At 39.3% G+C, this 288,358-nt stretch overlaps 1 protein-coding gene, 3 non-coding genes and 2 pseudogenes across 5 annotated transcripts; 3 read left to right on the top strand and 3 right to left on the bottom strand.

Annotated features, from left to right (window-relative positions):
- Positions 1-17,906: 17,906 nt before the first annotated feature.
- On the bottom strand, positions 17,907-17,984 carry Trnai-uau (transfer RNA isoleucine (anticodon UAU)). The gene has a single exon. It is a non-coding gene; the product is annotated as a tRNA-Ile (tRNA).
- Positions 17,985-34,844: 16,860 nt separating this feature from the next.
- Trnae-cuc (transfer RNA glutamic acid (anticodon CUC)) lies at positions 34,845-34,919 on the top strand. Its single transcript has one exon. It is a non-coding gene; the product is annotated as a tRNA-Glu (tRNA).
- A 108,881-nt stretch (positions 34,920-143,800) lies between these two features.
- Positions 143,801-270,453, bottom strand: Trim33 (tripartite motif containing 33). 2 transcript variants are annotated; one of them, XM_047547309.1, is made up of 20 exons: positions 269,891-270,453; positions 222,461-222,579; positions 221,919-222,063; positions 221,636-221,768; positions 185,593-185,709; positions 182,083-182,197; positions 179,684-179,830; positions 178,924-179,041; positions 176,966-177,240; positions 176,118-176,282; positions 172,321-172,521; positions 163,605-163,737; positions 162,304-162,367; positions 159,634-159,793; positions 156,906-157,255; positions 154,081-154,204; positions 152,532-152,606; positions 150,446-150,598; positions 148,988-149,038; positions 143,801-148,908 (listed from the first exon to the last, which is right to left on the bottom strand). In XM_047547309.1, exons 1-20 carry the CDS (start codon positions 270,414-270,416, stop codon positions 148,696-148,698), a joined length of 3,384 nt encoding a protein of 1,127 aa, XP_047403265.1. In that variant the 5' UTR covers positions 270,417-270,453; the 3' UTR covers positions 143,801-148,695. The 2 variants fall into 2 exon arrangements, with proteins under 2 accessions (XP_047403265.1, XP_047403270.1); XM_047547314.1 differs by lacking the exon at positions 148,988-149,038.
- On the top strand, positions 195,449-195,985 carry LOC124981147 (calmodulin-like; annotated as a pseudogene).
- LOC124981142 (protein FAM118A-like) lies at positions 226,189-227,230 on the top strand (annotated as a pseudogene).
- LOC124968125 (U6 spliceosomal RNA) lies at positions 251,102-251,203 on the bottom strand. Its single transcript, XR_007105637.1, has one exon. It is a non-coding gene; the product is annotated as a U6 spliceosomal RNA (small nuclear RNA).
- Positions 270,454-288,358: the final 17,905 nt, after the last annotated feature.

Genomic DNA, 288,358 nt, shown 5'->3' with positions numbered 1-288,358 from the left:
TCAATTCATCCATGAGACCAGCTGAAGGAAGAAACCAGCATCCCCCAGCTTCCTCCAGGCCTTTTGTACTGGCTCACCCATTAGGGTCACTTCTCAAGGGCAGTTTCCCAGCCTGTCTCTGAGGAAAGTCTGGCATCTTTCCCAGGTCCTGTGGCCGCCTGTCCGCTTGGTAATCCTGATTACAAATTTCAGGCAAAGTTTCCTATAGAGCAAACTCCCACCCTGCTAAGAGCCATACCAAGCCCGTGCCTAATCAACCTTCATCTGAAACAAATCCTTTCTTGGATGGGAACTGGGCCATGATTAATTCTCCATACTCAGCCCCAAACCATAACCTTTTGGAATGGATTTTAGAGGTTTCTTGGAATTGTCGTTATCCCAGCACTCTGCAGTTCCATGACTGTATTTGTCAGGCACTAGACAAGTCTATTTTGCCAGTAGTCATTGACTTTAGTTCCTCATTCTGCTATTACAGCTTCAAAGCTGCCACAAGATTCAGTGCCCCTTTCCAGGAATCCCAACAGTCCCCTCCCTCAGCACTCAAAGCCATTCTTCATCCACACCTTGGAAAGCTCTGAAGGATGACATCGAGCACTGAGCCAACGATAGAAATATTTAATGGCAGTACAGTCTGTACACGGAAAGGTGCACACATTATCACAGCACCTCCGCTACTGATCACAATAGGATTACACGGGGAGCCAGCACCCAAGGCAAGGAATACAACATTGGCAGCCCCCAAGCTCTGTTCACACCCTTCCCCATCACCAGCCCCACTCTCTCTCTCCCTCAAAGCTAACTTCTAACGCCGTGGTAGTGTTCGAACCAGAGAAGTGCCAAAAGTTTTAAGTAAGAAAGAAGTGCAATCATATTTGGTTTTGGAGAACTCTTCCAGGCTTGTAAGAGGGCAAGACGCCGGGAGGCTGAGTGGGAATCTGTTACAGAGATGCTGAAGGCTGGGAACAGAAATGTGGCTGGGAGGGAGGGAGCAGGGGGTCACGAGTCCAATTTGTCCACTCTCTCAGCTGTGATTTTCTGTGGCCTGCAGATTGATTAAATGACCTTAAAAGCCTCCTACCCCCAACCCTGAAAGTCTTTTATTCAAACCAGTCATCCAGAAAGTGAGCCTCCCACTGGTGCTTAATTCACTCAAGGAAAGATTATAGAACCTGGTTACCAAGCTTTGAAAAGTTGCTCATAAAATTCAGCAGGAGCCTGCAATCCTCAGAGACTTCTATTTTTACCAAAAACACACACAGAGAAGTGGAGAATTTTCAAATGAATTAGACATGAGATTGATCTTTTTATACCAAAAAGAGAGAGAAGAAAGGAACAGGGATGCTGAGTTTGAAGTCCCCTCCGGCCCCCAGTTTCCCTAAGCTGACTCATTTTTGTGGCTTAAGTCAGGCCCGAACTCTGCTTTAACCCAGGCAAGGGCTGGTGACCAGAGAAACCCTGTGGGCTCCCCAAGATGATGGACATAGTCTTGTTCCCAACCACCCAGACTGAACCTGCTCCACTGTAGGAGGAGCTGGCCAAAATGCTTCCCCAACTACATTAGAATAAGAACAATGTACACTGTGAGTGACAACTGATAGCCTCCCACAGGTCAAGCTCAGACAGGGCTGGGGTGATCACCCCGGATCCCCAGCTGGTGCAGCAGAGCTCTGAAGTCAGCAAATGTTTCAGACCATCTTGTTGTGTATTCATCAAGCTGCAGGCCTGCTCAACGGTGCCTCGTCAGCTACCTCACACCCTGTCTCTGGCTGAGGCCGATCAAGGGTACTGTGTTTCTTCTATGAGCTTTGCATAAGCAGGTCTGTGGTTTCCAAGCAGTGCTGTGGACCCCCTGGGTCCCATGCAGGCAGCTCCGGAGCCATGCAGCAGACAGTACTCTGAGCCCCTGCACACTCCACGAGGGAAGCTCCACTTTTAAACTAGGCTCAGGATCACTTAGCACTCCTCTCAGAAAACGTGGTCAGGCAGAATGTTCTCTGCCTTCTTGGCCATAATAGTGTGACTGAAAAACTACAATTGCTCCTCAAGTTCGATGGGGTTACATCCCAATAAAACCAAATATCCAAAGTTGAAAATGTATTTAATAGAGTCAAGGATAAAAATCACACGGTCATCTCAATAGATGCAGAAAAAACCTTTGATAAAATTCAATATTCTTTCATGGTAAAAGTCCTGAATAAATTAGGTGTAGAAGACTCATACCTCAACAAAATAAAATCTATCGATGACAAAACCATAGCCAACATCAGACTGAATGTGGAAAACCTAAACGTGTTCCCTCTAAGATCAGGAACAAGACTCTCACCACTCTTATGTGATATAGTCTAGAAATTCCAACCAAAGCAATCATGCAAGAGAAAAATAAAGGCATATAGGTAGGAAAGGAAGAAGTCAAATCATCCCTGTGTGCAGATGATACACAAAAAATCCTGAAGACTCCACCAAAAGACTTAGGAGTGATAAACACACTCAGAAAAGTAGCAGAATACAAAAATCAATGTAAAAAAAATCAGTAGGTTTTCTATATACCAATAATGAACTTGCTGAGAAAGAAATCAGGAAAAGAATCCTATCCACAATAGCCATACACACACAAATAAGATATGTAGGACTAAACCAGCTAATGCTGTGAAATACCTTTACAACAAAAATTACAGAACACTAAAGAAAGAAATTGAAGAAGGCAGAGAAGATAGAACAACCCCTCATGTTCATGTGTTGAGAAAAATTAATATTGTTCAAATGATTATACTACCCAAAGCAATCTACAGATCCAATGCAATGCCCACCAAAATACCAGTGACATTCTTCATAGAACTATAATAAAACAATCCTAAAATTCACGTGGAAGTCAGGTGTGGGATGCATGCCTATAATTCCAGTGGCTCAGGAGGCTGAGACAGGAGGATTACAAGTTCAAAGACAGCCTCAGTATTTAGCAAGCTTCTGAGCAACTTAGTGAGATCCTGTCTCAAAATAAAAAATAAAAAGGGTTGGGAATGTGGCTCAGTGGTTAAGAGCCTCTGGGCTCAATCCCTGGTCTCCCCCCTCCCCCCAAAAAAGTATTTCTAATTCTGGAGGTATTGCAATACCCAAGTTCAAAACATACACAAAACCATACTAACAAAAACAGCATGGTATTGGCATAAAACAAATCCATCAGTTAATGGAACAGAATAGAGGACCCAGAAATAAATCCACACACCTTTGGTCAACTACTCTAAACAAAGGTACCAAAAACTCACAATGGAGAGAGGACTGTCTCTTGAAGAAATGATGCCGGGGAAAGTGGATATTCACATATAGAAGATTGAAACTAGACCCCTGTCTCTTACCTTGGACAAAAATCAACTCAAAATAGATCAAAGAACTTAATGTAAGAAACTACTACTAGAAGGAAACATAAGAGAAACACTTCAAAATATTGGTACAGGCAGTGATTTCCTGGATAGGACTCAAATAGCCCAGGAAACAAAAACAAAAATTGACAAATGGGATTACATCAAATCAAAATGCTTCTGCACAACACAGGATAACAATCAACGGAGTGAAGAGAAAACCTGCAGAATGGGAAAAAATCTTTGCCAGTCATTCATCTGGCAGAGTATTAATATTAATACCAAGAAAATATAAAAAACTCAAAAAACTTAACAAAAACCAAACAATCTAATTACTAAACGGGCAAGTGATGTGAACAGACATTCCGCAAAAGAAGTACAAATGGTCAATAAATATATGAAAATTTTCTCAATTCCTTTAGTCATGAAGGAAATGCAAATCAAAGCTACACTGAGTTTCCATCTCACCCCAGTCAGAATGACTATTGTAAATGATGATGACAATAATAATACTAATAACAAAAAATGTTGGCAAGGATGTGGATAAAAAGGAATCCTTATACACTGTTGATGGGGATGTAAATTAGCACAGTCACTGTGGAAAACTGCATGGAGCTGCCTCAGAAAACTAAAATCAGAAGTGACCCATAATCCAGTATCCCACTCCCAGTAATACACCCACAGGAAATGAAGCCAACATACAAAGGAGACAGCTGCATGCTCACCTTTACTGTGGCACTGTTCACAATTGCCAAGACATGGAATCAGCCTAGGTGTCCTAGGGTAAAGAAAATATGGTATATAGATACAATGGAGTATTATTCAGCCATAAAGAAGAATTAAAGTCCTGTTATTTACAGGAAAATAGATGGAACTAGAAGACATTATGTTAAGTAAAAGATAAGTATCACACGTTTTCTCTCTTATGTGGAAACTAAAAAAAAAAAATAAGATCTGAGAGTAGAAGGTAGAAGAGGGATTGGGAGGGAGCCAAGGAGAAGGAACAGTAGAAGGGAGGGTGGACATGATCAAAACTCCTTATATGCATGTATGAAAATGCCACAGTGAAATCCAAAATCCATTCATTTGTACAATTAATATAATAACAATGAAAAAGAAAATGCACTTAATACATCTAAACTACTAAAATCACAGCTTTGCAACACAGCCCAATTTGGTTGTTTCCCTGGGGAAAACAGGGACTGGAGAGTATTATGTGCATATTGCCAGCTCAGGAAGAGATCGAATTCAAATTTTGGGAGCTGGGGTTGTGGCTCAGTGGTAGAGCACTTGCCTAGCACGCATGAGGCCTTGAGTTTGATCCTCAGCACCACATAAAAATAAAATAAAGGTATTGTCTCCATCCACAACTAAAAAATACATATTAAAAAAAGAAAAATTTGACGTACAGTTTCTACCGAATGCATATGTTTCATGTCATCATAAGTTGAAAAATCCTAAGTCAAGCTATCATTAGTTGGGGACTGTCTGTAACCTGTGCATAGTTTACCAGGTAGGAGAAGATAACCCTTAAAAAGATTTTTTCTCTTTAAACAATAGAATAGGGATGACAAATTCAAACCCTAATGAGCTCAGACAGGTAAGTAATAGAGCAAAGTAGACTTCTGCAGGACAAGAGGAAGCCGTAGGTCTTTGAAAAAATGAAGTGAGCACCCTTCTCGCCCTCAGCCAATCGCCCGCATGTAAAAATGCAAGCTTAACAAGGCCAGGTCCTCTGATGTCACCAGAGAAGACAGATATAACAATTGTTGATGAGTATGTGAAATTTAAATACTGGCAGTTCATCCAAATTTTAAAAAGACATTTGTCGTCAACCTTACGCACAGTCTAAGGGCCCTGATTTCGGGTTTTGGCCTCTGGTAAAGTGAGCCCGAAGGCTGGAGGAGAGAAGAGGTTGAAGGCCTGGGACTTCAGGGGCTGGAGAACAGGAGGCCTAAGCTGGGGTGGTGGAAACAAGGAAGGAGGGGAGCTGCAGTTTCCAGAGGGACAAAGACCTGGGCCAGTCATTTCAGCTCTGAGGAACAAGGGTCTGTGAGGGACAGGGCATCTGGGGAAGGTCCTACTGCCCAGTGTGGCTCTGGGCTGGAGGAGCCGCCATCAGAGCTGCCTGCCTTGGGGCAGTCCAGGAAGCCTGGGCAAAGAGCAGGGTCCACATTTGAAAGGCCCCAGCTCTTTGTCTTAAACCCATGACCTAGGACACTCTACCAAACCCCCCCCCCTGGGAAGGTTGCACGGCCTACCTGGAGGTCGTTAAACTGATAACTAGGTTAAGAAAGAATAGGGCGGTTGGGAAAGCATAGATCATCGGGTCCCAGGGAGTGCCTGAACAATCAGGAACTGATAAGCGGGAACCAGGAACCATAAAAATACCAAGAATACCAAGTAATAATTGTGGATTTTTTGGGATATGATAACCTTACCCTTCAAGTAACCTATGTGCTGTGTACGTGCTGGATTCAAAATAACCAATAGGAAACCTGTTGCTTACCGCGCGCGCGATACCTGCCCCTTTACCCTATAAAAAACCTGTACCCCAAAGCCCGGTGTGCCAGTTCACCGAAGCTCCAGCTGAGGTTTTACTGAGCACCCGCAGGCGCCTGTGTAATCAATAAACTGCCTCTTGCTTTTGCAGCCAGGGATCACGTGAGTTCTTCCTTGGACAGGGGGTCTGAGGGTCTTTCACATTGACTGCCACCAGGGACCAAGGCCCTCGCCTACTGTCTGTGCCAAGCCTGTTGCCCAGCCCGAGGGAGAGAGAGAATCCCAGAAAATTAAGCACAGCGGACCTCCTCAAACCTGAGTTGGATTTCTTCAGAAAATAATGAAATGTGCTGATTCTTTCAACCCAAATGCTCTAGAATGGTGGCTCTTAAAGTGTAGAATATTTACCCCTGAGGGTCCCTAGGACTCTCTCAGGGGCATTTAAGGTAAGACAATTGTTCATAATGGCACGATGACGTCATTCACCCTTCGCACTGCTTCCCATCAACAGCGGAAGCAGCAGAGTGAAGGCGTCCCTGCCTGTGACTCAGGCCCCACGCTGGGTCTGGCCATTGTGTTCATCACTGCCTCCTGCTCACGGCTTTGCTGAGGAATGTTCTCTATGAAGCAGTAAGAATTGCTAATTTTATTAATCTTGACCCTTGAGTATTTAAATTCTAATATCCTCTCTAACAAATTCTGCTGCAGACTGAAGGCGGGTGTTGGCCCTGAAGGAAAGCTCTCTGGGATGGCTGGAGTTGTGAGCTGCACAAGTCTTTTTCTTTTTTCTTTCTTAATGGAACACCATTTTCACTTAGAAGAATCACTGGTAGACAAAACGTGGTTATTCAGACTTGGGTGTTTGGCAGCAGTTTTCTTTCAAATGAACAAAGTGAACCTGCCACATCAAAGAGATCCGCTGACAGTACTTGTTGCCAATGACAGAAGCTGAGCTTTCGAGCAAAAATTCAAAAATTTTGGAAAACTTTACATCCATTACTGTAACGGTGTCCCATTGAAGCCAGAATTGGGGACAGGTAGTTAGTGTAGAAATAGGAAATCGGGTCAGATCAAGAAAATGGAGGCCATAAAGTCATCTGCCCCTGGAAGAATGGAATGTCAAGGATCTCCGGAGCCCATTGATTACCAAATTTACCTGCCCTTGTCAGAGACAACAGGCAGGAAGATGCTAATTAATGCCCCCTGGGCCCTTGCCCATCTGGGTCACCTTGACCCTCCCCCTGCCACACCCACTTTTCACTTTCTACATCTTACATGCAAAACCAGGCCTAATCCGGTAGGCAGGAAGGGAGGAGACAAGGGGGAAAGAATGGGAGAATGAAACCTATAAAAAGAACGAGATTTGCTCATCCCACGGATTCCGCCTTTGGGTCCCCTTCTTCCACCCGGGAGAAGTCTGCTTTTCCTTTTCTTTAATAAAGCTGCATTTTCCACTCTACATTTGCCTCGGCGTGCTTCTCCGGCGTTATACTTCAACACCTGAGGAAGCAGGACTCGTCACCGGGTAAAAAGCGGTATCACCATTACTTTAAGACTTTTCTGATGAGGTTGGTAGTAAAATCATGAATACTTTTTAAAAATCCTATAAAGAAATGTGTCAACATTGGAAAGTCAACATAACTCACTGAACCAATATTTTCCAAATGAGCAATCGGTGACGTCACCAAATCACACATGAGTAAAAGATCTTACAAAAATGCAAACAAACCAATGGATTAAAAGTTCACTGATTAAACTATGACTTCAAGTTTCACATTACCACTTATTTTTTAAGGAATTAGTTATCTGAAAAGGCAAAATACTTTTTTATAACTACACATGTAAGAAAGTGGGTTTTCTTCACATACTTCAACAAAAGCAATAATATATCCCAGCAGATTGAATGTTGTAAGCCAGACACTGAAAGGGAGTTACAAAAATGTAAAACAATGCCACTCTTTTCACTTGATATTTTGTTTTGGAAAATAGAGTGGTTTTTTGTTTGTTTGTTTGTTTGTTATGCTGGAGATTGAACCCAAGGGTACCTTACCCCTGAGCTACATTCCCCAGCCCTTTTAATTTTTTTGTTTTGAGAAAGGGTCTCACGAAGTTGCTTAGGGCCTTGCTAAATTGCGGAGGCTGGCCTCAAACTTATGATACTCCTGCCTCAGTCTCCCAAATGACTGGGATTATAGGTATACATGTCCACATCTGGCAAATAAAATTATTTTTAATGCATTAAATGTAAATGTATCAATATTTATTGGGTTTATCAGTTTCTTACAATGAATAATTTTTTAAAACCTTAGCTTTGATTTTGGATATAGTAAATAATCATGATTCACATACATCACTCTTTGGAGTCCTCAATCATTTTTCAGGGTATAAAAGAAGTCATGTGGATAAGAATTTTGAGAACACTTTGATCTAGAGAAAGTCCTGCCTATTTTGGACTGCTTCTCTGGAGAGCCCAGAAAGAACTCAGCCCCTTAGGGAGAGAGAGGTGAGGTGGCAACAGGAGAGGTTATGATTTGCAACTTAAAATTCATGTCACATTGATGATATCATTTCACTTTGACCCTCTCTGGGAGGCTAGCAGTACCTGCCTTTCACACCTGGGGAACTGAGACTCTGAGAGGTGAAAAACCTGACCCCACACAGCTCTCAGGTAGACCAGGCAGAATTTGAATCCAGGTCCCCTGACTCTAACCTCTGACTTCCTTCTGCTGGTGTGCACACTACGTCTGCACCTAGGATGAGCCTTGACCCCTGCCCCTTTCTTTCTCATCTATCACCTAATTTAGTATCATGAACAATAAAAGGCTGTCTTAAAAGAGGAACTGGGATTCTTTTCCCACGTCAAACATCCTGAAATAACCTGCAGCCCTCTGTACCTTGTGATCCATCTGTCCCCTGCTCGTGACTGAGGGGCCAACAGTGATCACTTGATCTACAAGAGGGGGCCATTCATGGAATATTCTGGGCCAGTCAGCTTTTCTCTTCCAGGAATTTGAATTGAGAGATACAGAGGATGTTTGGCAGTTTGATAGAGAGTCTTGGAACTGAACTCACCCTGACTTAGGGGTCAAAGTGTCTATTTTTGGAGCTCACGAAAGATGACTAAACAGAGGAAACTAAAGAGAGAGGGACAGAGACGACGTAAAGAAGTGGCCTTGAGGAGACAGAAGACTCTTGACTTTGCGGCTCCCAGAAGGTCTGCCTACCTCCCTTTCTGTTTCCCAGCACCCTGAGGTGGTCCTTGATGTGCCGGCATTTATCCCTCCCACCCCTGGCTTTGAGTACGGCCAGTTCTCAGCTCCCTGCAGCTCCTGGGCTGCTGCTCTCAGCACCTCCAGATGGGCCAGTTAAGCTCTCTAGTTTCTATTTCCCTCTGTGAATTGGAGCAGTGACAGGGAGCCACACAATAGGCATTTTATTGACCCATAGTCCATTTGCTTTGGGTCTTTCAGAACCAGATCCTACCCCGAGTGTCGCTTGGGAGGCCCGGGAGTGTCTCATCTCTTTGAGTGCTGCTGTTTTCTTCCTTTCCCTTGGTCACCACATTTTCCCTTTATTCGAAGCAATATGCACGGTAATCAAACACACCCTCAACTCTGTGAAAATTGCTTGAAATGGGATTTAGGCTCAGATGGATTTCATTTCATAGGACTTATTGGTGACAAAGAGTTTTTCTCCAGCTCAGAACGCAAATCTCTGTTTTCTATATTTATCCAAAGCTTTAGAATCCATCCTCCAACCTTGTGAAGCACCAAGAGCTATGGAACTCTGGCTTTGAAACATATTGGCAGAAAGACTAACTTGTCATGGAAAGACAGAAAGAAAAGGCTGTGTGTCCTGTGTCCTATATCCTCTTACCACAAGCCAAGTCCCAGCCAGCTCAACTTACTCTGACCCCTTTCCACCCCACTTCCCAGCCTACAGCCCTCTCTGGCAAACCTGGACCAGGACTGGAGACTGGTGCATCCACGCCTGTCCACTTCTTTCTAAGAATTACAATAATAATAATATGAAGTCCTTGCCCTGAGTTGAGTTATAACAGAGATCACAGCTCAGAAAAGCTTCAGTAAAAATAACACTGTCAACAAGATGTACCCCATTTGTTTACAATAAAAATAAATTTTAAAAAAAGTTTGGGAAAAAAAATAACACTGTCAAAGAATTGGTACAAACTTTCAGGGGGGCAGTTTGGCAACATGTATTAAGAGTTTTAAAGGAGGTCAGAGGATGTAGCTCAGTGATAGAGCTTCCCTAACACACGTGAATCACTTAAGAGTTTTGTTCTTTTTAATACAGTAATTTGTTGTTGTTGTTGTTGTTGTTGTTTAAGGAATTTTTCCAAAGGTAATAATAAAGATACAGGTTGGTACATACCTGTAATCCCAGCTACTTAGGAGGCTCAGGCAGAAGAATCAAAAGTTTGAGACCAATCTCAGCAACTTGGTGAGACCATAAGCAACTCAGCAAGATCTTGCCTCAAAATAAAAAATAAAGTGAGCTAGGGATGTGGCGTAGTGATAAAGCATCCCTAGGTCCAATCCCCAGCACCACATTCAAAGTGAGAGAACCTACCTAAAAAATGTCTTACAAGGGAAATTATCATGTAATCCAATATGTGTGGTCACTAAAAATCTTACCATCAAAGACTACCTAAAGATATGAAAAATTGCTTATGATAAATGTAAAATAAAAAAAGCTAGCTACAACACCGGTGTATAAATTATCCTAATATACATATGAAAATAGTGCATAAAACATTTATAGTTAATGTACACTTTACATTTGTGGTATAAATAGTATTTTATATGTGTATTTATGTCTATCACTGGAAGTTAACACAATAAAATGGTAACAGAAATGTAGATTTATGCATGAATTTCATTTTTTTCCTATTCCTATACATTTTCCCCAAAATGTTCATGAATATATACCACTTTTATAACTAAAGATAATAATGTTAAAATAATTTCTAAGGAACAAAACCAAAATACTTGATGTGGGGTCATGTGATACTTGGGCAAGTGAGGCCACCTCTCTCTCACTTCCAACTTCTGTAAAATGGCAAATAATTCCTAGCTTCCATTTTTGAGCTGGGTGCAGGGAGTGGTTGTGAGGATCAGACCACAATCAGATAAAACTAAATGATCATACGTATTATGACTTCTGATATATTTTCCCAAAATGTCTATTTAAAATGTCAATTAGAGCAATCAAAAGCTTTCCCATGCCTCCGCATTCAAAGCAGGATGAAGTTCCAGCTCTGTGGCTCCAGCCCAGCCCCTGCCAGCACTAACTCATCTCTGGTTCTCTCTGATCAGACTGATCAGACCTTAAGTTCCAGCCACACTGGCATATCCCTGGTTTCTGTGGCTCCTAATCTTTCTTCTGCCTCATCCCAGGCATCTAGGAAGACTAGAAAGCAAGTTTTATTTAAGAAATGGACAGAGCAGACTTCTCCAGAGAGAAGCGGGGGCCCAGAGCTGGGTGCCCCTGCAAGTGGGTGTGTCTTGTTCTTTTATAGACTCCAGAACCATCCCCCCCCCCCTTTCTTCTCAGTGTACCTGCCTAAGGGCAGGAAGGAGCAGCACAGGGGACAGTCACTTATGTTGGGAAGTGCCCTCCCCATCCCTGGGGGTGTTAGCAACCTGTTGAGAAGGTTAACTATTAGCAACCCGGTGATCCCATCATTCATTATCTACACTGATTGCCAGGCCCTTGACATCTGCCTCAGCTTGTTGAGGACTGTGACATTTCCTGTCCCTTCAGGCCAGTTGGGGCTGCAGGCACATTGCTTTTTTGGCAAAGAAAGCATATGGGGAGTCAGTATAGTGACTTCATTTTATATCATTATTCTCTTAATCTTATGTTCCCACCATCCTCATTCCCCTTAAAGGGTTGGTCTTAGGCCATTTTTTGACTCGGAATATTTTGGTACCCAAGGTAGAACTCCCTGTTTTAGCACCCACTGCTGAAATTCTGGAATACAAAACACACTTCCCAGAGGCAGTTTTTCTGACTCCACTGCTTTCTCTTTAGAAACTCAGACATTTGTCCATGTCAATTTGCTCTGCTCTAAAGAAAATGAAATTTTCCCAGTGACAACAGTTATTGCTCAAACTAATGCTCTGAAACCATTTCTTACTCCTTCCCAGACTGATCAGGACCCCAGGACCAGCCTCTCGGCCACTCCCCTCTTCCCACACCCAGATGTCCCAGAGAAGCAGTCAGGTTATCCATCCTTGAATGGCACATCCCTCATTTGAGTGATTTGAGAAACTGTCTCCTGCTCTTCCAGGGCAGGTCCTGCACATGGCCACTGACTTCAGATGGAGCTGGAGAGATGGCAAGAAAGAGTGATACCAGCACTCCCTTCAAGTTCTCCCATGTTCCAAGGGCTCCCAGTCAGGGAGTATAAAATGGGGTTACATTTACGTTCATGCTCCAGGTTGCAATGGTCCTGAACAAGCTCCTCATGTGCTCAGTCAGAATCTAGTCCTTCTCAAGGGGACCCTGGTAAGTTCTGGAATCACTTCAAGAGAGCCTCACATTGGGCACAGGCCAGGTTTCCAGCTGCAGAAGCTGCTTGTGGCTGCCCTGAGTCATCTCTTCCTCGGGCTTCCACTCACTCAGTTAGCTGCTTGAAGAAGCCTTGCCAAGGTCACTAATCCTCTGCAGGGCACTGTTCTGTGCAGAGGAAGGAAACCACCTCTTCCCATCCCAGGTTATTACTTTGTCACCTGGGTCTTAAAGCATACCAGTGTGTGCCAAGAATCTCACCAAATCTTGCATGAAAATAATTCCATTGGTTTCAGATCCTTATCCCTCTAGAGATACAACCCAGGCCTGGTGGGGATGGGTGGAAGAGACCCATGACATCCCTGCTGTCTTCTTCCAGTGAGAAAATATAAACTGCATGCATCTAAATGGAGGGGATGAGAACACTGGCAAAAAGTAGGTTCTAATTCAGTCAGAATTGCCCTTTGATGCACATCAGTGAAAAATGACAGGGTTAGATAAACAGAGGCTGCCTGCTCGCTCCATGTTGTTCTGAACTGACAGCGTGTGTTCTGCCGAGAAGACAGAGTCAGCAGAGCTCCTTCTGGATGGCAGGGAGGAAGTCAGAAAGGGTTCTTTTTACACAGACGAACATTCTGCCTCTCCTGGAGAGCACCGCCTGTTTGTTCTTTTCTTTCCTTTTACTCCCCTGAAAGCACTGTTCATTGAACCCAGATTTCCACTGGGCCAGCCCACTTCAGCAGAGCTAAGCAAGAGCAGTTAGCTCCCACTTTGAGGCCCCAGGGCAACAGGGCATAATAGAATCTCTCTGCAGCTCCCTCTGCACTGGGGAAGAGTCTATTCTAGGTATCCAGTTCGCATTTTCTCTTAAACTAGTACTAAATTGAAAAAATACATCAGTAAAGTCTGCCATTACCTGGAGTCAGCGCTTGGCCATGGATTTAGCACAGCCACATTTTGTCAGATGGAAAGTTACTTCTAATCATAAAATATCTTGGGAAGCTTTGGGAGCTGATTTTTTCTGTCCTTGGATAATCTGGTCCTGCTGACCTGCGGAGCAGCCTGCCAGCCGGCTGCCATCACCAGCGCAGATCACAAGCACCCTGGCACCTCAGCTCCGGTTCCTTTCCAACAGAGCTGCCATACCCGACTTGGTGAGCGATCTCTGGCTGCCATTCAGGGGGAGACAGATGGCTGAGAAATGATTTTCTGGAGTTTCCTGACCAGATTTCTCTCCCATGTATCATGAAGCAAACCATGGCTTTAAGATTCATCCCTGGAGTGGCAAGCAGCCACGGTCTCTGACTCCAATCCTGCTTGTTTGGGAAACGTCTAAACACTATGGGATTTGGGTCAGGGCTTGCATTTTAAGCAGCCCATTCTCATTTTCTTGGGCATAGGTGGCAGCAGGTAGGAGGCCTGGATTTTCATAGCTGGTTTTCAATCAAAAGAAGGCAGCAAAAACCAGTGAGATCAGGTACATCTAAAATGGCACCAGGTGTGGGATAGAACTAGCCCATCTCACCACCCGGAGATGAAGAAATGTGCCCTACCTGGACTGCCACCCTCCCCTAACCTGGGCATTTCACATGTACTAGCTGGTTTACTCCTTGCAGCTCTGACCCTAGCCATTTCATCAATAATGACATCTTTTTCTCTCTTCACTAAGTTTCCTCCTTGTTGGTCACCTCTGCTCAGGTAACTTCCAGGGATTAATGACTCACAATCAAGCTAACTCATCCTTCCAAGTCCCCAACACATTTGCACAGTTGCCCAGATAACCTCTTCAGCCTCACATTGAGGACCAACTCCCACCATGCACCATGCTCACCCCAGGACCATCCCTGGGTCCTTTTCTCTTTACCTACCATAACCCCCAGTCAGGAAGTCCAGCCATACCCCTGTGAAAGAGCACTTGGCTCCATCCACCATGACTCACCACCCTCTGCCACTGTTCTGGTTCAGGTCACCTCCCTGCCACAACCAGGCCCTGTAGGAGCACCCCTCCAGTCCATTCTGGATCACAACCAGGGAGATCACTCTCAGCTCCCTGATCCTTTGTTGCTCAGCTTGAAATGCAATTGTTCCCTAAATTGTCCTGAATCTGCTTAGATGTCCCTTCATGATCTGGCTCTGCCCCCACTTCAATGTCACCCTTCCATTCCAGTCCTGGAACTCCTTCTCCATATATTTGACAACTGTGATTCCATAGTGGACTTTTTATTTCTTCCTCCAAACCTTTGAAAGCTATGCCCTCTGCCTGGGATCCTCTTACCCACGGCTGTTGATCCCCATTTGCTCCAGCCTCCCCGTGGTTGGCTGATTCCTATTGGCTCTGGTTTTGGCTGAGATGCCACCTCCTCTCAGAAGACCAATGGCATTTTTCTTGTCTGTTCCGTTGTCACTCTGTCCTTACCCTTTGCATAGTATCGCATGATTCTCCACTAGACTGTAAATTACTGAAGGACAGAAACAATGTCTCGCTCACCATCGAGTCCTTAATGCCAGGCACAGGGTATGGCACATGAGAGGTGTTGAGTAAGTAGGTGAAGGAAGACACTTGCCCAAAAGTGCTCAGCAAGTAGATGATAGAGTTGAGATTCAAGCCCAGTCCTGTTGGTCTCAGAGACCGTGGCCTTTCCTTTGCACTTTGATGACACAAGCACCATTGCGTGGATTTTTAAAAACTAGGCTGTATGACCTCTGGATCTAATACAGCGTCTTGGGAATAACTTCAGTGAACTCTTAAAGGTGCTTTGAATCTGACATTTTGAAATCAATTCTGAGTATTCATCATTCATCCACTTACTATTCTGGTCCGGAAGACAGATCTCTTCCTACTCTCTGCAAATTGACTGACTTAGTCTTCAAGTTACCTCCTCTTTCCTCTCAGAGCAACACCTTAGCTACAGTGCAATTTGCTTCTTAGTACCGTCCTATGTAATATGCCTGAAGAGCTAGAAAGAAACTGAACAATCCCTGTGCTTTCTTACAGAAGAAAATTGCTTGCATTTCTATCCGAAGATTGTGCCAACTGGTTGATGCGATGTGACCCATTAGTATGACAAAATTCAATCAGCCTGGGAATTTTAAGCAGAAACCAAAGAAAAGCCTCTCATTCAGCAGCGATCATGATAAACACAAATCACAATATTTTCACTTACACGAGCCATGGATAAATTGCCTGATCTACCTCTGCTTTATTTAGATGAAAGATGACGTGTAGCTGGGGAGTACAAAGACTCAGAAAAAGCCCTGAAACCTTCAAAAGTGTGTTGGACTAGTTTTTCCTGCCAGATCACTGGTTCCATGAGGCAGAATGAGCACAATACACCAGGGTTTCCCACAGGTCCCTGTTCACCTCAGTGAGATTCTCCACTGATAAGGGCCCTGGGGCATGATCACATGAGATTCCAAGCAGTTCCCACCATGGCCCACTCTGAAATGGGAGCTCTTCACTTGTCTCCTAACACTCAGCTGCTCAAATGAGAGGATACTGAAAATGCCCCCTTTAGATCTGATCTAGCCAAAGTGGGCAGTTGTAGATGAAACTGGCCTCAAGTCGATAACTTCTGAATCTGGGGAATGGCTATGTGGGGAGCTCTTGTTTTAGTCTCTATTCTCTTACATATTTTTGAAATTTTCCATAAATTAAAAAATTTTAATGCTATATTTGAGTGTAATAGGGTATAATTTTTCTGAGGAATAATTTGGTTTTATATATTCAAAAGTCTTTAAAATGTGCAAAATTTGTGACTCAAAAATTCTACTTCTAGGACTTCATTCTTAGGAAATAACCATGAGTGTGTGAAGAGATTTATCTACCAGAATGTTTTCTACAGTCTTATTTATAAGGGAGAAAAAGGAAACAACCCAAATATTCAATTTAATGAAGACTGATTAAATGATGGCATGTATTAAAATGGACTACTATACAGTCATTAAAATAGCCTTGGGATTGGTGATGCCAAAGAGCAGCCATCACTTCATGCTCTGTTGGTGGAAATGACTTGAGTAACTTCCTTCGTTGGTGAATTATTATTGTAGATCATTGTTTAAATGTATGATATGATCCACTTTCTGTTGTTTATAATGCAACACCGTAGAGTGAATAAGTTACAAAGAAAAGAGGTTTATTTTGGTTCGTGGTTTTGGCCTAGGGTGGAGGGGCTGCATCTGCTGAGGCCCTTCTTACTGGCAGAGTCCTGAGGTAGCTGAAGGCATCACACGATGAAAGACAGGGAGCTCAAGTGTGTGCTTATGTCCTCTGATCTCTCTCTTCTTATAAAGCTACCAGTATTCCATCATGAGGCCACTCTGATAACCCTACCTAATCCTAATTACCCCTCAAAGACCCCACCCATAAATACCACAGTCAAATTAAATTTCCACACTCTTCATACTTCACAACGGGGATTCAACTTTAGCTTGAGTTTCAGAGGGGTCAAACCATAGTTGTTTATATATACGTTGACCCAGCAATTACATTTTTAAGACTTTTACCCATGAACAGACAAAAATGATTATACTGAGATGCCGCAGTGTTCTTTATAGTAGGAAAAAGTGGAAATAATATAAATAAATACAATTAGAATAAATTATAGTTTGAAGGGATCATTTGTATATAAGAATAATTACAGCTAACATTTTAAAAGCTTATTCAGGTGCAGGTGCTGTTCTAAGTGCTTTACAATTGTTAGTTGATTTAATGTACTGTTATGAAAATATCTCTTTCAGTTAGTCATCACTGCATAACAAAATGCTCTAAAAATATGCATCTTAAAAAAATAAACATATTTATTGTTTCATTGACCTTAGGCAACTGCTGATTTGGGATAGGTTCCCTTACAAGTCCTGTGATCGGCTGGAGTAGGCTAATTTGGAACTGTTGTGGCTGGGACAATTGACTTCAGTGTGAACTCTCAACTCCCAACAGGCTAGCCTGGGCTTGCTCATGGGGCAGCGGTAGAATTTCAAGAGAGCACGTTAGACCTCTTGATGCGTACAGGCAGAACAGGCACACTATCACTTCCAGCATGTTCTGCTGGCCAAACTCAGATTCAAGGGATAGGGAAATAGTCTCCCCTTCTCTATGGCAAGAGCTTCAAAGACATGTTTCCAAATTAAGACAATGGGGAGGAGGAATAATTGGGACCATTTTTGTGAAGAATTTTCCACCTGGCGAAGTGAACAACCGTGTCTAGTTCTAGTTTGCTCCTGTTGGTCCAATAAAAGATAAAACACCAGACACCAGACTCTCTCTCTCTCTCTCTTTCTCTCTCTCTCTCTCTCTCTCTCTCTCTCTCTCACACACACACACACACACACACACACACAAGATTGCGTGGGAGATTGGAAGATTTCTGCCAGGTACACAGAATTTCTATTCGCTATAGTTCCCCTAGTGAAAGGAACTGGGATGTGAGATGAGAAAAAGACTTTCTTTATATTGAATACCCTTTTATGTTGTTTGAATTGTTTTGCCATGTGAATAAGCTAAACTTTTTTTTTTTTTGGGGGGCGGGTACTGGGGATCGAACCCAGGGCCTTGTGCTTATAAGGCAAGCACTCTACCGACTGAGCTATCTCCCCAGCCCCGAATAAGCTTAACTTATAAGTTAAAAACTAGATTAAAAAATTAAAAGATGTCCAAAAAGAAAATAAAAATGCATAGAATTAAATGAAAATGCAATATATCAATATGGGATGCAGCTAAAGTATGGTTGAGAGGGAATTTTTGGTTTTGTTTTATTTTGTTGTTGTTTGTTGCTATTGATGTTGTTCATAGTGCTGAGAATTGAACCCAGAATGTCACAATTGCTAGGCAAGTACTCTACCACTGAGCCACATCCCCAGCCCTGACAGTGAAATTTATCACACTAAATACTTACCTTAAAAAAGACGAAAGGTCCTAAATCAAAATTAAAAGAGAAAATATTGGAAAACCATATTATCTAAGAACATTTAAAATACAAAAATGTCCTTAAATAGTGTTAATGAAAACCCACAGGTTATAGGTTGTGTGAACTATGACATATAAATAAGAATATTGAAAAGCTAAGATGACACATGCCCAAATATTAATATTGGGGAGGAAATCACGGGTAGTTTTTCATTTTCTTCTTTGTGAAATCTACATTTTCTATTTTTCTCTATTTTTTCCTACAATTTACATGTGTTATGATTTTTTTTCAGACTGTAGAAATGAAGACCCTGTAAAAAGAAGGAGCAGAGACCCAAGGACCTGGGGGCCAGCCCCGGCCTCATGTTCTTAGCTCTCTTCCCCTGGGTGTCAGAACACCGAAGCAGGGATTACTGTTCTACAGGTTTGACCAGCCAAGGGAAATCTGTGTCCATATTCAGGTTCAACCTACAGCCATTCCCTTTCCTCCTCACAACAGTCATGTTAGAATGAAATTATTAGTCACATTTAACAGACGAGGGAATAGAGACCCAGGTCAGGGTGGAATTCAGCCTGCGGACTGAGGGAGTCAGAGGCCACCACTCCCTCCCCAAGGTGAAGTCTTGAGGCAGGGCCTGTCCTTACTGCCCTGACTTCCACTCTTTTGAAGTTTGGAGTGTCCACTAGAACTGGGGACATAGTGACAAATAAGATCAACCTAGTCCTTACTTCATGGAGTTATCTTCCAGTAAAGAAGATAAACATAAAGTGATATGAAGAGGAAATTCTTCATGACAATTGTGCTGAGGGTTTTGTGATGGGCTGACAGATCTGGCTCCATGAGAGTGTTATAGGCCAGACTCTAAGGGAAATGACTGAACAGACTCCATTTTGCTCTGAGACTCCATGTTACATAGGAAATAAGCTTCTCCCATGGGAACACCCCACCTCTGTGCCCATCATCAGTTACTTAGCGTGACATGTTTAACAATACAGAATGATAATTCCTATGTAAAGAAAAATTGCTCTCTTTTGATTCCTATTGCTCCTAAACAATGTACCATGTGAACAGTGATTGTATGGATGTTAGTAACCATTCTTTAGATTGTACTTAGGTGACCCACTTCCCCCTCGGCCGATGATCTCATGATGTTAGTTTGTAATTTCAAATCATAGCAACAGATAATTATGATTAATGTAATTTTTGGTATAAGAACCCCTACAACCCTGTGGTCGGGGCTGTTCTCCCAATAGCCATTTTTTGGGGGCATTGTGTGAGACAGTCAGCCGGCTGGCTTAATAAAGACTCTCAAATTTGGACTTCTCAGTGGTGATCGGTCTGTTCTTAAGTTGCGTCCCTTAACAGGTTTCACAGAAGAAGTGTAGGCTCCAACAGGGCAGAGGACAGTGAGAGCTGGTGGGACCTGGTTGGTCAAGGCCAACTGTTCAGGGACAGGCGTGTTAAGCTGAAATCACATGATTATCAATGTAAGGAAAAATGCAGCCCAGCTCGGGACCGGCAGTTCCAGCCCCTCCTGCGGAACTGCCGCTCCCCCGCGCCCGTCTCAATTGCAGCTCAACAATAGCTCCCAGAAAAATCCACGGGGGACACAGGGCCTCACACAAGAGACTTTATTATGCGGACGACTAGCGCATCCGCTCCAGGGTGAAAAGAAAGGAAAAGAGAGAGATGGCGTGGACGCTTGTCCCAGATATTGGAATCTCCCGGGTTGGAAGGAACCAATAGCAGAGGAGAATACTTGCAAGCTGACTGATGGACCAATAGCTAGCTAACATGTTAGGACTTAACGTGGGAAGCAGGAAAATGGCTGTAGCGTAGGCCGGAAATTCCTGTAATGTAAGAGGCAGGCAGAGCACAGATTGACAAGTGGTTGGGAGGTGGGGAGAAATGGCTGCACCTGGAAGTGCGGAGTATCGGTTTTGTATTACAATCAACATCTGTGCTAGACCCAGGAAGTCCTGCATCCTGTACATTTTCCAGTGAACATTCCTTCAGCTGTCACAGTGCAGTTGAGGAAGGAGCACCAGGACTCTTGATTTCAGTCTTAGCTTGATGGTTTGCTAGTTCTGTGACCTGGGCAAGGCATTTGCATCTCAGAATTCCTGTTTTCTTATCAGTAAAAATGAAAAAGTTCAATTACCCAGTAAAATCTAAAATCCAGAACCTAAAACACATCAAAACTGAGCTGTTAATGTGTATTTGACCTTTGCCTCCCCTGATCTTCCTCCCTGATTGCTGGGGCAGTCCTTAAAGCTCCTCCACCCACAAACCCCAACAACCTACAAACCAGAGTTTGAAAACTGCTGATATAGGTGATTTCTGAGATCCCCTCCAGGTGTAAAATTAATATGAATTTGATATAGGGATCTCACTCACATTTTCTACCATACATGGATATGGAGGGCAATAGGGCTGTGACATGACAAAGCCATCAACTCATGCATTCAATGCCCACTCCAACCCCCTTCTAAAGTGCCTTCCTTATCAATGAGCTGAAGAGCTAAAAATAAAAAATGCATTTCTCAGATTCTTTGCAGTTACTGTTTTACACATGACCCAGGTCCACCAAGCCAAGATACCCACATGAGGTATCTTGAGATAGATATCTTGAGAAGGCAAGGTAAGAAATACCTTCCAAGTCAGGGCCTATGTGCAGGCAGGAAGAATTCTCTTATTTCAGGGAGGATCAACATTTTCTAGGCCTGCAAAAGATTAGACGAGGCCTACCTCCATTCGGGAGGGCAAACCATAGTACTCTATATATTTAAATGTTAATCTCAACTAGAAACAATCTCACAGAAATACCTGGAATAAATGTGTGACCAAATGTCTGGGCACCCCACAGACCAGTCAAGTTGACACATAAAATCCCAGACAGTGATCCCCAGTTTCTTTTAGGATTGATCAAGAGAACAGAGGGGTCTCACTGGAGCTTCTGACAGGGATGTGTCTCACTGTACGGGATACCACCTTCTAGGCAATTCAGAGGTCTTCCCGCCTGTAGCAACCCTTATGACTGAGGACAGGCCCAACTCATGCAAAGTAGAACCCAGACTGATAAAGTTTGAGAATTTCAGCTTATGAGGGAAACGTTCAAATCCTTTTTCACAGTCAACTCTCAGGTCAGCTTCCCTTCCTTGGTACAATATTGACAAATGAGAAATATTTTCTGTCCTCAGCAGTCTGTCATCCTGATCTGACTTTGTAATAGCCTTATTTATTGCGTAGTGCCTGTCCCAGACCACTTATGTTATTAACACCCATTTGTCCCTATTATGATACATTTCTGCTTGGGTGTCTTGTCATCAGAGTCCCAACCTCTTTACATGAGTCTTGTCATTCTCTAGACAATTGGTGTTGATGTCACCTGAAAATACCAACATGTTAATATATTTTCTCCTCACTATAAACCTTGGAAACAGAGCACCAAAGAGGCCTTTAAAAATGATAAGGTTTCCCATTTCATCAGTCTTTCCAGGATGGATCAGTCTTATTTTTGAGCAATTTCCAGGAGCACACACTCTCTGAGTCTCCTCAAATTAACAATTATTTAAACAATGATTTGCGTCTATGAATATTGTCATATACACCTCCTTGTTGTCAGTTAACAAAAAGAAAAAATATCAACTTCCACAGGAAAATTTGCCAAATTCCACAAAACCTGTTCAATCATTTGGTCAAATTAAGTAGAAAATTTTATCCCCTGACAGGAACTGTAAAGCCAGTTTCACGGATTAAATGGTTCTCTGCAGAACTTTTCCCTCTGGAGAATGAATCAACTCTGTTGGGAATGACGGTTTTTTAAACTCTGATTGAACCTTAAAGTCAATTTTACTACAAGTATACAATTTTAATTCTCTTAAAATGAAACTTATAAATTCTGAAAATTTAAACTATAAAGCCATGGCCTCTTTTTTACATTCGATGGCAAAACTATGTTTGAAGTGTTCCATGTTTTTTAAAAACAGATTTTGACTAACTGTTTCAAAGGGCCACTCCTGGTTTAGCAAGTGGATTAACTAAATTTAGTACTTATTCACTCTTTTCTACCATGGGAGCTCACTCCTTTGGATCCTGGTCACATCTGTTTTTTTCCATTATGATGTCACTTTCTGGCAGATGTCCCCCTCACACCATGGACACAAGAAAATTGGAAATATTAAATAAGAGTAATGAAATAATCTTGTCTCTGGGCCTCAACCAAACCCTCAGCCAAACATCTCCCCATGCAGAGGCTCACCCACATTCTGCCTCTCTCAGACAATGTCCCTCTCATTGCTGACAATCCCTGTCAGCCTGGTGGAGGGAAGCTGGTCACCCCTGGCAGGTTGCAACATCCACATTGAAACTCCCTTGCCTAGCCACATCTCAGTTCAGTCACTACCCTGAGGTACCCAGGGCCACAGTTTTTTTCTTTCTTCCTTCCTTCTTTCCTTCCTTCCTTTTTTCCTTTCTTTCTTCTTTCCTTCCTTCCTTCCTTTTTTCCTTCCTTCCTTCCTTCCTTCCTTTCCTTTTCTTTCCTTTCCCTTCATTTTCTTCCTTTCTTCCTTCCTTTCTTTCTTTCCTCATCCTGGGAAATTTCATGCTCTGATTTTCCTACAGCTCCCAGTATTATTGATCTTTTATATGATTTACATTTCCAAAGTGATGTTGAAGATACTGATCATCATCATCCCCACATGAGGAGATGTGCGTTAATCAGTTTTTCATCACTGTGACCAAAAGACTGGACAAAAATAACTTAGAGGAGGAAAAATTTACTTTGGCTCACAGTGTCAGAGATTCAGTTCAGGTTGACTGACTATATAGCTCTGGGGCCCTAGGTGAGGCAGAACATAGGTGCAGGGCATGGCAGAGTAAAGACATGACAGCCAGGAAGCACAGGGAGAGAGATCCATGCACCAGGGACAAAATGTAAACCCAAAAACAAGCCCCAGGGGACCCACTTCCTCTAGCCACGCCCTACCTGCCTACAGTTACCACCCAGTTAGTCCATTCAATTAGGTTACACCTCTCATCATCTAATCATTTCACCTCTGAATATTCTTACATTGTGTCCTGCAATGAGGTTTTTAGGGACACCTCATATCCTAATCATAACACTTATACATAGCACTAAGCACTTTCCGTGGATTAGCCTGATCGAGCTTGCTACACTCTCGTTTGCTTTGGTGAAGCAAGGAACAAGAGCTTTAGAATCTGTCTGGGTTCCAATTCCAGGCCTGAGATCTTCGATAAATTACAAAGCTTCTCTAAGCCTTTTTCCTTGACTGTGAATGGTGATAGTAATAGGCCCCAACCTCAAAGTGCTGTTATAAAGATTCATGAAAGGTGTGTGTGAAGCATCTAGCAGAGTGCCCAGCACACAGTAGGTGTTCAATACATGCTAGCTTACTTTAAGGATTCCCATCTGTGCAACCTACAGATGCCCCAGGCTCAGCCATCTCCCGGTCTGGAGCCTCTGCTACCCTCAGCCTTCCCCTTCCCACCTGCTCCATATTTCCTCCACTTCCCAAAACTGAGCCAAGACACCTTGGGTCTCTCCTACTTTGGGATGAATTTCCTTCCCAGTATGAAGACAGAAGAGCCACACTTTCTCCTCTGTTCTGCTTTATTCTCAATCTACAGCTTGATAGGGCCCCTGGTGATGATCCTGAGAAGACCAAAACTGGGATCCAAGTTCATGCACTGGGACCCGCTTCTGTGGTCCCACTAACCAAAGTCCTATGCAATTCTTTCTATACTAAGGTACTTAATTTCTCTCAATATCTCCTTTGCTCTTAAAAGAAGGGAATGACTTCTTTTCATTCTTGGTTTGAAAAGAGCTGACTCATCCTGGCACAGGGTCCTCTTTCCAGCCTGGAAGCTGCCATCATTATGGTCTGTTTGAGCAGCACCAGACCACAAAGAGACTGACGCTCCCTGTGCCTCTCATAGACATACCCTGCACTTTCAAATGCATGAGTGCCATCGTGACAAATACCATGCAAGACACTTTATAAGCTTTACTGAATAAAATTGTTGTCACCAGCGTATGCTGAAACTCACAGCCAAGATCATGCGATGGTGTTCAACATGTTTGACATTAAAAGGAGGTCTTCTTATTTAAAGAAGCTGGAAACCTGTCCTTGTGGAACACTGGAAGGGAAATTGGGATGTTACCTGGGAATGCAATACTGCACAAATCATGTCTCCTCGGACTTCAGCTGGAAGAGTCGACCTCTAAACCCCAGCACTAAAATTTTATAAGTCTAAAATCACTCTCTCCTAGCTACGTGAAGATGAATATTTATAAGAATGGCTGACATTTTTGGAGGAAGGAAACGATAGAGATAGATGTGCTCTATACTCACATAAAACAAATGGCAGGTCAGGGTCTGTTAGTTCTTCTAGCTTATGTTATTTTCTGTTACTTGTATCTCTCCTCTCCTCTTCACTTTGCCCAGCCTTGTCACTGATTGTTCTTAGATCATCCCCTCCTTCGCCTCCAGCATCCTATATGTGTCTTAAAAGATTTATTAATGTTGATATTTTCTCAGCAATTATAAGGTAGCTATTATTGCCTCTCTCCACTACTTCTCCATTCCACTTGCCTAGTTTTATTTTTGTTTTCCCTGCCCTCCAAGACCTCTCCTTGAACAGATTGCTTTCCATTACCACAGTCTTAACGCTCTGTTTCAAGCCAAACTGTCCTCTGTCGCCCTTTTCCCATCTTGTGTTCCTCAGTGGGAGTTGTAATTACAAACACTCCAACTGTTGCTTAAACATTTGCCCCCTTTCTATGAAAGCTTATTTGAAAAGGATGAAATCCTTACAGTCCTCTCATCCTGCACAAAACTCAACTCAAAATGGATCAAGGACCTAGGAATTAGACCAGAGACCCTGCACCAAACACAAGAAAAAGTAGGTTAAAATCTCCATCTTGTTGTCTTAGGTCCAGACTTCCTTAAGAAGACTCTCAAAGTGCAAGAAATAAAAGCAGGAATCAATACATGGGATGGATTCAAACTAAAAAACTTTTTCTCAGCAAAGGAAACAATCAACGATGTGAAGAGAGAGCCTACAGAGTGGGAGAAAAATCTTTGCCATACACACTTCAGATAGAGCACTTATCTCCAGAATCTATAAAGAACTCAAAGAACTTTACACCAAGAATACAAATAACCCAATCAATAAATGGGCTAAGGAAATGAACAGACACTTCATAGAAGATCTACAAGCAATCAACAGATATATGAAAAAGTGTTCATCATCTGTAGTAACAAGAGAAATGCAAATCAAAACTACCCTAAGATTCCATCTCACCCCAATTAGAATGGCGATTATCAAGAATACAAGCAACAATAGGTGTTGGCGAGGATGTGGGGAAAAGGTACACTCATACATTGCTGGTGGGGTTGCAAATTGGGGCAGCCACTCTGGAAACAGTGTGGAGATTCCTCAGAAAACTTAGAATAGAACCACCATTTGACCCAGCTATCCCACTCCTTGGCCTATACCCAAAGGACTTAAAATCAGCATACTACAGTGATGCAGCCACATCAATGTTTATAGCAGCTCAATTCACAATAGCTAGATTGTGGAACCAACCTAGATGCCCTTCAGTAGATGAATGGATAAAGAAACTGTGGTGCATATACATGATGGAATATTATTCAGCCATAAAGAAGAATAAAATTATGACATTTGCAGGTAAATGGATGCAGTTGGAGAATATCATATTAAGTGAAATAAGCCAATCCCCAAAAACTAAGACTGAATGATTTCTCTGATAAGTGGTTGATGATGCATTATGGGGGCGAGGGGAGGTAAGGGAAGAAAGGAAGAAGGATGGATTGTGTGGATGGAAATGAGGGTGGGGAGTGGGTGGGGGAAGGAAAGATAATAGAATGAGACAAACACCATTACCCTATGTACATGTATGAATACACAAATGGTATGACTCTACTTCGTATACAACCAGAGAAACGATAGTTGTATTCCATTTGTGTACAGTAATTCAAAATTTAAAAAAAAAATCCTTACAGTAGAATACGGTGTTGACATGCTCACCATCAGGGGGTGCCTTTGTGGGGAGGGGGTTTTCTGGGTCTTTGCATCACCTTTCCTTCTCCCCCCACCATCCCTGATCCACTCTAGCTACCTCTGCCCCACCCATCAGAATGCCTCTCTATGTCTTCTGGAAAGTCAATCAGAAAACCCATATTAGAAGAAGGAGACTAGATTCTTATCTCTCACCCTGCGGGAAAGTCAACTCAAAATGGATCAAAGTGGGACTGGGGAGATAGCTCAGTCGGTAGAGTGCTTGCCTTGTAAGCACAAGGCCCTGGGTTTGATCCCCAGCACCCCCCCCAAAAAAAAATGGGTCAAAGATCTAGAAATTAGACCAGAAACTATGAAACTCCTAAAGAAAACATAGGATCAACACTCTAACATACAGGTGCAGGCAATGACTTTCTCAGTAAGGATCCCTAAAACTCAGGAAAGAATGCCAAGAGTTAGTAAATGGGATGGCATCAAGTTAAGAAGCTTCTGCACAGCAAAGGAAACAACTGGGAATGTCAAGAGAGAACCTACAGAAAGGGAGAAAATCTTTGCTAGCTACTCTTCTGACAGGAAATTAATATCTAGAATATATAAAGAACTCAAAAAACTTACCACCAAAACCCCCCAATAACCCAAACAATAAATGAGTAAATAAACAGATGCCTTTAAAAAGAAATACAAATGGCCAATAAATATTTGGAAAAAAATGTTTAGCATCAATAACAATAAGGGAAATGCAAAGCAAAACTGAGATTTCATCTCACTCCAGTTAGATTGACAACTATCAATAATATAAATAATAATAAATGCTGGAGAGTATGTGGAGAAAAAAATGAACATTTTTATACTATGGGTAGGATTATAAATTAGCACAAACATTATGGAAATCAGTATGGAAGTTCCTCAAAAGATGAGGCATGGAACCACCATATGACCAGCTGTACCACTCCTCAGTATTTATCCTGAAGAATTAAAGTTAGCATACCACAGTGACACATGCATATCCAGGTTTATAACAGCACAAGTCACAATAGTCAAACTATGGAACCAGCAAGGTGTCCATCAACAGATGAATGGATAAGGAAAAGATGATATATATATACACAAAGGAATTGATTTCAGACAGTGAAAAATGAAATTTTATTATTTGCAGGAAAATGAATGGAACTAGAAAGCATTACGTTAAGTGAAATAAGCCAAACTCAGAAGGTCAAGGGTCATATGTCATCTCTCATCTGTGGAAGCATGAGGAAAAAGGAAAAGAAAGGTAGTGGGGGGAGGTATCTCATGAAAATCAAAGGAAGGCCTGTAGAGGAAAGGGAGCAGGAGGAGGGAGGGAAAGGGGACATACTGGGAATGATATTAGTCAAATTACATTGTTATATTGTGTACATAGACAAACATGTAACAATGATTCTCACATTTATGTACAACATAATCCACCAATTTTGAAAAGACAGGGGAAAAAAAAGAAAATCTTCTCATTCCAAGTATGTATTAAGTATCTGTGAGGGGCCACAGCCTCTCCCATAAAATAAGTTCTACAATATGTACAATCAGAAAAAGGAGAAATTATACTCCATTTACAAAGATCTATCAAAATGTCAAAATGCGTTCTATTGTCATGTACAACTAATTAGAACAAATTTTTAAAATTAAAAAAAAAAAAAAAGGAGGAGTTTTCCAGATGGCGGACTAGGGGGCGGCTGCATTTCACTTTGCTCCAGGACGCAGGATTCAAAAGAGGAGATAGTGAGAGACTTGGGACCAACTCAAAGCCGCCAGGTGAGTCTCTCCCGTTGGAGAGGCTCCCGGATGGGGCGGTAACCCCGGAACGCAGGGAATTTGTGAAGTAGAGTTGCTCGGCGAGACGCCCCTCCCCCCTGCTGGAGCAGTAAACACGGACAACTGGGATCATCGTAGAGGAAGCGGCTCAGCACAGCGCTTGGACTCGGAGCAACCACTGGGGCTCCGGGCGGCTGCGTGAGGAGGAGCTGCGGGGCAAGCTGTTTGGACTCAGAGCTACCGCTTCTGAACACCAGGGGGTTGCCCGGAGAAAGAGGAGAAGCGCGGCAGATCGCTTGGTCTAGGAGTGACTGCATCAGAGCCACAGGTGGTTGCCAGAGGAGGAGCTGCGTGGCGAGCTGTTTAGACTCAGAGCGACCGCTTCTGAACACCGGGGAGCTGCCTGGAGGAAGAGGAGAAGCGCGGCGGGTCGCTTGGTCTGGGAGTGACTGCATCAGACCTACAGGCAGTTGCCAGAGGAGGAGGTGAGTGGTGAGTTCTTTGGACTCAAAGCGACCGCTCCTGAACACCGGTGGCCTGCCTGGAGGAGGAGCGTGGTGGGTCGCTTGGTCTCCGAGTGACCGCTCCTGAACACCCAGGGGGCTACCCCGAGGAGGAGGAGGAACAGGGCGGGTCACTTGGCGGGTCACTTAGGTCACTTGCCTAGGGCTACGGGCGGTTGGCAGAAGGAGGAGACGCGAAGTGAGTTGCTTGGACTCCTAGTGACTGGGTCGGAACACCGGACGGCTGTCCAGAGGAAGAGGTGTGTGGCGGGTCTCTGGGTCTCGGAGCTATTGTACGGGGCTCCAGGAGGCAGCTCAGAGGAGGGGCCACATAGCCAGGCAATTAGGTGCAGAGCAGGGTCCCAGGACCTAGGTGGCTTCTTGCTGGAAGAGCCGCACAGAGACACGCCTAGGGGTGGAGCGAAGGTTCCAGGACTGCGGGCATATTCTCTGAGGAGAGGCAGCCTAAGGAGACTTGTCTGCGAAAGGTGAGGCTCCCAGGCCCAAGAGGTAGGTCCAGGCCCCTGGGAACATTGCAGAGGAAGACAGCCCAGCCCAGGCGGTAGTTGTAGATTGAGGGGAACCTCTAGGAGGGAAACTGATCAGCGAGACCTCCCCACCGGGTGAGTCTTCCCTGCTGGGTGAGGTTTTCCCACAAGGACGGTAAAACCAGAGACACAGGCACAAACAGGCCTTGCCTCAGCCTGCAGCCTAGTTCCCCTTTGGATGACCATTGGTCAACAAGTGGAGGCACCTCTGCCCACTAGCAGGGAATATACCCCACCTGAGGGTCACCAACCCTAGAGAGGCAGCTTCCTTGTGGAGCACCACATTATCAACTTCCTCCAAGACTTCAGGCTACTGAAGGATAAGAGGGGATATACTAGCAATCTTCAGGGATATTATAAGTCAATAGAGGAAATCTGCAATATCTTAATGATCCACTGATTCCTGAACAATATGAGAAAACAAGGGAAGAAAATGCCCCCAAAAATCCAGATGTTACATCAATAAAATCCAACGACAGCATGGCAGAAGAAATGACAGAAAGGGAGTTCAGAATGTACATAATTAAAATGATCAGAGAAGCAAACGATGAGATGAAAGAGCAAATGCAGGCATTGAATGATGAGATGAAAGAACAAATGCAGGCATTGAATGATCGCACCAATCGACAGTTAAAAGAGCAAATACAGAAAGCAAAAGATCATTTCAATTAAGAGTTAGAGATATTGAAAAAAAACCAAACAGAAATCCTTGAAATGAAGGAAACAATAAACCAAATTAAGAACTCCATAGAAAGCATAACCAATAGGATAGAACACCTGGAAGACAGAACCTCAGATATTGAAGACAAAATATTTAACCTTGAAAACAAAGTTGAACAAACAGAGAAGATGGTAAGAAATCATGAACAGAATCTCCAAGAACTATGGGATATCATGAAAAGGCCAAATTTGAGAATTATTGGGATTGAGGAAGGTTTAGAGAAACAAACCAAAGGAATGAACAATCTATTCAATGAAATAATATCAGAAAATTTCCCAAATCTGAAGAATGAAATGGAAAATCAAGTTCAAGAGGCTTATAGGACTCCAAATACACAAAATTACAACAGACCCACACCAAGGCACATTATAATGAAAATACCTAATATAGAAAATAAAGACAGAATTTTAAAGGCTGTGAGAGAAAAGAACCAAATTACATTCAGGGGAAACCAATACGGATATCAGCAGATTTTTCAATCCAGACCCTAAAAGCTAAAAGGGCCTGGAACAACATTTTTCAAGCTCTGAAAGAAAATGGATGCCAACCAAGAATCTTATACCCAGCAAAACTTACCTTCAAATTTGATGATGAAATAAAATCATTCCATGATAAACAAAAGCTAAAAGAATTTACAAAAAGAAAGCCAGCATTACAGAACATTCTCAGCAAAATATTCCATGAGGAAGAGATAAAAAACAAAGAATCAAATCAGCAAAGGGAGGAATTATCCTAAAGGAACTGTCAAATAAAGGAGGAACGAAGTTGTGTCAAAAAAATAAATAAATAAATAAAATTTAAAAAATGAACCAAATGACCGGGAATACAAATCATATCTCAATAATAACCCTGAATGTTAATGGCCTGAATCCATCAATCAAAAGACATAGACTGGCAGATTGGATTAAAAAGAAAGATCCAACAATATGTTGCCTGCAAGAGACTCACCTCATAGAAAGAGATACCCATAGACTAAAGGTGAAAGGATGGGGAAAAACATACCATGCACATGGACTCAGCAAAAAAGCTGGAGTATCCATCCTCATTTCAGATAATGTGAACTTTAAGCCAAAGTTAGTCAGAAGGGATAAAGAAGGACATTTCATACTGCTTAAGGGAAGCATAAATCAGCAAGATATAACAATCATAAACATCTATGCCCCAAACAGTGGCTCATCCATGTATGTCAAACAAATCCTTCTCAATTTTAGAAACCAAATAGACCATAACACAATAATAGTAGGTGATTTTAACACGCCTCTCTCACCACTGGACAGATCTTCCAAACAAAAATTGAACAAAGAAACCATAGGTCTCAATAACACAATCAATAATTTAGACTTAACAGACATTTATAGAATATACCATCCAACCAAGAGCAAATACACTTTCTTCTCAGCAGCACATGGATCCTTCTCTAAAATAGACCATATATTATGCCACAAAGCTAATGTTAGCAAATACAAGAAGATAGAGACACTACCTTGTATTCTATCAGATCATAATGGATTGAAGTTAGAAATAAATGAAAGAGTAAAAAACAGAAACTACTCCAACACCTGGAGATTGAACAATATGCTATTATATGATGAATGGATAACAGAAGATATTAGGAAGGAAATTAAAAAATTCTTAGAGGTAAATGAGAACAAAGAAACATCATATCAAAATCTCTGGGACACTATGAAAGCAGTACTTAGAGGAAGATTTATTTCATGTAGCACATTTAATAAAAGAAGTAAAACTCAACAAATAAACGACCTAACACTACAGCTCAAAGCCCTAGAAAAAGAAGAACAGACCAACACCAAAAGTAGTAGAAGACAGGAAATAGTTAAACTCAGAGCTGAAATCAACGAAATTGAAACAAAAGAAACAATACAAAAAATTGACAAAATAAATAGTTGGTTCTTCGAAAAAATAAACAAAATTGATAAACCTTTAGCCACACTAACAAAGAGAAGACGAGAGAAAACCCAAATCACTAAAATTCGGAATGAACAAGGAAATATCACAACAGACATGATTGAAATACATAACATAATTAGAAGCTATTTTGAAAATCTATACTCCAACAAAATAGAAAATTTCAAAGACATCAACAGGTTTCTAGAGACATATGAATTGCCTAAACTGAATGAGGAGGACATACACAATTTAAATAGACCAATTTCAAGTAATGAAATACAAGAAGTCATCAAAAGCCTACCAACAAAGAAAAGTCCAGGACCAGATGGGTTCTCAGCCAAGTTCTACAAAACCTTTAAAGAAGAGCTCATTCCAATACTTCTCAAAGTATTCCATAAAATAGAAGAGGAGGGACCATCCCAAACTCATTCTATGAAGCCAATATTACCCTGATAGCTAAACCAGACAGAGACACATCAAGGAAAGAAAATTTCAGACCAATATCCTTAATGAACATCGACGCAAAAATTCTCAACAAAATTTTAGCAAATCGCATACAAAAACATATTAAAAAGATAGTGCACCATGATCAAGTGGGTTTCATCCCAGGGATGCAAGGTTGGTTCAACATCAGGAAATCAATAAATGTAATTCACCATATCAATAGACTTAAAGTCAAGAATCACATGATTATTTCGATAGATGCAGAAAAAGCATTTGATAAAATACAGCACCCCTTCATGCTCAAAACACTAGAAAAAATAGGGATAGCGGGAACATTCCTTAACATTGTAAAGGCCATCTATGCTAAGCCCATGGCCAATATCATTCTAAATGGTGAAAAACTGAAAGCATTCCCCCTAAAAACTGGAACAAGGCAGGGATGCCCTCTTTCACCACTTCTTTTCAATATCGTCCTTGAAACTCTAGCCAGAGCAATTAGACAGACCAAAGAAATTAAAGGGATACGAATAGGAAAAGAAGAACTCAAACTATCCCTATTTGCTGATGATATGATTATATACTTAGAGGAACCAGGAAATTCCACCAGAAAACTTTTAGATCTCATAAGTGAATTCAGTAAAGTAGCGGGATATAAGATCAATGCACATAAATCTAAGGCATTTTTATACATAAGTGATGAATCTTCAGAAAGGGAAATTAGGAAAACTACCCCATTCACAATAGCATCAAAAAAAATAAAATACTTGGGAATCAATCTCACAAAAGAGGTGAAAGACCTCTACAATGAGAACTACAGAACACTAAAGAAAGAAATTAAAGAAAACCTTAGAAGATGGAAAGATCTCCCATGTTCTTGGATAGGAAGAATTAATATTGTCAAAATGGCCATACTACCAAAAGTGCTGTACAGATTCAATGCAATTCCAATTAAAATCCCAATAATGTACCTTACAGAAATAGAGCAAGCAATTATGAAATTCATCTGGAAGAATAAAAAACCCAGAATAGCTAAAGCAATCCTTGGCAGAAAGAGTGAAGCAGGGGGTATCGCAATACCAGATCTTCAACTCTACTTCAAAGCAATAGTAACAAAAACGGCATGGTATTGGTACCAAAATAGAAAGGTGGATCAATGGTACAGAATAGAGGACACGGACACAAACCCAAATAAATACAATTTTCTCATACTAGACAAAGGGGCCAAAAATATGCAATGGAGAAAAGATAGCCTCTTCAACAAATGGTGCTGGGAGAATTGGAAATTCATATGCAACAGAATGAAACTAAACCCATATCTCTCACCATGCACGAAACTAAACTCAAAATGGATTAAGGATCTCGGAATCAGACCAGAGACCTTGCATCTTATAGAAGAAAAAGTAGGTCCAGAGCTTCAACATGTCAACTTAGGGCCAGACTTCCTCAACAGGACTCCCATAGCACAAGAAATAAAAGCAAGAATCAATAACTGGGATAGATTCAAACTAAAAAGCTTTCTCTCAGCAAAGGAAACTATCAGCAATGCGAAGAAAGAGCCTACAGAAAATCTTTGCCAATCATACTTCAGATAGAGCGCTAATCTCCAGAATCTATAAAGAACTCAAAAAATTCTACACCAAGAATGCAAATAATCCAGTCGACAAATGGGCTAAGGAAATGAATAGACACTTCACAGAAGAAGATCTACAAGCAATCAACAAATATATGGAAAAATGTTCAACATCTCTAGTAATAAGAGAAATGCAAATCAAAACCACCCTAAGATTCCATCTCACCCCAATTAGAATGGCGATTATCAAGAATACAAGCAACAACAGGTGTTGGCGAGGATGAGGGAGAAAGGTACACTCATACATTGCTGGTGGGGCTGCAAATTAGTGCAGCCACTCTGGAAAGCAGTGTGGAGACTCCTTAGAAAACTTGGAATGGAACCACCATTTGACCCAGCTATCCCACTCCTTGGCCTATACCCAAAGGACTTAAAATCAGCATACTACAGAGATACAGCCACATCAATGTTCATAAGTGCTCAGTTCACAATAGCCAGATTGTGGAACCAACCTAGATGTCCTTCAATTGATGAATGGATAAAGAAACTGTGGTATATATATACAATGGAATATTACTCAGTCATAAAGAATGATAAAATTATGGCATTTGCAGGCAAATGGACGAAATTGGAGAATATCATGCTAAGTGAGATAAGCCAATCTCAAAAAACCAAAGGACCAATGATATCGCTAATAAGTGGATGATGACACATAATGGGGGGTGGGAGGGGTTAGTGTTAGGGTTAGAGTTAGGGTTAGGGAAGGGGGCAAGAATGGAGGAAGGAAGGAATGTATAGAGGGAAAAGAGGGGTGGGAGGGGTGGGGGGAAGGGAAAAAATAACAGAATGAATCAAACAACATTACCCTATGTAAATTTATGATTACACAAATGGTATGCCTTTACGCCATGTACAAACAGAGAAACAACATGTATCCCATTTGTTTACAATAAAAAAATAAATAAATAAAATAAAATAAAATAAAATAAAAAGGAAGGAATGGGCTGGGAATATAGCTCAGTTGGTAGAGTGCTTGCCTCTCAAGCACAAGGCCCTGGGTTCAATCCCCAGCACTGCAAAAAAAAAAAAAAAAGAAAAGAAAAGAAAACCCAGAAGCTTCAAGATTTCAGCCCAAGAAAGAGAATTTGCAGGAGAGGAATGCACACTGCACATTTTGTCTTCTCTTTGGTGAAGGCATAAAAGGAAAGGTTGTTTTTGTTTGTTTGTTCTTTTTTAAGGCAACACAAACTATTAATAGACAGGAATATCCAAAGAGGAAAAAATCAGAGGGAAGTCTAAAGCCCTCTCAAGTGAACTAACCCCTGAAATTCTTCTCTGTTTGGAAGGGACTCTTGCTGTCATCTCCAGGAGGGACAGGCCACCCTTCAAAACTCAGACTCAATCATGAACCCAAACTCTCTCCTGGATGATCTTAGATGAGTCCAGGCAGACTGGGATTTTTCCATTAGACTTCATTAAATAGTAAGAAACAATAAAAGGGACAGGCACAAAGAAAATATCAGAAATATTTTTCATGCCAGAAGTCTTGCATTGTCATTGCTGTTTTATAGAGTCTGTCTGTCCCTTTCCCTGTGCTGTCTGAGGTGGTTTCTCACTAACCCCAAGAAAAGTCCACCTCTACTTATCCCTTGCCCCGACGTCTTGCTTCCTGGCCTCCAGCTCCCTTCTCTTCTTCCAGACAAGGCAGCGTATAAAACTAAGTCTAAGCCGTATGACCATCACTAATTCAGCAAATGCTTCTGGCCTCCTCATTTCTCTGTGAGCACAGTGTGACACCACTCTTACCCTCCGAGCCTGTGTTCACTAGTGGGGGAAGCAGACCAGCAAACTACCAATTCCACTGTGGGACTGTGAGTGCTTCAGTGGGGACGTGCACAGAGAGTGCTTTCTAAATCAGACCGAGAGGTCAAGAAGAACTTCTAGAATCCGTCATGCTTCAGATGAGATGTGAAAGATGAGTATGATTAGTGGGATTTTAAAGAGAGAGGAAGGAAAAGGTCACTGCAGGCAGCAGGGACTGCATATGCAAAAGCAGGCGAGTATAAATTGGCATTATTCTTTGGGGAACATCAACTGGCTGTGTCTAGTGAGGGCAGAGGGCGTGAGGAAGAATCTCAGGGGGAGAGGTCAGAGGTCAGGAGGAAGGAGGAGTGTACTAAATGAGAGAGTGTAAACTTTATCTGATGGGTCTGGAGAGCCCATGGAGAATTTTAAGCAAGGATTGACATGATCAGATTTGTGATTTGGAAACTAATTCCAGTGGCAATATTTTAAAAAAATTTAAAAAAGAAGTAGGGAGAAAAGAGCAGGACTCAGTGTGGACCCTGTGACAATAACCCAAGTGAGAAATGAAGGAGTAAGCTAAGGCAGTTGTTGTAGAATTCTGTGATTAACTAGACGTGGGAATGGGAAGAAAAAAGGAAGTCCAGAACACCTCCCAGCTTTAGGGTTGAAATAATCAGTTAACAGCAAGTTAACTGAATTGAGTGCTTACTATATACCATGTTGCTTTGCATACTGGCATTTTTTTCTTTCAATCATTTCTTCTCAAGACTCTATGGTGTGACAGGCATAGTTTTAGATATGGAGGATAAAGTAGTGGAGAGGAAAAAAGACAAAAATCTCTCTACATAAATACAGTATGGAGGAAAATGATAATCAGGAAGAAACATGAAGAACATCAAGAGGGAGGGTGCCTGAAATTTTAAGTAGGGTCCCAGGACTGGCCTCACCAAAAAAGTGACTGAGAAGGCAAGTGGCTCTCTGGGGCCTCTTGTCTCTGTGAGACAGTCTCTGTGAGACGGGCATCTCACAGAGGTCCTGAGGTGAGGTGAACCCCGAAAGCTGCCAGCAGGGCAGGTGGACTGATGAGGGGGAAAGTAGAAAGAGATGAGGTCAGAGGAGTGGGGAGGGAGAAGGGACTGGTCATCTAGGCTGGCACAGGCCATTGTAAGGATGTCAAGGGAAATGGGAAGCCGTTGTCAGGTTTTGAGCAAAGTAGGAATGTGATCTGACTCACATTTCAACAGGATCACTCTGGCTGCTGTGTTGGAAGTAAAATGAAGGAGGTAAAACCAGAGGCAACAACCCAGATGAGAGGTCCCAGGGACTTGGAGGATGGCAGTGGTGAGAGTGAGAAGCGACAAGTTCTGGATATACAGAGAAGGTACCGGCAAGAGCAGAGAATGTTTCAGATGTAAATGGAAGAGAAAGGAAAGACCCTAAGAATGCTAACCAGGGAGCTGCCATTAACTCAAACAGGCAAGGCCACAGAGGAGCAAGTCCAGAGGAGGGGAATAAAAGGCTCATTTTTAACATGGTACTTTTGAGATGCCTGTTAGGTGTCCAAGTGGAGATTTAAAGAAAGCAACTGACTGCTTGAGTCTGGAACTCAGAAAAGAGGTCCAAGCTGAAGTTCTATATTTCAGCAGAGAAATATCACTTACAACCATGAGATTGGATGAGAAGGATGTCCCACCTTCATCAGGGATTTGCACATGGGACCATGACATGGTCCATGGTGGGGCAGGTTCTCATGGAAATCGGTAGTCTTTTCCAACTGACCCACTCTGGAGAGATCATTACAGGTCCTGAGCACACGGGAGACTAACTTCCTCTGAGGGAGGGAGGTTGGTTTGTACTTACAAAGAAGGCTTGGCAGAATTTAGGGTTCAAGGGCTGGGGATGTAGCTCAGTGGTAGAGCGCTTGCCTAGTATGTGTGAGGCACTGGGTTCAATTCTCAGCACCACATATAAATGAAATAAAGCTCCACTGACAACTAAAAAAACAAAACAATACACACCAGGCACAGTGGCACAGCCTGTAGTCCCAGCTACTCAGGAGGCTGAGGCCCAAGGATCACAAGTTCAAGCCCAGTCTCAGCAACTTAGCAAGACCCTGTCTCAAAATAAAAAATTTTAAAAAGGGCTGGGGATGGAGTTCTGTGTTAAAAGTGCCCCTGGGTTCAATACCCAATACTGGAAAAGAGTACACACAGAACGTAGGATTCAAGTTCCCTCAGTTTCATCAGAAATTATCCATCAATCACTATCCCAATCTTCAGAATCCATCTTCTTTCCAATTAATGCCCTGACTTTGTTGTTGTTGTTGTTTTGTGTTTGGAGTATTTTGGGCAATACTGGGATTGACTCAGGGCATATGCTAGGCAAGCGCTCTACCACTGAGCAACATCTCCTGCCCAATGCCCTGACTTTTACATAAAGACACTTTGAATTTTCTAATTTTTTCATAATAGTTTTTTAAAGATATAAGTCACATGCCATACAATTCACAGTGCAACAATTTTTTCATATATTCACAGATGTAAATTCTCTTTGCATTATAAATCAGCCATCTTCAAGATTAGACCTCGGGTTTAGACTTCAAAAATCTTAGTCCTGCACCTACAAAAGGTAGAGGTTTCTTTTGGGACAGTCATAGGAGCTCTCTGGATCATCACTCGGATCTGGGTCTGGGAATGGAAAGCACTGAGCTCATTTTGTTTTTTCTTGAAGTGCTGGGAATCCAACCCAATGCCTCCCGCATGCTAAGCAAGTGCTTTATCACAGAGCTACATTCCCAGTCCTTGTCATTTTTCTTTAACCTAAGCCTTCCAATTCATTTAGAAGTAACTACATTCCTTATAACTTCCATCTGTCCTAAAAAATTTTTGTTGTTGTTTTTTCTTTGTACTAAAATCTTATATGGCAGTAGCCACTTGTCATTCAACACCCCACTTTCTCTAGGAGCTTGATTGCAGGTGACTATAGGTGGTCATTTAAGTAAAGATTTGACACTTCATGCCAGTGTCAAATTTATCATTGACAGTGTGGTATTTAATGCCTTCAAATCTAGTTGGATTAGTGAATCAGCTTGAGACTCCCCCCTTAAGGTTCTATTCCTCCAGCACCACTTTGGTACCAGTAACTGATATTTTGGGTATCAGTCAGGATTTAGTGAGGGGAGCAGAGTTACCACAAGTCTCATGGAATAAAGGGATTATTATAAGAATAAGACCTTTCAAAATTGTGGAAGAAGCTAGGAAAATAAAGACCTGGAAGCAGCATGGGTTGATCAGGGAAGTAGCTGATTAATCTGGGGAGCCAGACATGTCTAACCCCTATGAAGGAGGACTTGTAGATAGGTCTGTGTGATGCATGGCCTTGGTGTGGCTAGTGCTTCCATAGGACACAGTCCAGTGTCCAGTGGTGAGCCTGAGGCCACTCTTGGTCAGTAGGGCTAGCAGCTGGGGAGAAGAGCTAAACATGGACAAAAGGAGAGCCAGGATAAGCTAGAAACTGTGGGCACCTGCACACTTGTCCTGACAAATGACATCTGACAATGACAAGTTTCCAAAGCAAAGACTGCTATTTCACTTCCACCTTCCAAATCTCATATAAATTCCTCTATGGCCAACTCTAACCTGGAACTATCCAGAGAAAGGGATTTTGGGAAAACAAATTCCCAGATTAATTAAATGACACACTATGCACTACAGCAGCACCCAAGGACTGAGCCCTGGGCATTCCAAACATTTGGAGGTTGAGAAGATGAACAGCAAAAAGGGAAATGAGTGAAAAAAGTCAGGGACCAGAAAATTCAGAGAATAAGCTAAGAGCGTTTGCTGTCTCAGATGCCAGTGAAGAAAAATATCTCGCAAATGAGAACAATTCAGAGTGTCAGATGCTTTGGGATAGGTCAAGAACAATAGCTGAGAAACAATCATTGACTATAGCACCATGAAAATCATTAATGGCCTCAAAGAGAACAGTTTTAGTGGAATGAGGGCAAACCCTGATTGGAATGGATTCAAGAGAAAATGGGAGAGATCTGGAGACAGCACATATAACCAATGAGTTTTGCCAAAAAGAGAAAGAAGAGAAGAAAGATAGAGGCTGAGGGGGCAATGGGATTACATAAGAGTGTCTTTCAAACATAAAATAAAAAGCAGCACTTTTGTATGCTGACAGGAATGATCCAGTACTAGGAAAGTCTGATGGTGCTGGAGAATATGCTTGAGGGGGCCAGGAGGTGGGGTAGAACCGGGTGTCCAAAGGCAGAAGAGGCCTCAGCTAAGAGCAGTGGTCCTCTGCACCTTTAGGAGGGAAGAAAGAATAAATGGACAGAGAGGAGAGATGACTGGGGAGATGTGGCAGTAAGAGCTTGTGGAAATTCTCTTCTTCTTGATGCAATTTCCTAGTGAGATTGAAAACAAGGTCCTGATCAGAGAACAAAAATGGAATTGAACTCTTTGGAAGTTTGAGGAAAGAAAAGTTGGAAGCAATTATGGAAGGTTGCATTTTCAAAGATGTCCAACAGATATCTCATTCTACATGCTCTTCTCACAACGTGATGTTATGATCTCTCCATTAAGAGATGGGGTCTGTGTTCCCTCCTCTTGAACCTGGGAGGTGCTGTGTAACTGTTTCTAATAGGATGCAGCAGAGGGGACACCACATGTCTTCCAAGGCTCTGTCATGAAAGATGACAGAGAAAGATGACAGAGATGACAGTCTCTCTCTCTCTCTCTCTCTCTCTCTCTCTCTCTCTCTCTCTCTCTATATATATATATATATATATATATATATATATATATATACCTATAGAACTCTGAATCACCATGTAAGAAGCTTGGCCACCCTAAGGTTACCATGCTGGAGAGAACACATGGAGAGAAGTAAAGAGACATAGAAGGAGCTCCAGATGTCCCTGCACTGTCTTCCAGCTCAGATGCTGAACATGAGAATGAGTGACCGACAGATAATCCCAGCCCTCAGCCTTTGAGACACCTAGTTGATGCCAAGTGAATCAGAGACAAACTGCCTCCACAGAGCTGTGCCTAATTTGCAGATTCATGAGCAAAAGAAATATTGTTGGAGTTAAGCCACTAAGTTGGGGATCATTTGTAATGCAACCAAGATAATTGGATCAATAGTTATCTAGGAAGTTATGTAGGATGCCATCCATTGAAGCTGTGGGTTTGGATTAATTTACCCAGGGAGTACAGTTTATATCACAGTAACCAGGGGGAACGTTTTCAAAATAGACATGCTAACCACTTTTCTGTCCCAGGGTCTATTAAAATTTCAGGGTGGGGTGGAGGAGTAGAACAAGAAAAATGGGTAGGTACTCTTCAGTGCTTATATTATGAAATCATTCCATAGGTAATTGATGCAGACTCCCAAGTTGAGACTCACTGGTAATAATCAGGAGCAGGGAAGTCAGGAGACAAAGTCCCTGGGAACTGGCATTTGAACATGAGGGAGCAGAGGGGGTGTTCTTGAAGAGTGCCTCTCAAACTTTCTCAACAATAACTTTATTGAGGTATAAATTACCTATTATAAAATTCACCTATTGTGAGTCTATAACTCAATGATGTTTAGTAAATTTATAGAGCTACGGATCCATCATCAAATCTACCCCAAAACATTCCTTTGTACCTCTTTGCAGTTAATTCCTCTTCCTACCCCAAGCCATAGGCAAGCACTAATTTACTTTCTGTCTCTAAATTTGTCCTTTCTGCACAGTTCACATAGATGGAAACATACAATATTTTGCATTTGGCTACATTGATATAATGTAATGTTTTTGAGGTTCATCCATATCGTGGCATAGATGAATGGTTAGTTCTTTTTATTGCTAAGCAGTTTTCCATTGTGTGGATAAGTTACATTTTATTTATCTGTTCCCCAGTTGATAAGCAATTGAATTATTTCAGGATTTTGTCTACCATGAATAACACTGCTAGGAACAGTTACAAACATATCTTTGTGTGGATATACGTTTTGTTTCTCTTGGGTAGAATTCAAGGAGGGTAATTTCTGGATTTTATGGTAAATTTAACTTTTTAAGAAACTGACAAACTACTTTTCAAAGTAGCTATACCATTTTTCTTTCCCACCAGCACTAAAATTTGGCCTTGCAGGGAGCTTTTGTTTGGTTGGTTGGTTTTGATTTTTTGTTTTGTTTTTGTGTGTGGTGCCAGTGATAGGACCCAGGACCTTGCATATGTGATGCAAGAGCTCACTTCAGAGCTATATCCTCAGCCCCTATGTATTGTTTTGATTATAACTGTTCCAGAAGGTAGGTAGTGGTATCTCATTGTGACTTAAGTTTGAATTTCTCTAATAACAAATAATGTTGAGCATACTTTCATGCTCTTATTGGCAATGTATCTCCTTGTGCTTGCAAGGCAAGCACTCTACCAACTGAGCTAAATCCCCAGCCCTAATATATCTTTAATGAAATGTGTATTGAAATCACTTCCATTTTTAAATTGGGTTGTTTATCTTATTATCGAATTTTGTTTATATATTCTGGATACATGTACTTTACCAGAGGTTATCTGTAAATATTTTCTCTCAATCTGTGACTTTTCTTTCATTTTCTTAATTGTGCCTTGTGAAGTACAAAAGGTTTTAATATTGATGAATTTCAATTTATCAATTCTTTCTTTTATGGTTCATATTTTTTTGTTTTGTTTTGTTCTTTTTGAACTAAGAACTAAGCTAAGAACTCTGCCCAACCCAAGATCATGAAGATTTTCTCCTTTGTTTTATTCTGAGAAAATGATAGTCTTAGATTTTCACACGTCTCTGATCAATTTTTAGTTAGTTTTTGTTTGTTTCTCAGAATCTCAATGTACAAATTACCTGGGAATCTTGTTAAATCCATATCCTAAAAACAAGTGTGTATTCTGGTTCAGTAATCTATAGTAAGACCTGAGATTCTGCATTCCTAAAATGCTCCCAGGTGATACGAATACTGTAAGGTCCCTAGATCACACTGGTTTTGAGGATATTAGATTAAAATGGTCAGAAATGCAAAAGGGAAACTAGAAAAGATTGACATCACAGAACTACAGGGAGTAGAGAATTTTAAAAAGCAGAAATTGGTCAACTGAGTCAAATATCAAGGACATATTGGGGGGCAGGGTGTGTGCAGAGAATGAGTCTTAGGGAAAGCTGTTTCTAGGGAGTGTTGTTAAAATTGATATCTCAGATGGACCAAAGCCCAATAGTGATGAGTTGAGGAATAAATTAAATTAAATTAGCTTCCTCACTGTAGACTTGAAGTGTCCTCTGCTTTTCAAGGAAAAATAGATGTAGGTATTATAGTTTGGATCTGCAATGTCCCCCAAAGGCTCATATGTTGAAGACTTGATTCCCCAAAGCAGCAATGTCAGAGGTAGGACTTTGGAGGAAGTGATTGGATCATGAGGTCTCTGGCCTCATCAATGGATTAATCCATGGATGGGTTCATAGTTGAATGGAGTACTGGGAGGTGGTGGAAATTGTAGGAGGTAGGACCTAGTCAAAGGGAATGGATCCTTGGGGATGTGCCCTCGAGGACTACATCTTGTTCTTGGCCCCTTTCTTCTCTTCCCCTGCCCCATCTCTCTTTCTCCCTCTGCTTTGAAACCACTATTAAGTGAGCAGCTTTGCCCCACCACCCCTGTCCACCATGATCCTCCGCCTCACCACAAGCTCCCAGCAATGGAGCCAGCTGACCACGAAACCCCTGAAACCATGAGCCAAAAATAAGTCTTTCCTCCTCTAAGTTCTTTTCTTCAGCTATTTTGTCATCATGATGAAAAACTATTTAACACAAAGTACAACCTGTAAAAAATCCCAAACACCTGTTATTCAGTCCCGCACAAGTCTGCATTCAAAGAAATAAGAGAATGGCAATTCAAACTAATTTAAAGCAATTAAAATCTTTACTGAAGGTTTTCTGTGAAATTCTAAGAGTGCAAAGACCATATCACATTTTTTGAATATATATTTACTTATCTCTCTCATTTAAATAGCTTCTCCAAAATCAGTTACCCCCAAACCTACATTCCCCCTCCAACTACCCCTAAGTACTCACAGAAAGTCAGCCCAGAAGGTTCTCTTCCCTTCCTGCTCATTGTTGGTGCAATTCTTCTGTTTTCCTCCATTACCCAGATACTGCAAAAAAAAAAAGACAGGCAAAATGCCTCCTGGGCAAAGGGAAGGCAGAGGAATGGCCAAGATGGCAATGACCCATTCTCCCTGGAGGGTAGATCAAGGGGCGGGGCTGCGGAGAGTCACTTTTTGATATTTTTGCTCCTGTCCCACAGTGTAATAACTGAGGGTAGGGATAGGTATGTGGTGACAACGATGTTTTGAGAACAAAAATTTGAGCACATTTTTACAACAAAGGAGAGTTGGAACAGTTAGCGCAAGCCAGTTTAAATTTTAATAAAGAAATCTGGTGCCCATAGTCCCAGTTTCTTGGGGAGACGGCTGAGGCAGAAGGATCATAATGAGTTCAAGAGCAGCCCAGGCAACTGAGTGAGACCCTATCTCAAAATTTAAATAAATAAATAAATAGAAAGAAAAGAAAAAGAATTCTGGGACAATCAGAGTGGGGTCATTGGGGTGATGGCACGTTGACAGCACATGTGCTTTATATCCATGGCCAAGGTTGTTGGGGAGGGCCCATCACATAACTAAGGGGAAATTTGGAAGAAAAATCCCCTCCTCCACTGAAGGAGTTAGGTAAAGAAAAGGATAGCACAAACTGAAATCTCTGAGCTGCCAAAGAGACCAGGGAAGACCTTGAAAGGGGGCCTCAGTTTCCCCAGAGACCTAAAAGGCAAGGTCATGGGAGAGACACAGGAAGATGGAAGAGTGTATTTCAAGAAAGAGGTGAAAAGATGGACTGGTTGCTAAGGAGATGGGAGAAAGACTAGGACACAAGGAAGGATTTGCAGGCAGCATCAAGCCCTGGGGGGTTGGAAAGCATGTGTTCGTATGGCAATGTGACTTTCTTCAGTGATAGCTATTGACCTGTGTGTGCAAGTCCAGAGGCTGAAGGGCTAGAGTGCTTTAGGGTGGATGGACAGAAAGAAGAAGGTAAAGAGACAGTGAGAGTGACTAAAGCAACAGGCCATGGGAAGAAGCAGCTAAGCCAAAGAAAACACGAAATTGGGCCAATGAGCAGTTCTGGACCAGAGTTTTCACCGGGGTTCAAAGTGTGTGTTGGGAAGTAAATGAGCAGGGACGGGGCTGGGGGCAGGAGTTGTAACCACAAGGAAATGTGGATACCAAGCCTCAGGGTCAGAGCAGGGCTAGATCCTGGCCTTGGGAGTGAAGTAGAGTTGAGTAAGAGTCTTAAAGTAATGGGGGACAAAAGAGGGGTTTGTTCCTCAAAGCATCTGTCAGACCTTCGTGCTAAAGACTTAGAAGACTGTAGTCACTTTCTGGAAGGAGCAAACACAAATCCAAGCGATGGGCAAAGGGAAGGTAGATCTCAGGCTAAGAAAGCTCCTACACCCAGGAGGTTTGGCACCCAGTTGAATGGAGAGCTAGGTAAGAAGGATCATGGAACATTCACCTGGGCCCTGGGCTGGTCCTGAAGTAATGAATTATCTGCCAATTGTCATTAGCCATCATGAAAAAGATGAGATGGCAAAAAGTGGAGGGAAGGAGGGAACTAACACTTCCTGAGGGCCTGATATGTGCCCTTCTCTGTTCCGAGGGCTTTATACGCAAAGGTTAGCTCACTTCTCTTCAAACAATCTGTTTTCCAGATAAGGATCTTGAGATTTGAGAGAATAAGTACCTTGACCAAGGACCTAGGACTAAGAAGCCAGTGAGCCAGGATCCCAGGTATCCAAGTCTTTTGCATTTTTCTTTTTTGCCTGAAGAGCAAAAGCAGAGGTCTAAGTTGCTGGGAGAGGCACCAGCTCCAACTTCACACGTGTCCTGTGGAAGGGCCTTTCTCCTACATTCACTTCTTGATCCTTGTCTCAGAGGGACCTGGGGATCAAAGAAACAGTCTTGCAGTAAAAAAGTCACTTTCAGAAGTCAGACTCTTGACATGCATTTCTCAAGCACCACAAAGTGAACCTATGACTCTGGACAACATGTCTCAAAAGCCTTCTTCCCAAATTCACCTACTTCCCTCAGTCACCATTAATCCATCCTGTCCTCTCTCTCCTCCCAATTCCTGGAGAGAGAGAAAAAAAAAATCCCTTGAACTTTTCCCCCAGCACAAGACCCTGTTCATCTTCCTCCAACCTGGGAGACACGTGGGCCACACAGCCTCCCAATGGGCGGGGGAAGCAGAGTGTCATGTGCGCATTGATGGGGGTCACGAGAAGTGAGAAGTGCCCTCCTTATTTTCTAGGCTAAGAAACTGAAGCTGGGAATGGGAGACCAGCCCACAGTCATGCTGCAGATTTGAGGAAAATCATCATCAAATTCCACCTTGAACTTCTACAGCATTACCTTAAACTTGTGGAGTTGACACCATATAATTTACTGTTTCATTTTAGTTTGCCCTATGTTATTCTTATTTTGTTCTCTGGATGTTTTGCGTACAATTGGAGTAGCTTTCCTTAGCCCTGCGTTTCTGGTATAATTATTCCACCACTGTCTCCCTTAATTACGAGGCTGTTGTCTTTCAACTCAGGTTCGTGTGTTGGTATCATTTATTCTGAGCCTCCTCCAATCCTTTTTTGGAAGAAAATGGAGCACAAATGCATAAGTAAAGAGAACAGTCATTTTGTGTGAATTCTTGTCACATGCCCAACTGGATTGGGAGCAGTTCGAAGACTGGATGTGTATCTGCCCTCCAGCACCTAGAAGGGTACCTAGATGTGTTCCACAAACCCCGTTTCATAAATATTTGAATTGACCGAGGAGGGTGAGAGCTAGCATCTATTGGCTACTCACTCCTTGCCAGATCCTCTACAAAAATATTTCAGTTCATCCATACAAGAAAGATAGGGATTTAAATAAAAAGATAAATGAATCCCAAAGGAAATGCCTATGAGCACTGAGAAGAAAAACGTGGTCAGGAACCATGGGAACTCCTGCTCTTGTTAACTGAGGGAGATGCGCAAGCACAGGGAGAACCAGCATGAAATTACACAGCTCCACCTCCAGTCCAGCTACTAACTACTGCCCCTCCGTGAATATTGGAGCCCCAGCCCAAGGAGGGGCTTCTCACTCTCTGGATAACCTACATTCTCCCCTTGAGTGTGTATCTACTTCCTCAAGAAACCTGTCTATGCCTCTGTCTGGTATTGCTGAAACTCTTTTTCCATCATCTATACCAGGAACCCCACCGGTCCTGAGTCGAGTTCCCCCTCCCCTCTGGGAACTCCTTGGACTCCCTGTGGAGACATTTCTTCTCCCATATCTCTTCTCCCATGATGTTAGTATTCCTGTTTTATGATGCTCCCAGTTTGCTTGAGACTTTCCCAGTTTTAGCACTAGAAGTCCTGGGTCCCAGGTTAACCTAAACTGGTTGCTCACTCTACAGTTTAGAGATGAGGCCACTGAGTCTCAAAGAGATTTCTCCAACATGAAGACTTGGATTCAAACCCAAGTCTGTCTAGAGTGGGGACTTACTAATAGGACAGACTGGAGTAGAGGAGAATAAGTAAGTGGAATTGTCCAGGGCACCTGGTAAAATGCTCTGGCACGTCCCAAACAGTGGCCTCTTGGTATAGTTGCAGTACAAAGAGAAGTCACTGGAAAGGCCTATGGAAGAGGATGGGATGGTTCCAGGAGCTGCAGCTGGCAGGCACAGAGCAGGTTTGAGGACTAATCCAGGGGATAGTGCCCCAAGGCAAGCCCACGGACTCCAAAGGGGTCTTCTCACCCCAGACAGGCCACCTGAACCTCTTGCTGTGCCACTGATGGTTTGTCCGCCCCACTGATTTTATCCCAAACTTGCTTGAAGCTGACTTCGTCAGAAGACACTCCATTTTCCACTTACAGAGTAACAAATGAGTAATTCGGACCTGATCATTGCTCCCTGCTTACTACTCACGTCAAATATTTATAGAAACTTATACAGCATTAAATTTACAGCTGATAATAGGGAGGCCATTAGCTCCCCCTAGTCATCCTTCTTCCCTCTGGCAGAGAATCGCTCAGGCTTGAAGGAGACCAGCTGAAGACTTTACGCTGCGTGAGAAAGATCACATCCCCTTTCTGCAACAAAGAAGTGCTTTTAGAGACTCTCTAGAAATCTTTCCCATTCTTCATTTTTGCCTATTCAAGATCTCTATTTCTGGATCTCTAAGTCTCTCACACACAAAAAAAATGGGGCCTTGTGGTCCCAAAGACCTGAAAGATGTGAATTCCATAACTGTCCCCAGCACATCTTCTGACATTCCCAGACAAAAGGATGACCTATTCGATCGCTTTCCTCAGGCGCAGGGATGTCAAGGGCTGACTGTGTTGGGGCCTGGAATTCAGTTGATCTCACGTTCATGGTGCTCCTCTCTGTGCCGTGCAGGGGGCCTGGAGCTCAAATTGCTCACAGGGTGTCAAGCTTCTCACAGACTTAAAGGCACTTATGACAAAAAAAAAAAAAATTAAGGTTTATATGACTGATGCAATTAAAAACCAATTTTATGTCCTCCAAAAGACCCAGGATGATCATAAAATGGAGCAACACAAGGACATGCTAATCAGCCATCAATTCAGAAAAACATTTCAACCAAATCATAGGGAACACTAATTTATTATGGCCTTGTGTGGAAAACACCAGAGAATTCATATTCCTACAATTGTCAGTGATCCAATATTTTTCCAGAATCCTTTTTTAAAATGTTTTTTTATCCAAACACAACAAATTTTAAATGATCAAGGATGTCTTATACACTCCAAGGTTTATGAGCTAAATAGTCCCTTGATTCTCCATCTCAAGTTATATCAGGCACTGATTCTTAAGAGTCCACAGTTTCTTTGACAGATTTTCATAAATCAGATTTATCTGTAGTCATATAATTCTGATTACATTTATATTTCTTATTGTAAGTGAAATTAATATCAAGTGAAAGCTTTCAGTTTTTAAAGTGCTGATTGGGCTCACCTGATTCAGGAAAAATGAACTCTCACCTCGAATTGCTTTGATTTGCAACTCTTTCAGCAATCAGAGCTCTAAAAGCCAATTTATGGGTATGGGTTTGAGAGTTTGCTCCTTTTAATTAGGTATATAAATTCCCCTACCTCATTTTCCATTACAGCTATGTGTGGACCCAGCCTTGCTCTCCTGAAGTGCACAGTTCATCATGCATTGACTTGCAGTAAATCCATCCTGGGAGAGTTATCAGGTGGCCCTGATCTATCAAAGGTGGTCAGAGATCAATGTTTCAAATACTCTCTAATGTGGATAAAAGAAACTTAGCTAATAATTTTTTCATTTTAGGTTAGATTTACTTTAGCAGCATGATATTATGACAGACTGCCAATAAGATTTTCTAGAAATTATAAATGATCCAGAGAGAGAAAAAGATATACTAAGAAAAGAAACGAAGGGTGGTGTGGAAGGTAAGAAGAGGTACTTTGGTATTATTTCTTACCTATAACCCATTGGAGGGTTCTCTTTGCTTCTCCAGGTATATTTCTTTGCTTTATTTCTTTAAGGTCAGAAGTTTATTTTTAAAGTTTCCATTATTTAGAACAATTCCTTCAAGAAATTATGGGTTGGGCTGGGGATATAGCTCAGTTGGTAGAGTGTTTGCCTCGCAAGTACAAGGCCCTGGGATCAAGGTGCTGGGAAGAACCTAAAAAAAAAAAAAAAAAAAAAGTTATGGGTTGCTAGGACCATCTAGAACTTCCACAAAATAAGCCCCTGACCTGTGATATGAACTTTTAGAGCCTGCTGTCTGTACAACTGGATTAACAGCAGATACATGCTGAAAGATAGTGTGCGTAAGAGACAAGCTTCCCTCTGAGAAAATGGTTGGTTTCAGTGCTTACAGAAAAGGAAAAATATTTACAATAAGAATTTTACTTCCTCAAATAATCTGTATTTATCCCCAGGAGTTCTGTGGGGAAGGAGAATTGGCCTAACACATAAAGATGAAGTTCATCCTTTCATCCTATGAGCCAGTTTTACATCCTCTCCAAATGACCAAAGTTCTTTCAAGGTCATGAGAAGTTGTTCACAAAGCAAGAAATTATTTCTTATGTTTTGTTTTTTGAGATGGGGTCTCACTATGTAGCCCAGGCTGGTCTTGAACTCCTGGCTCAAGTGATGCTCTCACTCAGCCTCCAAGCAGCTGGAACCACAGGCATGTGCCTCCATGACCAGCTAGGAAGTGATTCTTGAGGACTGAGCCTCAGCGATTGAGGTTTAGTGGGAAAAGAGTCAACAGTGGTATAAAATGCAAAGGGAGCATTGAGTGGCCCCAAATTTTCCGTTAAACTTTCAAAGAGAACATTTCACATAACGCCTATCACTCAGATTCACAACTCAGTATTGAACCCCCAAGTCTGCAAATTACTGGCCTTTTGAGTCAAGTCAAATTGGTCTTAATTTAGAACCTGGTGGTAATTGATGCCTAGATTCTGGGCTCATGGAGAAGAACACTACCTAGCAGCTATTCAGTGCATGCTAGAACTCAGGGTGGGTTATGTGGCTCAGCACAGACTATGAGTGAATGAAAATTGTTTCAAGGGGATAGGAAGGTGGAGGGTAACTGGTGTTATTGAAGACCTACTGTGCCAGGTCCATTGTATGTAACACCTAGTCTCAGTATAAATGTGATTTGCTCCACGTAGACAAAAATTGGAAGAGGGGTTTACCCAGAGTTTGCACAGAGCCTCACATGTAGTAGGTGCTCAATTAATTCTTTTGAATGGATGCATGTTTTTAACCCATTCCTCCTTCAGAAAAAGAAAATGCTATGCTATTTAATTTAAAATCATTAAATATCTTTTGTGTGTGTGTGTGTGGTGCTGAGAATTGAACCCAGGGCCTGTGCTTGCAAGGCAAGCACTCTACCAACTGAGCTATATCCCCAACCCTAAAATCATTAAATATCTTGATAAAAAAAAAATTAAAATTGGCAATTCTAGTTGGGGACATAACTCAGTGGTAGAACATTTGCCTGCTATGTGCAAGGCCCTGGGTTCAATCTTCAGTGTCAAAGAAACAAAGAGGGAAATGGAAAATCTGAACCAGGATTTTCAAATGACACATATCCAAACCTTTGACCATCCCTTCTGAGGCCGAGGCTGTTCTGCATGAAAAATACTACCTTAGAAGTAGCCAAATCTTGTCAGGAATAGTAGTGCAGGCCTGTCCCAATGATTCAGGAGGCTGAGGCAGAAGGATCAAGTTCAAGGGCAGCCTGGGCAACTTAGTGAGACCCTATCTCAAAATAAAACATAAAAGGGCTCAGCATGTACTCAGTGGTACAGCGTGTCCCTGGATTCAATCCCCAATAATGCAAAAAAAAAAAAAAAAAATTGTGGCCCAATTTTCAGTTTTATTGTGAGAGAATGATCATAAGGAAATAACCATACATGTATACCTACAGGAACTATATACAGATATCTCCATTGCAGATTATTTACACAGTCAAAAGTAGAAACCATGATGAAAAATGTCCATAATAAATTATGTGATACTCATAAAGTAGAATGTCTTCTTTTACTGAACATCTAGAGTTTGAAGAATATTTAATGACATGGAGAAATACTATATAAAATTAAGTGGAAAAAGCATGATATAAAACTGTATGTGTATTGAAATTCATATATATCATGTAAGTGTGAGGAAGTGTTAGAAGGAACACACCAGAGTGTTAGTTGTTAATTTTGAGTGGTGGAACTATTAGTGATGTTTGACTCTTCTTCAATGTATCAGCATTTTCTCTTATCTAATATAGAATATTATATTATATATAATATAGAATATTATAGAATATAATATAGAATGTATATAATATGCATAATGAAAAATACTAGTCAATATGAAGAAAAATTAAACACTAATAATTCATATATATGTATATATATGTGTGTATATGATATTTAGATAATTTTTAAAGTTTGGGTTTTTTTTAAAGAACATTTAGAAAATAAAATGATGAAAATATAAAATATGGAATTGACCTTTCCCTAGTTCCACCATCTGCTCTAGGAAAACAGCAGAAGTAATTTTATACCAAAGAGGATAATTCTTTTTGGTGTAAATGGAATATTTTTCCATTTCAGCACAGGATATACTTGCTCAGAAACTTTGCATTCTAGAGGAAAGGCTTCAACAGTTAATAAAAGGTTTTGGTAAAAGTGTCATTTATTCACTCGAAAATCACTATACATACTGGGCCCAGGGAACCTTGGTAAGTCCTGGGGAAAGCTCATCATTCTGAGGTCTTCATATCACTCTGTAGATGGAAGCTTGAAAAGCTATTTACTTCTTCCCAGGTGCTGCTACATGTGGGGGTATGCCAGTAGAGCTTCAATCCAAAAGGAAGGCTCTGCACAGGTGCCAATCAATTGAGTCAAAAAACTGTGCCTGGTCCTGCAGGCAACTGGAGTCTGCCTGGGAGGAGGTCTGTCTGTGCCATCCTGCTCAGCTCAGAGGGCCTTGGAAAGAGCCCACGGGTCCTTACTAATCTTGCAAACCTCAGTGGTTTGGTTCTTTGCTGAGAGAATCCATGGAGGATGGGGGAATGAGTGTTAAATTTGAAAGAAATACCATTTTTCAACTGTACTACTATTCCAGTTTCTGGTCCAACATGTAAGGAGCTTGAAAGTTATCACTCCATCCTAACAATAAGTAAAAAGCTGAGCAAATCAAAGAATCAATAACTCCTCTAAGATTCATCAAAGAAGTGAGGTTGCAGGCAAAACTGTTGAACCCAAAATTAGACAGACAGGAAGATCTGGGGAATCACAATATACCAGAGTAGAAACTCATGAGCACGAACGCTTCAGGAACCCCTGCCAAGGCAGGAAAACCTAAACTGGGTTTGATAAATGGCTGGGGCTTAGTATGGAAAAGTTTGAGAATTTAAAATCTCAGGGGGACTTCGTCACAGAGAAGTTTAGTGAGTTTTACCTCCAGGAGTTCGCCTAGCTTCTCATAGTAAATATAAATTTTTTTTTTAAATGTCTTGCATTTCTGGCAGGGGGAAGAGAAGTGGAAGCCATCTGAGCCAAGGCAGAGTACTGTCTTAACCAGTTCTACCCTCAGAAACTAGTCAACCAGAGCCTAACCTGACGGGGGAAGGAAAATACCCAAATGCATCCTCCATTCTGTCACAATAAAGGTCAGGGGGACACGAAGCAGGTAGGGAGTTCACAGCCCAGGGTCACAGGCTCACTAAGACACAGAGACCTACTCATACGACAATAGAATACATCACCTCCCCTCGTACCTTATCACCTCATTACTGAAGGACTACTTACATTAGTACCTTTACCCAGTACGTCATGTCCAGCTATTAGGGAAAATATATATATAAGACATATCACAAGGCACAAAACAGTTTGAAGAGTGATAGTAAGGCCCAGAACCAGACATGGCAGGGATGCTGACATTATCAGAGAATTTTAAATAACTATGATTAAGATGCTAAGACTCAGCCAGGTGTGGTAGTGCACACCTGTAATCCCAGCGACTGGGAGGCTGAGGCAGGAGGATCAAGGGTTCAAAGCCAGCTTCAGCAACTCAGTGAGGCCCTAAGCAATTTAGTGAGACCCTGTCTCTAAATAAAACATAAAAAGTGCTGGGGATGTGGCTCTAATGGATAAATTAGACAAACAAAACGAAATGCCAGAGCCCAAAACACTGTAACAGAATAAAGCAAGCCTTTGATGGGCTCTTTAGAAGACTAGACACAGAAGGCGGGGTGTGTGTGTGTGAGCTTGATGATATCTCAAGAGAAACCTTAGAACTGAAATGCCAAGGGAATAAAGACTGGAGGAAAAAAAAAAACAGGACAAAATTTCAAGAACCATGACACTTGAAAAGGTATAATGTTGATAATGGGAATATCAGAAAGAGAAAGGAACAGAAGGAATGTGTGAAACAACAATGACAAAGAATTTTCCCAAATTAATGTCAGATACAAGTTCACAGATACAGGAAACTCAGTAGGACAAATGGGAAAAGCAAAACAAAAAATTACACAAAGGCATGTTATTTTCAAACTACAGAAAATCAAAGACAAAGCAAAAAGTTCTGAAAGAAGTCAGAGGGAAAAAAGAAACACCACCCTAGAGGAACTGAGATAAGAGTTACACCGAGCTTTTTCAGAAACCATGCAAACAAGAGAGTGGAGTGAAATATTTAAAGTGTTGAAAGAGAAAAAATACCAACCTAGAATTCTGTACCCTGTGAAATTATCCTTTAAAAGTGAAACAGAAATAGACTTTCTGAACAAAATTTGAGGGAATTTGTTGCCAAAAGACTTTTTTTTTTTTTTGCAATAAGTGCTCAAAGTTCTTTGGAAGAAAGGAAAGTAATATAGGTCAGAAACTCAGATCTACATACAGAAAGTAAGAAAATCAAAAGAGAAATAAATTAAGGCAAAAATAAAAGCTTTTATTTTCATTATTGTTAATTGGCCTAACATAAAATTTTGTTCAAATACTAATACAATGCATTCAATTATGATGCTTTATATAATATATAATACACTTTTACTTATATATAAATGAAATGAATGACCACAGTGATACAAGGAATGGGAGAAAGAGTTAGGAGTACTTAGTTATTATAAAGCATTCACACTACCTGTGAATCAGCATAGTGTTATTTGAAAGTAAACTCAAGATTAGTTGTGAATGTACATTGCAAACTTGATGGCAACCAATTAAAAATTTTTCTGACTTTTTGTATTTGCTCTAATTAACTAGTTACATGACAGTAGAATGCACTTATGCTTTTTGATAAATCATACATAAATGGAGTATAATTTCTCATTTTTCTGATTGTACCTATTGTAGGATCACATCAGTCGTGCAGTCATATATGTACATGAGGTAATAATGTCTGTTTCACTCTACTGTCATTTCTTCCCCCATACACCTTCCTTTCACTCCTCTCTACCTAATCTAAAGTTACTCTATTCTTCCTTAGTGCCCCTCCTTATTGTGAATTAGAATCCACATATCAGAGAAAACATTTGGCCTTTGGTTTTGGGTTTGGCCTATTTTGCTTAGCATTATATTCTCCAACTCCATCCATTTACCAGCAAATGCCATAATTTCATTCTTCTTTAAGGCTGAGTAATATTCCATAATTCATATATATATATATATATATATATATATATATGCCACATTTTCTTTATACATTTATCTGTTGAAGGGCATCTAGGTTGGTTCCAGAGTTTAGCTATTGTGAGTTGAACTGCTATAAGCATTGATGTGACTGTGTCACTATAGTATGCTGATTTTAAGTCCTTTGAGTATAAACAGGAGTGGGATAGTTGGGTCAAATGGTGATTCCATTCCAAGTTTTCTGAGGAATATCCACACTGCTTTCCATAATGGTTGCACAAATTTGCAGTCCCACCAGCAATGTATGAGTGTGCCTTTTCCCCCACATTCTTGCCAACATTTATTGTTGCTTGTATTCTTGATAATTGCCATTCTGATTGGAGTGAGATGAAATCTTAAAGTAGTTTTGATTTAAATTTCTCTAATTGCTAGAGCTATTAAACATTTTTTCATATAGATAAGGCACCAAAAACATTCACTGGAGAAAAGATAGCCTATTCATGGGCTGGGGTTGTGGCTCAGTGGTGGAGCACTTGCCTGGCATGTGTGAAGCACTGGGTTCAATTCTCAGCACCATGTGTAAATAAACGAATAAAATAAAGGTCTATCGACATCTAAAAAAATTTTTTTTAAAAGATAGCCTATTCAACAAATGGTGCTGGGAAAAATGGAAAACCACATGTAACAAAATTAACTTAAACCCTGATCTCTCAACCTGCACAAAACTCAACTCAAAGTGGATCAAAGATTTAGGTACTAGAACAGAGACCTTGCACCTATTAGAAGAAAAAGTAGGCTCAAATCTTTGCCATGTTTGCCTAGGATCTGACTTCCTTAACAAGACCCCTGAAGCACAAGAAGTTAAATCAAGAAACAATAAATGGGCAGTGGAACTGTAACTCGTAGAGTGCTTGCCTAGCATGTGTGAGGCACTGGATTCGATCCTTAGTACCACATTAAAAAAACAGATAAAATAAGCATTCTGTCCATCTACAATTGCAAAAAGAATTTTTTAAAAAAGAATCAATAAATGGGATGGATTCAAACTAAAAAGCTTCTTCTCAGCAAAAGAAACAATCAATAATATGAAGAGATACCCTACAGATTAGGAGGAAATCTTCACCACATGCACCTCAGATAAAGCATTAATCTCTAGGATATATAAAGAACTCAAAAAGTTAACACACACACACACACACACACACACACCAAAATAAATAAATAAATAAATAAAAAATAAACCCAAATAATCAATAAATGGGCTAAGGAACTGAAAAAAATTTTTAATTGAAAAGTATCACTAATATGCCAGAAAAGAGAAGATGGAATCATATGAAAAACTCAATTAAAACTTCTAAAGACAGAAAAGAGTGGAATACAAAAACAAGGATAAAGGACAAGAGCAACTAATAGAAAACAGTAACAAATATCAGATCATTAACCCAACCATATCAATGATCATTTTAAACATTAATAGCCTAAATGCACCAATCCAAAGACAAATTTTCAGAAAGGATCAAGAAACAAGTTCCAACCATATGTTTAAACAAGAAACACAAACGCTTTTTTTTTTTATTTTTTTAGTACCAGGGATTGAACCCAGAGGCACTGAACCACTGCACCACATCCCCAGTCCTTTTTACATTTTATTTTGAGACAGAGTCTTGCCAAGTTGCTGAGGCTGGCTTTAAATTTGTCATCCTCCTGCCTCAGCTTCCAGAGCCACTGGGAATATAGGTATGTGCCACCGCATCCAGCAACAAGAAACACATTTTAAACATAAAGACAATTATATGTTAAAAGTAAAGGAATGAAGAATTCACTCTGTACCAAACTAAAACAAATTGAAAGAAGCAAGAGCAGACCTCAAAGTCAAGAAAGTCATCAGGGGGATAAAGAAGAACATTCTTCTTGATTTCCCAAGAAGATGTAAAATAGTTAATGCATATCTGCCTAACCACAGAGTCTCAAATTGTATAAGACAAAAATCGGTAGAAATGCAAAGAAAAGTAGATAAATCCAATATCATGATTTGGAGATTGTAACATTCTTTCATCAAAAATGAGCAGATCTAACAGAAAATCAGAAAAAAAAATTGTCAAACTCTATAATACTATCAATCAACTGAAAATAATGGACTTCTGTAGACTACTTTCTCCAACAACAGCAGAATAGACGTTTTTCTCAAACTTACATGGAACATTCATCAAGACAGATTCCTTTCTGGCCCATAAAATACATCTTAATCAATTTAAAAGAACAGAAATCACACAATGTCTGCTCTCAAACCACAGAATTAGACTAGAAATCAATAACATAAAAAGCATAAAATCAATGATTTAAGTGTCCACCTTAAGAAACAGAAAAAGAAGAGTAAATTAAATCCAAAGTAAGCAGAAGAAAAGAAACAATAAAAATTAGAGCATAGGTTAATGAAATTGAAAACAGGAAATCAGTACAGAAAATTCATGGAAGCTGGTTATTTGAAAAGATCAATAAAATCAACAAGTCTCTTAGCCAGATTGAGAAAGAAAAGGAGAGGGCACAAATTACTAATATCAGAAATGAAAGAGGGAATACACTACAGAGTTTATGGCTATTAAAAAGATAATGAGTACTATGAACAACTCTACACACACAAATTTGTTAAACTAGATTAAATGGACCAATTCCTAGAAAGACACAATCTGTCAAAATGAACATAAAAAGAAATAGACAGAGGTTGGGGAGATAGCTCAGTCGGTAGAGTGCTTGCCTTGTAAGCACAAGGCCCTGGGTTCAAATCCCCAGCACCCAAAAAAAAAAAAAAAAAAAAAAAAGAAATAGACAAACTGAATATATATAACATATATAAAAGAAATTGAATCAGTAATTAATAAGATTCCAAAACAGAAAACATTAGACCAGATAGGTTTACTGATGAATTCTACCAGGTATTTTAAATAATAAATTATACCAATCTCTACAATTTCTTTCAGGAGAATACTCCTTTCTTTTGCAGAGTTGGGTACCAGGGATTGAACTCAGGGCACTCGAACACTGAGCCACATCCCCAACCCTATTTTGTATTTTACTTTGGAGACAGGATCTCACTGAGTTGCTTAGTGCCTCACTTTTGCTGAGGCTGCCTTTGAATTTTTGATCCTCCTGCCTCAGCCTCCCAAGCTGCTGGGATTACAGGTGTGTGCCACTGCACCTGGCTCAGAAGAATACTTCTAACTCATTATATGAGGCCAGCATCACCCTATTATCCAAGCCAGACAAAGACATTATAAGAAAACTACAAACCTATGTCTCTCATGAACATAGGTGTAAAAATCCTCAATGAAATATTAACAAATCACATCTGGTATACAAGTCTGGTTTACCCACTTCAAAAAAATCAGCTAATGTGGTCTATCACACTGACAAACCAAAAAGAGAAATCACAAGTCCTATCAATATATGCAAAAAATGATCTATTTGACAATATCCAACACCTATGGATGACAAAAAAAGAAGTCAGTAAACTAGGAATAAAGGAGAACTTCCTCAACTCAATAAATAAAATCTACAAGACCTTACTTCCTCAACTCAATAAATGAGATCTACAAGACCCTACAGCTAACATCTTACTTAATGATGGCAAACCAGAAGCTTTCCAACTAGATCAGGATCAAGACAAGGATGTCTCCTGTCACTACTTCTTTTCAACATTATGCTTGAAGTCCTAACTAATGCAATAGGACAAAAAAAAAAAAAAAAGAAAGAAAGAAAGAAAGAAAAAAAGAAAAGTTATACTAATTGGGAATGAATAAATAAAACTGTTTTTGCTCAGAGGTGACATAATTGTCCATGCAGAAAATTCAAAACAATCAACCAAAAAACTTCTGAAATTAACAAGCAGTTTTAGCAGAGTTGCAGGACAGAAGATAATATACCAGAGTAAATCACTTTCCAGTATATTAGCAATGAACAAATGGAATTTGAAATTAAAAACCAAGACTATTTACCCTGCATCCTCCAAAATGAAATTCTTAGATATACATCTAACAAAATATATACAAGATCTATATATGAGGAAAACTCCAAAATTCTTATGATAGAAATTTTAAAAAACCTAAATAAAAGGAGAGTATCCATGTTGATAGATATAAAGTATAGATAGCTATCAGTTCCTCCCAACTTGATTTATAGATTCAATGCAATCCCAATCAAAATCCCAGCAAACTGAACTGGGGATATAGCTCAGTGGTACAGCACTTGCCTAGCATGCCCCGGGCCCTGGGTTCAATCCCCAGAAGAAAACAGCAGCAACAAAAACATAGGAAGTTATCTTGTAGATATCAACTGAAAGGCAAAAGACCCACAATAGTCAGCAATGTTGAAGGACAAGAACAAAGTCGGAGAGCTGGCACTATCTGACTTGATTTATTGTTAAACTCCCATAATCAAGACAGTGTGCTATTGTAAAAAAGAAAAAGAAAAGAAATAGATCAAAGGAGTAGCACATAGAGCTGAGAAATAGAACACATAAATACAGTCAACTAACTTTTGACAAAAAAGTAAAGACAAGGCCATGGTATATAGATAGTCTTTCAACACATGGTGCCTGAACAACTGGACACCCACAGGCAAAAAAAAGAGATTCTACACACAGACTTTACACCTTTCACAAAAATCAATACGAAATGAACCACCAACCTAAATATAAAATGTGAAACTATGAAATTGCTAGAAAATAACCAAGGTTTGGTGATGACTTTTTAGTTGCAGCACGAAAGGCATAATCCATGGGGAAAGAACTGATACACTATGTTAAAATTAAATTTTTCTACAAAAGACACTGTCCCATGAATGAAAACACAAGCTACAGTTTGGGAGAAAGTATTTGCAAAAAAAACATATTCAATAAAGGACCATTTTCTGAAATATAAAAAAGAGAGTTCAAATGGAACAATAGGGAAACAAATAACTTATTTCAAAAATAGGTCAAAGACCTTAACAGACTCCTCACCAAAGAAGATAAACAGATGGCAGATAAACATATGAAAGGATGCTTCACTTCATGTGTAAAACAACAGTGAGATACCACCACTCCCCTATTAGAATGGTGGAAATCCAGAACATCAACACCACCAAATGCAGGTGAGGATGAGGAGCAACAGGAATGGCCATTCATTGCTATCAAGGATGCAAAATGGTACAACACTTTGCAAAACATTTGCTTTCAAAACTAAACACATTCTGACCATATGACCCAGGAGTCACACTCCTTGGATTTACCCAAAGAAGCTGAATACTATGTCCACACAAAACCCTGCACATAGATGTTTACAGCAGCTTTATCCATAGTTGGGGAAAACTTGGGAGCATGCAAGTCCTTAGGTGAATACATAAATAAACTGGGGCTTCTAGACAATGGAATGTCATGTAGTGCTAAAAAGAAATGATGCTTGAAATTATTAAGTGAAAGAAGCCAGTGTAAAAGGCCACATACTGCCTGGCGTGGTGATGCATGCCTGTAATCCCAGCAGCTCAGGAAGCTAAGGTAGGAGGACGGCAAGTTCAAAGCCAGCCTCAGCAATTTAGGGAGGCCCTGAGCAACTCAGTGAGATGCTGTTTCTAAATAAAATATTTAAAAGGACTGGGAATGTGGCTTGGGAGGTTAAGCACCCCTGAGTTCAGTCCCTGGTACCAAATATAAAATAAAAATAAATAAATAAAAGACTACATACTCTATGATTCCAGCTCTGTGACCTTCTGGAAAAGTCAAAACTATGGAGATAGTAAAAAGGTCCACAGTTGCCAGTGGTTGCACAAAGGGAGTTATGAGGACTTTTTAGGGCAGCTGATCTACTCTGTTGTTTTTTATTTTCCCCCACCTGAGGGGCCGGGGATTGGAACCGCGGTCCTTGGGCATGCTAGGCGAGATAGCGCCAGCTGATCTACTCTGTATGATACTACAATGGTGGGTGCTAGCACAGAGAGTGAACCCTAATATAGACTAGTAACTCTGAGTGATAAAGATGACAAAGTATGTTCATTAATTATAACAAATGTACCCCCCTGGTGGGTGGTATTGAAGATGAGGGAGGCGGTGCATCTGTGAGGGCAGAAGCGCAGGGGAAATTGCTGTAAATTCCTCTCGATTTTGCTGTGAACTTAACACTACTCTTTTAAAAAATAGTCTTAAGAGTGCGTCCAAGTTACATACACACACACACACACACACAACTTTAATGCTTCTGCCCAAATGACAATAAAACGATGGCGATGCTACTGCTGAGAGGTGAGTAGGTAAAGGCAGCAGCGTGCAAGGCAGAAGGTGCAGGGTCCTGGTTTAGCAGAGGACTCGCTTACACGCCCAACTCGCAAAAGTGATGGAACTGCTCTCGGCCTCGGAGTTCTTGTCTGCAAAGTGAAGATTATTGATTCCCTCTCGCAGGTGTGTTTTGAGAATTAGGAGGGTAACATAACAGGACACGATGCCTGACGGTATAGGCATTCAATCACGACGGCTGCAAAGCCCGTCTTACCCTGCACCATTTCATCCTCAGAGTTACCTCTGTTTGAACAGCAAAGAATTTTTTTTTTTTTAAAGGTAGATGAAACGCTGTCAGGAAACTGGGGGGAAGTTCAAATCAGGTGTTGTTGGGAGAGTGGAGGAAATCGTTGGGTCCCTCTCTTTAGGCCTGAGGCTCAAGTGCATGCGAGAGCGCCCCCTTGGGTCAGAGTGGGGCATGACAGCAAGATCCGGGGGCGTTTAAATGAGCCACACAGTGCCAGGGGAAAATTCAACGTGCTTCTCTATCCACTTTTTAAACATGGTATTATTTAATTCAGTCTGCTTTGCACAACTTTTGCTGAAATTGCTGCACTTAGTATTAACGATATGTTACTATATTGAATGATACACAGTTTAGAACAAGGTTTTTTGTTTTTTTTTTTAATGCTGATACCATGATCTAAATGGGTCATCTCTCATTAATCTTGGGTATTAATCAGTACTTTTGTCATCCAAATTTTAAGTAGAACTAAATCCCCCTGAACCTTTCTTAGCTTATCAGAATCCAGTCTGCCATCTCTCAAAACCATTGGCACCATTTCTATTTCACAGGAAAGGAGCAAGAATTTAGTGAACACGCTAACTATACACAAAAACATTATTCTAAACACTGGGGAGAACACAGAAAAGTACAAAGTTACAGATTCTGCCCTCTAGGACTTTCTCATCTAGAAGACAAAATATTCACACGTGAAATGGTTAAGTCAGCACAAGGGCTCAGGCCCCGTCAACCCCGCGCTCCCCTTCACCATAGCTGGCGCAGTCGATAGCACCCCACAGGCGTTGGTCGATGTTGGTGAAGTGGGCTGAACAAGTAGCCTGATAATGATGGCGAATAGAGAGGGAACCTTGGCCAGCTGCGGTGGTGCACGCCTGTAATCCCAGCAGCTCGGGAGGCTGAGACAGGAGGATCTCGAATTCAAAGCCAGCCTCAGTAAAAGTGAGGCACTAAGCAACTCAGTGAGAACCTGTCTCTAAATAAAATACAAAAAAAGGCTGGGGATGTGGCTCAGTGGTTAAGTGCCCCTGAGTTCAATCCCCGGTATCAAAAAAAAAGGGGGGGTGGGGACATTGAATGACTAATCCTAACTCCCTTTTTCCCCGCCTTACTTTTTCTCTTTTATATTGCCATCTCCTAACACACTCTCATTTGGTTTCTCTATCATCTGTCTCCCCCTCTAAATAAGAGCATTCTGAAGTCAGAGAGTTTATCTATTTAATTCAATGCATAACCACAAAGCACAGGCTTGTATCTGAAACATACTCACCTGATAAATGATGGACAAAATTTTTAGTGAATGAATAAATACATGTTTCAGTCACAATTTGCCAAGTGGGTGTACATAGTTAAGATCAAAGTTCCTGGACTCTTGGGGAATTTCAGGATCAGGATAAATAAATAAGTGAACACAGAATAAAGTATCAAAAATGTATCAAAATGGTCATATTACCAAAAGCATTATACAGATTCAATGCAATTCCAATTAAAATCCCAATGTCTTTCCTCATGGAAATAGAGAAAGCAATTACGAAATTCATTTGGAAAACTTAGAGACCCAGAATAGCCAAAGCAGTCCTTAGCAAGAAGAATAAAGCAGGTGGCATCACACTACCAGACCTTAAACTATACTGCAGAGCTATAGTAACAAAAACAGCATGGTATTGGCACCAAAATAGACAGGTAGACCAGTGGTACAAAATAGAAGACTTAGAGACAAACCCACATAAATACAGTTACTTCATACTAGACAAAGAAGCCAAAAACATACATTGGGAAAAAAAAAAAAAAGCCTCTCTAACAAATGGTGCTGGGAAAACTGGGGATTCATATTTCATTTTGGCAGGAAAATGAAATTAAATCCTGATCTCTTACCCTGCACAAAACTCAACTCAAAGTGCATCAAAGACTTAGGCACTAGAACACACACCCTGCGCCTAATAGAAGAAAAAGTAGGCCCAAATCTTCATCGTGTTGGCTTAGGACCTGACTAACTTAACAAGACTCCTAAAGTGCAAGAAGTAAAATTAAGAATCAAAAATGGGATGGATTCAAATTAAAAAGTTTCTTCTAAGCAAAGGAAACAATCAATAACATGAAGAGAGAGCCTACAGAATGGGTTTTCACCACACCCACCTCAGATAGAACACTACTCTCCAGCATATATAAAGAACTCAAAAACCTTAACACCAAAAAAACAAATAACCCAATCAATAAATGGGCTAAGGAACTGAACAGACACTTCACAGAAAAAATACAATTGATCAACAAACATATGAAAAAACGTTCATCATCTCTTGCAATTAAAGAAATCCAAGTCAAAACTACTCTAAGATTTCATCCCATGCCTTGCCAGTCAGAATGACAATTATCAAGAATATAAGCAATAATAAGTGTTGGCGAGGATGTGGGGGAAAAGGTACACTCACACATTACTGGTGGGGTTGCAAATTGGTGCAGCCACTCTGGAAAGCACTGTGGAGATTCCTTAGAAAACTTGGAATGGAATTACTATTTGATCCAGCTATCCCACTCCTCAGTTTATATCCAAAGGACTTAAAGTCAGCATACTAGAGTGACATAGCCACGTCAACATTTATAGCAGCTCAATTCACAATAGCTAAACTATGGAACCAACCTAGCTGCCCTTCAACAAATGAATGGATAAAGAAAATGTGGTACATATACACAATGGAATATTACTCAGCCTTAAAGAAGAATGAAATTATGGTATTTGCAGATAAATGGATGGAACTAGAGAATATCATGCTAAGTGAAATAATCCAATCCCAAAAAACCAAAGGCCAAATGTTTTCTCTGATGAATGGATGCTGATCCATGGGGGGGGGGGGGGGGGGTAGGGAAGAAGAAGGAACTTTGGATTATACAGAGGGGAGTGAGGGGAGGGATGGGGAGTGAAGGGAAGGGTGGAGGAGGTGGGGATGGGAAGGACAGTAGAATGAGACAGATATTATTACCCTAAATACATGTTTTGAAATTTTTTTAATTAAAAAAAAAATTGCAACGGAACCATTTGACCCAGCTATCCCACTCCTTGGTCCATACCCCAAAGACTTAAAATCTGCATACAACAGTGATGCAGTCACATCAATGTTTATAGTAGCTCAATTCACAATAGCTAAACTATGTGGAACCAACCTAGATGCCCTTCAACAGATGAATGGACTAAGAAACTGTGGTATATATACATGATGGAATATTACTCAGTCTTAGAGGAGAATAAAATTATGACATTTGCAGATAAATGGATATAGTTGGAGAATATTATGCCAAGCTAAATAAGCCAATCCCAAGAAAACAAAGGCCAAATGTTTTCTCTGATATGTGGATGCTGATCCATAATGGCGGAATGGGTTGGGCAGAGGGGAGTGAGAGGAGGGAGGGGAAAGGGAAAGATGGTGGAATGATATTTACCTCATTACCCTAGGTACTTATATGATCACAGGAATGGTATGACTCTACATCATGTACAACCAGAGAAATGAATAGTTGTGCTCCATTCGTGTACAATGAATTGAAATGCATTCTGCTGTCATGTATAACGAATTAGAACAAATAAAAATAAATTTTTAAAATGTATCAGGATGTTTGTTGCAACCATGTTTATAATTATGGAAAATTGGAAAAAAATTAAAATAATGGAAGGGTTATATTTAATAGTACATCTCTATAATGGAATCTATATGATCAAATAGAATGAACCCATTAAAAATAGTAGCATCAATCACTAGTCTTTTGGAGAGAAATTACAATATATTAGAAGTGATCAAATAAAATCACAACATACAGTCCTGTTTTCCAAACAAGTGTGGGAGCCTAGAGGTATATGAACAGAAAAATGTTGGTGGAATTTCTGCAGAATGTTATCAGTAGGTAAAAAGGATGAAGGGTGGGATTTTCATTGTCTTCTTCAAACCTTTTCATATCATCTGATTTTTGAAAATAATAATAATATGACTCCCTATTTTAAAATCAGAAGTGAAAGAAGTGTGTTTGTTCTTGAAGAGCAGCTGCGTGCGGATTCCCTTCTGCAGCTGTGGTAGGAGTGGGCTGCAGCCTGCCTGGTTCCCCACGCATCCTGGGTTGTCACCTCCCCACTTCTGCTTCCCTGCACCCTCTCCAGGGGCTCCTCGGCGACGTAAATCACTGTTGACCGTAACTGATCCAGCCAGTCTGGGATTATCGATTTCAGATGGTGGTCAAATTAAATAGCCAGCAGTCATCGCTCTCCTTGACAAACTGTCCCGGATTGCCAACTGAACTTCCACCCATGAAAGCCCCGAAAACTGCCGTCTCAGATTCTGACAGCAAGGCCCTTACACCCAGCACCCCGTCCCCAAAGATCAAATAGCATAGACTTTCCTGGGTTGATAAGAAGAATGCTAGCTAGAAGCTGTGGCTGGCATAAATATGCCTTGGAAGTCACACTAATTGGAACTGAGGAGAAACTAAAGCACATTCCCCTTATCAGAGGCTATGCTGGGGACACTAAGTGTCCTCCAGACATACAATAAGAGTTCCAAACAACCACTTCTTCATGCGGGCTCTATTTAATCACCAGCATTTGGAACTAGAATTTAAAATTCCTTTAAAAATTTTTTTGTCTGATACTGGGATGGAACCCAGGACCTCGCACATGCTAGGCAAGAGTTCTACCACTGAGCCACATCCACAGCCTGGTATTCTCCTTTTGGACAGAGTTTACTTGTCCTGAGACCCAGGGTGGTGGAGGCAGTAGGAAACAGGGCTAGCATGGACATTTGCAGCTAGGTTATTCACTTCGGACAAGGTCTTAAATTCTCTGAACTTCAGTTCTCTCATCCATAAAATCGTTATTAATAAATACTTCACATCATATTAGAAAATACTGGAGACTATATGAGATAATAAAATGTCCAACCAGTACATGGCACACAGCAGGTGTTCAATAAATGTTTATTCTTCTATCAAGTTCTTCTATGGTCATTAAATAAAAAGGAGAGGGACAGTATATTGAGAATCACTAAATCCAGTCATTGTCCTGGATGCCGTGCTTACATCACCTCCTCATAATTCGATATTACTGTGTAAATCCCACTGCACAGATGAAGCCCAAGAAGCTAAGTGACTTGCCCAATGTCACGGCAACATGCAGCAGAGCTGGCAACTGAATCCAAGTCTCTATGCTCCCGAAACCCGTTACTATAAACCATATTTAGGTTGCTCTAAATGGGAGATATAGTATGATATCTTATTGCTTTGCAAGTGATAAAGTCCAATTTTACTTTAGTCATGAGGTTCTCGCCAAGTATTCCGCTGGAGACTGAGTCTGAATATATCATACAGGATAGTAAGAGGAGTTCACGATTTTTTCAGAATCTTACAATTTATCAGGTTGAGCCCAGCATATAGTTTATGTGGGTTTTCATTTCATTTTCACAAGCCCACAAAGTGGGCATTATTAATAGCCCCATTTTACAGATGTGAAAATCGACACACCCTGAAATTGGACCACAGGCTCAAATAACAGAGTCTGGCTCACCACTGAACTTTCTGCCACCTCTGGAGAGCCACATTTTGAGGCAAAGAGGACAGCCAGCATGCAGGGGACTTTTTCCTTTGAAGTCCCCTGAGAACAAGGTGGCACATGTTCACAAGGTCTGGGAATGTCGTGTCCAGAGACCTGCTCTCTGTTCTCACCTTCTGAGGCCTGGGGTGGTGAAGAGAGCCCCCACCCTGAAGAGGAGGCTGGCCCCTTTGCTTGGCCTTGTGGGAGGAGTGAAGGGCCAGCGCAGTGACAGCCTCTGAGCCTGGTGTCAAGGAAGTCATCAGAGTCAGAGGTCAGGGAAGGGACCCTGGCAGGGGAGGGGGACAAAGGGAATTTGAGGCAGATAATTAATCACATGTTTTTCAACTTTCTGTGGACCATGGCTGACCAATCGACACTACATTACAGATGGAGCAGTTACACAAATGTTCTTGCACAGAAAGAAAAATCGTTGTCAGACTAAGAAATGACACAAACAAAAATACATACAGGAGACAGAAAACCCTAAAAATATAAATTAAATTTCACAATATGAAGAAATCTATTTATACAACTACATTTTAGTATTTCCCATATGGTACAGTATAAAATGGTTATTTGTTGTAAAATATGAATTATTTTTGTAAATGTTCACAGCACACAGGAAGGTCTTTCAAGGAACAGCATCCAGATCCTGTTGATGAAGAAATGCAGGTTGTAAGTGAATCAACAAGAAGTCTTTCATCTCAGCCACTGTGTCTGCCCAAATGACAGACCCAAATAACAGGCCTGGTCTTAAAGGACCAGGATTTGTTAAAACAGATCTAGTTCCCTAAAACAATGGTCTTCCCTTTTTTCAATCACACAAAATTTGGGGGCATGCACCCCAATAGAGCATATTTATTCATCTATAAATTATATGCATGTACTCCATGACTAGCTAATATCTCAAAGTCTGATGTCTGCTTAGAGTGAGGTTTATCACGAATGCGGTGGAGGCAAAGGCATTGTCCTCTTGATTATTTCTAAGTTTGCCTTTGTCAACTTCTTGTCTGATCTGATTAGATGGTCGTGGTTTCTAACCTTGTATGACTGACAGCGAGCTTATATTGAATTAGGGACGGTGCTACGTTCTTCTGTCTCCCGGGCTTTGCACTGTTGGTGTTATTGCGCCCTTCCATCTTTGTAGGGCTTTTCTTAAGCCACTCTTTCTTTAGTGAGGATCCATTTAGTTCAAACTAAATAATACAGCCTGTACTTCCTCTCAAGTAGCACAGATAAGCTACAATACTCTGAAAGCAGATGAGTTGGCATGCGTGCTTGCTGGCACGTGTGTGTCTGTGTGTGTGTGTGTGTGTGTGTGTGTGTGTGTGTGTGTGTCCTCGGTGTCTCTCAGGAAACCCCTTGAGGAGTTGATGTATAACCACAGACACATAAACCAAGGAAGCACCTAAGGGTCAATCTGTATTAAATGTAAGTAAGCCACAATTCTTTTTTTATTTTTAGAACGAAGATGAGCAGACATTCGCTATTCCCTTCCCATTTTCCCCAGTTGGGCATTTCCTGGGCTGCACGCTCCCTTCTCTGGGATAGCACAGGCTGTTTTTATAGACCCAGGAGCTCTTGGGCCCAAATCTGAGGGTAGATTTGTGGAGTTTTTATTTCCCCACTGGCTCGAGTTACCTAGAAAAAGTCCTCAAACTTCCCACCATGGAACAAGCCTTCTTTGCAAAGACTCTAGAAGACATGGGAGAAGATAAAGCTTTCCATCACCCTCCCTTCAGCCAGCCCAGGACAGCCCCTGACCTGATTTCTGGTCATTGTAGATAAGAACAGTGATTATAGACTAAATGATTTTGGTAGAAAAGTCCATCCATGAGGCAAAAGAGGAAATTAGCAGACCTACAGTTTTGAGGAGGAGAAAAATGGGATTTTTTTGTTTGTTTTTTTAAAAGCTACGAGTAGGAGCCCTGCTTCCACCATATGACCTTCCATCACGAACACCACACTGGGCTCTTTGGGCTACCACAGTTGTTTGTGTCCGTCACTAGATTATAGGTTCCATGAGGCACAACCAACACAATTTTACTGTCTCTGCTCTGAGTCTATTATTTCCCAGTGCCCAGGAAATAGTAGGTGCTCGATAAATGTCGTTGAATGAATAAACTCCTGGGGAATCCAAAGGAGCTACTGTAATAAAGCACTTAGTGCAAGATAATAGCTCAATAAACACATATTATTATTGCATGAGATAAGATAATTGTTCAGTGAGCAATTTACAAAGTATCATAAATGGCAAAACAGTATATGAATTTATGGTTTTGAATATCCCAGTTTACATCATAGAAGTGAATTTTCTGAGAAATTTCAAGAGTCCTGAATCTGCCCCAGACCCTTTCCAGTCTGCAGGTTGAGACAAGCTTTGGACCAGGGGCTTGATTCTGTACTTGGGGAGTTATTGTTAATTATGGTATGTTAACCAGGGAAAATGTAAGATGTACAGTTCCCCTCTCTTTCCCCTTGCACCCCCAGTTCTAGGAAAAACTGTACAGAATTCTGTGTAATTTACTCAATGCTAATGACCCAGGCTGTTCTCTTATAGAAATAATCTAACCAGGTTCATTACTCAGCAGCTCATACACTGGATTCCAGAGGTCTTGCACCCCTTCAACAGTATATTCCAGGGCCTTTCTCAATGTTTTACTCCTCTTTCAGAAATCCTGTTCCTTATACATCAGCGATAAAAATTCTAGAAGTCCCTCTCTGCCCATCCTTCCACTCATCCAATAAATATGTATTTTCTCTTGTGCCTGCTATGTACCTGGCATTATTGTAGGTGCTGAGGACATAGTAGTAAAGAGAACAGACAAAACTTCCTCAGGGAGTTTATATTCTAAATAAGATAAATAAGACTGACAGTGTTAGATGGTGCTAAGACCTAAAGAAACAAGTAAAGTGAACGAGGCAAACAGGGATTTGGGGGTGAAGCAGCTACTACTTGTTTTGATGGGGTGGTCAGCTGAGAAGGTGATACAGGCACAAAACCCAAAGGAAGTGGGCAGAACTTGGCAGATTCTAAAGGAAGAGTTGCCAGACAGGAGGAACAACGAAGTTATTGGGGGCATCACAGTGGACATGACATCAACATGACATCAGAGCCAGATCTGGCAAGGCCTGTAGGCTCTGTGTAGAGGTGGCGTGTGGTCTGAGTGGGATGGGAAGCCAGTGGAGACAGAGAAGTAACGTGAGCTCGCTTCTGCTCACAGAGGAATGGTGCTGGACCCTGGAGGGAATGGAGAATGATTGGAAGCAGGACACCCAGGTAGGAGATAGTACAACAACCCAGGTGAGATATGATGGGATGTACCATGTGTAATGAGGGAGGTGGAGAAAACTAGCCAGATTCTGGATTTTTTTCAAGTAGACAATGTAAGATCTGCTTTTTGTTTGTTTGTTTATTTTTTGTACTGGGGATTGAATCCAGGGGCACTCAACCACTGAGCCACATCCCCAGCCCTTTTTTGTATTTTATTTAGAGACAGGGTCTCACTGAGTTGCTTAGCACCTTGTTGTTGCTGAGGCTGACTTTGAACTCAAGATCCTACCTTAGCTTCATGTGCTACCATGCCCGGTTGTAAGATCTGCTTTTGTTGAGAGAAAGAAGCACCCAAATATGGAGGCCTCAAATCAGGCACCACTCCATTAGCCTATTGGCAGAGAGTTGTGAAATATTCTGTTCCTCTCAGCTTTTGCCCTAAACCCAAACCAATTTTCTAAATTTAGCCTATCTTTTTTATTCATTGCTCAAAGTATGCATTTCTTGAAAGTAAGTGTATTTGAAGTTTCCAAATAGTTTAACAGTACATAAAATATATGATGTGTGCTGAATCTCTGCAATGAATATCAATCTCTAAAACTCCTTGCTTCCCATAGAAATTCTATCAGCAAAATTAGAATTGCAATTTTATTCCTCCTCGGTTGTCTGATTAAGGTTTCATTTAAGCCTTGGGCTTATTTTTGAAAGCCTTATAAACATTTAACACACCTACTCATATATTACCAAAGCCATTCTGAATTCAGCCTACAGTAAAATTAATTACTATGTCATGAGTCTGTCACATTTCAAGAGAAATCATAAATATTTACTTAGACCTGATTCAATGTCACTTTGCAATGAGACAATATTGGCAGCAAATTTCTTTGTATTACAGTACATCCTTTAGTTGGAAGAATTCCATGTAAATATATCCATAAAGTTTTTAGAAGACCATTTTCAACATGTAGAGAAGATAATAAATCAACACTCATATCACTGCAAAACTCCACAGGCCCATGAAACCAATCTGCTTTTCTAGTTCCCCAGGATGGTACTGTGAGGCTGGCAGCAGCAGAGACAGAAGCCAGGCTGGAGGGAGCTGCAAGGGTGGCAGGAGATGTAGTCCTAGCAGGTGAAGCCAGCAGGGCACCACAGGTTTGGGCTGTGATGGCCAGCACTGCAGTGCAGTTTGTGCCCTGAAACCAAAGCCCCAGCTCGCCATGTGGTGGACCCAGAGGCCAGCAGCCTCGTGTCACGAGAGCACACCAGACAACATGGGATCAGATGTCAGCTCTGCCATTTAACCTTAGACAAGGAATTGCTCTCTGCCTCAGTTTCCTCATCTGTTAAAAAGTAACCAATTCATTGGGTGGTGGTGAAGACACAATGTAAGGGACTTGAAAGAGGACCTAACATATGATAGGTACTCAATGCTCACACACAAACACAGACCCATACATATGTACACACGATCACATGTTTATGTGTACATGTATACAGAGAGAGTGTAATAATGCATCTATACCATATATTTACATATATACACCATATACCATACATTTTATATGTGTGTATTTACTCTTTATATATATATTCATGTGTGCATGTGAAGCCAGAATTAAGGACAGGTAGTTAGTGTAGAAATAGGGGATGGGTCAAATAGAGGAAATGAAGCCATGAAGCCATCTGCCTCTGGAAGTTGGAGACTGACCCTGGGAGAATGGAATGTCAAGGATCTCCGGAGCCCATTGATTACCAAATTTACCTGCCTCTATCAAGGACTGCAAGCAAGGAGCTGCTAATTAATGCCCCCTGGGCCCTTGCCTGCCTGAATCACCTTGGCCCTCCCCCTGCCCATGGCTTCTCACTTAATGTAAAACCAGGACTAGTCATGTAGGCAGGAAGGAGAGATAAGGGGGAGAGAATTGGAGAACAAAAGAGACTTTAACCTATAAAAGATATAGGGTGCGCTCACTTCTGGGGACTTTAGAACATCAGCCATGGCCCCCTTCTTCCTCCCGGGAGAAGTCTGTATTATTACCTTTAAATAAAACCTGCTTAATATGTTTGAGTTGGCGTGTTTCTCTAGTGTTCAGTCTTCAACATTAGAAGGAGCAGAACTCGTCACTGGTAAACGGCGGTATCACATGTGTGCACACACACACAGAGTACATTTAGCCCTCCATATCTCCTGGTTCTGCATCCTTGGATTTAACCAAAACAGATCAAAAATATTTGAACAAAAATAATTGTGTCTACATTGAACATGTACAGACCTATCTTCTTGTCATTATTCCCTAAACAAAACAGTATAAAAACTATTTACATAGCATTTACACTATATTAGACATTATAAATAATCTGGAGATGGTTTAAATATTGGGGAGGATGTACCTAGGTTCTATGCAAATACTACACATTTTATATAAAGGTTTTGAGCATCTGGGGATTTTGGTGGCTGCAGGGGTCTTGAAGCAAATTCCCTGTGGATATCAAGGACAGACTGTATAGTATGTATCATTAATTAAAGTCAAAAGAACTGGTTTGAGTCCCCAGCTCTGTCACTGATGATCCTGCCTCTCTCCCTCAGTTTCCTGGGGGTATAAATGACAATCTTGCCTTGAGCTTCTGAGGATTAAGTAAGATAACATAAATGAGTTCTGCAAGGTATGAAGAAGTGTATGCAGGTGTGGTCTGTTATCATGAGCGAGTCTGTTGTTCTATTAGTCCTTTTTCACTCTTCACCTCTCCATCATGGTGGATCTGGTCCTTTCTGGGTTGTTTGGGTTTCATGGACCTGGGTCCTGGACCTCCCACTTGGCCATTCACAGCCCGGGCCTCAGGCTGGCCAGCCTCCTACCTGGGGCCTGGCGTTATGTTCAGAGCTGCCCCTTCATGACTACCTCCCAAGGAAGTACGAGTCTTCATGGGGCTGGAGCTGAAATGTGTAGGTTGAACTTGCTCACACTGATAATTTGGGTCTTTGTGCTCTTTGCTTGGATGACTAAAGTCACAGCTAAAAGGGGAGATGAAGAGGCTGCTGGGCTGGGTGAACTAAGAGGTTACATGTGGGGGAGGCAGCTCAGGGGAGCCAAATGTGTTCCTCTCCCTTCACTTTTCTGGCTCTACTGTCTTTAGCAGAAGGAGGATTCTGTGTCATTTCCTCCCCTCCAAGGACAAGAAGACAGAGCAGTTAAATGAGAAGGAAAAAGATTTCAAGGCTGATGCACACCTAACACCTAGATCTGCAGAGAGCTGTGGAGCCCCAGCTACTCTTTTCCACCCGTTTCCTAAGTCGAAGGGAGAATTTACCAATAATTTCTTTTGTCAGGCCCACTGCACCCTGACCCTGGCCAGATGTCAGCTTCATTGACATATAATTTACATATCGGCCAATGCTCCATTATAAGAGCCCAGTTTACCAGCTGTTAGTTTATACAGTTGTGCAACCATCTCCTGTCCAGTTGTAAACAGTCCCATTACTCCAAGTAGAATCATGGAGGCCACCTGAGTTCATTCTCAATCCACTCACAGTCCCAGGCAAACATTGATCAGCTTTCCATCTCCATAGATTCACCTTTTCTAGAAATTTCATAGAAACAAAGTCATAGGCCATGTAGTCTTTTCTAGCTGGTTCCTTTCTCTCGGCATAATGTTTTTGAGATTCATACATGTTTTTGCATGTCAGCAGCAGTTCTTCTTTATTGCTAAATAGTATTCCATGGCATGAATATACCACCTTTTGTTTATTCATTAACCAGCTGATGAATTGATAAATTATTTGTTGGCCTCTTTTCCAAGGAAAGATCCATTTCTTTGAAGACATTCTTTGTTCATCTTTATCAGAAATATTCCTTTGTGGAACTGGGGAGATAGCTCAGTTGGTAGAGTGCTTGCCTTGCAAGCAGAAGGCCCTGGGTTTAATCCCCAGCACCGCAAAAAAAAAAAAATATATATATATATATATATGTGTGTGTATGTGTGTGTGTGTGTGTGTGTGTGTGTGTATTCCTTTGTGATAAGAGCCAGGACCCTTGAAATACAGTCTGCAGAGCCACTGTGAAAACATGGTCTCTCCCAATATAAAGCAAATTGTCTAATCTTGTTCTCAGGATGCCTCTTGAGAGGCAAACCCTGATGTTAAAGAAGGGAATTTTTTTATTTGGTAGTACTTGATGCCACAAAATAAAGAGATTTTCCAAGTTTGGGCATGGTGGCACAGGCCGCTAATCCCAACTCAGGAGACTGAAGCAGGAGGACTGCAGGTTTGAGACCATCAATTTAGTGAGATCCTGACTCAAATAACAAGCAGAAAAAGTTGGGGAGGTAGCTCAGTGGTAAAGAACCCCTGGATTCAATCCCTACTACCACAAAAATAAACAAACCACAAAGGCACTTTTTCAACTCGAGTAAATACATAGGACTCACACCCTTTGGATTAGAACCTGAACAGTGTGTGTGCAAGTCACAGTCCAACACTGCTAATCACAAAAGGGACCAGAACAAGGAGCACTAGATGTCCAGGCCCAGCACCCCACACTAGCAGCAGGGAGCAAGCCATATTCTAATCAGGTCCTAAGGGGGGAGCAAGAGTGAGGGCCCAGCCTCCTACCCTTCCTGAGGAGTGCACCCAGTGCAGAGGCTAACTACTGGTGATCTACTTTGTTCTTAACTTACACCCAGGTTCCTCCTCCTGCAGTGAGCTGGGGGAGATAGTGTTGCCAATCCAAGTTACAGGGTGGAGCCAAAAGGTAGCCCGTTAGAAACCCATCACCATCCCTGTAAAAGTACACACAGGTCTGCAGATGGAGGACCAACTCTTCCCCCAGTCAATCAGCAAACATGCATCGACTGCCGCCATGTGTACATCAGGCACCCTGCCAGGCACTGGGGTAGAGGAAAAACAGAGTTGCTGGCCTCTGTGAGCTCACTCTCCAACAAGAGAGGCAACTGGTAAACAGATGAATGCAATCCTGTAAAACAGGTGCTTCCGGACCCCACAGAAAGCAGAGAACACGGTGATGACGACTAAAGAAGTGCATTTCAAGTAAACTATCAGCAATGTGAAGAGAGAGCCTACAGAGTGGGAGAATATCTTTGCCACTCATACTTCAGATAGAGCGCTAATTTCCAGAATCTATAAAGAACTTAAAAAACTCTACACCAAGAATACAAATAACCCAATCAACAAATGGGCTAAGGATATGAACAGACGATTCACAGAAGAAGATCTACAAGCAATCAACAAACATATGAAAAAATGTTCACCATCTTTAGTAATAAGAGAAATGCAAATCAAAACTACCCTAAGATTCCATCTCACCCCAATTAGAATGGCGATTATCAAGAACACAAGCAACAATAGGTGTTGGAGAGGATGTGGGGAGAAAGGTACACTCATATTGCTGGTGGGATTGCAAATTAGTGCAGCCACTCTGGAAACAGTGTGGAGATTCCTCAGAAAGCTTGGAATGGAACCACCATTTGACCCAGCTATCCCATTCCTTGGTCTATACCCAAAGGACTTAAATTCAGCATACTACAGAGATACAGCCACATCAATGTTCATAGCTGCTCAATTCACAATAGCCAGATTATGGAAATGACCTAGATGTCCTTCAATTGATGAATGGATAAAGAAACTGTGGTATATATATATATACAATGGAATATTACTCAGCCATAAAGAATGATAAAATTATGGCATATGCAGGCAAATGGATGAAACTGGAGAATATCATGCTAAGTGAGATAAGCCAATCTCAAAAAACCAAAGGACGAATGATCTCACTGATAAGTGGATGATGACACATAATGGGGAGTGGGAGGGGTTAGTGTTAGGGTTAGGGTTAGGGTTAGGGTTAGGGAGGGGGGCAAGAATGGAGGAAGGAAGGACTGTATAGAGAGAAAAGAGGGGTGGAAGGGGTGGGGGGAAAGGAAAAAATAACAATGAATCAACATTACCCTATGTAAATTTATGATTACACAAATGGTATACCTTTATTCTATGTGCAAACAGAGAAACAACATGTATCCCATTTGTTTACAATTTTTAAAATTTTAAAAATTTAAAAAAGGAAGTGCATTTCATCCAGGTCTTAAAAATAAGAAGTGCCTCAGACAGCATGTGGGCAAGGAGAGAACAGTGCCTAGATGGGCGTTTCAAGAGGACGGCACACTATCAAGGATAAAGTAGTCCCCAGCCAAGCCGAGACCTGGATTTCCCTTGCGACCAAATCAATGCAGTTGTTCCAACACCTGCCAAGAAGCTGACTGCTGGCCGTTCCTAGTGGAACAGCCTCTTTAGCAGCTTAGCCACATGTTTGGTAGGCCAAGTCTGCTGGCAACAGAATAATGGGGAAAGGGATTTGCTCTACAGTCAACTTGACCAAGGGACTCCTGTACCACTCAGAATGTTCTACCTCGTGCTTAAAACCTGATTTCTTGATACTCTCCAGGGAGAGAGTCCCAGGAGCATTGCTACAGGATTAGCTAGTGTAACGCCCCCGTGTGTTCTGTGAAACACAGCGGAGTTGGCCAGGCTGGGAGCAGAGCGCTCGAGTTCTGCAACCAGGCGGCTTCTCTCCAAGCCCTCCAGTTAGGAGTGACTGTTTGGGGGAGCATCTAGATAAACTGGTACCTGCAGCACATTCTTTCACCTGTTTTCTACCAAAAGTCTGCTGAGATGATAGTACAGTATTAAATTAAAAAAAAAAGAACTACAAAGACTAAGAGAACAGGGAGAAAATTCAGTGGAAAACAAATAGCTAGCTACCAAACTTTGGAAGCTGATAAGCTGATGGACCAGGGGTCACTGGAAACAAAGTCAGCAAGAGAGGGATGATGTCAGGAAGTAGCAAGCCTCTCTACAGCAGATCTCTAGGAAGATTTAAGAACTGGAGACACCATGGGGCTGGGGAGATAGCTCAGCTGGTAGAGTGCTTGCCTTACAAGCACAAGGCCCTGGGTTCAGTCCCCAGCACCGCAAAAAAAAAAAAAAAAAAAAAATATTGGAGACACCAGCTACCTGGAAAGGTAGGTGGTGCATACTTATTCTCAGCGGCTCAAGAGCCTGAGGCAAGAGAATCTCAAATTCAAAGCCAGACTTGGCAACTTAGCGAGGCCCTAAGAAACTCAGTTGAGACCCTGTCTCTAAATAAAATATAAGAAGGGCTGGGGATGTGGCTCAGTGGTTGAGTGCCCTGAGTTCAATCCCCAGTACAAAAATAATAATTATAATAAAAGTAGATGAACATGTTGGGCTGAGTAAAGGATAAGTGTAAAGACCGAAAGAAATGGTTAGACAACACATTCTTTCTTCTGCCTTCAACACACCCTTTCTCCTGCCTTGAAGAGGGCTGGAGAAGTGAATCAGGCTGCATAGCTCAGGGAGAGTGGGCTAACAGCCAACCACCCTACTGCAAACTACTGTGAAACCTAGTCGCCTCCCCTGCTCTGCTCCAGGATGCCAGAAACCAAGTTTACATTGCTCAGGTAAAGGTTTCTCACAGAGGAACTGACTGACTCAAGAGAACATGATTATGGATGCTGACTTCAGGGAGATCTCTAACAAAATAGCCTGGTCTCAACTGATCACCACTGCACAGTGAAGTCCACTAGGCAAAAGGCACCTGCTCTGTATACAGCCCTGTCTCTGCATTTTAGTGCCTTCAAACATGAATAATGCCTTCATGTCCTAAGAACAGATGACCGAGGATCACCAGACATGGGGAGGTATGTAGAATGTGAAGGAGATCAAAATAGACCAACAGAAAAAAAGAAACTTAGAAGAAGAGACAGTAAGGGAAAAAGAAGAAAATTTTCTAAAAATCTATAAACATTATTTTGGGAGTATGGTAAAATAATTATACCCATACATTTGAGAATAGAAGATTTAAAAAAAGAAATATTAGGACAATAACAAAGAGCACTTGGAAGTTTAAAATATGATGGTAAAAAATTTAAACTCAATAGGAAAGCAGAAAAATAAAATTGAAGAAATTTCCCAAAAAGTAGAATCAAAAGAAAAATAAGTGGAAAAAGAAAGATAGGACCATTAGAAAACCCAACAAAAAGCTCAGTATTTGAGTAATATTCATTCCAGAAAGAGAAAGCAAAGAAGATAGAAGGGAAGAAATTCCCAAAGAAACAATATAAGAAAATTCCACAGAACAGGACAAGGTCTTCAATCTGAGAGGATATAATGAAGGGGTGGGGGGGATTGAAATTGCTGTATACCAAGGATAAATAAATGATCCTAAAAGTTTCCAGAGAGGAGAAATTTTAAAAGAGACGGCATACAAATTTTCAAAGGTGATCAGGAATAAAAATGGCAGCAATTCTCTCAACAACCCAGAAAGACAGAAAACAATTAAACAAAACCTGAGAAATTCTGAAGGAAATTGTTCTTTAGCTGGGCAAGTACTTGACCACCGAGCTACATCCCCATCCCTTTTTAGTTTTTAATTTTGAGACAGGGTCTTGCTAAGATACCCACTTGAACTTGCAATCTTCCTGCCTTAGCCTCCTGAGTAGCTGGGATTACAGGTGTGCACCACCACATCCCACTCTGTGAGGGTGTTTTCTAGATAACATTAAGACTTAAATTGATGGGCTTTGATTGCCCTCCATAACGTGGAGGCCTCAGATGAAAACCTGAAAGAACAAAGACAGACCCCCCTCTCCCCAAGGAGGAAGGAATTCTGCTAGGGGTGAGCCTGGACTTGAGCTGGGACATCAGAGCTTCCCTGGGTCTCCAGCTGCCTTCCTACCCTCCTGATTGTTGACCTCCAGCTCCATAATCACCATAATCACATTAGCCAATTTCTTAAAATAAATTTCTCTCTCTCTCCCTCTGTGTACACACACACACACACACACACACACACACACACACACACACCCTACTGGTTCTCTCTTTCTGGAGAACCCTGACTAAGATAGCAGATGCCACCCAGGCAGGAACAGGTAGGGCACTGAGTAAAGATTGCTGTTTGTTAAGAACCTGGTTATAGTTTTTGATCTTTTAAACTACATATATTTGTTACTTTGTGGGGGGAAGGATTGCATTTAAAACTTAATTAATAGCATTAAGAGTATGTGCCCTTTTAATTAATAGAGGTGCACACCTGTAATTCAGCGGCTCTGGAGGCTGAGACAGAAGGTTTGTGAGTTCAAGGCCAGCCTCCCCAAAAGTGAGGCACTAAGCAATTCAGTGAGATCTTGTCTCTAAATAAAATACAAAAAAGGTCTGGGATGTGACTCAGTGGTTGAGTGCCCCTGAGTTCAATCCCTGGTATCAAAAAAAAAACAAAAACAAACAAGCAAAACAAAAACCATAATTAATGAGATGATGTGCTTTATAATCAGGTAGGTGGTCCTGGTTTAAATTCCGACCTCTGCCACTTATTGGCTGTGACCTCAGACAAATTTCTCTTGAGTCTGTCTCCCCATGTGTGTAAGATGGGTCTTGTAGGGTCTCAGAAGGGTTAAATAACCAATCTGTATGGAATCAGATGGGCTCATAGTCGATGTTGAATAAAGGGAGTTGTTTTTATGACAAAAATGCTTTTACTTTCATCAACTCTCCCTGGCAGAGGCTTGAGTGTTACATTGATTTCGTCAGGATTATTGTTCCAATAAAATACACTGGCAGGAAAACTCATTTTCTTGGGAAAGAGTATGTGCCCTTTTAATATTTTATCCCTGATGTGCTTTATAAGACAAATCCGCTTCGGCGTTGTAATTAAAACTTGCAGCGAAGCGGCCTGGGTCCTGGGAGGGAGGTCAGCTCCGCACGCTCGCGCGCGGGTAGATGGGCCGCGGGCACCGCCGCTGCCGCCTCAGCGATTTCCTGCCCATCACTTGCTGCGCACAAATGAAATCATTTCGAATGACCTAATGCACGTCTCTGCCACTCAGAAAACTGAATGAAGAGGCAAAGAAGAGCCAGTTCTCTTTCGGACTGCATTTCTTGGGTGACAGAGTCCAGAAAATATGAGGTTGGAAGAGCAATTGCATCCAAGGGAGGGCGTCGCGCTGTCCCAACTGCTGGCGCCCCCTGGGGATTTCTCAGATGCTGCCTTAAACCGCGGTTTTAATCTGGTGGTCAGGGTGAGCTTCGGAGAGGTTTACGAGCTCCCTAAAATTGTCTACAAGCTTTAATGAGAGTGTGCAGTTTTCTGGGGAGTGGTCTGTAGCTTCATTAGGTATTCAGAAGAGACTGCACCCCTTAGAATGTGGAGTTTCCTTAAAGGACTTCTCCCCTGGGTTATTCCAAGTATGTAAGTGTGCACTGAAAAGTCAGTGCCTAGAGTGGCAACGAGTCCTGCTCAATCCACAGGCCCCTAGAAGCACAGGCTTCTAGGCTCAGCCTTGCTTCCCTTTGGTTTCCCTGCACAGCATCTGTCAGTCTGTCAAACACACACACACACACACACACACACACACACACACACACAATGTGCTGGCTGCTCAGATCATTACAATGTATCTGCAGTGTGCATGAATGTGTGCATTTAGCCTTTAAGCATCTGTCTGCAAATGCTGCTTCCTCTGTCTGGAGGACCTTCTCGTCTGTTTTTCCCTAGAGAAAAATCTACCCACCCTTCACCATTCAGCCCAAGCTTCTCTTGCACTGGGAACCTTCCCTGACCTGTCCCAAACCCCAACAGTATCCCCCATGACTGATTCAACCCCCACATCCTTTTGTCCCAGTTCTCGCAGCACCGTGCACAACCTTTTATTGCAGCATTGAGCATATTGTCTGTTTTCTTTTCTGTTCTTTTCACCGAAAAATGGAATCTATGAGGAAAGATTTTTTTTGTCTTTGCTCCTCTCTGAAAACAATGAGAAATCATACGCATCCCTCACTCCAACTATTCAGAACCACTCACAATTCCCCAAATGCAATAAACTCTCTGTGCCTCTTTGGTCTTCTCTGTACTGTTGCCCTGGGCAGAATACATGTCTGGGACATAGAATGTGCTCAATTAAAGAGTCTGGGGTTTGGTTATTAAAAGGACGAATTGTTTCCTGATTGCTCAAACCCCCACCTAATATGTATCCTTGTCATGCTTTTCAAAAATGTTCTGAATGAGACGCGGTTTTTCAAAAGACAGTATGTTAACTCCTGAAGTAATCTCTGTTGTTCATGGAAGGAGACAGAAAGAGATGGAAGGATTACAGAGACAAACCTCTCCAGCCCTCTTGTGGCAGATGAGAAAGCAAGAATGAAAGCAGAATTAGCTTCTACAGGGAAATGTCCTCTTAAAAAAAAAAAAAATGGCAAACCGAATCAGACAAGATAGATTCTGCATGCTTCTATTTCTTGATGCAATTGGACAAAGCAGCAGGTTTCCATCCTTGCTGCACTCACTGCACTGGGTCTTTATTTATTGCCTTCTTCACCATCATGTTTCTCTCGCCTCAAAAAAGAGATTTGCTGGAGGCTGGCTCCTTTCCCATTAAGGTCACCAGAGAGTTACTGAACGCTGAGAAATAGTAACTTCAGCACAATGTCAGGGAAGATTTAGTAAAAATGAACTCAGCATTGTGCCCCTCGGTAAGGAACAGAGCTGGCCAAGACCACATCCATGAAGGCCAGTGCCAGATGGCGCAAGCAAGGGCCCGCTGTGCCATCCTGGGAGACCACGTCCTCTGATCAAGCAATAGTCTCCCCAGAGCTCTAGCAAGGCAGAGAGGCCTGTGAGAGTGAGTCCAACTCATGGTCATCCCTGTGAGTGGCTCCCCAGCTACAGCAGGAGCCCCAGTCTGCTGTTCACTCTCCAGAAATTACCCAAAATACCCAACCAGTGATTCTGTAAATGATGGAGAAGAAGCAGCAGCAATTTACACATGGAGTCTAGTCTAAAATAGACCCTGCTCCTGCCTGAACAAGGCCACTGAACTATTCTTTCTCTTTGCCTTTAAGGCCAAACTTTCTGCCCTGGAGTCTGCCATCTTCAAAGGGATTCTAAGGTCCTTCGCCTTGGAAATATCCTCCGGCATCACAGAGATCTAGAGCCACAATAGACCTCATCTCTGGACAGGGCATGCCTCGGGAGGCATCCAAGAAGGAACTTATATTTAAAGGCTCAAGAGATACCTTTCCAAATTTCCACTAAGGTGCCCAGAAGTCACACCGGCAACTGAATTCTTCCTCCGTTCTTGTCTCAAACACAACACATTTACGGTTCCACATGTTACATCCAAATGCATAGATTCATGCGTAGATAAATCCAAGTCAATTCACTCCTTCACATCTTGGAAAAGATTCTGAGACACAGTTAAGGAACACAACTCTGTCCTACTACACAGCTCCCTGAAAGCTTTGGAAAACAGGTAACTGACCAGGTAATTGATTATTATTCTTCCCATAGGACTGAATGAGAGGAGATGTGTGCGCCTGAACCAGTCACTCTCTGGACCTAATTTTTTCCTCCACACAATGAAGTGTCACTCAGTGATCCCCAGGGACACCTCCAATCTAATGACATGGTGAGTATGGACTTTCTGGCTAGGATAAAATTTATTTTCCAAAAACTTGCTTTCTTCTGGGTTTTAATAAAATAATAACTTTATTGGTTTCATAACAATGATACTTAAAAGAAATTAAAACAAATAGTCAGGCATGGTCATGTGTACCTGTAATCCCAGTGGCTCAGGAGGCTGAGGCAGGAGGATCATAAGCTCAAAGCCAGCCTCAGCAACTTAGCAAGGCCCTAAGCAACTTAGTAAGACCCTGTCTCAAAATAAAAACTGTGTGGGGATGTAGTTTAGTGGCATGGGTTCAATCCCTCATGCCAAAAAAGAAAAGAAAAGAAAAGAAATTTTTAAAAAGTAGAAGAGTACACAAAGCAAGTTATCTTAAATATCCTAGAGGGTTGAGATTGTGACTCAGTGGTAGAGTGCTTGTTTCATATCCATGAAGCACTGGGCTCAATTCTCAGCACTGCATATAAATAAATTAATAAAATAAATGTCCATCAACCACTAAAAAAAATTTTTTTTTTAGATAACATCCTAGATATCATGGTACTAGATATCATCAGCACTAATATTTGTTTTTATTTGTTTTTGATACAGGGTCTTTCTAAGTTGCTAAGGCTGGCCTTGGAACTTGCAATCCTCCTGCCTTCCTGAATCGCTGGGATTACAGGCATGTGCTAACACTCCCATTGCTAATATTTGTTAATTATTATTCTAGACATCTTCTTATGCACGTATTCAGAAAACAAGTTAGATGGATGCAACAAATTTTAGAAAAATTGGATTATGCTCTAGTTTTGTAAACACATCAAATTAAATATTACACTTGAATTTAAAGTGAAAAAGAAAATTGAAATGAAACTGGAAAATACTATATTACAAGAAATATACAATGACAGTTGTTGTGGCAAAATAGTTACAAATTCTTTGTCCTTCGTGCAACCGAGAAGAGAGGTCTATTGCTCTGTCCTCCTGAGTCTGGGCTGAACTTAGGGCTGCTTCGACTAATACAATACGGTGGGAATGATGCTGTTCCATATCTGGGCCTGGCTTTCAAGAGAACTGGCAGCTCCCACTGCCTTCTTTTTGGAACCCAGCCACCACACTGCAAGGAAGCCCAGGCCATGCACACAGGCCAACAAGGGTGAGAACTGAGGTCCTGGCCAACAGCCGCAGTGAGCTCCCAGCCAACAGCCAGCGTCAACTTTGCCAGCCACGGGAAAAGCCATCTTGGGAGTGGCCCCCCTGCCCATCCAACTATTGCAGTTGGTACCAGGCATGAAAGGACAGTTTGTCCTGCCCTAATTGCCAAACTGTGATCAAAGGCACTACGTTTGGGGATAGTTTGTTATGCAAGAACAGATCATTGAAATAGAATCCCTTTACAGCTAAGAAAGAAAAATGAAAAAATTCAAGAGTTAGAGTTTCTCAATTCTGTATGGAACTGGAATGACCTCAACTGTAAAAATAGATAAATAAAAATTAGCATGCTCTTCCTCTTCCTATTTTTCCTCTCCTTGACCTCTAAATTTCTTCTATATTATTACATTGGCAAGCTTCCAAGTTTTTAAAATTTTTTAAAAAATATTTTTGGCTATAAATGGACACAATATCTTTATTTATTTTGTATGTGGTGCTGAGAATCTAACCCAGTGCTTCACGCATGCTAGGCGAGTGCTCTACCACTGAACCACAACCCCAGTCCCCTTTTTTAAACCTTTATATTATGTTCTGAGATAAAATGCGGGGTTATTTAGTTTTGGTTCCACATTTAAATGGTGAAATATTTACCAGAAAGTTTTTCACATCTTCTCAATTCCTAATTTCTATTATTTAGTTTCTTCACTTGGCTAATGGATTTTAACCTTCGTTCCCCCAACCACACAGAGTGTACGGGTGTTATATTCCCCACATTAGTCGATGTTCTGGAATATCTATTGGTGACCTTTATTCCTGGTAATTAACAGGTAATTATAATATTTGTAAGTCACAATTTTCCTCAGAAATTTTCTTCAGTGATTATTGCTTTGTTGACTTTGGTATTTTATGTTGTTTAAAGAGGCAGACCAACCTGATTTTCTTCCTTTTCAATTGATTTTTTTTTCTACCTGCTGTTCATTTTCCTTTCTCCTTTGAATTCAACATTGTAATCAAGATAGATCTGAGTCAAATGTCACACATTACCTTCCCTGAGATACAGTTGCCCTTCTGGTCTACAGTTTTATTTACTCCATCATTTCAGAAAACTTTTTTCAATTATAACTTTAATACACTTTTTCGATTTTTGTTCCTTTCCTTGGGCTTTCTGCTTCAGAGACACTGATGATTCTTATGTTAGATCACTTTACTTTGTTCTCCATATGGAATATAGTTTCTCTAACTGCTTTTATATCTTTTTCCTTTTTTTCTTTTTTTCTTTTTTTGCCTTTACTGTTATCTCAAATCTCCCTTTCTGTCAGCTCTTCCCAGTTGATAACATGGAGATAAATTAAACAATATTGACTCACATTGTAAGAAAGTCATTTCCTCTTCCCTTTTCTTCATTCTGTTCAAATCAAGAAGAAAGTCTCAATTCAGTGCCAGCATATCTTCAACATTTTTCCAAAGTTATTTAATTCTCCTTTTTAACACGAGATAATAGGCTTTAAGGTTTAGGCCTTTTGCTAGACAACATCGTATAGCTATAATTTAATAATATTAATTTTGTTAGTTTTAACAAAGTTTCCTCCTTCCTCCCCCAGGTACTGGGAATGGAACCCAGGGGTGCTCTACCACTGCTGAACCACACCCCTGACTTTTTTTTTTTTTTTTTTTTTTTTGAGAGAGGGTCTTGCTAAGTTGCTGAGGCTGACCTTGAACTTGTGATCCTCCTGCCTCAGCCTCCCAAGTTGCTGGGATGACAGGCATGTGCCACCATGCCTGGCACAAAGATTCCTTTTGAAATAGATTGCTTTGGCTAAAAAGCGAGCCAATTTAAAGAAAATATTAAGTATATGCCAGATACAGTGGTGCACACCTATAATCCCAGCAATTCAGGAGGCTTAGGCAGGAGGCCTCAGCAACTTAGCAAGGCTAAGGCAACTTAATAAGACCCTGTCTCAAAATTAAAATAAAAAGGGCTAAGGATGTGGCTCAATGGAAAGGCACCCTTGGTTCAATCTCCAGGAAGGAAGGAAGGAAGGAAGGAGGGAAGGAAGGAAGGAAGGAAGGAAGGAAGGAGGGAAGGGAAGGGAAGGGAAGGGAAGGGAAGGGAAGGGAAGGGAAGGGAAGGGAAGGGAAGGGAAGGGAAGGGAAGGGAAGGGAAGGGAAGGGAAGGGAAGGGAAGGGAAGGGAAGGGAAGGGAAGGGAAGGGAAGGGAAGGGAAGGGAAGGGAAGGGAAGGGAAGGGAAGGGAAGGGAAGGGAAGGGAAGGGAAGGGAAGGAGGGAAGGAAGGAAGGGGGAAAGAGGGGCCAGGCACAATGTCACATGCCTATAATCCCAGCAACGCGGGAGGCTGAGGCAGGAGGATCATGAGTTCAAAGTCAGCCTCAGCAACAGTGAGGCACTAAGCAACTCAGTGTCTCTAAATAAAATACAAAATAGGGCTGGGGATGTGGCTCAGTGGTTGAGTGCCCCTGAGTTAAATCCCTGGTACCAAAAAAAAAGAGAGAGAAAGAAAATAAAATATTAAGTATATAATAGAAGAAGTGATATGCCAAAAATTAGGTCTGTAATGCATGAATACCTGGCCTTTAGGAAAAACTGTTCTTGATCTTGTTAAACAATCTGGACTCCGGCCTCTTGGTTGATGTTTTGTTAAAAATCTGACCAGAACTGCAATGACCCCTGGCGGGCAGGAGCATCCTATCCCTGATGGGGGTTCCTACAACCCGGGCGCCAGTGTCCGCCCCAAAGTGTCCACTTCCTCACTTCCGCCCTTCTGAGTATCGTCTCACTCCCTGCCAAGTGAGGAGCCACAGAGGACAGAGGTAAAGGTACCTGTAGGACCACAGGGAAAGGAACTTTTCCTCAGTTTCCCCAGGTATCTTCTACCCAGCTTCCTGATTCCCTGAGCATTTGTCTTACTTATTTTCTCTTTTGCCTTCAATGATGTTAAACTCCTTCTCTTTGCTGAGCAGAATTGGTGTGAGAGGTTGGATTGTCCTGGGGTCCTTCGCGTTTCCCCCCAGCGGGAAAGAGCACATGGCTGAACTTGTTGGCAGGACCCCTGCCTCGGCTGAGTTCTCCAGTTCACTCCCTCTGACCACTTTTGTCCAGACTGAAGGGGGATTGGACGGCATAAGAATTGTCAAAAAAGAAACTGAGTCAAAGGCATGTGAGAGACAAGGCCAAGTCTTTGAATGGGGCCACTCGGGCAGGAGGACTGACCAGTGCAGCTGGGGCTAGTCAGCTGTCCTAAGTTCCTATACTGTCATGTGGCCTCGGCTTCCATTTTGAATAAAAGCTTATCCCTGCTGAGGTTACAATTCTCCACCCCTCCAGTTCCTCGGTGTGGCCCATTGTGCAGCTGCCACAAGGCAACCACTTCCCTCTGAGACAGCTAGATACAACTCTCGACTCCCCCCACCGTCCTCCACACCCCACATGCACTGTGCAGATATGCCAGGGTAACTACTATGGCAGTCACAGTGTGACTTCATGGAACTTGTGTCTGCTTGTGCAAAGGCATCAGTTAGGACTCCCCAAGGGAAACCTGGTTGGGCAATGCCCTGGATACAGGTCCCTCGCTCTTTCTCTGTTTCTTCCTCCCCACCTGCTGGTTGAGCTGCGGGTCCCTCACAGCTCCCCTCTTCCTGTTGGCCCTGTGAGGTGGGCCCTCTTCTCCCCAGGACCTATAAACACCACACTATTTCTGCTTCGTCATGTGTTTGGTTGAGTTGACACCTCTGTCTCATCCAGCAGACACACCCAAACCTCACCTCTTCAGTGGCCATCTTAGTGGGAATGAAATGGACACAAGTAGGACAAAAGCCACAAGGGCATTACCAGTATAAACAAGTTTCCTGTGAGAGGGACAGTTAGTCACAGATTGCTCTCATTGGCATTAGACTGTCCACTGGAATAAAGATGTATTCTGTGAAAGGCACATTGTAAATATCCATGACCAAGTCCCTCAGAGCCTTATCAGGACAGGGCTAGGGTTTGTAAGCACTCTCCTGAGAGAGACAAGAAGACCAAATAGAAAAAAGAAAAAGAGCCAGGCATGGTGGTGCATGCCTGTAATCCCAGCAGCTCAGAGGCTGAGGCAGAAAGATTACAAATTCAAAGCCAACTTCAGTAACTTAGTGAGGCCCTAAGCAATGCGGTAAGACCCTGTCTCTAAATAAAGTATAAAAAAGGGCTGGGGGTGTGGTTCAGAGGTTAGGCACCCCTGAGTTCAATCCCTAGTACCAAAAAGAAAGAAAGAAAGAAAAGAAAACATTAGCTCTTGAAGTTCTTTAAGCACTTATTCTCTCTCACATACTCACAATCACATTACTTCATACAACATGCACATTCTTATACATATACACAAATGGACACACATATAAGCCCTCAGACACATACACACCGATACACACATGGAATTCACACCCACATTCACACACAATTAAATACACACCTTCTTACATTTCTACACAGGAATCCTAGACAGATGTGCATGCACTCATTCCTGTGCACAAGCCCCACACTATCCATGCACACACCCACACACACACACACCGTCTCCATCTCATAGACACGTTCCTGTTAAACTCTTTTCCGCATTGATAGAAGAAAAAAAATCATTCCTCTGCTTAGGCACTAAGAAATGGTGTCTCCACAGAAAGACTCTGAAATGTTACCTCATTGGCTCTCACAGTGGTCTGCCAATTAAATTAAAATGCAAGGACAAGCAACTCCAGGGGTCAAAAGAAACCAGTCTGGGTGAGAACAGGAGAGTTCCTGCTGGCTTTCATCCTTCCTCCCAAATGACCAAATTTACAGTTTACTAAAAATATTTGAATTGTTATGAAACCTACACCCAAATTTTCTGTTTGAGTGTTAGAAATCTCAAATATGATCTTTATCTCAGGTGGTAGAAGTTGAGTTCATTAAAGATACTTGTTAACCTAATTAGGTGCCTGAGCTAAGTACACAATCTGAGTTGGAGGACGGGCAAGCCAGCAGGCAGGCGGAGCTGGAAGCTTAATCTCCCTGGGATCTGCTGCTGCTGGTGATTTATTTTAGAACGCTGCATCTTTAATTAAGTATGAAGAGCATCTGATTTATCACGTGTGCCTAACATGCTGTAACCCAAGTACCACTGTGCTCCAAGAGCCCTAAAGTTCCTGCAAACTCAATCAGCAATAAGCTTGTGTCACTGGGCAAACACAAAAGACACTGCTCCTGACTTTGTAACATCTTCCACTTCATGTAGTCGCTGTTTATAGCAGCGCCTGTCCTGTTCCACAGTGCACCCTGGGAATCTCAGGAAGGATGCTGCTAAAGCTGGTATCTGTGCATCAGTCCTGGCTGAGCTCAGCCCACATTGCTGTTGCAGAATGGGTGGGCTGATAAGCTGGTGGGTGTCTATTGACATCAGCAGCTAGGCACGTGGGGAGCGGAAGTTGAAGGGGTCTGAGGTAATACTGAGCAGAAAGAGGATAGGAAAGGGCAATTTTTGTCCCCACCACAATCCTTCACCTTGCAAATAGGTTAGATTGCACCTCCTATGCAGAGAGCCGGTAGGATAGAAGGCTAAAGAACAACTCTAACCAAAGTCCAACTGGGATTTGGGGCACAACTAGGCCGAGGCAACTAACCAAAGCCAAGAGAAGAGCGGTCATTGTCCCTATCTTGGTGCCAAAACATAGCAACAGGGTCCAACTGATCGGTAAAGCCACAAAGAACAGCTGTGGCAATGGCAGTCCTGACACAGAGACAGGAACGAGGTTCACCAGTGTGACAGCGGAGGCTTCTGTGCCATAGGCTCCCACAAGGAGATCCAGCCAGAGAACTTCAGGAGACTCATCCGGAGTACCTACGAGTCCCCAGAGGTGCACAGAAATACCTGGGAGAAACTGAATAGCTGGTGGGTGAATAGCTCTAGGGGTGCTCAACATCAGTGTCAAGGTGACCCCTTTCGTTCCATCAGACCAGTGAACTCGGAGACAGTTCAATGCACACTCCATAATCAGAAAGTAAATTATCCTTACTCTCCCAAATCCCTGCATGCTGAGACTGGAGGACTGGCTCTAGGGAACTGAACTAGTCTCCAAGGTCCCAGCTTCCCTTGCGGGCAGGTGTCCATGTGACCAAGCCCTGGCAAATGGAATGTATGCAGATAAAACACATACTGCTCCCAGGCCTGGCTCTTAATAATCTCTGACTTGTTACAACCTAAGTCTTTTTCCAATCCTCAGCAGAATACAGAGGACTCCAGGGACCTAGAGGAGAGGAGAGCCACAAGATGGAAGTCACCTAGCCCCCCAGTTTTCCACATGGAGAACCCCCGGCCACAAGGACCCACACTGGTAGAACATAAGCAGAAAACTTTTATTTTACTTAACCACTAAGATTTGGGGATTGTTTATTATAAAAGCTAATGTCACTTACTTTACCTATTACACCAGAAAATGGTTACTATCCCCAATCTACAAATGCAAAAATTGAAACCCAGGGGGTTTCATTCCGTGGTTCTTCAACCATGAGTGATTTTGTCCACCAGGGGATATTTGGCAATATTTGGAGGCATTGTGAGTTGTGTGAGCTGGGTGGGGAGGGGGAATGCTACAGACACCTGGCGTGTAGAGGTCAGAGGTGCTGCTAGACATCCTGCCTGCGAGACATTCCCCTGGAACAAAGAATTGTCCAACCAGTGCTGATGGTGCTGAGGTGGAGAAAAGAGAAAGGGTTAGGGGTTGGTTTGACTAGATCTAGCAGATGGCTCATGACTGCAGTCCTGCCTTGTATCAGTTTCTGCCTTTACCTGGAACTTGTGGGTGAGCTGACACATCACGGCGCCCCATATTCCCATGTCATTTCCTCACACAGCTCTAAGAGGGAAGTGGGGTGAGTGCTGGATGGCAGTGGTGGGGAGCACATGACGAAGCGAACCGTGCGGGAAGCAGAAAGAAAAAAGGAAGAGGAAAACGCTAGGGTCCCATAATCCCCTTCAAGAGAACACCCCAGTGACCTAGGGACCACCCACAAGACCACACATCTCAAAAGCCCTCCTAATAGCACCACCCCAGGGACCAAGCCTGACATAGACCTTTGGGAGACAGTCAACATACAAACCTTTACACAGGTGTATTCGTGAGTGTGTGTGTGTGTGTGTGTGTGTGTGTGTGTGTGTGTGTCTATCAGAGACTGGTAATAAAATTCATATTCTCCTTTTCCTCTTAAGAACCACCTAGAATCCATTTCCCAGCCTGTCTTACAATTGGATGTGGTCATGTGACAACGTCTAGCCAGAACATGAGTAGAAGTGATGTGTTTTTCTTCCAGGCCTGACCATGAGATCCTCCCAGACATGCTGCTTCAAGTTCTTTTCTCTTTCTAGTTGGTTGGGTTGGAGGTGGCCACACGTTGAGGATGACAGAGCTTCTTTCAGCCCAGCTCTGCATAACCATGTGGAGGAGAATTACCCCAAGAACCAGTTCACCAGCTCTGGATTCTTATGTGAACAAGAAATACACTCCTACACTGTGCATTTGGGCCTGTTTGCTTCTATAGCTAGCAGGATTACTCTGCAACTTGCTTCTTTCACTTAAAAAATATATCTGCCCAGCAGCTCCGGAGGCTGAGGCAGAAGGATTGAGAGTTCAAAGCCAGCCTCAGCAATGGTGAGGTGCTAAGCAAGTCAGTGAGACCCTGTCTCTAAATAAAATACAAAAAAGGGCTGGGGTTGTGGTTCAGTGGTTGAGTGCCCCTGAATTCAATCATTCAATTCTCATTATATATATATATATATATTTATATTTATATTTATATTTATATTATATTAATATTATATATTTATATATATGTTTATATAGATATATATTCATTCAATACTCAGTGTATATATACATTACACATATATAGATAGACTTTTTTAACATATATAATAAACATGCACACACTGAGAACATTTTTTTATGTAGTACATACACCATACTTCTTATAAAGAAACTCCACAATTTAACTTTTTCTGATTTCCCAAACCCAATTTAACGTGTGAGGCACTGGGTTCAATCCTCAGCACCACATAAATAAATAAATAAAATAAAGGTATTGTATCCATCTCCAACTAAAAAATATTTTAAAAATATATCAAAAAGTATTTTTAGGAAGGACTGAAGTTGGCAGAGCATGAGAGAGAAGTGAAATCAACCAAATGGGTGTGCCATTTCCACAAAGTTTTAGAACCCTTGTTTTAAAGGCCATATTCCATTCATATTTGAGAGCCACCATATTCTTACTCTCCTATCTCCTGTCAAATTGACCATGTTCAGTAAACTTTTGTAAATTATGAAATTATTTAATTTTATGAGAAATGGAATGATGAACATAGATTCAAGGTCAAAAATCTTCTCTTTCTCTTTATAGTCTTTGGAGATAATATGCACTTAAGGAAGTCTTTTTTTGCAGTATGAGTTCCACAGAGCATTAAACATGAAAAAATAAGCAAGGCACACTGAGGTAAAACTCAACATATTAAAATTAATTTTCCTCATAAAATGTGTTTTCTGTTTTTTCTCCAAAGCAATGAGGGGCTCTGTGACCATCGTACAAATCTGTTTTGCCTCTTTGTCTGGATTCCTAGGTCCCTGGGCTCCCTAAATTATTCTCTCTGAAATATGCTCTCTTCAGCAAAGAAGAATTTTCTCACAGAAAGAATTGGTTGTTTAAAAATACCTTTTTCTGGGCACAGAATAAAATATTCATCAAATACTGTCTCCCAATCTCCCAACATCTATTTATGAAAACTTACCATCAAGAGTCTTACAGTGACAACAGAGGTTCCCAGGTGATAGCACAAGGAACTGATTTACATATGACTTTCATATTCCCTGTCCAGCTCTTAAACATTCCACAAATCACTGTTTATATAGAAAATGACTTCTCAAGCTTTTTTGTTTTGTTTTTTGTTTTTTTTTTTTTTTCCTTCTCAATGACAAAGTTATGCCTCAAACACACAATTTTTGAGAATGGATGGAGAGGGCAGTTTAGAAGGTAGCTTATTAGATCTAATGAAGTAAATTCCAGATTTCCATCTAATGTCATTTCTGAAAAATGAAGGAGATTCAGGTTCTTTGAAAGAAGAAGATATGATTTGTAAAGGTGACTGAGTCAACATCAACCAAGTAAGTTCCAGCCAGCAACTCGCTATTAATAGGCATATTTTATACCCTTGAATCATGTGGTTTCTCTGCTAGTGAGGAATAAAAGCCATTTGGTTTTCTGTCCAAGCAATAACAAGACTTGTTCAATGTAATTAATTTTATTTAAAACTTTGAGATTGTTGGGTTTTCCCCCCTTTGGTTGAAAAAAATACAGTCGGCACTGAAAGACTTGTTTCTTTACTATAAAAAGGAGAATTCTCATTCTCTCACAGTCCTCGGTGGAACTGGTACACCAAAGGTTTGTATCACCTCACCAATGTCTGACTTGTTGTTTAGATTTTTTTATTTCATTTATTTAGCAAATATTTTTATGCAATGTCTACATTGTCCTAAGCCTATTCTGAGAACTTGACATGAACGAACTCCACTAATCTTCAGGATAGAAGATTTTCTTGCTAATTCCTTCTTTTCTTCCAAATTGAAGGTAACAATGATTTATTGCTATGGATAGGACTAATAGTTCAATTTAAGTCTTTTTGTCCTTAAAGACCATCCCAAGCAGAGAGAAAAATAAAGTTAACCTTTAAAATATGATTTTAGAATTAGTATCAGTAGAGCTATAACAGACAGAAATGTGTCCCCCAAAAAAGTAAATATTTAACTTTGATAGAGAGTGTAGGGTTGGGGATATAACTCAGTTGGTAGAGTGCTTGCCTTGCAAGCACAAGGCCCTGGATTCAATCCCCAGTACCAAAAAAAAAAAAGGAGAGAGTGTAATTTGAGGAATTTATATAAAAACAAGCTAACTTCCAATCATATAATCTAACTACCTTGTACTTATTGTATCAAAAAATTAGAAACTTTTGTCAAATATACAATAAAATACAATGCTAGTGTTATTAGAGTGTAATTAATAGAGTTTCACAATGCTTATTTAAACATATTGAGAAAATATCACCATGTAAGATAAGGCTGTCTCACATGAAAGACCAGGGTTCTAATCCGATCTTTCAGTTCTTATTTGCATCTTGAGTTGTGTCCTTTAAATCAGAGATAGAGATAACGACATCTCCCCTCATGAAAGTTGGGGATTGGCCAAATGAATCTCTGAAGTCCCTTCAGTGCGTTCCAGCATCTTATCACTTACCTCGTGCCATCAGTTTCCCCTCACCAGCACCGTGTTCCCCAGATTCATGGAATGCCGGACTTAGGCAAAGTTACAGCCTTCCAAGCTGTAACCTGTTTTAGAAAAGCTGGGGCCCTTTTGGAGATGTGCCACACAGTAAGACTCCGAGAAGCCTGCAGTGGGTGAATCTGTGTGGTTTGCTTAGCTTCACGGAGTGGCTGGGAACACTGTGGGTACCGCTGCTTCACCTAATGAACTGTGAACAAAAGAAAAAAGAAGTGGGGACTAGCTCAGTGGTAGAGAGCCTGCCTAGCATATGAAAGGGCCAGGGCTCCAGTAGAGCCAATCTTAACCCTGCCTACCCTGCCTTGCCCTGCCTTTCTGCAAAAGCACAATAATGGCTCTCTCATTTTTTCCTTCTCTCTCTCTCTGCCTTCTATCCATCCCTGTTGCTTTCCTTTGTGGCATGTTTACCTCTTGTTTCTAGAGATCTGTGAATATAAAATGTCTTTTTTCAACCATACCTAGTTATTCAATTTACTCAAATTTATCCAGGCTGACCTTAAACTTGCTATCTTCCTGCCTTAGTCTCCAAAGTCATTGGTATTTAAACCTGAGTGACCCCAGAGTTTAGAGGCTGCCTGTTTGTGCCATCTGATCCTAGGGTGTTTGAGGTAAGGGAATAGCAGTCCAGAGTGTGAGGATCCCATGAGAGCCCAGTAAAGGGGGTGATTTGGGATCTGGGCTCTAAAGTTGCTGGTCTGCATATGAAAGGTGTGCCCCTAGAAAGTTATTTGCTGCCTCTGGAGCTAGCCAACCCTGGGAGGGGTAGTCTGTCTGGGGTCAATGAGGCCTTTAATCTCAAAATTTATCAGAATAAAGAGATATGTTTAATTCAATCCATAATTTCAGCTCTCATAACCTTCCTCCCAATCCAAATTCATTCTCCAGTATTTAATATAAATTCTAGAAATGTAAATATATATCCCTGGAATTATGAATATGCAGTGAGTTTTATGTATGTATGTATGTATGTGGTTTTAATTCACATAAATAGAAGTGTGCTATTTATGTGAATGAAAATCACATACACACATAAAAAGAACATTCTAGTTCTTCTTTTCAATGCTGTTTTGAAGATCCATCCTTGCTGTAGTTTGACCATCTAGTTGGGGCAAGTAGCATCTAGCTGCAGTGTTCTTAGGATACATTTGATTTATCCATTCCTTAATGGGAGACTCTTGTTTGTTTCCAACTCCTGACCAGGAACAATGCTTTAATATTCTTTTTCACAAGAATTTCTCTGGATTGTAACTACTGTGGCAGAGGGCAGAGGCACCCTTAATTGGACCACATACTGCAACCCTTTGCTCTTCAGAATAGTCCTGCCAATTCATACCCAAGCCAGCCATGCCTGAGGATCTTCATTTCCCCAAGTGCACTGACATGACAGTTTCTTGTTGCTCTAGAGCATCCCTGTGGTTCTGACTGAATCATAGTACCAGACGTGAGCAGTGCAAGATCAACTGCCCTGCTTTGGGTTCCCCTCCTTGATCATCTCAAATCACCCTCAGTGCCAAGAGATACATTGGGAAAGCACCAAACTCAACTTCATGTGGCGTCACAGGTGTGCGCCACCACACCCAGCTGGGACACCCACTTAATTGTATTTCTATAAATAGCAATCAACAACTGGAAATTAGAACTGAAGGATACTATTTACAATAGCTTCAAAAGTATAAGACTTCAAAATGCCTACAGGTCTATGTACTAAAAACTATAAAACATATCTGAGAGAATTTTATAAAGATCTAAATAAATGGAGAGAAATATCATGTCTATGAATCAAAACTTCAATATTCTTAAGATGTCACATCTCCCCAAATTGATCTGTAGATTCAATGCCTTTCGATTTTTTTTTAAGCAATCTTTTTTTTTTTTTTTTTTTTTTTTTTAATGGAAATTGACAAGTTGAAGGGCTGGAGTCATAGCTCAGTGGTAGAGTGTTTGATTAGCATGCACTAGGCCAACACACACACACACACACACACACACACACAATTCTAAAATTTACATAGAAATACAAAAGGCCTATGACAACAAAAGAAAATTTTTTAAATAGAGCAAAGTTAAATGACATGCACACCTGATTTGAAGATTTCCAGCAATCAGAAGAACATGCTATTAACATAAGTGTAGCCATAGAAAATGATGGAACACAGCAGAATCTAGAAATAGAATTTTGACCAAGTTGGTAAGATGTTTCAATGGGGGAAGAGACATTTTTTCCAACAAGTAGTGCTGGAAATGATGGACATTCACATGGGGAAAAAAATTACCCACACACAAAAAAATTAGTTTGAAAATTAGTTTGAAATTAGTTTCACAGACCTAAATGTGAAAACTTAAACACATAGGAGAAAAATCTTAAAAACCTTGAGGTAGGCAAAGATTTCTTAGACCAAAAAAGCACTAACCATAAAAGAAACAAATTGATAAGTGAGACCAGTTTAAAATTTCTGTTCTTTAAAAGACCCCATTAAGGGAAAAAAAAAAAAAAAGATAAGCACTGTCTTGGGGGGGAAGATATCAAAGGCTGAGATTTTTTAATTTTTTGTGGGATTGAACCCAGGGCCTTGTGCCTGCAAGGCAAATACTCTTACCAACTGAGCTACATCAGCCCCAAAAGCTGTTTTAAGGCCACAAACTCAGGATCCTTTCCCATCTAGTGGAGAAGTTCCTGGCTTGGCCTTCCCTTACTCTGGTCCGTTTGGGTTTTAGTGAAGGTTTCCACCATTTCTCTACAAAGGTACAGTGGCATTCCACAGTCTCAATCTGATTCTTTCCCACTCTCCAAACCTGGCTTTTTCACAACTGGGCAATGAAGCCAAATGAGGACAGCCCCTGAGCTCGACTTGGCTTGTCTCAGAAATCCAAGAAGCAGAGTCCTAGATCTAAGCATAGTCTATGGGTATGTGCGTGATCACTTTTGTGCTTCTTTTTTCTTATTAGACAAAAATACATTCATCACTTTATTTTATTTTATTTTTATTTTATTTTATTTTTTTTGGGTGCTGGGGATCAAACCCAGGACCTTGTGCTTACAAGGCAAGCACTCTACCGACTGAGCTATCTCCCCAGCCCCACATTCATCACTTTAAACTCAAGAAATTCAAATTAATTTTCCAGAGCTTATGGGTTGGAAGTGACAGAAACCTAATTCAAAAACCTGATAGAAAGACTGTTGGGCCTCCTAGACTGTTCATCCCCAACATGACGGCTCAATCCAAGGCTCCAGCGACATGTCCAGGTTCCATCTCTCTCCATTCTCAGCTCTCCTTCCTTCATTTTATACATGAGTTACATTTTTACCTGCTACTCACTGCTCCCCCCAGACAGCCAGAGAGGACGGTCACAGGCTTCCATTACGCTACACAGGGGTAAAAAGCAAGTGCCTTTCCTAAAGTTCACATATCAGGCCAAGAAAGATTAAAGATGGATCCTACTTCTGAGTTAACCCCTCTCATTGCCAGGAGTATGAAAAAATGCCGGTGATCAACATGATCTCCCACATATTAACTGAATAGCATCCCAAGACCCTGGTGACCCTCCCTTGGGGTACTGTACCATGTTCCCCTTGCCATTCCCTCCCAAGTGCTCAGTGGATTGCCACAACCCAATCCAGGCTTCACGTACTCATTTGATCTCTCACGTGTTCCCTTCCTAGGCTGCACATTGCCCAAGGATACAAGACTAGCAGAGGTTCCCGCTCTCGAGTCTCTGGACTAGGGGGCCCCTCTATGCCTGAGGGAACTTCTGCCTTCGAGTTCCTTCCAAGGGACCTAGGAGCAGAGAACCCCCCGGGAGCACCAATGTGGAGACCAGTTCTACAGAGGAAACTCACGCTTGCCACAGATTCCTCCAAGAACTTCAAAATACACCCACTTTCCTCTGGGTTTACACTTACAGGAGAGCCCCCCAATTCCCTGGAGCCCAATTTGGCAGGTCCCTCTACTTCACAGTTGTGTGAACTTGAACATTTAAAGTTACTTTCTCCAAGGTATTATTACTCTGACTTCCAAAGTCACGTTCAAGATTCAGAAAACTGATTACTGCAAACGTTGCTTATTAGCTAATGTAGAAATGAGGGGAGAGATGGTCATTTCAGTCAAACAGAACAGGAATTGGGGACAGTCCAACATCCTGGGTAATTTATGTCATATATTTATAAATTTGTCTTTTCTATAGTTAGATTTTGCTCAGAAATAGCAATGAAGTTCCCTAGTTCTGCAATTAGTAAGTACTTTTAACCTCCATGAGCATTAAAATATCAAAAAGCTGTTTGAAATGCAGCTCTGAGCTATAAAGCATTCATCCCAGAATGTTCTGCTATTTTGCATTTCCGTCTTTTGTTGTGTGGATAACAATGAAGATGAAATTTTCGAGCCAACTACTTTGTGCATGAAACTCAACCTTTGCTCTCTCTTTTAAATTAAGCATGGAAGTGTTAAAACAAATCTGCAGTCAACCTTTTCTACACATCTCAGAATGTTCCTTGACATACAGAAAATGTAAACACTCATAAATATGTCCGAAGTTATATACCATTTATATAAAAGACAAATTGAGGATCACTTTTTTAACTTGGGCAAAAGGAATGCTTATCAGAGAATTCCTTAATATAACATTAAAGGCTAATTTAATTCAAAATGTTACATCATACCTCAACATATGTACAATTATTAAGTGTGAATCACAAATAAGGCAAAACAATTTGAAAGAAAAAAATGTTTTGTTACTTTTGTATTAAAGTGACAAAATTCAATTTACATGCACATCCTAAAGGACACCTCTGTGTGTAAAGACAGATACACTAGTCCAGATTTGACAATTACTCCTATACATGGCATCATAATTTTTGCAGTAAGGACGGTATAATTTCTAGGAAGACCACTCAGAGACCAGCTGAGCCCCAATCGCCTTTCCAATTCTGTGATGAATCCATACGTTTGCTGATTACCCTTCAGGTCTTGGATCCAATTTAATATTTGGTTGGTAGCAGTTGTAGGGGAAAATGTGGTACAGCAGATTGGAAATTTATGAACCTCCTGGAAAAGCTATTTGCTAAGCTGGTGTCAAACACGCCTGAGTAGGTGGCAGCTGCAGAGTCGCAGCACCCGCAGTGCAGATGGTGCGCCTGTCCCATGGCCAAGGGTTGGCTGGATCCCCCACATCCCAAAGCCCTTCTGCCAAGGGGCTGGCCTTCTTATAGGGCACCTGCACCCCACTCCAGTCACTGCCACCACCACCGAGGGCTGTGGCACTGACACACGCCTGGTGGCAGAGAAAGGTCCAGAGGGCAGAGTTCACTCTGCCCGTACACTCACCGCGGCGCACCATGGCATAGGCTTAGGAGGAGCACGCTCTCCCCCCAGCACCTACGATACTTAGAAAACTCCTAGGCACTACCCGAAATAGAACTTCCCTCCAGCAGTGCAAATTCATCCCCTTCACACTCAAAAGATATCAACTGTCTAATTTGGCATCACTAGTCCCTGTTAGTCTGGATCTGCCTGCCTTCCCAAGCCTGTGTAGAACCTCATCTTCCAACAAGTCTCTCCGGCCCTTCCACAGAGTCTGGATTATTCCTTAACGTGGTTTGTCAGTGCCACCAGACTTGAACTGCTCAATCAGTCACTCACTCACATACTCATTACATATTTGTTGAGCACCTACTACATGTCAGGTGGTGGAGATGCGATTGTGAGAAAGATCTGTATCAGAAAACAAGATAAACAAGCTCCTGCATTTAAGCCTTTTCGTCTAGTCAGGAAAATCAGTAAACAGCCAGATAAGGGGAAATCAAGATGTTTCAGGGGCACAGAGAAAGATTCAAGTAGACGTGCAAGTCAGAGAGGGTTCATGGAAGAACTGATGTCTACACTACAACCTGAAATGTGAATAGGCATTGGGCAGGGCCGGAGGAGTGTAGCAAGAGGGGTGGGAGTAGACAGTGGCCCACGCAGAGAGGCTAGAGGCTCCAGGGACCATAACCCAGAGAACTGAAATGAGTGCCAGAGAGGAAGTGGGACTATATCCATTTGTGTTTCTTTTTTTAATTAATTTTTTATTTTTACAGCCTGCATTTTGATTCATTGTACACAAATGGGGTACATCTTTTTCATTTCCATGGTTGTGCACGATGTAGATTCACACCATTTGTGAAATCATACATGTACATAGGGCATTTTTGTCTGACCCTTAGCCCTAAGGCATCTTTGAGTTTTTGTTTCTACTTGGCATGGGCTGGGAGAAACAAAGGAATAGAAAAATGCACAGAAAATAAATTAAAATTTCACATAATACTTAGCTACATTTGCAATTCAGAGGCCTGACTGTGCAAGATGGTTTACCTCAGATTTCAAATTGCAATTAATCTTTAACGAGGAAGAGTCCTTTAGCCCTGACATGAAATCCAGTTGTCTTCTCCCAATGTAACTCCTTCTGCCTGGAGTATTCCCCTCACTCAACACGTGGCTATCTCCTGATTTTAATGCAAGTCCTGCTGAGCTTAAATGCCACTTTTTCAAAGAGGCTTCCCCTCATATCCAATCTAAATGAGGTCACCTGTTGCATAATACTCTGTCCCTTCCCTTCACAACATTTATCATAATTTTAACTTTATATTTGCCTGTGTTTTCTTGTTTATTATTTGGTTATCTCAGTAGACCATGGCCACCAGGAGGATAGGGACCATGTCTGTCCTGCTCTGTACTGTATACCCAAAATTAAGGGCTCAATATTAATGTGTTAAATAAATTAAGAAGGCTAAGACTACAACTATTATTCTTTATAGACCTTTGCTTTCAATGTAAGCATTTAAAGCTATACATTTCCCTCCTCTCACTGCTTTGACTGCATCGCACAAATTTTCATACTTCTTATTTTTATTATCATTTCAGTTTCAATATTTTCTAACTTTATTCTTTAGTGATAAAGAGATTATTTAGAATACATGGTTTCATTTTACTATCTTTAGTTTTCCTAGATTTTGTATTATTGTTGATTTCTCATGTTAATTACCCAGTGGCCACAGAACATACTGTATATGAATTGAAACCTTCCACATTTATTGAGATGTGTTTTATGCCCAGCATGAGGTCTGTCTTGTGGGAACATATCATTCATACCAGAAAAGAATGTGGACTCTGATGCCATAAGGCATAGTGTTCTATAATATCGGTTATGTCAAAGGTCATTGATTGTATTACTCAGGTCATTTACTGTGGGAAGTCATCCTTATTTAGCAGAATCAGACTAGGTTGAGCCATGGGACACAGAGGCCTGACTTCTAGGAACTTCCAGGAAGCATGTGGCTCTGCGTGGGAGAGGTTCCCTGTCTCCTTCTGGAATTTTCCCCCTAAGAGAATGGCTTCTCTCACTCCACCCTATGCTGTCCATCACAGAAGAAGCTCCTCCCGGTTATTGCCCCCTTTACCTGTATATTATAAATAAAGGAGAGTTGGGCGACTCCATGTTGTTGTAAGAAGCCAGAGCTGGTATGGCCAGACCCGCCACACTCCCTCTCATATAAAAAAGAGTATTGGCTCTTGTGTGTTATTGAGTAGATAAGTTTTTTGGGTAATAGATCCTCCTCCAGCAGGTAACCCTTTTCTCCTCCACAGGGAACATGGCAGAGAGGACTCCCACAATATACATCTTATTGTTTTTGTCTAGTTTTTCTATCAGTTGCTGACAGAGGGGTTTATGCTTCATATAGTTTGAAGCTCTATTATTAGGCACAAACACATTTACATTTGTTATGTCTTCTCAGTGAAACCAGCTTGTTGTCATAAAATGTCTCTTCTTTATCTCTGATTATACTTTTGTCTCACAGTCTGTTTCATCTGTATATTCCTCTCCCTTAAACTAAAATAAAAGAGCATCACTTAAACTCCAACTTTTCTACATTTCTTCTCCATAATTTTATCTCTCTCTTATTTTCCAATCTCAGTGCTAAGCAGAAGCAAATTAGAAAAATGGCACAAACCAAAAAGATTATTTCTTCAAATGCAGAAAGGACTGTTGCAACCAAGAGACAGACCCAGCTCCCATTCTCATCCCTGACACAGCAGTCAATCAGCAGAGAGGTGAGCTGCACCGTCTCCCTGCTCCCCAGCCTCCCTTTGAAAGTTTCTGCTCTGGCATCAGGAAAAGCAGCTCTACCCCTTTCTAACATTTTTATGCTTCTGACTTTATTAAACTTGGGACTTTCAATAATGCATGAAAAAGAAAATCATTTCATGGCTAATAAAGCAGGATTAGAAGACAAACTTTTTGACTAGATCATCTAACCGTGAACACAATCAATGCAACTCTAACAAGCATTTCAGTCTAGTACAGATTCAGGGGAGAATTTCATGGCACTCTGAGGAAATCAGATACATGATGAACTGTGATTTTTCTTCTGTTTGAACTTTTCAGAACATCTTCTATTCCTGTTGTGGGAAACAGCTGGCAATATAGATCTTTAGACTGCAACACAGAAGATTCACAGGGGTTCCCCTAAACATTCATGTTAAAAAAAAGTTTTGGAGCTTTTTTCCATTGAATTTCTATGGTTCGATGGAAGAATCCACTGCTAGTTTTAGACTGTTTTCAGTCTTCTTGGAAATCTCCAATACCCACACTGGATGTCTAAAGTCATTGAAAATAAATCAAAACCAGTTCCCACATGGCATGGGCTTTAAGCATCATATCCTATTATTATAGATGCCTGCATGAGCATTTATAGCAGGTAGCTACCTGGGTGATGGCATATGAGAGGACCTTAAAAGCCCTAACATGGTAGCCAGGTGTGGTGGTGCATGCCTCTAACCCCAGTGACTCCAGAGACTGAGATAGGAGGATTGCAAGTTGGAGGTCAACCTCAGCAACTTAGCAAGCTCCTGTCTCAAAATAAAAAATAAAAAGGACTGGGGATGTCACTCAGTGGTAGTGTACCCCTGGATTAAATTCCCAGCACACATACACACACACACACACACACACACACACACACAAAACAAAACCTAACACAATACAGATTGTCCCCCTTAGTTGTTACAGCTCACCTGCCACCACTACATGGGTAACATTAAAATTCATGAACACATTAGAACATGTCTGTTTATCTGATCATTCAATGACACTAGCTTTTGGTCCTCATCACATTGTAAAAGATTTTTTTTCCTGAAAATCCCTCCCTTTGTCCTTTGCTCTTCTTTCTAGGTTTCTCTAAAGGTTTTGATTTTCACTCCCAAATGAATGATGCCCAACATACATCTCCAGCTCTGACCTCTTTTTCTAAACAATGCATCTCCAATCTCTGGTTTTCAGATAGCCATTCTCACTAGTCTATGAAGAGCAATGGTTAATTTTATGTGTCAACTTGACTGGACTGAGATACCCAGATGCTGGCAAAGCATATTTTTCTGTGTGTCTGTGAGGGTATTTCCAGAAGAGATAAGCATTTAAATCAGCAGACTTAGTGAAGTAGATCCCTCTTACTAAATATGAGTAAGTATCATCCCATCTATTGAGGACTCTAATGGAATAAGAAAGCAGGGGAGGGGTGAAATTTTTTTCTCTCCCTCTCTTTCTCTCTTTTCTGGACATGGGACATCCATCTCGTCCAGTCCTTGGAGCTCCTAGTTCTCAGACCTTCTGACTTTGGAATTCACACCAATGGTCACCTATTCTCAGACCATCAGCCTTGGGCTGAATTATACCTCTAGTTTTCCTGGCTCTCCAGCTTAAAGATGACATTCTTAGGACTTTTGGGTCTCCATAATTTCATGGACCAATTACCATAACGAATTTCCATATATATCCTATTGGTTCTGTTCCTCTAGAGAATCCTGAATAATACATCAACTTTCACATCAAAATTCATAATCACATCTTCATGCCAACAAGCCCTAATTTATTCAGGGAGTTATCATTCTCCAGCTACCCTGGGACTGCTCTCTTCCTCACTGAAGAAGATACAAAGTTCTATTTCTTTCTTTCAAGGTCTACTGGCCCCACAAAATAAAAAGACAGGTAGGTAGTCTTGTGGGCAAGTGGTTAGTGAACAAGAAGTTAAAGGTGTGAAGAAGTTCAATTGGATAAATATTTACTAAACCTCTGTTCCAGGAAAATCTGATGTAAAATAACTGACAGAAATGTGTCATGGGACTAGAGAAACAAGCAGATGGATCCAAGAATGCACAGAGTACAATTTATTGAGGACATACTGACAGAAACACAGTCAAGGACAGCAGCAAGACCAGTGGATCCCTGTGACTTGGGTCGGAGAGAGGGGACTTCTGCAGTGGTCATAATGAAAGTAACTTTCATACAAGCCTGAATGCACCTGACTTACCTCATATTAATATCAGAGATGTCAGGGCTGGGCACAGTGGCACATGCCTGTAATCCCAGCAGCGAAGGAGGCTGAGGCCGGAGGATCCCGAGTTCAAAGCCAACCTCAGCAACAGCAAGGTGCTAAGCAACTCAGTGAGACCCTGTCTCTAAATAAAATACAAAATAGAGCTGGGGATGTGGCTCAGTGGTTGAGTGCCCCTGAGTTCAATCCTCGGTATTTGACACCCCCCTCCCAAAAAAAAAAAAAAAGATGTTGGAGATCTTCCTGATGGATAGATACCTCTGGTTGCAGAGTGAAGGATTGATGTGAGGCTGTGGAGGCAGGGGAGCCAGTTGCAATAGATTGAAGTCTTCACTCTCCTATAGTGGCATTATGTCTACCCAAACCTTTTTTTTTTTCTAATTTGTTCTTTTTAGATATACATGACAGTAGAGCATATTTGACATATTATACATATATGGAGTATAACTTATTCTAATTAGGATCCCATTCTTCTGGTTGTACATGATGTGGAGTTTCACCTGTCATGTATTCACATATAAACATAGGAAAGTTATATCCAATTCATTCTGTCTTTCCTATTCCCGTCCCCCTTCACTTTCCTTCATTCCCCTTTGTCTAATCTAATTAACTTCTATTCTTCCCTGCCCCTCCCTTATTTTGTGTTAGTATCCACATATCAGAGAGAACAATCGGTCTTTGGTTTGGGGGATTGGCTTATTTCACTTAGCATGATAGTCTCCAGTTCCATTCATTTACCAACAAATTCCATAATTTCATTCTTCTTTATGTCTGAGTAATATTCCATCATTCATACCTTTTCCATGGCCTCATGGTAGGTACAGGACACTTGCCAGATGTTGACTTTGGGTCACCCTGAGAAGAACCTACCTTTGGCAGCCAACAGTCTTAGTGGATGACAAACAAATGGAACCAATCTAAACTCAACCTGCAGTTTGGACTCGAAGCAAAGCCAGCCAAACCCATCCTGATGATCAGTCAGCCAAGCCCACTGACCCTCAGCTAACTTGGAGGTTCCCAAGTGAGAAGGAAATATTTGTTGCAAGACTCTGAGTTTTGGGGTGGTTTGCTACAAGAATTACTGCTTCACTAACTAATTGATATTCCAGTTAAGAATGTATTGAAACAACTGAATGAGAAGATGTCAAGGACTTGAAATAAGGATAGTGGCAGTGAAGACAAGGAGGAGGTAAATTCATGAGGTAGAATGTAAAAGGAAAGCTAATGGTTTTATATGGGAAATAAGTCAAGAAAGCCCGGTGGGATTCTAACTGGGATGACAGATTGGATAGAGAGAAATGTCCCCAACTGAGTTGGGGGATGTCAAAGAAGAACCATAGCTCCGGCAGCCTGTGGGGTGTTCAAGTGCAGAGGCCTGGGAGGCCCCGAGAGGTAAGGAACTGGGTTTTGCTGCTGAGCATCTTCTATGTTGGAGAATCTGCTATTGTCTGATTCTGATGGGAGGCAACACCCCCCTGATTCTGCAGAAGTCCAAGAGGCCAGGTATCTACTCTCCATATCTGAGGTCACAGTCACTTGACCCAAGCGCAGCCTACTAGCTAATTGCACTTAACGCTTTGTACCACCAGTGAAACAAACAGCGGAGAATAGCTGATATTTCATTCGGATGGCTCCAGCATAACCTCTGGATCCTGGGCGGGTCTGCACAGGAGTGTGGGCATCCCACAGCGATGGTGTCTGTATCCTGCATCCCCCACTCCACCCTACTCCTCTCATTTTCTAACCCTGGTTCCCCAGCCCCCTGTGGATTCTGCTATACAGGATCCCTCCTAAATCAATTCCTTTTCCAACTGAGGCAACCAAAGTTGGTTTCTATTGTTTGCACTTAAGGACCCTGACTGGTAAAGAAATCAACAAGACAGAGGCACAAGGAAATTAGAGGGTTGCCTGGAGGATTGGTTATCAGAGTACAGGGCAGTAAAATCCAGTGAATGTTCAGGAATCTAGCGGTTCCTGACTCTCAGGTAGATTGCTGAAATTAAATCATCACTTACAGTCACCTGGAATGAAGAGCTCATTAAAGCAAAACTTGGAGGGCCATATTGCTCCTTGCATAGAACAAAATGAAGAGCATGAATCACAGGGAGTGTTGTAAATGTGGCTTCTACTAAGAGGACTGGACGGTTTAAAGACAGAAATGACAAACCTAAATCTCTACATTTACAACCTTAAGACTTTCCAGTCCTTGTGCTAACACAATACCTTATTTACAGTCTTTTAAAGCTAAGATAGCTGAAAACTAAGCACAGAGTTGCATTGCCAAATTTCAGCATCTGCTGAATTGACCAATTCCCTTAGGTATGTATGTGACAGGGTACCATTCATGAAAGACCGGGACACCAAATTTGTAATAAGGACATTTGGGAATATCTGGAGGACTGAACATTGAACCTGTAGTGGATTTCCCTTTTCAGTCAAAAAACATGCCCATTCCTTGTCTGAGAGGCCAGTCCTGACTAACTTGAAAATACCATAACTCCCCACTCACACACATTTCTTCGCAGAAGGAAACCAGTTCTACTCCTGCCTCTTTCCTCTGTTCCATCCCTCATTGCTTATAGAATTTATGCATAAAATCAGATCCCAGCAAGCTGAGCATGGTGGTGCACTCCTGTAATCCCAGCAGCTCAGGAGGCTGAGGCAGGAGGATCATGAGTCCAAAGCCAACCTCAGCAATTTAGCAAGACCCTAAGCAACTCAGAGAGACAGTGTGTCTAAATAAAACAAAAGGAGGATGGGGGATGCTGGGGATGTGGCTCAGTGTCAGTGGTTAAGTTCCCCTGGGTTAAATCCCTGGTTAAAAAAAAAAAAAAAAAAAATCAAATCCCAGCATAACCCAGAAGCAGGAGTTGTAATTACTTGAAAATCTGCATCGAAAGAATTGAAGATGCAGAACCTTTATTAGGAAGTACTCTTGGGACCATGCCTATGGACCAGAAGAGAAGCAGCCTTGGGCAGAAGGAGAAGCTGAGCTGTGTGTACTGCCAGCAAAGGTTTCAGTCAGCCCCACTGGAAGCTCCTGCGTGACTGTTCAGAGTTCTTCTGAGTTGGGACCAAGGTGATGGGTTTTGATAACTCAACTTGAACCTGAGTCATTGGATGTGGCTGCTCCAGGTCAGGTATGTGACCCTGGGCAAAGCAGCTTTCGTACCCTGAGGCAATTCTCACAGTGGGCTGCTGGCTGGGACCCTACTCACAGAAGCTGGGTCCTTCATTTATAAGAGGGGATATGGTGGTACATCAGTGTCTGCCATGGTGCATCTGCCTGAATTTAATCAGGTATACACTTGTCAGAGATCAGGAGTCAGTGTGCTTTCTAGTCACTCAGAAATCCTAATTGCTATGTCAGCTGTTGGTTTGGAAACAAGAACTGTATTAGTCAGCTTTCCGTTACTATAACACACACCTGAGATAAGCAGCTTATAAAGATAAAAGACTTATTTCGGCCCCCAGTTTTTGGAGTTTTCAGCCCACGATGGACTGGTCCTGTTGCTTTTGGGACTGACAAAACCACACACCATTGTGGCAGTGCATGGCAAAACCATTCACCTTGTGGCCAGAATACAGAGAAGAGAAGAAGAGACTGGCATCCCATAGTCTCCTTTGAGCTCCCTGCCGATGACCTAAAGCCTCCCACTGGACCCCACTCTTAAAGGTTACACCACCCTCCAATACCACCAAGCTGAAGACCAAGCCCCTAACACATGGACCTTCGAGGAATGTTCCAGATCCAGATTACAGCAAAGGACTCAACTGTGGCTCATGCAAAATGAAATTTCACAGACTAATGAGGGAAAGAATTTTTAAAAACTTAGGGAGATTAGAAATGCCAAAGGGGATTTATCTCGTGTGACCTGCCCACACATCTGTTGATTCTGTCCTCAAAAAGTCCCAGAAGAGGCTGAGACTGGTGTGGAAACCACCTCCATCTCTGAGAATCAGTCCTGGGACTGATTTCCATAGACAAATAATGCAATCAGAAGTAGTTGAAATGGGATTCCTGATGTTAATGGGGAAGGAAAGATACCAGAATACAAAAAGCAGATTTCAGGCATATAACTGCCAATGACAAGATAATCATGGCAATCATGACATTGAAGTCTTCCTCCAACATTCACTCCCCTGTTCCCACCAATCATCACTCCCTCCCCAGGTTCCTTCCAGTTATGTGTGGTCATACAAATAGCTTCTGGCCAATGAGATGTAAGAAGGATGTGGACCATCCTAATCTGTTCATGCCGCTATAACAAAATACCCAAGACTGGGTAATTTATAAAGAACAGAAACTTATTTCTTAGAGTTGTTGGGGCTGCAAAGTCCAAGATTAAGGTACTAGCAGATGTGCTATCCACTAAGGTCCTAGCCTTAGACTGCCCACCTCCTTACTGTTAAGGAGAGATGGTTTACCTCTGTTTAAGTCATTGTTATTTTGGAGTCTATCTTCTGTCAAGCAAAACATATATAGTAAGTTGTCTAGAGATTTGTACCTAAAAGTTCGCATGGAGTTAGCAGGTAATTAGGGAAGAATCATTGCTGGCTGGCAAACCAGCAACACTTGTTACACTATGATAAAACATTTGGCCAAATTGTCACCTACAATACACCAGGGGGCAGGAACCAAGCCAAGGAGATGGCTAAGAAAAAGTAATCAGAATTGCCACATTTTTCAGTGCTCTTTGTCCTTTTAGAATAACACAATGAAAAGGATGGTTCTGGGGAAAGTTAGCTGATCTGCAAGGACAGGAGAGCAACTCTGAGGAGGACATTACTTTCTCTGCCTGCAGCCTGCAATCGAAGCTGCCTGAGAGGTCAAGAAAACGGAGCTTTACGTGGGTCAAAAAAGCTTAGGTGGGCTGGAGTTGTGGCTCAGTGGTAGAATGCTCACCTAGCACCAGAGAGGCCCTGGGCTCAATCTTCAGCACCACATAGAAATAAAATAAAGTATTGTGTCCACCCACAGCTAAAAATAAATATATATAAAAAAATAAATAAATAAATAATAAATAACTTAGGTAACTGTGTCTAGTCACTAAAGCCAGGGTGTTAAACTTAGGAGACAGCCTTGTAGCAGGAAAGAAGTCCATGGCTGTGGCACTAACCCTTTCTCAAGCCTCTCCAAGACAAAAGACCCACCGGTACCTGGAGCGGTGGTGCATGCCTATAATACAGCGACTTGGGAGGCTGAGGCAGGAGGATCCAAAGTTCGAGGCCAGTCTCAGCAACTTAGGCCCTAAGCAACTTATCGAGACCACCTGGTCTCAAAATAAAATATAAAAAGGATGGGGATGGGGCTTAATGGTTAAGTGCCTCTGGGTTCAATCCCTGGCACAAACACATACACACACACACACACACACACACACACACACCTGCAAGCCAGGACTGGGCAGGTTGACTCTGAGACTGTTGCAGACAGTCTCAAGATAGTGTGGAAAGGGCTGAGGAGGAGTTGAGCACATAGCTCAGTAAGCTGGAAGCCACAGCCTTCAGGCTTAAAAATCTATGTTTAGGCAAGATCACTGACCATTGTTACTTACTCCAGAAACCAAGTAGAAGCAAAAAGGAGGCAAATGATAACACAAACCAGGCCTAAAAAAATCTGTGACTGATCAACCTTCAAGTTTGACCACTCAACCTCTTTACCAAAAGAAGGAATCAGGAAGGCTTGTGTGAAAAGGGTTACTTTAGACTTGGTGGGTCCCATTCACACCTCTAACCCCACTTCCTGTGTTGGCAGAATCTGCTGCTGGGCGAATCATGGAGGGGAAGGGTACCTCCGCCACTAAGACCCAGTGCCTGCCAGAGAGTGGCCAGGTAGCCTCAGTGTGGCCCACCTCTGGGGCAAGAGACATAAACAAGCAAGGCAGCTCCCTCAGGCGGCTCTGGTGCAGCCCGTGCCCAGGGCACTGGTACCAGTATTTAGGAGATAATGAGTTCCAATCACATGGCCCCCTGTGACTATGGCAAGGGTCTGGTCACTGCTTCCATCTTTCTCCAGCCTGTTTTCCTAAGCTTGGTCTCTTCAGCTTGCCCTTTTTTGTTGCGGGGGTGGTTCACTGGGGAATTGAACCCAGAGGTACCTTACCACTGAGCCATATTCCTCAACCTATTTTATTTATTTTTTTGGGGGGGTGTGCTGGGGATCGAACCCAGGGCCTTGTGCTTGCAAGGCAAGCACTCTACCGACTGAGCCATCTCCCCAGCCCCCCTGTTTTATTTTTTGAGTCAAGTTCTCACTAAGTTGTTTAGCACTTCACTTAGTTGCTGAGATTGGCCTCAAACCTGTGATCCTCCTGCCTCAGCCTCCGGAGTCACTGGGATTATAGGCCTGCACCACTGAACCCAGTGCAGATGGGTCTTTTGTCTTGGAGAGGCTTGAGAAAGGGTTAGTGTCACAGCCATTGGCTTTTTTCCTGCCATTAAGGCTGTCTCCTAGTGGGTTTTAAAGTCACTGGGATTACAGGCGTGCACCACCGTGCCTGGCAAAGAACATACCTTCTTGTTAATTCTTGAGAAACCTAGTATCATTCCAATAAATCCTTTGTTGCTGCTGCTGCAGTCTGAAGCTAAGAAGCACAATTGCTACAGTTAAAGATAAGTATTTTCTAGTTGTCAGCACAGAAGTAACAGTTAAACCTATATGAAGGTTTAAAATTGCTCTCATATAGAGAAAATAAGCTGGAGATGGAACCTTTAAGGATGGAAGGCTTCTAGGGAGAGACAGGGGCCTATACAAGGGAAGTGATAGGGTGTAGCTCATTGGTAGAGCATGTGCTGAGCAGATGTGAAGCCCTGCGTTCCATCCCCAGCACCCCCACCCAAAAAAAAAAAAAAAAAGAGGAGGAGGAGGTAGAGCAGTCATAGAGAATGGAATTAGAAGAAAGTTAAGAAATTGATGAGATCAATTGCAAAGAGACTGAGTTCTAAGCTCATTATTTGCAACTGGAGTTGTTCTACATGTAAATAAGGCATGAAGTGGGTCAGTGATATTAACAGATGTCACCAGGGGCTATAAGTCAGTAAAGGGTTGCCAGTGCCTTGCAGGCATCATAGGAGATGGGAGCTCTGATGGATTTTCACTGAGCAAGCATTTTTCAGTGAATTCTTTTAATCCTATTTGATTTCCTAATCCATTTTGCTATGCAGTTAAACAGTTTCCAATTTTTTTTTCCATTTTCCATCTTCGTATTCTTGAAATTATTTTCATTGGCAATAATTCTTTTCCATTTCAATTCTACGTCATAAAGATGATTCATCACCAACTTCAAGTCCATATGTATTCTACCAATTATAGCATTTGCAACTGGGAATTTTCCTTCATGACCATTTCTACAGTCAAAATTTTTAAATTCGGTAAAGTAGATTTATCCCTCTGTTAAATGTTAGTCAGGGACAAATTTTATCAACTGTAGTCTCCACTGTCAGTTTCATTTAGTGGTATTTAGAATGAATTGGATAGTCCCTGAGGACTCGTATTTATTTGTGATTATTTCTTGGCCAATCCATGAGAAAATTGTGAAGCAGAGATGATGCAGAGAAGCAGAGGCAGGAGAAATATAGGAAAGAAAGCCACTGTACAGGGTCAGATTCCTGGATTCTAATGCCCCCGAAAATTGTTTCAAGAAGGGTAACCCGGGCTGGGGAGATAGCTCAGCTGGTAGAGTGCTTGCCTTGCAAGCACAAGGCCCTGAGTTCAATCCCAGTACCGCAAAAAAAAAAAAAAAAAAAAAAAAAAAAAAAAAAAAAAAGAAGGATAACCCTTCCCTCCAACAAACACAGGTGCGGAAGGACCCCAGTGAGCAAGTCAAGGGACAGTCCTCTGTGAGTGCCAGGAGGCTCACTGGGTCAGAGACAGATAAATTTGCCAATGATGGGACTTCCCCTAGAGACCCTCCCAGAGCCGACCCCACTCGGGCTGGTGGGGTCAGCCTGCAATGGGGAGCTTCACTCTTCTCCAGCGCTCACAAGTTACCTGCCCGGAGGGAGGTCACACACCTGGCCCTCTCTGTGATCTCTTCTCTTACACCCACCTCCCCTCAGTGCCCCGGGCCCACGCTGGACATCAGTGAGCCATGAAAGAGGGGAGCTTTGCTAGGAATGGAGCAAAGTCAAAGACAAATTTCAGACCCAGGAGGACACTAGGACATCCTGCGGTCTTGTCCTTCCCTCCTTCTCACCTTCTTCCGAATTCCTTCTCAAGGAACTTGAAATGTGAAAGAGCAAGAGATTTAATTTGTTTAGCAAATGTTTTCCATACTACTGGAAACGAAAAGAAACTTGTGCTTTGGCAATTAGGGATATTGCCTGTTTCAGATGATCAGATTGAACCAGTAAGAGCTTGTATTAAAAAACCTCCAGCCTCATCCCAAACACCTAACAGGCAGAAAGAAACCTCAGAGTCTATCCAAGGGACTAGCGGCCCCTCTCTGGGCGCCACCGGTTCCTGCTATCTGCAGCGCCCCTAGCGGCCTCCCAGTCAGCCAGTCCCGCAATGCTTGTCCCACTAGGCAGTGTCCACCAGAGGGCGGCCGTGCTCCTCAGAAAAGAGACGCAGACGCTAGTCTGCAAAGATGAATTTTAATGAGCTGTGGAAGGCGGAGACAACGTCCACAGCCACTGTGCTACAAGAGCATAAATTTACCAGAACGTGCAGCCCAAGGATTTTTTACATCGAAATCATTTCACATACTCTGAAGCAGTCCCTGTCTAATAATAATAATAATAACAATAACAATAATAATGATAATGTATATGTAATGACCTTTTGCCCTAAGCGTTTTCTGGCCCATAACCTTGTCTTGGGACCAGAAAACCTTTAGGGCTGTCAGTAGCCTAAGCTATTACCTCTCTCTCAGTTGCAAATTTTTTATTAATATTATTTTGTATTTGCATATAGGATTTTAAATACTTATCAGAAATATCTCCTTTAAACCTAAAAGAAAAGAAAAAAAAAGTCAGCTGCCAAGGCAAACACCTGTAATCCCAGCTACTCAGGAGGCAGAGGCAGGAGGATGGCAAGTTCAAGGCTAGCCTGGGCAATTTAGTGAGACCCTGTTTCAAAATAAAAAGGGCTGGAGAAGTGTGGAACACAGTGACAGCCCCTAGGTTCAATTGCCAGTACCCAAAACAAAACGAAACCAAAAAAAAAAAAAAAAAATCTTGTTTCCCATTTCTAGGGTAAATACAGATTTGAAGAGATCATGAGTACTGTTTTTCTTTCTTATTCTTTTCTCTCTTTTTTTGTACCAGGGATTGAACCCAGGAGAACCCAGGAGAGGCACTTAACCACTGAGCCACATCCCCAGCCCTTTTTATTTTTTTAGTATTTTAGAGACAGGGTCTTGCTGAGTTGCTTATGGCCTTGCTAAGTTGCTGAAGTTGGCTTTGAATTTTCTATCCTCCTGCCTCAGCCTCCTGAGTCATGGGGATTACAGGTGTACACCACCATGCCTGGCATGAGCACTGTTTTTGCAAAAGTGCACAAAGCTAGTAAACAGCCCTTGAATTTGGGCTCTCCAACTCCCATCCCCAGCTCTGGATCTCCCCAAATTCTTTGCTCACCTTTTTGTGCAGGTCTGTAATCCCAATGACTAGTGAGGCCTGAGGCAAGAGAATCTCAAATTCCAGACCAACTTCAGCATTTAGCAACATCCTTTCTCAAAATAAAAAATCAAATGAGAAGGACTAGAGATGTAGCTCAGTGGTAAAGAATCCCTGCTTCAGTCTCCAGTACCAGATGATTTATGATGGCTTGGTTATTCTCAGGATCCTTAGGCTGACTTGATCTCATTATGATTAGTAGACAATGTTGGAAAGTCCCCAAAATTACAGGTTTCTCAAAATATCGTATCTCTATTTCCTTAGTTAATTTGTTGGTGGGCTAATTAACAGTACACAAGATAGATTTACAGTTTTTCCAGAAATTTAAGAGTGACAAGCTGGAACTTCTGACTTAAGTGTTTATTTCCTGTCCTTCTTTTCTGTCTTCTTCCTAGCTTTTTTTTTTTTTTTTTTTTTTAACTTCTATCCTACCTCACTTTTGTGCTTCTCAGCATTACCTTTTCTGTTTGATTTTTGAGGCAAGTGGACCTACATGATATGTTGAATACTGTGGGCAGCAGGTTGTGCTCTGCTGAGTTACTATGCGATATATAGAACAGAGGATTTGGGGGGCAGGGGGTTTGGTACTGGGGATTGAACCCAGGGATGCCGAAAGGAGCAGACTTGGATGTCTAACGAATTAATGATAAGCCCCTAGTGGACGGCAGACCAAAAAAAAGACATAAGTGTCACGAGAGCGCTGCACCAAGGAGATAAGACACCATCTGGACCAGAACTGGAAACAAGCCAAGAAAAAGGGTATATGAACTCCCCTCTCAGACAGCTCCTCGGCTCAGCCCAGATCTGACGAATCCACGTCAGCCAGGTTCGCGAGCCCCATCGACCCTCCATCCGCGGAGACTGAGCTCTGGCGGCTTCACGATCAGCGGAGACCTGCCCGTCCTCGATTCCCAGACCATCGGCCGGAGAGAGTTCCGAGACCAGTCGTCCTCTGCTCTCCGACTAAGATAACGTCGCAATCGGGGTCGTCGGAACCGACAAGGCAGAGAGGACTTTGGACTATTTGATTGAGGTGTGTTTTATTGCCATTCCATTTGATTGATGTGTGATATTAGAAAGATTAAGGTTTGTGTTATCCCGAATGTATCAAATAAAGCCAATTTGTTTGGAACCAAATTCTAGTCACTCGCCTCTCTACCGCTGGTGACAGATGCTTTGCCACAGAGTCACACCACCAGCCCTTTTTATCTTTTATTTAGAGACCAGTTCTCAATAAATTGGTTAGGGCCTCACTAAGTGGTTGAGGCTGGCTTTGAATTTATGATCCTCCTGCATCAGCCTCCCAAGCCACTGGAATTACAGGTGTGTGCCACCATACACCTGGCTTCAGAACAGAGTTTTCAGATTGCGCTTAAACCTTTGCTACTCAATTTATAAAGCAGTAGTTTGCCACAAGCTACTCCATTTTGAATTAAGTGCTGAGTTGGAACGACTCCACACCTTGTTTTTACAAGTTAACCATCATCATCTGCCTAGCACTACCATAAGGCACAAACCGATAAATAAATTATCTGTGCAATACAAATGACCACCTGTGGACTTAATTAATCAGAAGCACATGAATACATGGCATATCAAACTCATACTGGAAAATGAGCAAGCTCACACCAGACCACCAAATGAAGCAATCCTTCATTTAGGCCCCTAAAAGGAGGAGCACCCTGAGACTGAACACATGGCACCCTGACCCCAGCACCTGATCATGAGTCCTGCCAAGAAAATTCACATTAGCATAGTGTGATTTCTCTTGCCCTTGATGACCACACATAGCCCACACCAGGCTGACATTTCAAGATGACACTGTGGAAATTGCCGGATCTTAGCCCAGAATAAGTTCTAGGTTTTGACAACTCTGCACCTAAACAAGTTCTTTGGCCGGTTCATAATCTTATCTGACCACCTGCAATGACTCTGCGTTCATATCTGCTCTCTGCCTGTGCTCAGTTCAGCCTCCTGAACCTTCTGTGACTTATATATACAATTGTGTGAAGTGTGATATGTGACTTGGGTGTTATAAATGTTAGAAATTAAGACTGGAACAAAAGAACTTGCGTTTGCCTGGCTTGTGACCACCAGGTGACCTACAAGTATCCAGTGAACTGCCACTAATGAAAGTGGTGTGGCTCATGAATTTATTATTATTCAATGTATTCTGACATTGTGGAAAGACAAAAACATGTTTGGTCTATGTTAATGACAGCTCACTCACAACAAATCCCTAGTCAGGTCTAGGACTCCTATAACAAAATCACAACTTGTATTGGGGTAACCGTGGAAGCACTGCTGTGTAGGAATCAACCCAGAACACGGAACTCTGGGCCCCATCCCCTCCACAGCAAGGCCTTCTCAGGAAGTTGTTTTCCCCTACCCCTCAATAGTGCTGTGGCCTGATGATTACGTAAGAGATGAAACATCTGAATGATCAGAGCTGCAGTAGGAAATTCCAAGCCAGCAGGAGCCACAGGCGTCCACACCGTCTCTGCTCAAGCCTGAGGCCCAGCGAATACATTCACCGTGCTGCCCCTGCTCCACCATTTGCATTTTATTACATTAACCTCCCCTCCCCAGGGGTCCTCCAGGAAGCTCCTGGCTTCCTTTGTTTTTCTTCTCCCCAGATGTCACACCTAAGGGCTTTGAAACATAATAAATGAATCCATTGTACTTATCAGATTAATTACAAAATGTTTTTTTTTTAACTAAAGAAATAGAAAAAGTTCTATGGCATTTCCAGGAATCTTTATCTAATAAGAGACTCACAATTAAACAGTATGTTTTCCAAGATATAACACATCTGTATTTTACTGGTACATATAGTAATGATTCAAAGACAAATCAAGTGATTTTCTTATTTTTTCTTTCTTTTCTTTTTTTCTTTGTTCTTTGCTCATTTTGGAGGGTGATGTAGGGGCGACAGTCATTCTTCAAATTTAATTTTATTTTTTCCATATTTTTATTGGTGCCTTACAATTATACATAATGGTGGGAATCTTTGCATATTTGTACATGTACACCATATAACAATGTAATTTAGTCAATATAGTTCCCCAGTAGCAAGTGGTTTTCTAAAGAAATGCTTATTTATTTATTTATTTTTCCTATCAGGTGTAATTGCTCTCGTGTGTTGCATTTCCCATAGTGAAACCAGTTTTGAGATGGGACTAGATTCCCCACTTCGCCAATTTGCTTTGAAAGACCCTAAGCCCCCCTGTCCAAGGAAGAACTCACGTAATCACTGGCTGCAAAAGCAAGAGGCAGTTTATTGGTTACACAGGCGCCTGCGGGTGCTCAGTAAAACCTCAGCCGGAGCTTCGGTGAACTGGCACACCGGGCTTTGGGGTACAGGTTTTTTTATAGGGTAAAGGGGCAGGTTTCGCGCGCGCGGTAAGCAACAGGTTTCCTATTGGTTATTTTGAATCCAGCACGTACACAGCACATAGGTTACTTGAAGGGTAAGGTTATTATATCCCAAAAAAATCCACAATTATTACTTGGTATTCTTGGTATTTTTATGGTTCCTGGTTCCCGCTTATCAGTTCCTGATTGTTCAGGCACTCCCTGGGACCCGATGATCTATGCTTTCCCAACCGCCCTATTCTTTCTTAACCTAGTTATCAGTTTAACGACCTCCAGGTAGGCCGTGCAACCTTCCCAGGGGGGGTTTGGTAGAGTGTCCTAGGTCATGGGTTTAAGACAAAGAGCTGGGGCCTTTCAGCTTCTGAATTCTTGTGTCAAAATTTATGAAAAATAAAATCCACGGATAATCATGGAAAGGAAGAGTAAACATAATAAGAATTATTTAAGCAGGAAGAGGTAGAACCTCTGCCATGCAGGAGGGGGTCTGATAGAAGAAAAACCCATTTCAGTGTGCCAACTTAGAAGTTTATATATGGTTCTGGTAGAGAGCAAAACTTATGTAAAATAGGCATTGAAAAATTATGAAAAGCCATGCCTTCCTATAACTTCCATCCGGGTGCACCCCCACCTTCTGTTTTCCACCTCTGGGACAAAGGAGTTGACTAGAGGTGTTCCCACAGGAGAGCCTCAAGGTTTTTTACATTTGAAATAGGCTTCAACGGTGCTCATTAATATGTCTACCGGTTAGTCTCCAGGTGTGTTTACTGCGTTTGAATAAGACTGACCATTGACATTCTTACTCAATAATACCTTTGACCCCATTCTATCTCAAATGTTTTCCCTCACAACTTCTTGAGTGTTTTTTGTCAAAGTTGCTTGGGTTCTCTATGACCTGTAGAGATGGTTCCTCTGCCCCCTTTCCTGAAGATAAAGGTGACTTGGAGAGGAGGCTGGCACCTGGAGGGCTGGTGGCTGGGCAGTGGCAGAGACCATGTTGGCCATGGAGGAAGCCAGTCAGCCAGTCCTCCTGCTATCAAGGTCCTAGAGACCTCCTGAGGGAAAAATTCTGGTGTCCCCAGCCATGCCTGATCTATCTGAAGGGAGGCTCATCTTATGAGCTGGGTACCGCATGTCCTCACCAGACCGAACCCAGACAGTCTTTCCACAGGAAATCTGGCCAACAGGGATGTGTATGGCAGTCATTCTTGAGGTCTGGAACTGCAGGAATAGACCTTGCTTCTGATACCTGCTTTTCTGCATCTGAAGTTTCTTCCTACTGAAAATGGAAACTGAGAAGCTGCCCATGAACCAAGGACACCAGGAAAACAGACCGTGGCGTATTTCTGACTTACACAACCTAACTAAATACATAAATATACACGCACACATGTATATATATGCTCTGTTGTCCCATTTGTATCCCCTCTTCTCTTACAAAAGCTTCTCTTACACTGGTGCATGCCTGTAGGTAGACCCAGTTACTCTGGAGGCTAAGGCAAGAGGAAAAAGGATTGCAAATTCAAGACCAGCATGGGCAACTTCACGAGATCTTGTCTTAAAAAAATAAAAAGAGCTGAGAATATAGCTGAGTGGTAGAGTATCCCCAGGATCTCTTTTGTAGCTTTTAGTCTTTATTCTAGTGGGCTAACACAAGTGTACATCTTAAGTTACATTTAGGTATTAGTTCTTTTAAATGCCCAAGAATGGCTATATTTTGGTCTTAACTGTTTTGCTAGGTGTTTAAGATCAAGTTGGTCAAAGTGACCTGTTTCTGTCTGTTAAAGAGTCAACTGAGTTTCCACAGGGGTCACTCATAGAGAACTTCAGAGCAGCTTCTTAGCTCCATTAGTGCCATTGGTTAGGCAGGGTCTCCTCGATGAGGTGGCTTCCCTTGAAAGCACCAGGGATATCTCCCTTTTTCCTTGACCCTCCTCTGCAGCAGGTGCACTGAGTGGTTTTTCCTCTAATGGCCTCATGAATCTCCTTGATCAGGAGGTTGTGTGACCCAGAGTTGCAAAGCTCCTTGGAGAAATCCTCTTGTTCCCTGGGTTCAGGCTGACTTTGAGGGCAAGACCCAAATATGGACTTTTCTTGACCTCTGTATTTAATCTCAATCTCTAAATTTGATCTTAACCATCAAGACGGAGAAGCAGGGTCTGGAGGCACTTGAGTCTGCAGGAGGAGCCAAGAAGCAAGAAAGAAGAGACTTGAAGATAAGGAATCCCTTCCATCTGCCCGCTCACTCACGGAAGCTGTGTGCCATTACACAAACGGATTTTGATGACTTTAAGTACCAGGGGTCGGGCGAAGGGTTCCCAGGGTTGAATCTGCCAGATTGGAGGACCCAGATTCCATGGTGGGGACTGATACAGCCGAGTCTGTGGCCAGGGCGTCCCGAGGCCAGAGTACTGGACTGGAGATGAGGGGCAGCACATCGATTGTGTCGTCACATAAGCACCAATGAGTGTGCCGGGCAAAAGCGGAGAAGAGTTGAGGACCTGATATCAGGGTTTTCGAGTACGAGTGCGAGCATGAGATGAGCCTCAACCCTGAGAGAATCTACACCATAAAATCAGGAATCCACCTAGCAGATAAGACCGAGTATAGGGGCCAGCCGTGACTATAAAAGTTGTGGCTGGGGGTACCCCCACCCCTCAGCCACCTCGAGGGTATAAATCGGCCTAGGGGAACCGACCTAGAGGACTCACCAATCTGAAATTCGGTGATGAATGCAGAGCAGAGCATCTGGGCAGAATGGAAGGTGAGGCTGTGTCCGGGGGCACTGGGGCTCAGATGGGGTTCCACTTGCTTAAGAGACAGTGGAAGAGTCCATCCCGAGTCACGGCACCAATGTAAGGAAATTCCACGAAACCACGCCAGACACGGGAAATCACATAAGGGAATTTATTAAGCAAACAGAGTGTCTCCCTGCAGGGTAAGAGAGAAAATGAGAGGAAAAGAAAGGGAAAGAGAAAGGGCGTGGCTAGAGAGAGTGGAAAGCCAGGAGGATAGAGAAAGTGAGGAGGACAGACAGAAGAAGAATGAGGAAAGATGGTGGGGTGGCTACAGTAAACAGTTGAATTCCGCAGGGCTAACAGGGGACCTTATCGGAGAAGGACACTTGCAAGCTGATTGATGAACCACTAGCTAGCTAGGATGTTCACAGATTGACAAGTGGTTGGGAGGCGGGGAAAATGGTTGCACTGGAAAGAGCAGCTTTGTATTACATTCAAACTCTAATGCCACCCAAAATTAAAAAACAAAAACAACAACAACCAAAAAAACTAAATTAAAGAAAGAAAGAAAGAATAAAATGAAAACTGTTGATGGCCCTGAGTACCCCAAAGATGAAGATTTGAGACTGTGAGTTTCCTCTTTTCAAGGCTGGTTTTAATAAACCTATTTTTCTTCAACAACCTTTTGTCTCCCAAACCTTAGTGAAGCAAGTGGTGGAAACTTCTATCCCTAGTATCACTCTCAGCCCCAGCCCATTCCTCCTGAAGCAGCCAGATGCTGACCTGCTGCAAAAAACCTCCAACTTTACACCACCCTGCCCGGGGAGTCTTGTTGGGTCACAGGGGCACCTCAGCCCCAGGGTTGTGCACATCCTCCAGGAAGTTGTCATGGGAAAGGCCAGAGCCCTCCAGCTCTCAGGACCAGTAGCCGGAGGGCTTGCACAGCCTAAGCACCCTCCCAGCCCTGCAGGGCCCTGTGCATCAGAGCCCCAGTGCCATCCGCTGCCCTCCCCTGGGAACCCAGCAGCCTGGGAACAGCAGGACTGAAAGGCCATGACTAAGACCACACCCGACACTGGCGCTCTTGACTTTTCTCACTCAGTTGTCAGGACATTCCTATGAGCTGTGTCAGACCTGGTGCTCTTGGACTTTTGATGTTTCCAGGTCTGAGGTTACACAGCCCGGGTCTTCAGAGGCAGTTCCTGGCTCTAGGCCTGGAGCTTATCCAGTTCAGTAAGCTGCCCCTCCCCTTGCCCAGGCCCACCCCCCAAGGGTCCCTGAGTGCGACCCTCTTCAGGTAAGCCTGAGCCTACTCCTGGGCCAGGCTGGCTGGAACAGGTGCAGGGTGGATTTCAGGATGGCCACAACCCCAGGGTAGGTTAGACCTGCACAGTGCAGCAAAGTGTCCACCACATTCAAAAATCGCAGTTTCCCCCACACACCTAGTTATTATGATATATGCTTTATTTTAAAAGAACGGGGTTTTCGGGACAGCCCTACTGAGTGTGCTTTATTTGATTATGGTACTGAACATTTTCTGAGTGATTCCCATGTGCACCACTGGTTTGACTCATCAAATCCACCCAGGACCTTACCAGGCAGGTATTGTAAGCTTGGGGGCATGGCTAGTGGCCGAATAAAATCGGACAGAAAGCGACTGGCCAAAGCGAGCTTTATTGGAATTTGGCTCTCGGGCGAAATCCCCAGCCCCCCAGAGTACAGATCAGGTAGGGAGTCTGAGAAAATCGCACATGGTCCATGGCCCCAGCTGCCCAGGGTCTTTATAAACTGGAATAGGCGGGGGTCCTGCTGAGTGGCAGGTGGAGGTAAGGGGTCAATGGGGTTTCTCTGCCCGTTTGATTGGTCACCGTGTGGCACGCTGCCCTTTGCCTCAGTTGTTCTGCTCTCCCTCATATAGTCACCCAAATTCCAACCTATCCTGTATTATTGTTTCTATTTTACAAATGAGGAGACTGAAGCAGAGAAAGGATGAGTGGCTTGCCCAAGGCCAAGTTGGGCTTCAACCCTGCCACCTCTCCCTGAGCCCACACTCTTAATCACTAGATAACACTTCCCAAATTGGGTCAACTAAGAGAAAAACAGTTGATTTTCAGAATAGGAGTCATGGCTGGTACAGCAACACATGCCTGTAATCCCAGAGACTCAGGAGGCTGAGGTAGGAGGCTAGTGAATTGGAGGCCAGCCTCAGCAATTTAGTGAGACCCTTAGCATTTGAGTGAGACTCTGTCTCAAAATACAAAGAGTTGGGGAGGTAGCTCAGTGGTAAATTGCCCCCAGGTTCAATCCCAGTCTGGGGAGGGTATGGTGGAGAGATTATGAGTAGAACTGAAAAAATTATTGTCAGGAAAACAAGGGACCCAGGAAGGGGTGAGTACAGTCCATGGAGGACAGAGCCTTGTTGGGGGCAAGCAATGGGAGCTGGAGGGATCCCACCCCCAGTCACCCAGGGAATGCCCACCATTACATTCCCAGCCAGGTCTTCTGGCTTCCTGCTGGTGTCGAACTTCCAGGGCACAGTCCTTCTCTGGCCACCCCAGAAAACACATCTAACTACTCCCCACTCTGCTTCCCTCTTGCCCTGGTTCTCCTTTTAGAGCCACAGACTCCACCTGGAAACCTGGGTTCCACTTCTTCAAATCCAAAACGCTGTTGCCCTCAAGTTGCCTGGCACCGCGGCTGAGTGGGAGAAACCTGCCCAACCTGAGCTCCACCGTTGGTGTCTTATCTTTCCTTTCCCACCATTGGGTTCTCCTTTTCTGGCTGCCTCACCTTCCAACCCTTCTCCCTTTCCACCAGATTCCTCCCTTTAATGTCTGGATCTGGTTTGCAGCACAATCATTACCGATAACAAAGGCATTGGCTGTTGAGTAATTTTTATTTTCTCCCACAGTATATTTTGCTAAGAGAACCTTTATCTGGGGCGTCACTCAACACACATATATGGAATGAATGAATGTGGCCATCTAGAAAAAGCCTCAAGACAGCTTATGTATGTGTGACCCAGACCTGCCCCTGTTCTGGGTATGGCCGACCTTACACCTGAGATTTTCAGAAGCACACAATTTCTGGTAAGCTGCTAAGGTTGCAAGGGACTGTTAAGTTTGGCCTGTAAATGGTGAAGCGCAACCTAACGTGTAAACAGACTGTAACCTACTCTTACACAAGTTCCTGAGTCTCAGCCAATCACCAGCAGCTGATTGTTCAGGGCTTGTTCAAATAAAGCAGCAGTGCCTTGGAACCAATTGGGCTGTCTCTGGACCTGACTTCCCTTTTCAATACATCACTTCCTTTTCTCTGGTGGAAATGAGCATTTCAAACAATTTGTGGTCCAGACTGCTACTCAATTCTAGAATTGCAAATAAAGCCAATTAAGAACCACAAAACTAGAGCCCAGGGGTGTAGCTCAGCGGAAGGGTGTTAGGCTTGTGCAAGGCTCTGAGTGCCATCCTCAGCACCAAAAAGATGAAAATCAGAAAACTAGATTTGTTGTAATTTTGTCTTTAGACAGAACAAAGAGTATCACAGACTAACCCAGAACCATGAGAGTCCAACGTTGGAGCCAGAGCAGGAGGGCTCTTGGGACCAGTCAAACCTCCACATTGCTCATGGACCAGGGTGAAGATCTGCTCTCTTCTCCCAACTCACACTTGCTGCTGCTGCTTTTATGCTCCTTATATTTATCTTCTTTACCCTATAGCTTTCATCTCTCTAGTTTCTATTTCTTCAAAACTTCAGCCTGTAAGACCCCTCAAAGCCCCAGCTACTGCCTAGTCTTGCCCCACAGTGCAATCCTTCAGCTAGTGTCCCTGTGCTGTTCGATTTTCTCCATGTTCCCAAAGTGCATGCCTCTCTTAGACCAAACAGCCTTCCAACACCAGGGACAACCTGAGGTGACCTTACAGGCTGACCTGATGTGAGGGAGCTACACACCAGGGAAACTATGCGGCATCTCACTAAAGGCAGGAGATTACTATAGAATGTTAGAGAAGGATGAAGTTTGGGTGACATTTAGATACCAGTGTTACACCGGGGGCGGTGGTGCATGCCTGTAATCCCAGCAGCTCAGGAGGCTTCCAAATTCAAAGCCAGCCTCAGCAACTTAGTGAGGCCCTAAGCAACTCTATGAGATCCTGTCTCTAAAAAAAATTTTAAATGGAAAGGGCTGGGGATTTAAAATGGAAAGGGCTCAGTGGTACCAAAAAAAAAAAAAAAAGAAAGAAAAAAAAAAAGAAAGAAAGAAAAGAAAAGAAAAATATGACCAGTGTTTCATGAGGCTCATAAAAAATCAAATTTGAGTATGAAGGAATTAGTGTCAGGTCTGAGCTGCAAAGTGAGCCCAAGGTCCTCCATCCTTATAATCTCCAAAGTTAGGATACATCTAGAATGTTGAGTACAGAAACGCCCATTTGAAAGTCTATCTGAGCTGCAAATGAAGGTCACTTGCTCGTGTGGAAGACACTTGCCTGTGTTCATTCTGACTGATAAAAATTTCACACGGTGAAATTTCTGATAGTCCATGATTTTAGAGAACAAAGCTCCTCAGTGAGTAGGAAAACAATACTCACTCAAAGAAGGGAGTTAGGACATTTACAACTGTAGTGTGTCCTTGGGGAAAATGGGGCTTCCTGTAAACTTCGCAGCTCACTTTATCTGAGTTGTTTTCCAGCATGATCAATGTCTAGCCAGAATGTTACTTTCTCATACCCAAGAAGCAACTTCAGATCGGCCCAGCCTATCTTTGCAGCACCAGGTGTCCTTGAATTGTGCTTCTCCCAACCCAAGTCCCATCTGTTGAGGCTAAGAAGGATCTCCTTGGGGCCCGCCTCCTGCAAGGTTGGTGGGCACAGCCACGAAGGAATTCCACGTGGAAATGGGAGCACCAGCTCCAGAGCTTCAGAAAGGCCCTCTTACATTCTGCCCTGCTCAGGTTGAGACTATTACACCTTCTCAGCCACCAGCTCCCTCCTTCACTCTACCTTTCCAAGTTGAAGTTCATATCCAAGGGTATAGGATAAGTGCTATGACAAAAAAAGATCTAAAACCACAAGGGTTAAAAGAAAACAAGTTCCTTGTCTTTCAGGTAACAGTCTGGAGGTAGACGGGTGAGCCAGGGCTGGTGTGTGGACCTCAGCACCTGGTCTTCATTTTAAAATCCAAATGACTAATGCAATCCTTGCCAGAGCCCCAGCCAGCAGGCAGGGAGCACACCCTCAGCCCTTTTAATTACAAGACTGGGAACTAGGATGCATTATTTCAGCTCATATCCTGTTGGCAGGACTGGCTCTCAGGCAAGAGAGGCTGGGAAAGGGCCTAGGCTCATTGGTGACGTGCCTACGAGAGTAGACATTGAGAGACAACTGTCTACCTCCCATCCACTTAGAGACAGGATCCTTCTTGTTGTCCTGCCCGTTCCACCAGCAGGCAACCTTTCCCTTTTTGTCCTGTCTTGGTCTCTAAAGGAACCAGGGATTTTAACACTCAAGCCTCACTGCGCCCAGACAAATGGAGAGGGTCTGCTGCTCCCAGGCATGGGTCTCGCTGTTGATGGTGAGGATGAACTATCCCATTGGCTGCTTCTTCAGCATCACCTCTGTGCACCCTTCACTGCCCGCTCCCTTGTCCACCTGTGTCATTGGTACTGGACTTCAGATGCCTTCCAACCCTGCTTCCCTCCAAAGGACCAAAGCAGGCATTGTCCCAGGGCCTCCAGGAGCACTGGAGCATCCTGAGGCCACTTGAGCCTCCAGGGCTTTCTCCAGTTTCCTCCAAACCCTTTGTTCTCTTCTCCTTCCCACAAGGCTAGGGGGGTATGGAGGACACTGAGGTTGTACAGGCCATTGTGCCCAGACCTCTTTTTGTCCTTGGCTCAGTAACAGACTGGGTTGGCAGCTCTCTTCAGTGTCCAGAGCAAAGTAGCAGAAGACAGGGTGGAGTCCCAGGCACTGCAAGCACTAGCCCAAGTGTCCTCACCACCACAGCCTCAGGCGCACACCACCCCAGGCAATCCCCAAAGCCAGCAGCCACAGGCTGACAGGCTGAGGCACAGGATCCCTGGCTCTTGCAGATGTTGGACCCTTGATCGAGAAGGTAGAAGTGTCTATCCTAACTCGTGTCATCACGTGAGATCCAGAGAAATGAGAACTGATGACCAAGATGGATCACCCCAACACACCAATAATGATCATGTGCCCACCCCCCCATGTGTGTTCTTAAATTGCTGTGGAATGAATCCATGCCCAAGTAATAGTGACGCGGCGTGCCAAGAGGCGGGGTGGTAGAGCATAATCTTGAAGCCAGGTTAACTGAATTTAAGTGGAAGGTTTGTTACTTACCAGCAACAGAAGCTTTAAGCAAATTATTTAACCCCTTAGAACCTCGGTTCCTTTCATTTGCAAAATGGTGCTAATAACCCATTTCATACTTGTCAGAGAGGACTCAAAGAATTACTCTGCTGAAAGTGCTTAAAATAGTGCCTTGCACAAAGTAAGCATTGAATAAATGTTGGCTATTGTCATCCTTCTAGAGTTGAGGATGTAGTTTTAGGGGGCTAGGAAAGCTGGTGCTGCCCATCGGGAACTTTCCCGGGGAGAAAAGTGTTCCTCTGAGACTGTGAAGTCAGGGAAACTAGGTCAAAATCAGTCGACTGTTCCTAACACATCGGGAGCAGGCAGGCTGCAGACATGAGGCATTCGGGGCCTCCTGCCCCCCACTGGTGAAAACCCAGGTCACTCCCTTAGCACTGCATGGACAATCCTGCTCCATAAGCAACAAGAGTGATTGTGTGAACCCTGCTGTTATAGGGAAAATGAGACAGATTCACTGAACAAATATGCAAGGGCATTTAAGACCTTGCCATGCATGGCAAGGAAAATTAGAATATTTCCTCTTACAGCAGTGACCCAAAATTCATTCCATATCAGCAGCTAGACTTGGGAAGAGCCCTGGAGCGGGAATGCAAATAAGACCAGGGGTTTCTTGAGATGGCAGTGGCTCTGACTCACTGTCTGGCACACAGGTGATACCCAGCACATGTTTGTTGGATATAGTCAGGAAACCCGTGTTCTAGGCCCTGCTCCAGAGGTAACCAGTAGGGCCACTCTGGTCCATGACCTCTCTCACAGGGCTTGTTTACCTCTCTACTTGATGTGTGAGATTCCAATGAGGAATCAATTCTGTTCCCAACCTGGGAACTTGCTAACTAGTCCTGTCTTGGTGGAAAACCCTCTGGTCTCTCTCTCCTTTTTTTTTTTTTTGGCGGTGGGGGATGCTGGGGATCAAACCCAGGGCCTTATGCTTACAAGGCAAGCACTCTACCAACTGAGCTATCTCCCCAGCCCCGGTCTCTCTCTCCTTGACCACAGTGGGGAGACCAACCCAGTTGGAGTGGCATGTGTGTAGAAAGGCAGGGTTCCATGTTTCTTTCCTTTTGACTGCGGAACAGTGGATCCTCAGATGCCTTGCAGAAGGAATGAGTGGGGGCAGGGGTTGGTTAAGAGAAAACTGGCAGGAGAGGAGATGCAAAGAAAGTTAGGGCGACAGCTCCCCAGGGAGAAGCTGAGAGGTGGCAGGGTTTGCAGGCAGCCAGAAATGATGGGAGAGAGGTCACAGCAGCAGCAGCAGCAGCAACAACAAAAGCAGGGTGGTCTGGGAAGAGCAGATGGGACTGGCAGATGGGAGCTGACAGGCCAGCCTGGGCTGACAGGAGGCTCAGCTTTTCCCAAGAGGCAACTCTGCTGAGTGGCCAAGGGGAGGGGGCAGGGCTGAATTACCAACTCCTGCGCCCCCCACCTTGCCCTTCTTCTTCCTCAGAGCGTGTTTCTAGGAGACCTGGTGGGTAGGGGGAGTCTAGGCCTGGGAATTTGGGGTTCCATCTCACAATTAATGATAAAATTTCAATTAGAGATCGATAACTTAATGACATTTCCTCTGAGTTGGAAAGCATTGATTAAATAGCTTCTGAGCAGAAGGCCCTCAATGGGATAGTGAGCGAGATCTACTCGGGCCTAGGAGGAGAGCAGGGCCTCAGTAAAGAAAGGGAGCCGGCATGCCATGGGCAGGGCACGAAGAGAGGCCCATCTGGAGCTGGGAGGAAGCCTTCGTGGGGGCAAGCATGGGGGTGAAGACAGCAGCATCGGCACTGAGCTTCCCACAGTCACAGGAGGAGGTGCAGTTTCCCACCACGTGTGTATGAAGACCACGGAAGCCAGCTCGAATTGTAGATTCCAGTCAGAGAGATCTAGGCATCATGTGGACATATTAAGAGGCACAAAGGCAGTCCTTGGTTCCCCTTTAATCCAGTTTTCTTATGGAGCTTTCTTCATCCAAAACAGAAACTGGAAAGAGGAGATCCCACCATTTGCTTGATTTAGATCCCATCTCCTACCCATCACCCCCTGAACCAACCAAACACTTCATTCTCAAACTTCTTTTCTCTTGGGTCCCTTGTATCATCTTTGAACTTGCTCAATGATCTCATTAAAAGATAAACCATCCCTATCCTGAAGCCCTTCTTTTGTCTCTTCCTCATTATCCTAAATGATGTTAAGACACAGACCATGGTGTCTGCCTACAGTCAGTTTTGCAGCTATCTTAGAGCTGCAGAGGATGGCAGCAGAAGGTACAGGCCTGGATGGCCAGGAAGAAGGTTAGTCACCATGTCACTGCCACAGGGAGCTTTGCCTTTTCCTGCTTTCATCACAGACCTCAACAGAGACAATCCCTGCAAGATTCAAGGCCAACTTGGGAGGGTGAAGCAGGAGGATTGAAAGTTCAAGGCCAGTCTGGGCAACTTAGTGAGATCCTGTCTCAAAATAAAAAATAAAAAGGGTTGGGGTGGGCTGGGGAGATAGCTCAGTCGGTAGAGTGCTTGCCTTGCAAGCACAAGGCCCTGGGTTCGATCCCCAGCACCACAAAAAAAAAAAAAAAGGGGTTGGGGATGTAGTTCAGTGGTACTGTGCCCCTGAGTTCAATCCCCAGCACCAAAATGAATTAATTCAATAAACAAAATAATAGGGCTGGGGAGATAGCTCAGTTGGTTCAGTGCCTACCTTGCAAGCACAAGGCCCTAGGTTCAATCCCCAGCACTGCAAATAAATAAATTAAAATATCTGGGGATATAGCACTCTGGTAAAGTGTGCTTTACCCTTTAAATTTTTTTATTTTTAAATTTTGAGACACGGTCTCACTAAGATGCTTAGGGTTTTGCTAAACTGCTAAGGCTGGTCTTGAACTTGTGATTCTCCTGCCTCGGTCTCCAGAGTCACTGGTCTTACAGGCGTGTCTGGTCCTAATGCGGTCTCCTTTATCAATTTTCTTCACTCATTTCAATTTGTTCAAAATCCTGGCGATTAAAGCAACTCAAAAATTTTCCCCATTTGTAATTGTTTTGATAGTAGAATTTGTTTTTTATTGTCTATATTAGTACTTTTCCAATTACTTGTGTGGATCCTGTTTAGTTTTTTTTTTTTTTATCAGTGGAAGATTGGTATGTTATAAAACAAAATAAAATTATGAAATTTTTTTAATGTCCCAGGTGTGATTTCTTTTTTTTTTTTTTTTTTTTTTTTTTCGGTGCTGGGGATCGAACCCAGGGTCCTGTGCTTGCAAGGCAAGCACTCTACCAACTGAGCTATCTCCCCAGTCCCCTGAGCTATCTCCCCAGTCCCCCAGGTGTGATATTGATAACCATCTTTCACAAACAGAAAGAGAGAGAGAGAGAGAGGGAGGGAGAAAAGGGGCAGGGGAGAGAAAGAGAAAAATGAACTATTCATCAAGAAGCCAAAGCCAAAACTCACAGCCCCTGGGCTAAATTCAGTGGACAGACCAGAGCTGATATTTGGCCAGTCTGCACCACATTTCATCATTAAAATACTGAAATATTCCCATGGTTATTTCAGTAAATGTTAAGCTTAGCTAATAATATAAAAATAAAAAGGATTTAATGCCAGAAAAATTCCAGATTGTCAAGCCCCTCGAAGGATCACTCACTGTATACTACAGTAAAGGCTTGCTGAACTGACCTTGAGAACATTCTTGACCCACAACCACCTATTATCACTCAAGGTGTTACCTAATTGTCAAGGACAATCTCAGATTTGGAAGATGATGGAGAGGAAGGCATCACTTTTTAAGTTCAGCAGCCACTTCAAGTGGAACAGACCCTTTGGTTATCCAAGCAGTAACAAGGGTTCTCCTACTACCAAACATCAACATATGGGCTGGCTACTGTTGCAGCCTCATGCCCAGGGAAGTGCCTGTCATCCACCAGTGTACTGGAACCCAGAAGAATGGCAGATCCCAAGGGGCAAAAATTTATCTTCAAAAGCAAGACTCTACTGTTTATGTAAATATAGTAGACAGAAAAAATAGATATCTACCAGAGATTCAGCAGTTAGGAAATCTCTTGTACAAATTAGCACACAAATAGTCACACACTGACGGACACATGTAGTCAGGAAGATTATGCATATGAAAGCAGGAAAATGTCAACAGAATTGTGATGAAGTCCTGAAGGATAAGGGTTGATACATGGAGACAGCATGAAAAGATTATGAGCTTAGGCCGTCCAGCAAAGAATGAAAAATCTCACCCCCCCATCCCCTCTGGTTGGGTTTCCTTATCTTGTGGGAAAAATTGAATAGAAAAGGAGTTAGTATTTCCCTTTTTAGTTTCTTTGAATGTGATTGCATGAAGTATTATTTCTTCTTCATATGATTAGTAGAATTAATTTATAAAACCACTTATCTGCTGAGTGTTGTGGTGTGCCTGTGGTCCCATCTACTTGGGAGGATAAGGCAGGAGGAGCTCTTAAGCTCATGAATTTGAGGCCAGCCTGGACAACATAGCAAGACCCATCTTAAAAAAAAAAAAAAAAAAAAAAAACCCTGAAGACATTTATTCTTGGAGTTTTCTCCTGTAGAGAATTTACTTCTTAGATTTAGAATGTTTTCAAGGTTCATTCACTGGGGCTGGGGAGATAGCTCAGTCGGTAGCGTGCTTGCCTTTGTAAGTACAAGGCCCTGGGTTCGATTCCTAGCATCCAAAAAAAAAAAAAGGTTCATTCATACTGTGGTATGACAGTAGTTCCTTCTTTTCATGGCTAAGATTCCATTGTATGGATAAACTATATTTTGTTTATATAGTAGTTTGATAGATTGAACAATTGCTAGACTGTTTTCCAAAGCAGGTGTACCATTTTACATTCCCACCAGCAATCTTTTGTTTTATTTCAGTCCTAGGGACTGAACCCAGGGGTACTCTATCGCTGAGCTACATCCACAGTCCTTTTTATTCTTTATTGTGAGACAGAGTCTCACTAAGTTAATGAGGCTGGCCTCCCGAGTCTCTGAGATTACAGATATGCACCACCATGCCTGGCTAGTAAAATTGCTTTATTTTCGGATTGCTCATTGCAAGTGTGTAGAAAATAATAAGTTTTATATATTGATCTTAGATCCTACAACCTTGTTGAACTTGTTAATTAGTTCTCAAAGTTTTTTAGTGAATTCCTTCTAATATTCTATACATAATTGTATGTGTACCCATAGAGATAGTTTTACTTCTTCCTTTCCAATTTGGATTTTTTTTTTCCTTGCCTGGACTTCCAGATGCTGAATAAAAGTAGTAGAAGCAGTCATCCTTTTTTCCTGACATTTGAGAGAAAGAATTCAGTCATACACCATGATATCATAGTATGATATTTCACCATATTTTCATACAAAGTATGACATTAATGTGGGTTTTTTCAGATACTCCATTGGATCAATGAAGTTTCCTTTGGTACCTCATTTGTTGAGAGTTTTTCATGAAAGGCATTGGATTTTTCTTAAGTGCTTCTTCTGAATTTATTGGAATATTATGCAATTTTTGTATTTTATTATATTAATGTATTCCATTTACTTTCAGTTAAAAAATTGACTTTGCATTCCAGGGATAAATTCTGCTTGACCACTGGGCATGATGGCGATGGCTGTAATCCCAGCAGCTCAGAAGGCTAAGGCAGGAGGATTGCAAGTTCAAAGACAGCCTCAGCAATTTAGGGAGGCCCTAAGCAACTCAGTGAGACCCTGTCTCTAAATAAAATGCAAAATAGGATGGGGATGTGTGGCTCAGTGGTTTAGTGCCACTGAGTTCAATCCCCAGTTTAAAAAAAAAAAAATCTGCTTTATCTTGGTGTATCATTCTTGTGGTGCTGGATTTAGTTTGCTAGTACTTTCTGGAGATTTGTGCATTCTTGAGACATACTAATGTGTACTCTTTCCTGATGAGGTCTTGTCTGGTTTTGGTATCTGGCCCCATAAGATGAATTTAAAGTGTTTCTTTCTTCTATCGCCATCTTAACAATGCTGGCTTCTGATCCATGAACTCAAGCTATTTTCCCAAATGTGCAGAAAGAAACAAAGCATTTGTGAAGAATTATTATTAATTCTTCGTGTTTGATGGAATTCAACAGTGAGGTCAACTGGTTCTGGGTTTATCTTTGTGGGCAGTTTCTCTCTCTTTTTTTTTTCCCCCTGTTGTTTTCTAAAGTACTACTTCAACTTTGTTACACGCCTATCAAATTGTCTACTTTCCCTTGAGTCGGTTTCAGTAGTTTCTTTCTAAAAATCCATTTCCTCATCTAGGGTATCTAATACGTTACCATACAATTGTTCTTTTTTTTTTTTTTTTTTTTTTGCGGTGCTGGGGATCGAACCCAGGGCCTCCAACTGAGCTATCTCCCCAGCCTGTACAATTGTTCATAGTATTTTTTTTTTTTTTTTTTTTTTTTTTGGTACCAGGGATTGAACCCAAGGGGCACTTAGCCACATCCCCCTAACCATTTTTTTTTTTTTTTAAGAGACAGAGTCTCACTACGTTGCTTATTACTTACAGCCTTGCTAAGTTGCTGAGGCTTTGAACTGTGATCCTCTAGCCTCAGCCTCCCAAGGGGCTGGGATTACAGATGTGCACCACCATGTCCGGCTGCTAATAGCATTTTTACACTTTTATTTCTGTAATACCCCATCATTCATTGTAGATTCTAGTAATTGGAGTCTCTTGTCAATTTTGATAAAAGTTTGTCAAATTTGTTGAACTTTTTAAATAACAAGGTTTTGCTTTTGTTGGTGTTCTCTATTTCATAACGTCAGCTCTGATCTTTATTACTCCCTTCTTTATGTTCATTTTAGTTTAATTTGCTCTTCTTTTCCCATGTCTTAAGGTGAAAGGTTAAGTTGTTTATTCAAGCTTTTTCATATCATGGGTATTTCTGCTCTAAAGTTCCCTCTGAGCAGGGCTCTAGCCGAATTTCCTAAGTTTGGTTACATTTTATCTTCATTTGCATTCATTCCAAAGTATTTTCTTATTTTATTCTTTGAACCATTAATATTTAGGAGTATTGTTTAATAATTCCACATATTTGTAAGTTTCCCAATTTCTTTCTTGTTCTCAATTTCTAATTTCATTCCATTGTAGCTGGAGAATGTGTTTTGCATTATTTCTATTCTTTTAAATTTTCTGAGGTTTGTTTTATAGACTATCACTCTTTCCTGGGAAATGTTTCATTAGTGTTTGAAAACAAAGTATATTCTGTTGTTTGTTGAGAGGAATATTCTAAAAGATGTCCATTACATGAGCTGGTTTGTAGGATAATACAAGTCAAGTCTTCTGTTCATTCTTTCTAGTGAGTTCTATCTATTATTGAAAGGGGGGTATTGAAGTCTTGCCACATCCCCAGTACTTTTTTTATACTTTAGATAGCTAGAGACAGGGTCTTGCTGAGCTGCTTAACTGAGGCTTGGCTTTGAAATTGAGATCCTCCTGCCTCAGCCTCCAGAATCACTGGATTTATAGGCATACACCTTTACACATGGCTTGTTGTCAGCTTTTGCTTCATATATTTTGGTGTTTCATTCTAAGGTTTATTATTTATATGTTTATACTGTTTTATGTCCCTGGTGAATTAATCCTTTTATCTTATGAACAGTTCTTCCATATCATTTTTGTGTTTTAATTTCTATTTTAAGTACAGTTATTCTATCTTACTTAGGATGGCTGTGTGCATATTGTAAGCCATCCTTTAAATTACTTAGATTAATTTGCTGGAGATTGGGCTGGGGTTATGGTTCAGTGGTGGAGCACTTGCCTACCATGCATGCATGAGGCACTGGGATCACTCAGTACTGCATATAAATGAATTAAAAAAGGTCCATTGACAACTAAAAAAATATTTCAAAAAAATTTGCTGGGGACCGCACCCAGGGCCTTATGCATATTGGGCAAGCTCTCTACCCCTGAGCTACACTCCCATCCCATTCTTTTGTTTTTAGTTTTAATTTTTTTTTTTTTTTTTTTTTTTTTTTTTGCAGTGCTGGGGATTGAACCCAGGGCCTTATACTTGCAAGGCAAGCACTCTACCAACTGAGCTATATCCCCAGCCCTGTTTTTAGTTTTAAATATAAAGTATGTCTCCTGTATATTATTGGATCAGGTTTTATGAATCTATAACAACAATCTGTCTTTTGATTGTTTAATCCAGTTATATTTAATGTGATTATTGGAATTGTTAGATTTACATATCTTCTTGATTTTACATCTTTTATCTTTATTTCTCTAAATTTGCTTTTTTTTCTTTTGGTACTGGGGATTGAACTCAGAGGTAGTTGACCACTGAGCCACATCCTCAGCCCTATTTTGTATTTTATTTAGAGACAGGGTCTCACTGAGTTAGTTGCTTAGTGCTTCACCATTGCTGAGGCTGGTTTTGAATTCTTTTTTTTTTTTTTTTTTTTTGGGTGCTAGGGATCGAACCCAGGGCCTTGTGCTTACAAGGCAAGCACTCTACCGACTGAGCTATCTCCCCAGCCCGTTTTTTTTTTTTTTTTTGCGGTACTGGGATCCTCCTGCCTTGGTCTCCCAAGCAGGCATCTGCCACCATGCCCGGCCCATTGATGCTTCTTTTGCATTAAGTGAATATTTCCTAATTGTAGTATTTTCATTTCTTTAATTTTTTCTCAAAGCATATTTTGAGGATATTTTTAGTTGATCTGGTCTTTGCCATATACATCTTATTAGAGTCTGCTTCAAATTTACAGAGCAAATTCCATATAGAAGCATTGCTCTTATAGTAACACTTGTTTTAATTTTCTCCTTTTTGTGATATTATAAGTTACATCCATTGTTACAAATCCAAAACCTTGCTATTTTTACCAACTACAATGTCCCTGTTCCTGTACAACTTTGCTCTGGCCCATCTCCTTTGTGCTATTAGGAAATACACACATTTATTAAGTTTTTATATTAATAGGGCAAATATTATGTATATAATTTTATCCAATTGTTTAAAATCAATCAAGAGGAAATACAGATGTTCCCCTACTTATAAGAATTTGACTTGAAATGTTCAACTTTATGAGGGGATCTGTATTCATTTGTATTGTCCAATGTGGTAATTACATAATTACCTTTACTGAGGAGAATTCAAATGATCAACTGGAATCACTTGCTTTCAGCAGAATCCTCTTTTAATATTTCGTATAGACAAGTCTGCCACAAATTCTCACATTTTATGAGTGTATATCACCTTAATTTCTGAATGAGCTTTACTGGACAGAGAATTTTTGATTGACAATTTTTTTTCTTTGAGCATTCTGAAAGTTATCCACTACCTTCTAGCTCCAGTTTGTCTAACAGCTGTTGATCTTCATAAAAATAGGATGTTGTTTCTCTTGTTGCCTTTCTTCTTGTCTTTGACTTTCAACATTTGTTGTTTCTATGACATATCTGTGAAAGTCTTTGTGTTTACCCCACTTAGGGTTCACACAGATTTCTGGATGTGCAAGTTATTTTATTTATTTATTTATTTTTTCAGTTAATTTGGGGAGTTTCTGGCTGTTAAGTATTGTTTTTCTTTCTCTCCTTCTGATGCTTCCTTATGCCTGCGTCAGTGTGCTTAAAGTTGTCATCGAGTTGTTTCTGAAGCAACATTCATTTTTTTTTTTTTTTTTTTTTTGGGTGCTGGGGATCAAACCCAGGGCCTTGTGCTTACAAGGCAAGCACTCTACTGACTGAGCTATCTCCCCAGCCCCACATTCATTTTTTTTTTTTTAAGTCCTCTGTCCTATTGGTCTACCTTTATTACTTCTCCGAGTTACAAAGTGTACCACTGAGTCTCTCTTGCAAATGCTATTGTACTTTACAACTCCAGAATTTCTATCTTCTTCTTTTAAATCTCTCTTGATATTCTCTATTTGTTATACGACATTGTTGTCACACTTCCCATTACTTTGTGTGTGTTTATGCGTGGTTTACAAGCAAACTACCAGTGCTACATCCCTAGAACCTATTTTCTATTTTGAAGCAGGGCCTAAGTTGTCCACAAACTTGGAATCCCGCTTCAGCCTCTTTGTTGAGAATCATAGGCTGGGATTATAGGCATGTATCACCATTCCCAGCTCCACTACTTATAATCAGTTTTCATTAATTCTGGGAACAATTTTTTGTTTTATTCATTTTGAGATGTGGGTCTCACTATGTTGCTCAGGCTGGCCTTAAACTCTTGGGTTCAAAAGATCTTCCTGTCTGTTTGCTGAGTAGCTGGGACTACAAGGTGCACCAGTGTGCACAGCATGTTCTGGAACATTTTTTTCTTTTGGTGGTGCTGGGGATTGAACCCAGGACTTTGTGCTTGCAAAGCAAGCACTGTACCAAATGAGTTATATCCCCAGCTCCCTGAAACATGTTTTTAATGGCAACCTTCAAGTTTTTTTTTTTTTTTTTTTTTTTAAATAACGTGACATCTAGTCACTCCTTGTTGCTGGTTTGTATTTTCAGTGTATGAGTTGCATACTTGGTATGTGTTAGGGACTGGATATTTTACATAATATGTTGTAGCAAATTCTGGGTGATCCTTTCCCTCTTGCATCCCTGGGATTTGTTATTGCTTAGTGACTATCTTAGTGAAGTGTATTCTCTCCCCTCCATCACTATTAAGCCTCTGCTGTGATCCACAGATGGTCACAGCTTTGGTCATGTTTAATTTCTTTGGAAGGGCTTAAGTTTTAGGCCAACCTTACTCTTTCCTTGACACGCCCAGATATTAAATCATCACTGATTGCTCTACAAACTAATTCCACCACCTCTGGCTTCTTTGAAGGACCTTCTGAGGTCTGTTTTGTATTCGTTCTAATCCCAGGAGAGCTCCTGTGAGCTTACTCCCTAGTCCTTCCCTACAGACTTTAGAGGACGTAGTTTAGAAAGTACTTTCAATCTCAATTGCTTTTTAGTACAACCTCCAGTGTTGTGCCTTTAAGTTTGAACTTAACTTCATTTTATAAATTTTCTTCTGGAAAAGTTGAATTCATAGTCGGATTAAGTTCCCAAGTAAAGTCTCTACACCAGGGTTTTGGAATTGGGACAGTGACAAGCTTCTGAGTGACACACCTTCACTGCCTGTAGGCAGGCAGTAGCCTGAAGCCTTCCCAGCTTCCGGTTCTGGCAGTCAAAGAAGTCAGCCTACATGTATAAACTGTACTTCTTTAGAACTTAACCCCAGCAAAAATAGATGAGGGTAGGATGAGAACCCTGCCATCCTGCTCTTCCAAGGAAAAGATCCCTCCAAATGCAAGATGGGGCAGAGGTAGCCTGGTGTTCTTGGGTAAAGCAGTACTGGAGTCTCCACACCGCTAATAAGGAGGGAGGAGCATATAGGATTAGATATCAGACACAACCTACAGAATTTTCATGGGTTTTCTTGAATAGGTTGTTTCTTTATCTGATGTTTATCCACAGGGTCATTTACAGAGGCTTTACATATCTGTTTTTAATAATTTTCATGTTTCCCTTGGAAGTCAATAAGCAGGACTTATTACATCATCATGCTGAAAGTCATTCAGCTATTTTTTTTTTTTTTTTTTTTTTTTGCGGTGCTGGGGATCCAACCCAGGAACTTGTGCATGCAAGGCAAGCACTCTACCAACTGAGCTATCTCCCCAGCCCTCATTTCTCTATTTTTTAACTCATCAAAAATAATATCATTACTTTGTTTTACCTTCTTTTTGTTGTTGTTGTTACTGGGGATTGAACCTAGGGATTAGTTTAACAGCACTGAGTCACTTCCCCAGCCCTTTTTTATATATTATTGAGAGACAGGGTCTTGCTGAATTGCTTAGGGCTTTGCTCTTGCTGAGGCTAGCTTTGAACTCTTGATCCTCCTGCCTCAGCTTCCTGAGCCACCGGGATTACGGATGTGTGCAACTTCACCCTGTGCTTTCATTTACCATTTTATTTGCTCACTACCCCTTTTTCTGTCCTAGATTTTCATTTTTTCTTTTTTCTCTCTCCCTCCCCACCCACACTGTCTCTCTTTTGTAGGTGGGATTGAACCCAGGGGGCACTTACCACTGAGCTATATCCCCAGTCATTTTTATTTCGAGACAGGGCCTTGCTAAATTGCTGAGGCTGAGACGAACTTATGATCCTCTTGCCTCAGCCTCCTGAGCTGCTGGGATTAGAGGCATAAGCCATCATACGTGGCTTCCTTCTTTTCTCTTGGAGCACTCAAAAATTCATTCAAAGAGGTTGATATTAAGTTTTCATTTTTTGTTTTCTATTTTAATGGATGCATCTCAATTACACAGAATGATGGGCTTCACAGTGGCACATTTCCACACAAACACACGTATATAAACACAAGATGATCAATTTCACTCCAAAACACCCTCCTCCCCCAATTCCCTGTATTCCTAATGGCCACCCTTTCACTAACATAGCATCCCTTTTTCCTATTTTCTCCCTCCAGCTTCCACATGAGGGAAAATAATTGAAACTTAAGATTCCAAGTCTGGCATATTTTGCTCAAAATTATGGCCTCCAGTTCTATCCATTTTCCTGAAAGTAGAATAATTTCGTTCTTCTTTGTGGCTGAATAAAACTCCACAGTGTATATATGTGTCTTTTTTTTTTTTTTTTTTTTTTTGGGTGCTGGGGTTCGAACCCAGGGCTTTGTGCTTACAAGGCAAGCACTCTACCAACTGAGCTATCTCCCCAGCCTCATATTTTCTTTATTATTCATTGAGCTGTTGATGGACATCTAAACTGGTTCCTTAACCTGGTCATTGTGAACTGTGTATCTCTAAAGTATGCTGACTTTAATTCTGTTAGACAAATACCAAATACCAAGGAGTGGTATTTAGGAGGGATTAAAAGCTTTCACTTAATGTCCTTGCCCCATTTTTTAGTTTTGTCAGGTACAGAATTCTAGATTGACAACTTTCCCTCAGTACTTAAGGGTATCACTTTGATTTCCTTCTCTATACTCCTAGACATTATCTACCTCGTAGAACTTAGTTCAGTGCGTCTAGATGCTATTTCTTAGACTCCTCGAATCTAAGAATGTGTGACTTTAATCAAATTTAGAAAATTCTTAACCAAAATACCTTCAAACACCATCCTTAACCATGCTCTCTGTAATCTCCTTCTGGTACTCTAATACCCTTTTTATTTTGAGATAGGGTCTCACTATTGCTGAGGTTGGCCTTGAACTTGAGATCCTGCTGCCTGAGCCTTCTGAGTTGCTGGAATTGCTGGGGTGTGCCACTCTGCCCAGCTCCATCAATGCTAAATATCTTGTTCCTTGTTGACTTTTTAACAATTCTTTTCTACTCCTCACGTATTTCAAATTGCATAGAATTTAAGTGATCAAGTATCAAAAGACACACTATTTTTTTGTACCATCAACAATGCCACGGGCTGGCTGGAGTCATAGCCCAATGGTAGAGTGCTTGCCTAGCATGCATATGGACTCAATACCCAGCCCCCTGTCACCCAAAAGTCAAATTAGTACTGTAATGTAATTTGATTGTAGAGACGCTTAAATTTTTTTTTTAAAAAGAATATGCCTTTGAACCCTCTCATCCAATAATTCTAATATCTGCAGTTTTTGCAACTTAGATTCTCCTGTTTCTAGTTTATTCATTTTGTCTTTTTTTGACTGACAAAGAATTCAAGGTAACTAGAATGCTATCTATGAAAATTCTTTTAGATTGGCTTTAAAGTGCTTTCCTTTCAAAAGTAAGGAAACATCGGCTTCTGTTAATTGACCAGATAGTGTTTCAAACCTCAGACAACTTTAATTTCTTAAGTTTTTTTTTTTTTTTTAACCACATGAATTTAAGTTCCAAACTGGTTTGTCAGCCTCGAATACAAATTTTCAGGGGGAATCCACTCTTCTCCACCCAATTTTCTTACTCTTCTGAGGTAGCATATTTTGGTTTATTTCTTCACTGACTGTATCATCTTTTGAAGTTCCAGGTTTGAAAGTCTCTCACTGACTCCACCCTTACATTGGCCATTAGGCTTTGTCTTCCTTCTGGAGCTTAGCCTGTTCTGAAGTCATTTAAGTAAAAGGATTGTCACAGTCTTCAGAGCAATTATCATTTTTTCTCTTTTTTTTTGCGGTACTGGGGATCGAACTCAGGGCCTTGTGCTTTCGAGGCAAGCACTCTACCAGCTGAGCTATCTCCCCAGCCCCCAGAGCAATTATCATTTTTTAATACTGCTACTTCTCTGTGATTTTTGTTCAATCCCACACTAAGCTTTTTTTTTTTTGCAGTGCTGGGGATTGAACCCAGGGCCTTGTGCTTGCAAGGCAAGCACTCTACCCACTGAGCTATATCCCCAGGCCACTTTTTATTTTTTTTAAAATTTCAAGCATACAAAGCAGTTGAGACAAAATCCATCTACTTTTCACTAAGACTGACGGTATATTATTCTGCTGCTGATGTATCTCATATGTATTTTACACACACACAATGCACTTTTACCGAACCATTGAAATGTAGCAAAGAGAATGACATTTCATCTCTAGTAATCTCAGCATGCATCTCCAAAAAAGGACATTTTTCTACACAAGCACAAAACCACTGTCATATCTAAGAAAATCAAACATTATTCCATATTATGTAAGTTCATATACCAATTTTTGAGATGTTCTTGAAGCATCTTCAGTGACTGAGTTTATGTAATTCAAAAATCAAATCCAAGTTCACTTACTATTCACTCAATTTCTTTTTTTTTTTTTTTGGGTGCTGGGGATCGAACTCAGGGCCTTGTGCTTACAAGGCAAGCACTCTACCAACTGAACTATCTCCCCAGCCCCTACACTCAATTTCTGTTATCTGGAACAGTCTCCTAACTTGTTTAAGACATTTACTTTTTTTTTTTTTTTTCTTTTTCTTTTTTTCTTTAAAGAATACAAAGCAGAGCTCTTATAAATGTCCTACATTCCACTTTTATTTATTCCATAAGACACATTCAGGGTCAATATTTTTGGCAATAATGCTACATAGATGGTGGGGTGGAGTTTTGCGTATCTTTATAATTAAAGATTTTTAAAAATAAAAATGAATCTTATCCAGTTTTCCAAGTATTTTATGTCATCATCAGGGAACAAAGTCTGTGTAATGTCAGAAACAAAGATCCCTATGTATCACCGCCTTTCCAGATCACTATTTACAAATGAAAAAACGATGGCACGTTTACTATTACCTGAGACCAAATGACATGAAAAGGAGGAAGCTTGAGACAAAGTTTCTTTTTCTATCAACTCATTTTTTAGTATTTTTATTTTTTAAAGCTCCAAAGTCTATTGTGGGTGTTTATTGGAATTCAGAAATTCGAGTCAATTAATGTAGAATCAATTGATTACATTAATTTTTAAGAGCTGAGGACAGATTTAAAGGATGTGAAGTCCAGTATGGAAGCCATTTCTCAACTCATCAGTAAAACAGAAGAAATTATTTTCCAACTGCCCCTTTTCATGGTTACAGAAGACATGAAAAAGGAAAACAAATGTTTGTGAAAAACTATGTGTCTCATATGCTATGACCTAAATTCATGAACTGGATATGATTATCCTCTTCACAAAACTGGATATGATTATCCACTTCACAAAAAGCCAACTGACATCATAAAGGCACTGGCAAAACTAGGGTTGAAATCTAAACCTGTTTGGTGGCTAAACCGCAGGGATTTTTAGCTATACAAAATTCACCTACATTAGGAATTTCTATTCAAATATTTTACTTGGTTATTCATGGAGATTTAAGTTCTGTATAACCTAAAGAAAAACTAAAGCCAGAATTCTTGGAAGAACCAGTGTATGCTCACTCAGTTGTTCCTTCCATGCCTCATTCATTTAACCAACAGACCCCTTGTTGCTACTCAATCTGAAGCAGCTCTTACCAAGGTCATCTATGGTTCTGACACAGCTGAACTCAATGGCCACTTTATCTTTTGCCAACACTTAATATCATTAATACACCACTCCTTCTTGAAACCCCTTTCTCTTATGTTCTATTATCACTTTCCTTTCTTCCCACCTAACACAGGTCTTTATGATGTTTTCGTTTTCTACTCCTTAACTACTGTCTCCTCTGCTCTTTTAATAATTCTCATTCTATAAATTTAATTCTCTTACATTGCTTAGTTACCAATTATTATGTTGTTAGCTCAACTTAAGACACTTGCCTATCATGAGCTAGGCATATTCACTAGTGAATAAAAATAGGCATGATTCCTGACAGATGGATCTTACAGGCTATCTCCAGTCTAGGGATCTCTAACGAGTGCCAGAACCATGGACACCTGCACCTTACTGCCCCTCAGTACCTCAAACTCAACATATCCTAAACTGAACTCAGCACCCACCTCCACTCATAAGTTATTCCTTTCTCCTCTTATTTCCTCTTTTAATAGATGCTAGCAACCTCTTGGCTTCAATTATTGGTCTATTTTTCTTTAAAATTCAACAGTTATCCTCCATTCCACTATCAGATTGTTGGTTTTAAGGTTCACATGGATTATTTATAGCCTACAATTTTGTCCTCAGCTCCGCACTTCTCCATAATTCATTCTTCACAGTTAAACTTGTTTCAAAAGTGCAAATCTGATTATGTCAACTGTTCATTCCTATCTGCTTAAAATTCTTCAAGGACTGCTTGTTGGTCTCAGTTTAAGGTCAAAACCCTTTCACATCTCTTGCAAACTACTTGAACAGGATCCTGCTCAGTTCTTCAGTTTATTTTACCACTCCAACTTATACAGTTACAGCTGAATTGAACTTTCCAGTTCTTGAAATACATACTCCCCCATCACCCCCTCTCACAGGCTTCTGTGTCTTTTTTTCACTCTCTCTTTGCCTGGTTCACTGACCTATATATATTACGAGTGAAAGAGATCATTTCCCTGACAACAAAGTTTGGGTTAGATCCTTCCCTGTGCATTTCAACTATATTCTGTATTGATCCCTATCACAACACTCAGTATTCTAAGAGTCTAGGTACTGTAAAGTCAGAGGTTATATTTTATCTTGTTCACGACAATTTCTCCGGAGCCTGAAATACATTTTTTAAAAGAATTAAAATTATGAAGTTCCAACTCACAGAAGAGGGAAGAAAAAGAAATTCATTTGAAAATGTTTTCAATTTTCTAATTTAATAGAAATAACCAAAACAATGTGGTTTTTCAAACAAGGCTTTAAACTAATCTAATACAACTTCTACAACACATTCCAGAGCATTGTAACAAGAATTATTTACAGGCAGCTAATGTATTAAATAACCATGAAAAGAAAAAACTTGCTCTTATTACACACCAGCAAAAAACACAGGAACGGAACAATTAGAAACTGCAACCTTGTTTAAAAAAATTAAATATGATCATTTAGAGAATACAATACCACAGAAACAGCACTTTTTCTTTAAGAATCATATTGAAGGGCAGTTAACTATGTGCAAAAATAATAGTAGTAGTAGTAATAATGAAGGGAGGAGACCAGTTGAAATACTGGAAGCAAGGAACTAGTAAGGCTGTGAATTTAACCCTTTTGTGTGTAGGTATGTCAACATAGAAAAATTACAGGCTTTCCAATTGCACAAATCTTTTTTTATAGGCTTATATACATGTTTTGCTGTTTTAAAACATAGTAAGTGCCTACATTTTTCAGACCAGGAGCAGACATGCATTTCATTCTTAAGAATGAAATTTAGGCCACAACTGAATGGGAATATTGCAATGGTGCTTGCAAAATCATTTTGGTTCCTTCCCACATGTCAATTTGGTGAATTTAATAGAGAATTTTCAATTTTTAAAGATCACTTGCTACAAAGGGCTAAACTTAATTTTATACATTCTGTAGTTTGATATGACAAATATGCCCAAATTAATTTTTAAGATAGTTTTGTTTCTAAGATACAATAAAAATATATAAAGGACCATGTAAGCAAACATAAGAAACCAAGATGGAAGAAATGCATTTTGACCAAGTAAAACATGCCTTTGGCCAAGTAAAAGAAGCCATTATATTCAAGAGTACATGTTGAAATCTGAAATGTCTATGTAAACTGTGGCATATAAATTTTTTTCCTTAAAAAAGTACCTTCAATTTTTTTTTACTCAAACACCTACTTTTAAAAAAATATGCAACTTTCCCCAATTTTTAAAATAAAATGCCACAATATATTGTTATTACCTCCAGCATACATTTAAATTTCTTAATTTTTTTTAAAAGATAGATTGGGTGATATGCATACAAACTTTCCTATAAAATCACCATCCAGGAGAGAATTATGACATGCTATTAGGCAACAGACTTAAAGCAGTGTTATTGCTTTATCAAGGAGGAGATAACTGGGAGGGGAAAAAAATTAACATCCACATCTGATACATGATCCAACTATAATACACCTTGAAAATCTTGAATCACCTTCAGCAGATAATAAATATAGGTGACATAAATTAAGAATTCATGATACAAATTAAAAATGATTGTTTTAATTAAGGGATTTGGGATGGGCAGATTTTTATATAACAACTCAATGATCCAGTGTTGAGCAGACAAATGAGCAATGCTAGTTCTGACAAGAAATGAGATCCTTCTCTTATGTGGGTAGGGGTGGGTAGTACTGGAGACTGAACCCAGGAACACTTCTATCACTGAGCTACATTCCCAGTCCAAAAAATGAGATTTTTTTTGTATTATATGTAAATGAGGGTGGGTACAGGATGTAAAGGCTAAGGGAGAAGGGAGTAACAGCATCTAGTCCCATTTTCGATAGTAAGAGACAATCCAAGGGCATAGTCGGAAGACTTGAATCTACTGGCTTATCCACACTAATCACTAATAATTAAATGGCAGGATACCTGCTGAGGTAATTGATAAATCTATAATTTGCACACTTTAAAGCATTACTTCTTTGGATTAACTAAAAATCTCAAAATCTTTTATAAGAAAACAATTGAGAATTAACTAACTTTTAAAATTATCTAAAAATCCCTTATGTAAGAAATAGAAGTCAGAAAGAACCAACTTGTTGATTCCCAGAAGAATAACTTCAATAGCAGATCTAATACCTTATCATTTCAGTAATGGTTTGATGTTTGTACATATAGCATAATCTATGATCTAATCATATTTGGAACTTTCACACACCGCCCCTTATAAAGCAGTTTCTTAGCTCAGTGAATCAGCTGAGCCAAGTGCTAAAAAACACAAATTTGGGTCAGCAGAACAGATTGAGGAACACTGTTCTCATTTCTCTGATGGGAGAAATAAACTGAACTGTGGCCAAAACTTTGAAAGCTTTTAAGGAAACATTATTATGTGAACTTTTCTTCAAATCTAAAGTACTACCTCTTAACAAATAATACAAATATGAGAGAGTATAACAATAACTGCCTTCAGGAATTCAATGTATTTTTTAAAAAACATAAATTAATAGGAAAAACATATAACTAAGTTACTTTGTAACCACAGTTATGTTAGAACTGGACAAATGAGGTTAGAAACACAATGATCGGTGTGCAAGAAAAAAGTTTTAATATCATTTAAACTGAGTATCTTCATTTAAAAGTGGCTTACTGACAGATACTAATTTAATAGTACTCCTCAGCAGTAAATATTATCTTTGCTAACAGAAATGGAACTTATTAATATAGCCTACTAAAAGTCTATGTTATTTTATATGGCTTTTTAATGGACTGATTTAACCAATCTTAAAAGAAACAAAAGGGAAATAAAAAAATCTACTTAACGTGAGAAGATTTTTATGGGAACATATTATCTTTTAGGGTTCCAAATACTGAGAAGTATTTAATTAAAATTTGTTTTCCCCTGTATCTGACAGAACCTATTTATGATTTATTAGCTAAGAATATTAAAAAGTATATGAAGAGCAATTACAAAATATTAGAACTCAAAAAGGCTTGATAAAATGAAGTTATACTTTTCAAAATTGTGCCCTTAGATATATGTCTACTTATTGAAATCATGGATGTTGTGGAAAAAGGGAAGTAGGCATAGGGAAAAGCATTTTTAAATGATTTTTCCCCTTACAAAAAAATAAAATAAAATTTAAAAAATTAAAAAATTTCTAAAAAATCCTCTTCTTAGGAATTTGAAATCTGAGTAAAATGATAAAAGTTTGGTCTATTTTTAAAAAGCTTAATTTATAATAAAAGGAAAAGAGAAGCCAAAAAGAAGTTAGAGGATAAAAGTAAATAAGCAATAGAATCGGTACTGTTTAAATACACCATCAGAAGGCCTGAAACACATTCCTGTTTACCCCCACCTCTTGTTAAAAAAGAAAAACCCAAAGAAATCTTTAAAATAATTTCTTTAGAGCACTTTATTTGATTCAATATGCACTAAAAAATATTTGCTTCTTAGACAATTATGTCAAATAATCTGAGTAGTCTATGGTCTGAATTGCTTAAGCTGAATTTTTAAAAAGGTGAATGATTTGCCACAAATCTGCTGACGTCTGAAAAATATCTAATGGCAAATTCTTCTGTTTTGGTCACTTTATATTCTAATATGTCCACACAAAAGTAGGACTAAAATTTTTAATCCAACAAAAGAGAAGCCTGTACACAAACTAGAACACACATCTTGAATCTGAGCATCAAGATGAAGAGAAGAAAAATGAACCAGAGTCAAGTTGGTTTATCTGCCTCGGGTACTATAATCAGGGTAGCAAAGGTGGGTTTACTCCAGTAACCATTCAAGTGGGGATTGGCTCATTTTCAGGATTTACTTACAGGTCTCTTCTAAGTCCTTTAAGCCCCCAGTCCATGCAAATGTCCCACTTGGTGGACGGATGAGTAATCTAACCCCACCGGGTTTATTTCAATATTTTGATATTTCAATAATAAGCTGCTTCTGAAGATTTTGAGAAGTCTGTTCTCTATTAAAATAAGATAGAACCTCAAAATATGAATGTGAACATTAGAAATAGACAGTATATATTACAAATCCATTCTTGATAGGAACATTAGTAAGAATACACATTAGCTTAAAAAACAGGCTCAGCAAATGTTGCTGATCTGCCAGAAGTTTTAGTTTACTATTTACAAATAAGACAAAGTGAAATACAGAAAATTATACACATTTGGTAGTTGACAGATTACTGTTTGCCAATAGTGGTCTATCAGAAAACTGATACGAAGGAAGACTGGATAAGAGCCAGCTGTCACCTTCTCAATCAAATTTGCATGTACAGAAAACTAGATTAATTTTGAAACAAACATTCTGCCTTTCATGGGAATAACTGCATGATCAGATGATGTGACTGGGAAGTACAACTGTGTGGAAGTGTTTTCTGGAAATGACTACTGTTTTATATGATCCACTACTGAAAAGTTACCATATTTATTTCAATAGACCATTGAAGTTGATTAAATGATGATCAATGGTCCTAAGTATGAGTAGAAAATAAAACTGCTGTTGAGTTCTTTAAATCAATTCAAAAAACTAAGACCCAACAGCATCAAAATGAGGAAAAAATATAATGGCATGATTCAATGCATAACTGCACTGACATTAAAGTGGAATCTGAGTTACACTGATTTTTCACTAGAAAACAACAAAGTATGTTAATGTGTGTGTAGGGGGAGGCTTAAAAGTTGTCTTAATAATTGCACTCTAATTCAAAGAGACAATATATCAAACAACATGAGCCTTACATGTTTACTTGTATACCCAGTAACCTGTACCAATCAATACCACATGATCATAAACATTTGCCATTTCTAATAATCAGAGAATCATCCTCGTTAGTAACAAATCCTCAAATCATTTTACTTTTACTTTTTGTTTTTACTTTAAAGTTGCAAATAGAGTTCTCTCCCCCTTTCTTGACAAGAATGTTTTCTGTCCATTATTTCAATCTAATACTGTATAAAAGCGATCAGCTTCTTCAAGGAGGTGCCCACCGTAGGCAGAATATTCCAGCAACACTTAAATAAAAGGCTTTTTTTTCCTTTCCTTTCTTTCTCTTTTTTTAAACAACTGATTTAAGTCCATGTCATTTTATTTTATATGTACTGGTCTCTCATCTGACTTTAGGCGTTTTCTGCGGGGCTGTATAAAGTCTTCATCAGAGTCCTCAGTTACCTCACCATCATCCTCTTCCTGCTCAAATTCTGGCAAAGGTGCGAAGGTCCTGTCTGAGTAGATCTCTGTGAGTTTATCTTCAAAGAACAATGCAACTGCTTTCCCTGCCTGAGCTACTTCTGAATCAGCCTGCAAGCAAAAGATAGGAATATTCACCTATTGGTAATGCATATTCCTTCACCAAGTTTGCATGGTCTGAAAAGCTTACCTTCAAATTAATCTCTTGTGTGTCTGCATAAACTTGAACAACTTTCATCATCTAAAAAGGACACCAGAGTCAAAAAAAAAAAAGGGAAATTATAATCCTTTCTAGAGTTATGAGACTGCACAGGATTGGTGACGAAAGTCAGCCATACTAGGGAGAACAAATTGCTATAACCAGATTAAGTGCCTTCTAAAATTCTATAGAACAAGGAACCACCTTCTTTACAAATTTCTGTTACTAAAGCTACTGTGAAACCTCAATAATTGCCTCCTTCTAAATTAGTGAGGTTAATCTTAGCAGGAATTGGTCAGAACATAACAATCTATTCAAGAGAAAAATATCTGTGAAACAAATAATAAAAGAAATGCTGTTTTAAAAAAACTGCCAAATTTTGAATAACCAGACTTCTATCTTTAAGGAAATAATCACAAATTATGAAAGTAGGTAAGATGGATCTTGTCAACTATAGTTCATAAAAGCACATATATTTGAAAACCATAAAACTGATTAAAAGTAAGACAAAGAACTTGGGACTGTATTTCAAAATTTAAATTTGAGAGATTGTACTAATTTACACTGTGGCATATTGTTATAAAGGTAACTAGACTTTTAAACTTATAAGAATTTTGTTATGTTTTTAATATTAAAATGCCATCTGGATGCTTCCAGAGACAACTATCAATAGACTTTGACTCAATGTGATTTATTTTAGTAAGTCATACGGCACCCAAATTTCATCAGCAATAAAAAGATTAATCTTTATAAAGATTTTATGGATTCTCATCCAATTCCATTTTCTTCTGAAATGAAAACTTCCACAACAGGCTTGGCATTTTCCAAAGATAAACACAAAATGTTAAGTAACATACTTCTTCTTGAGGTATATATAACTCACTCTTATCCTTATAAACAAACAAAAATCCCCCAAAGTTAATAAAAGTAACATCGCTAAAATCGGATAACTCATCATTATACATTACAAGCTATTATTCAAGATGAGTCAACAAAGATGTGTTCATGCTTTTAAGGTTCTACATTTATGTGGTTAATAATAAAATCCAACATGGGTATATATGCTTTTTCTAAAAGTATCCAAAATGTAGGTTATTTATAATCATATTCCACAAAATCTACTTTAAACTGCAAGACTACTTTCCATACTTAATCCAACCTTCAACTCATTTAGGAAGGAATATTTGATAATATTCTTAATATATTTAATTATATACTCCAAATTATACATAGCAAACTTTCTTCTTTGGAGCTGTAAATAAAATCGATTTTTACTTTTGACAGGACTGAAGCAGAGAAAATGTTTGAATCAAATTAGAAAACTCCTTTAGCAGGTAAAACAAAATCCAAAAAACAAATAAGCAAACAAAAACTAAAACTAAACTAAACTAAAATAAAATAAAATAAAAATAATAATAACAATAATCTATAGGTTGGAAGCTAACATACTTCATTAAACCTTTCACAGTTCTTGAAGATCAAACGGACATCAGCCACAAAGTCATCTGGGATTTGGTAATGTTGGGAATGTTTTTTCTGAAGCTTCTTTTTCACGGTGGATAAATCCATTGGTTTCTTTATAATTTTATAGTAGTTTGGTATCTAAAATAAATAAATAAGGGCAGATAAGAATTTTCTAAAATGCCAAACTGTTTAATTTAAAAATGCATAGCATATTAATCACATTTAGGAAATAGTGAATATACTTTAAATCTTCTGCCCCATTTTTATTATATATATAATAAAAACCAAATCTTACTGCAAAATATGTACCAATCTCCATGGTTACAGAATTCAACAAAGATAAATCTTTAATAAGTAGATTTAATTTCTTTTTTATTTTTATTTTTTGGGGGGAGGGTACTAGGAATTGAACTCAGGGGCACTCAACCACTGAGCCATATCCCCAGCCTTATTTTGTATTTTATTTAGAGACAGGGTCTCACTGAGTTGTTCAGTGCCTCGCTTTTGCTAAGGCTGGCTATGAACTCACAATTCTCCTGTCTCAGTCTCCCAAGCTAATAAGTAGATTTAGAAAGAAAGCAATCAGCAAGGGCGGCCTATACCAGTAGACATAAGGCCGTATTTGGCTCATTCATATTTTAAGACTCGTAAAGAAATTGTTTTTTCTAAAGGTGAAAAGTTACAAAATAATTATGATTAGAATATGATGTCTTATAGAAGACATCCTAGAAATTATCACTTTTAAGTTTCAGCTTAGCAACACAGGAAGAAAGATTGGAATAACATTTAAAAATGTATTAATCATTTAGTGTTCTGACTGTTCATGGTCAAATATTTCTACCCTTGGAAAACAAGTAAACAGAGCAACTACTTAAATACTCTAAAAAGATTAAATTTAAAAGTCATTTAACTGTGAAATCCCTAAACTGAAAAGAAATACCTTCTAGAAGCAGATGACTACTACTTGTACAAAACAGACCATCTTTATGTGCCAGACTTTGTATGTTTCAAAATTAATTTGTCTACCCAATAAACTATCACTTAATATTCTATAACAGGCCTGGTATGCAATAATCTCATTCAATAACAGGGCTAGCAATAAAATGTATGCAACACATTCTTATCCCACTTATTAGGCACTGAGAACCACTGGTCTTTCTTCTTAAAATAGTCACCTGTAGGATAAACAAAAAGCACTGACTTGCAAAATTTCTCCAGTGTGTTTTTTTTTTTTTTAAATCTTGACTGTGTAAGAGGCTCAGATGGCAGAGCCAGTGTGAAAGACTGAACTGTATACTTTTATTCAATTAATACTTACACAGTTTTCTCCCACCCAAAGTATAGAACAGAACTGGAATCTTAGATAAAATGTAGTCTAATAATTCCACTTTAGAGTTAAAAGAGGAAAGATAAAAGTATACTTTCACCTAGTTAGATTTACAGAGTTGTTTGTTGGTAAATCCATGAGAACAAGTTTTTTGAACTCCTAGTTTAATATTCTGTACATTATTTCCTTTATAGAAATAATCAATGTAAAAGAGAACAAAGAAATTAAATTCATTAAGTTGTGGTTAGAGCAACAAAATCATTTAAGACAAACTGTAATCTTAACAAACAAATCTCAGATTCATTTAGCTCTAATAAAATTTCTGATTAAATAATAAGTACCCACTATGTTATCGGGTACTATGCTAAACACTTTATATTGATTATAGTCCTCAGAATAACTCAGTGAGGTAAGTAATAGTATCAGAATCATTACACACTGTATATATGTATCAAATTGCCATGCTTATACCCAATAAATTTTACGAGAGAGAGAGAGAGAAAGAGAGACAGACACAGAGAGAGAGAGAAAGGAGAGAAGGAAGGAAAGGGAGGGACAGAAGGAAAGACATTTAAAAAAATGAGATCTGATTAAAAAAAAAAAAAAAGAAAAGAAATAGTATCAGAAAACATTGTGTCTTGGAGAGCTGAGGAGCTCATTCAAGAAGACTGAATTTTGACACAGGCCCAGACTAAGGTGAGACTTCTTCACTAGGGAGATAGTATTTACAGTATACCAACTCACCGAAGCAGGAACAGGCTCCTGGAATTCGATACTTAATTCATGGCAATAGAGGTAAAGCAGAAGACGTTCACATTTCTGGCCCCCAAAAGAAAAAGAAGACACATGAAGTATTTCTTTCACTTAATAAGATATATATACAGTTGTAGATGGACACAACAGCTTTATTTTATTTTTATGTGGTGCTGAGGATCATACCCAGGGCCTCACACATGCTAGGTGAGCACTCTACCATTGAGCCCACAAACCCAGTCCACATAATCTTTTTTATATAGTCAATACCTTGAAATGCATTTTACATTTGTAGTTTTCTATTTACTTCAACTTCTTTTTTTAAATTTTTAAATTTTTTTATTTTTTTCAACTTCTTCAATGTAAATTTATGCATCTTAAACATATACTTCCTCCTCAGTGGAGGATTTTGCAAGTATATATATCAGAGTAGAATCAAACTTAACTCTAATGAGCACAGAATGATGTGACAGATATTTTGACTTTGGAAATAAGACTACAGATCAGATCAGCAGAATTCTGAAGTAAGGAGAGGGCTTCAGATTTTATTTTTAAAATTATGGGAAACAGGATTTTAAGCAAGGAAAGGAAGTGACAGACTTGTTTACCTTTTTTTTCTTTTAAAGAATACTACAGAATAGAAAAATGGACTAAGGGGCAAGAGAAGCACAGGGAGATAATTTACAAAGTTATAATAAAAGCCTAGATAAGAAATTACAATGGGCTGGATACAGTAGTACACACTTATAATCCCAGTGTCTCAGGGGACTAAGGCAGGAGGATCATAATTTAGCAAGATTCTGTCTCAAAATAAAATAAAAACAAAAACAGCTGGGAATGTAGCTCAGTGGTAAAGTGCCCCTGGGATTGATCCCCTGTACCAAAAAGTGAGACTGAGAGAGAGATCATGGTAGATGTCTATGGTGGCAGTAGTGGGGGAAATAAGAAAAGTCAGGTTTAATTTTTTTCTTCTCATTTCTAATAGGATTCTAGCCTGATCAAGAAGTGAATGGTGGTGCCATTTAATAATGGAAGATAAAGTACAATTTTTAATGTTATTTGCTTTTGTTTTTTGAGATAGATATCAGATATCAAGATTTTGGCTTGGGGGCTGGGGACATAGCTCAGTTGGTAGAGTGCTTGCCTTGCATGCACAAGGCCCTGGGTTCGATCCCCAGCACCAAAAAAAAAAAAAAAAAAAAAAAAAAAAAAGATTTTGGCTTGGGGCTGGGGGTGTGGCTCAGTGGTGGAACACTTGCCTAGCATGCATGAGGACCTGGGTTTGATACCAAGCACCACAAAGTGGGGAGGGTTTCATTGGAATACGTTAAATTTAAAGAAACTGGATATGAGTCTGAAGCACAAGACTAGTAACGAAGATTTCAGAAGTCATTGATAAATGATACAATCAGATGATATGAGATTATAAAGTAATAAAGGTTATCAGATTATCTGTATATTACATAGGAAAGAAAAAGTAGGATGTATCAACAAGTAACTACAGAACTCCCAGTAACAAATCAACTTACTTGACACTTACCCTTTGGTCCACGGGGCTTAACCCCTGTGCTGTTTTCCCCTTCTTACTGTGTTGCAAATTATCACAATCATATTCAACTTCTGGCTTCCCAATATCTCTGCAAAATGTGCAAATCCAGTCCCCACTAAATAGGGAAACAGGCAATCAGTCCATGTAATTATAACAAAACCGGCCCTACAGAAGGTAGTTATCTGGATGCAGATTTCTAGTTTGTTTTCTTTAGTCTCCAATTCTGATATGAATCCCCTAAACTTTTGCAAGTCGTCCTTCAAGTCATTACCTTTGGAAAAACTATAAAATGACAACTCTGCATTAAACAGGGATCTATGCATTCATAGCACAAAGATGATAAGTACTTGCTGTATAAGACCAAAGACCAATTCTCTCAGGTCCCCACATTACCAGCACATGGACCTAGTTCCCGAATAAGAAAAAAAGAGTAAAGGATAGGGAGTTCCTCAGGTATCTTGTACTGTTTTGGCAAGTACTAAACATGCTAACAATAAATCAAGTCTTTTTTCATGGCCAGTCAAAAGACAGAAAATACAAACACATATCTGCAAGCATAAGCATGTAGACATATACCCTGTCATCCCTCCTGCTTTTTTTTTTGGGGGGGGGGGGGGGTTACTGGTGATTGAACACAGGGTCACTTAACCACTGAGTCACATCCAGTCTTTTTCTCTATTTTATTTAGAGACAGGGTCTCACTGTTAGGGTCCTTGCTAAGTTGCTGAGGCTGGCTTTGGGCTTGTGAACCTCCTGCCTCAGCCTCCTGAGCCCCTGGGACAACAGGTGTGTGCCACTATGCCCAGCTTATCCAGTATCTTTTAACTCTGATTAAATCTTTACTTTGTTTTTATCAGGAATTCTATCAAGCTATAAATTCCAAAATGATTTATTCATATTTCTATTTTCTCCCTATATATATATTCAGAGACAGATACATACTGAGATACATACATCTAGAATCTATCTGTTTAGTACTGGGGACTAAACCAAGGGACTTTTATCACTGAGTTACATACCTAGCCCTTTTTATTTAAGGTAGGGTCTCACTAAGTAGATGAGGCTAACCTTAAATTTATCATCCTCCTATCTCAGTCTCCCAAGTTGCTGAGATTAAAGGCAAGTACCACTGCTCCTGGATTAACTTTTATTTAAAAAGAAACTGAAGAGGGCGGGTTGGAAATACATTAAAATTCAGTGGGGTAAAGTGTTTGCCTAGCATATATGAGGTTCTGGGTTCAATCCCTGGCACAGGAAAGGGAGGGGAGAGAATGAGAGAAACAAGTGTGATTCTGCTGTTTTATGGTATTCCATATCAATCAGACAAGAGACTGCATAAATATAAAATGGTAACTGAAGGGAAAAATTAGATCTCTTTTAAAACAAATCCTACTGTCTGTAGATGCATAGGGAACTGTTCAAGTTCACTATAGAAAAACAACTAGATGGCAGGTTTTGTAACCTACCCTAGCACATTTGCTTCACTTTTTCAACTGGTATCATCACCTAGGATGCATTAATGCTTAAAATCATATTTGGCAGTTACCAGGCGAAACAGTCTGAGGATAATGCTCATATTTTCCCCTAATCTATTTATTTTTATTCCACATTCTTCTAATCTATATAAGGAATTTGATAACTGTCCATTTGAACTTAATGCATGAAAGACATTCCTACAAGCTAATTAAAATAGGTCTGAGAGGGCTGGGGAGATAGCTCAGTGGGTAGAGTGCTTGCCTTGCAAGCACAAGGCCCTGGGTTCGATCCCCAGCACCGCAAAAGAAAAAAAAAAAAAGGTCTGAGAAATCTGCATAGAGTACTTCAGGAGGCACAATTAATTAATCACTTCCAGTAATCAGGAAATTTCTCTTCAGAAAATCCAAGATATTGAAGATGTTTTGCCAAAGGACTTGTTTCTTTAAAATGGGTATTGAAAGCTGTCAAATTTTAAAAAAATTAAGTTTTGGGCATGATCCAATAGAGCTGTCTCTAAATTTTATTTATGAAATTGCATTCATAATAAAATCATTCTTACAGACCCACTACATCTCTAAGACTGGGGGTATAGTTCAGTGTTAAAAGTGCTTGCCTAGCATGTACAAGACCCTGGGTTAGACAGATCCCCAGTAATGCAAACAATAAAAAAAATTAAAAATTAAATTTAATTTGTCCCCTTTTTTGGGGGCCCCAGAGGGCTGGGGAATCAAACCCAGGACTTAAGCATAGTAGGTAAGTGCTTTACCACTGAGCTACACAGCCCCAGACCCCAAAATTAAACTTCCAAGTCACTTCAAGAGCAAACAGACTTTCTCTAGCACACTGATCCCCTTGCTCCTTTCAATCTTAAAGAGTTTTATCTAATTTGCTTACAATGAATATAAATTGAAGGTCAGGAGATGAAGTCTACTCTTTAATGCTCCACTTAAATTTTGGACATTTTTACCCTTGCGCTGACAATTTCTCTCAAAGTTAATACTAAAGGATTAATAGGTTCTCTGTTTTACAGAAATGGTATGTTTGGGTTAAGAAGGCTATTTGTAGGTGTGGTGACACAAGCCAGTAATTCCAGCTACTCAGGAGGCTGAGGAAGAATTTCAAGTTCACGGATGGCCTTGGCAATTTAGAGAGACAGTGTCAAAATAAAAAGTAAAAAGGGCTGAAGATGTAGCTCAGTGATAGTGAGCTCCTAGGTTCAATCCCTAATATGGCAAAAACAAACAAACAAACAAACAAGGGCCATTTGCCCTGAACTTTTTGCTATATTTTTAACTTATGAAAATGACAACATAAACAAAAATGATTTACTTCACCAGTACCTTGGAAAGCTAAGAAGTGTTGGAACATGACAAGTTAGATGAAAGACCTTTGGACATTTTTCACAGCACAAGAGATCCCCTCCATTTTGGCAGACAGCACACCAGTCTTCATTTGGGTCATCATCTTTGCTGTTGCCATCTCCTCCCATCCTTGCTGACCTGTGAATGAGGCTTCGAATTGGAGATTTTCCATTAACTAGACTGCTGAGCCCTGACTGTTTGCAGCTTTCATTCATATCTGTAGGTTCAGTTTTCACATGGTTTTCCAGGCTCGCTAATGCATCCAACTCACTCTCTAGATGTAGGTTGGTTGAAAGAGGTGGTGTCAAGCTGCTCTCAGGACTGCTCAACTAAAAGAAAACAAAGATAAATTCTTGAAAAATATCATTTAATCCTTATTGTTTGCAGTGTGTATGGTATTTAAAAGTTATGTCAGATATATAGATATACTGACATAACAAAATTATTTTATAAATCATATTAGTGACTTCGATTAATAGAATCAAAATAACCCTAAAATTATTTAGGCATGCCAATATGTGATTCTGGGATGTCTGTTCCTCTATTATTGGTTCACAAAGATAACAAGGAAATTAACTAAACCATCAAGTACACTGATTGGGAGGTATGCCCAGAGTTTTCTGTCAACCAGAATCTATTACATAGCACTTTTTAAGCATTCTATCCTATCCTTCTGCCATGTATTATTCTACTAATATAGCAAGATTGTGACCCTGTAAAATCTTTCACCAATTTTTTGTGCCCATTTTAATGGGGTACTTTCTAAATTGAGTTTTGGAGGAAGAGGTGACACTGCTTAAAACCCAAGGTTAAATCTGCTGCTCTCAATCTGTGTATACTATGTTGAGTATACTAATACCCTGAGATAAAAATTTCTATGTTCCATGAAGAGAGAGTCTACAGAATGGAAGAAAATCTTTGCCACCTGCCATCTCAGAGCATCAATCTCCAAGATATATAAAGAACTCAAAAAACTTGGCAACAACAAAAAAATAACCTTATCAATAAATGGAGAAAGGAGATGAACAGACATTTACAGAAGAAATATGATCAACAAATGTTCAACACCACTAGCAATTAGAGAAATGCAAATTAAAACTATACTGAGATTTCATCTCACTCCAGTCAGAATGGCAATTATCAAGAATAGAAGTAACAGTAAATGTTGGTAAAGAGTGGAGGAAAAGGTACACTCATACATTGCTGGTGGGACTACAAATTGGTGAACACTCTGGAAAGCAGTATGGAGATTCCTTGAAAACTTGGAATGGAACCTCCATTTGACCCAACTATCCCCCTCTTTGGAATATACACAAAAGACTTAAAAATCAGTATACTATATAGTGACATGGTCACATCAATGTTCACAGCAGCTCAATTCACAACAGCTAAGATATGGAACCAACCTAGGTGCCCTTCAACATATGAATGGATAAAGAAAATGTGGTACATAAACACAATGAAATATTACTCAGTCATAAAGAAGAATGAAATCATGACATTTGCCAGTAAATGGATGGAACTGGAGACTATGATTCTAAGTGAAATAATCCAATCCCGATAAACCAAAGGTCGAATGTTCTCTCTGATATGCAGGTACTGACTCACAAGAGGCCGGAGGTGGGAGCAGGGGACGTTCACTGGATTGGATAGGGGGAAATGGGAAAGACAGAAGAATGAATTGGACACACTTTCCTATGTTCATATATGAATACATTGCCAATGTAACTCCACATCATGTATAACCACAAGAATGTAAAGTTATATTCCATGTATGTATGATATGTCAAAATACATTCTACTGTCAGGTATAACTAAAAAGAACAAATTCTTTAAAAGTTTAAAAAACTTTTCTATGTTCCAATCATGTAGAAACCAAGATAGAAACCTGGGAAGAAAAACCAAAAATCAAAATTTCTCAACAAAGAAGAACTTGTGCTTTCTTCATTCTGTATTAGAAATTTTACAAAATATTCCATCCCAGGAACTCTAGAATGGTTTGTAATTCATAAGTCAAAAAGGCAATCTTCCCATCACAAGTATCTGATCAGTTAACTTTTTTCCTATCAGCAATTCCTTTTTTTTTTTTTAAACCAGGGATTGAATCCAAGTGCACTGAATCACTGAGCCACAATCCCTAGCCCTTTCATTTTTTATTTAAAGACAGGGTAGTCACTAAGTTATGTAGGCCTCACTATGTTGCTGTGATTGGCTTTGAACTCACAGTCCTTGTGCCTTAGACTCCCAGGCCACTGAGATTACAGGCATGCACCACTGCACCCAGCCCTATATCAGCAATCTTAATGCTGAGCTTAATGCTGAGGTCATGGACAACAGCTAAAGATATTTTGTTGCCTAATACTCATTGCAGAGGCTGAGATGTTTAATAAATTCAGAACAAGATAAAACTCAATTTAGCATCATGGCAAAAATATTAACCAAATACAAATATAATTTCAAATGAGTCACAATTAAGTTTTTTTCTGATTAATTGTAGCTGACTCTTAGTTGTACCCTGGTGTCACCCCCAAAACCATACAAAACAAAACAAACAAAAAACAAGTTAGAAAAAGATATTTGGTTTTGTCAGGAATAAAAATTCAAAGACAAAATGAATATCCCTAGAATCTCTATTCAGTCTAATATACTCAGACGAATCAGTGAAGAGATCTCCCTAACTCACTGTCAGACCCTGGTGGGAACTTACCATGCAAGCACTCCTCCTGCCATCCTCGGTCTTTTCTTGTTTCACAGCTCCTGAAAAGCTACATATTTCATCTTCAGTCCCAGGTTCTTGCTTGACCTTCACTGGATCAGATTTGAAACTAAGGCCTGTCTTCTCAGTTGTTCTTCCTGATGATCCACAACTAATTAAAAAAACAACAATGGTGTAAATAAACAAGTGAAAAGTAACAGTAAAGTGAAGACAATAGACAATCATTTCATAGAAAATAAGGGCATCTCATAAACGCAGTTAAGCCTAGCTTCAAATCTCTTTAAGAATGCAAACCAAACTTTCATAAGACCCTAAAAATATACTTTATTATTTTTATAGTAAATTTAAGAGGTATAGTTTAAAAAAAAAAAAAAAAAAAAGTTCACTTTTCCATGAGTTTCCCATATCTGAAATGGTTGGTTTCAGAAGTGTTTCAGATTTCAGATTTTTGGATATCTGCATATGCATAAAGAAATATTTCAGGGATGGGATCTAAGACTAAACATTAAATTCATTTATGGTCCTTATACATATTATTGTCATAGTCTGAAGGTAAATTTTATTCAATATTTTGGGTGCACATGGCACATGGCATTCTGACTACGACCCATCACATGAGGTAGAACTGGAATTTTCCATTTGTGGTATTATGTTAGCACTCAAAAGTTTCATTTTAGAGCATTTTGGATTTCAGATTTTCAGATAAGGGGTGCTCAACCTGTGGTATAAAAAGTCAATAATTGCTTCTCTTTATAAAAATAGTTTCAACTCTACCTCTCCAAACATCTAAATAAACATATAATGATTCATGGGGTTGGGGATGTGGCTCAGGGGTAGTGGTTGCCTAGTGCGCACAAGGCCCTGGGTTTAATCCCTAGTAGTAAAGTGCCCTGGCGTTCAACCCCTAGTACCAAAATAAAACAAAAATAGCAGTTCATGAAGCTCATCTAAGGAGAGATTATTTTGGCTTTTGAGAAAAGGGGATTGGAAGAAGAGAATTGGAAGCAGCAAACAATCTGGAACATCTTTATTTGAATCAATGATTCAAAATCAATGATTGGCAAAAGGACAGGTATAAAACTAATCAGTTCTACCTAAAGCATAAAGGCAAAATCACTATTAAGAGAAGTAAATAACTGGAAAGACCAAGGCTACTAAGAGTGAATAATAAACTTTCACTCAGTTTGTATGTTCTTGAAAAACACTGATTAAAGTATCATTAAAAAAGTCAATGGAAAAAAAAAAAAAAAAGTCAATGGAGATTTAATAGTTCCAGTCTTCGGAATGTATACACACACATATATAAACAAAAACATTAATGCAGTATCTTAAATAAAACTGAATACCATAAATTATTCAAAGAAGAAAAGAATAAAAAACAGTCAATGTTTATCGTATTTCATCTTTAAAAAACCCATACATTCCTATGTCTTGGCTATGCACACTGAAAAGTCCTAGGAAACAATGTACAATTTAGGAGCAACATGTGCCCACAGTACACAGTGTGGTAGAGAAGACTATCTCCAAACACTGTTTTCCCACTAACATGACTAGGATTTCTTAGAAAAAGGGCCAATTTCAGGACAGAGGCAAGAAACATACAAGATGAACCTGATACATTATTTCATAGGAAACAAGGAACTTTGCTACTAGGATTATAGCAAGAGGACTAAGAAGCAAACCCGAGAAACCTCTGACATGCCAAAGACTGAATAATTTAAGCTACCAACAAAATAACATCTACAGTGGATTAAAACAAAAATAAGGGTAAATATATGAGTCCATTAAAAGTAATAATAAAACTAGTTGCTTACTCTTGGGAGGATGCTGGTAATCAACTCATTATCATAAAGCAAGTTATTAACGAGAACTTGTCTTGCTTTCCCTATAACCCAATAAATGATGTCTACCTCTTTACAAAAATATTCTAAACTAATAAAAAAATACAAGATTAGAATAACATTTTTCAATGGTCATTAATGGTTACTACCACACAAACACACACAAAAAAAATATGTGCCCATGATGGAAGTATGCTGTACTACCATGAGTAGAAGTATTCTTGTCCTTGTTTCCCCCAAAGCAAACATGAATCTGACCAAAACTTCTCAGCTGAATGTCAACATAGACAAAAAATAAAAAAATAAAAAATAATGATAAAATGGGGAAACAGGGAAAGCTCTATAGGACAAACTGCATCTACAATGAATAAATTGATGTTGATGTAAACATTTCAGTTGATGACAACGTACAGACTTATCTGAATCTGACTCAAAGAAAACATTTCTGTTAAAAAAAAAAAGAAAAGGCATTTTTGGCAAAAATTGGAAACTGAATATTAAGTAGATCTGTATTGATATTAAAGAATTAGCTGTCATTTTTTTTAGGTGTGATAATGGTTCTACAAATAAATTTTTAAAATTCTTATTGTTAAGTGATACTAAAATGATCACAAGTAAAGTGAAATGATGTCTTGAGATCTGCTTCAAAATAACCCACACCAGGAAAGAATGGGCAGAGTAGAGAGGAAACAAGACTGGCTATAACTTAATGTCAGAACTAGATGATAAGTATATGGGGATTATATAGTCTACTTTTATTAAATACATTTGAATTTTTTAATAAAATGAAAAAAGTACTTATTTATAGCATAATACTCACCTGCCTCGACTGCCAGTACTAGAGGTACTAGGGGGTCTCACTGGTGTGTGAGAATTGGATAAACCTAAAAAAATAGTAAGTCAAACTGAGTACCAATGCATATAAGAATGTTCAGAATTCAAGGCTACTATAACCCAATTCAGGAACTCTTGGAAATTAGAGCAAAATCAGTGATGGCATGTATAACCATTGGCAGACATCAACCAGTTTCTCTCAGCTGAGCCCAGACATTGCTTTAGAATCCTCTTCAGAACACTACCCAATCAATAAAACTACATATTAAGAGAAAGTAATTTTTCACCCCTCCCCAAGTCACCTGACAAAAAATTCTACTCAGATTCCCTTTTAGAAGTACTAGAATAATTCTTATTACACTTAAAAATTTTGTGCTTCAAAAAATGTTAATGATGCACCTCATGTAAAATCTACATTTACAGGTGAACAGTTCTTCTTGCAGAAATAATGAAGTAGTCTACTTTAGTTAAAAAAAAAAAAAAGTAGGGTTAAATCAGAAAAATAGATTCCTCTTCTGGACTGTATAATAACTTTATGGAAATGTATGATTCTGGACTCTTAACTTATTTGGTAGTGTTTCAATCATGTACTCATGCGAATCTTAGTTGAATCACCTGGTAGCAGGATCAAAAAAAAAAAACCCAGATTTTTGGAAGAGAGCTACACCCCACGAATATTTTAATAGTTTCTAGTAATTTTTTAAAATTATAATTTGAAAATTCACTTGTATTTCCTCAATTCTTAAAAAGTTTTCAAATTTTCACTATTTAAAAGTATTTTAAAGTTGTGTCAAGACCAAAGAATTTTTCAACTGAACATCAGTATTGTAAATATATAAGATGGTACTTAGGTGTTTGGTCAAATATTAGTCTAACTGTTACTGTGAAGATATTTGTAACTTGCATTTAAGTGACAGACTTTGACAGAAGCAGATTACCCTTCACAATGTAGGTGGGCCTTATTTAACCTGCTGAGACCCTGAGAAGCTTTCTCTCCACTCCGGTATAGAATTTAACTCAAGACTGTAACATAACTTCCCTGAGTCTTTAGCCTATCAACCTGCCTGTACATTTTGAACTTGATAATACCCACAATCATCTCAGCATGGGAGTTAATTTCCTAAGGTCAATCATTCAATCTCTGTGTGTATGTGTGTGTGTGTGTGTATCTTCCACATCCACCTCTCTCTTGCTTCTGCTTTTCTTGAGAAAACTTTCTGATAAAGCTACTAAGAGACTTTTTTTAAGGTGTTAAAAAAAATGAGGCAATATCCCTGTTTGCTTTACCTGATGATCCTGGAGATAGGGCAGAGGGTCCTGGGGAAGGATTCATAGTGCTTGTAGGCTGTGGGGGTAGGTGACTGCCTGAGATGTATCTACTTAGTAGATTATCTAAACTACTTGAGCCAGCATCTTCCAACTGAAGAGAAAGAAAATAAAGATAAATTTGCTTTGATAAAAGCAGAAAAGTTATTAATTTCATTAGTGTCACTGCTTATATTCAGTTTACTAATAAACTAATAGATTAATATCAAGTTCAACTTGATTGTTGCTTCTTTACACTTCTGAGAATCACAGTATAAAATTTACATGAACTGAGACTATAATTATATTATGCAACAGAAATTCACCACTCAAGACAAAAACCTACTGCCCACTAAATCCTGTATGTTTTATTATGAAAATAGTTCTGATACTTTAACATTTTCTCAAAATGCTACAGGAGTCTATTTATCAGTATTCTTGTCTCTTGTCTCCCTCTCTATATTTCAATGTTCGCAGTCCTTCCAGAAACATTCAAATAAGTAGAAATGCTATCATGTCAAAACCCAACTTTAAGCAATGAAAAGTTATTATAGAGCACAGAAAGCCTGGCATATAAGGTCCCTTATTATATACATAAAAGAAGAGAATCCACAGGACATCTGAAACTGTTTTGTACTTAGAGGCAGTAGAATAAGGTCAGAAGACCCAGCACTGTGATTTTAGTCTGGTTCCCAAAATAAACAAGTTTCCTATCCTTAAAATATCCCATCTACAGTGCAGAACTGTGATGACTGAATGTGAAAATATGTAAACAAGAGTAAAAAGATATTAGTAAAGCATGAACATTACCTTAAATTTTGCACTATTTCATACAAGAGATTGTAAAATTGTCCTTGCTACTCTTCTTGCTTATTCGTATATTTGTTATTACACTCCCCCCTTTCAATCTCTTCTCCCAGGAGGTCAGATTATCCAACCCCTTCCCCCATGCAGGGCAAATGCTCTACTACTTAGCCATATCCCCAACCTCCAGAATATTTCTTATACAAATCTATTTCTTTTTAAGTTTTTATTTTTAGTTGTAGATGGACACAATACATTTATTTTGTTTATTTAGTGTTTTTACGTGGCGCTGGGGATTGAACGCAGGGCCTCATGCATGCTAGGCAAGTGCTCTACCACTGAGCCACAACCCCAGCCCCACAAATCTATTTCCGATTCAAGACAAAAGTGAACACACGCATTTACTTCTTGCCCTCCTTTCCCTAAAGTGCACTGGTTTTTCACAGCAAAAAAAGGGAAATGATAACATCCAAGTACAGACTCTGGAAGAAACTACACGTATAAACCAATGTAGAATTGGACTGAAAGGAAAATGATCAGAATGGAGCAATTTTACAACATTTCACAGGCACAGAAAATCTTCCTAAGTAAATAGGACAATTTCCCCAAAGGCCTCAAAAGGACAGAGACGTGAAGGACTAAAAGTGAGAGGAGGCTCTGGATTGGCTGGAGGGATAATTAAAGTACAATAGTAGTTGTGCCAGTTTACCCTGTGGTCATGGTTACTGGCTAAGGATTCACTTGTAAGCACATAACTATCCCTAGCTGCAGCTCAAATCAACAGGAAGATTTGTGAAGAGGGAGTATCCTAAAGGTAGGACACAGACAGATGTAGGGCTGCAAAACGCCTAAAAACAAATGAGAAGGAATGTTCAAAATGGACCCAAAAATGCCTTATTACCTGCCTTTACTCCCACGTCATTTATATTCTCTACCTACAATTTCTATCTCTGACAAAACAGACAACCCTAAGGCTACAAGAGTGAAGGTTAGGAAGAGGTGAACAAGTAGAATATAAAATGGCCTGATAACATTATAGTTCCCAATAGGGAAATGCTACCAAAAACATTAATTCACCTCTCATTTTCATTAACATGAATAAAGTTTATAACTTTATTTATAAATAAAACTATCGGCTCATTTAATAAACCAATATTTTTAGCACTCCTGAATAACTGCATGGAACATATATATAAGTATTATGTTAATAATTTCTGTGATACAAAAAGGAAAAAGAATCCAACAGAAAAATGAGCAAAGTCATTTCACAAAAGACAAAAGATAATTCACAGAATAAAAATATTCACAAACATAAAGATAACCAAACCACACTGAAGAGATGAAAACCAAATCAACACTGTCATTTTGCCTATCAGAAAAGATGAAAGAAAAGAATGTTTAATTTAACCCTGTGTTGGGAAGATAGTGCAGAAATAGGGACTTCCAAAATGCTGGCATAATGTCTTTGGAGAGCAATGTCAATATCAAAGCAAAACTTAAATATGTAATCACTTTTGACCTAGTAATTACACTTGTACCAAGTTATCTTACAGAAGTATTTATATATGAGTGTTTTCAATTACCTGCTTATTATGCCTCAATGGAACTTTCTATAAACAGCACTGAAGTATAAACAATATACAATAAACATATTCAAAATGGACAATCGTTTTCACATAGTATAAAAATGGAAAATCAAACTCAAAAACAGTGAAAAAATCATTATATCATCAATCTCCTGCCCCTCAGTGCCCTCTTTCAACCTGTCCACAATCATTGATCTGCTTTTTGTCATTTTAGTTTGCTTTTTCTCCCTAGAGTTTTAAATAAATGGAATTGTACAGTATGCACTTTTTTTTTTTCTCTTGTCTGTCTCACTAGGGATGAACACTGGGGCACTTTACAACTGAGCTATATCTCCAGTCCTCTTAAATTTATTAAATTGCTAAGGCTGGCCTCAAAATTCTGATCCTCCTGACTCCTGAGCTGCTACTCCCTTTCAATATCACCATATAATTTATTACAAGTCAGATTTTAAAACTCTGTATCACTGGGTGTAGTGACACATGCCTGTAATCCCATTAGCTCAGGAGGATGAGGCAGGAAGATCATGTATTCAAAGTCAGCCTCAGCAAAAGCAAGGTGCTAATAAGCAACTCACTGAGACCCTGTCTCTCAATAAAATACAAAATAGGGTTGGGGATGTGGCTCAGTGGTTGAGTGCCCCTGAGTTCAATCCCCAGTACCCAAGAAGGGGGGAGGAAAAAAAAAAAAGACTCTGTATCTGCATTCTCCTAGCCTGTAAACTTTCTGATAGCAGTGTCTCTCTTCCCACTATTCCAAGATAGGCGTTGTAAGTTTTCTTTTAAGCATAATCTCTTTGTCCTTCCTCCCAAAGTTTACTTTTATATTAATAATGAGGAGTGGAGGAAAAGTAAATGGAAGAATAAGCTAATCCCATTAACTATTTATTGAATATTTACATGATAGGTACCAACCTAAATATTTCACATGAATTATCTCATCTTCCCAATGAGTCCATGAGGCAGATTGTCTTATTATTTTAAGAGATTATGAGTGAGAGTCAGTACTTAAGAAATTACAAAATCCGACTTCAGACTTTACTACCTCCTACATTACAACTATATGCTTGGAATCTCACATTCCTTTCATAAATTGGTGCTTTTGCATTGTAATTCGTGCTATCTGGAATTTTTGCCTTCCTTAACCTCAGACTGCTTAACTCTTTATCCTTTAAGTCCAAATTTAAAGTTATCTCATATAAAGCCTATTCTGGCTACTACAGGCAGATTTAGAATTTTCTTCTTCTAGTCTTCCACTGTCATCTTTATACATCCATTTGTAGCAAGACTCTCAAGGTTTTGACCCTATCTGGAAAACTATTTTCCTAATATATGAAAACTCCTTAAGGTCAAGGGTCATTTCTCTTTTATCTTTATATAGCTGGTATTTAGGATCCAGAACATAGTAAGTTCTTAAGTATTTCTTGAAGAAAATATACTAACGCAACAGTACTAGAGATCCATGTTTCCAGAAACACTCTGGAGATGTACTGCACTAAAACACTGGCCCAGAACTTAATAAAAGGATTCTATATTTAGACGCTAGACTACCAAACATCAGGAAATATTTTGTCAGCACACAGAAATGTTCTAAACCTGAGTAATCAAATGCATGTACTTTTACCAGAGGTGAAAAACCAAACAAGAAAACAGTGAAACATTTCCTGTTTTCAATTAACTTTCTCTCATTACTTTCTTGCATTAACAAAATGTGTTTAAAATCCTCACTTTAGTATTTTTCTATCCATCTAATAATTATTATCACCATTTATCATCTGAGTTAGTATGATCAAAAACTACATAAATTAATAATTCTTCATCTATTCCATTTAGTCTGTTAGCTCTCTCCTGTTTTACTCTTCTGAGTTATGCCTTTTCACGCCCTCATGGCATTGTAAATGCCATTTCCCAGATCTAAACAAACTCTGCCTGTGGGCCAACCAGACTATATCATAACCATACTACTTAAGTACAATTAGGTTAAGGAAGTTCTTCTTGATTAGGCAAAAGAAGTTTGAGACTTCATCTATACTTTTTTTAATTATTATTTTTGGGGGAACCAGGGGTTGAACCCAGGGGTGCTTAGCCATTGAGCCACATCCCCAGCCCCTTTTTTTTTTTTCATTTGTTTTTTGAGATAGGGTCTCACTTAAGTTGCTGGGGCTAGCTTTGAGTTTGTGATCCTCCTGAGCTACTGGGATTATAGGTGTGCCCCACTGTGCCCAGCTTCATCTCTATATTTAATGGTGTAACCCTAATTTTAAACTTTTATCCTGGCTCTATTCAGCTGTTTACTAATGTTAATTCCAGGTTTCCTCCATGTGAATTTTTAACCTAGCCCCAGTTTCAGGTTCATTATAATCTTATGAAACCACTACTATGTAGTCTGTTATTGACCAGATCAGTATTTTGGGTCATAAGACTTTATTGTTGTTAACCATTCTTCCAAATTCTATTGCCTAGTGACATCATACCAGTCACAGTGCAATGCATTACTCATATGTTGGTGATGATGCTGGTATAAATAAGTCTGTTGCACTACTAGTTGTAGCGAAGTATAGCACATAAAATTATGTACAGCATACAATACTAGACAATGATAAAGTTATGTTACTGATTTATGTATTTACTATACCTTTTGAGGTTTAGAGTATACTCCTGTACTTTAACAAGAGGTCATGGTAGGGCTAGGGATATAGCTCAGTTGGTAGAGTGCTTGCCCCCCATGCACAAGGCCCTGGGTTCAATCCCCAGCACCGCAAAACAAAAAACAAAAACAACAACAACAACAACAAAACAGAGGTCACTGTTAAGTAGTTTACCTATACTTCTAGGTCTATATAAGTAGATTCTATGATCTTCACACAATGATGAAATCAAAGACATTTCTCAGAATATATTGTTAAGTGGCCCCGCAAGCATAGCCTTTAAAAATCTACTTAGCAAGATTTATCTTACCAATTATGCTTTACTGAGGGCAGTATTATTCTCAAAAAAATAAACTTCACAGCCTTATAGGAAGCTGATAATAATGAGGCACATATTCCAGCATCAAAAAGTTCTTGCAAATATTCTACATTTAAATTTGTATGTGATTTACCAGACAGCGTTTTGCCAAGAATTCATAATACGCAGAACACCCTGATAAATGTTACTGAGCACATCAAATAGTTTTCAAATAATTTAAAAAATAAATCATTAGAATACTAAATCTATTAATTATAATCAAATCTGAACAAAATCTAACATTCCTTTATTTAAAAAGTATTCAGGTTTATTATGTAACCCCCCTCAGGGTTGACATTACAAATATGCATTATCACTATAATGGAGAGGGATAGTACAAAATAAATAAATCAGGTTGGGGAAATTCTTTATAAAATTAAGTTCTCAGTGTTAATTAGATCTAACTGATTTCAGAGAAAAAAATACAAGGATAGTTGTAATGATTAGTACTAAGAAAAATCAGTAAGTATCCAAAGTTGTTTCTGAATTTATTTTGTTTGCTTTGCATAATTAATGCTACCTCGACTGCTCTCTATGTAGCCTCCTCCAGGTTGTTTTTTTTTTTTTTTTTTTTTTTTTTTTTTTTTTGGTGGTGCTGGGGATATGAACCCAGGGCCTTGTGCTTGCAAGGCAAGCACTCTACCAATTGAGCTATATCCCCAGCCCTCCTCCAGGTTTTTACTACACCATTATAACCTACAGAAGGTTAATGGGCAAAGTAGGTGACTTCAAGATATAGAGAGTTCTTCTCTATTTTTACTTATGTGGTTTTACTTATGGTTTGTTGGTGCTTTTGTTGCACCCTCCTCTTACTGCTTTTTTAAAAACAGGTAACAATAGCAAGTATTGGTGAGTATACAGAGAAACTAAAACCTTCACACACTGTGGATGAGAATGTAAAATGACACAGTCATTGTGGAAAACAGCTTGATAGTTCCTCAAAAAGTTAAAGATGCTCACAGAATGCCCCTGCAATTATACTCCTAAATGTTTACCTTAGAGAGCTGATAAACTATATACATGAAAATTCACAGCACCATTTTACTAATAGTCAAAAGGTAGAAACCCAAATGTCCATCCATTAATGAATGAATAAAATGTGGCATATTCATCCAATGGAATTTTATTCAATCATTAAAAGAAATTACATACTGACACCTGATACAACACAGATTTGGAAAACGCTGTGCTAAGTGAAAGAAGCCACCCACAAAAGGCTACACATTGTATAATTCCATTCACATGAAATGCCCTGAATAGACAAATATGTACAAATGGAAGGTAGATTAGTGGTTTCTAGGGGCTGGAAGAGAAGAAAACATGGTGACTGCTACTTGGTATAGTTTCTTGAGGGACCATAAAAATATTCTGGATATATGAGCGATAACTGAACAATCACACGAACCATAATTAAAATAGTAGATGATACCCTAATATATCAGTAAATAAAACAGGAGAACACAGCTGCAAGTAAAGGGAAGAGAAGGTTTATAGGAAAAGTTATGGATTCTGCTCTTCCTACCTCACTATAAAAAATTAAAGATAGGAAGGGACATATTCTGAAGTTTCTTGTCTTGATTTCAAAGCTCTTCTGAGTAGGAAAACAGGGTTAGTCTAATATGGGTTATGATGCTCAGCTTCAAAGATGCAGAGCATCTATACTTACTCCATCTGGTTTCTGTAAGCAACCTGAACCAAGTTAGAGATGCCCTAGGAAATTAGGTTAAATTTGATACTTACAACTTCCCTTCTCCCTCTCTAAGTTTCTTATCAACTGAAAGTCTTACTTGTCTTCTTGTCCTCAATGCCCAAGGACTTAAGCATACAGTAAGTGCTTAGTAAAATGTGAATTACTCATTTAACAGAATGCATACCTCTGGTTGCCCAAAGACTCTCCATACACCTTTCTAGGCCTACAATTCCAAACTATTTACTTGGTATTGCTATAGATAGTGGAGAAAGACTAAAATGACTATCAGAAGTCTGGGTCTTAAATTTCAACTTCCATTTAGTGTATGACACTGGGGAAATCATTAACTTCTCTTATTCTCATCAAAAAATAGGGATATTACATATCAAATTATGTGATTTCAAGTATTAAACTTATATCTGTGAAAGCACTTTGCCTTTAACTTAGAAGTATGACTGTTTAATTTATATTCCAAAATTTTCCATTGTTCATGGTCCAGGCCTCCCTGCATTAACACCACTATCATTCCCTTGGCCAAAAAAAGCTCTCTACTAGTATCAGGGAAGGAAATGGACTAAGAGAATTCACAAGTCAGTGATTTTCAAACAATTCTGAAATAGTAAGAAACATCATTTAAGACTCTTACATAAACCCATTAAGTACACAAAAATATTAGAGAGCCATAGGAAGACTGTTAAGGGTCTTACTGCTTCAGCAGTTTCACTACTCCTAATTCCCACAGTGACCTCTGACACCAAGTAACTAATACAGTGCAGGACATAATTTGGTATAATCTTTAAAGGTCATACTTACATTTAAAAAGAAAATGTTTTGGCTGTCTCTCCCTCTGGAGATAGCCTGCATTCTCCCTTGAATGCATATTCCTTGCTGTACACCAAAGACATATCTCTCTGGAGATTCCCCCACGCTCCCTTGCACGTGTGTTTACTTGGCTAAATAAACCCATCTATGCCTTTGAAAAATAAAAAATAAAATGTTTTTAATTCAAATTAATTGGAAACTTCAGAAGGCACTGAAGATATGTCTTTAGAGAAATGCCAGGGTTGAAAGGGACAAGACGCCTTAGAGGCCCTTCATGATCCAGCTATTCCTCCTCACCATTATTTCCCTTTTAGTGTGTATGCCTCAAAGTGCCTGATATCTACACCTTCCATTTTAAGCCCAACCAGTTAACTACCCCTCCTTATCAATCTAAAAGAATGACATTCTGATCCTGGGTGCCTCTCTGGTTCCAAACTCACACCAGGAGTATAATATCTGATGCAAAGTTTGCTTGTTGGCAGGTGGAAGAACAGGAAGAAGTAGCCTATTAACAAGGCTGATATTAATTCATTATTACACCTCTGTTTAGACAGTCTCGTAACAGAGAATATTCAAATTCCTATAACTTAAAAATATTGGGGTACCAGTTCTAGCACAAGAACTTTTCAAAATTCAAATATCTATCTTTTTTAGAAATTTCAAATTGTTGGTCCTGTATTTAAAAACGAAAATAAACAACAATAACAAAAAACACTGAACTATATCCTCACTCTTCAATCAGTATGAGACTCAATATGAGGCTTTAAATGACTCATTCAACTCAAATACAAACCTGTATGGGTGGAATATCTGGCAATGATGGAAGGTTTTCTGGGTTGGTAACTGAAGGAATAAGCTCTATTGCTGTAACAGATGGGCTGGTGGGACCTCGGTTTGCATTGGCCATAGTTGCTGTAGTAGGGCTTGTTGGGTTGATTGTGGTGTTGTGTACCGATACAACAGGAAAGGGCCCAGCATGCCCTGGGTTTGAGTGCTGTTAAGAAAGAAGACATTATTATTTGATCTTCCAGGATATCTGAACTATATTCCTTTATGATGATTCTTTGTTTAAGAAAAGATCCTTATGTATTTGATGCCTGTGGCTGAGAAACAAAGTGGGCCCTCTCAAACTTAGGAAGAAGAGTTCAAACTTAGCCTTTTCATTTTTATTCATTTCTGTGTAGTATCTAGAGATAAAGACTTGTCAATAATTTTTCAACCTGTCAGCCGCATAATATGATCCTATTTCAGGACAAGAATATAGGTAAGAGGATGATCTGGAAGCCTCCAAGTTTTCAAACACCAGGCCAAGAAAGTCACCATTCTCTCCATATACTTCTTTGATCCTTTAGTCTCTTTTCTAATAAAAATAATTATGTAATGCAGCTTGATATGCTAGAGAGAACAATTAGCATGACACTGACTGACTCCTGGCTCTAACACTGTATGACCTTAGCCAAGTCACATAATCACAGCAATTTAGAAGTAAGGATAAATGATACCTCACCTATTTCACTGTGACAGCTATTATGAGGATCATTTAAAGTCATGTACATGAAGATGTTTGGGGAAAGTTACTATACACACATAAATAAATCAGTTGAAATACTTAAGAACTACAAATGCTAACACTTAGGGATTCCTGTAGGGACAGTCCTAAAATTTAAGAAAAATGTTCTGAGAAAGTTGGCTGATTTGATTCTGTAGCTTCTGTACTCTTTGAAATGAGTGTCCCCTAGGTTCTCATAATATTTAAATGCTTTCCAAGAGCTAAAGGGTACATGGGTATCTAAAACAGTTTAAAGAAAATTAATACCTAGATCCTCAATTTTCTCATTTAAAAAAAAAAAAAAAAGAACTTTTTTCCTAAGAATGTGCCATGTTCCACATTTCCACCACTTCTTTGGCACCTGCCCTTCTTCCACTTGATGAAAGTAGTGACCCATTCATTCCTAATCTTATTCTAAGCACACTGTTCCAGGACTGGTCATAGTAATGATGGTAGGGAGAACTCACGGAGATTTATCGAAGATACAAGTGGAAATAATAGTGTTGGGTGGGTTAAAAAGTGACTAATTCTGAAACTTAGTTAAATATTTAAATGAGTACTAATATTTGATGAATAACAAAACTGAAGACCTGAATAACCAATCACTGATTACAAGAATTTTAATCTTCCTGGTAGATCATTGGTTTTGACTTATAATCCATAAAATTTGAAAAACCAAGGAACACTTCTGTAATAAAATTCTTCTAATCCCTAAATATATATTTTTGAGAACAAGTTTCCAGAGCAACTCATGAAAACAAAAATGAAAACCAGTAATAAAATCAACTTTGATTTTGTTGACTGAAAATAGAAAAATTAATGTTGATCTGGATGATGGAACACAGGGGTCATCCTTGTGCAAGGAGGATTGCAAGTTCAAGGTCAGCCTTGATAACTTAGATCGTCTTCAAAATAAAAAAAAAAAAAAAAATTAAAAGGGCTAGGGATGAAACTCAGTGGTAGAGTGCCTATGAGTTCAATTCCCAGTACCACCCCCCACAAAAAAATATCAATGTTGAACTCTTATTCCAAATGAATTGTTTTTTTCCTCTCTTTTTTCATAGTACTGGAAATTGAACACAGTATTTTCTAATATTCTTACATCAGATTAAAAAATTCACTAGGTGTGGTAACAAATATATATAATCCCAGCAGTTTAGGAGGCTGAGGCAGGAGGATCTCAAGTTCAAAGCCAGTCTCAACAACTCAGTCAGGCCTTAATCAACTCAGTGAGACCCTGTCTCTAAATAAAATACAAAAAAGGGCTGGGGATATGGTTCAGTAGTCAAGTGCCCCTGGGTTCAATCCTTGGTATCAAAAAAAAAAAAAAAAAAAAATTGTCTCAACAATTATGTAGAAGTAATGATAATTTGCATCCATAGAAAAAGTTTTGAAGTTTAATGTCAACCTCATTGTCACTTAAAATTTAATAAAGAATTTTTAAGATATTTGCTTTTCCTACAAAAAATTACAAAAGACTAACTTATATCAAAAAATACATTATAGTAAGGTACAATTCTGCAGAGAAACTAAAATTCGAGTCCAAAGACAAAAGCGTGTGTAAAATTTTAACTTTCAAAAGAGCTTGCCATGGTATTTGAGATTCCAATGTAGTCATTTAAAGAATGATGTTAAGTCAGGCGTGATGGTACACACCTATAATCCCATGATTACAGGAAAGCTGAGTTGGAAAGATTATAAATTTGGGGCCAGCCCAAACAACTTAGGAAGACCCTGTCTCAAAAAAAAAAAAAAAAAAAAAAAAAGAATGATGTCAAAGTTTCACTTTGTAATGCCAATATTTAAAATATGCTAGGAAGCATGTCTTTGGCAACTATTCATAAGCTTACAATGAAAATTTGAAACGAAAACTGCCAAATGTGAGGGAGTATATATTTCTCAAAAGTAGTTCTAGAGGTACTTGGACCAAAAAGGTGAAGGATCACTGCTCTAGAATAGTGTTTCCTCAACTTTTAGCATGTGACTGATCTGAGATCTAGTAAAAGTTTACTAAGTAATTGTTCAAAAGTTATTTTTTTTTGTACTAAGTAAGAGTTTAAAAGTTATAAATTGGTGGAAGTTTATTGGAAATTCTGATTCAGTGGCTCAGAATCTATTCTAACAAGGCCACCCCCATTCTATGTCAAGCTGACCAGTAATTCTGATGGGACTGTGAAGCACGATTTGAGAAACACCACTACGAATTAAAATATGAACTTGGGCTGGGGTTATGGCTCAGTGGTAGAGCGCTCACCTAGCATGTGTGAGGCCCTGGGTTCAATCCTCAGCACCACATAAAAATAAAATAAAGGTATTACGTCCACCTACACCTAAAACAAAGTATTTAAAAAGCAAAATATGAACTCTATCATTTTATAACTAGAAATCCTATGTAAAAGTTTCCTCATTCTATAATCATACCTCCTATGCAGACATAGGCAAACATTATACATTTGTCTCTAAATACATTTGGGAAATTACTGTGGATTGTTCCTAAGGCTCATGCATGCTAGATTCCCATCCTACACTTATTTTTAAGGTTAAACACACACTCTACACTCTAAAAGAAATAATACTTGAGGAAAAAAAAAAAAAAGAAGAAGAAAGTTACATATAGCTATCTGCATTACTTTTCAAAGTCTTTGTTACAAATATTAGGATTAAAAAGTCACATTAAAAGAGCAAAGGAACAGTATCAGAAAATTGAAGTTCTAAGCTTGATTTTATCATTGTCTCTTGTGATTGTAGGTACATTAAAAGTTCCTTAGATTCTTTTTCACTTTTGTTAGTGAATAGGATGGAATACAACATCAGGGATTCTTAATCCATAGTATGTGATGGGATTAAAGGGATCAAAGACACTCTTAAAATTAAATACACAATTTCACATGTATGTGTATTTTTCTAGGACAACAGGACATACAGAATTAATCACATTCCCGAACATATCAAAGAAATGCCCCCGCCAACTAATTAAGAAAAAAACAATGTCTTTTAGTTTTAAAATTGTATGATTCTTACAAATGTAACTCTAGGCATACTTGTCTTTGGAGATGTGGCTGCATCATGGAATATTGAGGGCCGCTGTGCCTGGGTATCCCTGGTATTCTGGCAGCATTCTGAGCCAGTCTCATTTGATGGGCTTGAAAAGCTCCACAGTTCATGTTGCCTCTTTGCATGGTTTGCACACTGATTAATCTTGGAGGCTATAAAAAGTAGAAATTGCAATTTATATAATACTTTTTTATAAATGTATCTTTCAATTATAAAATGTTATGCTAAAAAATAATTCAGTCAGGATAGAAGGGTATAAAGGGTGAAAGTCACTATTCTCGTCTCTAGCAACCAATCCTCAGAGAACTAATAATAATAAAAAGTGTATGTATCACTCCACAATTTCCCTGTCCCTTGTCTCTGTGTCTCAGGGTATGTATGTATGTATGTATGTATGTATGTATGTATATATGTGTGTATTTAAAGCACACTTAACTTATCTCACCCTAAAGTAACAGTTTTGAGTGTGAGGGGCAGAGAGCACAAGAAAGACACAGAGATGGAGACGATCTGAAAAAAGTCCTGAAGAACATAATAGATCTTAGGCAATCTGGTTCTCTGTCCCATAATCATATGTGAAAAAACAAGAAAGATCTGGTGTGGAGAGATAAGAACCTCAGCACTTTCAGAGTAATAGTAAGTTCCATGGCAAGTTATTTACCTACAGTTCTTCTTCACACTTCCCCCATAGTCCTATCACAACCAGAGGAAATACTCTGACCTTCGAACTCTATTCCTGTTAGTAACTTTGAATGTGTACCTCATTTATATAAGATAACGAATAGTCTTGATTTGTTCATTATTTGTATCAATAATGCAGTAATACAATACTTACCTGCTGTTGTAACATCTGAGGGGCTGCTTGTCTAGGATGCTGTTGTGTTGTTGTTGTTGTTGTTGGTACAGGAGCTGGTGGTTGCTGCATCCTCATTTGTTGCAACTGCTGATGTTTCTGAGCATACACTTGTTGCTGCATGTGCTGGAGTCGAAGTTGTGCTAAATTAATCTGTCCAGGGGTTTTACTAATGTGGTTTGTCCCTGGAGGAACTTGCCCAACTACAACATTAGGAGTATAACCAGGAGCTGGTTTACTCTCTATTACTAGATTACCTGAAGATTTAAAAAATAAGAAGAATTTGCATATAATTAACCAAATCGGCTACTTTGTAGATTAATCACTATGTTCTTTTCCTTTTCTGACAACTATCAGCACTGCAAAGCTTCCAGTACATGGTATAGCAGGAATGGGAGCTGGGGGAGGGGAGATAAGAGGAGGAGGATGGGAAAGATTATCAGAAACCTAACATATTCTGAAGCCCTCCTCCCAAAATGACTTTTAATTATTCAGAATATACAATCTGCCCTTATTCTTTGTTTATATAGGCTGCACAGAAAATTAAAGAGCTGAAAGAGATATTATTAGAAGATGCCCATATCTGGTTTTTTTTTTTTTTTTTTTCCGGGGGTGGGGGGCAGGTACTGGGGATTGAACCCCACGGTCTCTTAACCACCGAGTCAAATCCTCAACCTGTTTTTTATGTCGAGAGAGGAATCTCACTAAACTGCCGAGGTTGGTTTCAAACTTGCAATCCTCCTGCTCAGCCTCTGAGTCACTGGGATTACAAGAGTGCACCACTGTGCCTAATGTAAATATCTCTTCATGGTAAAATTCAAAAGATATTGATTCCGTATGCTTCTGAATTGCTGAAATGTGAAGGACAGGGTACTATATTGCTATAAAAGTGTTCTATGGAAATACTGCATGGTTTATAACCTTAGAAGTGACCATTTTCCCTGAGCCATTGCTTTCTAGGGATAGAAGGCAAATTTTAGCAAAGTGAAATTTAAGGTAGAAGTTGGAGGCCACATAAAATGTGTCACACAGACTTTGATTTTGCTTGTTTTTAACAAAAAATAGTCACATTTGAATATATTTGTTTTTCTTTTACCCAAAGATTACAATTTTTAAAAACAGAAAGCCATAAATACTCTACTTTTGCAATTCCCACTGTTAAGGAATTGTCCATTCTGGAAGTTCATTTATGCCTTTGGTAGATAGCTCTAACTGATGGGAAATTTATTGTGATGCCCAGGTTAACCTCAAACTCCTGGGCTCCAAGCAATTCTCTGGGTAGAACTGTGACCTGCCACAGCTGCAAAAACTCCTCCTCCCCCGACCGCCTTTTCTAAAAATTAGAGCTGTTTTTTCTTTTTCTCTGTAACTTTCACCTATGGTCTTCAGGTCCACAATGTGAAGAAGAAAAGCAAAGTCCATTTTTCTTGTGTGTGAAAAGAGCTGCTTTTGTCTTTCAAACATTTCTCAGGACATAACTACTGAATACAGAGGTTTGCTGAAGGTTCTTCTCTAGTGCACCATTTTGGCTTTAATTAAGTACTAAGTAACTAAAAAATTCTTCCAGAGTATGAATAATCCTTTGCTAAGATTCCTATGTGAAATAGTCAATATTAATTTAAAAAGATGTAGAATGAAACACTAGAAATGGCACACATTGAAAAACACCATTACAAGGACTGGGGTGTAGTTCAGTGGTAGAACACAAGGCCCTACATTCAGTCCCTACCATCAAAACAAAACAAAAAAAACCAACCCATGCTCACAAACTCATAAGTATTAAGATGTAATGAAATAGCAATAAAAACCATTAAGTAGAGTTTCCAATGAATAAATATATTCTAAGTTATTCACATTTTAACGTTATAAACTTCATCTAAAATTTGCTTGACACATTTTAATTTGGTGTTCCAAGTTATATTAATAAAACTATTTCTCACCTAAATTGACTACATTCTTTGCCCAGAAGGTAGGATCACAATGGAAACGTATTGCTCCATTAGCAGCAGGGACAGGATCACATCGTGCTTTCAAAATATGACGCAATTGAAAAGTAATCTTCGAGGGAAAAAATTCTTATTAGTCTTAAACATACAAGGTAGAGACATAAAAAAAAAGCTCATCATGCAGTCCAACAATGTCAAATCTCAGATGAGACAGTGTCAATATTTAAATTAGCTATGAAATAAAATGCATACACTTGAATTTGTGCCATCTTTGAGAATAAATTATATTAAGATACTAGGTATCTTTGAAAGAATAAATGCTATATCGTTCCATTTATATAAAATTCAAGAAAAAGACAGCAATCAGATTAGAGGTTGCCTAGGGTCTGGGGTAAAAGGGACAAAGAAACTTTTATAATGAAAAATTTTTGTATCTTGATGTGGGGCAGTGACATTTGCCAAAATTCAAGTTGATGCCTTTAAATAGGTGTAGTTCACCAAACACAAATAATATCTTAATGAAGTTGATAAAAGAAAAATAAAGATACTGGGGCTGGGATTGTGGCTCAGTGGTAATGCACCCACCTAGCATGCATGAGGCACTGAGTTCCATCCTCAGCACCACAAATAAATAAATAAATAAATAAATAAATAAATAAATAAATAAATAAGTAAATAAATAAATAAATAAAGCCATTGTGTCCATCTACAAAAAATATTTAAAAATAAAAAATAAAGACACTGTATGTCTTACCAGTCGCTTGCTATACAGTAGAGCTGTGCTGCTGCCACTAGCAATTGCCCAGTTAGTAAAGTTCATAACATGCTTCACCTGCCGTGAGAGGCCTGTGATGTCATTCTGCTGCTGTAGTAGCTTCATCTGTCTTTCTTTTGTAACATTCTGAAACAGAACAAGAGCTTCACTGAAGAATACTATATGAAAAAAAAAAAAATTATGTACACAATATCTATATTTCCTTTTAAAATGAGATAACTGGACAAGCTCATGATTATTTAATGAGCCTATGATCAATGAGAGGAAAGATCACTAACAAAGTGGAACTATAACTTGGGTTTTCTAAGCTAAAACAATTTACATATAGAAATTAATGTTAGTTCATATCTTTTTCTCTTTCAGCACATGAAATGTATGTTAAAAATAGTGTCTTCCTATTAGGTTAATCCAATATACAATATGGAATTAAGAGTTGACCTTTACAAATAACTATATAATCTTAACTCACTATACTTTCTAAACCAACAAAAATGTCGCCAGTGCCACCTACTGGTGTGGCATGAGGTTGAAGATAAAATTTCTTCTCTTAACCTAAAATAAAACAAAAAGATAAATTCCAGAGCTCTAAGGGCAGAATTAGGACAACTTTTTTTTTTTTTTTTTTTTTTTGGGTACTGGGGATCGAACTCAGGGCTTTGTGCTTGCAAGGCAAGCACTCTACCAGCTGAGCTATCTCCCCAGCCCAGGACAACTTTTGATACGACAAATTCAAAAAGAACAAGAGGTGAAGACTGACCAAACTCGAAAAAACAATTTTGGAAAACCCTGCAAAGGAAAAATAAACTATTTAATTGGAACTGAAACTCCCAGAAGGGACAGGTAATGTCTGATAGATATACTTTTGACATTCAGTATCTCAAACAACCTACCTACTTCTTTCTTAACCATTTTCTCCCACCAAAAATATTCAACTTAGTTTACTGGGCAATATTTTTCCAAAGAAAACAAGTTTCTCATTTTACAATAAAAATCAATGAATAAAAGTATCCAACTGACAAATCTGATATACAAGTTCACTAGAAATCATTCCTTTTACAAAGCTTAGGAAAACCTCTCTTTTTACAAAATGTAGGAACATATTACACTAGAAATTTTTAAATTATCATGTTAGGAGTATATGGCATATTCATTATTAGGTATTTACATAAATATACTTTAGCCTTAAGAGGCATCTTTTAATTCTGAAGCCATTGAAATGGTTTTAAAATGTTTTCGTTGATGTATAGCTCAAATGTATTTATTTATGTTATAATACCTTAAACTATATCAAAAATAGTTACTGCTAAATGCTCTCCATTCACATGATCCTCTGTAGGAAGGTACGGGGAATCTATTAGGGTTGAAAGCAACTAACCAGATGTACAACAGGAAAGAGACCCCCAACTTCAATGATATGGGCAAGAATACTTTTAATTTCACAATTAAGTTTAAATGGAAAGATGTATTAAAAGACAAATTCAGAGATAATATTCTGTTCACATAATTTCTTTCATTTGCATGTAACTAATGTTCCTAATGTTTTTAAGAGTTGTAAGCAGAAAGCGAATGGGAAAAAAATTTAAGGGCAATCTGAGATAAATGGAAGTTACATAGTCAAATACATAGCTTAAATTAATATTCAATGGTATAAAGAACATAACCCCATATCATCTGAGCCTATTTACTTAAGAGCACAAAATTCCAAACAGGAAATTTCAATGTAAGAAGTTTCTTTTCTGAGAAATTCAACTTCTCAGAAAATTCACATTTGAAATCTGTTGAGCACAAATCAACTGTGGGCGTTAAAGTCACTGATTAAAAATTAAATGAATTTACAAAAGTAACCAGTCACTTCTAGAAATTAATATCTACATAATAATCTCAAAATATGCAACACAAATACCTAATACCAAAAAATAGCAATACTGAATGTTTATAAATTTCAAAATAAGCAGCATGTTTGGCAAACCAAGGGACTATTTTAAAATAAGGTGAAATAACAAATGGCTCAAGTAGAAGCTCAACATGCCTTTAAATGAAAAAGTTAAACTGGGGCCCCTTGTTGGGGGGTGGGAGGGAAGAAATTTGATAGGTCTGCTTTGTCTTCATTTACATCACATTTTAATAATAGTTTTTTCATTACCAAGGAGGATATCACTATCTTCTAATATATACAGCTAAAGCTGATGTTATCAAATTGGGCTTCAAGTAATTAGCTAGAAAAAAGGTCTCTTTCCCAATAGAAAAAATTTAAAATTATTTTTATTTTACTTTACTTCCATATCCCCCAACCCATTTAAAAGAGCTTTCAATAAACATTAAAAACAGCTGAAGAGCAAAAGAAGCAGTTTTTGTTTTAGTTTGGCTTTGAACCATACCTCTAGCTGCTGTAAGAGAGATTTTCCTTTCTTATTAATTTCATTGATAAGGGTGAAAATGGCCACTTTAATTTCCTGTTCTACTCGTTTGTTAGTCTCATTTACTTCTTTTATCCTGAATAAGAGAAATGCATCATTAGGTTATCAACTTATCCTATGTCTCTGAGTCATCAACTGTTACAGAAATTCAACTGGGCACTTAATCAAGTAATTAAAGTCAAAACTTTGTCAAAGTGTACAACTTATGTTTCAGCAGACCTAACCATTTAATTTGGTCCAAACAAGCTATGTATAGAGACAAAGAATGAATTTAATATTTAGTAATTTTAAATCAAGCTCATAAAGGTCAGTTCATTAAGCTGGAGAAAAATCTCCTAAAATCTCTAGGACATGAATGTGATATACAAACACCTAAAGTAAGGAATGCACTAGTGTCAAATCTGGCATATTGGTTCTGTTTAATATTAATGCTTTCCATGAACAATGTGCAAAAGAACAATGTGGGAACCAATTATCACCTTTTGAAAGGACAGGAATCAAAATTGAAAGCATTTGTTTTCACTTAAAACCTAAGCACTTCAAATGTGGGTTCTGATACTCTCCCTTTTTTCATAACTTCCTCTCATAATAGTTTCCTACTATATGCATTAAAAAGAGCATTAGAACAGTTTCAATCTTGTTTCTTTTCTCTCTCTTTTTTTTTTTTTGGTGGGGGTGCTGGGGATTGAACCCAAGTCCTTTCACATATTAAGCATGTGTTCTACCACTGAGCAACACCCCAAATACCTCCAGTCCCTCAATCCATTTTTATTGGGGGTGCTAGGGATTGAACCCAGAGCCTTTTGCTTGACAGGCAAGCACTCTATGAACTAAGCTATATCCCCAGCTCCCCTCGATCTATTTTTAAGAATAGCTATTCATTTTAAAAATAGGTATGAGCACCCATAGTGGTTATGGAAGTTTTGGTTGCAAATATGATGTGGCTGATACCTTGGTAATTTACAAAATGGGACAAAAGGAATCCCATCAATATAAATAAAATGTCAACATAAAACCATAAGAGGAAGTCTTTACTTTTTATATATTCTACTTCAGTACGAACTTTCATTTACTAAATTCATATCTGAGTAACTTTAATACACTAAACAATAGCTCCGTAGTTTGTTTGTTTGTTTTTTCCTCCTTTGCCTGTATATCATAGCTTGTTTGGACACTTATTTGCAAATTTTATTGAATTTTGTCCTTATTAAAGTGATTGGAATACATTTTAAAAAATAAAGGAATTAATCACTTGGGATAAGAAATATAAGTCCTACAACATAAAATGACTGAGTCAAAGATGAAAATCATTAAGCCTGGTGAAAGCAGAGAATAGTCTTATTGGTCTTAGGCAAGAAGGAAGAAAAAAAGTACATTTAAAAATAACAGGCTGTCTCAAAGCAGGACTGCAAGGGACAAAGGAAGCAGTGTTAACCTGCCAGCTCCTGCTTGGCTGTCCTTACCCACCTGCTGCTGCCATGCTTCCTGTCATCTGAATAAACAGTGTTTCTACACAGTAAAAATGAATAAATAAACAAGCAAACAAATAGCAGGCTGGGTATGGTGGTGTATACCTGTAACCCCAGCTATTTGGGAGGCTGAGGCAGTCTAGGAAACTTAGAGAGATTCTGTCTCAAAATAAAAGTAAAAAGAGGGAGAGATGAAGCTCAATTGTGAGCCACTGCCTAGCCCCTGGTTCGTGTGTGTGTGTGTGTGTGTGTGTGTGTGTGTGTGTGTGTATGTGTGTGTGTGTAGGATGTAGCTTTGTCTGGAACGCTTGCTTAATATGCACAAATGTATGAAGCAAATAAACAACAAAGAAAGGAAAGCACATTTCTCTTCCCTGTGAAAAGAACTGCTTTTATCTTTCAAACAGTTCTCAGGGCATGACTACTGGACACATTAGTTTTCTGAAGCTCCTCAAAAACAAAAAAGGATAATGAAGAACGTGTCTAAAAGAGAGATTTTTATATTAGAGATTTTAAGACTTTTTAAAACTTTCTGATGAAATCATTAATCTACCTATCCAAAGCTATATAATAACAGATAAATCTTTTATTTTATTTCTGAATACAGATTCAGGAACATACGTAAAAAATATGTACAAAAGTATAGTTTACATATAAAACATACATTTAAAAATATGGGACTGCCATATCAATCAAACTATCTTCCTCTGAAAGGGTCAACTATCAATAACTTCTGAGAAGACACATTTGTCTTTTCCAACATAAACCACAACATATCAGCAATTTAACCTAACTAAAATACCCTGACATTTTTTTAAAAACAAAAAAGAAAAAACAAAAAGCAAAAACTAATCGACCATCATTCAACAACAAAAAACTCCAAAAAACAAGACAACCATCAATGAACAGTGTGTGTATTTATGTTTATTATCTACAGAAGCCTTTCATTTTCTTATTACTTACAGTGAAAAATTCTACTATGTTAAAGCACTATTTTCATTCATTCAACTATTCTGATATTTTTGAGCATCTGTTAAATGTACCCCCCACACACAAACTGAGGATTGAACCCAGGGTCACTTAACTATTGAGCCACATCCCCAGCCCCCTTCCCCTTTTAAAAAAAATTTTTGAGACAGGGTCTCACTAAGTTATTTAAGGCCTTGCTAAATTGCTGAAGCTGGCTCTGAACTTATGATCCTCCTACTTCAGACTTTAGTCACTGGGATTACAGGCATGTGCCACCACACCCAGCTTGTTATGTGCCATTTTAATCATGACAAATTAATGAATTTAAATATTCAAGAAAAAGCTCCAATATTTGTGAGCCTATACAATAATCACATTGTGACCCTAGTCAAACTTTCAAGAATTTCCATGTTTTAATTATGTCAGCTCCAAGTGTTTGTCTTTCTAGTGTAAGAGTCCTAATCTTGTTAATCTATTTGCCCATGGAACTTATTCCCATTTTCCCCTATAAACTGATTTAATTTATTTAAAAATGTACGAAAACAGAATAACTTCTTCATAATGATAAAAATAGCACAGCAGCAGCTAAAATCTGAGTGCTTACCATATGCCAAAAACTGTATCATGTACACATGTTATAATGCTACTAAGATAAATACTGTTTTTAATGCTTGTTTTAGAGATGGGAAAATAAATTTGTTCTCTACTCTTGTTCTCTCTCCCCTCTTCCACACAATCTCTACTTTAAATTCTATAATTTAATTCTCTACGTAATAAATTATTTTTCCAAGTTTAAAGCTTACACAGACTAATCTTTAATTATAAAGTAGTCAAAAACATATCCTCAGAGTATAAAAATTTTCTGGTCAATTAAATTTTGCTTAATTAACAAATATTAACCCCAAACTCACATTACATCATTCTTTAAAAAACTGAGTTTTCTATATATGTTTAATAAAATAAATTTTAAATGAACTCACTCCTCTTTAATAATTCTTGATGTGAAATTATGGTTTTACAGCAGCACACTTACCTATTCTGCACCTGAGTAGCTGCAAAATGAACATAATTCTTCTTCTCAAGAAGCTTAGCCAATAGGTTCTCAATTGCACCTTTCTGATTTTGAAAAGCTTCTTCCAAAAACTGATACCTTCAAATCAAAACAAAAACTACATTTAAAACATAAAATTGATCATTAAGATTGGGATATAAAGAACAGTTACTTGAGACAATTTTGAAACCTTACATAAATAATCAACTCCACATACTAGCCACTTGTGTATTACCTCAAAGGGAACCTTTAAATGGAAATTTCTTCTCTTCTGACCCGGACAGCGATTATTAAAGAAAAAAATTACTGAAAAAATGTTTTCCAATAAAATTTTGATTGAAGATTATACTTTTAAAAATCCAAATATTGGATTAAGTTATAAACATTTTAAATCATAAAATACAAGCATACCATACAAAGTACTATCAAAGGAGAAGAAAAAAACTGCTCAGTTCAACATCACAAAATCCACTGTTACCATTGTAATATACAGTTGCTTGTTTGTCCTGGGAATTGAACCCAGGGCCTCATCTATACCAGGAAAGCATTCTATTACTGAAGCACTCCAGTTCATGCATTTCTACATGTAACTGTGATCATACTATATATGCAATTTTGAGTCTGAGTTTTATTCTTTATCTTGTCTTTATAATCATACATGAAAAAAATTTTGAATTCCAGATGCCTTGTCAAACTTTCCAAAATGATTATATCAATTAAAAATATCATCAACACCACTTTAATTTCAATTCTGTCAACATGATTTGGTATATGTTAAAAATTTCTAATTATAATAGTAAAATTTTAGACTAACCATTAAAGTCTATAGTTCCTTCATTACTAGGAAGCTAAAATAATAGTTTTCTTTCCTTTTTGTAATTTATTAACTCAAAAAAATATTTTAAGTTTCCCCTATATGATTTCTACATGAGTAAAAAAGACCACATGGCTCATATATAGGCACAAATATGAGTTGATACTACACTGTGACAAGAGCTATAATGGTGGCAATATGTTATAATCAAAAATAAGAATCTAGCACTTAAATCAGTCTCAATACCAAGGAAAACATCACAGAGAAGTCAGAACAGAAACCTCTGTTGGCATATTTGTGTACACTCTAAAGATGTTAAGATGGTCAAAGAAATATGCAAAGGTCAGAATACAAAGCACTTAACTGATTTTTTTAAAAATTCCAGAGGTAGCTGGAAATGGTGACACACACCTGTGATCCTCATGACTTGGGAGGCTGATGTAGGAGGTTTGCAAGTTTGAGGTCAGCCTCAGCAATTTAGTGAGGCCCGAAGTAACTCAGAAAGACCCTGTCTCAAAAATAAAAAAGGCTGGGGACCTTAGATTGATGGTAAAGTGCTTTTGGGTTCAGGAAGGAAGGAAGTAGGGAAGGAGGGAGGGAGGGAGGGAGCAAAGACAAAGGGGATGGGGGTGGGAGGAGAGGAAGGGAGAAAGAGAGAATTGTGAAGGACCTAGTATATAGTATACCATGCTATTTCTGCATTTTATTCTCTTAAATAATGGGAAAACCTTGAAGATTTCTAAGCAGAATGTAAATATCAGATTTACACTCTAGGAAAATCATCAGACAGAAATAGAAAAGACCTAAAAAAGAGACTAGAAGTGAAAAACCAGTGAGAACTCGAAGACAGGCATTCGGATAATAGAGCAGGGTGTACATTACTGGTTGATATAACCAAACAAGCAAGAACAACTAACTCTGTAAGAGATCAGAAACAAAGGTGATCTGGGAGGTGGTTATGTCAAAATTCAATGCCTACTTAAAGCAAAATCAAGGAAAAATGTAACATCTAAGATACTGAGGAAATTGAAACTGTCCTTTAGGACACTGGCATCACAAAAGTAAAGGCAGGAATTGAGATGCAAATAAAAAGGCTATGAGCATCTAGATGTCTTTATCTTCGGTGCAGGTCTCAGAGTAGACAAGGGGAAATTCTATAAAATTAACATAAAGGGAAGTTTAGTAGGTAAAGACTAATGGTCAGTAAGAAAAAGTGTAGAGCAATATGTGGATCTGTGCTATAGAAAATGGCTGGTGAAGTTTTTATTTTGTGCAGTGATTTAAAGAAAAATTTTACTGTGGATATATATATATATATATATATATATATATATATATATTAAAATTTGCCAGGGGCTAAGGATGTGACTCAATGGCAGAGCACTTGTTTGATATGAATGAGGCCCTGGTTGAATTTACAGAACCACCCAGTTTAACTATTTATCTACTTATTAATTAACCATTCATCTATACATGTACCAAAGATAAAACTCAAGAGTGCTTAGTCACTGAACTACATTCCCAATCATTTTTATTTTTTAATTTTGAGACAGGGTCTCTCGGTCTCGCTAAATTGCTGAGGTTGGCCTCAAACTTGGAATCCTCCTGTCTTATCCTCCCAAATCCCTGGGATTATAGGCATGTACCACCACATCTGGGCAGTTTGACTACTTTTAAGCAAGCTAACTGTTTATAAGATTGTGCACACTGAGAACTATCTAAGATATTACTTAAACAGCCCCCATTATACATGTGGGTATTTTAATTTAGAAGACTTTTAGCAGCACACAGAGGCACATACTCTTAAGCTCAGCAGCTCTGGAGGTTGGAGGAGGAGAATCACAAGTTCTAGGGTCAGCCTGGGCAACTTAGCAAGATCCTACATCAGAATTAAAAAAAGAACTGGAATGTGGGTATATCTCAGTGGTTAAGGAGCTTGCCTAGCATGCTAAAGATCCTAGGTTCAATCCCCAGAAGTGTGCACACACAAGCGCATGCATGCACACATACACACGCACATGCCACTTTTAAAATTTGATAGACCTTTATTTATTTATATATATGTATATACACACACACACACACACACACACACACACACGTGTGGTGCTGAGAATCAAACCCGGTGTCTCACACATGCTAGGAAAGCACTCTACCACTGAGCAAGAACTCCAGCCCCACATACCCCACTTTTAAACCTGTCCAACTTTGGGATGGAATACCCATGACAGCTGGTTTTTTCACTGAAGAACAGAATATGATTTATTCCATATATGATGATTTCTTTATGGCCAATAAAAAATGTTTTACTATGTTAAATCTATACAAATAAAGTAGAAATATCAAAATCCCATACTAATCCTTTTGACTTAAAACACTATCACTGTGAAAAAGAAAGATCTTTTGAAGCTGGGTGTGGTAGCACATGCCTATAATCCAGTGATTCAGGAAACTGAGGTAAGAAGATCACAAGTTCAAAGCTAGCCTCAGTAACAAAGGCAGGCCCTAAGCCACTTAGTAAGAACCTGTTTCAAAATAAAAAAATTAAAAAGCGGCTTGGGATGTGGCTCAGTGGGTAAGTACCCTGGGTTCAATTCCTGGTACCAAAAACTAAATGAAATTAAAATTTTAAAATATGGGCTGGGGTTGTGGCTCAGTGGTAGAGCCCTTGCCTAGCACGCATGAAGCACTGGGTTCGATCCCTAGGACCATCTTTATTTAAAAAAAAAAAAAAAAAAAAAAAAAAAAAAAAAAAAAACCTTTAAAGGAAGGCTTGATTATGTAAGCAAGTAGGAAAAAGGCATTTGGTAGAAAAGTCAATTAGTATCAAAATTCACAAAATCCTAATTCATAAATTTAACTTTGAACAAATATCCTCCTTCCAAAATAAGCATTTCAGAACCCTGTTAAGGCAATAACTTCACTGAAAACAAACAAAAAGCCTAGAAGTACAAAAGTAAAGAGTTTTCAAACCACCTATTATTTTCAGAGTGAAGTAAAAGAAGGCAAAGCTAGAAGAGTGGGTTAGGTACCAAAGCTAAAGAGCCTGTACATTCTGCTGTAGAAAGATTCAGATAATAAATAAGGGTGAAATGACAAATGCTGGTGAGGATGTAGGTGGAAAGGTACACTCGTACATGCTGGTGGACTACAAATTGGTACAACCACTCTGGAAAGCAGTATGGAGATTCTTCAGAAAACTTAGAATGGACCCACCATTTGACCCAGTTATCCCACTCCTTGGAATATCACAAGAGACTTAAAATCATCATACTATATTGACACTGCCACATAAATGTTTATGGCAGCTCAATTCACAAGAACTAAGCTACAGAACAAACTTAGGTTCCCTTCAACAGATGAATGGATAAAGAAAATGTGGTATATATACACATCAGAATATTACTCAATCATAAAGAAGAATGAACTTATGGCATTTGCTGGTAAATGGATGGAAATGGAGACTATTATGCTAAGTGAAATATGTCAATCCCCAAAAATCAAAAGCCAAATAATTCTCTCTGATATGTGGATACTAACATAGAATGGGTGGGGGAAGAAGTTCACTGGATTAGACAAAGGGAAATGAAGGGAAGTGGGGAATGGGAATAGGAAAGACAGTAGAATGAAATGCACATAACTTTCCTATGTTCAGTATGAATACACAACCAGTATAAGTCCACATGAGATACAACCACAAGAATGGGAAATTATACTATGTCAAAATACTCTGTCAATGTATATCTAAAAAGAATTAATTTTTTTTAAAAATATGTAAATAATGGTGAACTATCAAGGGATTTGGTCTATCATTCGCCATTTGCCTGCCTCTCACCTGTCCATCGCCTGCCTTTCACCTATCCATCACCCAACACACGAGGTTCACCTCTCGATCGTCCGACAATAGTCAGCAAACTGATTGCCAACTGCCAGTGGAGCACCAGCTGCCTGCTGTTTCCTGGATGTTCACTGTGACAGTACCTGCAGGTTTGATTACACATGGCTGCCGCCATTTTGAGACAACAGTCAGGCCCTGTAGGACCCCTGGCCGGACTGACTGAGCCCCGTCTCCAGGATACCTCAGCCCGACCGATCACTCCCTGCCTCTGGGGCCCTCACATCGACTGACTGCTCCCTGCCGCCAGGACCCCCAGACCAACTGACTGCGCCCTCTCACCGGGACCACAGACCGACTGATTGCAACCAGCATCCAGGATCCCACAACCACACCAAACACACCGGACCTCCAGGACCCCTGCCGGACCAACCGCATCCCGCCTCCAGGACCTCCAGTTGGCCACGTCCAACCCTGAGCTGCAGCTCCCCCTTTGCCAACACATTTGGAAGCCAGAGCGGCCATCTTGGATAATCCTGGAAGCCATAGCTCCGATCTTTGGGGCAAAACCCAGAGACGCCTGCTGGAGGCTTGAAGCTCATTGTCAGGTACCTCTCATGCATCAGGCTACTGAACACTGGGAGGTTTCACTACTATATGACTGTTATACTGTAGATTTTCGTTTTTCTCCTTTTTAAAAAATTTAAGTTTTTATTTCTTTACTTTTCTTGCTCTCTTTTCCTTTTGTTTACCTGTTCCCTCAGAGTCTCTTTCTCCCTTTCTTGCATGCTAACATCCAATTTCTTTTGATTATACTCTCACCCTTTCTATTATCTAGAACTTCTGTATATTCTTTTCTTAGCCCATTAACAGTCACATTCTACATCCCTCTGCATCCTCTTTGTCCTCCATTAGAAACTGCAGACCTTATTGAAACCTGTTTTACCGAAGATAATATTTGAACTCATTCTGTTTACTATGACAATTTTGTTATTGTCCCCATAGGGGCTATTTGGTCTAGGATTGCAGAGTGTCAGATTTGGGCACTGTTAATATTGATCTCCCCTTAAAGAAAGGGTTTTGGAAACCTATAGGGCCACTATAAGCCTATAGGGGGAAATCTGCAATACCCCAGATCTGCACTGCTAGAGGGGAAGATACATGAACAAACAAGGAAGAAAATGATCCAAACAAATCTAGATTCTATATTAATAGAATCCAATGACCGTATGTTAGAAGAAATGTCAGGAAAGGACTTCAGATTATACATGATTAAGATGATTTGCAAAGCAAAGGATAAGATAAGAGCAAATGCAGGCAATGAATGATAATACCAATAAGATGAAAGAGCACCTGCAGGAAGCAAAAGATCATTTCAACAAAGAGATAGAGATTCTCAAAAAAAAACCAAACGGAAATCCTTGAAATGAAGGAAACAGTAAACCAAATAAAAAACTCAATGGAAAGCATCACCAAAAGACTAGACCACTTGGAAGGCAGAACCTCAGACAATGAAGACAAAATATTTAATCTTGAAAATAAAGTTGCCCAAACAGAGAAGGTGGTAAGAAATCATGAACAGAATCTCCAAGAACTATGGGACATCATGAAAAGACCAAATTTAAGAATTATTGGGATTGAGGAAGGCACAGAGATACAAACCAAAGGAATGAAATAATATCAGAAAATTTCCCAAACCTGAAGAATGAAATGGAAAATCAAATACAAGAGGCTTACAGAACACCAAATGCACAAAATCACAACAGATCCACACCAAGGCACATTATAATGAAAATGCCTAACATTCAAAATAAAGATAGGATTTTGAAGGCTGCAAGAGAAAAGCATCAGATTACATATAGGGGGAGACCAATACAGATAGCAGCCGACTTCTCAACCCAGACTCTAAAAGCTAGAAGGGCCTGGAACAACATATTTCAAGCTCTGAAAGAACATGGTTGCCAACCAAGAATCCTATACCCAGGAAAACTAACCTTCAGATTTGAAGATGAAATAAAATCCTTCCATGATAAACAAAAGTTAAAAGAATTTACAAATAGAAAGCCTGCACTACAGAATGTTCTCAACAAAATATTCCATGAGGAGGAAATGAAAAACAACAATGTAGGTCAGCAAAGGGAGGAACTACCTTAGAGAAAAACCACTCAAAGGAGAAACCAAGCCAACTTAAAAACCAAAAATAAGCCAAATGACTGGGAATACAAATCATATCTCAATAATAACCCTGAAAGTTAATGGCCTAAACTCATCAATCAAAAGACACAGACTGGCAGAATGGATGGAAAAGAAAGACCCAACAATATGCTGCCTGCAAGAGACTCATCTCATAGAAAAAGACATCCAGACTAAAGGTGAAAGGATGAGAAAAAACCTACCACGCACATGGACTCAGTAAAAAAGCAGGGGTTTCTGTCCTTATATCAGATAAAGTGGACTTCATTTCATACTACTTAAGGGAACCATAAATCAGGAAGACATAACGATGGTAAATATTTATGCCCCAAACAATGGTGCATCCCTCTACATCAAACAAATCCTTCTCAATTTCAGGAGTCACATAGACCACAACACAGTAATTCTGGGTGACTTTAACGCACCACTTGTCACCACTAGATAGATCTTCCAAACAAACTCCAACCAAAGAAACGATAGAACTCAATAACACAATCAATAACCTAGACTTAATAGACATATACAAAATATTCCATCCATCAACGAGCGGATTCACTTTCTTCTCAGCAGCACATGGAACCTTCTCGAAAATAGACCATATGTTATGCCACAAAGCAGCCCTTAGGAAATGCAAAAAAATAGAGATACTGCCTTGTGTTCTATCAGATCATAATGGACTGAGAGTAGAAATCAATGACAAAATAAAAAACAGAAATTACTGCAACACCTGGAGACTAAATAATACGCTATTGAATGAAACATGGATAACAAAAAACATCAGGGAGGAGATAAAAAAATTCTTGGAGGTCAATGAGAACAACGATAGAACATATCAAAATCTCTGGGACACTATGAAAGCAGTACTAAGAGGAAACTTCACTGCATGGAGCGCATTCCAGAAAAGAATGAAAAGTCAACAACTAAATGACCTAACATTACAGCTCAAAGCCCTAGAAAAAGAACAGAATAACAGCAAAAGTAGTAGAAGACAGGAAATAATTAAAATCAGAGCTAAAATCAATGAAATTGAAACAAGGGATTTAAAAGTGATGATCAACTTGTCTGTTCACTTAAATCTCAATTTTATGATTAGAACAAAAGCACTAGAGTTTTTCAAACAGAAGAAACAAAACAAAAAAGGGAAAATATAAAGATAGTTTTTAGTTTGTTTTTTTTTTTTTAAGTTATAGGTGGACATAATAACTTTTTATTTATTTTTATGTGGTGCTGGGGATCAAATCCAGTGCCTCACATGTGCTAGGTAAGTGCTCTACCGCTGAGTCATAACCCCAGTCCTAAAGGTAGTTTGGATTACAAATCACCTCTCACAGTTTATAGATTAAACTTAACACCAACTTTTTTTTAACTAATCGAAATTCTAACTGAAATACTTCAGGAACAGGAAGAATCAACGAATGGAATAAGTATAATTTTGATGAACATAGAAATGCTAGAAAGTAATTTTTTATTTTAATTTTGCATTATGAATCAGTGATTCTTAATGTGTTCTTAGACACAGTATTTTTCAGTAGTACTTCAAAATGTCTAAGTTAAAATTTATATTTCCCAGGATTTAGTTTAGGATGAAAATCAAAGAAAACTTCCTAAGCTTTAGGTTAAAACTGTAGAAACTTGGCATAATAAATATACAACTGGTAATCTAGTTTTTATAAGAATGAATCATAATGCCTATGTTATTATTACTAGAAAATATTTAATGCAGTTTGTTGTGCTATTTTTGAAAATATGGTGTTCATGAAAAAAGAATGAGAGATGAATGTTTTCTTTAAAAAGTTGAGAACCACTCAGCTAATAACTTCAAACTTTTTCAAATGCACACCTTGTGTCTTACTTAGTCCTGAACATTACTACCTGACTTGCCAAATAAGTACAAAGTTATTCTTAGTCATTAATAATGTGTATTAATGATTTGATTCTGGAGCATCTGGGAAAACATTTATCCTAGTTTGTATTCAAATCAAATTATCCAGGGAAACTTCACTGGGAATTTGAACCCCAGATCTTTTTATTTTTTGTACTAGAGATTGAACTCAGGGGCACTTTATCACTGAGCCACATCCCCAGCATTTTTTATTTTGAAACAGGATCTTACTAGGTTTCCGAGACTGGTCTCAAATTGTGATCCTCTAGCCTCAACCTTTGGAGTTGCTGGGATTGCGGGTGTGTGCCCCTATACCCAGCTACCCCAGACTTTTTGAAAAATTTTGAGACAGTCTTCACTTAATTGTCTAGGCTGACCTTGAATTTGCAATCTTCCTGCCTCAATCTCTTGCATAACTGGGATTATAGGCATACATCACCATGCTCAGCAAGAGGGCTTTTTAAAAACACTAGCTCTGTCATTTTTCTTCAGTTATTCCATTTTTTAAAATTAAATAGTAATTCAAACATACATTTGAGGCTCAGTTCCACTGACCCTATCATCCACTTTCAAAACTGATGGCAAGTTTTATCAACATAATCACCTACTCTATCTCCTGGATTACTGTGAAGAAAATTCTGAACACCATTTTTCATTTAAGCATTTCTCAAACTACAGATAGCATCAGCTAGACTTTTTTGAGAATTTACTAAATGTCCAGGCACTGTATCTTACATGGATTCTCTAACTGAATCCCCACCCTCCCATTCCAGTCCTGGGGATCTAACCCAGGTTTTGTTCATGTTAGCAAGCCCTGTACAACTAAGTTATATACCCTCACATTACCAACACCACCAAATCTCACATCTTCAGAAAAACTTAATGATTTAGGTACTATCTTAATAGTTGGATGCTTAGGGCAACTCAATATTTACCTTTATAGGACTGTTACAAGAATAAATTGGTCAAAACACATAAAGCACCCAAGGCTTTAAGGTCTTAGTATGAATTTAAAGCCTGATATCACTAATGTTCTTTGCAATGAAGGCCCCACATGGATTTCAAATGGAGTAAGCTATGCAAAAGTGTCTCCAAAAACAGCAGTACTTGCAGCATGGCTGACCAACTGATGGCACAGCGGATCACAGAATTTAAATAAGTGGGTTGGGGTTGTGGCTCAGTGGTAGAGTGCCTGCCTCACATGGGTGGGACACTGGGTTAGATCCTCAGCACACATAAATAAATAAAATAAAGACACTGTGTCCATCTACAACTAAAAAAATAAAAATAAAAATAATTTAAAGAAGTTTTTTTCACTATTTGACAAAGATGGTAATAGAACTGCAATAACTAAGAAACTGGGAACTAAAATGAAGTCTCTTGGGCAGATTTCCACAGAAGAAGAATTACAGGACATAATGAAGTAGATGCTGATAATGACATAGCTGATGTTAAACTTCTGACAATCGTGGCAAGAAAAATGAAAGAAACAGACAGTGAAGAATTATTCTGTGTGATTAATGGTGGCAATGCCTCTATCAGTATAGCAGAGCTTCACCAGGTGATGATTAATCTTGAGAAGTTAACAGATGAAGAACTTGATAAAATGATCAGGGAAGCAGACATTGAGGGCAACTGTCAAGTAAACTGAAGTGTTTGCAGAAGCAATGGCAACAAAAGAAAGACATTGTACACAATTGTTAAATGTCTTGCACAAAACCATTTGACTTTTGTTTTAACTTAAAATAAAAAGTTTTCCCCTACTGTTCAAAAGTAAAAAAAAGTGGGGGGCACACATATATTAATTAGGACTTCATTCTTTCAGGTTTCTTACCTTATTTTACTGCCCTAAAACCTTATTTTAGAAAATTACTAGTTGATAAAGTAACATGTTGTGCGTGGCATGCTCTGCATATATCTAAGCCCTTTTCCACATTTAAACTCAGATTCAAGTTAGTCAAATGAGGGAACATCTGGGTTATTCTTTCTTTAGGATCTGTGAACATGTTGTTGTGAAAGTGTGGAGTTGTAAATTCATGTGAACTATGGACAGTGCAACAATATGTACTTAAAAGTTGCACTACTGCAAAACAGTAATATTATATATAGGTACTTGTACACTATACTTTCTGTACTGCTGATCTTGTACTAGAAACGTTTTCTTTCATATTTTTTAAAGAAAATCTGTTTACAGCACAATTTTATTCAACTCAATTTCAGGTTATATATCGATCTGTTTTCTAATTTTAAAAATAACAAATTTTACTCTCCTCCTACACACATCAAATCTCTCTCTCTTTTTTTTGTACTGGGGTTGAACTCAGAGGTGCTTTACCACTGAATTACATCCATTTTTATTTTCAAACAGGGTACTGCTAAAGTTGCCCACTCTAGCCTAAAACCTGTGATCCTCCTGCCTCAGTCTCTCAAGTTGCTGGGATTACAGGTGTGTGCCACTGTAACTGGCCAAAAAGGGGAGAAATATAAAAAATTAAAAGTCTCTACAACAAGGGGAGACAATAACAACTGTAAGGATTCAAAGTTTCACTGTAAGCAGCCAACAGGAGAAACTGAAAGGGTAGAAATTTCTATAAAGCATGGAGAAGATATTAGGATTCTCACATTAACAGAAAAGGGACCAAAAGTCAACTTTAAATCTCAAAGTGCTCAGTGATATCACCTGATATTTCAGTTACCTAAGACTTCATTAGTAAAACAGGACACCACTTTCCATTGCTGTCTTTAAAATAACTAATCTTTTCTTCTATAAAATCTAATCTGCTGTTAATAGTACACAAAATGAAAATGGAAAAAATGGAGGGAATAAAAGGGGGCAAAGGTGAGTCCTACTCACAACGATATAAGGTATAATTGGCATCACAAAGTGAGAGGAAAATAAAAAAACTGTTAACTATTATAATTATAGGAAAAAACTTCCAAATTTGATGAAAACTATAAACCTACAGATATAAATTCAACATCCCCAAACACCCAAACAGGTTAAGAAAGGAACACTAAGATATATCATTTCCAAACAACTTTAAAGCAGTAATAAAATCTTAAAAATAGTTCGGTGTGGTAGTACATGAATCCCAGTGCCTTGGGAAGCTGAGGAAGGAATATAAAGAGTTCAAAGCCAGCCTCAGCAAAAGCAAGGTGCTAAGCGACTCAGTGAGACCCTGTCTCTAAATAAAATACAAAATAGGGCTGGAGATTTGGTTCAGGGGTTAAGCATCCCTGAATTCAATCCCCAGCACCCTCCCACAAAATCTCAACAAACCTCCCACAAAATAGCTCAAGAAGGAAAAAAGATATATTATGTACATATGAACAAAGACAAAACAGATTTCTTAATGTAAAAATGCAAGTCACAAGAGCAGAGCAACATATTTAAGTTACCGAAAACTGTCCACCTAGAATCACTTACCTAGCGAATATCTTCGTGATTAATATATTATTTTCATTATGATTACAGTTTTACAGGTGTAAATCTGATTAAGCAGAGATACAAAAGTGCTATAACCTCAGTATAAAGGCAACTTGCCCCATATCTAAGAGGAAAAAACGATGTTGTAGAAGAGCAGAGAGGAGAAACCTAGGATGCTGAAAATGCACACCATGTGAGTGGTTCAAAACTTCATTCTGGAAATGTAACTGTCCTAAACTGGTAGTGTTTCAAGGCAATGATAACAGGAAATTCAATCCTTTATTGAAGAAATTCTAAGACCAAGGATTTGCTTAAGTATTTTTTCTAAGAAAGTGAGAAGTTCCTAGTTTGAAATCACACACACACACACACACACACACACACACACACACCACCATATGTGGAAACATGGCACCTTGAGCAAAAATAAACCTAAGTAGCAGAGGAAGAAAATACCCACTAACAGCAGCAAAAGACCTCTGAATTTTTTCTTCTTTAATTTTTTGGGCAACTTTTTGTGAATCTATAACTTTAAGCCTCAAATTTTTTAAAAAAATTTAAAAGAGGAATGGTTGACAACTTTTAAATATGTTAAATGCAACAGATGGCCTGTAGTAGCAGTTTAGACATAGTTCAAGACAATATTTGTGCTGGGCATGGTGGTGCACACCTGTAATCCCAGCAACTTGGGAGGCTGAGGCAGGAGGATTGTAAGTTTAAAGCCAGACTCAGCAACTTAGCAAGGCACTAGGTAACCTAGTAAGACCCTGTCTCAAAAAAACAAAAAAAGGGCTGGGGATGTGAAGCACCCCTGGAATCAATCCCTGGTATGAAAGAGAGAAGGGGGGAGGGAGAGAAAAAGAAAAAAGAAAAGAGAAGAAAACATTTGTTAACTGAGATTATTCGGAGGCTGTTTTGCATTTTGAACATAAAAACTGGGAGAAATAGGGGAAAATATATTTTAAAAAATTAAAAACACTAAAGAATGTAATGGATTCAATATTTAGAGATTACTGATTGAAAAACATAATTGTAAACCAGATTTTAAAAATATTTTGTTACTCTTTACACTGTATTTATAGGTACTTCTATACCTATATATGTAGATATGTATATGTATATACGATGCATCGTGTGATTTTAAAGCTCTTTAAAAGAATGTAGTCATTATTGGTATGCAATATCTCCTTCTAGTCACTAGGAAGAATTCAAAGAGCAGAAATAACACAATAAAGGAGGTAAAACGAAGTCCTGGTCTTCCTTTCCTCACATTGTAACTAAGAAGAAAACAAAAATTTAATTAGGGTGATGTGATAAAGAGGACATAAAAGTGGCTAACAATTCTAGATTGTATGGATACACAGAAAAGGGCTCCTTAAGTCATGATATTTATACTATCTCAAAGACAGAAATCAGGCATACAGAGAAAGATCAGAGATAAACCAAAAATGTTCAGGTCAAGTTGCACTGCTAACAAAGAAAACTGGCCAATGTATGGGATTTTAATCTTTGCAATAATTTTATCAATTAATACAATTTTCATCCAAGATACTGCTCAACCCTTTGCCAAATGGGTAACATTTATTTATGGAAATATCCACTCTGAATGCTTTTTATGTTTGTTTATTCAATTTTTCTCTCCCAATATTCCTCTTTTAAGTTAACTCTTAGTCATATTCAAATATTCTCTATTAAAAACAATCATTCTGTTCTACAAACTCCTTGGACAGTTTGAACTGGACTAAGCTCTCAAAACTATGATATTAAAATTAATAAAGCAAATCCCAGTTATTCAGGAGACTGAGAAGGATCAAAAATTAAAGGTTAGGACAGGCAACTTAGACTGTTTCAAAATAAAATGAAAAGGGCTGGGGGGGACTAAGGATGTGGCTCATTGGTAGAGCTCTTGCCTAGTATGTGTGAGGTCCTAGGCTCAATTCTCAACACAAAAACAAAAAGAAGCTTAAATAAAAATAAAAAGGGCTGAGGATGCAGCTCAGTGCTGAAGTAGTTACCCAGCATGTGTAAGACTCTGGGTTCCATCTTCAGTAATACACAAATACACACACACACACACACACACACACACACAGAGCAAAGTTGTTAAGGAATATCTAAATAAAGCAATTTTATAATGGAGATACTTTAATGAACTACTATGGAACCATAGAGCCATATACTCAATCTCAGTCTCACAGATTACAAAATTCCAGATACCTACCATGGTATCTGGTAAATGGTGAACACTTCAGTATCTACAAAACAACTGAGATCAACGAATACTGAATAAAATTCAGTAAGCAAGCTGTTTTGTCCCTGACTTATTAATAAATGTGCTTCATGGAAAAAAAAATGTGCTTTAGATTTTTAGAAATATTGATTATTGCCATTATTCTAAATCTAACTTCCCGAAGAGGACTGATTTATATATTTTATATATACATATATATATAGTAACTTTTACCAAAAATGTGTACAGAACTCTATCTAGAACTCTATCTAGACTTTTTTAATTTTTAGAAGAATTCACAAAATTAAAACAATTATTTTGGCAGAGGTCCTTCTAAGGAAGTAGTTCTTCACCTTCACTAAATAATGAAAAGCATTTCAGGTGATTTACCAATATTCTTTAAATACTATAAAATGTTTTTGCTATCTAGGCCATAAGATTCTTAATCAGTCTGGAAGAAGGCAATAGTTTTGTTTTTTAATCTGCTTAGGTTGTTCTAATATACATCTAGGACTATGAATATCTGCTGCAAAGCAAAATCTTAATATAAAAGCATAATGCCAATAAAAGCCTCATTTAAAGAAACATTTGAAAGGAATTTCACTTATACAGTTCCATTCAAGTGACCATTATTGTATCTTATTCCTTAAGAAGAACATCTGATACTAGGTTTTAAGCAGTCACTTTCTCAAACCATACTGATCCTCAAAACAAAACTGCCAAAGGATATTAAAAAAAATTTTAAGGTAGAGAAAAGGTGACTTTCACTTTCACCAATGACAGAATAACTGGCACCAGACTAGTCCTGCCACTAAAAACTGTAAAACAAGACAGACAGCTATATTAAGTTACTGGACCACAGACAAAGTATGAAATCCTTTAAAGACTTTAATTTTTGCAAATTATCCTGCCTGTCTGTAGACAGCTTTATCTTTTTTTCTATTTCTTTTTCTTCTTTGTGTGTGTGTGAGTAGGAGATCTAACCTAGAGCCTTGAAAATGCTAAGCACATACTCTCACTCAGCTAGACTCCCAATCCTGTAGACAGTTTTATGGTAACTCAAAGCTAGTGAGCCTGCAGAGCACAGGCAGAAATTTTGGAACTTCTGAGTAGCTGAAATGTAAGGAGCAGGGCACAGAAATAGGCAGATACATGGAGGGTGAGGATGAGGCACAAAGAGGCTAGAAAAGGAAAGATCCAGAATAAATATGAATTCCTCACAAGTCCCTGGACCCAGGCTATCCAGGCACAGGATGAGATTATGCAAGGCTTGCTAGACAAATTTCAGTTGATTCCCCTTCCAGAGGAGAAAGGGACTTATGTTTCCTGGGCATCCTACTTGAAAAACCAGAAAGGTCACATCTTAAAGGAAAAGACCACACCCTGGCACTAAGTTCTATCCTAGCCTAAAAAAGCCTTAAACCAAAGCTTGACAAGATCATCCAAGAAACAGTTTAGAAAGTGAAGATACCAAGGCTTAAAGGAAATACCTTGAACTTTCCATAGATCTTTCCTAACAAAGTATAAAAACAAACTTATAATAAAAGATCAAGGTGATCCATCATTAATTTAATTGCCTGTCAGAATAATCAACAGTTCTCAGAAGATAAAAAAGAATTTAAACTTTCTACAATGTGTTATACAAAAGGATCAAATCACAATAAAATTGCTAGACAGGGTAGGGTTGTAGTTCAATAGCACAGCATTTGCTTAACATGCACAAAGTCCCAGGTCAACTCCCAGAACCATAAATAAATACATATATATACATTAAACAATCAAAGAAACAGTAAAGAATGAGTCATAGTAAAGAAAAGCATACTAAACAAAAATCGGCACCAAAATAGTCCGCACTTTGTATTTAGCTGAGACTTTAAATGGACTATTGTGTATTCAACACTTTAAATTAACAGATACTCAATGAGTAGATAGGAAATCTCAACAAACAACAAAAAAGCAGCAAATGAAAATTCTAGAAAAACACAATAACCAAAATTATAAAATTCACTAGATGGACTTAGCAACAAATCATAGATAACTAAAGAAAGTATGAAATATGGATACCCATCAATAAAAAATAGCCAGGATGTAGCTCAATGGTAAAGCACTTGCCTAGCACATGCAAGGTCCTAGGCTTGATCCCCAGCACCAAGAGAAAAAAATTTTTTTTTTTTTTTTTTTTTTTTGTGGTGTTGGGGATCAAACCCAGGGCCCTGTGCTTGTAAGGCAAGCACTTTACCAACTGAGCTATCTCCCCAGCCCCAAGAGAAAAAATTTCTAAGTTAGCAGTTTGAAAAAGAGAGAGAATGGACTGAAGAAAAATGAACAAAGCATCAGGGATCCATGTGACAAAAATCAAAAAATCCCCAATGTGTAATTGGGGGAAATTTGCTTTTTGAAATAAGCTGAGCAGTGGCACATGTCTGTAGTCTCAAATATTATGGAGGACTGAGGCAGGAGAATCACCTGAGCCCTGGAATTCATGGCCAGTCTGAGCAACACAGTGAGACCCCCATCTTTTCTTTGAAAAAGAAAAGGGAAGTGGGGGATGGCCAATTGCCCAAATTTGATGAAAACCATCAACTTACAGATAAAAGAAGTTCAGTGAACCCCACACAGGATTAACAGAAAAACATCTCAAAAAATCATACTCAGCAGGGAGATCAAAGAAAGTACTGTTTGCCGGGGTGGTGGGGGTTGGGGGGGTTATCCTGGGAGTTGCCCAGGGCACTTTACAATTGAGTTACGTACCAGGTCCTTCTCCCCTGCCCCCCTTTAATTCTGAGACAGGGTCTTACACACGCTAGCTTGGAAATTTGTGGCCACTCCTGGGTGGCTGAGATTACAGCTGTGCACCACTGCTCCCAAAAAAAGAAAAGAAAATAGTCAAGGTAATCAGAGAAAAGCACTTAACATTCAGGAAGGAATGATATGAAAACCAACATTGGCAAGAATAAAATAACTTAGCAAAGGCGCACTGACGCAATCCTGTAATTCCAGCCTCAGGAGGCTGAGGTAGGAGGATTGAAGAGTTCAAAGTCAGACTCAGTAAAAGTGAGGTGCTAAGCAACTCAGTGAGATTCTGTCTCTAAATGAAATACAAAATAGGGCTGGGGGTGTGGCTCAGTAGTCAAGTACCCCTTAATTCAATCCCTGGTACCCACCCACCCCCCCCCCAAAAAAGAATATAAATAACTTTATTTTAAATGTTGAAAGAAAAAAATGTCAACCCAGAATTTTAGAGCAAATTATCCTTCTAAACTAAGGATTTTTATATGAACAGAAGCTGAGTAGATGGATACCCATTCTCTGGGACCCCTTTTTTGCAGAGAAGTCTGTCTCTGTTCTATCCTTAAATAAAACGTGCTTTCTATGCTTGGGGAAAAAAAGTTTAAAAGAAGCTGAAAAGAGTTGCTAAACAAAAAATGCTGGAGGAGTACACTCTTTAGGCAACAGAACATAACAGATGGTAATTCATGTATTTAGGAAGGAATGAGGTGAAACAGTAATGGTAATAAGCAAGTAAATATAAAATACTATGTTTTTATTTTCCCTTCTTATAACTATCTTAAAAGTCAGTTATTTTTTTAAAAAGGCACTATTTATAATTTATATATGAATAAATATTATAGAAAATAAAAATAGGGATTGGATAAAATATTTTTTATAAGGTTACTAATGAAACCTTATAAAAGTGAGAAACAGTGCAATACTTTAAGTAGTCATTAAGTTAGAGCTGCAAGTCATCTACATTACTCCTAAAGCAATCACTCAAGAATGAAGAGGTAAGCTTTAAAAGCCAAGAGTAGATATAAAATAGAACACTACAAAGAAGATTTATAAACTTAAAAGGAAGACAGAAAGAAGTAACAGGAGAACAAAACACAAAATAGAAAAAAAAATGTCAGGCTGCAACACAGTGGTAGAAATGTACAAGGCCCCGGGTTCTAACTCCACCAACAAAACAGAAACCAAATAGTACATGTAAACCCAAGGTGTCAATTATCATGTTGAGTGTAACAAAATTAAATATTCTAATTAAAAGTTAGAGAAAGAGCCTCCAACTAAAAGACAGAGCCAGGGTCTCTCAACTATTTAGGCAGCTACTATGTGCTTGAATACTTGTGGAAGTCAGGTACTAAGTAGAATAAGCAGGAATGATAGGAAATGCGGCCATAAAAAGAAATGCTAGGAACTGAGTATGATTACTAAAAATGACAATATCCAATATATCATCATGCATGTGTGATTACAGCAAAGTAAAGGACAAAACACTGGAAAGGAGTTCAAAGAACGCAAAGACTAAGCATTCTGAAGAATCAAATCTGTGTACACTAAAATTACCAGGTATTAAGATCACAGTAGTATTCCAGAGTTTACCACTGAGATAGAAACTAAAATTCTTCAAGTGTAAAAGGAAGTTTTACACCCAGGAGTTCTTAGAGGACAGTTAGAAGGAGCTGTGGAGGATAGCATGCAATTAAAATCCAGATATTCTAAGGGAAGAAAGAGAAATAATGACCTAAAAAACAATATGCCTCCATGACCAGTGATACATAGGACATGAAAGAAAAAAAACAAGTCAACACAGTTAAAAGGGCTGCAGGGGAAACAGTATATTATAGCAAAAAGGATCAGAAAAAGATCAAAGAAGTTGAGGATATGAAGACCCTCCTAATGAGAAACCAGAAATTCCAGAGAACAAGGGGAAGAAAGGGTCAGAATTAGGCCTGTATTGAGTTTTACAGGAATTAAATGGTGACAGATGTGAAGATATCTGAGTATAGAACTTTCTTGGGTAAAAAATAAGGATAAAGGACTTGGTAGATTCAAGGTTGGTAATAATGGAGAAGCTTCAAGGTTGGTGGTAAAAAGGGTTGGAATCTGGATCTGTAACCTGTCAGGTGGACAAGAAATTCTAGCAAATCAACCCCATCTTTACCACAGAAGATAAAGGTTCTATCTTATCCTATTCTGACAATCTCTAATGTTTCTTATGATCTCTCACATGTCAAAAATTTGTCAATTGTTTTTCAATTAACCCAACATAACATGTATAATAGATATGGTTCCATTTTTAAGTTTCATTTCTTCAGTCTAAAAACTGCACAGCTGTTGTTTAAGGTATTCCTTTTACTTTTACTTTCTTGGTTTACTAACTTATTTTGGCAGATCACATCTTCTGATAGCTTTCCACGAAGGGATACACAGAAGGCAAAGTTTCTGAATTCTCAAATGCTAGAAAGGTATACATTTTACCCTCACATTAATTTACAGTTTAATTATAGAATTGTAGGCTGAAAATTTTTTCCCTTCATCTCACAATTTCTGAAGTCATTACACCAGCATCTTCTAGTTTCTGACATTGCCTTTTTTTTTTTTTTTTTTCTGAAGATCCCATTTATGATTCCTATCTCATTGGCTGGCAATATTCTAATGCTCTTTGGAAACTTGTAGTCTTAATTTTAGTCAACTGTATACTGTAATTTTTTGATGGTGTATAATTCAATATGGGTCTCCTTTTTTTTTTTTTTAACAGTTGTTCTGGGCACTAAATGGGCATTTTGTTTTGGTGATTCTACATACTTGAAGAATTTCTTGCCTTAATTATCTGATAATTTTCCAAAATCTTGTTTTTTTCATACTGGATGTCTATCAGAACTCATAATCTTAACATTTTTATTTTCCCTTCTTTGGTCTGTTTTCTAGGGGACTACCCAGAATTCATTGACCAATCCTATTAATTTTTCATTTTAACCATTATGCTTCTCGGCGTGCTATTTTGATTATGGGTTTTACAGAGATTCTTGTCCTTATATTGTGACCAACAGCTTCTTAAATGTTTCAGGATGTTGTAATTTCTAAAATTTTCATATTTCCTTTTCATGTGCATGTCATTTTCATGTGTGTGTGTCCATCAGAAATTGACTAACCAACTGTAATGATTAACAATGGCTTATATAAGATGATAGGAAATAAGCATTGATGTGTTAGTTCAACATCAAGACTAGAACCCTTCAGAGTATTTTCACTTGCCCTCACCATCAGATAATAGTATCACATTTCCAGGTATCACATTCAAATTCAAGGAAGAAGTCAGAAAAAAGGTCCACACTATTTGTTCCTTTTTATCAAGAACAAAACTTTTGCAAAATCTCCCACTAAACAAAATTCTGTTTGTATTTGAATGAGCCTAAATCATGTACTTATAGTTATCCTGACACCACAAACAAAGCATAGATTTATCTTTTCCGGTAGTTATGTATTTGAAGCTAGACAAAAGAGACTGAAATTTCTTAAAAAACCAAAAACAAAACAAAAAAATTCTTAGTTGTAGATGGATACAACACCCTTGTTACTTTATTTATTTACTTTTATGTGGTACTGAGGATCGAACCCAGTGCCTCACACATGCTAGGCAAGCACTCTACCACTGAGCTACAACCCCAGACCCTGAAAATTCTTAACATATCCCACAATGTAAGCCATGGTGGCTCCCCTCCAATGTCACATAATCCTTGAACTCCACTCACCCTTAAAGATGCTTGGATTCCTGCGAGAGAACATTATTTATGGACTGGTGGGCAATCTGGAAAAGACCCAGCCTTCTAACTAGAAATCAACCTCAAATGCCAAAGTTTTAGCAACCTCTTTTCATCACTGACTTTCTCCAAAGGGTGAAAGGAAGGGATTGTAAAATGGAAAAGTGTCACTATTGGAAATTAGGAAGCAAGTAAGGAGAGGGTACTCCTACAGTTTAGTGGGCAGATTTATACTTTATCTTCTGGATTTTAGCATATTACCTCATCCCCATCCTTCACATTCCCAAATCCAAAGCCTCTCTGATTTTATTTCTCTACAGAAGGGGCTCAACTTTTGTGGTATCTGTCATCTGAAGATCCTGAGCTATTGTACATTTCTGAAAAATAAATTGATTGGCTTCACCCAGAGGCATTTAACCACTGAGCCACATCCCTAGCCCTTTTTTATACTTTATTTAGAGACAGTCTCGCTGAGTTCCTAGAGCCCTGCTATGTTGCTGAGGCTGGCTTTGAACTTGAGATTCTCCTGCCTCAGCCTCCTGAACTGCTGGGATTACAGGCACTCCCGACTGTGCGCGGCACTAAGTTTTAAAGAAATATAAAATTATTTTCAAACTGTATAGTTTATAACCAACGTAAGTGGGCACTGATATGCAAAATAATGTCAGTTGATAAAAACAATGACAATCAAAGCCTATATCATATACATACATGTTGACATAACTGCACAAATCTTTAAACAAGGGGCTGGGGATATAGCTCAGTTGGTATAGCTCACTGAGCTTGCCTCAAATGCACAAGGCCCTGGGTTCAATCCCCAGTACCACAAAAAATAAATAAACAAATAAATAAATAAATAAATGTAAATAAAAATCTTTAAACACAGAATCTAATTACTAGAACCAGAAATTTAAGGTATATTGAAAGTAAATTTAATATTATGATGCCTAGGTCTCAAAAAACTACCAATTCTCAAATGGATTCTACTTTGGAACTGTTTGACTATTTCTGTTGCATCTCTTAAAGTGTGAAACAAAACCTTTGAAATTCAGGTGTGGCATCTACAAAGTTAAGAAAGTAGCCGAGCCTCCTCCTCACACAGCAAGTAACTTAAATGCCAATTTCTCATCTCCTCTTAGACAACTTCCTTTGTAATCCCACCTTTTCTCTTTGGGGGACAATCCTTTTCTTCATCATATTCATTTAACAACACTGTATCATCATCCAGCTTAGTTTCTAACCCTCCACATTTGTCAAGAATTTCTTTGTAGGGCTGGGGTTCTGGCTCAGTGATAAAGCACCTGCCTAGCATATGTGAGGCACGGGGTTTGAACCTCAGTACCACATAAAAATAAATCAATAAAATAAAGTTATGTTAATCTACAACTAAAATATTTTTTTTTAAAAGAATCTCTTTGTAATCCCTATCTCCTAAGTTTTGAATATTACAGTCAGGTTCCTTTTTTCTCATGCACTGGTTATGGCTATTTGTTTTACTTCATCCCAACTTTTTGCCCATTTAAAAACTGTACTTTTATATTGTAATTTTAGCCTTGAAAATTCCTTTTTGCCTTTATCTTGTTCATAATCACTTTCTTCAAAAATTACAAGACTCGTCTTCAAGTTGCTTCCATTTATAAAGCAATTTGCAGCTAAAGATCACACCCTGATTCTCTGGTTGAATTCAAGTTAAAGCATTATGGAGAAAGAACATGTATTTCATTCATCCATCTCACTGGTGTTTAGCAGAAGCGTGAGCTGGGGAATTGTCCAAAAGTAAAGTATTCTCTTCAAAAAGTATTTCCTTCATAGACTCTTAGAACATTGAAAAAGTCAGATTTCAGGAGCCAAGTTTTGAAAGAACCATTCTGAAAATAATTCTATAGTGAATCAAGCATCTTGCTGGGTTTATGTATCACAAGTAATGTAATGCCCACACTGTGGGCAGCTTCAATTTGCCAGTAGTAATTGTTTTGTTTTGTTTTGTTTTTAATTTTTTTTAGTTGTTGAAGGACCTTTATTTTTATTTATACGTGGTGCTGAGAAGGGAACCCAGTGCCTCACACATGCTAAGCGAGTGCTCTACCACTGAGCCACAACCCCAGCCCAATAATTGATTTTAACTTAGGAGTTCCATTGATATTTGCAATAAAAGTGCAGAGAACTATTATTTATTTTCCTCCCTGGCAGGCAGATATCTTTTCTACTTGCCTGAATGCTTTCTGGCATTGACTTCCAAAAGAGGTCAGTTTTCATCCCCCTGAGCTCTTGTTTCTGCTTTTCCTTATCATAGACAGTTTTTGTCTAAATGGCTCAACATTTTCTGAAGCTGAACTTTAGGACTTGTTCTGCACATACTTTTTCGGTTCCTAATTGTATGCCTATTTTTGATATCTAAAAAGTTAAGCAGTGCTACTTTTCAGGTCTGTTCACCCAAAACATTGTGCAAATTCTCTATGAGGCAGCCTGAAACTTCACACCTCTAACAGGTCCAGCCAAGTATTTCTGTTGGTACCACATGTAAATGACATTATCTATTATCACTGTATTTTGCTCCTATTATCCTCTTCTCTTCTTAGTCCCTACTAATGGCATGTCGTGCTTCAGTACAAAGTATAAAATAAATTTCTTAATTCTTTTTAATGTCATAAAATATTGATTTATTGATTGAAAAATTATCCATTATACTTTTAAGAGATCATTCAGCTTCAATCCTAGAAACTTTATTTTCCCTCCAAATTCAGTGTTGTATATTTCCCTTGTTCATACCGAATTTGATTTGAAACAACCAACAAGTGAAAAGAAAGGGGAAAGCCTTAGTCAATTTGGAAAAACATTTTAAAACAACAAAAAGGTAGCAGAAAGTTCCAGAAGATTTAGGTATTTGTATTGGAGAGCAATGGGCTGAAAGGCATAAGGGCTCATTGAAGTACTAGTCTCATGTAATCAGAAAACTGCCTCTGCCAAAGTCCTGTCTGGCTATTGCTACTGCAAGACATAGAAAACCAGTTTTTGGAACTCCCTGCTTTTTCTCTCCCTTGACATATAACAGCTCCAGTCAGGAATAACAGAAATACCTTCATACTTTCCCTAACTCAACAGAGGAAAAAGGACAAAATGAAAAGGGGAGGCATTGAGAAAATGTGAACCAGGTGGTTGAGTCAAAGTGATAATTCAGAAGGGAGTATGAAAGACTAAAAGGCAATGGCAAAATCATCTTGTATAGGAGAGATACAGTATGGCTTCTCCTCTTCTGAAATGACCTGATTTTACCTCACTGCCAAAAAGAAAACAATGCTTATGTTGCTCTGTATTAGTAGTACTTACTGGGAAAGAGTTCCTCTACTTGTAAAAATGCCAAACTTAAAGGACCCTGACATTAGAACATTTGGAGAGCTGGAACTTGGGAATAGTTGTGTAGAATCTTTAAGTGAAGGAAAGTTCTTACATTCTGCGGCACATGTGAATGAAATCCAACACTGATTCAATATAGCAGTCTCAAAGACCAAGCTTTAACTTGAGTGTCTGTTATACTGCCAAGATAATACATATATAATTTGTTAGCAACACTTTTTCACTCTCAATCTTCTTCCTCAGGTACACCAGATGTATTCTTTTTTTTCCCCCTCTCAATTTTTTCAGTTGTAGATGGACACAATACCTTTATTTTACTTTATTCATTTTTTTTATGTAGTGCTGAGGATCAAACCCTGTGCCTCACACGTACAAGGAAAGTGCTCTACCACTGAACCATGACCCCAGAGGAAGGAAGGAAGGAAGGAAGGAAAGAAGGAAGGGGAAGGGAGGGGAGGAGAGGAGAGGGGAGGGGAAGGAAGCAGGGGAGGAGAGGGGAGGGGAAGGGAGAAGAGGGAAAGGAAGCAGGGGAAGGAAGGGGAAGGAAGGAGGGGAGGGAAAAAGCTTTATCAGCTATGAGAAAAAAACACTATGCCCCAGAAAGTGTGTCCCTGATTCAGGACACACCAGAGGCACCAAGTCACCTCTTCTTCCTCTTCCTCGAGGAGGGTGACATGAACCCCATGACCATCGCTCCAGCACTGCAGCAGGTAGGGGAAGGCGTGAGCACAAGCATGCAGTGGGGCTAGGTTGTAGATCCTGTCTACTGGCACCATGCTTTTGAAACTAACTAAAATTTGTACTGTAGTCTCCCTGCTACAAACACACTAGGAATTGAACTCAGGGGTATTTTATCACTAAGTTAATTTTTAAGTTACTTGCTAAGTTACCGAGGTCTGGCTAATCTGCTGTGGGTGGTCTTGAATTTACACTCCTCCTGCCTTAGCCTCCCAAATCACTGGAATTAAAGGTGTGCACTATCATACGAAGCTCTACACCTTTTTTGTGTGTGTGGTGCTGAGGACCAACTGTGCTATATCCCCAGTACTCTAATCTCTTTTTTCTTTTTTTGAATATTTTTAAAATGTTGACGGACTTTATTTTTTTTCTTTAATTCATTTATTTATATGCTATGCTGAGAATCGAACCCAGTGTCTCACGCATGCTAGGCAAACGCTCTACCACTAAGCCACAACTCCAGTCCCCCTCTAACCTCGTTTAATCCTTTACTGTGAATAAAATTTTTAGATGGAGGAGGAATAAGCTCATTGTTGGCCGGAAACCTTGTAAGGCTTTCAGGTACCAAAGACCTCGAGAAAGTAATTTTTTTTTTTTTTTTTAAAGCGAGAAGAAAATGTGTAAGTCACAATGTTAGTGACACTTAATAATAACTAAACTATTATGGAGCACTTACAATGTTATACACTTCATAGGTACAATTCTCAATCTACACAACCAACTTTAAAGTTGGTAATATATTTTCTCCATTGAAAAGATACATATAACCAATTCCAAATGCAAGTGAATTAAAAGTACCTGTGTCTCATATATTGCCTCAATAGGGCACTGTGTATACGTAATGCTTTATTTTAAGTGGATATCTTATTGTAATTTTAGTTTGTACTAACCTGATTACTAATAAAGTTGAACAGTTTGCCTGATGTTAATTTAAAACAAAAACAAAAAAAAGATACATTTAGCCAAGTGTGGGGGGAGGTACATGGCTGTAATTTCAGTTGATGGCTGACACAGGAAAATCCCAAGTTCAAGGCCAGCTTGGGCAAGTAAGCAAGATTCCATCTCTCATTTAAGAGATACATGTCTTAAAAAATAAAAGGCTGGGAGTATAGCTCAGGGGTAGAATACCCAATATGGGGGGGGGGATGTGCATAAACACAAAACAAGAGTTCACCAGCTGCTTTATCACTATATTATTGAGCAATTTTTTTTTTTTTTTAAGCTGGAAAGGGGAAGGAAAAGCAAGACTTATTGAGTATAGAAGTTGAATGTGTTTGAAAGAAGTTCAATTTGTACTCAGAGGAAAAATTCACATCTTTGGGATTAAAAAAAAATATAAGCCACATAAGAATCTAAGAAAAGTAATATAAATCAGTGCTGACGATATAGCCCATCACGTAGAGCGCTTGCCTTGCATGCCCAAGGCCTGGGTTCGAGTCCCCAGCACTGTGGGATTGTGGAAAAGTAATATAAATCAAACTAAGGGAGGGCTGGAGTTGTGGCTCAGTGATAGAGCACATGCCTAGCACGTGTGAGACACTGGGTTCGATACTCAGCACCACATAGAAATAAATAAAATGAAGGTATTGTATCCATCTACAGCTAAAAAGTATTTTTTAAAAATCAAACTAAGGGAAAAATAAATAAGGATAAAAGAGAACTGTGAGAATTATGAAACTTTAAAATAAGTGAATAATGGTAAGTCATTAAAATGGCCAACAAAAGCCACAAACTTATGACTCAGCTAATAAGGAATAAGGAGAAAAAAAAAAACTCAGCTAATTTTATAAGAAGACAGGGCCATAGATCTTCAAGAAAATCTCAATGCTGTTTGATTCAAAGCTAATTATAAAAATATCTACTAAAGAGCGGACTTTCTAAGAAAATCCAAATTCTCACAATTGAATACTTGATTCAAAAAGAAATGGGAAGCATGCTTATAAACCTAGCTTACTTGAGAGGCCAATGCAGGAGGACCACTAGTTCACCGCCAGCCTCAGCAACTCAGAGAGACCCTTGTTTCAAACATAAAAATAAAAAAGGTCTGGGGGTAGCTCAGCAGTTCAGTGCCCTTGGGTTTGTTCCCCAGTACCAGAAAAAGGGTGGTGGCGGTGTTTGAGGGGACCTGACTTCACTGATAAGCGTGTAAGAAAATTAAAATCCAAGAGGCCCTATAAAGCATGAAGTCCAGATACAGGAGGGGAAAGGGAGAAGAAAAAATGAGGCAGAACGTGTTAGTGAAGATAACACAGAGAAGTTAACTAGTTTTATGGTTGTATCAGCTCTATTGACAGATAAGAAGGGTGGATCTATAAGTCTAAGAAATTACATGTGCAAAGGCAGACAAGTTCAGAACAGCAGTGTTTTACTAGAGTACAAGATGAAGATAGCAAACTATTTTGTGAAAGATTTAACCTTGCCTACCTTTTGCCTTCAGTTCCTGGAAGGTACAAGCTAAGCTGAAATATCCTGTCAAATAAAAGTAACTTTGTTACCTAGGGATCTTGAGCCAAACCAGATAAGTATATGCCAATGACATAATTTATAGTATCAGATCAACTATAAATGGGCTCAGGATGGGCTGTCCTGCAAACTGAGATTTGCCATGTGGACAATGAACCATGTCTACAGTATGAGCCCTAACAAAAATTCTAGACACCAAGACTCAGATGAGCTTCCTTGGCTGGCAATATTCTTGCATATTGTTACACATCATTGCCAGGCAGAGTTAACAATAATAACTATGACTCCAACAGGAAAAGAAAACTGGAAGCTCCACATTTGTAACTCTAAACTAGACTCTGCCCCATGCTTGCTTCCTTCTTTCTTTCTTTTTATTTTGTTTGATACCAGGGATTGAACCCAAGTGTATTTAACCACTAAGCAACATCCCCAGTCCTTTTTATTTTTAGATAGAGTCTCACTGAGTTGCTGAGGTTTTCAACTCAACTTTGAGAGACTCTGACTCACTGAAACATATAGTTTGGGAAGAGGTAGGATAAAAGGACAGGGATTAATGAACTTTTGATTCCTATATGCTGCTGGAACTGCAGCTGTAGTTACTAGAAGTAAAATTTAGCAATGAATTTAGAACACTATTCCTGAGAAATTGACTCAACAAATAAATATTTTAGCCAGTCTCAGCTACCACAACCAGTCTCAGGGTCACTCCTAAAGGAAAATTTATGCTGGGATATTATACAGAACCTATATGACCCCTGGTCACAAGGTTGTACAGACAAGAAAAAGACAAAACCAAGAAACTATTAAACCAGGGGTTATACTAAGAGATACTATCTCATTTTATAGATCAATATTATCAGCTTCCTAAAGATAAATCTGTATCAAACTGGATTATGAGAGTGGTTAACATAGAGGCAGTATCTTTGGTTTTGAATGCTGTGGAATAGAAGAGCATGTCTGAGTTCCTGTAAGTTCCACAGCTCACTACTGAACACCCATTAATTGCTATACATGATCCAGACAGGTTATTTCTTACAAGTTTGGTGAACTAAAAGCCACTGTTTCTGCCCTGAGAAGGGCAAATATCCTCCTATAAATGACAAATGGAACTCCCCATGCTGGACTGGTACTAATGTTGTTAACAACAGTCAACAAGGCCGGGAATGGTGGCGCATGCCTGTAAGCCCAGCAACTCAGGAGACTGAAGCAGGAGAATCTCAAGTTCAAAGCCAGTCTCAGCACAAGCCAGGCAATAAGCAATTCAGTGAGATCCTATCTCTTAATAAAATACAAAATAGGGTTGGAGATGTGGCTCAGTCGTTGAGTGCCCCTGAGTTCAATCCCCAGTACCCACCTCCCCACCAAAAAAGGAATAGTCAACTAGAAGCTAGGTGCATTGGTGCCCACCTGTCATCCCAGCAACTTGGGGAGGCAGAGGCAGAAGGAGTGCAAGTTTAAAGACAGCAACTGAGAGAGATCCTAAGCAACTTAGTAAGATCCTGTCTCAAAATAAAAACTAAAAAAGGGCTGGGAATGTGGCTCAGTGGTTAAGTGCCACTGGGTTCAATTCCATGTACCAAAAAAAAAAAGGAAAATAATGAACAGTAGTCTAGTGAGTATGCATCAATGTTGCTGCAAATCTAGCAACAATCTAAGAAGTCTTAAGATTTAGTGTCTCAGCTTCTCTTTATGGATCTTAGAGATGCTATGAAAGTCAGTGACTCATGAGAAAGCAGGGAAAGACAAAGGGGATGGGTCAATGGATTTATCTCAGACTTGGAAATCATTAGATGGTTCTGTAAAAAATAGGATGAATAAAGCAGACATTAATGGGGTTGAAAGGAAAGTCTTAATGCAGAATTACTGAAAGAGCAGGTGACCAAACAGGAAACCCAGGTAGTCCCTAATATTAAAGAGCCCTAAGTTAGCGTTGCTGTATTTTATCCCAGTTTGAAGACATTTTAAAAGTTTAAGAAACTTAAAAAAAAAAAAAGTTGAAGGGCCCAACCTCAAAATGCCTAGAAGAGGCAAGGTTTTCTAATGCAACCCCCATTTAGGGAACCAAGGCAATACAGCTGACCCTTGAACACAAGGTATCGAGGAAGTGACAATGGATGGAGGTAATAATAGTTGCTGGGATTAAGGTGGAAGTTCATATTGAAATTAGAATATTTCCCCAGCTACTTGGACGGCTGAGGGTAAAACTGTAAGCTCAAGACCAGACTGGTCGACTTAGCAAGACTCCATCTCAAAATAAAATTTAAAAGGAGACTGGGGGTATAACTTTGTGACGGAGAGTCCCTGGGTTTAATTTCTAATACCAGAAAAAATAAAATAAAATTAGAATATTTTAACCAATTTTCTGTGAATGTGTCACCGATATGATGTCGACTGATATGATGTCGACTGATAAAAACACTTCACCAGCTAGTACTGTAAAATAGAAGGCATGGAGTTCTAAAAGCCAGTCTTAATTAGACACACTTAAATGGGAACCACTAGAACTGCTCATGTGGGCTGGGGAGATAGTTCAGTTGGTAAAGTGCTTGCCTTACAAGCACAGTGCCCTGGGTTCAATCCCCAGCACCGCAAAAAAAAAAAAAAAAAAAAAAAAAAAAGAACTGCTCATGTACATAGAGGTTGTTAATATGAGATAGAACAGGATACATGTTAGACAAAAAGAAATTTTCATTTTAATAAAAAATTAGAAGCTGGTGCCAATGAATTCTCTATGCATATGTCCTGCACAGTCTGTGGAAAAACATGAATGGTCACTGAGACCAATGGTTGACTATTAAGGCTAGAATAAAGTAGTACCACCACTGCATCAATAGTTCCTGATATGGTCTTAGTACAAAAATAAATAACAGCCTAAGGGAGAGTGGTACTTAAATGGCTGACTTATTAAAAAAAAAAAAAAAATTTTTTTTCTTGTCTTCATCTCAAAAAAAGAGCCAACACAATCTGCCTTCACATGGGAGGGATCCAATTTATACTTATCATATTGCAAAAGGGTTATTACTTCAATTCACCAACTTACTGTTATAATCTGATTAAAAGAGATTTAGACTTGATACAGGTCTCAAATGTAATAACACACTATACTGATAAAATCATGATAATATTGGAAACCTATGAACAAGGTAGGACTAACTAAAATGCAATGGTTACATGACCAACAGGGGTTGGTTGATAAATCCAGCAAAGGTTTAAAGACTATTCAAATGGTTGTAATTTTTAGAAATAACCTGGATCATGACATTCCACAAATGAAGAAAAATTGCTGCCACCACCTACCTTAAAACTAAAGGAGCCTAGTGTTTACACGGTACTTTTGAATTTTAAAGGACATGTACTCCAAATAGTGGAATTATCACTAGCTACTGTGATTAAAAACCCAGAAGTACAGCTTGTTGCCACTGCCCAGCATCAAGGAAGAATAGCATACCACATACTGCTAGCCTGGGAAAAGATCAAAATTCCTTGTGTAATTTCTACTGAACACATATTACCTTTGTGATATTTTAAGTCAAACCATCTTTAGAACCATCTATATACAGTATTATTTAGAAAATAACAAAACACAACCTGTAGTACATTTTTAGTTCATTGTATGCCACAGCTAAAGGTTTACATTCCTGGTGTCTGGAATACTCATTATTTCCAGGGCAAGGGAAGAACAAGAGAAGTAGGTAAGGCATAGAGGGGGAAAAAATGGTTGGTTGAAGGTACGTACCGGGGAAATCGGTTTTTTCACTATCATACTTTTGTGCATGTCTGAAAGTTTCCATAATAAAAATATAAAAAATAAAAGTATAAAACCAAACAAAATTAAAAGGGGGAATAAAAAAGACCATATTTAAATGGGACCTGAATAAATGCAGGTCATATCCAAATTACAAAAAGCTGTCTCTTCTCTCAATACTTTTGGGCCACTATGATCCAGACTCAAATGTGATTTCAGAAGTGCCAGCAACACATACTAATGCTAACTGGAGCTTTTAACAAAAGCCTATAAGGGCCACACACTGGCAACCACAAGAATTTTAGACCAGAAAACTTCTGGATACTACTGGCTATTGGGCAGTCATTGAGACAGTACAACTGGGCTGGGCTCTGTGGTACACACCTATAATCCTCGCTACTTGGGAGGATGAGGCAGGATAACAAATTCAAGGCTAACTTGGGAAACTTAGACCTTGTCTCAAAATTTAAAAATTTAAAAGGCTGGGGGATGCAGCTCAGTGGCACAGCACTTACCCAGGATGTTCAAGTCCCTGGGTTTAAACTCCAGTACAGGGAGTGGGTGAAGGATGACACTTTATGACTGAAGGAAATAAAATAATCCTCAAGCCTTAAATACCCATGTCTTGGATGATATGAGAGAAACACGCTAATAAGGAAGGCAGAGTCCAGAACAGTTCCCTGTAAAATGGAAATGATTTACATAGGAACATGCAACCAGGAGAATGCAAAGAGGTACTCTTCACATTTATAAGTAGGTATCCTCTTTTCACCCCCTAAGGCTGACTTTGGAACCAACTGAGGATCTGCTGGATCCTATGATTACATGGATGCTATACTAATAAACAGCTCTCTATTAATCAACAGTTACATCATTTATGGACAATAGTTCCAAGGTAAACAGAGAGTATCCTTTAAAAATCACTACTCTTGCCTAAAGAAGGTAAAAACAAGTCAGCTCAAAATTCATGCTATTTCTCCTTAAGTGTGGGTTTTTACTGAGGGTCAGAAGTGAAGATGGTCTTATTATATATAATTATAAGGCACCAATGAAAATAAAGAAAAGAGAAGAAGTAGGAAAGAAAAGGAGGAGGAAGAGAAGTAGAAGTGGTGGTGGTAGTAGAGAAGGTGGTCTTGTGAACAGATGATGAAGACAAAGATGCTGGTAGCAGGGAGAGGTGGTGTACCTCTAAAATCTCAGTTACTTGGAAGGCAGGAGGATCACAAGTTTGAGGTCAGCGTAGGCAACATAGAAAAACTCATATAAAAAAATTTTAAAGGAGAAAGATGCTAATAAAATAAATAATGTATACTATACGAAAATGTGGAACTCTATGAGGGGAACACTGCAGTGGTTTGTTGCTGCTTTATGGTGACACTATACTTCAGCACAATAATCCTGGCAGCAATACTGACAGAATGAATTTGACATGGCAAACCTCAAATCAGAAAGACCAGTTATAATTTTATTGGTAGTAGTAAGAACCTGAGTTATTTAAGTCCAATGACATGGGTTCTCCCAATAGTATATCCAGGAAAAATATAATGGAAATACACACAATAAGAAAAGTGTGATTTTATGATATAAAACATGGTCATACATCCCTTAACAATGGAACAGGTTCTAAGAACTGTGTCATTAGGCAATTTCTTCACTGTGTGAACATCAGAGAGCATACCTGCACAAACTTATGTGGTTAGGATAATCATATGGGACCAAGATGTATCTGTTTGTGTAAACATATGTATATATACACACACGCATATATACACATATGTATACACACACACACAAACACGTAATATAAAAAATTTGTAGTACCTCCTTGACTATGTTTGGAACATAACTATATAATGTTGATTGCTGTCTTCACTCCTTGCACAAAGTTCCTAAAAACCCTGGAATCTCTGAACTAGTAAGAGTTTTTTAATATGCTAATGAGTCTTTTAATATGCCAAGGTTATCCTGCTTGGGCTCCAGGATAACCAAGGAAATCAACCAGATGATTAGAGGGTTAGATCTTCCAGTCTTCCTCTCTAAGTTTACAGAAAAGAAAGGGGGTCTAGAGGTTAAGTTGATTACAAATGGTCAATAACTTTGTCAATCATGCTTACATAGTGAAGCTTCCTAAAAATTAAAAGAACAGGACTTAGAAAACTTCCAGGTTGCTGAATGCGCAGGCAGTAACATGCCTAGGACAGAAAGAGATTGGAAGCTCTGCATACTTCTTTATGTATCTCATTATCTGGGTGTTCATCTGTATTATTTAAAATATTCTTTATAATAAATCAGCAATAATAAGTTAAGGATGTTCCTGGATTCTTTGAGCCATTCTAGCAAATTATCTAGCAAACTGAAGTACAGCATTCACAAGTTTACAAATGGCATCTGAAGTAGAGGTAGTCTATGGGACTAGGCCTTTAACCAATGGGCTCTGACTCTTAATTCCAGGTAGACTCTAATTCCAGCTGGTGTCAGAAAACTGATGAGTATGAAAGAAAAAGTTCATACAAATGGTTAAGATCTTGCATTAAGTGTAAGAGGAGGAAAAGGTTATTTTTTTCCTATATTCAGGCAGACACATTAACAGATAATTAGGACTTAGATATAAGTAATAAAAGAATATAGTAAAGGAAAGAAAAGGATCAGAGTTAGACTCTGAGGTGGGGGCAGTCTTTCTCTTTCATTCCCCTTGGGTTTAAGCCATGCCCAATTAAGTTATTTTTCATGGGGAAAAGTATATCATCTTCCTTTTCTTTTTGTCTATTACCATCAATTCAAAACACTACATAAGAAATCTGAGTGCTCAGGAAAATATCTTACTGCACCTATGAAAAACGTAATCTAATGTCTCAATGAGACCATTAGAAAATAATCAATGATAAGATTTGGTCCTAAAGGTAAAAGCATCCAAAAGATTAGTCACTTCAGTAAAATATTAGCCAAATTCCAGTAAGACAAGACTTTTTTTTTTTTTTTTTTTTTTTTTTGTGGTGCTAGGGATCGAACCTAGGGGCTTGTACATGAGAGAAAAGCACTCTACCAACTGAGCTATATCTCCAGCCCAAGATAAGACATTTCTGAACACACAAATTAAGGCTACAACTGTTCTGTTAGAAAAGTGAAAGTTGCCTTTAAAAAGAACAAAAAGCATTTCCTTTTTATGGTCAAGTTTGAGATATTCTGTCTACTGTATTCTGTATTCTATATACCATATGGGGAGAAATAAGCATGGAGATTAAGAAGAAATTTGAAGCCTGAATGTCAGTGCTTAACTCTTGGCTCTATCACTTACTATGAGACCTTGTACAGACTACTAAAGCTTTCTGTGGGCTGATGCACTCTCTCCCTTTAAGACAGTCATAAAACACCAGTACTTAAAACTCATGAATTAAAGGAGCATTCAGCATTCAGAAAAATGCCTGGTAGAAACCAGGCATGGTGTCATATACCCAAAATAATCTCAGTGACTCAGGAAGCTGAGGCAGGAGGATATCAAGTTTGAGGCCAGCCTAAACACCTTAGTCAAACCCTGTCTCAAAATTAAAAAAAAATAAAAATCACTGGGAGGTATAGCCCAGGGGTAAAGTGACCCTAGTTCAATCTCCAAACCAAAGTGAGGGGCTAGGTAGGCAGGTAGGTGTTTGTGTCTGGCACAAAGTAAAGATGTGGTCATTATTAGGAATTAGAGGAGTATGGAATCCAATTAACATGAATGAATTCATTTAAAAAAAAAATCATACAGTTAAGAAATTGCACACACCTACAATCCCAGCTACTCAAGAGGCTGAGGCAAAGGATTGCAAGTTCAAGGCCAGCCTAGACAAGCAACATGGTGAGACCTTGTCTCCAAAAAAAAGAGACAGCAGGGTTGGGGTTGTGGCTCAGTAGTACAGCACTTGCCTGGCATGTGTGAGAGGCACTGGGTTCAATCCTCAGCACTAAATAAAAATAAATACATAAAATAAAGGTATTGTGTCCACCTACATCTTAAAAAATACTGGGGGGGGGACTGACACTATTTAAATGTGGTTAAAATAACTTCTTGGCAACAGACTCGTAAAACTTTCATCCATATAGAAATATTGTTCTTTGAAAAACATGTTAGAAAATTCTAGACTGTGGGTGGATAGGCTAAATCATCTTTTTTACTTGTAATAAACAGGTGCCACAGAAGGTGGGAAAATTTACTCAAGAATTTTCTTATGTACTTAAGAATTTCAGTACAGTTTCAAAACAGTTCAGATGAAAGAGACTTCTTATAAGTAAATATTACTGATTCTCAGGATGAAATATGGTTAAAATACAAAGTTGTATATTAAAAGAATAAACTATGCTTAGAATGTTTATTAAGCTGTTTATAAATCCCTAAGTTTCCTGCAAATAATACCTCTAACTTGATATCTATATTTATGCTTTGATGTTAGATATCAGCTAGCTATTGCCTATGAGAATGTCAGTTAACCATACTATGAGAACATTGTCTTTAGAGATAACAGCCTATGCTCTAACTACATTACAGATGGAAATGGCTTATTTGAACCACAGGAACAAATAATACAATTCTGTTCTTGCAAACCCAACCCTATATGATGATACATTTTGGCAATATTCATAAGACAATTAGACATGAACATGAAAACAATTAAATAGTTCATCAAAATACACTATTTCAAGAAATAAAACAGAAAATTTAGATGTAAAATGCTAAGGGATTATGGGGTCAGTATTTGCTTTCAGAAGAATAAATAATTTTTTAAGCACTTTTTATATTTCTCAATAATTGAGTATGACTTCTGTACCTATGTTCTTTGTGTTCCAATAGTTGACAGTCTCTACATGTCAGTCTATCACATGTTTCACAGAAGAGTTTCAATTGTTCTTGTTTGTGTACAGGGCAGAAAACAGGGCGCTGACCAGATGCTCCAACAGACTCTGTAGCAAAATTTTAAAAAAAGTTTTTTAACTAAACATAATAAAATATTTGACTAATTTTCTAAATTCTTATTGATGGTGGTATTCAATACTTATTAAAAAGTAGAAAATGGTATAGAATCAAAAGAGGAAGGTTAAAACACATCTTACCTGAGACATCTTCTTTTTTCCTGATCAAGTGATCTTTAGTGAATTTTACTCTCTGATGTGCTTCAATACACGTCTTACATAGCCACTCTCCACATTCTACACAAAAGCCAACTGCACTTGCATTGTCTTCACAACTGGTACATACCTGAAAGAGTAAATATTGATCTACATTAAATTTACCAAATAGAGATCCACAAAATAAAACAGGGAAATCTTTCTAACTTGCTCTAATACCCTGGCTAATTCACTGTACAAAGAATAAAATTATTCTGTTATCCATTTACCTTCAACAAAATCCCTTTCCTTAGATATCAAACATTTAAGTAATAAAAATATAAGGCTCACAACACAAAAACTATGCAAAATTTGACTTTTAAAATAATGACTTCTGTTTTATGTTTGAGGGTAGAAGAAAGTCATCCTTTATTTTCAATTTGAAACAGAAATATGAGCACTACCTTATTTAACTATCCAAACATTTTTTCTTATAATTTATACTTTTATATCAAGACATTACTATAAAGAAAAATTGAGAAGCATACCTGTTCTGATTTCTCATCAGAACTGCTAGGGGCTTCTGATGTGTCCTTCACAAAATAGTTATCCACAAGGTCTATCTGTCTGCATTCTTGGCGGCATACTGGGCAACGTATTACACCAACTACAACACAAAATGGCAACATTAAACAATATTCTTCAAGGGAAGTAAAAGGAAATTGTGAATGATGCCCATATGGAAACCATTCATTTATCACACACAACACCAAAGAAATGAGCATCAAGAACTATGTAAAAGAACTCACTGAATTATCCCAATGGGGGAAAAATGATACCCTATAGGAAAACAAGTGTTAATATGCCCCCAAAGCAGTGCTTTTTTATTATAAGATGTGGCTGGCAGAATAATGGCCTCCAAAGAAATCCTTATATTTGAAATCTATCCATGTTATTTTACCTGGCAAAAGGAATTTTGCAGATGAGACTAGATTAAGGTTCTTCAGTGAGAACTGATTTTTGGATTCATGAGAACTGATTTCTGTATTGTTCAAAAGACTCTAAATGTAATAAAGTGATTCTATAAGAGGGAGACACATGCAGATTAGACTACAAACAAGCAGAAGGCAATTGATAATGGAAACAGATTAAAGTGTTATACTTTGAAGATGAAGGAGATGAAGACAAGCCAAGAAAGGTGACCATCAGAAGCTGGAATAGACAAGGAAATCGATTTTCTCCCCCCAGAACCTGTGGAAGAAATCAATCCTGCCAAAACTTTGGCTTTAGGCAAAGCTAAAACTGATTTCAAACTTTCAGCTTCTAGAACTACAGGAGAATAAGATGTGTGTTATTCTAAGACATCAAGTTTGTAGTAATTTTGTTACAGCAGTTATAGAAAACTAAAATACAATCCATCACCTTAAATTATTACTTAGTTTAGAGATACTTTAATTTATGCTACTGTGGAAGAAAGATCATTTGTGCTATCAAAACTGCTGAGGTAACATGGAAACTAAAGTTAAGAACTAAAAAAAAAGCACCACAGTCAATACAACTATCTACTATGTATCAATGGAATTGAAGATAGAAATGCCATAATCCTGCCTTTAAGAAAGAGCTGAGGGGCTGAAGACTAGTGTATTGTGTTTACAGTTTATTATGTACCCAACTACGGAAAGACTGGGTTATAGCCAAGAGTTGTGTAGTATACAAACTATAAAACCATAGTCATTCTGATGTAAATAAAATCTCAATCTAAAAGTAAGAATACCAGAGTACCCCAGAAAAGATACATATAGTTAAAATAAACTCAAATACTTAATAACATATTTTACAAGTATAATATCATATGTAAAATGATACAAAGCTCTTACTGAGGGCTGGGATTATTGCTCAGTTGGTGGAGTGTGCCTGCCTAGCATGCAAGAGGCACTGGGTTCGATCCTTTAGCATCACATACAAAACTAAATAAAAAAAAGTTCTTGCTCAAAGAAAACATACAATATTTAAAACCAAGAGGAACAGGGAAGATGATGATAAAGATTTTTGCATTTGAAGTGACATGAATTAAACATCTTTCAAGAAATAGAATGACTACAAAGGAGATAAACATAACTATAGGGGCAAAGATATGGGAGCAATTTTTTTTTGGGGGGGGGGGGGAGGCTGCACTGGAGATTGAACCCAGGGGCACTCTACCACTGAACTATATACCTGGCTCTTTTTATTTTGAGACAGGGCTCACTAAATTACCCAGGCTGGCCTGGAACTTGGAAATCCTATTGTCTCAGCCTCCTGAGTAGAAGGGATTACAGGCGTATACCACCACACCAGCTGTAACTAACTCTTAGAATGAAACAGGAAACTTTTTGCTGAAGAGATGATACTTACCTGGAGTCTTAAAAAATAAATATGCATTTACTAGTGTGCACGAAAGAATTTGCGTGGCAGGTCTGTGTTACTCAAATTTTGCACATTCTAGGGCCGGGGAGGTAGCTCAGTTGTAGAGTGCTGGCCTTGCAAACACAAGGCCCTGGGTTCAATCCCCAGCACAGCAAAAAAAAAAAAAAAAAAAAATTGCACATTCCTAAGGTCTGTCTGAGCACTGGCCCTTGAATGGCTCCTAGGAGATAATCTCTGAACCAAAAGAATATTCTGCTTGAATAAGAGTGGTTTTAGTATGTTGGAGGCTACAAGAAACCACATATTCCTTTAGACAGCAGGTGTATCCTAATAGTAAGACTTAAGAGAAAATGCCTGTTTTAGCATATCTGAGGCCTACTGCATTCATAAGACTTCTGGGTGGACTGGCATCCGTAATTGCTGCTGTCAACCATATGGAGACTGATTTGCCAATAAAAACCCTCAATCCCAAGGCTCCGGTGAGACTGCCTGCTAAGCAATATGCTGTGTATTATCCCACATTTTTTCCTAGGATAATTAAGCACCTAACAGTTTAACTACACTAGAAAGAAACATCTGAAAGCTTGCATCTTCTTTCTCTTGGACAGCTTTTCTCTTTGTCAATTTTAATATGTATTCTTTCACTGTGACAAAACAGAGTCAGGAGAATAAGTTTTTCTGAATCCTGAGAAATTAAATTATTCTATTAAATTATCATTGCCAAGCTAAAAGGACACCCCAACTCAACTAAGAAAGGAAAAACAGATGCAAAAAGAATAGTATACATAAAGTTCACTAATTTTAAAAACAAAGAATAGGAGACTATAAAAGCATAAAATATGTATATGTTTATACATATAATTGCATATAAAAATATTTTTAAAGTTAATGTAAAATTTGTAACACCTATAAAGAAATATTTGTTGAAGAACATAAAATATAGAGAAACACTCTACATGCTCAGAATAAGACAGACTCAAATTCGGACTGGGTATGTTGCTCAATAGTAGAATGTGTGCTCAGCATACACAAGCCCTGGGTTAAAGGAGAGGAAAGAGGAAAGGGAAAAGAGGGAACAGAGGAAAGGAGGAAAAGAAAGAAAAAAGAGGGGAGCGGAGAGGGAAGGGGAGAGGAGGGGAAAGGTTGGGCACAGTGGTGCACACCTGTAATGCTAGCAACTCAGGTGGTTTAGGCAGGAAGACCACAAATCAAGAATCCAGCCTCCGCAAGTTCAAGGCCAGCATGGACAACTTAGCAAAACCCTGCCTCAAACTAAAAATTAGGGTTGGGGATATAGCTCAATGGTAAAGTACCCCTGGGGTCAATCCCCAGTACTGGGAGAAGTGGGGGGGGGAGCAGCGGGTAGTCAATATGATCAAAGTATTCATTTTTACTGTGTAAATAGATGACTCAACTCTATTTCTTTTTAACTTCTACAAGCCAATTCTCAGGTTCTTAGAAATTTTCAATTTAATCTAGCAGGCTGACAACCCAAATTCATCTTTTTCTTATTCTAAATCCCCATTAAAATATTAAGGAATTTAGAAGATTAACACACTACCCCAAAAATACCTGAGGGTGGAGAAAGGGATAAGGCACACAAATTAGCAAGCAGCAATTTTAAGAGAACATAAATGGAAAGGGATAACTGAACAGTGAAGAAGAAACCCATCCAAATGTACTAACAAATGAAAGGGCGGCGGTGCGGCCGGCTGGTGGAGGCTTGGCCCGGCTCCCGCAGGGGTGCGCGCAGCTCCCTCCGCAGACCTTGCCCCACGCAGCCTGAGAGCCGCGCGGCAGCTGAGACCTGGGACACCATCGACCGCGCAGGAGGCAGCGGCGGGAGCGCGAGCTGCGGCCTGCGGTGGCGCGGAAGGATTCACAGATGGATTCAGTGGAAAAGACAACAAATAGAAACAAACAAAAATCAACAAAGTTTCTAAAAAGCCTCATCCGGAAATAACCCCAGGAGCTGCTCCTGGTCATAGGGACTGGTGTCAGCGCAGCGGTGGCCCCAGGGATCCCTGCCCTCTGTTTGTGGAGGAGCTGCACACGAGAGACGTTGCCGAGTTCCGGAGGAAAGTGATGAAGGACCGGGATCTGCTGGTTGTGGCCCACGATGTGATCCGAAAGATGTCACCTCGCACAGGTGACACCAAGCCCAACTTCTTCCCGGACTGCCTGATGGAGGTTTTTGATAGCCTGGAACACCATATCCAGAACTCGGTGGTGCTACAGTCCATCCTCAGCCTAATGGATAGGGGCACTATGGTGTTGACCACTAACTATGACAAGTTGCTGGAGATCTTTGGGCAGCAACAGAGCAAGCCCATGGAATCCCTGGACTTGAAGGACAAGATGAAGGTACTTCAGTGGGCGAGAGGCCACATCAAGTATGGAGTTCTTCATATTCATGGCTTATACACAGACCCCTGCGGGATGGTGTTGGATCCAGCAGGATATAAAGATGTCACTCAAGACCCAGAAGTGATGGAAGTTCTACAGAACCTGTACCGCACCAAGTCCTTTCTGTTCGTGGGCTGTGGCGAGACCCTGCGTGACCAGATATTCCAAGCTCTCTTCCTTTACTCGGTGCCGAATAAGGTGGACTTGGAGCACTATATGGTGGTGCTCAAGGAGAATGAAGACCATTTCTTTAAGCATCAGGCAGATATGCTTCTACATGGAATTAAAGTGGTATCCTAAAGGGACCGTTTTGACCATTTCCCAGGATATATGCAAGACCTTGCCACTGAGATCTGCAGACAGCGAAGTTCAGATGCTGAGGGAGTGGACAGCACCACATTACTGGGTAATGCATGTCAGGACAGTGTGAAGAGGAAGTTGGAAGAGAATGGAATCGAAGGCGCAAAAAGACTCAGTCAGATACCAATGATGCTGGAGGATCTTGAAATCTGTAAACCAGTTAAGATCTACAACTTGAAAGCCAGCCTTCTGTAACCACAGTGCCATGCCCAAGTGATGAGGAAGTACAGAGGATTCCACATGGATCTCCCTCAAGTCACATGCCCAAGAGCCACATGGCTGGGTGACAGCTCCACTGGATGTGCTCAGCTGCTTGAGAGTGACATGGACACACTTCAGGTATACTTCATAAGGACTGATGGACAGCTACCAGGGACCAAATCAGTGGGAGGGATGTCCCCGGTATTCCCAATTCCTATTTGACATGCTCTCTTGTGTCAAGGTGACATTTTTCCTAGTACAGGGGGAGAGTGAAGATTGTTCAAGCAACAGTAGTTGCCAAAGAGAAAATAAGAACTAGACAGTTTTATCATTTTATGTGGAACATCTTTACCGTAGAAAACATTTTAAAGACATATTTGTTATGTTGTTAAATAGTAGACCATGAATTGACACTCAAGGCACTGGACCCACTTAGTGAAGATGGTGTTTTTAAATAGGACCTGATCAGTCAGGCTTCTTTGGAATTGCATCATCTTGGTAACTTCTCTTCCAAAGAGATGGCAGGCCTAACTCTTGGTAGGAAGTGTGAAGTCTGAAGGGCCAGAGGATCTTTTCCAAAGTGGTGGTGAGTGCCATGGGAGTTGTCCACTGTGTGTTTGATAGTTGAGAAAGTACAAGCAGGGCAGGAGACGGGGTCTGTACTTGTACATGGTCAGTTCCGAGCTTTCGAGTCTTAATTCTCTGGTGTCAGGGCCAACCTTTCTGTTGTCTACTACAACTACCTTCCCACAGTTCACAGTAAGGGGACATGCAGCCAGTGGGGGTCAAACTTTGTGAAAAGGCCCTGCACTTAACGCTTCCAGGGCTCAGCCATGTGGCAACAGCAGTGGGCCCTGGGAGCACTCACAGCATTAGTGGCACAGGCTTGTGGGGTACAGTGAAAGCTTAAAACCAAGGCTTCTCTTTGAAAACAAGCCCTGCTGGGTTTTAGCTCAGGCTGCCCATCTTTGATGTGACCTTTTTTTTTTTTTCCCCCAGTACTGGTGATCGAACTTAGGGCCTTGTGCTTGCAAGACAAGCACTCTACCAGCTGAGCTATCTCCCCAGCCCTGATGTGACATTTCTTGCCAAGTCCGGTGATACTCCCATTGATACAGGGAAACTGAAGCACAAGCAATGTCAGGTTGGGATGTACAGGGACTGGGAGAAGCCACAGAACTGCTGGAGACTTTCCCCCTTCTGAAGCACGGACAACAAACCTATGTCACTCTGCTCATATATAAAATTTAATATTAAAAAAAAGAAAGAAAAGAAATGCAAGGACACACCTGAGACTTATTTGCTGGAAAGTTTTTCAAAGAAGCTTGGCATTTAGAAACATGAGGTTAAGGAAGTCCCAATGAGACATAAGGTAATAAATGCAAGTCTAAAGACATGCAAACCCCACTTCTGTGCTGATTAATCTATAAGAACAGATTGCCCAGCAACCAGTATGATTGATTCCCCGAGACAAAACAGTTGAAAGTTGCTTAGGGATTGTTTTGCTATTTGCTTCTTTATTTATCAATGAATTTAAAATTTTGTAAATGTTTGCATTCAAAATAAGAGCCATTTTACATTTTTCAAATAAGTTCATGAGTAATTACTGTATGGCAAATGAGTGTGCTTCTGATTAAATCACTCAGTGCTAGTTGCCATGGTGAGTTCCGATCATTATACAAAACTGACATCCAAGCTTCAAAGCCAAAACTAGTGGCCATAATGTCCCCTGAGTTGATTTCATCATTTCAAAGTTCTGAAAGACTCACCCGTGCTTACAATTATTTTTTTGTAAAATGCTTATTTGTCAAAATGTTTTATTTGGGGATGATGGGAGAGATAAGCCTCTTTTTAAAAGACCAAAACAGGGTTGGACTCAGTAGTAGCGTGCTTGCCAAACATGCCCAAGAAGTTGGGTTTAATCCTTAGCACTACAAAAAGTAAGTCAAAGGTAAAAATATACTAGTCTACAAAGTTATTTGTCTTCACAGTGTTAGGTAAGTGGAATTAGTTTCAGTAAACTGACTAGGAGACTTCTATGACTGATATATAACTGAACACTTACATAAGGACTAAATGACAGACACCCTCTCAACTCAAACATATAAAATGACTAAAATTAATAAATAAAAGTCCATTTTGAAAAATACACAATTAAGCCTGGAAGCAAGAAGAAATTTTGGAGTGCCAAAAAAGAGAACTCGAAGCCCAAGCGATGCAGCACTGATTGAAGTAGCCACACAGGGTCCTTCAGTACCACTGGTGGGAACAAGAAGGCAAAGTTTAAAAGTTGAAACAACTCCCTCTGTAAAGCTATGGGGTAGGGTTTAGATGTCCTACAGATTAAAATCCTTGCCAGACCTAAAATTATTCACAATAAGTCATGTGAGAAACAGAACAATGGTCTGTTTTCAAAATATAGTTATTTAGCTATATTTTGGGATGTAAAATCCAATTATAGCCATTTTAGATAGCCAGGTTCAATAGCTTGCCCTTCTAGCAGAAGTACTTTGCCTTGCCAAGCTACTTCTGGGTCTGTTTGATTTCTTGGTGTTTATAGCAATTTTGAAAAATTCCTGGTATTTCTAACAATTTTGAATTTCTAACTATTGTTTATTTAAAATTTTAGAAATTGTTTTATTTAGAAATTGTTATTACTATTGTTTACTTACAAAGTTAATTTCTAACAGTCTTTAAAAATTCCTGGTATTTCTAACAATTTTGGCACCAACATGGGGCTCTATAAGTCACCTGGGTGTTATGGGGACTCCCTCCTTACAGGAGACACAACCTCCTGCCTTGTTGCAGTGGCTTCAGAGTGGAGAAAGAAACTGTGGTCCCTGAGGTCAACAACAGACCCCAAAAAGCACTGCAGTTACCAGGTAACTGTGCACAGACCAAGGCAGGAAAATCTATCTCAAGAAAGAAAGAAGGACATCCCAGAGGTTGAGTGTTACTAAGACATGAGTGCAAGAAACCCCTAGGAAGGAGGGAATTGAGTCTCTATACAGAAACATGAAACCACGCCCAGGAAAGAGGGATGGGGGTTGTACAAGAAATCCCCAGTAAGAAGGACTAAGCACACAGGGTGCCTGGAGTGTACAAGAAACCTCCAATAACAGGTGAGGGGTTGAGTACATGGGGGTAACTTAATTACAGGAACAGGAACCTATAAAAATATGGGAAATAAAAATTCTAGGTCTAGGGGCTTGGACAGTGACTCAGTGGTAAAGCACTTGCCTAGCATATGTGAGGCACTGGGTTCTATCTTCAGCGAAGGGAGGAAGGGAAGAAAGGAGGAAAGAAGGGAAGGAAAGAGGGAGAGAGGGAAGAAAGGTATTGTGTCCACCTACAACTAAAAAAAAAAAAACTTTACTCTTTTAAAAAAAATTCTAGGTCTAGGGACAGGGAAGGACAATGGAAAGATATGACATGTAAAAGTCTTCTTTTCCTTTGAAGAGTCTTAAGCATGGAAAATAAACAGTAGTGATGGCGAACATAAATCGGACCCCACTGAGGATCAGTGGTCACCTGAACCTCTGATTTCAGTGTCCACCATGGCTGCTGACAGATTCTATTCCTAATGTTCCCAACCACAGAGGCCCTTTTGATGTCTGGGTCATAAATTAAAAATCTGTGACAGGCTCTATTTTAATTTCTAAAGTGTTCTGATCATTTTTTTGCCTACCTGTAGGGATTTAATACCTGGTAAAGAGTTACCAAATCTTTGTTTCCTATCTGTTTTATGTATAATTGTGCATACTTGTGTATTATGTCAGGTTTATATACATGCCTGAGTTTATATCATCTACATGGTATCAAAATTTGCATACAGATCAATGAGTACTAATAAATTTATGAATGGATCCAAATGCCTTTCAGTTCATGGGACTTATTATCTCCAAATTTTAAAATTTTTAAAGCTAAATGCTCCAAAATTCAAAACTTTGTGGTAATCAAAATGAGGCCATAAGAGGAAAATTCCATTCATAACCTCATGTGACAGACTGCAGTCAAAACAGAGGCACACTAAAAATACAGTACAAAATTACCTCCAGGCTTACTGCTTATTATACAACTGTAGGAACAAGGTAGGGGCACCTGGGAGGCTAAAGCAGGAAAATCTGAAGTTCAAGGCTAGTATGGGTAACTTCACCAGACCTGTCTCAAAATAAAGGGATGGGGACATAGCTCTGTGGTAGTGTTCGTGCCCAGTATACAAGGGGCCCTGGGTTCAACCCATAGTATGCGTGGGTGAAAGGCAGTAGGGCTAGAGATGGAGATGTAATTCAGTGGTACAGCATTTGCCTAACAAAGTTCTGGGTTCAATCCCCAGCACCATCAAAAGAAAAAGAAGGGGCTGGGGAGATAGCTCAGTTGGTAGAGTGCTTGCCTTGCAAGCACAAGACCCTGGGTTCGATCCCCAGTACCGCAAACAAAAAAAAAAAAAGAAAAAGAAAAAGAAGAAAAATACATTAACATAATACCAGGGGTCCTGGAAGTTAAGTCACATAAAATACTCAAGTTGTTGGAAAGTGAATGCAATCTGTGCAAACCTTCTCAACCAATCAATAACAAATTTCAAAGACTACGACAACGGGGTGCCATGCTGCAGCTCTAAAAACCAGACTTTGAGAATAATATTCTAAAGCATAGGCAAAGAATTCCAAGAATCGCTGGGTGCAGTGGTGCATACCTATAATCCCAGCAATTTTGAAGGCTGACACAGGAGAATCACAAGCTCGAGGACACTTCAGTAACTTATCAAGACACGCCTCAAAACAAAAAATAAAAAGGACTGGAGATGTACGTAGTTCAGTGGTAAAAGTGCCCCTGGGTTCAATCCCCAGTACAAAAAAAAAAAAAAAAGAATTCCAATAATATTCCAATAATCTCCGCTGGTGGTACCATTTTTTCAGCCTAACTTACAAAATTTCACTTACAAAAACTACTACACCAGCGGCTCAGGAGGCTGAGGCAGGAGGACTTCTAGTTCAAAGTCAGCCTCAAGCAAAAGTGAGAGGCTAAGCAACTGAGTGAAACCATGCCTCTAAATAAAATGCAAAATAGGGCTGGGGATGAGTCCCCTGAGTTCGATCCCCAGTACCCCTACCCCCAAAAAATAATTACTGCAGACACTGGAACTTTACCTTCTGCTACCTATGTCCCTTGTCTAACATTTCCCAGCCCAACCCTGCTATACCCTGCACTTCTGCTCTCACTCAAGAATTTTAATTTCTATGAGAACGAAGGCTGTGATGAAGATAGGAGCCAATCATGGTCAAATTACATTTACATTAATATAAGATTTTACTATAAAATTGATATGTATTAGTTCATTTAGTCCTCCTAAGAGCCCTATTAAAGTAGGTTCAGTAACTATCCACACTGATGAGGACAGTTTCAGAGAGACCAAGAAACTTTCTCAAGGATATATGGTGATGTAAATGGGGAGCAAGCAACATCTGAAACCAAGATGTGTGTCCACAGCATGAGCTCTTTTTTAAAATTGTTTTTGTTTTTGTTTTTAGTTATATATAACATTAGGATTCATATAATTTCTGACAAAATTATAAAAGCATGGAATATAATTTGCTCTAATTCAATTGCTAGTCTTTCCCTTCCCTTCTTCTCTATTGATTTTTCTATTTATTTATAGGTTTTTTTTTTTTTTTTTAATAAATTAGTGTCTTGTGGACACACAAGATGAGATTCACTGTGTCCTATTCATGTATGTGCACAGGAAGGTTAGGTCAGATTCATTCCACTCTTACCTTATCCCATCCCTCCACCTTCAACCTCGATCCCTGCCTCTACTCCACTGATTTTTCTTCTATTTTAATGGAATTCTCTCACCTCCCTTTATTCTGGACTAGTTTCCACAAATCAGAGAAAACATTCAATCTTTGACTTTATGGGTCTGGCTTGTTTCACTTAGCATGATAGTCTTCAGTGTCATCCATTTACCAGTAAATGCCTTAATTTAATTATTCTTTATGGCTGAATAATACTCTATTGTGTATATATACCACATTTTCTTTATTACAGCATGAGCTCTTAAAAACTATGCTAACCTATCTTTCTAATTAAAAAGTTCATCTATTGTCTATTAATAACAAAATAAGGTAGAGTGCTTGTCTTGCAAGCCCAAGGCCCTGAGTTCAATCCCCAGTACCAAAAAAAAAAAAAAAAAAAAAACCCAAAAAAAAAAAAAAAAATAAGATTAAACTAAGACTCAACAGGAATGTAGATGATTAATTAAAGATGAGGAAAAATCAACTGTGCAAAATAATTGACTACATATGTTGAAGTAGTATTAGTTACAACAAGGAGGAAATTCAAAATTGTAGATGATTCTCAAGTTTCTGGTGTAGGTAATTCATGAAAAATTGCACAATTACTCAATAAGAAAAGGGTGTTTTCACCAAAATTTAATGAGTAGGCTTTAAGTACATCCTATTTAGCACAATTGTGAATCTGAGGAGTTTGTACAAAACCCACCAGTACATAAATAATTCAAATCTGATAAGAAGTTATGATTACTAAGGAAGAACCATGTCAAGGATAATACCTTGGACTGTGATGTAGCTAGCTGTAGAGCCTAACATGCACAAGGCTCTGGGTTCAATCCTGAACACTGCCAAAAGAAAAAAAGACAGTATCCTTGGGTATACCAATATTTTATAAGTCTATCAGAAGAAAAGGAGGTTTTGGATTTAGAAGATAGCTTTCAAACATTTTCAACTGCAATGGCAAGTATAAGATGCTAACATCAAAATAAAGCATACAAATACATATATATAACTGAAACAAGAATCAAACTACTTTTCCATTTATGATCAATTTATCTTCACTCTATCAATTTACTTTTAGAATTGCATACTATATTTTTTAGGTTTGTTTGTTTGTTTGTTTGTTTGTTTGTTTGTTTTGGGGTACCAGGGATTGAACCCAGGGGCACTTAACCAATGAGCCACACCCTAAGCCCTTTTTTGTATTTTACTTAGAGACAGGGTCTCACTGAGTTGCTTAGGGCCTCGCTGGGTTGCTGAGGCTGGCTTTGAACTTGCGATTCCCCTCTCTCAGTCTCCCAAGTTGCTGTGATTACAGGCATGCACTGACTCTTGGCCTGAACCTAACATCTTTTAAGTCAACCCTAGCCTCTCTTGCTGATACCCTCCAGCAGTCACTTGAAACCTTCAATCAATCCTTTCCCTTAGAAAATAATTATGAATGAAAAAAATAAATTTTCAGGTGGAAAAAGGATTTGAGGGAATTTATAACTTATGGCCCCTATTTAAGTGGGAGACTAGTACAAGTGATGAGAAGACTCCTTGTGGGTTGAGTTTTGAAAGTCTGAATTAAACAACCAAGGGAATGGAAAAAAGAAGCTAGAGAGAATAAGATTGTCAAAAGATGGTAACATCCCTGAATTTGAAAGGTATAATCATCTTTAAGAAAATTTTTCTCTCCACCACATACCTCTCTCCATTCATCTCTATTTCCACCCTATGTGCACCCAACAATAGGCAGATAAGAAGAAATATATGTATTAAACTAAGGGGGGGGGTATGAAGGCAAAATACTAATAACTAGTTTCTGAAGAAACAAGTCATTGATCTTTTCTATGGAGATTTTATAGGAAAGGAGGTAATAGCAGACAGATGTTAGCAAATATGGGGAGCTAGAGATGTGAAATATTGAATATGCTGCCACTGTGACAAGAGTAGGCAATAAAGAGAAGGAAAGAGAATGATTGCAAATTAAAACCTAGCATGTATAATTTAGCAAGATTCTGTCTCAAAATAAAAAGGGTTGGGGATATAGCTCAGTAATAGAGCTCTTGTCTAGAGTGGGTGAGGCCCTGGGTTCAATCCCCAAATGGGGAAAATGACTTTTATATTTCTAAGGGAAAAGAGAGAAAGAAGAAAAAGCTATAAACATTATATGTGACCCACAAAGCCTAAAATATTTACTATCTGGTCCTTCACAAAGAGTTTACTGAACATTTCAAATAACTGATTTTTCACTAAACCAAATGGAAATAATTCTTCTCAATGATATATGTTCACAGAAGAGAGGGCTTTGGTCTGTATGTGCACATGTGTGCTTGTAAACTTGCATGCAACTAGGCTTTCTTTTCTCTTATGCCAGAAGGAAGTAGAGAATTTTAAGGGCCTAGCGGAGTCTGAGCCCATAACCATGAAGACCAAAATTTCATGGCTGCCTAGATCCAGTATACTGCTTATTTACAGTTTCTTTTAGGAGGTTATTCGAATTCTGCACTAACTGGCTCAATCAGTCATGAAAGGATTATGAAAGGTCTGCTTCTTCAACCCCAACTGTCCTAGCTGAGCCGGTAACAGTGAGGCACTGCAACTCTTGGGAAAAGACATTTAATTTGAAAAAGAATTCAGTACAGAGCAGATGAAACAAAGTGTATCATGTCTATCATGGTCTGATGGTTCACCAATGACCAATAATCACACCATCATGGCTAAACTTGACCCTATAAAGGGAGTCATACTCATGAATAGGCAAAGAACAAGTATAACCCAGTTCGGTAACTTGAAGGAAACCAAGTTGAACAATCAGAAAAAATGGGAAGCTCGTCCTAAGGCAAAAGTAATCGAGGAGGAGGAAGTGGCAGCTATGAAGCAGAGGTGAAAACTTGACTAAAAAAGAAAAAAAAAAAAAAAGAATGGGATCCTAATTAGAATAAGTTATACTCCATTTGTGTATAATAGGCCAAAATACACTCTGCTGTCATGTAAAAAGAATAAAAAAAGGACTAATAACTCTCAGAAAAATGCAATTAAAATTAAAATGACAAATGAACATGATTTCTAAAGTATAAAAATTAGAAGACCTGAAAAGGGGAAAGGAAGTTCTTTTTTTTTTTTTTAATATATAATTTTTAGTTGTAGGTGGACACAATACCTTTATTTTATTTTTACGTGGTGCTGAGGATTGAACCTAGTGCCTCACACGTTCCAGGTAAGGGCTTTCCCACTGAACCACAACCCCAGCCCTGGAATGGAAGCTCTTTAGAAGAAAATTAGTAGCCAGGAAGATCAAATTTTAAGATATAACTATTGAAAACTCTATAAAGCACAAGAACAAAAATTGACAAATAAGATTATATCAAACAAAGAAACTCTGTATACCAAACTAAATAAAAGAGTGAACAGTACCCATGTGGGATAAAGTGTTTACAAACCAACCATCTGACAAGGAAGTAATATTCAGAATAAATGAGGAACTCAACTCAATAGTTAATAACAACAATAATAATTATCCAATTTTAAAAGGGGCAAATAAGGACTGAGGATGCAGTTTTGTGGTACAATGCTTGACCAGCATGAACAAGGCCCCAAATTCAATACCAGGCACTACAAATAAATAAGTAAATAAATAAATAAATAAATAACAGGCAAATTATCTAAATAGACAATTCTCAAAAGACATACAAATGACAAAAAAAAAAGCATATGAAATAAGGCCCAATATCTTCAATCAACAGGGAAATACAAATCAAAGTCACGATGAGTTACTTCACTCCAGTAGAATGGCTAGTATCAAAAAAATAAATAAATAAATAAATAAATAAATAACAATGCTGGTGAGGCAGAACAACAATGGGAACTTTCAAACACTGTGGGTGGGAATGTAGATTAGTACAGCCATTACAGAAAACAGTATGGAGGTTCCTCACAAAGTCACAAATAAAACTACCTTACCATCTACTTATTCAAATAATAGGACTATCCCACTAAGGGAATGAAATCAAGTGAAAGAGATACCTGCACTCCCATATTTACTGTAGCACTATTTACAATGACCAAAATATGGGATCAAAATGTCCATCAACAGATGAATAAAAGAAAATGTACATATACATCATGGAATATTATAATTGGAATGGGGATGTAGCTCAGTGATAAGAGTGCCTACCCAGCATGCCTACAAATCCCTGAGCTCAATCCCTAGTACCACCAAAAAAAAAAAAAAAAAAAATACCCAAAAAGACAAAAAAACTGTCATTTGGGTAACATGGACAAAACTGGAGGACATATGTCAAGTGAAATAAGGCAGGCACAGAAAGACAATAACTACTTCATGTTCTTATTCATTTGTGAAAGTTGCAAAAATCATTCTCTTTTTATAAAAGAAAAGAATGGAATGAATAGTGGTCACTACTGACTAGAAAGGGAAGAGGATAGAATAATGGAGACCTAAATACAATTAGAAGGAATGAGTTCTGGTATTCTACAGCACAATAGGATAACTATAGTCTAAAACAGTTTATGATATATTTCAAAATATCAAGAATAAACTGAAAGTTCCCAACAAACAAATGATAAATCTTTGAGATAGAAACAATTACCATTTTAATCATTCCACGCTATGCAAATATACCAAAATTATAGTATTGCACCCCACAAATATGAACAAAAGTAGTGCATCAACTAAAAAACATAAACGCTGGGGATATAGCTCAGTTGGTAAAGTGCTTGCCCTGGGTTCAATCCCCTGCATCACACAGACACACAAACAAAATTGGCCAAAATGTATCTGACCCCAAAGGTAAATCTATAAATGGAATTTTTTTAACTTAGAAAAAAAATTTGTTTTACTATGTCCACAAAACTATAATCATGTGCCTTGGTCATGATAAGGAAGTATTATGGTTTGAATATGAAGTATCCCCCCAAAGCTCCTCTGTTAATGCAGGAACATTCAGGCAAAGTGATTAAATTATAAGACTTGTGATCTAATCAGTGGATTAATCCCTTTGTTGAGTTAATGATTTGAATGGACTGGGTGGTAAATGTGGGCAGGTAGGGTTCACCTGGAGAAACCAGGTCACTGGGGGCATGTCTTTGGGGTCCATATTTTGTACCTCTTGCCTCACATTCTCTCTGCTTTCTGGCTACCATGAAGTAAGCAGCTTTCCTTCCCCAGGCCCTTCTGCCATGATGTGCCACTTCACCTAGAGTCCAGAACAATCAAGTCAGCTAGCCATGGACAGAGACTTCTGAAATTGTGAGTCAAAATAAACTTTTCTTCCTCCAAATTGTTCATGTCAGGTATTTTGGTCACAGCAAAGAAAAGCTGACTTGTGAGGGGAAAATTCTGTAAGTTAAAGATTTTATTGAGTACCATGACACATGCTTGTAGTTTCAGCACTTAGGAAGTTATAAGCTACAGGAAGAATCAATAAAGACCACCAGTTCAGACTAGCCTAGGTAACAAGGTGAGATCCTTCCTCAAAACAAGATTTTGCCAACCGCACACAGATGGATATAATTCAGTAACTCTTAAAAAAATAAAAAATTTTTAAAAAGATAAGATGATCTTCTGGGTTGGAATATAACTCAGTCTAGCGCCCAACCACCACCACTCCCACTCACAAAGGAATCTTTATTGAAAAGATGACCTATCAACTCAATAAAGTAAAATAATTGCCAATTAGGAAACAATATTGTGGTTCAAACATGAAATATTTGTATTCAATTTTTAAGAACTACCAAAACAGAAAACATTTCCTAACATGGTATACATTATCTTATTTCACAAAAAATAGTTCAGAACAGCCAGACAGAGTGGTGCATGCCTGTAATCCCAGCTTCTTGGGAGGCTGAGACATGAGGATGGCAAATTTGAGGCCAGTCTAGGTAATTTAGTGAGGCCCTGTCTCTAAACAAAAAACAAAGGGCTAAGGATATAGCTTAGTAGTAGAGCAACCCTAAGTACAATCCCTGATATATGGGAGGTAAGGAGGGGGAAGTAGTTCAAAACAAATTATAGAAGAAAATATTTGGGCTCTGTGGTTCTTACAAAATTGATAATCAAGAGTCCAGGCACAGTGGCACACACTTATAATCTCAGCTACTCAGAAGGCTGAGGCAGGAGGATTGCAAGTTAACATAGCAAGACCCTGTCTCAAAATAAAAACGAGAGCTGGGGATATAGCTCAGTTCATAAAGTGCCTGCTTTGCACACGCAAGGCACTGTGGTCAATCCCCAGCACCACAAAACAAAATAAAAAGTAAAAATAAAAATAATAAAAGTTCTGGGAATATAATGTAGCTCTGTGGCAGAGTATTTGCATATCATTTGCAAGGCCCTAGACTCATTCCTAGTACTGCAAAAACAAATAAATAAATAAATAAATAAATAGCATAAACTTACCTTTTAAAGGTATACACAGTTACAATTAAACTGCTAAAAACCAAACACAAGAAAATTTTGTAAAGAGCAAGAGAAAAATGATTCATGATATGTACCTTTTACTGTTTTTTCAGTACTGGGGATTGAACTCAGGGCCTTGTGCTTGCGAGGCAAGCACTCTACCAACTGAGCCATATCCCCAGCCCTTGATTCATGATATGTAAGGGAATAACAACAAGATTAACACTAAACTTAGAAGAAATAAGTGACCAGAAGGCAGTGGGATGGCATTATTTAAAGTGGTAAAAGAATATTACTCAGCCATAAAGAATAATAAAGTTATGGCATTTGCAGGCAAATGGATGAAACTGGAGAATATCATGCTAAGTGAGATAAGCCAATCTCAAAAAACCAAAGGACGAATGATCTCGCTGATAAGTGAATGATGACACATAATGGGGGGGAGGGGGCAAGAATAGAAGAAGGAGGAACTGTATAGAGGGAAAAGAGGGGTGGGAGAGGTGGGGCGAAGGGAAAAATAACAATGAATCAAACAACATTACCCTATGTAAATGTATGATTACACAAATGGTATGGCTTTACTCCATGCACAAACAGAGAAACAACAAGTATCCCATTTGTTTACAATAAAAATAAATAAATAAAGTGGTAAAAGAAAAAAAAACACCAACCAAGAACTCTATATCTATCAAAACTAATCTGCTGCGGGTAGGGGGAGAGTGGCTCAGTGGTAAAGTACTTGCCTACCATATGCAAGGCCCTGGGTTAGATTCTCAGTACACACACACACACTTACACACACAAAATTAACCTGCAAAAATGAAAATGAAAGAAAGGCATATCCAGATAAACATGGGTTCAGAGAATCATTGCTAGTCAACCTGTCTGAAATACTAAAGAAAGTTGTTCAGACTTGAAGTGATATCAGATAGTGTAACTCAAATGCTTGTGAAGAAATAAGGAGCACTAGGGGTTGGAAATGTGGTTCAGTGACAGTGTGTTTGCCTAGCATGCTTGAGGACTCAGGTTCCATCCTAAGCACAAAAAAGAATGAGAGAGCAGTGGAAGACTAATTACACAGATAAATATATAAAACACATAAACCTACTTTTTCCTCTTTCCATAAGTGGTTTAAAAGAAAACTGCACAAAATAATACTAGAAAAAAGGAGGCAAGAGGAAACTGAAGTATGATGAAGAAAGTATGGGGCATCAAACCACAACCAGAATTCACAGCGATAAAGAATATAAAAGTAAATACATATGAGTTAATATAAAATCTCTATATATGTATCTTTACCTTTCTTCTCTCCTTTAAAAACCATAAGCACTCACAAAGAAATAACTATAACACTAGAATTGATGGGTTTATAACATATAGCTGTAAACCTGTAACAATTACAGCATAAAGGAGAAGAGAAGAAAAGAGACATACTGCAGCAAAGTTTGTTTCACTGAAGTGAAGTGGACAATGATAAACTAAGGTACATAATGAAATCCCTAATACGATCAATAAGAAATTAACTCAAAAATTGCAGTAAGGGCTGGGGAGATAGCTCAGCTTGTAGAGTGTTTGCCTTGCAAGCACTAAGGCCCTGAGTTCAATCCCCAGTACCGCAAAAAAAAAAAAAAAAAGAAAGAAAGAAAGAAATTGCAGTAAGATCAACAAAGAAATTAAAATAGTATACTAAAAAATATTTACTATAAAAGAAGGCAAATAAGAACCAAAGAACAAAAAGTACATGAGCTATACAGAAAACGGCAAAACAGACAACAAACCTGATCATATCAACAACAGTAAATGGGAGTAAATTAAGCACAACAATGAAAAGACAAACAGGTTAGACCACATATGAAAGGATTAACTAGATACAATTTATAAGAGACAAACTTTAATTCCACGGCTCGGGAGGCTGAGATAGGAGGATTGTGAGTTCAAAGCCAGCCTCAGCAACACAGTTAGGTAATTAGCAACTCTGTGAGACCCTGTCTCTAAATAAAAATAAAAAAGGGCTGATGATGTGACTCAGTGGTCAAGCACCCCTCGGTTTAATCCCCAGTACCAAAAAAAAAAAAAGAGAGAGAGACACACAGACACACACTTTAGATCTAAGACATATAAGGCAAAAGAAGGAAAAGCAAGTCATGGAAACAGTAATTCTAAAAAGAACTAAAGTGACTATAGTAATATCATAAAAGAAAACTGTACACAAAAATAACTAGAGACAAAAGTGAATGTTTTATAATGATAAAAGTATCAATTATGAGAAAGATATAATAAAAACCATATGTGCACCTAACAATTCACCTTTTGTCAAATCTATGTACAGGGGCTGGGGAGATAGCTCAGTCGGTAGAGTGCTTGCCTTGCAAGCACAAAGCCCTGGGTTCGATCCCCAGCACCACCAAAAAAAAAAAAAAAAAAAAATCTATGTACAGAAAAATCTGGCAAAATAAAGGGAAATAGAAAAACAAAAAAGCAGGAATGAACAAAACAAAACTAAAAGCAGTGGCTCATCACCTGAGGGAAAAGTAAATGGTCTAATAAATGTGTACATATAACCTTGTTTTATTGCACTTACAGTGAATTCAAGGTTTGTGGCAATCCTGCATCAAGCAAGTCTATCAATGCCATTTTTCCAACACATGTACTTAACTTAAATGTTTGTCACATTTTCATAATTCTCACAAGTATATCAACGTTTTCAGTAGTATTACATCTTTTATGATGACCTGTGATCAGTGATCTTTGATGTTACTATTATAATTTCTTTTGGGGTATCACAAACCAAACTCATATAAGATGGTGACCTTAATCAATTTTGTGTGTTCTGACCACTCCAGCCCCTTGGGCCTCCTTATTCCTTGAGATATAATAATACTGAAATTAGAGCAATTAAAAATCCTAAAGGGTCTGGGGATATAGCTCAGTTGGTAGAGTGCTTGCCTTGCAAGCACAAGGCCCTGGGTTCAAACCCCAGTACTCAAAAAAAACAAAAAAAAACAAAACAAAAAAAAAACCCTAAGCCCGTGTGCAGTGGCACACACCTTTAATTCCAGTGGCTCAGGCTGAAGCAGGAAGATCAAGAGTTCAAAGTCAGCCTTTAGCAACAACAAGGTGCTAAGCAACACAGTGAGACCCTGTCTCCAAACAAAATACAAAATAGGGTTGGGGATGTGGCTCAGTGGTTGAGCACACCTGGGTTTAATCCCCGGTACCAAAAAAAAAAAAAAGAAAGAAGAAAGAAAAGAGCATTTGTGATTCATGTGGGGAGGTCAAAATAACATTATCAAGAGTTTGGAACAAGTTTTTTCCAACACCCATGGGTGTCTTCTTCAAGTGGTTCAAGACTTCAGCAGAAGATGTGACATCAGATGTGGTGGAAACATAAAGAGAAATGGAATCTGAAATGTACCTCAAATGCTGCAAACTCTAGATAAAACCTGGATGGATAAGGAACTGCTTCTATGGGCAAACAAAGAAAGTAGTTTCTTGAGCCAGGTGCAGTGGCACACACCAGTAATCCCAGTGACTCAGGAGGCTGAGGCAAGATCACAAGTTCAAAGTCAGACTCAGCAACTTAGTGAGACCCAGTCTCAAAAGAAAAAATAAAAAAGGCTAGGGATATAGCTCAGTGTTTAAGTACCCCTGGGTTCAATTCCTAGTACCAAAAGAAAAACATGGTTTCTTGAGATGGAACACACTCCTGGTGAAGATGCTATGAATATTATTGGATGACAACAAAGAATTTAGAATACTGTGCAAACTTAATAAAGCAGCAACAAGGACTGACAGAACTAACTATAGTTTTCTTTGGTTTTTTAAGATGGGATCTTGTCAAGTGTGGTGGCACATGCTTGTATGAGGCAGGAAGATCACAAGATCAAGGCCACACTGGGCAATCCAAGTGAGATCCTGTATCCAAAAAAAAAGACTAGAGATGTAGCTCAGTGGCAAAGAAACCCTGCAACCAATCTCCAATAACACACACAAAAAAAGATGGGATCTCACTATGTTGCCCATGCTGGTCTCAAATTCCCAGGCTCAAATGATTCTCCTGATTCCAATTTTTACAGTGCAGTGTACTGAACCCAGGGCCTCCCACATGCTAGGCAAGCACTCCAAAACTGAGCTACACTCCCAGCCCTGACTCCTATTTTAAAGGAAGTTCTACTGTGGGTAAAATAACATCACATGCTATCAAGAAATTTTTGTGAGTCAACTGAAGTGACAAACTTTGTTGTTGTCTTAGTTTAAGAAAATACTATAGCCACTCAATTCTTCAGCAATCTTCACTCTAATCACTCTCAACCATTAACATTGAGGAAAAGACTATACCAGTAAAAAGATTACAATTCACTGAAGCCTCATATGGTCATCTGTGTTTTTACTAACAATAAATGGTTATGGGGGGGTTGTTTTTGTCTTTGGGGTGGTGCTGGGGATTGAACCCAAGGCTTCAAACATGTTAAGTAAGTGCTCTACCACTGAGTTAAATTCTCAATCTAATAAAGTATCATTTAATAAGGTATATACACTGTGGGGTTTTATTGTTTTGTTTTTTAGGTGTAATGCTATTGCAAACTTAACACTACAGTATAAGCCAGGAAGAGGTGGTGCACACCTATAATTTCAGTGGCTGGGGAAGCTGAGGCAGGAGGATCATGAGTTCAAAGCCAGACTCAGCAAAAGCGAGGTGCTAAGCAATACAGTGAGACACTGTCTCTAAAAAAAAAAAAAAAAAAAAAAAAAAATAGGGCTAGGAATGTGGCTCAGTGTTCAAATGCCCCTGAGTTCAATCCCTGGTACCCACCCCCAAAACTGTCTGACCCACTTTATTGCAGTATTTGCTTTACCACAGTGGTCTAGAATAAAACCAACAATCCAAGGTAGGCCTGCAACTGAAGTACTAAATAAGATGAAAAAGGATCAGAAAAATATTTTAAGAACTAATAACCGACTTTTCCAAACTTAATAAAAACTATAACCCAAGAATGTAGGAATCTCAATAATCCCTGAAGATAACACGTCTACATAAAAGCATGCAAAAGCATCATAATCAAATTTCTGAAAACCAATGACAAAAAGTATCAAAAGCAGAAGGAAAAAATAGGCATGTTACATTTTTAAATAAAAAGCACAGTAACAACAGACCTTTCAAAAGAAACTATAAAAACCAGAAGTAAATGCAATGACATCTTTTAAAAAGTAAAAGCATCTGGGCACCTCAGTACTTGCCTAGAATCCCAGCTACTCAGGAGACTGAGGCAGGAGTATTACAAATTTAAGGCTATTCTCAGCAAGTTAATGAGACTCTATCTAAAAAACAGAAAGGGCCAGAAATGTACCTCAGGGGTGAACTACCCCTAGATTCAATCCCCTCTACCTTGCCCTCCCACCCAAAAAAGAAACAGTGATAGTAAAGAAAACAGACACAGGAAAAAACAACCAACCAAAGATAAAAATGAACACAGAAAAATAAAAGGACAGATATAAATAAAATAAAAACATAAAGTATAGAAATAATACATTAAACATAAAAGAAACACTAACAATATCATTAACTATGACAAAGAAAACGAAAATAGTTATCTAGAAATAAAAACAGCTAAATAGTTAACAGGAGGGCTAGGGTTGTGACTCAGTGGTAGAATGCCTGCCTGGCACATGTGAAGCATTTTGCACCACATTAAAAATAAATAAATAAATAAATAAACAAACAAACAAAATAAAGGTATTGTGTCCATATACAACTAAAAATATTTTTTTAAAAAAAAGTAACAGGAAAATTATTCAAATGAAGGGAAGCTATGACAAAAATAATGACTTCTCAGTATACTTTTCAAATGAGGTGAAAATGAAAAATGCAATAGGTATGAATAATTTAAGAGTTATTTATATATTCCTAGAATAGAAAACATTCATTCTTGGGTATGTCTGTGAACACTTAGGAAAATGTGATCTTGTCTTTAGCTACCAAAAGCAAGCAAGAAAAACTCCTTCCAATTCAAAGGATACCAAATTTTACGGTCCATATCTTGGTTTTATATATATAAACAATTTAGTCCATATCTTGGTTTTATATATATAAACAATTTAAATTTTACAAAGTAAAAATAAAGTTCATTACACACTTATGGTTTACATGTGAGGTGTCCCCCAAAAGCTCATATGTGACAATGCAAAAAGGTTTAGAGGTCAAGTGATGGGATTAAGAGAGCCTTAACCCAATCGATGGATTAATGCTCTGATGAGGATTAACTGAGTGGCAACTGTAGGCAGGTAGTATGTGGCTGGAGGTGGGTTCCTAGAGGCATGCCTTTGGGGTTTATATTTTGTCCTTGTTAAGCAGAGTTCTGTTTCCTGATCATTAGGTACTAAGCTGCTTTCCTCCACTACACACTTCTACCATGAGGCCCTGCCTCCCAAAATATTCTATCTACAAGAAACTCATTTGAAACATGAAATCAGTTCACTGAAAATAAAAGGATGGAGAAAGGCACACTATGACCATGAAAACCCCTTCCCCCTCCCTGCCTCCCTTTTGAGACAATGTCATCCTATGCTGCCTAGGCCAGGCTTCAACTCCTGAGCTCCAACAATCTTTCTACCCCAACCTCCCCAGTAGTTGGGACTACAGTCATGCACCACAAAACCCAGGGCTCATTATATTTTGAAAAACAAAAAAAGGGCAAATTTCGGAAAGGTAGTGGCAACAGCTCTGTATACCTTCCTTAAGGAGAAGATAAAAACTGACTAAAAATTAAAAAAATAAAAAAATAAAAACCCTATAACAACCATTTAAAATATCTAGAAATTTAGAAATTGACCTAAGGACACACAACTAAGAGTGCTTTAGTCAGGAAAACCTACTAACGCTTGTATAAAACAAGTAAGGTCTATGGCACTTGAGTAGACCTACTACTCCCTCCTTCCCCATCAACTCAACAGGGTGAAAGCAACTCCAGTCAAAAAGACTTCTCCCACCAGCTTCAAGTCAAGGGCTACAGCATCTTCCCCAGGATGATATGGACATTTCTTACCCACCCAGCTGTGGACTGCAAATGCTAAATTCAAAGCAGTGTGCGCTCAGAAATCAGGAGCTTCTTTCTTCTAAACAAAACCAACTCCCAGCTGGGGAGATAGCTCAGTCGGTAGAGTGCTTGCCTTGCAAGCACAAGGCCCTGGGTTCGATCCCCAGCACCGCAAAAAAAAAAAAAAAAAAACATGCATTTAAGGGCAGACCAAAACCAACTCCTGGAGCGATTTTACCCCACGCACAGCAAGCCAAAAAAATGTTGGAGCAGTTCACCTAGATCCATGCCAGATGAGGCAAATCAATGACACCAGACACTATCGAAACCCAACAAACTGCTCAAGTCACCCCAAGAAGTAGACCACTGTTCCCAGCTACAATTTCAAAACAGAAGCTCAAAGAATTTGACCAAGGGAAAATGAGGGCCATAGAACAAAGAGCTCTGAAGGTCTTCCCAAGAAAATTAACTGTACTTAGAACAGAATATGGAGAAGTTCAAGCCTAAGGGCACTCTTAAAACCAGGAAATTTGGGTGGCAAATAATTAAAAGGAGGATGATGGCTCCATAAGAATAACAAGCTAAACAACAGGGCAAACTAGTTTACAAGAAAGAACAAAAAAGATCTCTTAAGAGTTCTGCTGGGGGGGTGCTGGGGAGATAGCTCAGCTGGTAGAGTGCTTGTCGTGCAAGCACAAGGCCCTGAGTTCGATCCCCAGTACAGCAAAAAAAAAAAAAAAAAAGACTGCTTTCAAAGAATTCTGCTGGGGTCAGTTGAAACTTCTCCAACTAACCTCAAAACCTATGGTGAGGTGGAGGAAGGATCAATACAACAGTCTGTGGAAAAATTTATGTCCCAGTGAACTATTAAAAACTGAGTAATCAAACCATGTTTAGTACAGCCTAACAGCTAGGTATGATATCAACAGACAGTGAGCTTAATAGAGATAAGAGAAACAGTCAAGGAGAATCCTGTCAAAACCATTGTATCTCAGGTAATTTTATCATTTCTCACTATATCTCATGCTCAAGGCTATGCCCTCTGTGGAGACATGAGACTTCTACATTGGAGCCGAAAACAGACTTCACTAAAATTATCAAGCAAAGTCACTAAACGAAAAACAGTAAACACAACTGGCAGTTCTGGGAGTAGGGCAAGATCAGTATCATATAAGCAGGTAATAATCAAAAAATAGAAAAACAAATAATACATGAGACTTAAGAAAGAAAAAGCTAAAGGGCAGGTGTAAATCTAACTATATCAAGAGTAATATTAAATGTGAATGAACCTTACAATCCAAACAACAGGGAGACATTGCAGCTGAGATACCACTCATTTGAGGGTAAAAATACCTGCCTAGCATGTGTAAGGCCATGGTTTTATCTCTAAGACCAAAAAGGGGTAGGAGGAAAGAAATTTTAGGATTAGATACCTGAGACACCATTATATGTGTTCTACATGAGAAACAATTTAAACTCAAACAAATGCAAACAAATTTCAAAGTAGAATGGTGGGAAAAGATACATCAAGCAAAGAGCAACAAAAAGAAAGCTAGAGTGGCTATACTAATTATGACAGAAATAATAATGGCCTTCCAAAGATGTCCCCAGAATCTGCTGCAGAGTCAAAGACCAACATACAAATTTTAATTGCATTCCTCTGCACAAATCAGCAAATAATTCAAAAACATTCAAGAGGTCCAGAACAGCTAAAATATTCATTAAAAAGAACAAAGGTGGAGATGGGCAACCACACTCTCAATTTCAAAACATATTCATACAAAAAATACACAAATGTTCACAGCAGCATAATTCATAGAGCCAAAAAGGAAAAACAACTCCAACATCCATCAACTGATGAATGGTTAAACAAGATGTGGTACAGTACTGAGCAACTTGCGAGGTGAAGGTATGATCAAAAGATTAAGGCCAGCCCCAGCAACTTAGCAAGACCCTGTCACTAAAAAAAAAAAAATAAAGAGATGAGGATGTAGCTCTGTAGTAGAGTACTTCAATACCCAATGCTGCGAATGTCTAAAATAGGAGAGACTGGAGAATAAAGTTTATTAGCAGTTGCCCAGGTGTATGGCAGTAGGGAGGGTAGCAATAAATATGAAATAACCACTAATAGGTACCATTTCTCTTGGGAATAAAGAAAAACGTTCTAAAACTGATTGTGGTAATAGTGCACAATTCAATGAATATACAACTACCCATATACTTCAAATGTCTGAAGTGTGGTTTGTGAATTATGTCAATTAAGAGTGGTGGCAGGTGTGTGTTTGCAGTGCTGGGACTCAAAATCAGGGTCTTTGGCATGCTAAGCAGGCACTATACCACAGAATTACTACATACCTACCTTCCAATAAGGGTGTCTTTTTGTGGGGTTTGTTTGTTTGTTTGTTTACTTGTTTGATTCTGGAGATTGAACCCAAGGGCACTCTACAACTGATCCACATCCCCAGTGTGCCTATCTACCTATCCATCTATCTAGAGACAGTCTCACTATGCCACCAAAACTGGTCTTAAACCTGTGACACTCCTTCTCAAAGGTTTTATTTGCTTGTTTGTTTTTGGTTTTGTTTTGTTTTGTTTCTGCAGTGCTGGGGATCAAACCCAGAGCCTTATGCATGCTAGGTAAGTGTTCAATCACCGAGTTACAAGTACCACAGCTCTAGGCATTTTTTTCTTTTTCTTTTTAAACGTGGCTGCATTAGTATCAGATCAAAAGTCTTCAGAGTAGTATTTACATTTATATAAAAACAAATGACTTCAGGGGCTGGAGGTGTAGCTCAGTGATAGAGTACTTGCCTAATATGCACCACCGTCCCCCACCCCAAGAAAACTTTACTTGCCCTGACATTGGGTCAATTCTTATTAATCAGAGTAGTTATATTCCATAAATTTGTTGCAAACAATAAATCAGCAAATTCTCAAATACTGTTTCTGGGGAAATATAGGATTAGGTTTCTGCAAGCCTTTGGTCACAGTATTTTCATACATCAATACACAGCATTGTTTTATGTGCATTTATGTTTAAAGACATTTTAATATATATTGCTGGTTCATTAATATGGAATTCACAAAGTACTGGAACTTAACACCTGAATGAAGTTTCTCTATTTTCCCCATAAAAGCATACATTTGGTGTTTTTAGGAACACTAGAGGGCACTTAGGCTTTTCACTTGGGAGTCATTTTAAAGTGAAATCACCACCAACAACAACAAAAAAAGGCACTAAAGGATACCTGTTTACAATATAAGAACTGAAAGAAGGCAGAGCACTGCCTTGTCCAACCTCAGCTGGAAATATAGGCCAGGCAAGTCAAATTTTTTGCCACTCTGTCCAAGTCTATGAATGCCTATGAAAGTAAAGCAATTATTAATACTAGGGTTACAAATAAATTTTATTCAGTGAATTCTACAACAAAGAATTCACGAATAGTGAAAAAATCAACCGATTTTTAAACATGATAAATTATATTTCAAACACATGATTCTAAAATCACTAGAAGGGAAAATACACTTTTTAGAGCATTTCTTACTGTAATAATATATATAACAATATTTGCCTGTTGTTGTTGTTTTTTAAGATGGGATCTTGCAAGCTGGGGATATACTCAGTTGGTAGAGTGCCTGCCTCGCATGCACAAGGTCCTGGGTTCAATCCCCAGCACTACCAAAAAAAAAAAAAAAAAAAAAAAAAAAGATGGGATCTTGCTCAGTTATGTATGTTGGCCTCAAACTCCTGGACTTTAAGTGATCCTCCTGCCTCAGTCTCCTAAGTAGCTAAGACTATAGGTCTCTGTCACCAAATCCAGCAATAATAGCCCTTTTAATTATTATGTATATAACTGTGTGGAATTAAAAGAGTCACACTGTTGCAAGCATCTAACCATTACCACTATTTCCAAAACTTTTTATCATCCCAAACAGGAATGCAAAAACTCCCCATTCCTTGCAAACTCTTAGCACCCTCTAAAATCTACTTTGTATCTCTGCGAACGTGTCTACATGAAATGTTTCATTATCAGGTTGGGGATATGGCTAAGTTGGTAGAGTGCTTGTCTCACAAGCAAGGCCCTGGGTTCAATCCCCAGCACCACAAAAAAAAAAAAAAAAAAAAGCTTCATTTTCAGTGTAAACATAGAATATTTGCCCACTTATGTCTGGCTTGTTTCATTTGTATTTCCAAGGTTCATTCATGTTGTAGCATGTATCATTCATGTTGTAGCATTTATCAGAATTTGAATTCATTTTATGGGCAAATAATATTCCATTTTATGTACACATCATATTTTGTTTATTACTTTATCTGATGGACACTTAGGCTGTTTCCACCTTTTGACTAAATTAAGTAATGCTGCAATGAACACTGACATGTATCACTGAATACTGTTTTCAATTCTTTTGGATATGCAGGAATATAGGAATGGAATCACTGGGTCATATATTAGGTCTACAATTAACTTTGTGAGGAACCACTATTCCTACCAGCAATGTATAAATGTACTAGGTTCCCCACATCTTTCCAACACCTGCCATTTTTTTTTTATTAACTCTATTTATTTACAAACACTTATTTCCAAAAATATGGAACACTTCACAAATTTTCATGTCATCCTTGCACAGGGGCCATGCTAATCTTCTCTGTATCATTCCAATTTTAGTATATGCTGCTGAAGTTGCGTACTGCCAGTATTTTTTAATAAGAGACATCCTACTTGGTATAAAGTGGTATCTCACTGTCTTCCCCTCCCAGCTTCTTCCATTCTGCTCCTCCCTCCTCTTCCTCCGATCCACCTTCCATCCCTCCCTTTTCGATTTCCCCTCCAGTGCTAGAGATCAAACCCAGGGTTTTTCACTCCATCACTGAGCTATATCCCCAACCAGGGCTACATTTCTTTTAATGACACAGAATCTTGAGCATCTTTTCATGTGGTTTTTTGGTCATGTATATATTTTCTTTACAAAATTGTCTATTCAGATATTTGGCCAATTTTTAAACTGGGCTATTTGTCTTTATTATTATTTTGTTAAGAGTTTTTTAAACATTGAGGATACTACATCCTTATCCAATATAGGATTTATGAATATTTTCTCACATTTTGTAGGTTGTCTTTTCACTTTCTTAAATATCCTTTAACGCATCAAAGTTTTTAATTTTTTTTAATTTATTTTTATTGTAAACAAATGGGATACATCTTGTTTCTCTGTACATGAAGTACAGGCATACCATTTGTGTAATCATACATTTGCCTAGGGTAATAGTTTTTGATTCGTTCTGTTATTTTTTTTCTTCCCCCCACCCCTCCCACCCCTCTTTTCCCTCTATACAGTCCTTCCTTCCTCCATTCTTGCCCCCCTCCCACCCCCCCATTATGTGTCATCATCCGCTTATCAGTGAGATCATTTGTCCTTTGGTTTTTTGAGGTTGGCTTATCTCACTTAGCATGATATTCTCCAATTTCATCCATTTGCCTACAAATGCCATAATTTTATTATATTTTATGGCTGAGTAATATTCCATTGTGTATATATACCACAGTTTCTTTATCCATTCATCACTTGAAGGGCATCTAGGCTGGTTCCACAATCTGGCTATTGTGAATTGAGCAGCTATGAACATTGTTGTGGCTGTATCTCTGTAGTGTGCTGATTTTAAGTCCTTTGGGTATAGGCCGAGGAGTGGGATAGCTGGGTCAAATGGTGATTCCATTCCAAGTTTTCTAAGGAATCTCCACACTGCTTTCCAGAGTGGCTGCACTAATTTGCAACCCCACCAGCAATGCATGAGAGTACCTTTTTCCCCACATCCTCGCCAACACCTATTGTTGCTTGTGTTCTTGAAAATCGCCATTCTAATTGGGGTGAGATGGAATCTTAGGGTAGTTTTGATTTGGATTTCTCTTATTACTAAAGATGTTGAACATTTTTTCATATATCTGTTGATTTCTTGTAGATCTTCTTCTGTGGAGAGTCTATTCATTTCCTTAGCCCATTTGTTGATTGGGTTATTTGTATTCTTGGTGTAGAGTTTTTTGAGTTCTTTATATAATATATTCTGGAAATTAGTGCTCTATCTGAAATATGAGTGGCAAAGATTTTTCTCCCACTCTGTAGGTTCTCTCTTCGCATTGCTGATAATTTCCTTTGCTGAGAGAAAGTTTTTAGTTTGAATCTATCCCAGTTATTGATTCTTGCTTTTATTTCTTGTGCTCTGGGAGTCCTGTTAAGGAAGTATGATCCTAAGTTGACATGTTGAAGATTTGGACCTACTTTTTCTTGTATAAGATGCAGGGTCTAAGTTTTTAATTTTGATGAAATCCAATTTACCTATTTTTTTTTCTTTTGTTGCTCATGCTTTTAGTGTCATATCTAAGAATCCATCTCCAAATCCAAGGTTATGAAGATACACTGTTTTCTTCTAAGAGTTTTGATTTTAGTTTTTATATTCAGGTTGCTGCTCTACCTTAAATTATTTTTTACATATGCATGGGAGAAGCCCAACTTCATTCTTTTGTACTTGGATATTCAATTGTTCCAATACCATTTCTTTGAAGAGAATATTCTTTACAACACTGAGTGGATTTGGCACCCTTGTAGAAAATCATTTGGATGTACTAAAAGACAAAATGAACTATTAACACAGGCTACATGTTGGGAAAATAGGAACTAGATGAGGACAAGGAGTGGGAAGGAGATTTTTCCCTATTTAGCTCTGTAGACTTACTTTGAGCCAACATAAAAGTACTTCTTACTCAAAAGCTAAAATAAATGTAAAATTCTAAAATACAATTGCTAAGCAAGGTTAAGTGCCATGGTGCACACTTGTAATCCAAGCTACTTGAGAGGCTATAGTAAGGAAGATATCAGTTCGTGGCCAGCCTTGGCAACTTTGCAATACCTTATCTCAAAATAATAAGGGCCAGGGGTACAGCTCAGTGGCAAAGCACTCCTGGGCTCAATCCCCAGTACGAGCAGAGGGAAGGGGGACAATTACTAGTCAACATATATACCTGAATATGGAAAGAATCTTACAAAGATAGAGGGAACAAAGAGTGGGGCAGGCAATCCATCAAGAAAAAATGTAAGCACCCAGAGCTGATGGTAGAGTACAAGCTCAATGGTAGAACACTTGCCTGGCATGAGTGAAGCATACGTTTGATACATAGCACTATCAAAAAATAAAAAAAGAAAAAAAAAGGAAAAGGCCAATAAATACACAAAAAGATGCTGAACTCACTTTTTGTGAGGAAAACACAAACTACTCCCACAAAAATGTTTTGGCATAGAATTAGTAAAATTCTGAGGGCACCTATACCACAGGTTAGAAAGACTTTATGAATTTACTTTGAGACCTAAGCACCATTTATGCAGCATTACAATCAACTTTCCAAATGTGACTTATACGATTTATGTACACAATTTGAAAAAGTTCTCGCACTTATTTCTTTTCCCTCCAATTAAAAGAAAAAAACAATACTGATCATTATAGTGATGCTTACTTATTAACATACTATAGCCTATTGAATTGAAACATTCTCAAGGGAAAAGTTTACTTAAATACTTAAATTTTTAAATTTAAGAAGAAAAATTAATTATAATTAATTATATCCAATGCAAACAAAAGGAACTAATAAAATTCTACTAAGTTAGAACAAAGGCAGAAAACTAGCAGCCTACCTGGTATTATTTGGTCAGAATAAAGTACTTTTTAAATTTTAATTTTAATTCAGTTCAACTAATTTTTTTAAGTTCAGTTTTAGACTAGTCAATCTTCACTACTCCCTATGTCTTACACTGGTTACCTGTCTGGTTTCTGCAGACATCTAAGGCTATGCTACTAAATCCAAATGAAAGAGCTAAGTTTAGGTATGATTTTACAAAGAAAGGAAGGGGAAGGGGAAGGGAAAAGGGAAGAGGAGCGGAAGGGAAGGGGACAAGGAAAGGGAAGGAAAGGAAAAGGGGAGGAAGGAAGAAGTGGGGGGGACAGGGGGTGGGAGGGAGAGAGAAGAAGGCAAGAAGGCTGGTGCAGGGGCACACACTGATAATCTAGGGAGGCTGAGGTAGGAGGATCACAAGTTCTAGGCCAATCTGGTTAACTTGGTGAGACCCTGTCTCAAAACAAAAAATAAAAAAGGGCCAGGGATGTAGCTCAGTGGTAGAGCACTTGCATGCCCAAGACTCTGGATTGAATACCTAGTACGACCAAGAAAAAGAAATGAGAGTCAAGTGCTGTGAAACACACCTCTAGTTCCAACTACTCAGGAGTCTGTGGCAGGAGGATCACTTCAAGATCATCCTGGACAGCAGAGCAAGACCTCTAGCGGGGGAAAATTATTAAGGGTTTAAGGTATAACTCACTGGCAGAGCATGTGCTAATAAGCATGCTAAGTATGTTCAATGCCCTGGATTTGATACCCAACACCAAAAGAAAAAGAGGATATTACCCCTTTGAGGGAATTTTTATAAGCAAATAAAGTAACATGAAAAAGCTTTACCTTGAAACTGATGCTATTTAAAAAAAAAGGAACTCCAGACAGATTCAAAAAGTCAAATAATTCAACAACTGTCCACACTAATACTTTCCAGTCATTCAGAAAACTTATCTTGAAAGTATGCAACATAAAATGAGGAAGGAAAACAGAACAAGGGAAAATCGAATAGAGTGGAGGTAATTATAGCCAAAAGCATAAAATCATCTAATATGAGAAAGGGTGATCGTCACTTTTAAATCAACAATGGTGATCGTCACTTTTAAATCAACAATAAGAGCAGAAGCAGTGAATTTCAGCCATAACTATTCTTCTGAACAATATTTCAAAAAACACTTGATTAGCTTATTGTTACAGCATGTCTTATTTATTTATTTATTTATTTATTGGGGGAATTGCCAGGGATTGAACTCAGGGGCACTTACCCATTGAGCCACATCCCCAGTCATTTTTTGTATTTTATTTAGAGACAGGGCCTCACTAAGTTGCTGAGGCTGGCTTTGAACTCAAGATCTCTTGCCCCAGCCTCACAAACAGCTGGGATCATAGGCATGTGCCACCACGCCCAGTCTTATACTATTCTTTAATACTCTGAATATTAGCTCTTCAGTAAGGTGTAATGGGTTCAAGGTTCATTATATATATTTCTTTTATACTCATCAAATACATGAAGGTAAGACTCAACACAAACACAAAGCAGATATATATATATATATATTTTTTCTTTTTTTTTTTTTTTTTTTTTGCGGTGCTGGGGATCGAACCCGGGCTTTGTGCTTGCAAGGCAAGCACTCTACCAACGGAGCTATCTCCCCAGCCCGAAAAAAAAATTTTTTAAAGTGGCTTAGATCTCAGTCTTTACCCCAGTGTTATTTGTTTTGTTTCTATGGTACTGAGCATTGAACCCCAAGTCCCTGAACACGTTAAACAAGCACTCTATAGATTAAGCTACATTCCCAGCACAACACAGAAAATTTAATATACATAAAGGAGAACTGAAATTCAGGGCTCTAAATTATTATTTCCAATTTTCAGAATCATAACATACAGTGAAATGATAATAAATATTCTACCCTCATATCTTCTATATTGCAGATGAAAAATTAATGGGTTATCATTTTAGTGACAATTTTTGTTTAAGTACTTACTACATGAGGTTTACTTTCTAAGCCATTTCCCAGTGATGGAAAAAGAAACGTGTTATATAATTTGGATATCAGGATTCTATTAGTAAACCACAAATAAATGGCCATAGTGGCTCAAACGTTTTACTCTGCAGTGATTTGTAAAATTAGAAGTAGAAATTTGGAAATTCTCACTCTTCCAAATCCTGGACAATAAGGAAAGCTACATACATCACGCTTCTTGAAATCTGACACATAACCAATGTCTAATCCTTCCCACCAAATTCAAGTGTGGGATATGGCATCAGAAGTCACAGTAAATATTTTAGGCTTTGTGGGCCAACAGATGGTATTAAGGATATTATGTAGGCACATAAATAAGAATACAAATTTCTTAAACTTTCATCAACAAAATTCAAAATGTATTAACAATCCAGTAAAGTTTTTGTAATATAAGTCAACTAATAAGAATGAAATTTTGAGAATAACATTTTGCAGTTTGAGGACAATTTAAATATTTTTGTTGTTTTGTTTTTATTTTGATATGGAGGCCTTGCTATACTGTCTACACTGATCTGGAACTTATGACCTCAAGTGACCCTCTTGCCTCAGCCTCCTGAGTAACTGGACTACAAATATGCACCACCACACCTGGCCCTCAGAAGGATTTAAGTTAACTTTTCTGCTTTCCCTCAGAAATTTACCTTGGTCATAGACTCATTTTCACTTTTAAGTTTAAAAAAATTCTGCTGTGATTAAATATTCATTTTAAATTTTCTTTATGTTGCTCTCATGTAAGTTGGGAATATGATTAGTGCTCAGTACTGTCAATGTATGCTATACTCTTTTAACATAGCTATAAATCAAAGTACATAAATATGCACCATGCTGGTCTCAACTCCAAAGAAAATAATTAACTGTGCTGTTAGAGTAAAATATTTGAAATCTACTCTCCTCTTTTGTTTGAAATGACAGGTATGCATTGGTATTTTATTCATGTTTAATTTTTAAACATACCTCAGGGTTGGAAAAGTAGCTCAGTGGTAGTACTTGCCTAGCATGCACGAGGCCATTTGATTCCCAGTATTGGGTAAAAAAAGAAGGGAGTGGGTAGAGAAGTAAAATAAATAGGATAGAAAAATACCTAGGGAAAATAAACTTCATTAGTATCCCCAAAGAAAGAAGATAATAAATCCACAGGAGAAAACAAACAAAAATAATTCTATGAAATTAAACCCAAGGAAGGGGAGAGCCAAGATGGCAGACTAATGGGAGGCTGCATTCCTTGTCGCTCCATAACTTGGAATTAAAGCAGAGGAAATAATTTCTCTGTGAGGCAGTTATTGCTGCTCACTGATCCCCCACTGTTTACCCCATTTGTCCACCATGATCACCCACCACATATCACCTGCCTTCTGAATGTGGATTACACACTGACCCCTGCCTATCATCCACTATTTGATGATTTGCTGGCCTCTTGCCTGCCCATGGCCTTTCACCTACCCATCGTCCAATGCCTGATCATCAGCTGTTAGCCTGCAAATGCCCTGTGCAGATCACTGGCAGATCATCTGCTGCCCACTGTTGCCCGGAAGTCCAATGTCACAGTACCTGCAGGTTTGATTACACACTGCTGTTACCATCTTGGGACACCAGTCATGACCACCAGCAACTCAGGGCATAGCCACCTTGGTCTGGGGACATGAGCCATGGCCTGGAGATATATTGGGGTATCTGTAGGTCTGGTTGCACCTGATGTCTTTCTGCATGGTGTGACAGTGGCTGCCATCTGGCTGCCTCTCACTCCTTTGTGTGAGCACATCCCTGAAGGTCTCCCTGCAAGTTGAAAGGGCACTGACATATAGGGACTACAGCAAGACAGAGCCTGGCAAAGCTGAAGCCCAGGTCCATCAGATTACAGCTAGGTTTATGTGAGCCAGTCTGGGTCTGGCAAGCCTGTGGAAAGCCAGAGACTAGGGGGTTCCCTGGGGGAGCAGAGGTTGAAGAAACTGGAGGAAACTGGGCCCTCTCCAGTTCACTGAGTTCTGAAGTGTGACAGGGACGGAAGGGGCCTGCTACAACAGGTGGGAAGACTGGAAGAGGATATAAGGGCATCTTGCTATTGGCTTGCCCAACCAAAAGGTCCAGCACCCAGACAACTGTAGCTAACATCAAACTTCAGACAACCCCACCTATTGATGGAGAAGGGAAGCTGAGAAAATTTCTGAACGTCAACGGAAGCAATCATTCAATTTTCCATTGAGACTTGCCTTCTTTTTTTCTTTTTTCGCCCTCTCTCACACCTCTACCATCTTTGAATCCCAAGTATTTTTCATACATCAAACTATTGAGGAATGGGATGTCTGAAACTATATGACAGCTTTGTTGTCACAAAGTATATTATATACTAATATTTTTACTTTTTTTAAAAAATATGTACGTATTTTTTTCTCTCACCTTCCTGTCTCCCTAGATTCTCTTTCTCACTTCTTCTTTTTTTTTTTTTTTGGGTGCTGGGGATCGAACTCAGGGCCTTATGCTTACAAGGCAAGCACTCTACCAACTGAGCTATCTCCCCAGCCCCTCTTTCTCACTTCTTACTAACAGCCAACCACTATTAATTCCTCCCTCGTTCTTACTATAAATTTTTACCTCTGTCTTCTCTCCCTCTCCCTCATAAACATCACATCTTATACTACTTCGGTTCCCTCACAGTACATCATTTCAAACAGTTATCCCTTTTAGTAAACTTAGTTTATATTGTAGCTAATACCTGAACACTTCGTTTCTGTTTCTTACGACAAAACTATAAATGCTTTAATAGGAGCCATTTGGTTTAAGGTGGTGTATCTTTTGCATTGGGTGCTGTTAATATTCGTCTCCCCCTTAAAGGTGAGGTACTGGAAGCCTTCAAGGACACTAAAAGACTACAGGGTAGAATCTGTACTGCCTCATCTCCTTACAGCTAGATAAGATTCACAAATGACATGAAAACAAGGAAACCAAAGCACCTCAATAAAGTCAAGATGTTCCAACAACAGAATCCACAGACAACACAAGAAATGTCAGAGATGGAGTTTAGAAAATACATAGTTAGCAAAAGATCACTTCAATAAAGAGGCAGAGACTACAAAAGGGAATCAAGCAGAAATCCTCAAAATGAAGGAGACAATAAACCAAATTAAAAATTCAATGGGAAGTATCACCAACAGAGTAGACCATTTGGAAGACAGAACCTCAGACAATGAAGACAAAATATATACTTTTGAATATAAAGTGGACAGCACAGAGAAGATCGTTAGAAACTATGAACAGAACTTCCAAGAAATATGGGATAATATAAAAAGACCAAATTTAAGATTTATTGGAATAGACAATGGCATGGAGATACAAACCAAAGGAATGCACAATCTTTTCAATGACATAATATCACAAAACTTCCCAAATCTAAAAAATAAAATGGAAAATCAACTACAAGAGGCTTATAGGATCCTGAATGTACAAAATTACATCAGACCCACACCAAGGCACATTATAATGAGAATGACTTACAGAATAAAGATAGAATTTTAAAGGCTGCAAGAGAAAAAAAAATCAAATTACATATGGTGGAAACCAATCTGGATCTCCACTGATTTCTCAAACCAGACCCTCAATACCAGGTGGTCCTGGAATAACACATATCGAGCTCTGAAAGAAAATGGATGCCAACCGAAAATTTTATATTCAGCAAAATTAAGCTTCAGATTTGAAGATGAAATAAAAACCTCCAGTGATAAGCAAAAGTTAAAAGAATTCACAACTAGAAAGCCTGTACTACAGAACACTCTCAGCAAAATATTCCCTGAGGAGGAAATGGGAAAAAAAAAAAAAAAAAATGAAAACCAGCAAAGGGAGGAACTACACTAAAGGAAAGAACAATCGAAGGAGAAATTAAGCCAAGTTAAAAACCAAAAACAAACCAAAATGACCAGGAATACAAATCATATCTCAATAACCCTGAATGTTAATTGCCTAAATTCATCAATCAAAAGACACACACTAACGGATTGAATTAAAAAAAAAAAAAAAAAAAGAAAAGACCCAAAAATATGCTGTCTTCAAAAGACTCACCTCCTAGGAAAAGTCATCCACAGACTAAAGGTGAAAGGTTGGGAAAAAACACATCACTCACATGGACCGCGTAAACAAGCAGGGGTTTCCATCCTCATATCAGACAAAGTGGACTTCAAGCCAAAGTTAATTAGAAGAGATAAAGAAGGACATTTCATACTACTTAAGGGACTCATACATTAACAAGACATAACAATCATAAATATATATGCCCCAAACAATGGAGTATCTATGTACATCAAACAAGTCCTTCTCAATTTCAAAAATCAAATAGACAACAATACAATAATACTGGGTGACTTTAACACACCTCTCTCACAACTGGATAGATCTTCCAAACAAAAACTGAACAAAGAAACTATAGTACTAAATAATACAATCAATGATTTAGATTTAACATACATATACAGAGTATTTCATCCATCATCAAGCATCATCTTAGCAGCACATGAATCCTTCTCTAAAACAGACCATATATTATGTCACAAAGAAACTCTCAGCAAATACAAAAAAAAAAAAAAAAGAAAGAAATACTACCCTGCATTCTATCAGATTATAATGGAATGAAACTAGAAATCAACGATAAATAAAAAATAGAAGCTACTGGAGACTAAATTGCATGCTATTAAATGATGAATGGATAAAAGAAAAAAAATCAAAGAGGAAATAAAAAAATTTACTTAGAGGTAAATAAGAACACCGATAAACATACCAAAATCTCTGGGATGCTATGAAGGCAGTGATCAGAGGAAAGTTCATTGCATTGAGCTCATATACTAAAAGAATAAAAAAATCAACAAATAAATGACCTAACATTACACCTCAAAGTCCTAGAAAAAGAAGAACAAATCAACATCAAAGGCAGAGGACAGGAAATAATTAAAATCAGAGCTGAAATCAATGAAATGGAAACAAAAGAAACAATTGAAAAAATTGACAAAACAAAAAATTGGTTCTTTGAAAAAATTTGATAAACCCTTAGCCTCACTAACAAAGATAAAGAGAGAGAAAACTCAAATTACAAAAATCTGTGAAGCAAAAGGAAACATCACGATGGATACTACTGAAATACAGAAGATAATTAGAAACTATTTTGAAAATTTATACTCAAACAAAATAGAAAAACCCAAAGACATAGACAAATTTCTAGATCTACCCAAACTGATGCAGGAAGACATACACAATTTAAACAAATCAACTTTAAGCAATGAAATAGAAGATGCCATCAAAAGTCTACCAACCAAGAAAAGTCCAGAACCAGACAGAATCTCAGTCAAGTTCTACAAGACCTTCAAAGAAGAATTAACACCAATACTCCTCAAATTATTCCATGAAATAGAAAAAGAGGGAACCCTTCCAAACTCATTCTATGAGGCTAGTATCACTCCAATAACAAAACCAGACAAAGATACATCAAAGAAAAAAATCTTCAGACCAATATCCCTGATACACATACACACAAAAATTCTCAATAAAATTCTGGTAAATCACATACAAAAAGCATATTAAAAAGATAGTGCACCATGATCAAGTGGGGTTCATCCCTGGGATGCAAGGTTGGTTCAACATACAGAAATCAAGAAAAAAAAAATTATCCAAAAACAGAAAATTTAAGCAAATACAAATGCATACCATGTTCATGAATTAGCATATGTGACACTGTAAGGATATTTTCCCTTGAAGTAATCTACAGATTCAGATATTCCAACAGAAACGCTGAGAAGTTTGTTTTAAATCAACTTTTACAAGATGATTCTAAAAAAGTATGAGAGCAAAAGGTCAAGATAAAGATATTCTTCAAGAAGAACAAGTTATATGTGTAGAGGAGTGAATTATCTTAGCTTATTACACAGCTATAGAACAACATGGGGTGGGGTGCTGGCAACTTGGGAGGCTAAGTCAGGATCTCAAGTTCAAGGTCAACCTGGGCTACTTGGTGAAACCCTGTCTCAAAATAAAAATAGAGAGCTGGGGATAAAGTTCAGTTGGTAGAGTGCCTACCTCACACACACAAGGCCCTATGGTTCAATCCCCAGCACCACCAAAAAATAAATAAATAAATAATAAAAATAAATAAAAATAGAGGACAGGCACAGTAGTGCCTGTTTATGATCCTAGCCACTCAGTATGCCAAGGGAAAAGGATCCAAATTCAAGGCCAGTGTCAGCAACCAAGGGAGCTCCTATCTCAAAATAAAAAAAATAAAAAGGGCTGGGGATGTAGCTCAGTGGTAGAGTGCTCCTGGGTTCAATCCCCACTACCACAAATAAAAAGCAGAGCGTGAAGGGTGGGATGGACTGATTAAAAGTTTTAAAGTGCTCAAACATGAAAAGTTTACTCTCTGTAAAGTCAGACAAGTGTATCAGTTATCTATTGTGTAACAAATTATTCCAAAACTTAGTGGCTAAAGTAAAAGTAAAGTGTATCAATTATCCATTGTGTAACAAATTATTCCAAAACTCCGTGGCTTACAATAATTATTTCTAAAAGTTTCCTTTAAACAGGAATCTGCAGGGCTTTGGCTAGCAATTCTGACTCAGTACCTCTAAAGAGGTTGCATCAGACATGAGCCAGGGCTATGATCATCTGAAAGCATGGCTAGACTAAAAGAGACACCTCCCCCAAAATCACTCATTCACATGGCTGTTGGTGCTGGGTATTGGCAGAAAACCTCAGTTCTGGCACCTTTAAAAGACTACTATAGTACCCTCACAAAATGGCAGCTGTTTTGTCCTAAGAACAAGGGCTCCAAAGAGCAAGGAAAAAGCTATATGTTTTCAGTGACCAAGCCTGAGAAGTCACTGTTGATTCTCTTGGACACAGAGATCAGCCCTGAGAAACTGTGGGCAGAAATCATAGAAGGGAGTAAATACCAGGAGACAAGGAACATGGGGCCATCTTGGAGGCTGACTACCACACCAAGATATAACCTCAGAAAAAATGTCCAGCTTCCATAACCAACAAAAGATTAATATATGAACTTTATAAAGAATTTATATAATAAAATTAAAATATAAGTAATTTAAATAATAAACACATGAACAAATAATAGAAGAAACACAAATCATATATTATAAGCATTCAAAAAGTATTGCTGGGGCTTGGGATGTAACTCAGCAGTAGAGCAAATGCCTAACATGTATGAGTCCTACTTGATCCCCAGCACCACATACACACCAACACACAAAGTTACTGCTCATTGTTACCACATAGTACGTATTACTTATATTACTGGAACACAAGCATTACATATTTTACTGAAAATGATGTATCTGTGTTCATTCATTCTTGCTCTTTTTCTCACCTCCCCTTAAATCCAATGACTACAGATAGAAGGACAGTTGTGGCTACAGAAGAGATAGAGAATAAATAATCTATGTGCTTGAGCCCAATCTCTAAACTTGGCAAGCCAACAATGTAGAGTGATGGAACTTTAAGCCATAAATATGGGGAGAAAAATCAGATCTACAGTAAGCTATTTATGAAAGCCAAACTTCAGTTAGCAAATTCTTTCTTCATTTTAACTCCACTGGGGATAGGCTCTATACTGAACTGTGATTGGGTAAACCAAAATTAAAGACAATAAATGTATAAATTTGCCACCTCCCACTGTCCTATAATTTAATATTCTTCCCACTGGCCTGATAAAATCTAATTTATCACTTTATTATTGTCCTTTAAGAGAGCAGTTTTCAAACTTTTTAGTCTCAGGATCCCTTTTATATTAATTACATTCTCTTTTTTTTTTTTTTTTTTTTGGGGGGGGGGAGGCAGGTACCAGGGATTGAACTCAGGGGCACACATCCACTGAGCCATATCCCCAGTCCTACTTTGTATTTTATTCAAAGACGGGGTCTCACTGAGTTGCTTAGCACCCGGAGTTGCTGAGGCGAACTTTGAACTTGAGATCCTACTGCCTCAGCCTCCTAAGTCACTGGGATTAAAGTCATGCCCCACAGTGCCAAGACAATTCATTTTTGAGAAAATGCCTGCCAAATATTCATGCCTAAAAACCAGTCTATCAGTCATTCAAATAAAAATTATTTTACATGGAAAAAAAAAAAAAAAAAAAGCTAAATTGATGGCCATGGCAGTACATACCTATTATCCCAGTAACTTAGGAGGCTGAGGCAGGAGAACAAGAAGTTCAAGGACAGCCTCAGGAACTTAGTGAAGCCCTAAGAAATTTATCCAGACCATATCTCAAAATAACAAAATAAAAGAATTGGGATGTAGCTCAGGGGTTAAGCACCTCTGGGCTCAATTCCCAGTACTCCCCCAACCCCCCAAAAAAGGTAATTTAACTTGGAACCACGTGGCAGTAAAGATATAATGACTTAGTATGGTTTAAAGTTACTATCTTAACTCATGCGAAGGTGTGAGCAGTTTTATCCATTATTGCTATTTCACCATTAACAAAAATGTCAGCACAGAAAATAAAGTGAATAATGAATTACTGTAGTTATGAAAACAGTCTTAACCTTGCATAGCCTAATAGGGTCTCAGAGACACCATCATAACTACATTCTGTGGACCAAACTAAGAATTACTGCTTAGTAGGCCTGCTTGCACTTACACCTATAGTCCCAGCTATTTAGGAGGTTAAGCCAGAATAATCACTGGCTATTATTACAAGTTTTAGATGGCCAGAGAGGTCTGACTCTTAGTCACCTTTGACACTTCTTTTAATGACTGCTTGCTAATGTGATACCACATTATCATCCAAAAATTCAAGGGATTGGGGATATAGCTCAGTGGTACAGCCCTTGCTTATTATGCATAAGGCCCAGGCTGGATCCCTAACACTGAAACTTATTTCAGTAAAACAGGGCATCAGAGAAAGTAGGGACTAAAAACTGCCCAAACAGGGAAGCCACACATACAGGCAAGAACTGCTGTGTAGTTCATGTAGTCCTAGGGTAAGAAATTCCAAGGACTCAAACAGAAGACTTCCAAGAGTGGCTCACCATAGTCTGTGATGAACAGAAATACGATGAACAGATAATCTTCATAATATACCCAGAGATATTCCCTCTCCATTACCGTATCAAACTTTTCATAGTAAACTGAATTCAGAAATAAAATAGTTTATTATGTTAATTCTTCCACTCCTTCCCACAAACTATAGTTCTAAACTTGAACAGATACAAAAATTTAACAAGTTAACGTAACAGAATAAAAAAAAAAAAAAAAAAAAAAAAACAGATAACAGAATCATAGAATTTTACAGATAGGAACTCTGCCTTTTCATACTACTAAAGACTCTGACAGGCTGCCTAGGTGCCTTTCCCAAGGGTCACATAACTTCTTAGTAGCAGAACCAAATGCAACTTAATCAAGTTCCTCCAAGTGTAGTAGGTATCATCTGCATCAGGATCACATATAGTACTTAATAAAAGTGTAGATGATGTGCATGTCTGTAATGCCAGCAATTCGGAAGGCTGAGGCAGGAGGACAGCAAGTTCAAGGCCAGACTCAGCAACTTAGCAAGTCCCTAAGCAACTTAGTGAAACCCTGTCTCAAAATAAAAAATAGGAGTTGGGGATATGGCTCACTGGTTAAGCGGCCCTAAGTTCAATCCTTGGTACCAAAAAAAAAAAAGTGTGGATAGTGTATGCCTGTAATCCTGGCCACTTGAGAGGTTAAGGTAGGATGATCACAAGTATGAGGCTATCCAGGGTAACTTATCAAGACACTGAGTCAAAGAAAATTTTAAAAGAATGGGGATGGGGTTGGGGTTGGGGTTCAGTGGTAGAGCACTCACCTAGCATGCGTGAGGCCCTGGGTTCGATCCTCAGCACCACATAAATATAAAATAAAGGTATTGTGTCCACCTCCAACCGAAATAGAAATTTTTTTTTTTTTGGGTGCTGGGGATCGAACCCAGGGCCTTGTGCTTACAAGGCAAGCACTCTACCGACTGAGCTATCTCCCCAGCCCCCGAAAAAAAAATTTTGAAAAAATTTTTAAAAAGAAAAAAAGGGAGGGGTATGTAGCTTAGTGGTGGAGCGCTTACCTAGCAGCATAAGGCCTGGTTTCACCACCACCCCCCACAACCTGAAAAAACAACAGTGCTGATAGAGTCAACCCCAATACAAATGAATCAGAGTCTCCAAAGAAATTCTCAAATCAGCATTTTAATAAGCTCTCCAGGTGAGTCTTATTCATTCAAAAGCTATTTATTGAATATATGTTCTACGATATTCTTATAGGAAGAGACAAACAAAAATTAACATTTTTATTTTAGCTATGTTGAGAAGATAAAATATGTCGGAGTCACCTGGAGAACTACTTCAAAATGAGTAGTCAAAAAAAGCCTTTCTAAGGACACATCTGATGTGAGAAGCCCTTCATTCAGTAACAGTGGTTCTCAAACTTAAGGGTGCATCAGAACCACCTAGAGGACTTGTTAAAACAGACTGCTGGTCAGAAGGTCTGGCATGGGGCCCAAGAATTTGCATTCCTAACAGATGCTGCTGCTGCTGCTGCAGCTAATGGTCTAGGTACCACACTCTGAAAACTGTCAACCTAGAAAGAAGGCAAAACCATGAGAGTAAGTTTATCAAAAGAAAAAGAAAAAAGACCAGTTAGGAGAGAAAGAGTACTACACTTGCAATTGAGAACCACTTGGGAAAGATAGTGAACTGAACTACCAGCTACAGTTCTCCAGACCAAAAAAGATGAAATCACAGGTTGCTTAATAACACCTTACATTTTTTAAGCATTTCATTTATAAAGCAATAAACGAATGACATTATAAAGAAAACAGAAACAGAAACAGCATAAACCACCTTTAATCAAGTGGCAAAACTATATTCTCTAACTCTAAATTCAGTGCCCTTTTTAGTACTGCTTGCTTTTATTTTTCAAGAGCAAAAGGTACATGAGTTATTACCAAAAAGGTATTTTCTATATGCCCTACCTGAAAACATGGTAAATCCCACATTCAATTTGTTTTAGATACTGTTTAGAAAGCAACATTACATTAAGATTGACAGTATTTACTCACTTCCACTTATTTATTCCAGTTCAAAAACAAATGACAGAAAATTGAAAAGGGAATTTATAGATTATTGTTCTCTCTCCTGCATAAATTTCAGAGCCAATTCTATAGCCTTGGCCCCTAAATTACAAACACAATTTGCATGTTGGGTTCCTTCTAAATCTCTCACCTAACCCAGATTTTCACAAGAACATTGAATCCCATGTGTCTTATGTTCATGGGGCCAGCAGCAGCTATCCTTGATTCTCCCATTATTACTTAGTATCTTCTCCATCAACTAAAACCTTATTCTCAACATTCTTGCCTCCATGTCCCAATATTTTAAAACCAAAACTGACAGAACTAATAATCACATTCTCCCACCACCATACACACCTTCGTTTGTGCCTGTTTTTTTTTGTTGTTGTTGTTGCTGGTTTTGTTTTTTTGGAGTGCTGGGGACTGAACCCAGGGTCTCACACATGGTAGCGAGGCACTCTACCACTAAGCTACATCTCCAGTCCTGTGCCTGAATTCTTTATTTACATTAACAGAGCTACCACCCACCAAACAAAAAGTCTGAAATTCATCCAACATGTGTCCCTCTTACATCAATCTCAATGCCCACCTCCATTCCTATGGCTACTTAGTCAGTTACTAATAATAAACTAGTTGCCATTTCATTGGTAACTACCATGTACTAGTCACTATACATTTTTTTTCTTACTTCATTCTCTTAATAACCATTAAGTGGGGCTGGGGAGATAGCTCAGTTGGTAGAGTGCTTGCCTTGCAAGTGTGAGGCCCTGGGGTTCGATCCCCAGCACTGCCAAAAAAAAAACCAAAAACAAAAACAAAATAACCATTAAGTGTGTGTATCTTTGTCCCTATTTCACAAATGAGAAAACTGAGGCTATTTTTCACAAAGTACCTACCATTCCCCCATACAAAAAATGCTTCCTTCTGTAACACCTCATTATCAGTCCTTTCCTGCCCATTCCAAATGATAATTTCTCACCTAGATTACTGCCAAGATTCTAATTGGTCTCCATGCCTTCAGCCTCACCTGCCTTCATTTCTCAAGTGCTTCAAGTGATCTTTCTGAATCACAAATCTGATCCTTTTAAACTCTTAATATAAAAGCCCTTCAGGAAGGCCCTCTAATCCACAGGACACTCTACAGGATAAATTCCAACCCTTTAGAATAGGTTCATAATCAAAATTTAAAGTTCTGAAATTTTTGCCAGGCATAGTGATGCACACCCCAGCAGCTCAGGAGGCTGAGGCAGGAAGATGGCAAGTTCAAAGCCAGCCTCAGCAACTTAGCTGGGAACATGGCTCAGTGGTTAAGCACCAGTAGGTTCAATCCTTACCAAAAAAAAAATACTTTTGAAATTTTAGTTTTTTCCTAAGCTTGCAACAAAACCAACCTGAATCTCAGGAGGCTACAGACTACTGTCTATCTCAACAATGTCATATTCATGTGTTTCAGTGCTGAAACATTAACCTGTTTGATAATAAAAAGTTAAAACAGACCCCACAAGAGTACATTAGAGATCTTACTAGAAAAAAGGAAAATTCCAAAATACTGTATTCTTAAGTACAAAACACACTGAGGTCCAAGAGTACAGAAAGGGGACCATTGGAACCCTCATTTATTCAGCCCATCAATCCAATCTAATTTCCACCAATCACTCTACACATCCTTTAGTCCTAGGGATGTAAAAGGGGCTCACTGCTTTGAATACTCTCCAACCCAATGAGGTACTCACCCTTCAAGAAACCTCAAGGATTTCCTTTACTGCGAAGTTTGTATTGTATCACAACCATAGTACCGAGTACCAGCCTCCCCTGTTGCACTATGTATTTGTTTTCTCTATTAGATTGTGAATCAGATCTTCGTTGGGTATTTTATTCAATCCTAGCACAGTGCCCGCACACTAATAGCTCATTAAGGTACAATAAATGAAAAAAAAAAAAAAAAAAAATACACGCCCAACTCTCCCTAATTCCTATTTCCCTTCAAAGTTCATTTCTCCTTCATCCTCAAACCTTAGAATTTTTCCGAACCATGGAGGCCCTTCACAGTTATTACCAGTTCCAGAGGTTCTCCTTCCCAATGTCATCTTAAAATTATTTTCTAACATGAGCCTTCTTTTGGCCCCAAGCTTCCCAACGTCTTTTACCTACCTCCATTTAATCTGTAGTCCTTTCTCCTAACCAAGAACAGGTCAATTTCTCTCCTCGCCGACCAGTCCATCCTCATTGCCCTTATCTCTTACCCACTCTTTCAACAACCGCTCTCCAGGTACGGATCTTTCCACCCAAAACGCTACTAACAACGAGTCTCACAAGCCCCTCTTCTCTCCCTATCCGGATCCACACTCTCCAGAACCTGCGCTCGACCGGTATCCGCACCTCGAACCTCCCTCGCAGCCAGAGTCCCCTCCCCCAGTGTCTTGCAGCCGGCACCCCTCCCTTCAGTCTCCCCGTATCTCTGGCGGTCCAGCCTCTCTGCAACTGTCCCAGGGGCCACGTCTTTCGCGTCTTAGACCCCTCAGGACCGCCCCATCCCGGGCCCTAGCACCTCGGTCCCCAGATCCTCCTGGGCTCTACAAATCCCCTGCGGCCCGGTCGTCGGGCAGGGCCTCCGGCTCACCTTGCTGTATGTCGCCGTTGCTGCCCCCCGGAATGGGCACGCTGAGCTGGCGCTCCGGCTCGGGCAGGCAGCGCAGGCAGAAGGAGTGAAGGCAGGGCAACAGCTTGGGCTCCGCCTCACGCCGGCTCTGCAAGCTCTGCTGACACACCGCGCAGGTGTCCAGGAGCGAGGCTGGCGGCCCAAGCGGCGGCCCTGAGGAGGGACCCGGAGCGGGAGCCGACGCTGGAGCTGGGGCCGGCGTCGATACGGCCCCTCCGGGCACTCCAGGGCCCACTGAGGCCGCAGGGGCAGAGACAGCAGGGGCCGAGCCCGAGGAGGCCGCGGCCACCCCCCCGTCGTCGGGCCCGGCCGCGCCGCCCTCCGCGCCAGCCCTACTGCCTTCCTCCTCCTCCTCCTCCACCAGCACCGCGGCGAGAGGCGGCTCCGCCTCCTGCGCCGCGGGCCCGGCAGTCCCGGCAGTTACCGGCGCGCTGCCGCTGCCCCCGCCGCCGCTCTCAGCCTCGCCGCCGCCTTTGTTTTCCGCCATGTTTTCCTCTTTGAACCCGCCGGACCGCCCCGCGCCGCCCGCCGCCCGCGTCGCCGCCGCCGCCCCCAGCCCCAGCCGCAGCCGCAGCGAGAGCGGCCGCTGAGAGCGAGCAAGCGAGCGAACCAACGAGAGCGTGCGCGCACGCGGTGCCCCCGCCCTCGCGTAGCGCGGTTGAGGGAGGGAGGGCGCGGCGCGCGCACGTACGCATGGACGTCCTACGAAGGGAGGCGGGAACTCGGTGCGCGGGCGCGGGGCCGTCCCCGACTCCTGTTCGGCCTTCAGGGGCCGGTGCGTGGCGTCAGCGCGGTGGCAGTTTAGCTCCGAAGGAGCTTTTAAAGCCAGAGGCCTTTGGTACTGGATGGCCTTTACCTGGAGGTGGTTATGAGCTCGGACGCTGGGGTGGTGTGGTGGGGAGAAGGGTGGGAGTGTAGGAGGCTGGGCCGGACTCCTTCCCAAGCGAACCTCTCCCGGGCGGCACCATCCCCAGCGATGGGCGCGTATCCGCGGAAGCTTTACCTGCGGCGCAGGCGGACCCCAGGGCCTCCTGGCTCCGAGGTGACCACCTCCTGGGTCTCTGTCGTGCTCTGACGTTTGTTCACTTGAGAGGTTGTGACTCAGGGGAGCGGTAAAGCGGGCCTTTTTTTTTTTTTTTTTTTAACTAGTAGTCTACTAGAATAGCCTGAAAAGACCCATTAAGAAAGAAACTCCTTAACAGCTCTTTATAGCTTCTTAAAGGTGCATTTCATTGCTACAAATCAACTGAAAGTCAACTGAGGAGCTTTTTTCAAAACCGAGGTGCCATGGCCACACCCCAGACCTGAATCAGGAAGTGGGAGAGAGAGCTGATGGATGTTGAAAAGTCACTAAAGCTGATTCTGATGTGTGACACTGTGAGGAGCCACCGATCTACCCAATATTATGTTCTGGGAATCCCTCTTAGAGTCCCAGGGTGAGTGGGGTGGCAGTGCTGTAATAATACAGGTAATACAAGCTTTGTCTTTTGATTTGGAAAAAGTATTTGGGGATTTTGGGGCCTGGGGTTGTAGCTCAGTGGTAGAGCGCTTGTCTAGCATATGTGAGACACTGGGTTCCATCCTCAGCACCAAGTAAAAATAAACAGAATAAAGGTATTGTGTCCATCTACAAACTAAAAAACAATTTTAAAGTATTTGGCAGGGAGTTATGTATTGTAACGCTGTTTTAGTGTTAGGCTCCTAAAATTCTTTGTTCTTTGACAATATTCTCAAGAAACTTACCTATATGTTGGTGTGAGTCTTTAAAATAAACCACATAAATGGTGGCGAAGTCCTGTAATCCTGAGTCTGTAATCCTCAGGAAGGAAAATTGAAAATTGGGAGACCAGCCTGAGCAATTTTGCAAGGACCTAAGCAACTTAACAAGACCTGTCTCAAAAAATAGAAAGGACTGGGGCTGGTTCAGTAAAAAACATTTTTCTCTTACTCAAGAACATTTTGTTAACCTCCTTATGTGTCAGTGTTAGCTGGGATTACCTCAAGAACTAAACAAAGGTGCTCCCTGACTTAAAAGGAGTTTACAATTTAATGGCGAAAGGTGGACAGTAAATATATGAGGGAGTAATAAATGCTATGAAGGAAAAGAGAGTGAAAGAGACAGATGATTGAGGAATGCCTTTGTTGATTAGTTAAAGGACCCTGTCTTGCAAAAAGCATGTTCCAAGTAGGGGAACAGGTAGCAAGTGCAAAAGGCCTGAGGCAAACAGTGATTCTTAGCTTGTTAGAGGAACACCAAGGAGTCTTTGTGGCTGGAGTGCCTTGAGCAAGGTTGGAGGTAGAAAGACGTAAGATAAGAGAATTATGAAGGAGACCAGGCCATGTACAGAAATGGTCTTTAATTTTTATAAGCTTTTATGTCCATTAAAGAACTTTAGGGGGAAAAAAAGAACTTTTGGAAAACTATTTTCTCTCCTCATACATGGTCAGTTGACTCTACAGTTTTTCATAAGTTTAAATTAGTTGCAGTGTAATTTCTGACATTTTGTAATACTGACATTTTTAATTAAATCTAATGGAGAAGTAGACAGTAAATAAGTTTAATACCCTCATCCTTTTTTTTTTTTTTTTTTTTTCTTTCATTACTGGGTATTGAACACAGGGCCTCTCACATGCTAGGCAAGCACTCTACCATTGATCTACATCTTCAGCCCTTTTTAATTTTATTTTAATTTGAGACAGGGTCTCACTAAATTGCCCAGAATGACCTCAGATTTTCAATCCTCCTGCCTCGGCCTCCTGAGTTGTTAGGTTTACAGGTGTACACCAACAACCAGCTCATATCCCAGTTTTAAGACCTCTGATTGAGGGCACTGGGGTTATAACTTCAGTAGTAGAGCACTTGCCTAGCATTTATAAGGCCCTGGATTCCATCCACAGTACTGAAAAAATAAAAGCAGAAGACCCCTGAGTAAGATGTGAAGCCCTGGATGGATTTTTAGCAAAGACTTGAAGCAGAATCTTTTTTTCTGGTACTGGGGATTGAACCCAGTGGTGCTTAACCACTGAGCCACATCATCAAGCCCTTTTTTATATTTTATTTAGGGAAAAGGTCTTGCTAGGTTGCTTAGGACCTTGCTAAATTGCTGAGGCTGGCTTTGAACTCATAATCCTCCTGCCTCAGCTTCTTCCCAAATTGCTGGGATTACAGGCATGTACCACCATGTCCAGCTCAAAGCAGAATCTTGCAAAGAGTCACTGTGGTTGCTTCCTAGAGAAATCACCTGTAGAGGGTAAAAGTAGAAGAAGAAAGACCTGTTATATTTCAAATACAGAAATAATTCAGTTAAGGAATAATGGTTGCTTAGACCAGGGTAGTATCTATCCATTGATGAAAAATACGAATATAAATAAATTTATTTTTAAAAATAAGGTTAATGCTAAGTGTAATGGTGCACACCTTTAATCCCAGTGATTCCATAGGCTGAGGCAAGGGGATTGCAAGTTCAGGGTCAGCCTTAGCAATTTAGGTCCTAAGTAACAGACCCTGTCTCAAAATAATAATAATAATAATAATAACAACATGGTTTATGGACTAAATTTTTCAGCCAAATCTTTTATCTCCATGAGTTCTTAACCTTTTAATACCTGCTACAGTTTGCCTTTATTAAAACCGAATATGAGGGCGTTTTTAAAAATTATGTAACTTGAGCCAGGAGTAGTGGCATATACCTATAATTCCAGTGACTCAGATGCCTAAGGCAGGAGAATCACAAGTTCAAGACCAGCCTCAGCAACTTAGTCTCAAAATAAAAAGGACTGGGGATATAACTCAATGGTAGAGTGCCCCCGGGTTCAATTCCCAGTACTCCCCACAAAATTACATAAGATTTGATAAGGAGGAAACAGCCCCCATGAGGTTCACAGGGTGCTTTGAGAAGGCAGGACATGAAATTTAACTGTCATGAAATATTTAGTGACATTGAAATATCCTTTACTGCAGTGGGGGCCCAGAAATCTTACTTGTGAAACCATGAAATCCACAGAAGATGCTGAGATGTGATATAGAAACATGTCTGATAGAGAAACCAAATACGTAGGGCCAGAATGCTTACTTTGAAACCTAGTTCCACCACCTTCTGGCTTGGAATTCGGGGCACCTTAGTTAGCTTGCTTCAGTTTCTCAGTTGTGAAAGAATGTTTCCTCCTAAAAGGACCTGTCTCAAGATTGTTTGACAAACAGTTTTTATGTAGTATGAATAATGGTACCTAGTGCATAATAAACATTAATATGAAAGTAGACCCGGAGTTCCCTGAACAGGACTGAGCTGGAGTGGGAAACAAATCTTTTCTCATGTGCTACTGAGAGAAAACCTTATGAAGAGAAATGCTGTGGGTCTATCTGAGCAGTAGGTATAGGGATAGGCTATGTCCAGCCATTCTCCTTATCTAACCATGACCCTCTTAACATAATATTGGTAGGGTCTGCTGTGGAGAAAAACCTGACATTGCTGGTAACCAGAAATGGAAGATTTCCAGTTACTCAAAACAGCACTGGAGATGAGTAGATGAGCAATTGTTAGAGCACAGTGTGTCCATCAACTGAGTACAGAAGGCAGCAGTAAGGCAGTAGCTCAGAGGGTGGCATGAGGATTTGTAAAAGCTGGTCTGTACCTCTTTTGTGTGTGTGCAAATGTGTGTGTTTGTGGTATTGGGATTTAACCCAAAGGCACTCTACCACTGAGGCATATCCCTAACCCAACCCTCCCTGCATTTTTTTTTTTTTTTTTTTTTTTTTTTTTTTTTTTTTTTTGGACAGGGTCTTGTTAAACTTCTGAGGCTAACCTGGAACCTGTGATCAATCCTCCTGCCTCAGCCTCCCAAGGTGCTGGGATTACAGCATGCACCATCACCCATCACACCTGACTGAGTCTATACCTCTTAAACAGAGCACCTGTGATCAGCAGCAAAAAAAAAGAACAGTACATGAGGACAGGCAGAGGGATGCTGAGCTGTAGTTGAGATTTGGGACATTGCTGCACTCATCAGTGGATAAGGTCAAAGGGTTAAAAGGTGACATTTTATCACTTAAACTTCACTTCTCAGCATTTCATGGTATGCATTTAACTTCCAGGTGCTCTGTTATCTAAGTTTGAGAACCATGAAAGCAAAGAAAAGCAGGACAGATGGCAAAGTTCTGCATTGAGTTACTACCTATTGACTTTTCTGTGTTTCAGAGGCCTTTCAGGGACACACTGGAAATACCAATGATAACACATTTTAATAATACTTTACAATTTACAAAGTGTTTTCAGACACATTATATCTAGTTCTTGAAATTGGTAAGATACATTCCAATTAGATAAAATATAGACTTCATATGTGGAGATACTGTAATGGATCAGCCATGTCTTGTAAATAATAAGGAAGTTTCCAATTTTTGTTATTAAAAACAATATTGTGTTGAGAATTTTGATGAATAATTCTTTGCATTCTATATTTCTTCTGAATAGTCCTTAAAATAGAATTGCTGATTCAGAAAGTACGCCCATTGTAAAAGTTTTTAATATACAGTATAAATTCAAAGAAGTCCCTATTGGATTATTAGATAAATTGTTTTGATGTACTTTTTTATTATAAATAAAGATGACATTAACATGTAATTTTTTAAAAATCTTTTTCTTTAAAGATCTCTGTTTCCTTACATTCCACTCTACTAGGTTCCCACTCCCATTACTCTATCAAAACTGCTCTCACCAAGGTCATGGACTACTTCTGTATTTTGATATGCAGTAGACTTATTTTACCCCTAATCTTGTCTTCTCCAGGGGATTTAACACTGTTGGCCAAACTCCCTTCTGGAATCACTTACTTCCTTGGCTTTCATGACACCACTCTCTCCTGGCATTCCTCCTACCCTGTGGACTGCTATTTCTATTTTATAGACTGTGTCAGAGGTCCCTATGAACTCTTTAGCCTCAATGATTTGCTAAAGGAATTTACAGAAGTTTGAAAAACTGTTACGGTTTATTGAAGTTAACAGGTTTAAATCAACAAAGGGAAAAAAAGCTTGAGGAACAGAGATCAGAAGAAAGCAGGTTTGGAATTTCCAGGTGCCCCCTCCTGTTGCAGTTGCATGAGGTAACACATGTGTAGTGTTGCCAAGCAGGGAAGTTCACCCAATCCCTCATGTCAGAGTTTTTATAGGGGGTCGGTCACATAGGCATGTAATGACTGGCAACTACTCAGACTTCATGCTCACAAGCCTCAGGCATGCAAAAAATATTCTTATTGGATTATTCTAGGCACACAGGTTATTTCCCAGGAGGCCTTAAAATAAGCTTTTCTTTGGAATGTGCTAGTTTGAGTAATCAGGCCTAATAAGTTAACCCTTTCCTGTACAGAATTATTAAATGCTGGGTTTTCTCAAGTCCTGACTAGATTCCCTTCTCTTCTCAATAATTTTCCCCCTAGGCATTCACTCATGCCACCGTCTACACAATGATGACTCTCAAGTTGTGGGGGTTTTTTAACTTGCAAGTGGCTTTGTTTTTTTTTCCCTTTTTTTTGGGGGGAGGGTGCATTATAGTCATACATAATGGTGGGATTCATTGTTACATATTTGTATCTACACACAATATACCAATATAATTTGGCCAATATCATACCCCAGTATTTCCTCTTTCCTTTTCCCTACCCTGGTCTCTTTCCTCTGCTGATCTCCCTTTGATTTTTATGAGATCCACCTCCACATCTTTCTTTTCCTTTTTCCTCTCTAGCTTTCACATAAGAGAAAAACATATGACTCCTGAGTTTAGCTTATTTAACTTAATGTTCTCAACTTCCATCTATTTTCCTGCAAATGACATAATTTCATAGTTCTTGATGGCTGAATAAAATTCTGTTGTACATATATACCACAGTTTCTTTATTCATTCATCCATTGATGGACACCTAAGCTGGTTCCATAGTTTGGATATTGTGAATTGTGCTCTATAAACATGATTCCCAAGTTTTTATCTTCGGTTCATGTATGTCCTTTGAAGTCCAGGCCTTTCTTGACAAAAGCCTATTTAATGTTTCCATATAAATGTCTCAAAGGTACCTCAAATTCAGCATATTCAGGACTCAATCTGCCTTGCATAGTGGTGCACACTTGTAATCCCAGTGGTTCAAGAGCCTGAAGCAAGAGGATCACAGGTTCAAAGCCAGCCTCAGCAACTTGGTGATATCCTGTCTCAAAACAAAATAAAACATAAAAAGGACTGGGGATGTGGCTCAGTAGTTAAGCACCCCTAGGTTCAATTCCTAGTACCAAAAAAAAAAAAAAAAGACTCAAGAATCTTCCCCCAAAACCTTTACATCTTCCCCAAAATCTTTACATCTTCCACATTCCCTTTCTCAATATTATCATTCACTGAGTTTCAGTAGAAAGAGAGTTAGAAAATGTTAATGATAGATATATAGAATGGTTCATTTTCTGGTGCTAGGAAAACTGAAAATCCATATATAACAAAATGAAATTAAACCTCTTCACAAAACACAACTCAAAATGGATCAAAGACTTAACCACTAGAACAGAGACCCTGCGCCTAATAGAAGAAAAAGTATGCCCAGATCTTCATCATGTCCACTTAGGACCTGACTTCTTTAATAAGACTCCTAAAGTGCAAGAAGTAAAATTAAGAATCAATAAATGGGATGGATTCAAACTAAAAAGTTTCTTCTCAGCAAAGGAAACAACATGAAGAAAGGGCCTACGGAATGGGAAAAAATCTTTACCACACACACCTCAGATAGAGCACTAATCTCCAAGATATATAAAGAACACTAAAACTTAACACCAAAAAAACCCAAATAACCCAATCAATAAATGCACTAAGGAACTGAACAGATACTTCACAGAAGAAGAAATACAGTCTTCTGATGAAAAAATGTTCATCATCTCTCACAATTAGAGAAATGCAAACCAAAACTAAGGTTTCATCTCATACCAGTCAAACTGACAATTATGAAGAATACAAGCAATAATAAGGGTTGGCAAGGACGTGTTAAAGAAAATATAGTACATATACACAATGGAATATTACTCAGCCTTAAAGAAGAATGAAATTATGGCATTTTCAGGTAAATGGATGGAACTAGAGAATATCATGCTAAGTGAAATTAGCCAATCCCAAAAAATCAAAGGCCGAATGTTTTCTCTGATAAGTGGATGCTGATTCATAGTGGGGGGTGGGCAGAGAAAAAGATGGCACTTTGGATTATGCATAGGGGAGTGAGGGGAAGGGTAGAGTGGTGGGGATGGGAAGACAGACATTATTACCCTATATACATGTATGAAAAAAAATTTTTAATTAAAAATAAAAGAATGGGTCATTTTCAAAATCTGTAGTTTCTTACTCTTCATATCTAATATATTACCCAGTCTCGTTGATTTGGCTATCTAAATACTGACCCAGATCCCTCTAATTGTCTCCATTTCCACTATCGAAAATTAATTTCCCAAGACACCACCATCTCTTGTGCTCTGACTCCCCTGCAATCCTTTGTCTAAATTGCAGTAAGAGAAATCTTTTCAAAAGGGAACTGATCCTTACTCCTCCAAACAACATTCCTTTCTTCCTATTGATCTCAGAATGAAGAACAAAATTCTGAGGAGCTCATAAGCCTATATCACCTGAGCAGGACTGCCTCACCAGACACAGCATGCCCTAGTTTGCACTGGCTTCAGTTTCTTCACTGTGCTAAGCTCCCTGTTGCCTAAGGGCTTTTTGCACTTGCTGTTCTCTAGCTGGAATGATCTCTCTGCACCACCATCCCTACCCATTTTACATAATTAATACATACTCAAACTTCCTTAAAGAAGCTTCTGTCTGTATCAAAACAATTTTTTATTAGATGTTCTTATATATCTCTGTTTCTTTCCTTTATCTGTAAGAAATAGTATAGTAGAGGAGTTAAGAACATAGGCCTGATTGGATTTGAAATCCAGTGTCGCCTACTGACTGTGTAACGTTGGGTGACTTACATAATCTTTCTCTGCTGTTTCATCACATATACCTATATAAGTGAGTAAAATAGTTATCTGTATTTTTACTATAGTGCATATAATAAAAGCATTTAGTGGCTAAATTAATACATGGAAAGTGTCTGGATCAAGGCCTAACACATGGAAGCACATAATACTTTTATCATAGTGTCTATTTGTATTAATGCCTTCACTAATGTTATTATCTGATTGATATTTGTCTCATTAAAATCCATGAAAGTGATGATACCTGATTTTGCTTACCATTTTATTCACAATGCCTGGCAGATAGGTGCTTACTAAATATTCAATAATATGCCAAAAATTTTTCACTAGTAACCACAGTTTTCCTGCTTCAACAGTGCTTGGATGTAATCAAAATTTGACCCCTACCCCAACTGACTGTTCAACTTCTCACAGCCCCTCCAACGGGTTCCATGATGTGAATGTACTTAATGCCACTGAACTTCAAAATCATTAGGGCTGAGAATGCAGTTCAGTGATAGAGCCCTTGCCTAGCATGTGTGAGGTCTTAGGTTTGGTCCCCAGTACCACAAAGTAGTTAAAATGGTACATTTATTTTGGTACCAGGGACATTATTGAAACAGTTGGTAAAATTTGAACAGGGTCTAGGGATTAGGTGGTAGTAAAGTATTGGTGTTAATCTACTGATTTTGATGGTCGTACTGTGGCTAAATAGGAAGATATCATTGTTTGTAGGAAATACATCAAAAAATTTCAGAAGTGATGTAGCATCATGAGTGCAATTTGCTCCTAAGTGGTCCAGGAATAAAGTTTTTGTGCTGCACTTGTAACTCTAGTAGAATTGAAATTGTTCGCCAACAAATTTTGAAACTAAAAAATGGGAATTATCATTTTATTAAAACATTTGAAAAAAATGAATCTTGGGTTAGTTTAAGAATCAGAATTTGAGCACAGATCTGAATTATAACCTAGAACACTTTCCCATATAGTCAATGCCATGGTAATATAATAACATCTCTTTGTAGCATGCATTTTGAATATTTGGGGGTTTATTTGCTGAAGATTGTCTTTTCTTACTGTCTAGCACCTTATTATGTAATGAGTCACCAAATTATCCTTAGCAAAGATAGATAAAAATATAAATTAATAATAAAATAAGAAAGAATGGAAATAAGAAAGCAAGTCTGGTGGACAAAAATCATTGCATTCTGAAACTCTAAGTGATTTTTCAAATTTCTTTGGTATTTTTGTATTTGTCACAGAGATGTATGGCTTTACTAGAGGAAGTATTTTATTACTTCCTTTAGTTGTAAATATAGCATGCCATGGTCAAATAGAAATTGTTGTCTGCTCATTTTTAATTATTTTTGTTTTATTTGATGTTATAACTGCTATGTTTTTATTATATAAGTATACAAATTAATCACTGAAAGGAATGATCCAGGATGCTGGTTTGGAATGGGATAGAATTACTGAGCAAGTTTAAGGTACCTAAGGTACCTAAAAAGCAGGAAAGAATTGAAATCCTGACTAATGTAGAGGGGTAGGTAGCAGGTACAGTATGGGGCAATTCTTCACCATTTAAGGGTGGAGGGAAGAAACTGCAGCAGCCCAAAGGTCAAATTCAGTCTCCTACATGCTTTTGTATGTCCCTGAGTGTTCAAGTGGGAAGAATTTCTTTTCTTTTCCCTTCCTTCCTCCCTCCCTTCTTTCCTTTCTTCTTTCTTTTTCTTTTTTTCTTTTTTTTTCCCTGTGTATGTGTTACATGGTACTGGGGATTGAACCCAGGGTCTTGTATACACTAGGCAAGCACTCTACCCCTGAGCTATACCCCAGCCTTTTTGACTTTATTTTGAGACAGGGTTTCATTACATTGCTGTGCTAGCCTTGACCTTCAGGTCCCCCAGTCTCAGCCTCCTGGAGTAGCTAAGATTATAGGAGTGCACCACCACACCCAGTAAGAACGATTTTTCTTGTTTTTTTTTTTTTTTTTTTTTTTTTTGTTTGTTTGTTTGTTTGTTTTTTCCATCCCATGGTGCTGGGGATTTGAACCCCGGCCTTTCCCTTGCAAAGCCAGCGCACTACAAGATGGTCTATATCGTCAGCACACAGCAAGAACGATTTTAATGGATGAACATTTACAGTTTGATGACAGAAAATACTAACATTGAACCCCAGTTAAGTAATATTATTAAAAAAAAAAAATTCCATTTTCTCATCCTTGCTGGAGATCTAACCCAGGGACTTTTACATGCTACTTATTTTTCCGAGATACTTTTTACTTTTTTTTTTTTTTTTTTTTTTTTTGAGACAAGGTCTCACTAAGTTGTAGGGTCTTACTAAATTGTCAAGTGTCAAATTTATAGTTCTCCTTTCTCAGCCTCCCAGTTGCTGGAATTATAGGTGTATACCACTGAATCTGGCATTAGATTTCTAATATAAAAATTTCACACAATCTTGTCCTTAATATGGGAGGAACCATATAATTTCTCATTTAAACCAAAACACTTGAGAATTGAAGGGGATGTTTTTAATAATTACTCTAGAATTATCCTAGGAAAACCAGTGCATACAATCATCCTAGTTATACCTTACGATTTAACCATGCTTCAGGGGGCAGGGAAAGATCTAATTGACTTCAGGTATTTGCAACTATAAATTAAAGCATGGATCAAATAGATAGCTACATAGCTATAGAGATAGTGATTAATTTTTACAAGATTAAGAGATAGCTGGGTTTAGGAGTACCTGCCTCTAATCCCAGCAACTCTGGAGGCTGAAGTAGGAGGATCGAAAGTTCAAGATTATCCTCAACAATTTAGCAAGACCCTATTTTAAAATTAAAAAAATAAAAATAAAAAGGACTGGGGATGTAGCTCAGTGGCAAAACACTCCTGTTAAATTCTCAGTACAAAAAAAGCAAAAGATTAAGAGACATGACACAACAATTTTAATAGATGCCCATGTAATAATACAGTATACAAATTTTTCTTTTCATCTGATTTATGCTTCACAAATAGTCCCATTTTATCACAACTACTTGAACAACTTTGAAAAATGCCATTACTAGCCAGGCACAGGCCCCAGCAACTCAGGAGGCTGGGAAATTACAAGTTCAAGGCCAGTCTGGGTAACTCAGTGATACCTTGTCAGTTGTGGCACACACTTGTAATCCCAGAGGCTTGGGAAGCTGAGTCAGGAAAATCAAAAGTTCAAAGCCAGCCTCAGGAACTTAGCGAGGCTCTAAGCAACTTAGCGAGAACTTGTCTCTAGATAAAATATTTTTTTTAAAAAAAGGGTGGGCTGGGGACGTGACTCGGTGGTTAAGTGCCCCTGGGTTCAATCCCTGGTACCAAAGAACAAAAAAATTAAAAATAAGAAGGGCTGTGGATGTAGCTTAGTGGCAAAGTATCCTGATTAATCTCCAGTATGCAGAGGAAAAAAAGAGAAAAGAAAAATGCCATTGCTAACTGTTTAGATTCTTGTCCTTTATATATGTTGCAATCTAAGTGATACAGTAAATTGGCTCACTCATCCTTCCTTCTAAACAATGTTTTTGCCTGCCTTACTCCAACATAGAGAAGCGTGTTCTAGACCCTCTTGTAGCAAAGTGTGACCATGTGACTCAATTCTGGGGAATGAGACTTAAGTGCAGGTCATCTGTTCTTGCCTCTTCCTTTTTCTCCTTGTTTGGAATGTATATAATATTACATCAGCAAGAAAACAGCAGGAAGATGGAAGCAGTCTGGTTTTCGTCGGGTGGGAGGCAAGAAAGAGAGGCACTAAACCATATTCTCAGCCCTTTTTATTTTTATTTTGAGACAGGGTCCCTATAAGTTTCCCAGGCTGGCTTCTAACTTGCAATCCTCCAGCCTCAGTCTCCAGAATAACCAAACTCAACTGAAGCCTAGTTCTTTTAAAAAAACAAAACAAAACATTAAACTAATATATATATTTAATAATATATATTAATTATGTATTTTAAATAATTATATTATTGTATTTATATAATTATTATGTTTTAATAATTATATATTAAATAATTATATATTTAATTATATATTAAACATATATATACTGCGGATTGAACCCAGGGGACACTTAATCTCTCAGCTACAGCCTCAGGACTTTTTATTTTTTAAAATTTTGAGATAAGTTCTCACCAAGTTTCTAAGACTAGCCTCAAATTTTTGACCCTCCTACCTTTAGCCTCCCACATCCCTGGGATTATACACATGAGCCACCATGCCCAGCTGAAGCCTTGTTCTTTAAAAAAAAAAAAAAAAAAAAAAAAAAAAAATTTTTTTTTGGTTGTAGATGGATATAATACCTTTATTTTATTTATTTATTTTTATGTTGTGCAGAACCCCAGCCCTGAAGCCTGGTTCTTTGATCCTATCTTTCAACTCCTATTACCCTTCATGGTCTACCTACCAATGAAATTTACAAATAAACTTCTTGTCGAGAAAAAATTGTGTCTGTCCTGAATTACCCCATTTTATGAGCAGCAGTTTACCTAAATCTGTCCTGACCAACTTGTGACAGGCTTTTTAATATATGTGTATGAAAGGGTTTACAGTAGGATCCTTTAAATCTTTTTATATCCTCTGGGACTACTATTGTTATCTTTCTTCTAACCTCCTGCTGTGTGGGTACCATGGATCCCTGGAGGCAAGCACCACTTGAGGGCATTTTTTTTTATTCTGTCCCTTATCTTCTTCCCAGAGCATACATTTTTGCTTTCTAGTTTTCTTGCCCACTCAAATAATTTCGTAGTATAACTCTATTGTCCACCTTACAGAGGAGCAATTGTAGATGTGTGAACTAAGACTTGCTTCCCTTATTTTTGCTGCTTTATATGTCTCTTTTTGTAAATGACTTCTCATAAATTGAGAACCTACATACTGTAGGCTTGAGTGCCTTCCCAGATCTCCAACCTTCAGCACTTATCTGCGCAGATCGGAGGTCTGCTCTCCTTCCAGGGCCCTAGTTGGGTTTCACTACAAGTAGTTTGACTTAGGTTGGCAGAACCAGCTCTAGTCTGTTCAGGAGTTCTTGGTATGGGTGCCAAATTTTATCTATATTGCCATTTTACCTATATTTGTTTGAAAATATTTAGAATATTTTCAATTATTTTGCCACTGTTTATTCACTGAATTCCTTCTTTAAGGAATGGAATCCTGCCAACTACACTGATTGCTGTTAGTGAGCTATGACATTAATATAGGTTAGACCGTTTGCATCTTTCCACGGTGTCAGAATTTATTAAATAACAATAAATTCGTAAGTTACATCAATGTCATTAACTTTATTTATTTATTTTTTTCGGTACCAAGGATGGAACCCAAGGGCACTCAACTACGAAGCCACATCCCCAGCCCTTTTAATATTTTTATTTTGAGACAGCGTCTCACTAAGTTGCTTAGGGCCTTGCTAAATTGCTGAGGCTTACTTTGAACTTGATCCTCCTGCCTCAACCTCCAGAGCTGCTGGGATTAAGGCATGCACCACCTTGCCGGCTCACATCAAGGGTTTGATACACCCATATCATGGCATGCATTCATGTGCCTCTGATTTAATTCAGTGTGTTCACAGGTGGTAAATTTTTTTTTTTTAGTACAAATTATCAGTTTGTGCTTTATGGTTGTGCAGAGCAACTAGGGGTTGTTCCTTTCCATTAATTCTGTGTGCATATCCAACCTCTGGTAGTATCTATTTATCTACACAAGTTACCAAGTCATTTTGCCTTAGCACTTGCACTCAAAATGGAGTAGCGCAGGCCAAAATCCTGCTTTTAAAATGGAATAGCTCAGAGCAGGGGACAGCCTGGTCCCCATGCCTTTTTCTTTTTTAAGAAAGTGTTCTGGCTGTGCATGGTGGTGCATGCCTATAATCGCAGCAAATCAAGAAGCTGAGGCAGGAGGATTCCAAGTTTGAGGTCAGCCTCAACAATTTAACGAGGCTCCATCGCAATGTAAAAAATAAAAAGGGCCAGGGATGTAGCTCAGCGGTAAAGTACCCCTGGGTTTGATACCCAGTACTTTAATAAATAAAGAAAGAAATGAATGAATGAATGAATGAAAGAATGCCAGAGTGTAGCTCAGTAGACCACAGGACCACAAAAAAAGAAAAGAAGCAAAGAAAGAAAAAAACAAAGGAAGAAAGTAAGTTTACTAGCAACTTGCAACTAGATGTAGTTTTGTTAAAGAACCCAGGTTTAGGCCTGGTGGCACAGGCCTGTAATCTCAGTGACTTGTGAGGCTGAGGCAGGAGGATTGAAAGTTTGAGGCCAGCCTTAGGAACTTAGACGAGACCTTGTCTCAAATTAAATATAGAGCTAGGAAAATACCCATCAATAGATGAATGGATTAAGAAATTGTGTTTTATATGTATATGTGTGTGTGTGTGTGTGTGTGTGTGCGAGCACACACAATGAATTTCTACTCAGCCATTAAAAAGAATTAAATTATGGCATTTGCCAGTAGATGGATGGGAAAATGGTGCACACCTGTAATCCCATCAGCTTGGGAGGCTGAGGCAGGAGGATCACTAGTTCAAAGCCAACCTCAGTAATTTAGCAAGGCCCTAAGCAATTTAGGGAGACCCTGTCTCTAAATAAAATATATAAAAGGACTGGGGATGTAGTTAGGTAGTTAAAAGCATCCCTGGATTCAATTCCTGGTACAAAAAAAAAAAAGGATGGAAATGGAGATTGTCATGCTAAATGAAATTAGCCAAACTCAGAAACTCAAAAGTCGAATGTTTTCTCTCATATGCAGAATTTAGAGTAAACCAAAGGAAAGGGGGAGGGAAAGATAAATTACATAAAGAACCAATTCAATCCAATCAAATACAAAATAAGAGACAAGCTAAAGGAAGTCTAGTAAAGGGAAGAGGAGGAAGAGGATGGGGAGGGGGTGATCATGAACTGAAACCGATTTCCATGCATGTCTGAGTTTGTCAGAATGAACCTAACTACTATGTATGATCATAGAGATGTTTTTTAAAATATATTTTTGGTTGCAGATGAACAAAATACCTTTATTTTATTTATTTATTTTTATGTGATGCTGAGGATCAAACCCAGTGCCTCACATGTGCTAAGCAAGTGCTCTACCACTGAGCTACAACTCCCAGCCCCATAAAGATCTTTAAAAAAGGGTGGGATGGGATCCGGGATGAAGCTCAATGGAAAAGTGCCCCCTTAGTTCAATCTTCAGTACCAAATAAATAAACAAATGAATAAATCAAAGAACCTAGGTTTGCAGGCTCATCCCTGGAAAAACCAATGTCCAAGAAACGAGTGTTAGAGCCTGAGAAAGGCTTTATTCACTGGTCAAACAAGAAACTTTGCTCACAAATCAGTCTTTCAACTTCTGGAATGAGGAAAAGGGATAGGCTAATAAAGGGGAAGAATATTCATGTCTTTTCTGGGAATAGATGAAGATCTTGGGTGCCTCATCTCTTCATTATTTCTTGGTTTCCAATCATGGTGGCTGATAGGTGCCTTTAGCCTTAGAGTGGGATGGGAGATAGAGCCTAGGCTGGTCTAGGTCAAATTAATCCTTTATTTTGGTTTTGGAGAAAACATTTCTCAAATGATCAACAGGTCTATGTGCAGAGTTGAGTAGATTCTGATGCAAAAGTTAAGGCAACAAAGGAGACAGACACGATATGAAGAAGAGATGCCAAGCCTTTTCATCTCATTCCAGTCACCCATCAGATGGTGTAGACCTGTGTGAAGAGTCAGTGCTTTCAGCAAAAGTGGCCTTCAGGTCCCTAAAGAGTAAACTAGGCAACCATTATCATCATAACCCACACATCAGAGATGCTATCTAGTGGGAGATTAGTAATCTATGGCCCAGAGCTGTGGTTGTGGCTCAGTGGTAGAGCGCTTGCCTAGCATGTATGAGGCGCTGGGTTCAATTTTCAGCCCCACATATAAATAAATGAATAAAATAAATATCCATCAACATCTTTAAAAAAACAATAATGTATCGCCCAGCTGTGTTGCTCCAAAATTAGTGATTTTTGAGTCAGGAACAAGTGAAGCTAGAAGGTTTATTTAGATTTTTTTTTCCTCAGAAACAGTTTTAATCAACATTAAAAAAAAAATCAAAATCATGTGTGTGCTTTCTTTTTTTTGTGGGGGAAGGGGTGTAGGGTACTAGGGATTGAACTCAGGGGCACTCAATCACTGAGCCACATCCCCAGCCCTATTTTGTATTTTATTTAGAGACAGGGTCTCACTGAGTTGCTTAGCACCTTGCTTTTGCTGAGGCTGGCTTTGAACTCGCAATCTCCCAAGCCACTGGGATTACGGGCGTGTGCCACCTCCACCGTTGGTATGCTTTCTTAAAATACAGTTAGCAGAAACGTTATCCATTAGAGGACTTGTGGAAGTATGATACTTTGATAATTAGGTTTAGTTTTTACCTTTTTTTTTATATGATGCTGAAAATTGAACTGAGACTTACACATGCACTCTAGCACTAAACTATGTTCTATTCCCAGCCCAGATTTTTTTTTCTTATTTAGTCAGGTCTCATTAATAACAAAAAATAAATCAGTCAGATGTGGTGATACACACCTGTAATACCAGCTACTTGGGAGACCCTGGCAGGAAGATCACAACTTCACTGCCAGCCTGGGAAAATTGGTAAAATCCTGTCTCAAAAATAAAAGAAAAAACTAGGGATATATCTCAGTGTCAGAGTGCTTACGTAGCATATATGAGGTCTGGGGTTCAATCCCCAGTACTAAAAAAACAAACAAAAACAAATAAAGGAATAACCCCCCAAATCATGCTGTTTTGATTTTTGTTTTTAAAAAAACTTCAAAATCTAGTCAGGCATAGAGAAGCACACTGTAATCCTGGCAACTTGGGAGGCAGAGGCAAGTTCAAGGCCAGCTTGGGCAACTTAGCAAGATGCTGCCTCAAAATTCAAAAATGAAAAGGGCTGGGGATGTAGAGCTCAGTTATAAAGAATCCCTGAGTTCAATTCTCAGTACCAAAAAAAAAAAAAAAAAAAAAGTTAAAGATACTGACTATTACGACTGTTATGGTTTTAATCTGAATGTCCTTCAAAATATCATGTCTACAGAAGTGGAGCTTTTAGACAATGATTGGATTGTGAAGGTTCTGACTTCCTTAGTGGATTAATTTCCATTGTATGGATTAATCCATTAATAAATGAATGGACTACTGAGATGTGGGACCTAGATGGCGTCAATAGGTCACTGGGAGTGGGGGGGGGGGGTAGAAAGGTTCATCTTCCTTGAGGCCCTTTCCCCCTCTCTCTCTCTCTCTCTCTCTCTCTCTCTCTCTCTCTCTCTCTCTCCCTCTGTTTCCCAACTGCCTTGAGCTGAGCAGCTTTCCTCTACCATGCCCTTCTACTATGATGTTCTGCCTTACCTCAGGCTCAAAGCAATGGAGCCAGCTGACAATGGATTGA

The sequence above is a fragment of the Sciurus carolinensis genome, chromosome 1, assembly GCF_902686445.1.
Source record: "Sciurus carolinensis chromosome 1, mSciCar1.2, whole genome shotgun sequence".
In the NCBI taxonomy this organism is placed as follows: domain Eukaryota; kingdom Metazoa; phylum Chordata; class Mammalia; order Rodentia; family Sciuridae; genus Sciurus; species Sciurus carolinensis.
This window is presented reverse-complemented; position numbering and strand designations above follow the sequence as displayed.

Bases quoted from the DNA above. Each gene is read 5' to 3' on its own strand.
- Trim33 (XM_047547309.1), bottom strand. From the start codon at position 270,416: ATGGCGGAAAACAAAGGCGGCGGCGAGGCTGAGAGCGGCGGCGGGGGC. The intron at 172,522-176,117 runs GTATGCCTAGAG...CTTTCTTAACAG, and splicing joins AGCCACATCTCCAAAGACAA to CACTCAAACCCAGGGCATGC. The intron at 148,909-148,987 runs GTAAGCTTTTCA...TTTTGCTTGCAG, and splicing joins CACAAGAGATTAATTTGAAG to GCTGATTCAGAAGTAGCTCA.